Below are 251,769 nucleotides of genomic sequence, written 5' to 3' on the forward strand. Positions count from 1 at the left end.
GTGATGCATAAATGCTGTGATAGTCTAGAGAATTTGGAAGATGACAGCCAGCATTGCCAATAGATGATGTAAAGTAAAGCACATCATCCAGAGCAGGGGGTGGGGAACCATGGCTCTTTTATGACTTATGGACTTCAACTCCCAGAATTCCTCAGCCAGCCATGCTGGGAGTTGAAGTCCACAAGTTGTAAAAGGGCCATAGTTCCTTACCCCGATCTAGATCACAATCCCTTCCCCACAGAGATGGGCCTCAAAAATTTCAGCAACAGGTTCTCTGCCCAGTTGCTGGGTGTTCATGGCCATGGTGGGCATGGCCTAGTCAGCCTCCTGCACCACGGCGGGGGGACGGGATGGTTTCGCCCTCCTCAGGCTCCGGATGTTTTCCTCAAGCCTCTGCCTTGGAGGCCCATTTCACCCCTCCCCGAGCCTCCGTGCAGGCCCTACACTTACCTCGTATCCAAAAGAGGTCACACGGAGACCCCTGGGAGGGGAGAGAGGGGCAGGGCGGGGCCAGCCAGGGGTAGGATTTGGAGATTCTCCAAACTAGCCATAACATTAGCTACGAGTTCTCCCGAACCCGGGCAAACCCATAACAGCCAACCCCTGCTTCCCCACCACCCTCGCTGATATGAACATAGGAGAAAGTTACTCCTCTGAACAACACTGAGGAAGCTGATTAATTACCAGAGCAATCATGTTTTGAGAAATAATTTCCATATGGTAGAAACTCTTCCTACAATAAGGCTTATTATATGACTAAGGCTACTTATCAGATTAGAATCAAATAAGAAGTACAAAAACTGTGTGTAATTTTAGTCTTTGCCTAATAGTCTTGGGCATTGTGTAACCTTTTTGCCAGTTTTTTCTTCTTCTTTTAAGCATTTTAAGGAATACAGGAGAGGCGATGCAAATATTTCTGCTTGGGTTTTGATTTGTGGCTCAGTGTAACTTGGTTTCTAGAACCTTTATTTTCATAAAGGTTTATGTTTAAAAATACTGGTAAGACAGCAGCAGTTTGTCAATTTTTCTTCAGCAGATTTGGAACACAAAAATAAACAATTACGGACTTGTTGATTATTTATGAGCATTAGCTGACTTATAAATGCTCTTCAAAAGAGCTGTTTATCCTGATCACAGTGTCATACTATTTTGCTTTGCACAGAGTTCCACAAGGATATATGAGTTTGGTGATAAGTCCCATAGGCTAGATGATTTGCGCAGCACTTCAAAGGTTCCAATAGTATCAACAAAATTTGATTCCATGAGATGACTATTTCACTTTCTAAAGACTAAAATGCACAATAGGCAGCAATAGGCAGAAAGTCCTCGAGGACTTTCGGTTCATTTGCTCTTTAGAATACCAGCCACCTACCCACTGAGCCTTGCCAATCCTGGCTAAACAGGATTAACTACACGATAGCAATTTGAAATGGACTCTTGGTGTGGCTTACTAATTTCCACCACCCATTCCTTTGCGAATCATTTTGAATAAGAGACATGAAGTAATAAGTAGATATGTATAATCATCGTGGAATATTTTTGACGCCAAGTTAAATAGCTACATTACAATTGGTGAATGATTAAAATAAAAAAGTGTGACTTTAATGCTATTGGCTCATGACAATACTTTCTCGGGCATGTTCTTGCACCTACATATTCATTAAAATGATACTGGGAGGCAAATGCAACTCTTGGGAAAAAATAATCTCTTTGGGATAGGAGTATCCTAGAAGACTGCATTATTTATTTCTTTCATCACTGTATGGGATATTAAACTAATAATACTATCTCTATATACTTTATTACTAGATAAAGGCTATCTTTTAATTAACTGTATGACATCTAGTACAAATTTAATAAGGAAAACATCCTTTTCTTTCAAATCCACACTCACTTTGAACAATAGCAATAGCACTTAGATTTATATACTGCTTCACGGTGCTTTACATCCCCCTCTAAGCAGTTTACATTGTCAGCATATTTTCCCCAATAATCTGGGCCCTCATTTTACCAATCTTGGAAGGATGGAAGGCTGAGTCAATCTTGAGCCAATCAGGATAGAACCTCTGGCAGTCAGCAGAATTTGCCTGCAATACCCATTCTAACCACCATCACAGCACCACATGCTACTCAAATATCTATAATATTGTTTTAAAGACATATGAAATATTGCTAAAGAAACCATAAGATAGTAATAAGATATAATATTTTCCGTAACATAAAAATCCAACTTGTTTGCCTGAAGTAAAACTCGAAAAATTAGAATATTGTGCAAAAGTTCATTTATTTCAGTAATGCAACTTAAAAGGTGAAATTAATATATGAGATAAAACTCATTACATGCAAAGCAAGATAGTTCACGCCGTGATTTGTCATAATTGTGATGATTATGGCGTACAGTTCATGAAAACCCCAAATCCACCATCTCAGAAAATTAGAATATTACATGCAATCAATAAAACAAGGATTGTACATAGAACAATATCAGACCTCTGAAAAGTATAAGCATGTGTTCTGACCCCCTTCACGGCTCTTAACAGACGGCAAGACAAATAAACTTAAAAGGAAGTCTTTCTTTATCAGTTTTCAGTTCAAACTGGCTTCGAGCCCAAAAATAACATAAATACAAGTCTCTGACAAGAATGCAAAACAAAACTCTTACAAGCAATACACTTCATCCAACATCTCCACGAATCAGGGTTACAGGAAAACACCAAGGCACTTATCCAAGTGTAACAAGCAATGTTGTACGAACCCAGGAATACACGAAGGAACGTATGAAGGAACGGTGTTGACTCCTGCGACTAGGGCGTGCCAGTATCCGTCCTTTTATCTCCAAAACCCCACTAATGAGTCCCAGCTGCATCGTTAATCATTGCACTCCGAAAAGACTCACAGCAGACATCTGCTGAGTCACAACACTATCCCCCACCGCAGGGCCCTTTCCCCGGGGTCCGATGGTCGGGATGACGTGTCCCCAAGATGACCAGCACCCATTTCCCTTGGTGCCTTTTTCATGAATCCCAAACCTCTGGAGGCATAGCCCCCTTGAATCGGAACTCTTTAGGTATCCGGTGGCCGCCATGTTTCCTTCCGCCATTCCCGGCGTCGACACCCCGTCCAGGGACATCCACCCTCCACAAGGCCAACCCACCAGCCCTCCTACCATTGGAGGTTGATGGCAGCTCTACCGACTTCGGCCGAGCCTTCACTCCCTGTCTAGGGTCCTCCACCCTCTGCAAGGCCAACCCACCAACCCCCTTTCCGTGGGAGGTTGACGGCAGCTCTGCCAGCTTTGGCTGAGCCTTAACACCCTGTCCAGGGTCCTTCACTTTCTGCACGGCCGACCCACCAACTCCCCTTTCATCGGAGGTTGACGGCAGCTCTACCGACTCCTGCCGAACCACCACGCAATCCCCTCCCGCAGAGCCCTTCCCCCGGTTTCAATGATCGGGGTGCGGCCCAGGAGGGTTGGTGACGGCCTCCCCGGAGCACGGTCCAAGACCCTGGTACCTCTCTGGAACCCTAAAGACAAAGTCCAGTGCTGCAGGGACCGGAGTCAACAATGGCTGGAATCTCGGCGGAGTTCTCTTTGTAGACCTGGCCCAATGACACTGGGCACATGACTTCACGCACTTCCGTACGTCATTTTTCAGATGGGGCCACCAAAATTGACGGGAGACCAGGCGCAACATCTGAACAAACCCCCAATGTCTTGATGCAGACGTGCAATGAATCTGTGAGAGCACCTGTCGACGGATGTGCCCTGCGGGAACATAGAGCCGGCCCCAATACTTCAAAATATCCCCTTCCAAAGTCCTTGGGGACGCCGGCCTCACTTCCGCCTTTTGTCGCTCCACCCAGTTGTCACCCCGCTGCGCATCCCGTACCAGAGACTGCATGCTCCCAGGATGACAAACGGCAGCACAGGTTGCAACGGGTAGAACAGTCCGAGGTGGAAGCGAGTTCGCAGGGTCGGAGTTCTTTACTCGGCAGGGCATCCGCCCTGGGACTCCACACCCCCCGAACGCAAGCTATCTTGTGCGAACGGGGTAACACGGCCGCACCAGAGTGCTGGTTGTCTGACTTGATCGTGCGTTGCTGAGGGACAGCTGCAGTCCGCGCAACCCTTCTGTTCTTCTTGGGGCAGCTCCCTGCCAAGTGTCCAAGATCCCCGCAGTAAAAACACAATCCCTTCGCACGTCATCTGTCCATCTCTGTCCGTGACACCCGAGGTCAGACAGCACCCAACTCCATGGGCTCCTCCCAGTCCACTGCAGTCTCTTGCTGAACTGGCATGCTGGTGGTTTCCTGGAATACACGGAGAGGCCTTCGCCTCTGCAGCCGGGCGTCTATCTGGAGGCACAGGTGGACCAACGCGTCGAACATCGGTGGCCTGTCCACCCTCGCCAGTTCATCCTGCAAGGCCTCAGACAATCCATCTTGGAACGTGTCCAATAGAGCTGGTTCATTCCATGTGGAATCCTGGCTATGTAGCCTGAATTCAGACACATAGTCCTGCAATGACCCAGTCCCCTGCTGCCGTGATTTCAAACTTCTGGCGGCTGTTTCCCCTTTGATAGGATCTTCAAACATCCGTTTGAAATACTGGCGGAAGCCCTGGAAGTCATCCAACATAGGGCTCTGCTGCACTAACAAGGGTGTGGCCCAACGGGCAGCCATGCCTGAGAGCAAACTGATTATGAATCCCACCTTCGTCCGGTCAGTGGGAAAGTCCTCCGCTCTCAGGCTCAGGAACAGCTGGCATTGTCCCAGAAACGTGGCAAACATAGCCAGAGTCCCATCATATTTATCTGGCATGGCTACTGGGCACTTCCTCCTTGGCTGGGGAGGGTTTTGCAGCTCTCTGCAACTGTTGAATTTGGTCCGACAACATTGCTATCTGTTGCGCCATTAATCTATTCTCAGCCATGAGCTGTTCCATAATTACTGAGATTAAGGCTTGTCAGGCAGGAGTCAATCTGTTCTGACCCCCCTTCATGGCTCTCAACAGACGGCAAGACAAATAAACTTAAAAGGAAGTCTTTCTTTATCAGTTTTCAGTTCAAACTGGCTTCGAGGCCAAAAATAACATAAATACAAGTCTCCGACAAGAATGCAAAACAAAACTCTTACAAGCAATACACTTCTTCCAACGTCTCCACGAATCAGGGTTACAGGAAAACACCAAAGCACTTATCCAAATGTAACAAGCAATGTTGTACGAACCCAGGAACACACAAAGGAACGTATGAAGGAACGGCGTTAACTCCTGTGACTAGGGCGTGGCAGTATCCATCCTTTTATCTCCAAAACCCCACTAACGAGTCCCAGCTGCATCGTTAATCATTGCACTCCGAAAAGACTCACAGCAGACATCTGCTGAGTCACAACAAGCATGCATATGTACTCAGTACTTGGTTTGGGCCCCTTTTGCAGCAATTACTGCCTCAATGCGGCGTGACATGGAAGCTATCAGCCTGTGGCACTGCTGAGGTGTTATGGAAGACCAGGATGCTTCAGGATGACTCTGGTCTTAATGAAGCACAATGGTCCAAAGTCCTGCTGTTAAGTGGTCCAAAGTCCTCTTTTCTGATGAGAGCAACTTTTGCCAAAAGCACCAAAACTTGGTTCAATGACCGTGGGATTACTGTTCTTGATTGGCCTCTTCATTCTTCCTCCATACTCTGGGTCCTTGGTTTCCAAATGAGATGCAAAAGTCATGGCTTGAACTATCTTGCTTTGCATGTAATGAGTCTTATTTCATATATTAGTTTCACCTTTTAAGTTGCATTACTGAAATAAATGAACTTTTGCACAATATTCTAATTTTTTGAGTTCACCTGTATATCAGCTACTTACAAAAGTAAAATAGTTAGCTTTCCAAAGAACTTTGAAAACCTGAATGGAAGCTCTGCATTTTATCCTTTTTTATGCCTGAACCACACATAGTTGAAATTAATAAACGATTCAGCAGATGGCATCAAATCCAGTTCTGAGCCAGCCTGAAACACCATGACTATCAGGTGCAAATCTGACAGATGCATTTCTATGCACGGATAAGCAAGACAAAGAGTTTCTGTTCTCCTAAAATTCTGCTGATTTACTACTGTGATAGAGATAATGGGATAAAGGTGTTATAATAGATTGATTAGCATTGTCCTTCAAACACTTCTTTAAAATTAAAATTGGGACAAAGAAAAGATATATGATACAGTGCAAAAGCATTTTAAATCAGTACCTCCTTCATTTCCTAAAAGGAAATCTGGTCCTTTTAATCTTGCATTAACAGCATTTTCAAATTTGCCAACTTTAAGTGTGTGGACTTCAACTCCCAGAATTCCTCAGCAGCACGTTGGTTTCTCAAATTTGAAAAATTCTGCATTACATCCTATCTTACTTCATCTAAATATTCCACAATGCATGGATTCCTGTATGGTTCTGGGGGGGAAATCCTCTTTTTGCTCCTTTTGGATTTGCATCTTTGCCACTATATTGACAAAGTCAATAGACTTCGAGGGGACAAATAACTTCAGGGATCAGTGTTTATTTCACTTATTTAATCAACAAAGTCCTCCAATATTTGATGTTTCAGTATTACATTCAATAACTGGCTGCATCACCTTTAACAGCAATAACTGCAACCATATACTTCTTGTAAATAGGTAAATCTCTTACCTCCCTGGGTAGGTATTGTGCACCATTTCTTCAGCTCAATAACATTAATCAAAGGGAGAAGCAACTTAAAACTGATGAGAAATTTCCTGACAGTTAGAACAATTAATCAGTGGAACAACTTGCCTCCAGAAGTTGTGAATTCTCCAACACTGGAAGTTTTTAAGAAGAGATTGGATAACCATTTGTTTGAAGTGGTGTAGGGATTCCTGCCTAGGCAAGGGGTTGGACTAGAAGACCTCCAAAGTCCCTTCCAACTCTGTTATTCTGTTAATCTTGTGATCAGAATGTAACTTCCCAGCACCTATAAGCAAGAAAAGTAAAAACAGAGAATACCTATATTGAATAATGTATGCATTTATTGATTGATTTGTACTCATTTTACCTAGCTGTCCCTGTGGGTTTTTTAACAGTTAAAACTAATCAATAAAAAGGATAAAAGCCAATGCAGAAACATATAACACAACAGAAATAAGGAACAGAAATAACCCTGACCAGTAGCCAAAGTCCATCCTTGCATCAAGCTCCTTTACAGGTGCAAAAGCTCCCAACATTGGTAGACCACTAAGACTAAGTATGGTCACAAAGCCATGTCTTTAGGGCCGCTAGGAGCTGTGGTGTTGCCATGATTAGAATCCAGTATTGCAAGCTCACTTTGCCCAATTTCAGGAGTTCGATCCTGACGAGTACAAGGTTGACTCAGTCTTCCATCCTACCAAGGTTGGTAAAATGAGGACCCAAATTGTTCAGAGCAATCTGCTGACATTTGTAAACTGCTCAGAATGCTGTAAACGCTATGAAGCGGTATACAAGTCAAAGCGCTATTTTTATTGCTATTTTCCTGAGGCTAGCAGGGTTGTGCTATTCTAAGGTGATGTGGGAAGTTATCATCCAGCCCTCTCCCAGAAAAATGAAATATCCTAGGAAATATTGAAAAGGCAGAATATTTCTCTGGATATGAAAAGAAAGAAACATGTTTTAAAAGACAGAATAGTTGCCTGTAGCTTCCTGCCCATCCCCACTGTTAATGGGCCATTAAGAAGGCCAAGCTAGTCTCTTTTAGCACTTAGACTTATAGCAATAGCAGTTAGACTTATATACCGCTTTCAGCCCTCTCTAAGCGGTTTACAGAGTCAGCATATCGCCCCCACAGTCTGGGTCCTCATTTTACCCACCTCGGAAGGATGGAAGACTGAGTCAACCCTGAGCCGGTGAGATTTGAACCGCCGAACTGCAGATAACAGTCAGCTGAAGTGGCTGCAGTACAGCACTCTAACCACTGCGCCACCTCGGCTCTTCCATAATATTTTACATAATAAAGACTTCTCCACTGCAGCCCCAGGATTGGAATAAAGGCATGATAATATTGGTCCTTTACTCAACTGACCACATGGCATCTGAGAACTCAACTAAACCTGGATTCAAAACACAGCCCAGAGTTGCCCCAGCATGGCCCTATGGGAGTCTGACAACCAATCAGAATACATTTCTTACACAGGAACAGGAAACAGAGAGGTGGGACTGAACAGGTTATAAAAAGCCTAGCAAGCCCCTCCCTCAGCCCTTCTCTTCTTCTCCACCAACATTGAAGCATGTGATCACCTTTTCTGTTCAGGGCTCAAGCCATGTGGCCCTGTCCAACAATAAACCATCTTTCCAAGCAGCCTCCATGTCTCCAGTGTCTTTTTCCCCACTTGGAGCTGAACCCAGAAGGACATTTCTTTCATCAGTGGGAAGGAGAAAGCAAGTGATGTCTTAGCTGGGAACTCCAGAAAGCCCCCCCCCCCCCCTTTAAATAATACAGGGATTTTCCTTATGTTGATTTATTCTGCATAGTGGAAAATTCCACTGTGTGCAGATGTCTGTTACCAAAGAACAAGCTGAAATACCAACAAGCATAATAAAAGTAATTATTTGCCAATTTCCTTTCGTTATGTAATTCATACTGTAAATATAATTTGAACAAAGACTTATTCTAAAAGTAATGCACTGAACTTTTAAAATGAGATTAGGTTGAGCTTTTTTTTTTTAAAGGAGTTATGCAACATCTGGACAATTAACCATTTTGTCTTATATGGTACTCGTCCCGTTTAATCATTCTTCAGCTGACTAAATCCAAAGCTGATTTTTAACCATGTTCATTTGTTAAACATAATGCATCCCTATGGTAAAATATTGTATGCGTATAATTAAGTTAAACTTGATAAATTATAATTTAAAAAATGAGTTGTAAGATGCACCAAATGCTTTTGAAAAATTTACTAACTGTAAGCCTGATTCAGTGACCTTCAGAAATTATTGGGAATGGCCTGTGCCATTTTGCACAAGCAAGGCTTCTGTGCATTTTAATATTTTCAGTTTTTTTTTAAAAAAAATGCATATATGGGTAGTCCTCAACTTATAATTTTATATTGTTAAGTGGGTTTTGCCCCATTTTACAACTTTTCTTGATGCAGTTAAGTGAATCACTGCAGTTGTTAAATTAGTAACATGGTTAAGTGAATTTGGTTTCCCCATTGACTTTGCTTGACAGGTCACAAAAGGCCACAGGAGGCCACATGACTCTAGGACACTGCAACTGTCATAAATGTATCAGTTGTCAAGTATGTGAACGTCAATCATGCGACCATGGGAATGCTACAATGGTCATAAGTGTGAAAAATGGTAATAAGACTCATTTTTCACTGCCATTTTAACTTTCAAATGGTCATTAACGAACTGTCGTAAATCAAGGACTACCTGTGCATAAGACACTATTTTATGATATTTTGCCATTGCAAATGCTGGTTTAACAGATCCTGTTGTGCTTCCATTTCTGTTCAGTTCCATGTGGGAAGAAAGACACTGGAAACATGGAGACTGCTTGGAAAGATGGTTTAATGGAGGACAGGATCACATGGTTTGAAGTCCTGGGCAATAAAAAGAAAGAGATGCTGAGAGTGCCTGGGTTTTATGCCCTTTCTGGGTTTTTGAATTTGAGCCTGTATTCTGATTGGTTGTCAGACTCCCATAGGGCCATGCAGGGGTAACTTTGTAGGTTGTCTGCGTCCCAGGCTTGGTTGAGCCTTGCTGGGTGATGATGTAATGAAGGGGCTTTGGACAATTCCGATTATGGCTCTGCTTGAAGGAGGTAGACCTTTGTTATGTAGAATAGACTGGTCCAAGGCCTTAATGGCCCATTAAAAAAGATGGTGGGGGCTGACTTTCTGTCTCCCTTTTAGTGGAAATATTCTGCCCTTTTAATATTTCTTAAAATATTTCATTTTTCTAGGAGAAAGGTGGGTGCTAACTTTCTACAGTAAGCAGTGCAGTGAAGTCAACAGGACTATTTCTTGACAGCTTTTCCCCTATTGCTGGAATGAAATGCTCTTTATCCATCTTTCACTTGGCAGAAAACAGGAAATCTGTGATCCCTATTCTGCCTCTCTTTTAGGTTGGTTCCTGTCAGGGCAGTGTGGAAAACGGGAGCCAATACTTGATAGAATTTGCACTCTCTGAGGGTCAGAATAAGTTCTCTAGCCTAAGTACAGATAATGACTGACTTAAGCTTGTCTCAAGGGCTGGGGATGAGCTGACAGCAATGTCAAGAGGCCAGGAGAGAGGGGAAAAAAACATGTTGCCAGGGTATGTTTGTACCATGATTAGGAGTTACAAGGGAAAGGCCCTAAATCTTTAAGAGGCTTAAGAGATTCCCCCCCCCATGGTATTTAGTGTGGCCATTGAAATATAACCACCAGTTTTCCTCCCTCCATTTGGGGGGGGGGGGGGAATGCCTTCAAGTCAGTGTTGACTCTTGGTGACTGTCTGGTCAATTTTCTTGGCAAGGTTTTCTAAAAGTGACTCGCAAAATTGGCGATGTTGCCATCCTAGGCCAGAGACAGCCTGTTCAGTTGTAATTAACGATTTTTCTAATTCTGAAAAACTAATATTGCGCGGGACAAGAAAGGCAAAGTTTACAGGGATCCCAAAGTCGCTTTGGGCATTGGAAGAGAGAAGCCGAAAAACCAGTGGTGAAATCCAATTTTTATTAACTACCGTTTTCTTCTAACTACTCAAAATTTCCTATATCGGTTCTGCAGAACCTGCTGAATTTCACCCCTGGGAAATACCCTTTCCTTTCTTTCAAGCAAAACCACCCAGTCAATTGAACCGGGTTCTAAGGATTTGCAGCAAAAAACAACCCCAAAACATCCCATTTGCGGAGGGGATGTTGCAGCCCAAAGAGCGGAAAACGCGGGCCGCGGCACCTACACGCAGGGGTGTCTTGAAAAGCCGCTGCTTCCCAAGAGCCAAGCGAGTTTGCAAACCCGGATTCCTGCGCGCTGAGGCGGATTTGGAGAGGCCCGGGCGAAACGTTAACAGGATTAAACCTCTTCCGACGCCCGAAGCGATCTGCGTTTCTCCTCCCCACCTGTTGGAAAGCTCTCTCTCTCTCTCTCTCTCTCCTCCGTACGGGTTAGCGCACACGCCTCCCTCCAACCCCCGGCGGCGGGAATGAGCAGCTGCAACTCCCAGCTTGTTGCGGAAACAGCTGCTTCAAGCGCTTGGCTAGGCGAAGGGCAGCGCGAGGAAAGCCCGCCGAGAGGGAAACGGGGGGGGGGGGGAAGAAACCAGGGAGCCTTTTACACCCCCGTCCCCAACACACCCACAAATACACATAAACACACAAACACACCCACAAGTCTCGGAAGAAAAGGCAGGCAGAGCGCTCCAAAGGGAGCCAGTCTGCTCTGGCTCTGCAGGAAAGCGCGGCTTCCCTCTGGCGTTTGCAGCCGGGAAAGCTCGGCGTTGCCGGGATTATTATTTTTGTCCCCCCCACCCCATCCCGCTCATTGGTTCCCCGCCTCCCTTCCTGGCGAAGTTTTCCAAGGTGTGGTTTCAAAAGCAGCCTCCTATCCCTTGTGCCCGGCTCCCGCTGAGCTCCGGGAAGGAGAAGAGCCTTTGAGGGCGAGGAGGAGGAGCGCGCGCGGGGCCGTGCCAGCTGGGCAACCGGTGCTAAGAAAGCGCCCGCTTTTGAAGGGAGGAGGGGAAAAGGAAAGGGAGAATGCGGAGTCGCCTTTCAGGGACGCTGAAGCGGCGGGAAAGCAGCACCGCCGCCAGAGTCTAAAGCTTTCGGCGGCTCCAGACAGGTGAGGCGGGGAGCAGAGATCCTTGCAAGGGAGTAGGCGTAGTTTTTGCATTCCTGCCTCCGCTGGACTTCGACCTGGAGCTTACCAGCCGTCTTAAAGAGAAATGGACGGTCAGACCTGCACGGCACCGAGCGACGTGGCTCTCTCCAGGTAAGCTCTCTCCTTCCTGCTGTTTTTGTTGCCGAGAGGCAAAAGGTGAGAAGGGCGCCCCGTTTACAAAAGTTCAAGGGGGGGGGGCAGGTAAGTGGCTCTCCTGTTCCTCCAACTCGTAGTGCCCCCCTTCCTTTAAAAAAAAACCCCAAACTTACCTGGCTAAGAAAGTCAGTGCTTCACTTAGGGGAGCTCTGGGGATGATGGGTCTTATGGAGACGGTGACCAGCTGCCCTCAGGAGGGTAGGGAACAGTCTCTCAGCCTTTGCGGTGGTTTGACTGGGAATGACAACTTTTAGAGGAGAAGAGCCTCTGAATAAAGTTACGCTGGATGCATAGAGTTGTGTGCACCTTATTTGAAAAATACAAGATACAAAGACCCGAAACTTGGTTAAGTCAGCTGGGTTTATTCCTAAGTAAGGTTCAGTTTTCTGTGAGTTGTGGAAACTGGGAAGATTTATTTTGAATGCCTCCAAATTTTAAGGCTTGAGTGAGGAAGTAATAATTATTTCTTTAAAGGTTGTGGGGGGAGAGGAAAAGCTTCACTTGATGAAAGCAAAGATAAGTTAGTAACCCTTGGCAGAGAGGAATGTGAGTATGGTATGCTGTGTTGGTGGAATAATAATTCACCTTACAAAGCATTCCTGTTTGCTTGGGTAAAACAATACACCTTACCTCTGGAAAGGGCAAGTCAGCTCAACTTGATTTAAAAAAAAACTTATTGTTGGACTTCTAAGTGTTGAAAGATAGTGCCTGCTTCTTCCTTACGCATACTGAAAACAAACTTGAGTAGTTATGTGGATTTAATGTGATATTTTGCAAGGACTGGGAAATCTCTCATGCAGTCTCTGAACAAGAAAAATGTATTTGCATGTAAATGGGGGAAACAGGTGGGCTAATTATAATCTTAAACTATTTTTGGCTTACTATACAGATAATTTAGTGCAAAGCCGTGCATAAGAGTATTAGATTTCTGTGGTTTTATCTTCCTTGATTGGTTTTGGGGAAAGCTATGGAAAGCTAAAAGGCTGTGTAACAAGGAAGCGTGAAACATTCATTTTGATTCTTTGGAGAATTAAAACCAAACATTATTTCAAAGGAGAGAAGTTTCATATCATGCAACTTTCATCAAAACTATTTCATATGCCCTTAAATCTTGGGGTGGGGGAGACAATAGTGAACATCTAGGAAGTAGGGTAGTAGTAGCAAATATCTTAGAATAATATTGTGATGCAACTATTATAAATTGTTCAATAATTTAACTAAAAGAGTTGTGCTATATATAAATTGTTACTTCTTAGCATGAAGTCCCATATTTTTTTCTTTGCATTTTCCCATTTGGTTGAGTTTTTCAGTACTTCGACATACTATTCTTTTTTATTGGGGATATATTTATTGGGTTTTAGTTTCCCATCAGTTAAGAAGACAAAAACTGCAAAGCAGGTGGTTGTGCAAATATTATAAGTATTTTTGGAATGTATGTATGATGCTACCATTGTGAATTTCTTGTTAAGAACACTTATCAAGTTTTAATATTATGACTGCCTAACTTATTTAGAGGGCGAGTGCTTGCTTGTTGCAGTAAAGTACAAATGCCATAAGCAAAATACCTGTTTACTCAGAGGTATATTCCTGCTTAAATTGCTTGATAGCAGTGTGCAGAAACTTTAAATTGTATAGTTCACAGCAGTACAGAAACCTTATAGTAGGACTCTGAGGGTCCACATTGGCTATTTCTGCTTCCAAGTGATGCTTTTAAAATCTACTGGAACATATTGGGGATTTCTGCACTGAGAAGCAGAAGGATGGACTCTCGCCTTTATGGTGGGCTTTTGAGACACTGGAAAGCAGTGGGAACTTTTGCTACTTCTAAATACTTCCAAATCCAATAAGAAATTGATTATCTCTCCTTGAGCCTCTTTACGCAGGGACAGGTGCTGAAAAATCCTTCAAAGAAATGGAAATAGTGAGTGTGTGTATATGTGTGTTGGGGGGGTTGTTTCTGTTATGTAGGATTGGAATATAACTTATTGGCCCTGGATATTGAGGGTGGAGGGAAGTTTCAGAAGCTGAAATGCGGTTGGGACAGACTGGAGAAGTCCTATGTTTTCTCTCTTACATTCTCAGAGATTATATACAGTATGAAGAGTTAACAGTTGCACCAATTGTACTTCATGTTTGTGTACACAAAACAAAGAACAGGTAGTTCAGCACATGACAGCCTATCAATCTGAAAATACTCTGAAACAAATAGGTATTGTTTCTGGTGCTCATAATTCCAAGCCCAAGATTTTAAGAGGGTGGCCAATCCAAGTAGTTTCCCCTCTACATACACAGTATATTGTATATTATATTCTACAAAGTGGTTTAAACAACAAAGGCATGTGTGAGAGACCACTCTGTTCTGCAAATAATCTTACTAGCCTTTTGTATGGTGCTTATGTGTAGTGGTGTTAGTAGTAGCGCAAAAGAAATTATACTTTCAGACTGCATTTTCCTGTAGATTGTGGTATGAATTTATTTTTTTAAGCAACAGGCCAGAACCTGTTCATATTAATAAGTAGGAAATCTGTTGGACATCAAAATTATTTTTAAAGTCTCATTATGTAGAACTCTTCAGTAGTCTGGATTATGGAAGAATTGCAGGAAAATATTAGTAATGCATATAAGACAGAAACAAGCTAAAATAGGGGTGGTGGTGGTGAATCAACTTCTTGTTTATTGCCTATGTTTTGTTACAAACTATTCTAACTGCTGCCTGTTTTTTAACAATAATGGTTACATTGAATATTATATTAATATATAAAGCATGTGATATGGTTCCAGGATCAGAGCCAGTGACTATATTTGAAGAGCCGAGATGGCGCAGTGGTTAGGGTGCAGTACTGCAGGCCACTTCAGCTGACTGTGATCTGCAGTTCAGCGGTTCAAATCTCACCGGCTCAAGGTCGACTCAGCCTTCCATCCTTCAGAGGTGGGTGAAATGAGGACCCAGATTGTGGGGGCAAGTTGCTGACTCAATTTGCTAAAAAATCTGTAAACCGCTTAGAGAGGGCTGAAAGGGCTATAAGTCTAATAAATAAATAAATAAATGGCCTGAAGGTGTGTTAACATTCAAGGAAGCTAAAGCTGCAATCTTGGAAAGGCAGTCTTGGCCCTCTAAGTACTTGAAAAATAGACCACCTGTGAACCATATGTAAAACCACCCTGATCGCCATATAGAAGAAAGTATGAAATAGGCCTGTATAAATCATTTGGTGGAATTTCAAAGCATTGGAAAGTTGTGGGAATACTTTGGAACATCTGCTTCATTGACCAGATCTGGAGGAGTGCTCAGAGCCCTGTAAAATAACTTGCCTAGCTTTAGTACAAATGCTAGGATTGCATGGTACTTTGGCTTCTGTTCCAAACAAAGTACTGAAGAGAATACAAGACTGTAAATATAGTACCCACCCACAACTCTTTAAAGTAGATGTTTCATGAATCCAGGAAAAAGATGCCGCTGCTTTAAAAAGTACCAAGTAGATGCTGTGGGCTATATATTCAAAAACAGTGCATAGCCCTAACAAACATTATTATTTAATGAATTTAAGTTGTTGCCACTGCCTTGAATTTAAATTCAGATGTATGGATGCCTCTTTCTTTTCTGAGTAATTTATACCTCTATCTTGACTGGGAATGCTGAAGGAACAAATCCTTGATAAGAGATTGGATTATGCAAGAAAAACCAATTGCAAGACAGGTGACCTTTCTTTGTTGTTTATTAGATTATTTGTTCATTTAAAACAAGTACATCCTATTTTACCATATCCTAGATAGCAGTGATGGGTTCCGGATCCCGGTGCAACTGGTACAGTGCAACGGGGCCGGGCATCCACCACATGAACGCGCGCAGCATGCGATGCTCCGCGATGCCTCCACAACGCTCCAGCTGCTCGGCGGAGCATCACGCAGGCACTGTGCGCGTGTGCAGAAGCCCCGAACAGCTCATACTGGTAAGGAGCTGGGCAGGCAGGTAGGCCTTCTGGAGCACTGTACCGGAACGGTATCTGGTGCTCCCGGTAGGCACTGTGTATGGTCGTACCGGTCATAACCTACCACTGCTAGATAGTCACAGATGGATTTTGGATGAGACAAAAGTATATGTGGACCAGTTGTTTGAGCTATATAAAATATTTCATATGTAGAAAACACATTGAGAAAATTAAGAAAAGGATGTTTATTAGAATAATGACTGTATAAGTAGCCTGCAAAATTAATACTTGTGCCATGTCAGTTATTCCCAGATCTGTGTATGGGAGTAGGAAAGAGTATGAATAGTTTTGTGTGCATGTAAGCTAGTATTTTACTTCCTTGATTCAAATATGCATTTTCCTAGAATCCTGCAGCTGTCCTGGAAACCTGGAAAAATATATACCTCCTTAAGGAATCATGAACTGGTACAATGAGTATACTCACTTTATCTGTCAGGGTAGTGATTTAAGAACTGATCAGCTGCTACAATGAGGCACTCACTGATGTAATGATGGGAATGAGTCAGCAAGGTTTTTAGCTGTTATCCTTTAAGAGCCTGTATCATAAGAAGAGGCCCTATCTGTCTGTCTGTCCGTCTCCTTGTGTGTTCATCCTTGGTGTAATTTACTGATTGTTTGACTCCTGCCTATAGTACGTTTCTCAGAGGTGGGTTGCTCCCGGATTGGATCAGGCGAACTGGTTGTAGCGGTGGTGGGAGGCTCCGCCCAACTGCCTGGATGCTCCTGCACGTGAACTGGTAGTAAAAAAAATTGGCAACTCACCACTGACGTGTATATATATTCTTTTGTAGATAAAACCACTATTTATTACAAACCTCTTTTTGCTATTATTGCTCCTGGGTTGTCTCACGTAGTAACGCTGTGCACACTCTGATATCTGTTGTAAGTTTGAATTTGTGCTCATCTGTCTCCTTAATAAGCTTTTGGAGCTGCTTCTTTAAGAGGTCTGCACTGACAGAAGTTAGAAAACCCTGTTGAATGTACTGAATAGTTTTTAAGAAAGGTGCTGATTCACTTCATTCTTTTCAGATAAAATGTTGAAAAAGAAATATTCCAGTTTAGTATTGCTCCATTTTTACTGCTGTTTGTAGCTGTCATAGCTACTATAACAACATTGTGCATCTAGAAAAGGGGGACCCGTTGACCTGTCAGATCAAGTGAGTCAGCAATATCTTTTAAAGTCATAATTCAGCAATATGTGTCTTTTCCAAGAATTGTGTCTGTCTACTCATATTAACCCTAAGTTATTCTAAGTCGCTGTCCGCTTTGTTTTTAAAAAAAAAAACATTTTGGTTATAGTTATTTAACTAGTAAATTTGTTCTTGTGAAATGCTTTACTGTAGCACAAGATTCCCACGCCTCTGTCGCTGAAGGAGGTTATTGGAAAAATTGTGTAATCACAAAAAGAGGCAGTGTTTGGAGCAGCAATTTCCTCTGAATGAATGTCTAAAAACATAGTAAGGCCCCATCTATATTTGGATGCAGATTGGTTTTAAACTGAAGGCAGTTTAAATGATAAAACAAATCCATTGTTCTCCAAATACCTTTTGTACTTTTGCAAAGGATACTGTTGTGAGGAATTCTAAGCAGAAACTTTGCTCTTAATTGTATCCTTAAATTATTTTAAAAATAAATTACAATCATATTTAAATGCAGTGGCAGTGATTGTAAGCCTTGAGTGGAGCTATAATTAGCAATTATAGACACCACAGGATTTCAATAAAAGGAGCAATTCTTGGGCTGGTCCTTTTCTGACCGCTCTATTGTTTTGTAGAGTGAATCCTAATGTTTAACAGTGTCATTTATCTGATATGAATCTTTAGTTTTGGTTACAGAGAGCTTGACTGGTGAAAGAAAGTTGGTGTACGGTAGAGTTACATTACTTACCGTTAAATGAGCATCAGCTATTGGGTAGTTTAAAAGATAAATTATTGGATATTGTTGAAAAAATAGGAAATATAGGATTTGGTACTATAATAGCAACAGTGCAATTTCTGTCTAGTTTACAGATAGTCCTTGACTTATGATCACAATTGAGCCCAAAATTTCCATTGCTAAGCAAGACTGTTGTTAAGTGAATTTTGCCCCATTTAACAACCTTTCTTGCCTCAGTTAAATTAATCACTGCAGTTGTTAAGTTAGTTACATGTTTGTTAAATGAATCTGGCTTCTCCATTGATTTTTGTGCCTCCCCAAAATGCAATGTGAGTTCCCCCCTGCGCATGCACCCATGCAACCCCTCTGCGTGGCAGAGACCCAGAGACCAGCTGGCTGGCAGGAGGTGTGCATTCATGTGCAGTAGAGCTGGGCTGGGTGATGGCTAGCCTACCTGCAGAGAAGGCTCTGCCTGATTCCCGTGGCACGCGTGCCATAGGTTCACCATCAGGGATTTAGACTATTCCCAGAATGCACAAATTACATGGAAATAAACCATGGTGGCTAGAAATTATGGTTGCATTTGTCCTAATGATGTTAGTGTTCCCCAAATAGAAGGCAGCACTGAATAAATTACAAAACATCACATCTGGAAGCCATGAGCCTGATGCAAACTGCTTTACAGTATCTTATATACCTTTCCAAATAAAATGAAATTCCAACATATACAGTATGTATATAAAAAAACATTTTACTTAAATAATTGCTATCTTTAACCATATTGTATTATACAGGTGAATCCAACTAAACAGAACAGTTTTCAAATTTCCTTGAGTTGGGGCTTGTCTAGAGGCCTGTTCCTATACCATATAGATATATCTTATAAAAATGTTTTCAAGTACCTTTTCATTCAACATTCAAATGTGGTTCAGAGGCTTTCTCTGCCTGACGAGAGGCATTTTAATTGTGAAAATGTCAGAATTCTTGAATCAAAATCCTTAATAGATTATTAAGCTTATGGGTTGACTTTATTGTTCCTTATACCAACCAGCTTAGAAGCCTGTCATGTGAGGGAAAAGAACAATGTTCTTAGAAATGTTGTGAAGGGGAGCAAGATAAAGTTATAGTAGTTGAAGTATTTATAGAAAGGAATGCAGAAACACACAGAATATAGTGGCTTAAGCATACTTAATTTGGCTGGTAAGTAAATCCCTTTTTCTGTAATTAACCATGTACAGTACCAGGAGTTTTGTCTTCAAACAACCATAAAACTATTCAGAAGGAAAAGCTAAAAGGATCCGAGGAATAAAGGAATGCAAACTCAAAACATGTGCCATAACTGAAAACACTGTAAAATCATGGGATAATCTGAACTGACAAAAATAGTTTTCAAAGTTTGCCATATATATTTGAAAATTAACTTACGGTATGTTTGGTGTCTTAAACAACTGTTTCCTGGCTCCTTAAAAATTATTATCCATGGTTGGTTGCTGAAATTGAGAACAAAATATACACTGCATATTTCTTACAACAATATGTTTTTCTGAGAGATCTAATTATTCTAAAAGTGCCATTTTAGAATCAAGTAGTGCTGCATTTGTTGCTCAGTATGGTAAGTTCATGACTGCGTGGTAACTGTGGAAGAAATGGTTATGGTAGTACCTTGACTAATCCCAGCATTTGGGAGCATTGTGTTTCAGTAGTTTTACTGCTTGCTTCGGGTTAGTTTCAGTCATAGAATCATAGGACTGGAAGAGACCTTGGTGGTCATCTAGTCCAATCCCTTGCTCAAGGCAGGAGCCTTATACATCCCAGTCAAATAGTTTTCCAGTCTATTTTTGAAAAACTCCATTGATGGAGCACCCACAATCTCAGGAGGCAAACTTTTCAATTGTTTATTGCTCTTACTGTCAGAAAAGGTATCCTTACTTCTAGGTTGTATCTCTCTTTGGCAAGCTTCCATCTGGGAGTTGAAGTCCACAAGTCTTAAAGTTGGAGAACTCTGCATTAGGACATCTAAATCCCTTTCATAGTTAATACTGTTGAGCCAGTACATTGGCTCAATGAATCGATTAAGTCAATATTTTTTTGTCAAGATTGAATTTAAGGCCTTTGCTTTGGTCTAGAATGCGTAGTAACACCATGAGTAGTGACACCATTGCTTCATGATCATCACTGGCTGCCACTGGCTTCTAGGTACAATTCAGCTGGTTGTCATCTATAAAATTGTATGTAGCTTATTGTCTTGAAATCAATGTTCATAGCTGGTGACAGTCTGGACTAGTTCCTGCAGTTTTCTTGGCAAACTTTTGGCAAGTGGTTTGCTTTGCCTTCTTTCTAGAGTTGAAAGAATGAGTGGTCCAAAGTTACCCATCTGCCTGCATGCATAAGGTGGGACTAAAGTTTATAGTATATAATCTCCAGCGGTGGGTTTCACATTTTGTTACCACTGGTTTACCATGTGCGCATGCACTTGCTTCATAGGTGCACACACCCCTTCTGCACATGTGCCCAGCCTTCCACACGTGCTTTGCTCGCGTGCATACTTTCTGCATATGCACCCGGCCTCAAAAACGTGCCTCAATAAGATGGCATAGAGCCGGGGCAGGCCCACCTGCGATTTCCACTACTGGTGAATCGGTGCGAACCGGCTAAATACTACTTCTGATAATCTCCTATTTTTTAGCCTAGTACCCTAACCACTACAACAAACTGTCTCTCCTGCATGGTTTAAGGTCCAGATATTTATTAGATTGCAAAAAGATCTGCTGATCTTTTCACAACTCTTTTTTGCAGGATTGGTTTACTCTGTGCCCTATTGGTTAAAGCAATGTCATCTTGCAAGCTGTTAGAGATGGCTTTCTGTGTGGCTGCACTTGGAAATCCATGTCATTCTGATACTGTATTGTTTCTGCAAAGCTTTGAAGGCCTTGTTATTTCAGTAGGCTTTGGACTCTCATCCTGCTTTGTGATCTATGTCTTGTGTGGTGTTATAATTGATCTTGTTGTTTTCTTACTAGAAGTGCTTCTAGTAATTCTCCTTTATTATTATTTCAATAATTTAGATGCTGTAAGGTGCTTAGACTGGTGACTCTAACTCAGGTGGATTATAGATTTGATTAAATAAATAAACTAGCACCAAATAATCCTGTAAAGCAACAGAGTATTGTAGGGCTTCTAATTCTGTTTACGAATTGGTCTAATCCTTAGGAATACTTGTCATAAGCCATCATTCCATGCCTGAAATATTATTGAGGCTGTTGATGTAGATTTTCATACCAGGAGAGTTTTGCTACGGGAGGTAGATCAAGAGAATTTTAGTAGGCTAGAAACATAAACATGTTGGTAATAGTAAAGCTGTCAATATGTACAGAGAAAAATAGGCAATTTAAAATGTTGAATACTTTTTTCTTTAAAAGTTTTTTTACTGCTGTTTCGTAAACTGCCCAAAATTATAGCATATACTATATAATGGGCAACCATTTTTTCAAAATAAATAAATTGGGAAAAATATAGAGGTTGTGGTTGAGAATATCTAAAAGAAGACAGATTTGAAGATTTTTAAAAAAATTGTATCTTGTATCTGAGAAGGAATTTGATGTAGTGTTTAAAGCAGTGTTTCTCAACCTTGGCGACTTTAAGTCCTGTGGACTTCAACTCCCAGAATTCCCTAGCCAGCGAGAGCGAGAATTCCCCAGCCAGCGAGACTGGTTAAAGGCATCGGAATAGAAAACTGGCGACTCTGAGTCTGTTTTAGGTAAAATAGCTAGATGGGTGACCTCGGGACAATCACTTTTTGTAAATGAGACAATAAATAAGTAAATAAAATTTCCCCAGAAAAGTTGCCAAGAAAGATGCAGGAAATTGAGGCTGGGATACTTGGGTGCTTTAGGCTCAATTTCCTCATGATCCAGGCACTTGTCTTGCAATTACGATGTTGCAATTTCACACAGTCATGTGATCACAATTCATGATCTTCGCTGGCTTCCTACGAACAAAGTCAATGGGGAAACTGGCAGGAGGCTTCAAATAGTGACTACATGATGCCCTTGCTTAACAACCCGTGATGATTTGCTTAATGACGGTAACAGGAAGTGCCAGGATTTCTGTTACAGTAGCATAGTCATGTAGTGTTTTTATTACCAAGTTGCTTAGCGAAAGAAATTCTGATCTCAATTCCTGTAATTAACCAGGAATTACTTTTATCTTTGCTTGTATTTTTGAGCAAGATCAGGTCATGGATCATATTTTGATGTGAAGCCATCTGAGAGAAACCAAGGCTATACATTAATCTGAGAAATCAAAAACCATCTTAGAATAAGGAAATGGCAAACTATTTCTGCATAGTTATCAGGAAAACTACAGGGATGTGTTCATGAAGTCATAAAAATTGAGCTTGGCTCAGAGGAATCTTTAATACAGATAAGCCCTCATTACTGACTGCAATTGACAACTTTATCACTAAACAACACAGTCATAAATTAAAACCGCACATAACCAGTCTTGACCTAAGACATCAATTCTGGCTGCTATCAAGGGAATCAATGTGGGCAGCTTTCCCATTGAGTTTGTTCATCAGAGGTTGGTTCCGAAAGTCACAAAAAGCAGTCATGTGACTGTAGGATGCTGTGCCGGTTGTAAACGCACCAATTGCAAAGGACTGAATTATGTTCATATGACTGCAAGGACACTGTGATGGTTGAAAGTTGCAAATCTCCCTTTTCAGTGCCATCAGGACTTGGATTAATTGCTGAAGGGACAATGAATGGTCCTTGAAGTTCAAATAGCCTTCTCTACTTGCCTAATGTAATCTCTGAAGCAGGCGACATTTAGCAGCAGCCACAATTAATGGTGTCCTCTCCAAAATTGACACCTACTTCCAGGACGGAGCCATGAGGCCTCTACTGTGTAGGAAGGCTATGTGGTGCAGTGGGTACTTCTGGAAGGAGATCTACAGTAAAAGCAAAGTGGTTGATCAGTGATGGGTAGGGAGGAGGGTAGGACCCAGCTGGATAGGAAGCAGGCCCCAGTGGTTGGATTCAAAATTCTTTACTACCAATTCTGTGGGCGTGGCATGGTGGGTATGGCTTGCAGGAGAAGGTTACTGCAAAATAACCTTGGTGGCAGGAGAAGGTTACTGCAAAATCCCCATTTTCTCCTGATCAGCTAGGACTTCGGAGGCAGAGAATAGATAGGTGTGGGGCTAGTCAGAGGTGGTATTTACCAGTTCTTCGAACTACTCAAAATTTCTGCTACCGGTTCTCCAGAACTGGTCAGAACCTGCTGAATACCACCGCTGATGGAGGGAATGGAAGGATTTATACTCCTCCTTCCTTCGTTCATTTGACCACAGGGTGCTACAGCTGCCATTATTTAGAAATCAGGTTGAAAGTAACTTTTCCATCATAATTGCAACTAGTCATAAGTTGGGGACTTTTTTATGGCTTTTCTGAGCAGAATTGGGAAGAGGGTGAAATCAGAAAAAATACTTTTTACAGGGAGAGCCCAGTGTTACAAGCAGTGTGGCCTTTGTACTTTGTTGCACTGCTCTTCCCTCCTGAGGATGGCACACTTGAGCTCAGTGTGTTAGTTTAGATCAGAAATTATGTGACTTTGAAACCCCAAGGCTATATATATATTCCTATACACTTGACAGATATTCATCTGAAAGCTAGCAAATGTGGAGTAATGAGTTTCTGAGATTCACCTGGAACAGTGCAAAGCAGGAGTGATGAGTCCAAGCTGATAACAATAACAATCCCAAGATAGACTTCAACTATTATTATTTTTCTGGCTTTTAGCCAGGGTTGACTACTGGTAACTGCCTGAACATGTCCCCACAGTTTTCTTGGCAATACTTTGGAAGTAGGATGCCATGGTGTGTTTCCTAGTTCTTAGACCAATTTTGTTGTATTTAAGTACAATGACAATAAAGATTATATTTATACTTATAGAGGAAGTGGCTGCCCACCTAGTTGGCTTTGTACCTATGGCAGGTCTAGAACTCACAGTCTCCTGGTTTCTGGCCTGGTGCCTTAACCGCTAGACTCAGTTGGCTCTCTTATTTGGTACAGAGATTTATTAGTCCTCAGTAGTTATTCCAAACTATTTCGGACAACATATGAATGTCAAATTACTGGATAATCTAGTCAAGCGTAATTAAAAGATCAATAAGACTAACCACAGAGAAAGTTACTCCCTAATTACTTCAGCATTTTCAAAGTGGTTTTTATAGAGTGTTTTCCAACAGGCACTGGGGAAAAAACTCATTTAATATGCATTGCAGTATAACTATTAGCACATATGCAATGACTTATAGTTGATAAGATAAGGTGATACTTGGCAAATGATTTGATAGATAAAACGAGAGGGTAAATAATGTTTTCATTATAATGCCAGAATATAGTCACATCGTGTTAGCATGGGAAATGTGTCTCAGTTGTTGTTTAAAGGTTTCTTTGAACGGCTCCAGAACAGCATGAACAATGCTTGCTCTGTGTTAGTGTAAGAGTAATCATGCTTTGACATTTCTTAAAATTCCAGTCATTAAAGAACTTCTGCTCTAGACAAACGATTTAACATTTTGTTTAATTAAATTAGGATCCTGAGCAGTATTATTTTTAAGATCCAGTCGATTGTGCTATTATATGTGAACAAATTCAATAATTTTTTTTGGCAACCATTGCAACTTAAACTGCAGAAAATATTTAAATTTTATTCAGGTGTTCATTCCTTCTAAACACAACTGAACCTGCTTCTTAATGCTGCACTAAGTTGAATGAAATATTAGCTCCAGAGAGAGAACATTTTGGGCTGTTGAGTTTGAAAAAGAATCCACTTCTAGCTTTCAGGAGATTAAGTAATTGATGGGGCCAACAGAAGCAACCTATTCAGATGACAGAAGGGCCAAAATTTCCCAATATTTAAAACAGGGCTATAAATTTTGCATAAGAGGGAACTATAATGTTAACTGTAGTGATATTAAACATAAATAGCAATGTTATTGCCCAACCAGACTTTGAAAAATGCAACTTGTACTTTATACAAAACAATAGTATGTAGTCTGCTCCTTACAATAGGTGGTGTTTGACATGGATGTTCTGGTCACTATTTGGATGGGAGGTCATTAAACTTTCAGGACTGGTAAGTTAAATGAACTATCCCACCAAAGATAGTTCCAAGATTATTCTGTATTATTGCCTGGACAAAAAACATAAATATGGGGGGGGGGGGGATCATTAAATCTCTAGGATCCTAACCTGACTAGAAAGAGAGCCAGTTTGATCTACAGTTTAAGGTACCAGGCTAAAAAGTGGTTAAGGCTAGAAAGGGTGAGACTGTGAGTTCGAGTCTGGCCTTAGCCAGTCATTTTACAGGTTGGTGGTTGTGAGGAAAATAGGAGGAGGAAGCAGTATTATCTATGTTCATTACCTTGAGTTACCTATGAAATAATAAAAGGCAAAATTAAAAAAAAAGTCAGCCAGTAAATATCCCAAGAGATATCTTTTTACAAATCTGGCTGACAACTCTTTTCCGCATAAGTCATGATTTATATGAACCACATTATACATAAAGTTCTTAAAACAGAGCAATAGATATGATATGCTGGCAAATAATACTTGCTAGGCAGGGTTATACCCGGGCTGAAATTCAGCAGGTTCTGACAGGTTCTGGAGAATCGGTAGCGGAAATTTTGAGTAGTTCAGAGAACCGACAAATACCACCTCTGGCTGGTCCCAGAGTGGGGAGGAAATGGAGATTTTGCAATATCCTTCCCCTGCCACGCCCACCAAGCCACACCCACAGAAACGGTAGTAAAAAAATTGAATTTCGCCACTGGTTGTACCCATTATGTCGATGTCAAACTGGTGGCTTGCAGGCTGGATGCGTCACACGCAGGGCATGCCCACCCCAGCACCCCAAAGGGAAAATACATATATCACATGACGGCAGCGTGACACCATGAGTTTTACGCCCGTGCATTATGTTGTTGATCACATAAAGCTGTTATGGGAAACGAGCCTAACTTACTACATTTTGTGAAAAATGCAGGGTTTCTTAACTTCATTATTAGAAACATTTACGAAAAGCAACAATTCTTAATGCTAGCTTCTAATAAAATAAGTACAGAATAGTAAAATAAAATAAAGCTAATGTGACACTGCCTGGTGGTTTAACAAAACACCATGCGCTTTGAGATGTGGCTTATATTACATAAATCACTGGATATTATTCACTATAAAAGAACTGTGTATCTTGCCTTGCTTTAACAGTAAGGCTCCCATCAGTATTTATAATATGTACTGCTGTTTCTTGCATTCTGCTTTCATTGTACCAGTTAACCATGACAACAGCCTTCATTTAGAGCAGCAGCTTCGAAATTCTCTCTTGTTTACTCCTGGGTATAACCCAAAACACATAGTGAAGTAGACCTGGGAGAAGACTTTTATACAAATAGGTTGTCCTTTTCTTCTATATTAGAAAAAGTGTTTTTGGCAGTGTGATGGATTGAATTTATACCTTCCCCTTTAGAATGCAATTTGGAAAAGGATGTTGACTTCATTTAGGACAAAGCACCATAGTTTATTTTTGTCAATACAGATGGTATCTAACATCTATCACATAAAAGGACTATCTTATGAAGCAGATACCGCTTTCTTTTCTGCCTTTAGTAGAGGAAGAGAACAAATGTCAAGCTTCCTGGATCTAGCATATGACACAAACCTCTACAATCCACCAGAATTCACCTCAGTTTTGGATTCTGATCCTTACCATCTATAATTCAATAATTCTGAAATCTATAGTTCAGACTTCAGCATGATTTTAATTACCAATAGAAGAGAATATATGTACCGCATATAGAGAGAGAGTTCCTTGGTTGTTTGCTTGCAGATATTTCGTTACCAGAGTAGCTAACAAATTCAGAAAGCACCTAGGACTCCACAAATAGTGAATTCTTGCAACTGAAATGCAGTTTAGATATCTTCTTTACCGACATATTTTTTTTGTTCTAGAATAGCTTAAAATAGAGATAATCTTATTATGGTTATTAAATAATTTTGAAACCAAGAATCTTCTTAAACTGCAGACATAGCCAGAACATCAGTATTATTATTTGCACTTAACTAGTAAACTTTTTAATTATCCTGAAGATAATTCAGGAGCCATGAGCCCCAGATCAAAGGTGTGAAGGAAAGAAAAAGTTAAGGGAAAAAGTGCATAGTTTCTCTCCCCCCCTTATCTGTCTAATACTCACTTAGTTAATCAGCAGGTGAAAGAATTTGGGAGAATCCACAGGTCCACTGAGCCTTGTACTATTGTGAACTCTTCTCAGTTAATCAATTTCATTTGCATAATAGTGTGTTCATATAGATTTTTTGGTAAACTGCTGTGTTTAGCTATTCTTTGAAAGAAGTTTAATGAAAATAAATCAGATATGCTAACAGGAAATTACATTTTCCTGTAAGCAATCTCATATGTCTTAAGACATTCAACTGATGATTTGCTTGAAAATACCACTGCACTTCATCATGCCAAATTTGTCATCCGAGTTGCGGGCTTAATTACATAAAGCAGAATTTTAAAAAGACTCTAGAAAGAGTGCAGAGAAGAGCAACAAAGATGATTAGGGAACTGGAGACTAAAACATATGAAGAATGGTTGCAGGAACTGGGTATGTCTAGTTTAATAGAAAGAAGGACTAGGAGAGTCATGATAGCAGTGCTTCAATATCTCAGGGGTTGCCACAAAGAAGAAGAATTAAAACTATTCTCCAAGGCATCTGAGGGTAGAACAAGAAGCAATGGGTGGAAACTAATCAAGGAGAGAAGCAATTTAGAACTGAGGAGAAATTTCCTGACAGTTAAAACAATTGATCAGTGAAACAGCTTGCCTCCAGAAGTTGTGAATGCCCCAACACTGGAAGTCTTTAAGAAGATGTTGGATAGCCATTTGTCTGAAACGGTATAGGGTTTCCTGTCTATGTAGGGGGTTGGACTAGAAGACCTCCAAGGTCCCTTCCAACACTGCTATTGTATTGTATATGAAGAATGCAATGACGTGTGGTGAGGTTTATGGCTGGTGTGGCAAAAAGAAAGAAAGCGGCTTTTGGCCGCCCTGCCGCTATGTCCGACATAAAGGCGGGACGCCTCTATGTCCGACATAGCGGTGGGGCAGCTAAAAACTGCTTTCAAGAAAGCAGCTTTTGGCCGCCCCGAAAGCGGCTTTTTTTTTCAAGTGGCTTTTGGTTGCCCCGCTGCTATGTCCAACAAGAAAAGCCGCTTTTGGCATCCTCGCCGCTATGTCGGACATAGAGGCGTCCTGTGGTGGGCCACCTTCAAGAAAAGCCACTTTCGGGGCAGCCAAAAGCCGCTTCCGGGGTGGCCAAAAGCTGCTTTCTTGAAAGCGTCTTTTGGCCGCCCCGTCGCTATGTCTGACATAGCGGCGGGGCGGCCAAAGAAAGCAGCTTTTGGCTGCCCTGAAAGCAGCTTTTGGCTGGCCCGAAAGCAGCTTTTGGCTGGCCCAAAAGCGGCTTTTCTTGAAAGCAGCTTTTGGCCGCTATGTCCGACATAGAGGCGTCCCGCCTCTATATCGGACATAGCAGCGGGGCGGCCAAAAGCCGCTTTCTAGAGAGAAAGTGCCAGCCACCAGCAGAAGCGGGTAAAAGACCCGCCTCTGCTGGCGGGCTGCCTCGACACAGAGGAAAAAAAGCAGGCGGACTGCCCCTCTCTTCTCAAACAAGCCGCTTTCTAGAAAGAAAGTGCCAGCCCGCCAGCAGAGGCGGCTAAAAGACCCACCTCTGCTGACGAGCTGCCCCGACACAGAAAGAAAGCTGGCGGGCTGCCCTCCCTGCCTCTCCTACCCTCTTCCCTCTGAGTGAAGAAACAAGCACACACACACACACACACACAAATTACTTGCAAATTACATTAATTTTGAATTCCTCCCCCTCCCTCCGACCCACATACCTTTTCCAGCTGATTCACAATCACAGAGGATTTCAACTCTGCTGTTGCCTGCCATCATGAAAATGTAAAAATATAAAAGGAAAAAGGCAAGAGCTGCTGAGGTCAGGCTGGGTTAGCTGCTGCCAGAGTCCCCAATGGATGACTCTGCTTAACTGTTTAAAAAAGCCTCTAAAAAAATGCCCTCTACAGGAGGAGGCAAGAGAACCACGTGCCTCATCTACATAAGGAATTTTTCGGCTTTTAACCCTTGCTTAACTCTGCTCGAGTGATCATATAGTCAGACTAAATGAAGCACGTGGTTCTCCCGCCTCCTCCTGTAGAGGACACTTTTTTAGAGGCTTTTTTAAACAGTTAAGCAATAAGCAGAGTTATCCACTGTGACTCTGGCAGCAACTACCTCAGCCTTTTTCCTTTTATATATTTTTTTTCTTTTCATGATGACAGTGGTGAGGCTCTGCCTCCCCTGCCTCCCCTGACTGCACGTCACTGAAAGAATGTGATATATGAGGGATGAGTGAAAAGTAATGTCTCCTCCTCCATATCTTTACTTAATGGGCACACATTAATAAATGATATAAAAAATAATGCTTGAAATGAATTCTTCATTAACTGTAATTATTTCTTCACTATATATCATTAACTATATACTCCTACCAACCATGGACACAATTTGTAAAGCCATCAAGAAAGAACTCCACACTATCATTTCAATCAGGTTCCAACAGCCTATTCCATATCTTCATTTGGGTCAAGCCCATGCCGACAATGTTATGCCTACATTTTGGGAAAAGGTAGAAATTGCATAACAAGTCTGGAGTATATAATGGGGTAAGCTGGTGAGAACCAACTTTGCAATTGCCTCTTGGGTGGCTCATGAGATGTGAGGTATAGCATTGTCATGTTGCAGCAAAATGTCTTCTTGTGCTTCTGAACTTAATCATTGTTTCAGTATTTTGAATATTTCTGTATCGGGGTCTGAATTGCTGGTGGTGCTGGATTCAAGGAAATTTGTGTAAACAGAACCTTCTGGATCTCAAAAAACTGTAGTCATGGGTTCTCCTGCTGAATTCTGGGCTTTGATTAGTTTTTTACCTGCAGGTGAAGGTTTGCAATGATACTACGCTGTTTTCACAATTATTAAGTAAGTTGTATTTTGGAAGATTAATTTTTATTATTGAACAACTGCAGTGTTCTTGGTCCATCGGAAATGTTAATAAACCTCAAACTTGAATATTTAAGAAAGTAAAAGTGAAGTTTTGGCTTTCTTAGGAGAATATCTATGTATGCACAATTATTGGGCAACTATTAGTGTGCAGAAGAGCCAAGGTGGTGCAGTGGTTAGAGTGCAGCACTGCAGGCTACTTCAGCTGACTGCAGTTCTGCAATTCGGCTGTTCAAATCTCACCGGCTCAAGGTTGACTCAGCCTTCCCTCCTTCCGAGGTGGGTAAAATTAGAACCTGGATTGTTGGGGGCAATATGCTGACTTTGTAAACCGCTTAGAGAGGGCTGAAAGCCCTATGAAGCGGTATATAAGTCTAACTGCTATTGCTATTGCTAGAATTATTATGCAACTAAATGAAAAACTATAATTTTCCCTTCTCATTTATTTGATAAATGTTAAAGTGAGAATAATAAACAAACAATTGAAAATGTACAAATAAACATTTCTGACAAGTAAAACAAAACGAAGTGATCAATATAGCCACCCTTCTTTTTCATAACAGTCATAAGCCTTCTATGTAAATTTCTTGATCTGTTGACAATCAACTTTTTGTGCAGTAGCAATCACAGCCTCTCAGACACTGTTCAGAGAAATGTACTTTTTTCCTTCACTACAAATCTCCTGTTTAAGAAGCGTGCCCACAAGTGTTCAATAGGGTTTAGGTGAGGTGAGGAAGAGGGCCATGCCATTATTCTTTCATATTTAAGGTCTTTACACAGTGGAGTACTTCAATGCATGCGATGAAGCATTCTCCTGCATAAAAATCATGGTCTTCTTAAAAGTTGCAGACTTTTCCCTATACCACTACTTGAAGAAAGTATCTTGTAAAAACTGGCAGTAGGTTTAGAAGTTGATTTTGAATCCATCTTCAACCCGAAAAGGTCCAACCAGCTCATCTTTAATAATACCAGCCCATACCAGTACCCCACTTCAACCTTGCTGGCATCTGAGCAGAGGTGGGTTCCTACCAGTTCGCACCTATTCAGTAGAACCGGTTCGTCAAATCTACCAAACCAGTTAGAAGAGGTTCCACCAGTGGACCCGGAAAGCAGGCCACACCTACAGAAGAGGTTCCAACATTTTTTGAAACCCACCACTGCATCTGAGTCAAAGCATGTCTTCTTTTCTCAACAGGTTTCTTGCGACCCTGTTGACTATTTGCAACAAAAAGTTCGGCTCTGTGATCATGTCCCAACATCTTAGCAATTTCAAGACTGCGACATCTCTCTGAAAGGCTTTTTACAATTTTTGACTTTTCAGAGTCAGTCGCACCTCTTTTTGGCCCATTTTGCCTGAGGAAAAGCAGCAGTCTAATAATTATGCATACCTTGATGTTGATCTCCTTAGGCCACACCCTCCCTCATTACTCAAATGCATATCACCTGATATGCTTATATCCACTAAGCATTTAAATGTATGCAGTTTGTAAGTGGAAAATAAGCATAAAAATAATGATATGGTCAAAATAATCACTTGCCTAATAATTGTGCATACAGTGTTATATGGACTGATGCTTCATTTCTGAGTCAGAATGATGAGTCCATATTTCATTAATTGGAACAATACTGTGAAGAAATTCCGTACCTTCATTCTCTTAGCTTGACAGCAATAATTGCCAAATTTCAGTGCTTGCGATTCTAATCCCTGTGGTCAGCATGTAAAGAATTCATCTTGCACAAACTTTCTGATATTACACAACATCAACATGTCCCACAAATTCTTGTCAAGTGCTAAACTTGGCATTAAATTATCTTTGAGTAATCCACAAGTCAGTCACTCAGTCTTTTTCTTGTGAAACTTCTCAGTTGCTATCTTAGGTTATCCACTTCGCTCTTGATCACACAAATCAGCTCTTTTCACTCACTGTCATTACTTTTTTTTTTTTTTAGCTCAACAACCTTTCTTCAGGAGTCATTTTCAATTGGAAGGCCTCTTCAGCAATCAGAAATTCAATTATGGCAAGTTGCTTAAAATGCAGGGACTTGCTGCAGGCATTTCATGATTAGTTCCCACCCACTGAAATGAAGAGATGCTAAAGAACATGTCAGAGTTTTTAGTATGTCAGTACTGCCATCTATTGGTGATTTGTAACATTGAAGCATAACTTTTCATGCAACCCTTTTAACAGTCACATATTTATGTATGTCAGTTACAGTGAGGTCGAAAGGAATTCATAAAAAGGCTCTGCAAAGGCCAATGGTTTTGAAAAGCACCCAAATGTTTTTGGTGTGGCATGTAAGAACAAAGTAAGGGAGGACATATTAATTTTATTATTTAAGTAAAACAGTAAAGAAAGCAAAAACAAAGAAAGGGTAAATATACATATACATAAATGAAACTATACTAAAATGAAGGTTAAAATAAGATTATGATTATAAAAATATTTAAAGGGGAAAAGAAAGAAAAAAAACATAGGAAAAGGCATCTCTGCCATTTTTTTGTTCAACCATTAATTGTTACGTAAATATTTTTATATGGTGCTGTGCTTTGGACATATGCAATTAATGCTTATTTAAATTTGAAATTGTTTTAATTATTTAAAATAGTTTCTCTTTTTCTTTAAAAGTCATATTCTAAATATTTAAGCTTGATTTGCAGTACAATATGCTGTGTCTAAGGTAATCATTCCTGCTTGAGTTTGGATAGAGTTCTGTTATGTAAGTACAGTATAGAGAATAATTTTTTACAATAAATACAGTTAATTCAGCAAAAAGGGCTGAGTTGTCTAAGGGATAAGGAGTACCCTTTTCTCCCCTTCCTTTATAATATTGTTCATTATGTGCACAACATTCATGTAAAAATTGTTCCTATGCATAGGAAAAGGTATGCATCCTGCCTCACATGACACGTACTTTAGAAACTGAGATTATACTCTATTGCAAGAGGTTAGATTTGCTACAGTATGCTCTTTTTCCATCATAGAAATTAAAGTCACTTTTGAAAAATATAATAAAACTGTGAAAAGCACAGGTCCTATTAAGCTATTACGAAAGTTAATATGAAATAAAGATAGGTAACGAAGCAAGGCTAGTAATACTTTTTCCGTTTCAAGTTCAATTACAGTTGATTAGAAACATTATAGGAAACTTGCAACAATATTTTCCTTCAGTAGAGCATAAATATTTTCCCCTGCATTGGGGTGCATTGGTTTTATGTATTCTCATTCCATTTATCTATGATGTTTTTCAAAAGCCAGGTTAATTAAGATAAATATGGAAGAATATTGGATGCACCTTTCCCATATGCTTAACATAGTTTGATCTTCATCCCTCCCTCCCCCCTTCTCTCACAAACACACCTGAATAAAAAATAGATAGTTTAATCTTTCTGATCTTGTGAGCAGCTGAAAGTGTTCAAGGTTTCTGCTAAGAAAGTTTTTGGAAAATAACTTTATGAAACCCTCATTTTTCTAAGGTCCCTGATCTCCTGTAAAGAAGAAGCATGCAACAGCAGAGCACATACAGCAGTTCCTTATAGTTCCACTACTTGGTCCTTGTTCATTTTCTACCCTAGACAAGCTAAACTAAAAGCCACTTCTGAATTTCGCTATTATATTTTCTCTCTAAGGTAGTTCAGAGAACCTGATAAAAGCTCCCAGTGTAAATAATCTCAACTGGACAATTTGAGAAGAGCTGGAAAGGAATCTTTTGTATGGTCTTTTCTATTATTTGTGTTGCATCTCACCATTATAGACGTTGGCCATATACTATAGTGCTGGAGTACAGATAGTGGACAAAGGGGATAACATTGCAATTTATCTTCATCTGTCCTGTTAGCAAAAAGTCTTTTTCATTGTTGCACTGGTGATGATGAATTAGAGTTAATTATGTGACAAGTAAATATAAAAACAAAGAAATGTACAATTCAAAATTCTTGCTAAATTTTTGTTTTTCCAAAGATGGAAGATACACAGAACAACATGCATAGAAACCACACTTAAGCATCTTTAGGTTTATATGAAATGTCAGATGAAAGGTTTATATGAAATGTAATATTGTTTTATTCCAAGCCTACATGGCTTGGGACCAGGTTATCTGAATGACCATCTTTTCCTGATCACATCTACCTGTCCCACCAAAGTAGGGAAGCAGGGAATGCTATGGATCCTCTCTCCTAAAAAGGTTCAGCTAGTGGAATCAAGAAGAAGGGTCTTTTCTGTGAGGATGTAACGTCATCCCCACAGAGATAAGATTGACCCCCACTTTGACACTCTTTCGCTAGGCCCTGAAGATCTGATTTTGCCTGGGGAACCAGACCGGGATGGGCCCATCAAATGGCTTATTTGATTATTGCCACTGGGGGTGGTTGGTTGGAGGGTTATTGCTTGCTTTTAAATTGAGTTTTTAACTTTGTAAACTGCCCAGAGCAGGGGTCAGCAACCCGCAGCTCTGGAGTCGCATGTGGCTCTTTCATCCCTCTGCTGTGGCTCCCTGTCGCCAGTCTGCAGAGGAAAAAGGACGCCGCGCTAGGAGGAGACTCTATGGTGAGGGAACTGGACTTCTGATCGGCTCTAGAATTGAATGGGGGGGGGGGGGTTCCGGTTAGGACCTTTGAGGCTCTTTGAGTGTTTAAGGTTGCCAACTCCTGGCCCAGAGTTACTGAGAGGGACTTGAGTGGCCATATAAATTTTCCTAAATTTAATAAAATAGAACTATCATTTTGTATTTGCAGAAGCTTCTTTTTACTTCTTACCTCATTAACTTTTATTATGGCCGTGATTCTCTTTCTGGTCTTCTTAAGAGAACTGCGTTGAATCACTGATCTTCACTTTTAAGCATTTCCTCCTATTCATTATTGTTCTAAGAAAATTACTTTGTAGGATCATTTTTCCAAGTCCATTTTTCTCTCTTTGAATTCTACTCTTTGCTTATCTGAATGGCTAAACATTATATGAAGCTGTGATGCTTATCAGCATGTTAAGAAATCCTTTTGTTCCTCCATAATTATGCAAGCATTGCCTTGATCCTGCTCTTCCAGCCCTTTCCAGTTCAGGTATTGTAGCTATGAATACATCTAGTGAATCATAAGAGCATTGTAGGCTTGACAAACAAGACTTTTTTTTTTTTTTTGCTTGGGATAAAAAGGAACACACCTAAAAATTACTTGGCTTACAAAAACACCTGGCCCTCTTCTCTCTGCATTTGTAGCAGTGTGGTCCCTGTGTTTTTAATCCGCTTCCATCCTCCGAACAGATAGTTGTTCTTTCTCTAGTTTCTTACCCTGAAAATCAGCCAACAAAATCAGAGGAGATGGTGGTGGAAGATTCTCAGCTTGCCAAAACTCAGCCCAGAGTAAATTTATTTATGGCATAGTTCTGCATATTTGGAAATCACGTCTCCTCAAGAAACAGCTGAAACTTCAGCCTTTGCAATATTGCAGGTTAGCAATAGGAAGGCTTTGTGTGGTAAATGGGTACAGCTTGAAAAGTTTACTCAACATCTTACCCTCTGGGGTTACTGACGAAAGTCTGTTTTTTATTGGGATAGTTCTTAAGCTTCTTTTTCCCCTCCCCTTTTTCATTATCCAAGTAGATGTTGTTTGCTGCATGTGAAAGCTCTTGCTTGTTTTCTGGAGGTAAGTAGCTGGGGGTTTTCATCATAATGCTGTCATTTCAAGAGTGATCACTACAATGCTTTTATTCATTCATTTGCATTCATGCTCTCCGTCTATCCAACAACGATGCCACTTAGAAATACAGAAACTGTATAATGTAAATTATACAGTTTGTTAATGCTTTTTGTAAAATGTGTCTGCAATAATAATTTTGCAAATATCTATTGTAATTATGGGGTTTTAAAAAGAGGCTTTCATGACAACATGATGTGATATTTGCATTGGTGAGCAGGAAATGGGACTGATTTCTTTTAATATTTTTCCCCCAGTGAAATGTTCAGGGTTTTTTTTATCCTTCGTTTATATTTATGAGGCTGGTCAAAAATCAGAAGAAAAATGAAAAAAAAAATGTTTTCAGATATCATGTTTCAAGCTGCTTATGTTTAACATAAATATACTTGATAGGGTTATAACACTAACTTTTGGCTCTACAAATAAGCAAGGGAAATGTTTATTACTTTATGGAGATTGAAAATTGTCTCATCCCTATGCAGAAAGGGTTTTTACCTATTTATTCTTTGTAGAATAGAGAAGGATGGTGATGGATGATGGACTATCACAGTGGAAAAAAATCAACTGGCTGAATCTTTAATGTTTTGTCTAACATCTTTAGGCCCTGTAATGGAGTGGCAGCATAAAATGTTCTTTGCTCAGATACGTATGCTTGTGATACAACAAATTGTTCCTGGGTTCCAGTCTGGTTTTGCAGAACTGTTTCCTTCTCTTCCTCGTTCTTTGATATAGCCTTTTATCCAATAAGTAAATATATACTGGTAATATATTCATGCACAAAACTCTGATATCATAATGTATTTTAGTGAAATGAAATGAGTAAATGGCATTTTACTCTTCCATTTTATTTGATGTGATCTTCTTAAGAGATATTCTGCCATGAAACTGATATTTAAATTATTTCATCTGTGACTTAAAATATAACACAAGATTTTAAGACTTTACCTGTAATAATAAACCTATCAGTACCATGATTTAGTATCTGGAGATTAGTTAACTAATTTTATTCGGACTTGGAAATTAAGCAGAATTTGACCTTAGTATTTAAGTGGGAGACCATGGAGGGTTTTAGCCAAAGAATAGAAAAGGAATTTGAGAGCTTTGGCCAATGAGGAGAGTAGGAGTTCCCACCATTCCTGGTATCCATGTATCATGCATATTTAAAGATATGTTTACATAACTAGTGCTTTTTCACCTTTTAAAATGGATACATCTAAATTTCTGATGTGTAATAGATAGCTTTATTTTGACATTTTACTGTCACACTGGCTTTATGAAAAGTTTGTGCTCTGTTGTACAAGAATGAAGATAAGATCCAGACGTTTGAAAACTTTGCTGAAGGTTTAGCACAGCCCATATTTAAAGGTATTTTTTTAATTGATCAAGTGCCATCAAGCTGCCTTTGTCTGTTAGCGATCACATAAATAGATTTTCTCTGTGACAATCTATCCCTGACTAGTTCTTTCAGATCTCACAACAATGTGGTATACTTTTCACTAGTAAACTAGTATAACTTAAAAGTTGCAGAAAAGCTTTAACAATGAATTATTTAAAGTAAATGCATCTGGGTAGCTTTTCAGATGATTCACATGAATGTTAAAATACCTTATTGAAAAATTTCAACAAAGCAGGTTCAGAAAGAGCTTTATGATGTGGATTTAAATTTTAAACCTTAATATTGAAGATGAACTATCAAATGCTTGCATATTGATCGAGCAGGTGACATTGAGGTTGACCTCAATGCTACTTCATACACATAAACTATTAGGAACAACTGGATGCAAAACCTATTGACTATTATATCTGTATTGTGAAATATTGGGATTTGAATTGATTTTATATGCAGTTTCTAGAGAGAAGGCCTTCTGGAATATACAGGTATTCGTCGACTTGTAACAGTTCATTTAATGACCATTCAAAGTTATAACAGTACTGAAAAAAGTGACTTATGAATGACCCAGATTGTTGGAGGCAATAGGCTGACACTGTAAACCGCATAGAGAGGGCTGTAAAGCACTGTGAAGTCTAAATGCTATTGTGATTTTCATGTTTAAAAACATTGCAGCATCTCCGTGGTCACATGATCAAAATTAAAATGCTTGGCAATGCTTTGACTCATATTTATGACAGTTGCAGTGTCCAGGGTGACATGATCACCTTTTGTGACCTTCTGACAAGCAAATGACAAGCAAAATCAATAGGGAAACCAAATTCACTTAATAACCACGCTACTAACATAATAACTGCCGTAAGAAACATCATAAAATGGAGGAAAACTCATTTAACAATGTCTAAGCAATGTCTTAGACAAAACGGACCGCAAAAACCGTTGGAAACAGTTCCTGGGAGAGCCCAAGAGCTGCGGAACCCATAGGACCTGCTGAAATCCGGAGGCTCGCATTTTCGTTACAGCGGCGGCCCGGGTTGTCCAGCTGTGTGAGGACGGCGGCGGCGGCGGTGCGCGGCGGCGATAGCGGCGCGCGGGCGTTCGGAGCCTCCCCTACCATCATTTTACCATCTCTTGATTTCTGGAAGCCCTTGGTGCTGCTGGTGAGCCCCCTGGCCATCTATCTGCTGGCCCCTGGTCCTGTTAGTCGTCCCAGAGCAGCGGAACAGCAGCTGCTGAAGTTGGAAGGAAAACGTGGAGGAACGCAGGGAGGAAAATGACGGCGCCAAACAGCTGACTCACAGCATTACATCTGTACATCCTCCTTTCTGGCCAGCCTGTTGACTTCGCTGGAGCTGAGTGATTGTGACTGTGACTGTGAGCCTTGGTGACTAGCGAGCTGAGAGGGGTTAATTTTCTAACTTAGTTCACTTTAAAGAAGGGGGCTGTCGGAGGCTGCATTGAATCTACGGATTGAATGGTTGTGTGTGCTACTGCCCTAGACGCCCCCCCCCCTCGGATTTATCTCTGCTTACTTTACTATCTGTTACCTACTTTATTATTCATCATCTGCTGTTTTATTGTATATCATCGTTGCAACCCCCTCCGGACTTTGCTCCCTGCTCATTTAACTATTAGGAGGAGTAGGATTGTGGCTTAACTGGCAGGGAGCGATAGAGGATGGCGGCTACAGTGACGAGGACTGAGCCCCGAAAACACCAGCAATTTTCCCTCCATCTGCAAGAGCGGCACAAGTCAGCCTTGAACTCTGGTCTCCTACATTGTGGCCCTTATCTATCTTTGGAAAAGAGACCTTTGAATATACAGCCCACTAACCTCCACCAGTGGGGTAAGACTACATGGTTGCCGTTCATGAACTTTGGAGCTTTGCATTTAATCTTGCTTGTACACAGCCACCTTATATATTATGTACTTTTGACTTGGTGGCTAAGGACATTTCCCCAGGACATAAGAAGGGAGAGGAGCAGGCCACCGCTTCCTCCACAGTTTCCATATTACTATATATTATAACTGCGCAATTTTAAATAGTATGTTGAGTGTATGGGAGTTGGCTGGAATTGAATGAATGGCCCACTTTTAGTAATTGTTACCTTGTATTTTATATGTTTTAATATTTTACGTGGGAACTGTTAGTGTGGATAACTGAGAATGTGTGACTCGGAGGACCTGCTGGGGAAGGCGGGGGGTACCGGGGTGGTTGGGGGGACCATGGACATGGGAGTGGGTCGGAGCATAGCGGTCGTGATAGGGAGAGGCAGATATGGCGGGGACCTTAGGGCTGGCCATTACCGGGGAAGGAGGGTTCGCTACATCACAGAGATCCCTCCTTCCGGCCCTAGGAGTCCCACTCCAAGACCAGATGGCGCGAGTAGTCAGGACCCTGGTCTCAGGCTGTTGTCGCTAAATGCCAGGTCTGTTGTTCACAAAGCTCCCCTCGTCCGGGACTTAATTGTTGACGAGAGGGCAGACCTGGCATGTATTACTGAAACCTGGCTGGGCACAGAAGGAGGAGTCCCCCTTGTAGAGATGTGCCCAGAGGGATTTCAGGTGCTTCATCAGCCGAGAGCCCAGGGAAGGGGTGGCGGTGTGGCTATTGTAATCCGGGAGTCTCTGTTACCTCGTAGGGTCCCTGCTCCGGAGCTTGTCGGGTGTGAGTCTCTGCTGATAAAGTTGGACCTCAAGGGTCAAGTGGGTTTGCTGCTAACGTACCTGCCTCCCAACTGCGTTGCAGCATCCCTCCCCTCGCTCCTCGAGTCAGTAGCCGAGCTGGCAGTTGAGTTCCCCAGGCTTATAGTTCTGGGGGATTTCAATCTGCCATCGCTCGGTGAACGCTCTGATGGGGCGCAGGAGTTCATGGCTTCCATGACAGCCATGGGCTTGACCCAAGTAATTCGGGGCCCAACCCACGCAGCGGGTCACATGCTCGACCTCGTATTTCTCTCGGAGCAGTGGATGTGTGATCTTGGTCTGAGGGGTAATGAGATCCTACCCCTGTCGTGGTCAGACCACTGCCTACTGAGGCTTGACTTCCGGAGGCCAAACCCCCACCGTAGGGAGGAGGAACCGACCAGATGGTTCCGCCCCAGGCGACTCATGGACCCGTTGAGGTTCCAGACGGAGCTTGGGGTTATTCCTGATACTCTCGCCCACAGTTCGGCGGAGACTCTGGCTGCCGCCTGGTACTCGGCGGCGTCAGAGTCTCTCGACCGGATTGCGCCACTACGGCCCCTCCGGGTCAGTGGATCCCGGAGACCTCCCTGGTTTACCGAGGAGCTCCGGGAGAAGAAACGCCGGAGGAGGTGCCTAGAGCACCAGTGGAGGTCCGATAGGTCCGAGGCGAACCGAGCACTCTTAACTACCTGCACCAAGGACTATGTCCGAGCACTAAGAACTGCAAAAAGATCATATATTTCAGCCTTGGTTGCGTCCGCCGAGTCACGCCCAGCCGCCCTGTTTAGGATAACCCGCTCCCTCCTCAATAGGAGGGATGCGGGAGACCCCTTGCAGGGTAGGGCTGAGGATTATGCTCAATTCTTGGCGGACAAAGTAGCTCGGTTTCGATCGGACTTGGACTCCACCGCAGTAGATCCAGCTGAGACACAGGAGGATCACTTGCCACACCAGCTCTGGGTTGAGTTCCAGGACGTTGCCTCTGGGGATGTGGACAGGGCCATTCGAGCTGTAAGTGCCTCCACTTGTATTCTGGACCCGTGTCCCTCCTGGCTGGTTGCCAACAGCAGGGAGGTGACACATGGCTGGATCCAGGCGGTTGTCACCGCCTCCCTTCGGGAGGGGCACTTCCCCGCCGTACTTAAAACGGCGGTGGTGAGACCCCTCCTGAAGAAACCATCGTTAGATCCAGCCATTTTAAACAACTTTCGTCCTGTCTCCAACCTTCCCTTTATCGGGAAGGTTGTTGAGAAGGTGGTGGCCTTTCAGCTCCAACGGGCCTTGGAGGAAGCTAGCTATCTTGACCCCTTCCAGTCCGGCTTCAGACCTGGTTACAGCACAGAAACCGCTTTGGTCGCATTGACCGATGATCTCTGGAGGGCCAGAGATGGAGGCTATGCGTCCATCCTGGTTCTCCTTGACCTCTCAGCGGCTTTCGATACCATCGACCATGGTATCCTTCTGCGACGACTGCGGGAGGTGGGAGTGGGAGGCACTGTTTTGCGGTGGTTCTCCTCCTACCTCTCGGACAGGTCGCAGTCGGTGTTGGTCGGGGGGCAGAGATCGTCCCTGAGGCCCCTAACGTGTGGGGTGCCACAGGGTTCGGTCTTATCCCCCCTACTATTTAACATATACATGAAACCGCTGGGCGAGATCATTCGGAGGCACGGGATAAAATACCACCAATATGCGGACGATACGCAATTGTATCTGTCCGCCCCGTGCCAACTCAATGAAGCGGTGGACGTGATGAACCGGGGTCTGGAGGCCGTTAAGAACTGGATGAGTGCTAACAAACTGGTACTCAACCCGGACAAGACCGAGTGGCTGTTGTGCTTCCCCCCCAATAATTTGGCTAATATACCAACGCTTAGGCTGGGGGGGTCAAATTTTATACCCCTCAGATAGGGTCCGCAACTTAGGAGTCCTCCTGGACCCACAGCTGACTTTTGATCACCAGCTGTCAGCTGTGACCAGGGGGGCATTTGCCCAGGTTCGCCTGGTCCGCCAGTTGCGGCCCTACCTAGACCGGGGGGCTCTCACAACAGTCACTCGAGCCCTTGTGATCTCTAGACTGGAATACTGCAATGGGCTCTACATGGGGTTGCCCTTGAAGTGCATCCGGCGACTGCAGCTAGTCCAGAATGCAGCCGCGCGAGTGATAGTGGGCGCACCGCGGTTCGCCCACGTTACACCTGTCCTCCGCGAGCTGCACTGGCTACCTGTTGGTCTCCGGGTGCGCTTCAGGGTACTGATGACCACCTTTAAAGCACTCCATGGTAGTGGATCTGAGTACTTGAGAGACCGCCTTCTGCCGATTACTTCCCTAAATCGACCAATTAGATCGCACAGACTGGGCCTCCTCCGAATCCCATCTGCCAGTCAATGCCGACTGGCGACCACACGGAGGAGAGCCTTTTCTGTTGCTGCTCCGACCCTGTGGAACGAGCTCCCCATGGAGATCCGTACCCTCACCACTATCCAGACCTTCCGCGCAGCCCTCAAGATCTGGCTCTCCCAGCAGGCCTAGGGATAGGCTTCCAATTCACCCGCCCGAGTGTTTGATTGTTGAATGAAAGTTGTGTTTTACTATCTTTTCTTTGTTCACATATTGTTTTGTTTTTGACCTTGCACCCCCCCCCCCCTGTGGTTGTAAGCCGCCCTGAGTCCCCTCAGGGAAAAGGGCGGCATATAAATCCCAATAAAAAGAAAAAAAAAAAAAGAACATAAATTTTGGGCTCAGTTGTGGTCGTAAGACTAGGATTACCTGTACTTGCCATTAATACTAGTGCTGCATTGGGTTTACTTATCAGTGATCCTTCATGATTCTGTTCTTTGGTGCGATCAACAAAACAATGTTGATAAACCAGTTTAGGAAAAGATCTGTCACAGAGAAGCTATGATTCAGTGCCAACTATAAAGCATCAGTAGAGTTTCAGAGAAGCCTCTCTATTGATTTCTAATTCCTACTGGGTTGGCTAAACTGATTGCCAAGTCACTCCTGGAACCAGAGTTTGCTAAACAAAAAAGAAACAAAAATCAAAACTTGTGCTATGTCTCCATAAATTCAAAGATGTAATCAGTCACTATAATATATATTTGAGCTGAGTTTTGGACATATATATAGGTCCAAAATATATGTATGTATGTATGTATGCATGTATGCATGTATGTATGATGTATGTATATATGTATCGAAAAGCTCAGCGTCTTAGCCACGGTGGCTCAGTGGCTAAGACGCTGAGTTTGTCGATCAGAAAGGTCAGCAGTTTAGTGGTTCGAATCCCTAGCACCGTGTAACTGAGGGAGGTCCCGTTACTTGTCCCAGGTTCTGCCAACCTAGCAGTTCGAAAGCAGATAAAAAATGCATGTAGAAAAATAGGAACCACCTTTGGTGGGAAGGTAGCAGCGTTGCGTATCCCTTCGGTGAATAGTCATGCCAGCCACATGACCACAGGAACATCTTTGGACAGCGCTGACTATTCAGCTTTGAAACGGAGATGAGCACTGCCCCCTAGAGTCGGGAACAATTAGCACATATGTGCGAGGGGAACCTTTATCTTTCCATACATATATGTATGTATGTATGTATGTATGTATGTATGTATGTTTTTATTTGTGCTGATAAATTTGTGCTGATAAAAAAAAAACACAAATATAACAAAGGCAACAGTAAAAATATTGGGTTTCTGTCGTGATGGACTCTTGTGCCGAAGGACAGATGATAGAAGCAGTTAGCTTCCGGATGCGCTTCAAGGTGCTATTAATCACCCATAAAGCCCTACATGGCAGTGGATCTGGATACTTGAGAGACCGCCTTCTGCCAATTACATCCCTGCGACCGATAAGATCCCATAGATTAGGCCTCCTCCGTATTCCATCGGCCAGCCAATGTCGGCTGGCAACTACAAGGAGGAGGGCCTTCTCAGCAGTAGCCCCGACCCTTTGGAACGAGCTCCCCGTGGAGATTCGTACCCTCTCCACCGTCCAAGCCTTCCGCATAGCCTTGAAGAACTGGCTCGCCCGTCAGGCCTGGGGATAGGATAGTTACCCCTCCCGAATGATGAATGTATGTTGTTTGCTATTTTACTACATGTTTGTCCTACTGTCTGTATTTCCCCTTCCCAGTTTTTGTGTGAGCCGCCCTGAGTCCCCTCAGGGAAAAGGGCGGCCTACAAATTCTAATAAAATTCTAAAAAAAAATTCTAAATTCCTCCCATAATTGGGGCTTACCAGGGGTTGTAAAAAAATCTAATATATATGTATATGTATATATATGTATATATATATATGTATATATATGTATATATATGTATATATGTATGTCTCTATATAAAATCCAGCATATTTGTATAATAGGGGCTGATGGGGAGGAGGAATATGTTTTCTGTATACATTTGGAATGGAATTCTCAATAAAATGTTTATTTTTGTTACTAAACTGTCCTTTAATTTTTTTAAAAAATGGAACAGTGTTGAAAGCCTTAGGTATATTGAAATTAACATTTTGTAGCAGTGGCAAATACATTTCAGCTATATTATATAATTATTTACTAATGCTTGTAGGCAGCTTTACAAGAGTGTATTATGTGGATTGCCAAGAGCTGCTTGGATTTGTGGTGGCATAAAAAAGCAGCAAATAAACAAAGTCTAGTGAGAAATTCACCAATATATTAATATAAATACATTATGGAGTTTTATTTGTCTTTATGGCATATTCTTACAGTAACGGAGAGAAAATGGCTTGCTCCAAGTTATATATAGTCTAGTCTTCCCTAATTTGGTGCCTTCCAGGAACATTGGACTAATGACCATGCTGTGAAAACTGAAGTTCAATATTTAGAGCATTCTTTGGAAAGCACGAATTCCTTATATGTGGCACAAACTGTAAGAACTTTGACTGATAGAGAGCTTAACATTTGACATTAAATATTTCTATTTTTTCCCATTTTTTACTTTAGTGCTTACATTTGGGTTTTTATGTGTTTGTATATATGTGCACACAAGTACATGCATTTTCTGTATAAATCTTTTTCTGTTTCTCTTTTTATTATAGGCATAACTTATTTTCTGCCCTAGTTAAAGTAACTTTCTGGGTCTGAAACGTATGAAATTAGATAAGAGGTGGTATTCACAGGTTCTGACCAGTTCTGGAGAACCGGTAGCGGAGATTTTGAATAGTTCGAAGAACCGGTAAATATCACCTCTGACTCCACCCCCATCTATTTTCTGCCTCCTCAGTCCCAGCTGATCTGGAGGGAATGGAGGTTTTACAGTATCCTTCCCCTGTTACGCCCACCAACCCAACCCAAGCTATGCCCACCAACCCACACCCACAGAACCGGTAGTAAAAAAGTTTGAATCCACCACTGAATGACAGGGTAGATAAAGTTAGAAATGATACTTTCTATCCTTCCATATAAAATTAGAAGAATAGTTTAAGAGATGATGTTAATGGAAGTATACAAGGTTATATACAGTTTTTTTTAACAATTGTATGTGCAGGAAAGAAAATGTGTGAAAAGAGAAATACAGTGAATTATTTGTCTGAATTTTTCAAAGGAACAATTGCATTATTTCAAAGCAGTGTTTTTCAACCTTGGCAACTTGAAATAAATTGGCTTCAACTGCCAGAATTCCCCAGCCATCATTGAAGTCCACTCTTCTTAAAGTTCCTAAGGTTGAGAAGGAGCTGAACATACTTGAGCAAATTTTAAACAGGAGCATATTGCAGAACATGGTGTGAAGCACGGCCTTTTCTCTTGGTCTTGTGATAATTTAATGATGAGAATTTTCTTCTAAGGCAAGCTGTTCAGCCCATATCCATAAAACAGGAATTAGCAGTCCAACAACTAATTCGCCCCAAAATAAAATAACTTGCAAAATTGGAAGATATAAAGTGTAAGGAATATGTGGGAGTTGTTACACAAAGCTTGCATACTAATTATATAGCTGCATCTACTTAAAGAAAACAGGATGTTAGTTTTGCAAAAAATTACGGTATAAATGAAAGGATATGCTTCTATTTATAGAAGGAAGAGTTCTCTTTTAGTTTACCAAATTCAGCTGAGTAATAGTAGCTTCCATGCTTTGCAAAGATAAGTTCTTTTTCAATAATGTTTTGCTAAAAATGTCTAATATAGAAATTTAATTTAAAGAAGGTTCTCGTATCCATAATGAGTGGAAATTCTTGTAAAATACCAATGACAAGATCTTCCATCAGCACAGGTTTTTACAGAATGCTGTCTTTTAAACTCTGGGAGCCTTTTTTGGTTATAAAGATTGTCAATATGTTTTTATTTCAAAGTCGTAATCATGAATTATAAATTGCCCAGAATCATTGGTTGAGATGGGCAACCAGAGAAATTGAATAAATAACTTAAATAAATATATATATGTCAAAGCACCTGGTATGCCCAAATATGGGAGGAAGCATACTGCTTCCCTTTTGCCTATCAGCTCCACCCTATTTAGCTCTCATTATTTCTCGTATGTACTGTATGTATGTATGTATGTGTATGTATGTATATATGTGTGTGTATATACATACATACCAGTGGTGGGTTCCAGGTGGTATGCCCCGGTACGGGTGTACTGGAGCCTGCCCGGAGTACCGAGTACCATTCTGGTAGGGTGCAACAGAGGGCTCACCTGCCCGCCCGAGCTCCTTACCTGTCCTTTAAAGCCTTTGGTGCTTCCGCGCATGTGCATGGCGCATACAGCACTGCATGATGCTCTGCTGAGCAACTGGAGTGTCATGGAGGCTTGTGGAGGCATCGCTGGCAAATACAATGCATGTACGTATTGTGTGCATGTGCACGCGCACTGCGCACGTCCATGTGAACGGGCCTGTTCCAACTATACTGGTTGGAATGGGATCTGGAACCCACCACTGATACATACAAACATACGAGAAAGAGGAGCAGTCTGTGTGTATGTGTATGTATTTAAACTATAAGGCATTAGTGTTTTAGGTTTCACTATCATTGTTTTCATAGGCTTAATAATAGCAATAGCACTTACACTTACAGTATATACTGCTTCACAGTGTTTTACAGCCCTCTCTAAATGGTTTACAGAGTCAACATATGGAATCGTTAATTCGAAGTAGCAGGAAGCAGGTGATGAGAAAGATGGGAACCTGCTGAGCTTCTGCTGCTTAGATAAGTCTTCTCTGTTGGCCTTGATCCACTTCCTTTGTTGTTGGTCCTTTTGTCCTGCTAAGAAAACCTCTATTGTTTTGGATTTTAAGGTCTGCTATTCTGCAGCTGTATAAGAGTATTGTTTTCTGTTAAGGTATTAATGTGAGGTTTTCATTTTACTGCCCAGTTAAATAGAAAGTGTTCATATGAGCAGTTGTAATTGTTCATCTACCCTTATCAGATAGAGACAGTCAAATCATTTTGCTGCTTGGTCCAAACAAGACCATACGGTTCCATATTGTATGTTCAGTGTGGTGGGTATTTGACAGTGAATGTTGATTGAGTATTTGTTGAAGACACAGAAACTAGTATTCAGTTAAAATAGCCATGTACAAGTGAACCAGGTTGTTAAAAAGGAATTTTGATTAAAGAGTCTTGAAATCAAAAGTACTAGTTGAAATTGTAATACTGTTCTTTGTTTCTCCTGGTTTTTGAAATTGAAATGCTACAGGCAGATAAATTGTGCTAAACTTCCTGTTGGCATGAGCATGCAATGCACAGAGTTTTCCATCCGAAGCATCTGCCGAAGTTGGTTTTATATTTACATCTGCCTAAGTTGGTAGGCATTAAGAGGCATTCTTACTCATCCTATGATCACATTACAGTTAGATAATTGGAAGCAGCTACTTGTCAGATATTTGGATTTATTTACTGTTCCTCTTCAAAAAACCATCTGCCACAGAATGGAGACTGAGCAGAACAGTAGCATATCATATATTGAGTTTCTGGATAAATGCAGCTTGAATAATGTTTCATCATGACATTTTATGTTTAATGAAACCATATGCCTGTTTAAAATAATATTGAGAATCAAACCATTGAAAATTTTGTTCAGTGATGTTACATTGATACATTTCTTCTACCAGCAAAACTGGTTCCCTATGAAGGATAGGAAGGAAGCAATTCCCAATATTGTCTGCAACATTAAGGGAACTCACCAAAAGTTGGTGGACATGTAAGAAGGGGCCCTTTGAGGAAGGCAACATGATACAGAGGAAGTGGAGGTACATTGATATGAATAATTTTGTTGTAATACAATATTGGATTCCTCCTGAATATATACATACGTACGTGTGTGTGTGTGTGTGTGTGTCTTGAGTCAGATTTAGTTTCTGAACAGCTTGATTGATGGATTATGTGCTCTTAAATCAATATTGACTCCTAGCAACTCACATAGGCAGACCTTCCCCAGATTGATATTTTGGTTCCACCACAAAATCGCGGACGACAAAATCGCGGTCGATGAAAGCGCGTATGTGACGTCATCACAGCGCGACGGAAAATATCGAAAAATGTAAAAATAAAGCGAAAACCTTACCCTAACCCCCCCAAACCTAACCCTAAACCTAACCCTAAACCTAACCCTTAACCTAACCCTAAACCTAACCCTAAACCTAACCGTTAACGTAACGAAAAACCTAACGCTAACCCTTAACCTAACGCTAAACGTAACGCTAACGCTCTAAACATAACCCTAACCCTTAACCTAACCCTAACCCTAACCCTTAACCTAACCCTTACCTTTATGTGAATCGGCTTGCTGTAATTTAATTTTTATTTCCATTTTTCGATCTTTTTTGTCGCGTTGTGATGACGTCACATACGCAATTTCGTCGACCGCGCTTTTGTGGAACGCGGTTTTGACGGGTCATGGATATTTTCCCATCTGGTCCTTTAGATCCCCAGCAATGTATCCATCATGCTTCCATTGAATCCATCCAATTTGCTGGTGATCATCCTCTTATTGCCTTTTCTTCTACCTTTCCCACATTATGTTTTTTTAATGGAAGTTGGTCTTCATAAAATATGATATTTGAACCATGTCATTTGTGTTTTGAGTGAAAACTCAGGATTGATTTATTTTATGATCCATGTGTTTATTTACTTGGCTGTTCATAGTGTCCCCAAGAGACTTATCAAACACTAAAATTAAAAACCACAAAACCTTCTGAAATGGAAATATTTACATCTGCTATTTAATATCACATGCATAGCACAGGGAAGGTACAGAATAGATTTTGCTCTCTTATCTTTCTGCCTTTTAATACATTTTCTGTGTCATTGGGTTTTTATATTATTTTATTATATTTCCTCTCACAATTTAGATTACATCTAATTTTATTATTTTCAGGCCTCTTCCTTCTGCAGATGCATTTAAACAATTGTATTTCAGAGATACCAAGTAATAATAACATTCCAAATATTCTCTTTGTTTTTAAGTAGATCTTATACTCAGTATTAATTTAAAAGAAGATTTATCTGTTCAGGAAATAATAAACAGAGAACAGATGTACAACTAAGTAATGATGTAATACCCACAATTTTTCTGTATTTGCATGTGGTGAATATAAAATAAATAAATAAATAAAAGAAAAATGTATATACTAACCAAAATTTCAACTCAGCAAAAAAACTAGGTGGCTAAATATTTAGTTTTAAAGTCACTGGGACATAAAGGAATGGCAAATTTTCTTTAATTAGACTATTATATGATTTTTAATTTTAGAGGAACAAAAATTAATACATTTAATTATGTAATTATTTTAAAAAATCTATTTACTGTACTGAAATGCAATATCTTTCAACTAATTTTTTATTCTGACATTTATTTATTTATTTTCTGTCTCAGTTATTAAATTGTAGATGTGAGGGAACATGAAAAGTGTGACTTGGCAGAGAATATCATAAGGAAAAGCATAAGGGAAGATAAGCACATACTATTGTCGTTATGGCCCTTATCTGCTTTTTTTAGTAGGGATAACATATATAAACAATTGTGTGTAAGACCAGTTAATACAGCTCTGCGAATCATTATGGAAATGATGCTTCAAGTCTAAATATCCAAAATGACCAAAACAGCACATATTGAATGAGAAATAGCTATTCCTCACCCAAAATGTGTTTTGAATTTTAAAAAAATGCTTTGTACACTATATCACAGGTGGTCCTCATTACTAATTGCCTTGATTAGCTACCGAAGTTACGACGGGATAAAAGCTTTGCAAGCAGTCTTCACATTTATGACCATTGCAGTGTCCCATGGGCATGGGATCACTGTTTGGATACTTCTCAAGCAGCACACATTTACGACTGTAGCAGCATCCTGCAATCACTTTATCGCTGTTTGTGTGCTTCGCAATGGACTTGCAACAAGCTGATTTAGTAGAAAAGGCAGAAGTAAAATTGTAAATTGCCTTTATTTGATGTTTCACTTAATGACTATGGCACTTTACTTAATGACTGAAGGGTAAGTGATTCCATAAATCCATCACAGAAAGATGATTTTCCTATGGTTTCGTCGGGAGGGGCTACAACAGGGTTTGTTACAGCCTGATTGGTCCAGAGACTGAGGGATTTTCTTAAGTATCCTCCTTTTTCTCTCGGCTCCCAGTTTCCCTCAGTCTTTGGTCCAAGCACTAGCTGTGGTTCCAGTAAAGTATTATATTAATTGTGATAAAGATTCAATTTATTGGATATTCTAAAATTAATTCTAAACAACTTGCCATCAGAGAGACGTTCCAGTCTCACGAAAAAGAGCAGGGGGCTTTGCCTCTGGGCTCCGCAGCAACCTGAGAGCTGCCTGATCCTTTTGAGCACAACGGAGGCCATTTTTCACTAAATTCAACGCGACGGCTCAAACATGGCCTCTAGCAATCACTTTTAAAAAGCTCTAGCCGATTCTGATTGGATTTCAGTGCTGCTGCCACCGGGGCCTCGCCGTGACTTCAAAGACCTGCCGCGGCTCACTTAGTCATCAAAGGGCGCGCCGACCGGATCGCCGGCTGGCCTGGCACGACTCTCAGAACAGGAGGCTTACAAGTAAGCGGGGCACAGGATTCTCTCAGACTTGGCTCGTCGTGAGGCTAACCCAGACTTGGGGTTTTCAGAGGATGAGGATTCTCCCACCCCCCAGAGGCCCCAGCATTTCCGGGGCTTTTTCCTTTCCCCGCTTTCAAGCCTATGTTACACAAAGCCAAAAAGACTACTCAGATTGGCACGGGGCCCCCACCAGTCTCCCAGCACAGGGATCCTAACTTGGCCATGTTTATAAATCCCAATATGGATAAAGAAGAGGTTCTGGCCCCTGCCCTTTTCCTGGAAGTAGTACAGAATCAGTGGGCAAGGCCTTCTTCCTTGCCCAATCCCTGAAGCAATGATAAGTGTTATTACAATATGGAGCAGGCCTTTTCCCAGGCTCTACAACTTCCCACGGTAGATGCCTCAGTCGCTCTTTTGGCTAACCCATCCACTGTAGTCTCTGATGATGTGGCCGACAAGCTGAAGCCAGAGGACAAGCATGCAGAGCTTACCCTTCATAAGAACTTCAACGCTTCTGCCTGGGCTATTAAGGCGGGTGCGGCAGCATCCTATTTCAACTGCATAACGGTCATGTGGCTCAGGCAGCTACAGGACCGCATCCCGATCCAAGATGAGCGTCTTCGCCAAGAACTCACTAAAATAATTTCAGCTACCCAGTTCTTGGTAGACGCCACCCTGGATTCCATTAAATTTGCGTCCAGAGCTCTATCGAGGAGACTTCTGTGGCTCCGTAATTGGCAAATGGACAACAAGTCCAAATGGAACTTTCTCCGGCCCCAACCTTTGATCCTATCTTTGTGGAGAACAAGGATAAAAAGAAGGTCTTGCCTTCAAATTCTAAGAAGCCGGACAATCGCCCATCTTCATACCATAGACCTTCATCTTTCAGGCCACCTGACCAGGACTACTGCCAGCAGCGGTATGCCCCCTATAGGCATGATAGGCAGAGTCAGCGGCCGTTCTACCAGGATAGGAATAGGTTTCAAGGTCAGCCCAAATGGCCCTTTCATGGAGGGAGCGGCCATCCCTTCCGCAGGGGGAAATGACTCCAACCCAACTCTACTCATAGGCAGCCGCCTGCATCCTTCGCGGATCAGTGGGATCAGATATCATCAGATGCCTGGGTCAGGTCGATGGTCAGGGAGGGTCTCCGTTTGGAGTTCCTTGCCCTTCTCCCAATGCTCTTCAGGACTTCCCCCCTCCAGGGACCCAGAAAGGCGCCCCCTAATGCTCCTGGCAATCCAGCATCTGCTGGACATTCAGGCGGTTGAGCCAGTCCCTTTAGAGGAGTGGAGTCGTGTACTCAAACCTCTTTGTTGTCCCAAAGAGCTCCGGGGGATGGAGAGCGATCCTGGACTTGAAGCGTCTAAATTCATTCCTGGTCTACAGGCACTTCAAGATGTTCTCGCTCAAATCCAAATTACTGGGGATCAGACGGGGAGACTTCATGGTGTCAATAGACTTAACAGAGGCATACTTACACATTCCGATTCGGCCAACCCACCGCAAATTCCTCTGTTTTTCCCACAGGGGTCAATCATTTTCAGTACAGGGCACTTCCATTTGGCCTGGCCTCTGCTCCCTGCACGTTCACGAAAGTCCTGGTGGTGATGGCGGTTCACCTGCTGGTGAGACTCTACTGTTACTTCGACAATGTGCTCGTCCTAGCCCAATCCTGAATGCAGGTGAATCTAGATCTGCAGGTCACCATCCGGACGCTACAGTCCCTAGGGTTCTCTATCAACTTCCCCAAGAGCCATCTCTCCCCATCAACAAAAGTCCTACACTTAGGCACAGTGATAGACTCGAGAACAGGGCTAGTTCGTCTTTTACCAGAATGTCTGACAAGTCTGCAAAGCTTGGCACGGTATGTTCATGCAAGTTGGTCAGCTTCCATCCTGACTTGGCGTGATTATTGGGCAAGATGGTGTCATGCATAAGGATCGTCCCGTGGGCCTGCCTGCACTCCAGAACACTTCAGTGGACGCTCATTCCATTCCAGCGACAGCAGAAGAGCAACTCCCTGCATTCCATTCGTCTACCACCAGGCCTCCACTGGTCCCCTGAGGTGGTTGTTGTCCCCATCATTGAACCGCGGGGCTGAATTCTGGGAACTGGACCGCATCTCCATCATGACAGTCGCCAGCCTCTTCGGCTAGGGAGTGGTGATGGAGTTCAGCCTGGCGCAAGGACGATAGTCAAAGTCCGACCTATGCCACAACATCAATTGGCTGGAGCTGAAAGCGGCCCGCCTAGCCCTTCTTCACTTTCGAGACTCGGTAGCCAAGCGGCATGTCCTCCTCCTGATGGACAATGTTGCAGCAAAAGCTCACATAAATTGTCAAGGGGGGACCCATTCCATAAGCCTGTGGCAATAAGCTCGGTCTATGGGCAGGGAAGAACTTGGCATCCATCCTATCGGAACACATCTCGGGCATCACCAACCACCAAGCCGACTGGTTGAGCCTGATGACAGTGGATCATGGCGAGTGGCAGCTGGCTCCAGAGATATTTCACAGGATCTGCTTCTGCTCGGCGATCCACTGGTGGACTTGTTCACCAGCCCGAACAACGGTCAATTCCCCTGATTCTTTTCCCGCTTTCTTGCATGCAACACGGAGGGCACGGACGCTCTCAGGAGCCTGTGGCCTCCAGATCTTCTTTATGCCTTTCCTCCCCTTCCTCTCATCCAGGGAACCCTGAGGAAAATAGTGTTGGAAGGGGCCCATATCATCCTGGTGGCCCCGTTTTGGCCGAGGCGACCTTGGTTCGTGGACCTTGTCCAACTCTCCATATCTCCACCCTGGAGGATTCCCCAAGAGGAAGTCGCCCTGTGCCAGGGGGTCCTGATTCATCTGGAGCCCCAGTGGCTCCAGCTGACTGCCTGGCACTTGAGCGGCACCTTCTGAGGGACGCTAGCCTGTCTGCCAAGGTTATCTCCACTATCAAGGCGGCCAGACATCCTTCTACCACTCAAATTTATAATTTGACGTGGTCGACATTTGTGTCCTGGTGTGGGAGGTTCCAAATATCCCCAGCTTCTGCCTCGGTCGCCCAGGTCTTCGAATTCCTACAACATGGTCTAGACCGCGGCCTCTCCCATAACACCTTACGGAGGCAGACAGATGCCCTATCTTTGGTCTTAGCAGGGGAGGGTCATTGGTCATTAACTCAGTCACCGTTGGTGATACGTTTCCTCAAGGGTGTGGCAAACCTGTGCCCTCCCCCGGTACACAGGTTCCCCACGTGGGATCTCTCCCTGGTTCTTAGAGCCCTTACAGATGCCCCCTTCGACCCTTTGAGGACCCTGCACCTTAGGTTCCTGACCCTGAAAGTGATTTTCCTTGTCACCGTCACTTTGGCTAGACGCATTTCCGAGTTGGGTGCTTAGTCATCCAAGGAGGATTTGTGCCAATTCCACCAAGACAGGGTTGTCCTGAGACTAGATCCGACCTTCCTGCCAAAGGTAAACTCCCTATTCCATAGGTCGCAGGAGGTCATCCTTCCCAACTTCTGCTCCTCCCCTTCCCACGAGAGGGAGGTCTGCTGGCACCGCCTAGATGTCCACCGCGCCCTACGCATTTATCTCAGGCGTACATCCCCTATCAGGCGGTCGGACGCCCTGTTCCTATCCTTCCAACCTAGGTCGCTAGGGTGTCTTCCACCACCATAGGCAGGTGGGTGTGGCAGGCCATCATGGAGGCCTATCAGGCAGTTCACCAGGTTCCGCCGTAGGGCATCACCATCCACGCCACCAGGAGCGCGGCTACTATGGTCACCTGGGCTACTATGGCTCCGCTGGAGGATATATGTAGGGCGGCCACCTGGGCCTCTCCCTCCCCTTTTATTCAGCACTATCGCCCTGATCATTTCGCTTCAGCGGACGCGACCTTCAGCCATTGGGTACTCCAACAGGTGGTGACCTCCCCTCCCCCGGAGTCAACGACCTTCCCTGGTACTTAGCTTGGATATGTCCCTATTGTAGCCCCTCCTGCCAAAACCACAGGAAAAAGAAAGTTGGTCCTTACCTGAACGTTTCTTTTCTGTGGTAGAGGCGGGAGGGGCTACTTTCCCACCCTTGGTTTGATCAGATGGGGTCAGGGTGGTCGGTGTTTTTTTCTCGATATATGTGGTGTTATTTCCGTACATAATGCTGTCAACTTCTCCATTCGACCTCGTGAAACTGGGAGCCGAGAGGGAAAGGAGGATGCTTAAGAAAAATCCCTCAGTCTCTGGACCAATCAGGCTGTAACAAACCCTGTTGTAGCCCCTCCCACCTCTACCACAGAAAACAAACGTTCAGGTAAGGACCAACATTCTTTTTCCACTTGGCAACTGTGAGGCTTAGTGACTGAGTTACCGATCCTAATTGTGGTCATTAAGTGGGGAGGGAGACTATCTGTATTGAATATCATCTTAGAAACTGTGGCAAAGGACAGTCCTCAATACTTTTGGACCTATTCAGCATGTAGTTCAGAGACTGATAGGTCATTATGTCACATAATAGCCAAAAGTGCCCTAAACTTCACTGAATATTTCCAGCCATTATGCAAAAAAAAAAAAAAAAAGATAACCCAGTAAATGCACACACTGTATATATTAATTTATTTGTTCAGTACAAGCAAATGAAAATAATAGCAGTTAAAAGGTATATTGGGGTTTTGTTACTTATTTGTTAAGTAGAGCAATCTACAAGCTGAAGGAGCTTATATTGGAATATAGTGTTTACCACTTTATTATGGAAGATTCTCAAATATTAAACTTTACTTTTGGTCTGGGTGGTGGAGAGTTGAATTACAGTATTTATTTTACTTGAGGGGTGTTGTTGTGTAGATTTCACAATTGTTTGTGGACTTTGTGCGTGCAGTGTCACATGGAAAGAGGAAACTTAACACTGTAGAATCATTTTCGCTTTTGAACAACGAATAGGGCCTTGATTTCTAATCCATTCCCATATGTGGTACATAAAAGTAATAAAGCAGGCCTAGCTAAAATTCTCGTCCCATGCCCCGGAGATTTTGTTCATTAAAGTAAATCATTACCAGAGTTACAGAGATAAGTTTAAGATCTGATGGGAGCAGAGCAAGACCACGTGGCTCCCAGATTTTTCTGTTATTTGACTCAGAAATAAGCAGTTAGGATGGAAGCCAAGGGTCATCAGAACATGCAAACAGTTTCACATTTCACTGACTTCAGTTATTTGGCTTGCATTCTTTAGTAGGCATTTTCCCACCTCCAGACTGATACTATGGTGTTCCTGTTTACCTCTCTAGATCTAGGTCAGCGGTTCTCAACCTTTCTAATGCTGCGACCCTTTAATACAGTTCCTCATGCTGTGGTGACCCCCAACCATAAAACTATTTTCGTTGCTACTCTATAAATGTAAAAATCTTGAAGATTCATATACAAAAACCCACTAAAAAAAATGAAAAGGCCTATGTCACCAAGCGAAACCGGTAATAATAATTTAAAAAATATCTTCATCCAAAGAACTCGTAATTAGAGGGATCAAGAGTTTTTTCTATGATCAGTGGCTGCCAGGGAATTAGCTGGGGGTAAAAAGCCCTGCTCGTGCAACCGAGTAGCATTAATAACCAGGTATCTTCCCAATAGGAAAAACAGTGACTGGTGCAATAAAGGTATAGAGTCCCGTCTTGCTCACCTGTAGATGTACAGCCCCCCAAAAAGGAAAGAGACATGTACAAACCGGGACTACAGACTTGGCCTCTTTCCCGCCCCACTACACACAGTTTCTCTTGCTGCACCTTAGAGCAGTGCTCAATTCCACCTCGTGCAACTTTATCCTTCCTCAGCTCTTTTCTAAGCCAATCACACGTTGTATCCAACGCTCCGTCATGCCAAAACCCTGCCCCTCAGCTCCGATTGGCTTGGAACCCAATAACCGTGTGCAATGAAAAGCTCCAAATCTGACCTCATTCCAATTTACCCAAACTTTTTAAAAGGGCCAGAAATGCAACTGAGATTTCTCTCCCCCTCCCCACACACACATATAGACTCCCTATTTTTTTTTACATTTGCATTTCTCCTCCTACTTCGCTGTATGTGCGCCTCCATGTGTATTTGTGGGTATGTGCGCGTGAGAGGGAGCGACCCAGCATGCTTAGAGTCTAAAGAGTTAAAGAGTTCCAATGGTCTTAGGCGACCCCTGTGAAAAGGTTGTTCGACCCCCAAAGGGGTCGCGATCCACAGGTTGAGAACTGCTGATCTAGGTAAAGGTTCTGTTTGCGCATATGTGCTATTCATTAAAGACACTAGGGGGTGGTGCTCATCTCTATTTCAAAGCCAAAAAGCCAGCACTGTCCGAAGATGTCTCCGTGGTCATGTGACTGGCAAGATTAAATGCCAAAGGTGCATGGAACGCTGTTACCTTCCCACCAAAGGTGTCCCTATTTTTCTACTTGCATTTTTACATGCTTTCGAATTGCTAGGTTGGCAGAAGCTGGGACAAGTAATGGGAGCTCACTCCGTTACGCGGCACTAGGGATTCGAACCGCTCGGCATCTTAGCCACTGAGCCACCACGTCCCTCTAGAGCTAGGAACATGGTTTATTTAATGGTTGGTGTTCTTAAGCTGAAGAAATCAGGCAACTGAACTAGGCAGGCAATGTTTAATGTTGTTTTTTCTTACCTTATGACATGTTCAACTCTAATTGAACCTAGTGGCATGGTCTCTTCTTCCCTTTGGCATTTTTCTGTCCAGGGCTATATTCTAGTCTCACCCAAATCTCATAATTCCTAATTGGAATTAGTTGCTCAGCCCATCTTAGATTTACCAGCCATTTTACTCTGGATAGAAACTGAAAGAAATCCTTTTAACTTCAACAGCCAGTAAAGCTGTCTAATCTGGTTTAGCTATTATGGGGGTCTCGAGCTGCCAGCCAGATGCTCCATGGCTCAAATTCTTCTCCCTGGAATCCTTTCTGAACTTGATAAGTCATCTTGGAGGTTTTGGGGCTTTCCTTACTTCATGAGAAGCAAAACTATTTCCTTTGCCTGACTCCTTATCAGCAAAGCAAAGTGCAGAATTACAAAAGGGAGTTTGTTTGGATTACTTTTCTCAGCCCCCCCCCCCCCAATCTCTACAGCTAATACAGGTAGGTGGATCCATGTCTAGAAAGCACCAAGCATTGCTGACCGCAAGCTTCAATTCAGTTCTGTTCAATCTAATTTATTACATTTGCAAATGGCCATTAGTTTGTCATGTAAACAATAACAATAATAAAATATTAATAAAAGATATATAAATAACAATTGCATAATAAAAATAAATAAGTATGGCAATGGGATTGAATAGTTGGATTTCATTAGTTCTAATTCATGTAGAGGAGGTTTAATCATTCCCTTTATTTTAAAAAAAAGTCAACATGACCTATATTAAGTAGTTTGGAAAGATGGAAGTAATCATTTTTATGCAGCACTGCAGTAATACAGAGGGGTAATTTGCTGAAGAAAACAGTGGATGAAAAATATTTCAGAGGAAAAAACAGCATTTAAAGTCAGAATAAGTATAATATTAGTATAGAATTGACATGCCCCTCTGATCTGCCTCTAGCTGAATTTGATGGAATATTTCTAAATTTCATTTTGAGAGAGCCAATTCAATACTAATTTCTTCAAATGATTTGAAGAATCCTTATATATCTATTTTAAATAAGATCCACCGCCAAGGAGAAAGTGGCAGCTGTAGCTGGAGAGACTTTGCATAGATTTATCTTATGTTCCAGTTGCATCCATTCCTGGACTTCATCACAACCACTCACACACCCATCATTTTCACTTTGTGTTGTTGTAATGTTTTATGGCTGGGGGGTGCGTAGGTGGGGGCTGCCCTTGAACACCATCCAGAATGCAGAGGCTCATTGCTATGGTTTGTCTATGTTTTTACTGCTGCTATGGGAGCAACACTGACTTCCACTTCTTTACTGATGCTCTTTGAAGAGCTGGTTATCCCATTTAAAGCCTCAATGGCCTGGGACAGTTATGGGACTTTTTCCTCCAAGTATATCTACCTATTCTGTCAGGTCTCATAGGGTGGACATGCTCCACACTCCTTTCTTTAAATGTTGCCATCTATTGGGACCTAGTCAGTATGCTTTTTTCATAGCATCCCCTCCCTTTGACTACCCCCCCCCCCCAAAAGATCTGACAGGCCCATACCCTCCTGGCCTTCTGAGAAATCCTGAAGTCTTTCCACAAGTTTGGGATGTTATGTGGCTAGAGACAAGTAATTACACTTGTTATTATTTTATTATTGTTGTAGCTACCCAGGATTATGATACATAAGATGGGGGAGCTAGGTAAACCCTTTAAATAAAATAAATAATAAAAAGCATACATGCATGCATGCATGCATTGTAATACTTTTGCACACTGAATGCAATATTTTCTTCGACATTTGTGGATGTTACCTTTGATCTGATAAAATAAAATGCTAGAAGTTAGATGGACTTCTTGACTTCATTGGAGGAATTAGGCCTTTGAACTGCTGGTCAGGAACTCCTGTTATTGATCTACCACAAGGTGTCAAACTCCTGGATTGTGGGCCAGATGCGTCACATGCTGGCCACGCCCACACCCGGTTTAGCAAAGGAGAAAAAAAGTCCCTATACGTCACGTGACGCCACTGTAACGACGTGAGGTTGACACATCATCTACCATCTACGTTATTTCTTTCAAATAATTCCAGTTAGTACTTTGCTGAGCATTCCGGTTGCAAAGCAGTCTACAAAGGGTGTGGGTTTCTGAGTTGTCCAGCTTAGGATCTAATTTTTCACAACTTTTTTGGCAGACTTTTTTCTTTAAAAAAACAAAACAAAACAGCCATGAGTTGGCAGTCTGTACCATCAGCACTGAGCTTTGGAATTTTTTGTTTGAGCAAAGACATTCTGCTTCTCAGAATGGCTGCCCTTTGGGATGGGAAGAATTAGAAGAAGTTTTCTGTTTAGCTAATGTTCTGACACATTTTAACTCGATTACCTCATTGCATGAAACTTGGAAAGTTTTGTAATATGTTAAAGCAAGAGCATGCTTTCTGTGTGTATTTTGGAAGCAGATCTGTTTCTCTATGTTTTTTAATAATTTTGGGAAGACAAAGTAAAAAAGCATTTAAAAAAATAAATCTTGCAAATACACAGAGCTTATTGTGAAAGAATGGTGTTACATATTTAGGTATTTCCTTAACAGGAAAGAGGTAGACCAATTTTTTGAGTTGATTTTAATTTTAGTTCTTTTCTGTTTTACTAACTAAACTCTCCTTTAGGTGATAATATTTATTATATCTTTTATATTAGGAGTTAAAAGCATTCAATTCAGACTCATATTTAAGGCTTAATATATTTGCAACTCATCTGTGAACAGACAGATTGATTGGAATAAGAAAATGAGACGAGGCTAAGGTCAGGTATCTTTATTTTACCAAGATCTGCAGCTTGCAGAACTGTGCTGCTACCGGGGAAGGGAAGTAAAAGGATTTGGCCTACTTGGCCCAATGGGGAATGATGGTCCCTTTATGACTTGTGGACTTCAATTCCCAGTTGAAGGAATCTCTGTTATTTTCAAAACTATTTTTAAGCATGCCTCAGCATCCCCTAGTAATAGGGAGCCTGAGTTCTGGTTGTTATACTGCATGGTTCCACCACAAAACCGCGGTAGACAAAAGCGCGCTCGACGAAAGCGCGTACGTGACGTCATCACAGCGCAATGAAAACATCGCGCTGTGAGCGGTAAATTTAATTTTTTTTTTTTTTTTTTAAACAGAACTTTTTTATTTTTCTTTAAAAAAAACACAAATATGTCATTTGTCAATCATTAAAACATTGAAGTACAATTTTTTTGTTGTTGTGTGTACCCCTCCCTCCCTCCACCCCCCCACCCCCCCCTCCTCCTTCCCCCCCCCCCGACTTCCCAGAACCCGTACCCGGTATGGATTTTTAACTAACACAGTCTAAAATCTATTGAGAAAAAGGAAATAAAGAAATTAATGACATTCTAGATTGACCTTAGCTTCTTCTTACTGAACTAACTTTTAACAGTTTAAATCATTTCTGATCTTAAGCATAGGCTAACTGGAATTTCTTAGTCCCGTATTTATTTTGTATATAGTCAATCCATTTTTTCCAGTCTCGTTTATATCTCTCATTTGAATGATCTTTGAGATATGCCGATATTTTAGCCATTTCAGCTAAGTTTGTTACTTTCAATGTCCATTCTTGGATTGTAGGCAAGTCTTCCTTCTTCCAATATTGCGCCACCAACAGTCTTGCTGCAGTTATCAGGTGCAAAGTCAAATTGGTCTCTACCACTGTAAAGTCAGTACATATACCTAGTAAAAATAACTGAGGACTAAACTTTATCCTTCTTTTAAAAACATTTTGCATGACCCACCATATTTTTATCCAAAATGCCTTAACCTTTTGGCAAGTCCACCATATATGATAATATGTAGCATCGAGAGAACCACACCTCCAACATTTAGGCTGTACATTCGGATACATAGAAGCCAACTTTTTAGGATCTAAATGCCATCTATAGAACATCTTGTAAAAATTTTCTCTCAGATTTTGAGCTTGTGTAAATTTCACATTTCTTACCCAGATTCTTTCCCATGTATCCAACATTATTGGTTCCTCAATATTTTGAGCCCATTTTATCATACAATCTTTAACTAATTCTGTTTCTGAATCCATCTGTATTAATACATTATATATCCTCTTTATATGCATTAAGCTTTGATCTCTTATTTGTTTAAACAGATTATCCTCAACTTGAATAAAACCAATTTTTTGATCTATTTTCCACCTAGCCTGTAATTGCCCATACTGGAACCATGTTTGAACTACCTTCTCCTCTTTTAATACCTCTAAAGATTTTAATTGTAATACCCCCCTTTCCGAGGTAAGAAGCTGTCTGTAAGTAATTCTGTCCTGTTTTTGTGCTGTATTCATATTTTCAATTGCGTGTCTAGGAATTGCCCACATGGGTATCTTGTCATTTAATTTATATTGGTATTTCTTCCAGACCCGCAATAAAGCATTTCTTAAAATATGACTTTTAAAGTTCTTATCCAATTTTTTGTTGAATAACAGGTAAGCATGCCAACCAAATAGCAGATCGTGTCCCTCAATGTTCAATATTCTATCATTGGTTAAGTGAATCCAATCACTAATTACAGATAATGCCACTGCATCATAATATAGTTTTAAATTAGGTAGTTTCAATCCTCCTCTCTCACGTGCATCTTGCATTATTTTCATCTTTACCCTCGGCTTCTTTCCTGCCCACACAAATTTGTTAATACCCTTCTGCCATTCTAAAAGGTTCGCATCTTTTTTTAGTATAGGTAACATTTGGAAGAGAAATAAAAATTTTGGTAGAATGTTCATTTTCACTGCCGCTATCCTACCCAGCAAAGATAGGTGCAATTTCTCCCATTTTTTCATCTCTGTCTGTATGCTATGCCAAAGTGGTTCATAATTATGCTTATATAATTTCCCATTTGAAGTTAAAATGTTAACTCCAAGATATTTGACTTTTTTAACTACCTCACATCCTAGCATCACTCCTAATTCTTCCTTTTGTTTAATATTCATATTTATAGCTAATATTTTGGTTTTTCCTAAGTTTATTTTAAAGCCCGACACTTGACCATATTGATTAATCATATTCATTAAAACCATACTGGATTCCTGCGGTTGTTCCAATATTATAACCAAATCATCCGCAAAAGCGCGGACTCTATATTCTTGCTGCCTAATCTTGATCCCTTTTAAACCATCCAAGCCCCGTATTTTATTCAACAATACTTCCAAAGTTATAATAAACAATAATGGGGACAAAGGACAGCCCTGTCTTGTACCTTTTCCAATTTGAAAAGAGTCTGTTAGACTTCCATTGACTATGATTTGTGCTGTTTGCTGTTGGTATATTGCTTTAATTGACTGTAAAAAATTATCTCCTATCTGCATTTTTTGCAATATCATCAACAGAAATTGCCAGTTAACTCGATCAAAGGCCTTCTCAGCATCCAAAAATATAAACGCAGCAGGGATCTGGTTGTTCTTTCCCAAATATTCTAATGCATTAATAATTAATCTAACATTACTTTTCATCTGTCTCCCTTGTATAAAACCTGTTTGGTCCGTATGTATCAATTGTTGAGTGACCAACATTAACCTATTTGCTAATATTTTAGTAAAAATTTTATAATCTACATTCAGTAATGAAATAGGTCTATAATTTTTGGGTTGAGTAGTATCCTGATCTTCTTTGGGTATCAAAGATATAAACGCTGTCTTCCAAGATGGAGGGACTTTACCTTCTGTTTGAATCATATTAAATAATTCTCTAAGAGGTTCTACCATTTCTAACTGTAAGTTTTTATAGTAAACCGCTGTCAAGCCATCTGTACCTGGTGCTTTCCCTGACTTTAATTGCTTAATTACCTGCAGGATTTCCCCCGAGGTTATTGGTTGATTCAATTTTTGCCTGTGTTCTTCTCTAACTGAAGGTATTTTCTCTTTGTCTAAATATTTGTCTATGTCTAAACCATTAATTTTATCCCCTTTATACAGTTCTGTAAAAAATTCCCAGAAAGCCTTTTGAATCTCTTCCTGTTGAAACACCTCCTTCCCTCTGTAAATCAGTTTAGATATATTTCGAGTTTTCCTTTTTTTCCTAATCTGATAAGCTAACCATCTGCCAGGTTTGTTTGCATTACAAAAAGTATTGTGTTTTGCATATAATAGATTAGTAGCCACCTGGTCAGAGATCAACATGTCAAATTGAGATTTTAATATGTTAATAGCTTCCTTAACCTTTGTATCATCTGGGTTCATTGTTAACTCCAGCTCTTTTCTCTTAATTTCCTCTTCCAGTTCTGTTCGTTTTAACCCTTGCTTATTTCTATGTGTTTTATTTATATTCATCAAAACTCCTCTCATATACGCTTTGCTTGCGTCCCATACAAATTCCATAGATGTACCCTTATTCATATTCAAAACAAAATATTCAGATAGTAATTTTTTACAATCATTAATATACTTTTCATATCTAAATAAGTTTTCATTCAATCTCCAAGACCTTCTTGCCTGCACTACCCTTCCCAACTCCATCCAAACTGGGTTGTGGTCCGAAAGGACCCTAGCTGCAATCTTTGTTTTCTTGACCCTAGAAAGCAAATCATTAGTGGTTAGGATAAAATCAATCCTTGAAAGGGATTGATGCCTGTCCGAGAAGAAAGTGAAGTCATATTCCTCTGCATTTCTTTCTCGCCAAATGTCTCTCAATTCAAAATCATCCATAATGTCAAAGAAAGATTTGGGTAACTTTGCTCGCATCTTGGTATTTAGGCGGGAAATCTTCTTATCTCTCTTAGTATCTATCACTCCATTCCAGTCACCCAATAGTATACAGGAACTATAGTCCCACTGTACTAATTTAGCATGAAGATTTCTATAGAATCTATCTTGCTGTTGATTGGGAGCATAAATTCCCAAAAGTAATGTCTTTTTCCCTTCTAAGATTAAGTCTAAAGCAATATATCTTCCGAAGGGATCTGCTTCTATTAATTCAGCTTTCATATCTTTTCTTAAGTATACAACTATACCATTCTTCTTTTCCATAGCAGAAGCTGCAAAATGTTGACCAAGTTTTGAGTTGATCAAATATTTTTGATCAGTTGACTTGATATGAGTTTCTTGCAAACAAATTACATCGTTATTAAACTGTTTGAGATAATGAAATATTTTCTTCCTCTTCTGTGGAGAGTTCAGTCCGTTGACATTCCATGTTAAAATCTTAGTTGTCATCTTTGGTTGGTTGAAGCATTTTTAGAGCTTCCTGCACAGCCTGTTTAACCTTAGGTCTAGCTCCTCCCATTGCTTCCAGATTTGTTGTTGTAGATCCTTGATCGATGGCCGATGATTGTTGATGCTGTTGCTTTTTAGCTTGTTTCTCCATACGTCTAGTAGTCATGCGGCTAGGTCTTGGTTCCATAGCACCTTGCACTTCTAGAGAAGAGAGATGCTCCATCTTGTCTGGTGGTTGTGTAGTTTGCTGTCTATCCTGTCCTTCTTGTGGTCTTTCTCTAGGTCCAGATGGTGCAGGGTGTCCGGCCTTCAATATATTATAATAAAAATCTTGGGCTTTCCATACAGAGTTGAGGCGGTATCTTTGCTTATCAAATGTAAATATGATGCCAAATGGTGCATCCCATCTATACTGTATCTGACGATTTCTGAGTTCTTCGACCAAAAAAGTGTAGTCCCTCCTGGCTCTTAACATTTGAGGTGGTATCTCTTTCAAAACAGCCAGGTCTTGACCGCCAATTTGAAGCTTAGTATTATAAGATGCTTGCAGTACCATATTTCTAAACTCTCTTGTAGTAAAATATATAACGATGTCTCGAGGAAGCTGCTTCTGCTTTGCCAGCCAGGAGTTAACGCGGTAAGCTTTGTCAATTCGCCAGTCTTGATTGGTCCCTGGTCTTCCCATCAGGCGGTCAAAGGCTTCCGATAGGATCTGTTTCAGGTTCTCCTGTTTCTCCTCACGCAGCCCCCTTACTCTTAATGCGAACTCCATTTGTCGGTACTGTATCATAATAATTTCTTTTTCAGCTTTTTCCACTTTTTGTTCCACCACCTCTGTTTTCAATGTCAAGTTAGCATTGGCATCATTAAGAACCTCTAGAGTATCTTCCACTCCAGAAATATGTTCTGTTAATACAGTTACAAGACTCAGCACGTCATCTCTAATTTTATCAATCTTAGCATCAAATTTCTCATACAGCTCCTGTTTAAGTCCATTTATTTCACTTTTAATTTCTTCTTTCATTTCTTTCATTTCCTCTTTTCTCTCCTGCTTTACCACCTCTCTATTATCTCTAAACTTATCTTCCATTTTAATTGTCTGTGCATTGAGAGCCTCGCTTAGATTACTCAGGAAAAATTCTTTCGTTAACACATCCCCAGCAGGGGGTGTAGGAAGCGGAGGCTGCAGCTTTGTGCCAGGCACTGAGGATGTGCCCCTGGAAGTAGAGGGTGACGACTTCAAGTTAATATTTGGTTTTGAAGCCATTTCAAAATTTATCTGCCTGCAGTTAATAAAACTCTATTGCCTGAGTTTGCAGCTTTAAGTAAAGAGGCTTTTATTTTGAAGTTTAAGGCTTGGCAAAACTTTCAGTGAGTAAACATTGTAACAAGACCATTCAACAGATTCATCACCATTTAACTTCCAAATAAGCAAGGTTAATGAAGGAGTAAAATTCTTCTATTGTGAAACCAAAACAAATGATAAGCAATCTCTTTTGTTTTGAATTTTTGTGAGAGTTAGCAAAAAGTGTTCGTTATTATCGGAGAGGCCAGCCTGCTCGGCGCCATTTTAGAAGCCTCTGAGTAAATAATTTTTCGGAGGAGAAAAAGAAAAGAAGCTAAAATGTTGATAAGCAATTATTGTCCACAGTAAACGGATCCAGCTCGTGATAAGAATAAATCAAACAAAGCTTAGAGCAGAGTGGGAGAGACCTACTTTGTCCTGCACAAGGCAGTTTGAAGTTCCCAGCACGGACAGCCGTTCTGCCTTGGGCTAGCCCCCCTTTCCTGCAAGCACAAAAGCTGCAAAAATCGAAGAGCATTTGCCAGCAAAACAGTTTCTTCTTTCCTTCTTGCCTGAAGGATAAGAAAACCTGATAAGACGTCAGATGGAAGATCCTCTAAACAGGTACGTAGCCAGGAATTCGGAGGCAGCTGATTTTTTGCTGCCCCCACCAGTAGGCTCCTCCCAGGAAGCCCCGGTAAATTTAAAATTAAAGCGAAAACCTTACCCTAACCCCCCCAAACCTAACCCTAAACCTAACCCTAAACCTAACCCTAAACCTAACCCTTAACCTAACCCTAACCCTAAACCTAAACCTAACCCTTAACCTAACGCTAAACCTAACGCTAACCCTTAACCTAACGCTAAACCTAACCCTAACGCTTAACGTAACCCTAAACCTAACCCTAACCCTTAACCTAACCCTAACCCTAAACCTAAACCTAACCCTTACCTTTATGTGAATCGGCTTGCTTTAATTTTATTTTAATTTCAATTTAATTTATTTTTAATTTTTTTCGTCGTGCTGCTGATGACGTCAGGTACGCGCTTTCGTCGAGCGCGGTTTTGTCTACCGCGGTTTTGGCGGGTCACGATACTGCATGTAATATTGATCCTCCTTCTCATGATTTACTATTTTGTTTATTTTTATTAACAACTCAAAGCAGCAGATGTGCCTAATATTCCTATCTCCTCCAATTTTCCCCATAACAATAATCTTGTAAGGTGAGTTGGGCTGAGATAGAGTGATGGGCCAAAGTCAGCTGGTTGGCTTTCGTGCCTAAAGCAGGATTAGAACTCAATGATCACCGAGTTTCTAGCCTGATTCCTTAACCACTAGCTCAAACTTCTGTTTATTACTTTTAGTTGATTTTATAAAATGTTTTAATTGCCAATTTTATTATTATATTCTGCCCGGAGTCATTTCTTGTGGGATGGGTAGCCATATAAATTTGATAAATACATGAATCCTTGAATCTTGATTATGTTGCAAAGTGAGATCATCTTATTCTCTAAACCAGGGGTATCAAACTCGTGTCGTCACGTTGTTGTCACATGACATATCGTGACTCCCCCCCTCGCTAAAATGGGAGTGGACATGGCCAATGCGTGATGCATCTGGCCCACGGGCTTCTCTAAACCATCTAATGGGCCCAGGTTTATCTACCCATGATATAACTCTCTCTCCCTCCCCCCCCCTCGCTGTGTCCATGGAAGGGTAGGAAAAATAATCATATATTTATCTGTCTACTGATTAGATTACTATATATTTTGAATGAATGCAGAGACAAAATGATCTAAATCTCCTTTGCTAACGTTTGTGGAAAATACATGGCGGACTTGAAAATGGAACAATCATTATACTTCCCTGCATTTTGAGGGAAAGTTCTTAAGATGTGTGATCTTTTCTCTTTCATGGTGAATACAAGCAGTGAGGCCCCATGAAAAATGAGATTAGGAAAATAATGTTAATCACAGCTTTATTTAATTTGCCCTTTTAGGTTGTCAAGAATGTGCCAAATAAGATATCTTCCCATACCTAAGGCAGTTTAATAAGACAGAGAAAAACACATGCTTCAATGCCATATATCATCCACTCACAATAAATGCAGTGGATTATTCTTTATATTTCCAAAACTGCAGGCATTTGTCTCTATGAAACTGCTGTGCCATCATTTCCATGAACTCCTTCTATGATGAGTAATAAGGTAATTCCTGGAGAAACAATTATCTTCTCAAGAGTTCAAGTAAAGTCTGTTGTTGGCATGAGTGAGTTGCAGTTTGAAATTAAGGTTTGTATCTTGAAACATAGATACTCTTGAGTTTTTTTTTTTAAATGTTTGTACTTTCTCCCCATGGGATCTTTGTTAAAGATATTATTGAAGGTTCTGGTGAATTAGTTTTTTAATAGCCTTTTTACATTATCCCTAATTTCTAGCAAACTGGTGAATTAAATTATGTATTTGTGGTGTAGCTGGTAGGAGCATTAAATAGTGTCAAATGCTCCTTTGGCTGAGACATAAAATGGCCAGTTAGATGCTCAAGGTGCATCACGCGCTGCCTACGCTGGGTTTAGGGAAGAGGGAAAAGTCCTGATAGCTCACATGGCACCACTGTGATGACGTGAGCTTGACAGCCCTGTTCAAGAGGGAAATATGTCACATTTACTTCTAGGAACCTGCTGTTCTGATCTAGGCTCCAGCTGTTCTTCTGCCCCACTGATTTCCAACTCTGAAGGCAGCTGATAACTGTCATACAGTCCTGGCCCCATCTCTGCCTCCGACACAGAGCACTCGTCAGAGCCTTCTCCAGACTCCAGGACTGGCCCATGTTCCTCCCCAACCTCCTCACTGTCCAAATCTACTGCCAGATCTGCTGGCCGCTGATGGGCCACAACACCTGCTCCTGAAAAACTGTTCCTCAGTCAGACAAAGTTGTGGCCACACCTTTCCCTAAGGGCATGATCCAGACTATGGGTTTTCTCAAATGTAGCTTCCATTCATATACTTGACTCTCACCCCGCCCCCCCTTCCCAAAGTGGAGAGTTTACTTAAATATTTTTTGAGCTGCTTTTCTCCCCAACATCATAATTGCAATCAGAGGCTACCAGAGACAGACGGCTAAATGACTACTACCTTTTGTGCTCTGTTTTTATAATTTTTGAACTTATACTTGCCCAGAGGTGGCTATTAATATTTTTTAAATAAATAAACAATGGGTAGATTTAAGAATCATAACAGCAGAATCAGTATAAAGGAAATGAGAAAATTATTATAGCAAAATTCAGTTAATTCAGGTTACTAACCTCATAGTAAAAATGTCTGAATCAGTTGGCAAATGATTCTATATAAATCTGGTAGAGTTTCAAGGTCTATTTAGGGCAGGAAAATTGTTAGCAGGTGGTACCATTAATCTCTGAATCAGAATGCTTTTAGCTGAAGTTCTGGCTTTTTTGGAGTAGCAGGTTAAAGGCTAAATTTCCAATAAGAAAGTGTTTAAGTGTTATAATTGGCATTCTGAATTCCACAGGATATGCCCCTCTCCTACGTTTGTTGCTTTGAATTATCTTCTTAGTTTTAATTTGCTGTAAGGCTAATGTGTTTTGTGTTCAGATTCCCTTTGTTTCCTTATGTGAAATAACTCGGGTGAACTATTATATAGTACCAACGTTAAGAATTTCTGAGCATTAAGCCTAATTATTATTATCAAATCAGTTTCTGGCTCTAATTACAAACCCTGGGTTAGTATTTGCAGCAACATGTTTAGCTTCAAAAAGAAGAGAATAAAGTCCAGAACCCTTTCTCCTAGTCATGAATTGCATCAAATGGGTCATTCTGCTGGCAGAAGGGCATCTGCTAGTTGTACAGGTTCTTTCTCCCTTTTCTATCACTGCAAAGTCATCAGGTTTCCTTTTGAACTGATTTGGCTTGTACACTTGGAGTTGGAGAGGAGATCAAAGGAAGGCTCCGCAGAACTGGAAGGTCACTTGCATAATGCCCATTGTTCCTAGTATCTAGAATTTTGTATTGGTGCCATGTTACATCACACTGCTACATACTCCTGTGCTTTCAGATAATGACAACTGTGCAAGTCTTTGCAAAGTTCTTTAACTATTTTTGTTTTTCCTCTATTTATTCCAGGGAGTGGAAACAGACTTATCCAAAGCCTTCTATGTGTAATTTACTAGCATCAAGTTTGCAAGCAGGTGCCATTTTGTGTCTTATTAAACTGTTTTTGTGTGAGAAGTTGATTTTTGTAGACAGGGACAATTGTGATAATCAGAATAGAAGAGAAAAATTCATTGTCATGCAAACAACCAGTGCCTGACCCTTCTGCTCTCTTGTTCTGACATATTGAAGTATTATGTTCAAAGAATGCTCTGCCATTACTGCAATTTAACAAATTGTTAATGAGAAATAAAGGTCAAGTACTCATATTTCAGAAGAGCATAACCGGGTTTCCTTGCGTGAATTACCAGTTTTTAAGTTTTTTTATTATTTTGCTTGATTGGATGGGTTCTTCTCACCACCAGGTGCTTCAAAAAGATCCTTTAGCTAATCCCTCCAGGAGGATTCCTCCATGCTCTGTTTTATCAATATATATAAAAGTGAAATACCGCTCACACAGCATCATGAAATCTCCAGAACCGTAAAGCCTACAAACTTAAAATTTGGCATGTATGTTCCTCTTGGCTTCTAGGTACTTGCTAAGAAAGGATTTTTCATAAAGACCACCAAATCATTAGTATTTCTTATATTATTATTAACATGCTCTAATGGTAAGGCATTAGACGTTCTACTCCCCTTCTCCTGAAAAGAACTCTGTTCCAACTGCCATTTGGGCGTGGCCAGTGCATGACTCATCCGGCCTGCAGGCTGGGAGTTTGGAGAGGATCAATGGGGCCAGCCTAAGGGAGAGAAGGTGGAGAGGAGAGGCTTCTGTGGGGCAAGCCTGAGAGAGAGAAGGGGAGAGGAGAGGCCGATCATAACTACTCATTAATTTTCAAGCTGTGTCAATTTATCAAGCCTGATCACATAGTTTCGTAGAGGAGCACAGGTATTCAGCTAGTTCCAGGATAAAAGTTTTCTTCAATGGAATGTTAAGGATGTGTTGGTAGCTAGGAGTGTAAGTGAATGTATGAGATGGGAGTGAAGGATTACTGCTGTTTTAAACTATTAATTTTATATAATAAAAGCTTGAAACAAACAATTATATGGATTACAAAAAATGGTAGTTTTCCTAAACTGGGAAATTCCAGAGTTGGATACTTTTCATGAACTTCACAGAACATGTTTTCTTCCACAATGTTCTGGTGGAACATTCTTTGTGGCTCTGAAAGTGGCAGTGTTTTGGGTAAAGATGTCATTTTTTATTCCCAAGATTTTTGGTATTTTCAGTCAAACTTGTGCAAATTACATCAGCGCTTCCTTGGCCTTTAAAATAAAGGAGGACTCAATCACCTATATCTCAACCTAAACCTATCAATGTAAAGCTGCATAGATTCTGCTTTCTTAAAGGGCTGGTTTGGTTAGTGGTTAAGACAGCAGGCAGGACTGTGAATTCTAGCCTCACCATAGGGATAAAGCCAGCTGGGTGACCCCGGGCCAATCATTCAACCCATGATGTGAGGCTTGACAACATGCTGGTTGGTCAATTCCTGGTTATAACCAATGGATCAAATTTGTCCAATAATTTGCATTTTGGTAAACCTTCTAAAGGAGTAGTGGGAAGTGCATGAACTTCTTGACTGTTCCTGATAAGTTTTTGGACAAAATTTGCACCTTGTCTTGAATGTTGTGATGTTTTCATTATGTCCCAGTAATTTGTATGGCTAGATTTAAAAAAAAAAAAAAAAAACCACAGCTCAAGTAGAATTGTGAATAAGGCAATTCACTTTCTAACAATAATTTCCTTAGTCCAAGTGATAGTCAACTCTGACCCTTATTTAACATTAAGCCATATTATGGTTAATATAAAGCCATATTAAGACATGTTTTTGACATACTGTACAATGAAATGCAGACCTATCTTGCTACCCACAATGGAATTGATCATGTATGGCATTTATAAAAGAAGCAGATACACTATGACTTTATCCATGTATACAACAAACCCCAACAAATTAGAAAATTGTCTTATTTTCTATGAGTATGCACACTAGACTAGAATATTTTGAAAAACAGTTTTGTTGATTGTCATTCTTCAGAACTTTCCTTCTGATATCCATGGGCATTAAGTACTTGTGGTTATCTTTGCACTTTTTAAAAGAATTCTTCTAGATCAAAGATAGATAAAAAGTAAAGCTTCCGCTTGCACATATGTGCTAGTCGTTCCCGACTCTAGGGGGCGGTGCTCATCTCTGTTTCAAAGCCGAAGAGCCAGCACTGTCCGAAGATGCCTCCATGGTCATGTGGCCAGCATGACTATGACGAAGACGCATGTAACGTTGTTACCTTCCCACCAAAGGTGGTCCCTATTTTTCTACTTGCATTTTTATGTGCTTTCAAACTGCTAGGTTGACAGAATCTGGGACAAGTAATGGGAGCTCATTCCCTTATGCGGCTTTAGGGATTCAAACCGCTGAACTGCCGTCCTTTCTGATTGACAAGCTCAGCATCTGAGCCACTGAGCCACCGCGTCCTTCTAGATCAAAAATAAAAAGGGGAAATACTTCTGGCATACTTCAGAGCAGTGTGCCAATTCTGTGCTGACTGAAAGCTTGCCATTTGCTTTGAAACATGGCTGCTTCCCAATACTATCATTAATTCTTGGAAAATAAAAATGGTGCTTCATTCTGACGTGTACCCCTAACATGTCTGGGGACTAGAGTCGAGCAAAACCCTTTTTCACAGATTTATGTCTGACCAAGTTAATTATGGCAGCTTTTTGCGAATTGGCTCTCACAATCTGGAGTCACAGTTGGCACGACAATTTATTTAATTCATCATTTTGTTTTTCTGCCTCTGTGTTCCTTTCAAACTCTAAGGGTAAAAATAAAACAAAATTAGAGATTTTGCAGAATATTTTCAGACGCCAAATAAACTGATTTATATTATTGAAGAATAAAACAACACTGGATTAGATATTTGTGTAGGCTGTTAATTTAGATACTAATTAACTACTGGTAATGGTAAAGTCCTCTTGCATTCAGCTCAGCCTCTCAGGAATTCATGGACACATCCAAATACTTTTCTTAGTATCAATAGATTGCTATTGCCTTTTTCCCAGAATGCTTTTTGATTTTCTAGTCTAGTCTAAAGCCCTGGAGTTACCAAGGAATTTCCCATAAAAATATCATCAGCCTAACTGCTTATCCAAGATCTGCTAGATGCTGATTTATAGATGGACCCTAGAAATTGGGATGTACAAATTCACTCTTATATACAGTCAGACCTTTAGTATAATTTAACTCAATCTTTTTCCTTCTGTAGCTTCTGTACTGTTGCGAGGGGGCATTTGACCAGTGAAATGCTGACCTGAAATGTACAAATAGTATGATTTGATACAGGTAGTCTTTGACTTACAACTGTAAATTGAGCCAAGAATTATGGTTGTAAGTTGTGCTGCTTGTTAAATGGGTCACTATGTGACTATACCCAATTTTTCAATATTTATTGTGGCAGCCATTAAGCAAATGCATTGTTCACAATGCAAGTAAACTCTAGTTCCAGGCAAAAAGAAAATAAAACATGGTCTGAAAATCCTGAGAGCTTCACTCAGTTTCTGCAGCTGTAAGGCAGCCTTATAAAGGTAGTTATTGATTTACAACCAGGTGCTTAGCAATCATTTGAAGTTATGACAGGCCTCCTGTTACTCTGGATTCATAACTGGCTGACCAACCGCACTCAATGTGTAATCCTCAATGGAACTGCATCTTCATGGAGGGAAGTATGCAGTGGAGTACCCCACGGCTCTGTTTTAGGCCCTGTACTCTTCAACATCTTCATCAATGATTTGAATGAGGGAATAAATGTGGAACTCATCAAATTTGCAGATGACACCAAGCTGGCAGGAATAGCCAACACTCCAGAAGACAGGCTTAAGATACAGAAGGATCTTGACAAACTTGAACATTGGGCACTATCTAATAAAATGGTGGATGGAAATTCAATGGTGAAAAGTAAGGTTCTACATTTAAGCCAAAAAAAACGAAATGCACAGGTACAGTATAAGTGGTATCTTGCTCAACAGTAGTAACTGTGAAAGGGATCTTGGAGTCCTAGTGGACAACCATTTAAATATGAGCCAGCAGTGTGCAGCAACTACCAAAAAAGCCAACACAGTTCAGTTCTAGGCTGCATAAACAGAGGAATAGAATCAAGATCACATGAAGTGTTAATACCACTTTATAATGCCTTGGTAAGGCCACACTTGGAATACTGCATTCAGTTTTGGTCACAAAGATGTAGAAAAGATGTGGAGACTCTGGAAAGAGTGCAGAGAAGAGCAGCAAAGATGATTAGGGGACTGGAGACTAAAAAATATGAAGAACGGTTGCAGGAACCAGGTATGTCTAATTTAATAGAAAGAAGGACTAGGGGAGACATGATAGCAGTGATCCAATATCTCAGGGGTTGCCACAAAGAAGAGGGAGTCAAACTATTTTCCAAGGCACCTGAGGGTAGAACAAGAAGCAATGGATGGAAAGTAATCAAGGAGAGAAGCAACTTAGAACTGAGGAGAAATTTCCTGACAGAACAATTAATCAGTGGAACAACTTGCTTCCAGAAGTTGTGAATGCCCCAACACTGGAAGTCTTTAAGAAGATGTTGGATAGCCATTTGTCTGGAATGGTTTAGGGTTTCCTGCCTAGGCAGGGGGAGACCTCCAAAGTCCCTCCCAACTCTGCTATTGTATTGTACTTATGGATTCAAAGTTTCTATGGACCCCTCCTCCTGCAATTACATGACTGCACTTTGGATGCTTGGTAACTTTACAGCTGTTTGCAAAACTTTGTGGTCACAGGAATGTGATTCATATTCTCTCTTTTAATCTTTTATCACCAAAATGAATAGCAAAAGTAGATCCTTTCCTAATTTATAAAAAAATAGGGTTTTTTAAAAAGTTCTTGACTTCCTCCTAAAATACTACTACAACTAGGGGAGGACAAAAAGAAACCTTGGGGTATATATTCATGCTGGCAAGACCCAAGTGGAATTGGTGTTAGAGTGTAATACTTTATTATTATTGTGATTATTATTATTCATGGTGTCTGAATAATACTCACCTCCATTGCAAAAATGATAGATTTGCCCTGAAGTGGACGGTGGCCTTTTGTGTACAAATGGATGAAATCTGCTATTCTGTCCTAGGATTTAAACTAATCTTTGCAAAGTCACTCCCGACATGTTAATCTTGTAGGTGGCCCTGTTGTCTTTGGTTCTTTCTGCATCTTTATTCATTCTGCTACTTATTCATTCTACTTATTGTATTCTAGTATCTTTTCATTTTAAGAAAAATCAGTTGTAGCAATGCATTGCCACCTCCATTTCTCCGATTTGGAAGGAGGTATTTATACATTAATAGTACAGCTGAAATAGTTTTGAAATCATGTATAATAGCAGTTAAAATGTAGAATACTCAGCCCAAGATATTAGTTAAAAACACCTAAAAAGCTTTTCAAAACCCATTTAAAAGCCAATGAAGTGGAATTAGAATTGTAGAAACTGGGGGACACCATTGAAACAACAATATCTCTAGTTGGTGCTTTTTGCTATTATTGAGATGAATAACGCTGCAGTTAAGCTAATATGAACGCAGACTTCCATTGTGTACAGCAGATTACTCCATTACTGAATTAGGTTATTTTAAAAATGGTAAAGCTGCTTAATGTAGGTTCTTGAATTAGCTGAAGTGGATATGTCAGGATTACCAGCAGTTGATTTATGTATTGAGATGCTTTTTGTCAAGTGGGGCCCTTCAAAGGGATCTACAATGAGAGGAGAGAAAAACCTACACAACGATATAATACAATTACAGAATAAAGACCGGAAAGCTCTTATTGGAAACAAGCTAAAATGATGATAAAGATCTGTACTCATGCTTCCAAGGTTATTTTGGCCTGACAGTGAAATTATAAATAGAAAGACTTAAATTATAGTATTATCTGAAGAGAAAGAAAGCAGCTGCAATGTTGTACTTTTCTACATGTGTGCTATAAAGCAGGGGGTCCCTAACCCTGGTCCGTGGACAAGAACTGGTCCATGGCATGCCAGAAACTGGGCTGTGCAAACAAGCGAAGCCCCATTCACAAGATGCAGGCAGCACATGAAACTATGTCCCCTCTGGTTCCTGGAAAAACCTATTATCTCCACAGAGCCAGTCCCTAGTGCCCAAAAGGTTGGGGAGCATTGCTATAGAGGGAAGACCCCATCTAGTTTAAGCTGTTGCAATATAGAGAAAGCATCCTGTGTTTCAATCATTGGGTAAGCGGAAGACATGCTATGATTAGGAATACTAGTATTTTAAGCAAAGCATTCATATCGATAGTGAAAGTAGATTTTATCTAATAGCTACAGAGGGCTGACACTTTTAATTGTATCATACACAGTTATGACTGTGAGTACATGCACTTGAATTTTTGCTTTTCAATAGTTTAATGCTTTGTTTTTATGAGCCGAGGTGGCGCAGTGGTTAGGGTGCAGTACTGCAGGCCACTTCAGCTGACTGTTATCTGCAGTTCAGCGGTTCTAATCTCACTGGCTCAAGGTTGACTCAGCCTTCCATCCTTCCGAGGTGGGTGAAATGAGGACCCAGACTGTGAGGGCGATATGCTGACTCTGTAAACCGCTTAGAGAGGGCTGAAAGCCCTATGAAGCGGTATATAAGTCTAACTGCTATTGCTATAATCCTTTGAAGTTTATACTTATATGATAAAAATATTCTGAATTACAGTTTATACATGCATAACTACAATATTTTGAAATTCCTTTAAAAATACAAAATCTTATGTATTCATTTTTGCGAAAGGAGCATTAAAGTTGTTATAGCCCATGACTTATCAGTAGATTTAAATAGTCACAGAGAATCATTGTGGTATATTACTAGATTGTTATCAGGGAAATCCAGATTGCAACTATGCTTAGCTATGGAAGCTACCTGGGTATCTTTAGGCAAGTTATTCTCTAAGTCTAATCTATCTTGCAGTTTTGCTGTATGGGGAAAATAGAAGGAAGAGGTGTCATAGGTTTCTGGAGGAATGGGAGGATATACATCCAACCGAGAAATAAATAACTGTAGACAGCACAAACATATTTTTGCAATGAACCATTGCAAGATGGTCCGCAAAGCCCTTAAAACCTGGCTGTTCCGACAGGCCTGGGGCTGACGAGTTCCCGTCCCCGCTCGAATTCTGTGCTTGTTGATTGTTTTTTTAAATTGTTGTAGTTGTTTGTCCGTTGTTTTCCTCCTGTTTGCATCCCCCCCCCTTACTTTGGTTTGTGAGCCGCCCTGAGTCCCTCTGGGAATAGGGCGGCATAGAAATGCAATAAATCAAATCAAATCAAAGATGGCTTTTAATTTATCAATCTTTCCCAACCTATAGAAAATACAAGCCCAAGATTCCATAATAATAGAGCGAGCTTATGGAAACAATGTGCTTTAAAAAAATGCAAAGAATATGTATGAATGATGGCTGGGCTATACCATATAAATATACATACTCAGCATTGTAACATTTCAAATATTGTAACTTTTCAAAGCCTTGCAAACAAATGACATATTTTATCAAGAATCTCACCATAATAACAAAAAATGACTGCCAAAGAAACACCCAGTTTAAACAAAAGCTTGTTCTTAAAATAACACTGAATAGTATACAATCAGATTACTTCAATGTAATGCAACTTTCTTTTGTTTTAGAGTCAATGTATTTCCCCAGGGATAGTAATATTTGGTGCAACAACAGTGTATATTTCAAACCACTCCCTTCTACTGATAAAAAGAGAAAAAGGGGTGGGGAAGGCCTGACAATATAAATTGAAACTCTAATTTTGAATAGTATGTAAGTAGTATTACTTCAGATTAATTCATTTTTTCATTTATTTTGAATGTACATAGGTTACTGACACATTAATTGAAAATTAACTGGTTTTTGTGACTGTAACTTAGATGGTAACAGAATGTCATGTTAAATACTAGGCTGAGCAGTTTTCTGTCAGTTTTATTGTACATTTAAACGGACCAAGCTGCAGACTGCAGGCGCACTAATGTAAGGGTGGCACTCCTTTGCCTTAATGAACAGAATGTTAACAAGAATGAAATAGGTTCATATACACTATTGATTTCAAAAATAAATATGTGTATTATGTATTATTTTTCTTTCTCAGACTATATTTAGTAGTCCAGCACCTATTTGTTCCATAGTGAAAAAAAAACCCATTCTTTATACAAGCATGGGAAAGTCTACATTTATATTTACAAATATATTTATATTTACGAATATATTTATTTGTATCTTCTTTCAAAGTAAACCTAATAATAACATACAAAACTCCTATGAAGAGTGCCTGCTGGGATATGTAGATATGGAGGGCAACTGAGTCATAACATGATAGTGAAAGGGGAAAATAGGTGAAATGGAAAAAGATAGTCATCAGTTCATATTCATTCAATTAAGACAGGCTATAAATATGGTTGTGATTAAAAAAAATTCCTCTTCCTAGGCCAGGGGTGTCAAACTGGATTTCTTTGAAGGCTGGATCAGCATGGTAGTTATCCTCCGTGGGTCGGCAGGGGTCAGCAGGGGGGGAACAGGACGGACACCTCCTGCAGCACTTTGCCTGCCAAAACGGGGTGGGGGAGCCCTGCACGCTGCCCCCCCCGCCTCATTTTCAGCTTCCCCAGCCTGCAGCAGCACTCTGCTGGCCAAAAATGGGGCCCGCAGAGGCCCTGAAAGGCCACTGTGTGGCCCATTTTCAGCCTTCCCGGCCTCCAGATGCTTTAGATAAATTAAAACTTTAAAAGTGAGAAAAACATTTATATCAGTGTGGAGCATGATTTCTAAAATATTATAACATTATAAACAGTTGCCAAAGAGATTGAATGATTGTATGAGACTTTTTGATCAAATGCTTCTTTCCCCCAAATATCTAACATTATTTGGGATATACGTATGTTTATCCTATTCATATATTGCATATCTCAGTTGTTAACATTGGAGTTTTGGTTGGAAAATTAGCCAACTATATATCAAGGCAGATTTTAATTATGGTGCTTGTCTGATCCTCAAATTATTATGGACTGTTGTCCCCCCCGTCCCCCCCCCCCGCTCTCAAATCTTAGCTTGGCAAGTTTTGCAGATCGCTGGGAGGGTGTCCTGCAAGAGCGGGATAGGCTTTTGACATTTTCATAGTTTCCAAAGGCTGCTAAGGGTGTTGGTTTGTGAGATTGAAGAATCATGTGGGGGCTTTTTTTTTTGGCTCACTCCTTTTCAACAGGAATTCAGCAAAGAGTGGGAGGAGTGTGGAAGTGTCTAATGATCAGAAGCAGGGAATAAATATGTGGGTGTTCCTATGCTTGCATATAGTGATCAGAGAAAATCTTTTTTCCTCTTGTCAAGCAAGACAGACAATAAATAAAAAAGCACTGTGTCCCTTTTATAAATATTTTCTAATTATTTTGCAAGGGTTACAGCAAAGAGGCGGAGAACAACTGGCATAACATCAATTCAGAAAAACAGGCTGTGAAGTTTTATTTAAATAGGACTTTGAACTGTGCTCTGAACCACGGGCAGTAAAGTGGCAGTGAAATGCCTTTCTAGAGCCCTACACAAGGGTTAGTGCTGGTACAACACCTATTTTGGAAGATACCTGTAGTCAGACTAGATATGCAGATGTTAAAACCATAAAGGTAGGTATTTATGTCTATCTCTGGTGTGTGTTTGTATGTTTGTGTAAAGTGCTTTACTTTTTTTATTGCCGAAGATGAAAAGTCATAAGTAAAATGGTAGGTTTTATAGGCATTTTAAAGAGTACACAACTCGTATCTATTTGAGATCAGTAACAAAGAAACCTTATTTGAATTTTGTGTTGGCTTGTTGCATTCAAGCTCACATGGAAATAAGCACACTGGGATAGAGGAAACTGATTTCCAAGTACAAAATTGGACTGTACATTGAAGCATTTGTGCTTCCTTTGAGTGTCATAAGTATTAATTTTATCTTTTCATTGCTTGCATATGGCCACTTTATTTCCTTTTAGCTATCTCTTCATCTTCATTTTGTGCTCTTTCTTGCTACTCTGACTCTCTCTTTCTGGGTAGGAAAAGGAGTGTGTCAAAGGAGGATTGTAGTATCAGGGCATGCTGTCAATAACATCATCAGGTATGGAAAATGATAGCCTTGGCAGCTGCTATCTATAGAATCCTTAAGTTTGCAGTGTTCAATTGAGGTTATAGGGATGGTGCCAGTTTTCAGTAGTATTCATTTGCTTTATAGATATACAGGTATCTAGTTTGGGCATATTAACATGGCTTTGATTTATAAGCACATTTTTAGGAAGTCCATATTGGTATGCTTAATCAATGCCATTTTAAAGTATTTATTTTAAATTTATTTATAATATTGTTTTAAACAGTATTTTATATTCTCTTGGTGTCCTATGAAATTGTGGACCTACCATGGAATAAAATTTTCAACCAACCAATATATAGAACATCTGCCAACAAGCGATGAATATATGGAATATATTCCATTACTAATAATTATAGGATTCATAAGAATGAATGCTACAGTTGAACAATGTAAATTATTTGACAAGTAATATTAAGTAAGATCAGTTAAGAGAAAGATTTTATGTTGCTCACTATGATATTTAACAGTAGCAGTCTAAAAAAACATAATAGGCATATCTTTGGGATTGTAGTATCACTGACATGCTTTCACTAACATCATCAGGTATGGGAAATGATTGCCTTGGCAGCGCCTAACTATAGAATCCTTAAGTTTGCAGTGTTCAATTGAGGTTATAGGGATGATGCCAGTTTTCAGGTGTATTCATTTTAATAGTATTTCTATATTTTCTTTCTTCTTGAGTACACATGAGAGTGTACATTGTATTCCTACAATAATAAGCCTCTAAAGTACATGGACTGAGATAAAGCACCTGGTGAGCTCCATGGTTGAGTGAGGACCTGAACTTTGATTTCTCTGGTCTAAGTACAATAGTTTAACTACTGTCCTATCCCGAACTGGCTGTTTCAGATTTCAGATGTATTTCTTCCTTGTATTCAGAAAGCCTGAAAAATCAGGGGGGGAAAACAGCCATCCCAAGTGTATAATCTTTGTGGAGAAGTATTTTTCTTAAATTACCTTAATTATAGAACTGTGTGCATTACATTTTAAAAATAACACTGGTCCTATTTATTGAAGAAGCAAGTTAACTTGAGATATAAAACAACTCACATAGACATGAATATTGTGAAAATTTATTCTTCAAATGTTATCTAGATGATATTTAAGTGAAACCCCAGAATTTTGATATATAAACAAGTACCGTATTTATCGGCGTATAACACGCAGTTTTAAAACTAAAATTGCAAGTTTAAACCCTGCCTGCGTGTTATACGCCGATACTGCGTGTTATACGCCGATAAATACGGGTCCAACGCCAGGTCCACTGTTCCCTCTAAGGTGGCAAGAAACCCCCGCGCAGAGGTTTCTAACTCCCGCGCAGAGGTTTCTTTCAAAGCAAACGTGGGGAAGTCCTTTGCAGGCAGCTAGAACTGGCTGCCTGCAAAGGACCTTCCCAAACTTGTTTCAGCGGCAGCTCTCAGCCTGGCGGCAGCGTCACACAGACTGTGGAAGGAGGGGGAGGAGGAGGGAACCAAAGAGAGCTTTTACCGAGTCTGCGCCCCACAGCCAGGACCGTCCTGGCGCCTCCAGCCGCGTTTCTTCCTGCAAAGCCCTTCGGGCAACCCGAGAGTTCCGCTTGACGCCAGAAGGGCTTTGCAGGAAGAAACGCGGCGTTTCTTCCTGCAAAGCCCTTCTGGCGCCAAAAGGAACTCTCGGGTTGCCCGAAGGGCTTTGCAGGAAGAAACGCGGTTTGAGGCGCAAGGACGGTCCTGGCTGTGGGGCGCAGACCCGGTAAAAGCCTCTCTTTGGTTCCCTTCTCCTCCTCCTCCTCCTCCTCCTCCTTCTTTCTGGAGCCCCTTCCTCAAAGATTTGGTACCAAAGCAATGGCGGTGAGGAAGTTGTGTCTTTTGGATTTTGCACTGTTGTCTTTTCAATGGTTCTCAGACTGGTTGAACCTTTAGCAGCTGGGGTGATATTCTTTACTGTTAAGGTTACAATTGGATGTGTTGGACGAATCTTAAAAGATGAAACTTTTATTAAAACGTTTGACTTAACTAAAAACGTCTTCCTTTTTCTTCTTCTTCTTAAATATGATTTATTTATTTATTTTTACTTCAGAAGTTTGATGACCGTTGTACAAACTAATCCAACCTAAATGTAGAGGAGGAGAAGAAGGGGGGGGGATTTAAAAAGAGCAGAGGAAAAAGAAAAGAAAGCATGAAGAAAACATAAAGAAAGGGATGGGAGGGAGGGAAGGAAGGAAGGCACTTTATGTTGAAACAGAAAATATTATATAAGGAAGAAAATGGAAATAACTTTTTGCTCAAAGAGGTGTTTTTTCATTTCATATTTGCCTTTTAAGAGGAGTTAATGTTATAATTCATGTTCTAATGTTATAAATTTTAATCCAACATTAAGTTCCGAGCTTCCAAGTCATTTATTTTTAATGAAAAAAATTTTTACTCAAATTTTTGTGTTAAAATGGGGGATGCGTGTTATACGCCGGTGCGTGTTATACGCCGATAAATACGGTAATTCACCAAGTGTTGTAAGAAAGCTCTGTTGAAATATGTTCATTGACAGGTGTGCATTAAGGAACACAAAAAGTATATGATAATACATCAAAACTTGGATGATCTACTTTCTATAGTATCTTTCTAAGTGTTAGTGTTTTAAGTGTTAAGAAGAGATTACTGTATGTAGCTAAAAGTTTAAACTTTGATCTGGAGAAAAAAGTATGAAGCTAGGAGCCCAGAATTGAACCAAATATTAAACCAGAAAATACACACTGCACTCCAGATGTTAAATTACAGGAGCCCTAGTCTGTGTGGCCAGTTGTGAAAGATTTTGGGAGGTATAGTTCAGCAGTGTTTGGAATGTTACACACTATATACTTTTGTGGTAAACAAACAATTCCAGTGTCTTAGTTTGTTATACCACCAAGGGGAATAAGCTAAATGCAAGCAAGAGTGAATAAACACTTTTTTTCAAGTCCTAGCAAATGCCTGGAGAAGTCTCTGCAGTTTTCTTGGCAAGGTTTTTCAGAAGTGGCTTGTCTTCCTATGGCCTTTTTCAGAAGTGGTTTGCCAGTGCCTACTTCCTAGGGCCAAGAGAGAATGACTGGAGGCACTGGACATAATCATCCAACTGGCTTCATGCCTAAGGCTGGACTCGAACTCTTAGTCTCCCAGTTTCTAGCTTGGTGCCTTAACCAGTACACCAAAGGGACTAAATAATGGGAGCCTTTAAATCTTGCTGATATTTCAAACATTTAACCAGTTTCTTTTTTCTGAGCTCATCGTTTTTGCCAAAGATGAATGGGATTCCAGCTTCTACAATCACACGAACCCTTAGGAATTTGTCTCCTGTTGGAGAATTATCTTTCTGTGATAAATACTTCTGCAATGATAATTAAATTTTAAAAAGATTGGTAAAGAGTATCATCCTATCTTACTATAATTGACACATCCTGGATAATGCAGTTCCTGATTGCAAGTTGCCAATTCATAAGTAATGTCTCTTAGAGAGTGCTGAAGCAGAGCTGCTTGCATTCTTTTCCAAAACTTGGAGCAAGAATTTAACAAAATGACTATTATCTTTTGCAGTGGTGTCTGCAGATGTATATAATCTGCATACAATAATACATTTTCTTATCTGTCATGTTGTAGAAATTCCTGATTAATTTCAGCCAAGTGTAGATCGGCTTCCCACTTTCCAGCTAATCGTGTACTGAGAGACGACACATGGTTTCTTCTGCAGTTTTCAGTTTAAGAGCTGGCTGAGTTTTCTTAGCTGAAATTTGCATGAGCCAAATAGTAACAAGAATAACTAAGGGTCAGAATCTGCATCACCACCTTTCCTTGGGTTTTTGAGTAGAAATTTAATAGTAAAGTTTTAAAAATCTGTACAATTCTCTCTGTGTTACTTACTCTATACGTGAACACTTCCACAGGTTTATATGTCTTGGGAAAGCAATTATGGTGATTGGGTTATGGTATTGGACACTCGATAAAAATTAGTTTGCAGGTGCTGAAGATAAAAATGATATAATCATTTGTATTAATCTGGGACATAGTTGGTCAGGCCTAAACGTATGCTTTTAGTAAAGTAAAAGGCTTTCAAAATTTCTGATTCTTTATCTCCTTGTTTTGAGTAGTTGCTTCGTTCTGCAGACTTTGAATTGTATACGCCACGGTTCAAACCCTACTGAAATTGTTTGTTTTGGCATATATCTCTTCAGGTTATATTAATGTGAACAAGTCTGGTGGCTTTTTTTTTGTAAACAGTAGGGAGCCATTCAAGACAGGGATTTGTTATTCTTGTGTTTAAAATTAATTCTCATATGGCGAATGGTTTAATATATCTGTCTAGAGTTTTACAAATTATCACTGTGTATTTCAGTAATGATTAAATTAGAATGTTTTTTTGTTCTCCTGTCTTAGACCCTATGATAGTTTCCTGACCAAGATTTTGGGGACCTGATGTAAAGCTCTGGACTTTCTTGGTTTTTCTTTGAAAAAAACATTTCACTTCTCATCCAAGAAGGAAACTAAAGAAGTTTCTTGGATGAGAAGTGAAACATTTCCAAGGGGAAAAAAGACCCAAGAAAGCCTAAATATCTTTTGAAAAGCACCTTTGGGACAACCATGACCTGGATGATTGAGAATCTCCATTAGACAATTAGCCATGCACTTCGGGATAAACATACTTCAGAGCTGAAGAACTTTCTGGGATGACAGGCGAAAAGTTTTCAAGGAAAAAAATTAAGTTGCTTTTTGAAAAGTACCTTTGGGACTTCTCATAGGTAGTTCTTGGACTTTTAATGTTATAGCAGCATCATGGGATGAAGCAGGATTCCTACGTCATTGTTAAGTTGTGTAAAACACACCAAAGGCAACACAGCTGCCCTTGAAAGCTTGTTCTTTGCCTGTGTACACAAGGCTAGCAGATACATATACTGAATTACTTTAGTCCAGCCAAGCTATCAGTATGCAAACAACTGATAATTCTTGAACATTTTCAGCATCAGTTTGTACCATTTGATAAAAGATATGCTTCCACTATAAGTTACGCATTTCCCAGCTACTGTGAACTTAAAGCATGGGAATCGTTCTAATTTGAGCAGAGAGCAGAGCCTGGAGTGTACCTCAGCAAACTTTGGAGGCAGCCCTAGAACCAGTTGTTGCTAAGTCATAAGCTTTAAAGTGATAGAAAGAGGACATAGTTAAGTGTTTGACTGGAGTGCAATAACATCCACTCCATTTTCATTAAATGTATGTGAATTGGATGCAATTTCATTTTTATCTCACCTCTTTCCATCCTTATGTTTGTACATACCCCCCCTGCTGCACACCACTCGAGTTTAGATGTGGCCTTCAGCCCAGAAATACCTGTACTATTACTAGAAGATCACACCCATTGCACTCATTTGGAGGGAACTCCACAATTGGATTGTGAAGAAACATGCTTCGTTCAGCCAGTAAATGACTTTAAATAGGTTTATACTGACAGTACCTGTCCTGTTGCATTAGCTAGCTAATTTGGAAACTATATTTTGGATGCACATGGTATTCATTACAACATTGTACAACTTTGTGTGCTTCCTTTGTCTTGTTCTGCTGTTTCTCGTGTACAAGGAGCATGGGATAAAAAATGAAATGAAGTGGCAGTCATACTCTTTTCCCCATTGAAATTTATAGGCAGTGTATTGTAATAAAGACTTAGTTATACTCCTTTTACCATCCTGTATCCTTTCCATAGGGTGGCATGCAAGAAAATCCTTAATCCTAGCTCTGAATAAAACAAAAATATGTTTATCTTTTGTAGTGAAGGTGGGAAAAATATACCGTGTATATTATGTCGTTCCCCAACTGTACTGCGTATTTCCTGGGTAAATGTTTAATCAATGATTCATTGTTTGTTTTTTGCATAGATGGGCCCACACTGTGTTTATGCCAGTTCTGTGTACTGACAGTGAATTCATTGTTTCAGGGTAGATCAACATTGAAAAATCCCTGTGTTCTTTCTATCATTCTAGCACTTGTGGGTTTCTTTTGCCTGTAGGGCTGTGCAGAGCTCCAGATTCAGTTTATAGGAGGTGCTCTGGAATGTTCTAAGAGTGTGAAAGCAGTAGCTGTTGCCTCCTCATTAAAGCAGGTGTGTCTCCTTTCAAGATTGTGTGGCTGCTTTGGAAAGCTCCCTGCAACACAGCCCTAGTAATAGGATTATAATGCTGCATCTATTAATGCTTCAATTAATATTCCACCTTTCGTTCAGGAACTCAAAAGTTGTGTGCCCATAACAATAACCCTGTAAGGTAGAATGGAGTGAAAGAGATTAATTGACCCTTAAGTTTCTCAATTGGCTTCTATGCCTGAGAATAATCATAATTCTGAATTTCCAACTTCTAGCCTAAGTCCCTGACCACTATATAGGTAGGTAGGTAGGTAGGTAGGTAGGTAGGTAGGTAGGTAGGTAGGTAGGTAGGTAGGTAGGTAGGAGATAGATAGATAGATAGATAGATAGATAGATAGATAGATAGATAGATAGATAGATAGATAGATGATAGAATGAATTCAGCAGCTTCTGACAGGTCCTGAAGAACCGGTAGCGGAAATTCTGTGTAGTTCAGAGAACCGGTAAATACCATCTTTGACTGCCCTAGAGTGGAGTGGGAATGGAGTTTTTGCAATATCCTTCCCCCAGGAGTGGGGAGGGAATGGGGATTTTGCAGTTTCCTTCCCCAGCCACCCCCACCAAGCCACACCCACAGAACTGGTAGTAAACATTTTTGAATTTCATCACTGGATAGAATATTTCTGCACCTCTACACACGAGGAATATTAACTAGTAAGATTAGTTTGCTGTCTGGGATGAAGGTTTTAAGCTCAAAATATTTCACTTCTTTAATAGTTATTACGCCTCACAAATTATTATCACTTCTCAGCCTTTGGACTAAGATCATATGGGTGTGTGTGGCATATTTTACGCTTTACTTGTTGGTAAAGCTCAGGAATGTAACTATCAAGCTCAGTTTGATTATATTTGATTATAAACATATCCTTTAATAGGCTTTAAAAAAAAACTATACATACTGCTTTGTGCAGTGCTACTTCTCAGTATCACAGACTTTGTTTACTGTATGGGAGATGGAGTACAATTTATACAAATGTTGTAGCTACAGTAAAACTGCTGTCTTGACAAAATCAGTTTCTTATCAGGATGCTAAAAGAATATGTAAAATGGGGACTTTTCAAATTGTGTAAAATTATTTTTGCTAGTTTGTATAAGCTTCTTTTTAAAAAATAATCTTTCTACCCTTACTCTATGTTCTGCTGTGAGTTATAATCACCTGTGTTTATTAATAATCTATATGCCATATAGTACTCACTTTTTAATTTCTGAAAGAGTGAAGAATTAACTTTTCCTACACAATCCAACAGTATTCCTGATATTGTCGGCAAGTCAACAGTGCAGGCCCTCATCCCACATAGCTCAGTTGGCGTATGTCTTTCAGATATAGTGGAAGATGCTTTGACAGATGAAAATGTCCTTAATCTAGCTCTGGTGTGGCGAACAATCTGAATAACCTAGGGCAGTGATGGCAAACCTTTTTTGGCTTGTGTGCCAAAGGGGGGGATCACAGGGAGGTCACGTGTGGGCATGCCAGACCCATAATGCAATGTGTGACCCCAGTGTGCATGCGTGCATGACCAGCGCTCCCCCCATTTTTTGCATGCTTTTTCCTCTGTCCCCAGGCTCCAGAGGTTTTATAGGATCCTGGGGAGGGCGAAAACAGCCTCCCCCCGGAGGCCACCTCCAGAGGCTTCAGGAGCTGCCGGCCTCCGGAGCTCAAAAAACCGGCCCTACGGGAAACCTGGAAATTCAGGAATGGACTTCCAGTTTGCTCATAGGGCCGTTTTTTAGTCCTCCAGACTCTTTAGGAGGCTGCGTGTGTTGTGAATATTGAAGAATTGTGCAATTAAAAAAAGATAGTAGAAGTTCAGCTCTTAGGTTGTGGAACAAGGATGTGGAAGACTTATTTGTGTGGGTGTAAACCTAACTGAAATCAGTAAGCTTTACTTCTCATAAATTGTGCTTTTAGTTTTTCATTTTATCAATTTTCCAGAGATTGTTTTTTTCAAGCTTTTCTAATTGAAGTTTTCTCCTGTAAGCGTAAAGATGGTAGACCTTTTGTATCCAACCAGTGGCAATTCTTCAGAATAAGACATCTTTATATTGCACTGATTTCTTACAAAGAATGACTGTTTATTCATTCGCTGTTTCTTAGAAGAGGCCTCTGTATCTCTCATAGGGTAGTAATTGGGAACTGCTGATTTTACATTTTGAAAAGTGGAGGACCCAACATTAATTGCTTATTCCAGTGATGGCAAACATATAGCACGCGTGCTGGAAGCAGCACACAAAGCCATCTCTCCAGGCACGTTGCTCTTCTGGGTTCCGGCATGCACATGTGTGCTGGCCAGCTGGTCTTCGTGCATGCGGAAGTGCCAAAAACTGGAAGAGCAGCTCCCTGGCGCATATGCACGCCGGGAAGCTGAGCTTCTAGTTTCCCGTGCACACATGTGCACTGGCTATCTGCTCTTCATGTGCCCATGTGTGCCAGAACCCAGAAGACCAGATGACCGGTGTACATGCGCATGCTGGAAACTGGAAGCTCAGTTTCCCGGCATGTGTATGTGTGTTGGAGAGCTGTTCTTCCGCTTTCTGGCGCTCCCACACACACGTGCTCATGCTCCCATTTTGGCATTCGGTGCCAAAAAACCTCACCAACACTGCTTATTCCCTCTCCTCAGAAAGCTTTAAGAGACTACCTAATGATATTGATAAACAACCCCTCTTCCAAAATAATTCCTGATTATGTATAATTTGAAAAATTGAACAGTGTCCAATTTATTATGAATGTAAACTATTCTCACATTTATAAACCTGACAAACTCAAGTCTCTGTGACCATGTTAATGGCAAAGTTATCTACAGCTTTCTAGGTTTTTACTGTTAATCAGTCATTCTGCAACTGTCAATTCTGTTGCAACTTTCATATCACATTTTAATTGTCTATACATTTTTATCTTTCTGAGAGACAGCTATAACCATATGGACATCAATAAAAAAATAAAAGTAGTTTTGTCCAGTTGATTTCACTTTGATCTTCAAATATTAATAATTCATCATGGCCTGTTGTCACCCAGTAGGCTGGAGGTGACTAAAATTTTATCCCTAGGTATTAATATATGGACGAATGTATTCTTTCATGAGATGTTGTAGAGGACTCCTTGAAATGGGCTTTTTTATGGGTAATAAATGATGTGATGCACATGAGAATGAGCAGGATATTGCAGGATTCCGGTATGTGCCAAACTTACATTTTCCTATAATATTCCAGTTCATGGAATATTTTCCCCTTTCCTTTTCCATGTCACTCCCAGCTTATTTTGCTGTTTTTCGGGGGGGGGGGGGGGTTCCCTTCAGATCTGCTTCTGTATCCTCTTTTGTTTGTGGATGATGCCGTTATGACTATATAAGGATTGGCATTTTGCAAAACTGTTCTACTATGATTGCAAAGTGATGCTTTTGAAAAAGTGATTTTAAAAGGTGCTTGGGGTTAAATTATCAAGATAGAGGAGCCTAGCACTTTCTTCAGCAATGAGATAACATAAGAAAGGCTTCTTACATTAATTGCTGATTGACATGCTTTCCTGAAATGCCCTAACAACCCTGGCTCAAAGCATAAATATCTGTAGCAGATTTGGCTATAACCTACAGCTCAAAGGATGGTTTTTGGCCTTTTAAAGTAAGAAAATGTCATTTGAACTTGGAGCTGGCTGAAAGGATTTTCGGTTTCCAAGACTGCTGCTGTCCAAAGGTCGGTTTATCAGATCTACAGAAGACTCAGAGACAGTTGTTTCAAGAGAAAGTTTTCAAGTTCCAGAGGGATACAAAAAAAAATGTTTCCCAGGATTTTGGTAAACTCTGTTGTTTATATCCAGTAATAAATAGTTATGGGACTGACTTTTATGTTAATGGAATTAATCACTCTTCCTTTCAGATGTATTAAATTCCTTAAAAGGGAATATATGATTCAAATCTTTCGGATTAAATAGAAATAATCTAGTGCAGTGATGGCTAACCTTTTTGGTGCTGAGTGTCCAAAGCGTGCAAGAATGCACACGTGCGTGCCCCAATCCCCAAAATGCAATGCAAGTACTCCCCACACATGTGCCCTGCCCCCGTGCATGTGCCCCACCGCCTCCCAATTTGACTTCCAGGTTGGTGCAGGAGGTTTTTTGGGCCCAAAACGGGGTGTGGGGTGGCCTCACAATCTCAACAGCTTCTCCCCCCCCCCCCCAGCATGCCCTAGGTTTCTCCTCCATTCCTGCCATGGAGAGGCACCTGCGGAGGGTGGAACCTACAAAAGACCAGGGAAGGCACAGGCAGCAGGAATGGAGAGGAAAGCTAGGGTGCACTGGGGGGGGGGAGAAACATAGGGCATGCTGGGGGGAAACTGCTGAAATTAGGGAAGGCCACGCCCCCATGCATGCACTGTGCAAGCGTGTACCTCTCTTGCTGGCCAGCTGGTCTTTGGGTCTCTGCTCAATCTTTTGAAATCTCTCAAGTATCATACTGTATTTTATTTGTCATTTTACTTTATTTTACTTACACTTCCACTTTTTTTCTTCCTGCCTAGAATTTTAGTCCCTCTAGTGGCCCATTTCTATATTTATGAAGTCTCAGGTTTCACTGATGCTTTGTTTTTCCTTTCAGACAATAATCTGTTTCCTGGTTGACAAAACAATTTGTCTTCCCACATAAATATTGTTTTGTTTACTCATTTTTTCAGAAGTCCTAATTTGCCAATTTTTTCTGATCCCTTAATCTGTTTAAAACTTTTTTAGATTACATTCTTATTCAGCTTTTTGTCATTTGTTTGATATTAAGGTTTTTAAAATTGCTATATAACTTTTCTATTTTGGGATGAAATATTAATCACTAGGTAGTTTTTCATATCTGTTGTTTGGAGGACCTCATTTAACTGTAAAACAATTGTAAATCTAAAGGAGATGATGGAACACCAGTATCCTTAAAGGCTCTGCCAGGGTTGAGAATGGCTTTCCTTGTCTCCTGGTGCTCAGACCAACAGAATGACTGCTGTTTCAGTCTCCTTGCAAGGAGTAGCTGTTCAGAGCACAATTTGGTGATCTCTCATCCTCTTCTTATTCAAAAATGTTACAAAATCTACTGCCTTGCACAAATGTAAAATTTCAAGTAGTGATAAAATTATCCTTGGTATTCCTAATAATATTGACAAAGCCTCATATCATCTTTGCCAAAATTCAAGTTTATTGATTGCAGTCACTGTGTTATTAGCGTGTTAATTGTGTTATCATAAGCCTAAAATGAGGTTGCAAAAGTATCCCACCAGTACTCCTTAGTTATGACTCCAAATGGTATCCAGTCTCTTGACATTCAGTAAGGAGATGGAAACTGAGCTGTTTTGTAGGGCTTTTACTACATAGATAGTTGCTAGAAGAGGAATGAACAATATTTCTTTCATATTGCAGATTTTTTTACTAAATTTTTTACCTATTTTAATATGTGCTGTTAACTACTGAGAGTCTTGCCAGAATGTGATAGTATAAAAATGTAAGTAAGTGAGCTATATTACTGTAAATTATTTAATGATGGTTAGAATTATTTAATGAAGATGGTTTGGAGAATGTAGACATTCTATTCTAAAGCATCCTAATACCCTTTTTAAAACTTTGTAGGTGTAATTATTTTTAGTAGATTTAATGCAATTGAGATTATTTAAGTGATTTAACTGGCAATACATTCATATTACTCTTGCTACTAGAAGTGAATTCAACTCAGTTGTGGTAGTTTAAATGTGTATGACATGTTAACATTTGCAAAGAAATCTTTTGAAGGCCCACCCATGACCAGGAGCAATCCATTCTTGTCATGGTTATCTCAGCAAAAAATACTTTTGCGAAAGCAGTTTTCTCACAATTTGTAATAGGCCATGTCCTGTAATAAAGCTCATTAATTCCAGGAACCACTTAATTCCCCCCCCCCCAAGAAATTATACTGTTAAGTGCTGTTGCATTCCAGACTTAAATCCCCTTGAGGCATTGCAAAGTCTTTGATTGTGCAGTTTTAACTTGATGTGTATATTTCCTTGTTGCACTTCCTTTACTACTGTAGGGTTCAGGAATGTTTGTACAAGTATTTACATATTTAGCATTTTTTAGAAATGTCTAATGAAAGAACAAAGAAATTGCATTTCCCCAAATATTCAGTCAAAGCCTTAAAAAAACAATTTTGCAGTTTTTTGTGGCATTGTTGATAATTAAATGCACTACTTTTATAAGAGAGGGAGGGAACACTATAGCAGGCCTTTATTTAAATAGCTGCCAGTGCCCTTTCCTTCTGTCTAAAACCCTCCCCAAGCATTCTTGAAAAGAGTTTCTACAATATTTTGGCTGATGGATTATGGGAAACAGAATGTAGAAAGAAAAACACTAAAATTAGCAGTGCAGCTTATAAAAAAATATTCCTGAATCTGGGTTTTTGTTCTATTCAGGGATTAACATGGGAAGCCCGAGTTATTTAAATCTACCTACAACTAAGATCTGTAGTGAGGGAAAGTGAGGGAATTGGGTGAGAACCTGAACTGCACAGCTCAGAGTCAGAGGAGAAAGCGGAAGTGAAAGAGAAAGGAAGAAGTGATAAGAGTCCTGATAATAGCCATCTGACTAATAAGGGGGCATGTTTCCTAAAGACAACCAAAGAACCCTTTTAGACAAAAGTGAAGAATCATGTCTCTGTCCTTTCCTCCTCATGAGAAGCAGGTTTATGGGTATAGAAAGCCACAGCTTGCAATGGAGAATTGCAATATAAGCATTGTTACACTAAGTAACTCCACTTCTTCATGTTGCTGCTTTGCACAGCATCCAGGCATCCACCTACTGCAGGAAGGAATGCCTCAAATACTCTGCTGAACACGATCACAGCAACTGGTTGGACTTCATATAGAAATTTTCCACTTAATGGTTTAGGGCCTGCTCCCTATTCCTATGCAAATTAAAACTAGAGAAATAGATCTGAAATGCAGGACTTTCTACCTAATATTCTGACGAGAGAAATCTACCTCCCGGCCCTGCCATAGCTGGCCAGGGGATCGCGAGAGGAGAAGGAGTGGGAGGAGGAGGAGAAAAAGGGAAGCCTCCACCGTACCTTGCGCTCGTTTCTCAGTCAGTCCAGATTTCCAAAAAGTTGCCAAGAACAAAGAAAAGGAGTAGCAAAGAGCCCCAAGGAGAGCTTGCTGGAAATGAGAGAGTGAGAAGAGAGAGGAGGGGGGGGGGGAGACTGGCTGACGGGTGAGCATCTTTGGCGAGGGCGCTCCAGCTTTCTCTGAGCTTGACCTCCGGGATGGGTGTGTGAGATTCGGCATGACGAGCCTCTTTTTCCCACTGCCCTGAACTTTTTAAAGACGCAGCTGGACACTGCAGGCCCGTCCCCTTTCCATCATTGTCCCGTCCTCCGTGATCCCATTCCCACCCTGCCAGCCCTTTTTTTAGTGAGGCCGGCATCAGTCACATCCATGTCGGGCCAGTGTCTTGGGGCAGAGAGCAGGTTGTTCATCTCCCCACAACCTGAGGCACGTCCAGCTCCAACATGGGCTGGAAGAAGCTCCAGCAAGAGTGAGGCTCCGGAGAGTCAGTCCCGGCCACTTCTCCATCCCCCACCGTCACCCTTATCTTCTCAGGTGAGGAGGGACTGGGAGGGGAGGGCGAGGGGCAGGGCCAGCCAGTGATGGACAGGAATCCACAGCAGAGGGCCCAAAGAACTGCATGCAGCTCAGGGTTGCCGACCCGGGATAGAGTGTTGACTGTAAAGCAATGTCAGAAATCCAAATTACATTCATAACTTTAGTAGGAAAGAGTAAAGTTATATTCTGGTGTCAATGCTATAAAATATATAGTGAATAGACTTGAACATTTCTATTGAATTTTGACCGACATACATCAAGAACAGTATTGTACAGCTGGAAATTCCACAGAAAAGAGCATTTGGCAGAAATGATTGAGAGATTGCAGTAACTATCTTGTGAGGAAAGACAGTATTTGAGGATTTTAGCTTTAAACAAGAAGACGGAGAGAGGTGGAGCAAACATGATAGACAGATGTAAAATACGATGATATAGTTGGACACTACCATGTTTCCCAGAAAATAATACCCTGTCTTATATTTTTCACCACCAAAAAAAGCACCAAGTCTTATTTTGGGGGAGGGGAATGTCATCCACTGACTCACATCACTTGCATGTGTCTCCCCTGGCCTCCTTTTCCCTGTCAGAGGCCTTCAGAAACTTCTTCTGTGACTGGCCAGTCTTTCCTGAAGGCCTCTGCGGCCAATAATAGAGCTCCAGATTGATCAAGAGGCTGCAGGGGCCTTCAGTAAAAGCTTGCTGGCTGCAGAATAAATGTGCCTGCAAGGCAGATCTTTGAGGCCTGGCTGCAACTGTCTGAAGATAACTAGTAGGGCAGCTCCACCACCACCCATCCCCTCCATAGTTTAATTTTTACCTATGGACCCTGGAGTGGGCAGGGTCTTAATAAGGGCTTATTTTGGAGGTAGGGCTTATATTGGGCGCACATATAAAATGAAGCTATGACTTACTTTTGGGGTAGGTCGTATTTTCGGGAAAACACGCTAGAAACCAGGATCAAGCAATAACGTTCACTGATGGGAGAGGGAGGACACAACTAAGTTATTTCACTATGGCATAGTTATATCTTAGTGTGGAATTTGCTTCTCTAAAATATAGCAATGGCTGTTTATTTGACCATTTTATATGGGGATTAAACCAATTCACGGAACATAAGTCTGTCAATGGCAATTACCGTAGTCACCACAGGTATTTATCATTTATCCTAGTGATATTATGTTCCTGATAATCCATTACTAGGAAACATTTGTGAGTGTGTGGCATTGTACTAGTGCCTCACTTGTAAGTTTATAGGTGTCATATCTGCCATTGTGGGAATAAAATGCTGGAGTAGACAGGCTTTGGATCAGATCCAACAGTGCTCTTTTTCTGTCTTTCTTATAGAGTGGCAACAATTGCCTCCTTCTTTCTTGTTAGGAAGTATCATGTAAGATACATGGGTTGGAATTATCAGGAAAAGAGGTGGAGGAGATGTGGCCAGCTTATATATAAACGTATCAGTCATGAGGCATCAGAAGATGCTTTGTGACCCATGGCTTAGGTGGTGATTGTAGAAGAGTGAAGGGGCTTTTTGCAAAACGCCAGCCAAGAGGAAAATATAAAGCGGGATATTTTATATGTCCAACCCCCTATTAAGCCTATGGCATTCTACTTCTCTCTATCTACAAGGCTTACACTAAAATTGCTGTGTATTTAGGTCTAATAGTGGGAAATCAAGCTATGCATTAATTTTGGCAATGGCAGGCAGAAAAAATTCTAGGATTTGCAAAAAAAAATATTTGTGGTACCTCAAAAAGTGGTGCAGTAATGTTTGAATAAATATATTCAAATGAAATTTAAATGTAGGTGGCAAAATGTTAATAAAGCAAGAATACTTTATTAAGTAAACTACTTAAGCAGCAAATTATTTACACCATTAATTATTTTCATGACATAACTTAAAATGTATGATTGAGAGATTCAGAAATTAAAGCATTTAGTTAAACATAATACCAGATTTGGGGGTGAAGAGCCCATGCTTGCGCTGCATAATCAAGTAAAAGTCTTTTTAGGATGTTTATTTATAGTATTTGGACACCATCTTAATTTGGCCACTCTGTCTTTTTTGTTTGATAATGCATTTTGATAGAAAGTTTACTCTATGCTTTGGTAAAGTTTACTGATTATTTACTTGCTTTCCTTTCCATGTTTAAGGATTATATAGTTTCTTTTAATTTTAAAAAATCCATTGGGAATAGAGGGTCTTCTAGTATCAAAGTAATGTCTTGTTTCCCAGTGTTGGGAAATTCAATATTTTCCATTGAATTTACTTTGTCTAATCCCCCCCCCCCCCGCATTTTTGTTTTATTATAGGCGGAAAGCCAAGTCAAAAGCTCCCCTTCCTCCACCCGAAACTAAAGTTACTGATTGCTCATCATTTGATGATCTAGAACTGGCTAACTGCACGATGGACCAAAAAGAAAATGCAATTGACAGAGACATTCAGCTGTCTGTGATTCTTCCTGGAGAGGTGATCAAGACTACTAATATTAACGGCAGGTATGTTGACCAAAATTTTGAGGCTGTTTTGTGGATGAAAACTGGTGTTTCAGAGGGGTATGGGTTTGAGTATAATTTATTAAGTTAAATTATTTACATGACTGCCAATCTCACACACAGATTCTGAGACGTTCAGTACTAATGCCAAGGTGGAAATCTTTCACATTAAGCTTCACTCCTGACACGCCCATGTTTTTTGTCAGTGATGTGGAAGATATTTGTGATTGTCACCTTCACAGATGCTAAAATTTTCCAGGTTAGTTGGCAACTGAGGGATTTCCCAATATTCTTCCATCCAGATACTAACCACTCTACAGTATTTAGCTTTTTAATATCAACTTATTTGGCTAAAAATTGCCATCTTCTGTATTCAGGATGGTTATAATAGTTTAAACAGAATTTCATTACATCAAACATCTTAAGTAGGAAATGAGCAAAATAGATTAAGAACAAACTTTATTTCCAGTTAAGCAGAATGTCTATATACTTAATTTTAGGCAGCAATGAAGGTATTGACATTTCATGTTGAAATTGTTCCATTTTTGTTTCCCTTCAAAGTTTATCTTGTGAGATATGCCAGCTTTGAACAACATTGAGGAATGGGACCAATGTTGGTTTCAGCCAGGCTTTCCATAGAAATCATGTAATTGGCATCTAATTTTCCAACCTTGTAAGATTCTTATTATCATCCAGGATTCAGGTCTTGGGACTATTGTAGGACTCTTGGGGTTTAACATCATAAGATTGGCTATACCAGCGTAGAGCTTAGTTTTACACCTGTCTGCTATAGTTACATCGCTTTCGGTTCTCCTTTTCTCTTCAGAATTAGATACTTTTAATCTTTACATTGCCATTTCTTACCAATTCTTGATTATTGTAATCCACTCAGATTTCATAGCTGTGTATATCTTTAGGCTGCATAGATGGACTGGTTCATTTCTTAAGCTCTAGATAGATTGTATCTATATTCAGAATCTGACTCAATTTTTGTCTTCATCTGAAGACTGATAGTAGACCAGTCTCCTTTTTCTCATTATGAAGATATCACTAGAAACAATCAGTATCCTTTATGTGAACAATTACTGCACAGGTTTAATATTTTTGAATAGATAAAAGTCAACCTTCAGTCTTTTGAAATGACTCTCTTAACATTAATACAAAGTGATATTTAGTAATGATGGCCATTTGTCAAAGTTCAAGTTTGCACTGGGATACTGATTGCTTCCAGTGATAAGGAGGATCAGAAACTAGAATGGCTTTGGATAATATATGAGATAAGATGCTTAGCATATACACCATTTTTGAGTGTTAGAGACTACCATGCTATCTCTCCAAGGAGCAGATCATGGTTTTCAAACTATTGATTGCTGTTAAAATATTGGCATTGAAAAGTCATGCGTCTGGTCTATCAGTGAATCTTGAAACCATACTGGAGAGAGAATACAGTAGAGAGCAACACTACTCTGTGTCATCCATTAACCAGCATTCCTCCTTTTCTATGCATTGTTGTAGGAACCATAGAACCATTTCTAAGCAATGCTTTCAGCCTTACTGTTCATCCTAAACTGTTAGATCTGTCTGATCTTTTCATTCTTTCAAGAACTGTTCTTTTCCCCCTAGAGATGTTGAGATCAAGTCTAAACTGGTTTTGGCTATTCTTATCACCCCTCCCTTTTCATGTTCACAGCCTTGTGTTTGGAGGCACACTGATTCACTTTAGAGAAACTTGTAAAACTGTGATATCAGATTGCTGGATATATACTGAGGGGAATGCCATTGAGTTTGGTGCTCTCCCTTCTAAATTTGCCACCCAAAAGAAAGAAAAAATCACAAGCATTATTTGTACACACCAACACTTCTTTCCAACCTTTGGTTCTTACATAAACTGAAATAAGTTCCGCTTCTCTGCATGCAAAGTATCTTCTTTCACGGGAGAAATAATGGATTCAGTTTCTTGCTGTGTATCTTTAACCAAAGATTGAGTAGATATTTGCCACATTCCTTTCATGTTGCAGCTGAATTTGAGCAAATCAGGTGGAACATTTTCTCAGCCTCAGAGTCTCTGCTGTTACTGTAGATGCCTTCTTGATTTGTTGAGATGTGAGTCCTTCCATACTAGTTCCTTGGGTTTGTTGATCTTTGCTTTGACTCTGTCAAATATCATCTTTCATTCCTATTAAATAGTTTCTATAGTTGAAAGATCAAAAGAACCATTATAACCTACCATTCACATTTTTTCATGGATTCTTGATGACTTACACATCAAAGACAGTGAGTTCACAGAAGAAACCAAATTATCTGATATACAATACGCAGAAATCTATGTACCGAATTAGTTCTTTAAATGATTGTTTACCCTTTTCACCATTTTCTTTTCACCTTTTCTTACTGGTGGCTCAATTCTTGTTTGGAACTGGGAGAATTCACTGTGACGAGCTAGAGAATGTTCTAGAGTGTTGTTCTGCGCAGTACAAACCTGCATGCGTTGATTGCTCAGATAACTAAAGAATCATAGGTAGCCAGTTTTTCAGTATTTTAAACTTAGATTTATAAATTTCAAAAAATATTCTGATCACTCAGTGAATGATCTCTTTCCTACCTTCTTGAAGCTATTTTTTCTAGGGCAATCCTTTAATTTGTTTACATTCTTTGCTTTTCTGCAGATCCCTGTTTAAAAAAAAGGTTACTAATGAATGCTTATTTTGTAAGTGAAATATTAAGGAACACTAGTTCTGTTTACAATTAGTTGGATGCAAAGCCAAATTAATTAGATTTTTTTTTTTAAGTAAGGCTCTTATTATTGTGGGCGAAAGCTTTTATTAGGAGATAGGGAATTGATTTCACATCATCTCTTCTATTCGTTATTAGGACCAAGCCAAGCACTACTTTAAAGATACAGATTATGGTGAAAAACCTCTGTACAGAATGTCAGTATTATATATGGAAAATTAAACTCAACTTTTTAATTCAAACTTTTTCTTCTTTTTTTCAAAAAATAGTCAATTTTTTGTCTACATAAGTTCTTTTCTTTTACTCGCCCAGGTGTTCAGATATTTCTGTGCAGCTGCATTTCGTGATATCAATGTAGACAGCTGGCTTGTGTCAGCAAGTACCCAGCTGTTGGAAATCAATAATCACTTTGTTAAAACAAACACCTGGATATATTAAGAGGAAAAGAATGACTTATCTCTTATAAAGGTTCTGATAGAAGAGTTTAAACCACAGATGACATCAATCCCCATCCAAAATAATGCTAGTTACCTTTCTGAGAAAGGAAAAATGTAGTAATTCTAAGCATTATTAATGTGGGTGGGGATTGCATTGTAGGAATTCCTTTATGAACGATACAATCAATTTATTTCAAATGCTTCAAAGGTTTAGGAATGTAGGAAGCTTCATGCATGAAAAAATAATACTTTATAGTCAAGGCAGCCACTATTACGCAGTGGCTTCCACAGCAAGTGGCAGTGCTGCTAGAATGATGCATGCACTTATATCTTCACACTAATGCTATCACAATGTAGTGAAGTCAATCAATTATTATTATGGTCACAGACCAGCAAATAAAAGGATTAAAACAATAATAGTAAAAAATAAAAATAAAAGATAGAATAATATTGTGATTGGTGGTGGATTAACAGTGGGCATTAAAGTTTGCTTAGTTTTACATATAGCATAGCAGAATTTGGCCACATTCAGAGAAGCAATTTCAAATTGATCTGATAACAGTAGTTGCACATAAAAAAGATCAGTATTTCCTGGATGTTTTATTAGGTAAGTTGTTATCAATTGAGTCCATACGTCCTTATAGAAGATGCAGTACAGCAGGATGTGAGCTATAGTTTCAATGGTCTCTTGTCCACAAAGGCATAATCTCAGCTCATATGGTATTTTTTTGTATTGGCTCTCCAAAAGTGCTGTGGGAAGTTCATTGCAGTGCCCTTAAGGGTTAATGCCCTTGGATTTTTGAATGGTTATTTGATGTACATATCTTCCTGCTTTAAAGGAGAGAGTTTGAAATAAACATTCTTTGGAAGAGCAGCCCAATCTTGTTGGATTTCCAGATTTTTAATACATTGTTTAAGTGCACACCCTTACCCCCCTCATTAGAAGCACTTCCCTGGAGAAATCAAGATACTGGAGTTTTTGTGAGATGGTCCTGAACCATACTGATTTGAAATTGTGTTCTATAAGGAAAAAACTCAAACCTGTAAGGAAAAAGAGTAGTTTTAACCAATGTGCAAAAATGTAAACCCATGTTCCTGTCTCGATTTTGGCTAGTCGAGACTTCCTACTGCATTTGAGATGCAGTGTGCTACCTGAAATATGCTCTTAGGAATTAAGATTGCCCTACCCAGAAGAGTAAAAGAAGAGTAAAATCAGAGATGGATGCCTACCGGCGTTAGTATCTGTTCACTTTGCTAGCATGCACACTAGACACACATTGCCCGCACATGCGCAGTTCACTGTAAATTGTTCTGCGCATGCGCAAAGACCATGAAAAGCTAATAAAAAACATGCTGGCAGCAGAGATCAGGGAACCAGTTTGGGGGCATGGCCAGCCTGGGTTGTTGCCGATTCTGCGACCCAGGCCAAATTACCGCTACTGGTTCGCCCGAACCAGTGTAAACTGGTAGAAACCCACCTCTGAGTAAGATCCTAGCTGAGCCCCAAACAATAATTCTGAGGGGTTCTTAGCTGAATATAACTTCAGTGCTCCAGGAATATACTGTGCTCCTGGAAAAATAAAAATATTGAATTTCTATATTCTGATCTATAAACTTGCCTGAGATAAAAGACATAGTGTATTGAATATTTATATATAATATTCTATCTTTTTTTTTTTAGCAAACCAATGATGGACTTATTGGTATACCTTTGTGCACAATACCATTTAAATCCTGCAAGCCACACTATTGATCTGATGTCACCTGATAAGAAACCAATCAAATTCAAACCTAATACACCTATTGGGATGCTTGAAGTTGACCAAGTGATTTTAAAGCCAAAACAAATGGATAAGAAAAAGCCTATTCCTATCATCCCAGAGGTGAGAGAATCTTACTATTGTCATTCCTCTACATATTTTTCATATATTTAACACTTAAATGAATTTTATTCTGAAGACCGTGGAGGTAGCATCAAAATTGTTCATTAAATTTTCTCTGAATTATAATTATCATGGGTTTTGCTTTGACATACACAACACACGCACACACACATATGGAAGCAATAATACTCTGCTATAGGCCATATGTCAACTAAAGATTGCTCACAGATGCCAAGGTACTTGTGATACTGCATAGTCAGCATTTGTGGTTGCACAAAATTATTATTTTTTAATTCAGATGAATTGAAATTTCATGACATTTGTAGTAAGAGTGTGTTAATCTTGTAGGACGTTGTATCCTTGTGCAAAATCTTGAGATGCAGTTGTAAAATCTCACAAGAATACAGGAATATTTTAATATGCAATTAAAAAAATTCTTTGGCCACTAATGTATTATTTATTTGTAAAGTGTATACTTCTCAAGCAGATCATCAAGACACCTAATAAAATTAAAAGTCATGCCATTTGACTCATTAAAAAAAAATCCATTGCTGATCCATATTTTAGATTTACCTATTCAGGCTGCAGTTATTTGATTTGGAGCCTTCTTACCTAGAGAAGATGGATGCTTCTTCTGTTTGTTTGCAACTTCTCCCTAATATCCTAAAAATTGATCCTGGCAGGCCTTCCTTTTTAATAAGATTTCTTGATGTTATACTTACAATTGTTTTCCCCTTTTCCTGAGGGGAAAGAATATTAAAAGCTAAAAATAACCTTGCCCCAATTCATTCCACAACATATCAGTTTTAGGATAGTATGTGTGAATGAGGAAGGCCTAACATTGTATCTTTTAGGGAACTGTAAAGTGGAATTGAATTTTCTTAAATTCTTAGAAGAGTTGAACAAAGCTGGGACTGAATTACTATTCTATGATATTTTCCTTATGTTAAGTATTGCAAACATGTTTTGTATTAATGGACTCTGTAGAGCTATAGTGCACATGGTGTGTTGAACTATTTTTTTAAAATTATATTGTTTTAGCAAACTGTGAGAGTTGTGGTGAATTACAAGAAGACACAGAAGACAGTTGTCCGAGTTAGTCCTCATGCACCACTTCAAGAAATTGTGCATCTTATCAGCAGCAAATGTGATTTTGATCCCTTACACACTGTTTTGCTAAAGACCTATCAATCTCGAGAGACTCTTGACCTAACAAAAACTCTTAATGACCTTGGACTCAGAGAATTATATGCAATGGATGTCAGCAGAGGTAAGACTTATGGGTTGTCTGTCTTCAGAATGGTTTGCTGAAAGAAATGCTGTAAATTTATTACACTTTTTTGGGATATACTTCTATTTCTTCATTCTTATTATTGATCTAAAATAAAAGACATGGTTGATATATACGTGTGTGTGTGTGTGTGTGTGTGTGTGTGTGTGTGTGTATAGAGAGAGAGAGAGAGAGAGAGAGAGAGAGAGATAGTGATAGTGATAGTGATATAATAATATACATTCATTTTCCATTTATATTGCTTGATTATCTCATAATATGCTAGATAAAGTTTCTAATATTTTATTTCCTAATTTTGGAGTACAAATCAGACTATTTTTCTGACTCACATGTTCAAAGTTCATTCTGTTTCCCCCTTTTCAGCTTTCGGGTACAATCCCTTTCCCGAGACAGCTGACCATAAAAGGCATGGGAAAGCAATGCAAATGGTGTAAGATAAGCCATAAAATAGGAATATCTCAATATAGTGTAATGGTTATAGTATTGGAATAGGACTTAGGAGAAAGAAGATTCAACTTCATCCTCAGCCAAAAAACCTCAGTAAATGTCCCAAAGGTGTTTTTTTAAGAGTCAATTGGACTTTCTGATTTTTGCTTGAAGATGTTTTGCTTCTCATCCAATAAGCTTCTTTAGCTCTGACTGGATGGTGGGGAATGGAAGCATTTTTGGTGATATCTATTTGTGGATTTGTGGATGTATAAATCCTTCGAAGCTACTTGGATGAGAAGCGAAATGTCTTCAAAGAAAAACCAGAAAGTCCAGTTGCCTCTTGAAAAAACAACTTTGGGACAACCATGACCTGGATGATTGAGAATTTCCGTAGACAAACTCAATGGATGATTTTAGGCCAGCCCAATCTATTCCTCTTGGTTTGTTTTTAAAGTATATATTGGAGGAAATTTGGTGTGTGAGACTCTAATACTCCTTTTGTTTACAAAGGCTTCCATGAGTGGTTTTAAACAATACTTCATTCATTTATTTCTATCCTGTTTTTATTTTTACAAATTTCTCAAGGTGGTGAACATTTCCAACGACCTTCTTCCTCCTGTTTTCCCACAATAGCCACCCTGTGAGGTGGGTTAGGCTGAAAGAGAATGGCTGGCCCAAAGTCACCCAGTCGACTTTCATATATATGCTTCTGGAACTTTTTATAGTGTAAAATGTATTGTCCACTAATTTACAATAGGGCCTTTCTTTCTAAATGGGATCAAATAGATATTTTTTTACATCTTGCCTGTATAGCCTTCAGATGTTCTGTTGAAACCTTGTAAAGAAACATTTTAAATACAATTAAATTTGTATTTCTTTTTCTCTCTCTAGCCACACCAACTACTGAATACACCTTGTCTTCATTACAAGGTGAGTCATCTTGAACTTAGGGATACCAACAATAAAACATTGAGATTCACAACTATTCTTGTTTAATGATGTTCGAATTACAATACTAATTATCATTTATTTAAATGGGATAACACTGGATTTATATTTGATAACATTGATTATGTGTAGTACATCTAATATAGGATTACTCTTCAATGCTCAGATAACTGTTGAACAACAATAGAGTAATTGTGCCCAATTCTTTCTTTGGCCTTACCTGAGAAGTGGCATAAGGCCTGAGAAGAAAAATATATATACAAGATTTTCCACTCTTAAAAATTTCTACTATATCACTGGAAGTACATATTTTTGGGGAGAAACTCAGAGATTAAATATTAACCACTCTCACCCAAATTAATAAATGCGACGAAGTGTAATATAGCATGTATTTGTATAAAATAAATGGTGGTCATGATTAAAAATGAAAGAGAAAAAGGGGAAACAGGTATCTAGAAAACCTATTATTTACTGCTCTGAAGATTATGATTTGTTTTCTCAAAAATCTCCTTTGTGGAAAAAACAAATCTTAATTCAAATGGTGGCAGATGGCACGTATCAGTACTGTATTCCATTGTTGCAAATGGAGTATGATGCTTGATGCTTTGATCTCGTTTAAGGTCTAGGAATATAGCCAAATAAAAATAAACCTCAAATAGTATTGACGAAAGCAATTGGATCTGTAAACTTGGAATAAAATTGTTAATTAATAGATCTGAAATCTGTATATATTTTCTAAACAAATATAATACATTGTTTAATTTCTTTGAGTATAAAGGTCAATATCTTCGTAGACGTCTCTGCCTTTTCCCAATATGATTCCCTGAAAGTTATTTTTGTTTCAATCTCCTTCTTCCCCACCTTCCCCACTTTTTCCCATTTTATACATCAGTAGAACCTAAGTAGGACATGGACAGATGTGACATAATATTTTTACTTTTTAAAATATTAATAACAGTAGAGTCTCCTTTGTATCATGTAATGGTAAAAGGTTAGGGTTCCAGCTAAGAATAATCAAGGTAGGAAGTTTTAAATAGATGGGAACTGGAATTTCTTGCTTTTTTGAAGAGACTCATATTTTTACCCAAAAATCTAGTTTTTACAGAAAGATTGGATAACTCCATGTAAGTAAACATGAAGGAAGTATTGCCATTTTAATTAGTAGATTTTCTAAAATGTTTGTTGAAGAAGAAATTTTTTATGGAGAAGATTGTTTTCTAATGATACCAATTGGTTAATGTTTAGTACTCCTGAATGTATGTGATTCTCCAGAACAAATGCATAGCTGTTTTCAAGATCTGTATAATAAGCTTCTAAATCAGTGATTTGAATCAGACTCCAGACCCTTTTTAGATGGCAGCAATACCCATATTATATTCTTGCATTCATAATATTTTTCACAATTATGTATGGTTTTAATTTAGTAGCTATTTAACATTCTGTTCATCTTTCCAAACTATCATATGCTTTCTTTTATGTATAGAAATGAATATTATATCTCTATGTCATCTATCTATCTATCTATCTATCTATCTATCTATCTATCTATCTATCTATCTATCTATCTACATATACATACATACATACATAATGTACAGTTATAATTGCTTTAATTTGGGGGTTTAAACTCTTTTATTTACTTAGTTTTGTGGATATACACACACACACACACACACACACACACAGGATAGAAATATACTGTATATAGAAATATATACAGTATATTTCTATACTGTATAGGTATATACAGTATAGAAATATACTGTATATAGCACATGGAAATTCAGATACATTTATTTAGGGCCAGGGAAATGAGATCTTTAGGATTGATTTCACTTGCCATTGGTAATCCTACCATGACAAAATGGTAATGCTAGATACTATAAACTTTTATGTTTTCTTTCTTTGTTGGGCTAGCTTTCATTCACAGTCCACTTCCTTTCAAATGAATGCAGAATGCCTGTTGGTCAACCTTGGATAGTGTAATCTATCTAGCGCCATTTGCAATTGGAAACAATTTTTACTGTGCTAGATCATTTATTCATTACCAGTTGCCTCTTTGTTGCAAAGAGCCTGAGCTGATTTATTCAATTTTTAAAAATTGTTCCTAATTTTTATATTTATATATATATATATATATATATATATATATATATATATATATATATATATATATATATATATATATATATATATATATATATATATATATAGTCACAACCCCGGTATGCCCAAATATGGGAGGAAGGTCACACTTCCACTCTCTGTCTTCGGCTCGTCACAAGAGACCATCCAGACAGAAACCCAATATTTTTTACTGTTGCCTTTTTGTTACATTTGTTATATTTATGCTGATAAATAAATAAAGGGAGACTAGTATAGATCTATTTCAAGCTATTTAGCTCTCATCAGCTAGCCATACCCTATGTTGGGAATCGAACCTGTGCTCTATTGCCTCTCAGGCAGATGTGTTAACCATTGAGCTACAGGGCTCGACTCCTTATCAGCCAGTCGGGGTGAGAGGTATATATTTAAAGTCACAACCCCTGGTATGCCCAAATATGGGAGGAAGGTCACACTTCCACTCTCTGTCTTCGGCTCGTCACAAGAGACCATCCAGACAGAAACCCAATATTTTTTTTTTACTGTTGCCTTTTTGTTACATTTGTTATATTTATGCTGATAAATAAATAAAGGGAGACTAGTATAGATCTATTTCAAGCTATTTAGCTCTCATCAGCTAGCCACACCCTTGTTGGGAATCGAACCTGTGCTCTATTGCCTCTTAGGCAGATGTGTTAACCATGAGCTACAGAGCTCGACTCCTTATCAGCCAGCCAGGGTGAGAGGTATATATTTAAAGTCACATATATATATTATTTATCAGCATAAAATATAACATATATATATATATAAATTTTTATCAGCTTTGCTGATAACGGATAAGAGCCTGTGGCCTAATGGCTAAGATCTCTGCCTAGTATGTAATATAGCCCAGGTTCAAATCCCAGTAAGGGTATGGCTAGCTGATGAGAGCTAAATAGCTTGAAATAGATCTGTACTAGTCTCCCTTTATTTATCAGCACAAATAAAACATACATACATACATACATACATACATACATACATACATACATACATACATATATAAATATCCAGCATTCAGCCTTTAGAAGCTGATTAGGTTTTAGAAAGCCAGACAAGGAATAATGGATCGAAACTGATCAAGGAAGAGATTCAACCTAGAAATAAGGAGACATTTTCTAACATTGAGAGCAATCAACCAATGGAACAGTTTGCCTTCATAAGTTGTGGGAGCTTCATCACTGGAAGCTTTCAAGAAGAGACTGGGCTGCCATTTGTCAGAAATGGTGTAGGGTCTCCTACTTGGGCGGTGGGTTGGACTAGATGACCTACAAGGTACCTTCCAACTCTGTTAATCTGTAGAAGGAATTATGATACAGTATAGGTATAATAGTTACTTCCTAGACAACCGGAAATTGAGGAGGCTGTTAGGTAAACAGGTAATTGCACATTTTTCTGCTTTTCAGTGAAAATGCCCACCACTGTTCACAGGAAGACTATTAGAAGAAAAATAAAAAAGCCTCTGCTCTGATGCATTGATGTTAAATGCAAACTAATTCAGTTGTTTGGATTCATATAACCCCATTCATTTCTTTGCAATAAATCTTGCTAAGGAGAATTCTTTGAGAATTATGCATAGAAAGAATCACATTTCAGTTTTAAGCAGCTTTTATTTTATATATTAATCAGAAAAAGATATGCAGATTACATCTTGCTTTGATACAGATAAAATAGTTTTAATCTAAAATGGCAGAAAATGTGTCAGACTAAAGATTTATTATCTGTATTACAAAATAGTTTCCCATTGATAGTACTGAACATCGTACAGATTTTCAACAATCTATTATAAAATAGAAAGAGAGACACAGTGGAGAAAATAATAATAGAAGCTGGAAGTTGTGACACAAAGATACTTTTTTTAAGACTCTTTTCAGAACGCACAAAATTCAGAGAATTTGAAGGAGAAAGAAACTAAAGGATTCTTTGGCATTTTTCAACGGAGCAAAAAGAAACGGCAACAGGTAACAAACATATAAATGTTCATAATTATTGTACGGTAGAAGGTAAGCTTGAGCAGGTCATTTTGAGCTGGCCTGGATGGTTTGTCCTGCTAAAGTTAACTGGAGTGGTTATTTTTTAGCCCCATAACTTCTTTCAGTTTCTTTCACAGAGGAAATGGCCCATATTTCCTGATCAAAAGTCATGGAGCATCCCCATTTCTTTGCTTCTAAGAATTACTCTCTTACACACATAACATCAGTGCATGCATCCTCACTATATCAGTCCCAGCTCTTCCTTATTATCCAAAGATTGCAACCTAAGGAAACTATTCTATCCAAGCTCCGAAGACTCTATTTTTGAGCTGTTTTCTTAGATTTAACCATTGTGCAAATATTAATATTGTGACATCTCTTCCTTGCCTCTGGAATAAGACCGCCTGTGGTTCTGTCTCATTCTTCCTCCTCAGTGTAATGGATTCTCTGAGCTTGGGAATGAGAATATTTGCAAAACATTGCAGAATGAGAATAGAACAGAATTGCTGACAAATGGAAGCAGTGGAAATTGTTGATAGGTGAAAATTAAAATTATAAATAAATACGAATGGATGCACATTATATTTGTGTCTTGTAAATAGGTAGCTAGTTTTCCCATAGACCAGGGTGTCAAACTCGATTTCATTGAGTGCCGTATCAGGGTTGTGTTTGACCTCGGGGTGGAGGGAACCTGGGGAGGGTTGGTTAGGGTAGATGTGTCCAGCTCAACATCACTCTTGTTGGGGCACCTTTGGTGGCCCGAGCACTCTGCCAGTGAAAATGGAGCTTGGGAGGACCGTGCATGGCCTTGTTTATGCTACATTTGAATGTGACCTTGTAATAAATGTGAATAATTCTTGGTTCAAAGAAGTTGGATGGTTGAAAATCTAATCTTTTTTTTCCTATCTCCACCCCAACCCCAATAAGACGGCCAGTGCTCCTGCAACACCACTCATGAACAAGCCAAGGCCGGCCTTTTCTGTGAGATCCAGTTCAATTTCGAAACAGTACGACTCAAACACTCTGCCCTCTGAAATGCCCAAAAAGCGCCGAGCACCTTTACCTCCCATGCCTGCTTCTCAAAGTGTGCCCCAGGATCTGGCTCAAAGCCAGGACAAACCTAAGATCTGTATGCTGAAATCCAGTAGTGTGGATGAAACTGATAAGGTTGGTTATTAACCGCTTGCTCTTTATTTCTCTCTGGGAATAATTTTAAAATAATGTCTGAATAGTTTAATGAGAATAATCACCATCATACCTTCCAATTAAATTGTGAGAGTTGACTTAATCCAATTTTAAATAATGCTTCTGAAATCAACTTTGGCCACAAAATTACTTCTATATGTTCAGATTTCATGCTGAGCATAATGGATCGACGACATCAGCAAGTGAAAATTCAGGACCACATTGGTTGGAAACAAGCAGAAGAGGCCTTCATGTTGTAGTAGATAGACAATGGCTAAAAAGATGATGATGATGATGATGATGATGATGATGATGATGATAAATATATCGGACATGTAGACAGGGTAGATCAATGATGGTGAACCTTTTTCTTATGGTGTGCTAAAATTGTGTGTGTGCGCTATCGTATGTGCACACGTGCCCACACCAATTCAATCCTCCCCGCCCACCTGCAAATGTGTGTACAGACATACCCACCCATGCGCATACATGCATGGCCCCCCAGGCTCCAGAGGCTTGTTACTACGAGAATTTTACTACGAGACCCTGAAGGCGGGACTTCCTGATTCATCCGGACCTGGAGAGAGACAAGGAGAAGGAGAAGACAAACAGCGAGACACGTGGCTACAAGGCGGAGGGTGTTGCTTTCCTCTTCCGGAAGGGCAGAAGACTAAAGAATAAAGACTTAGCGATGTTCTCAAAGCTTTATGATTTCCGTCTGGGATAAAATGGAAAAGTTGTATATCGATGATGAGACATGGAGATTGAAAGAAGCGTTGCTGATTGTGGACACATATTGTATATAAGATTTGTCTGAACTCTAACTCAAATTGCGCATGAATTATTTTCCTAGGCGAGGAGAGCGGAGATTGCGATCTTTTTGAGTTGTGGTCTGGGACGAACGGAGTTGGGAGGCGCGTGGGAGAGGGAAGGGTAGCGAAAGCTTAATTAGACTACCTGGGGCTAGAATGCAAGCTGATGTTTGTTTGAGTTGCTATTTCAATATAAGGTCAAGAAAGATTGGTCGGAGAGTCTTCAGGAAAGTGGAGTAAATATGGGAGGAGCAATGGATGCGGATAAAATATATATGTCGATATGGATAAAGGCAGGGTGGAAGGTAAAAAATTTACATGTGGAGGTGGGTAAGGATAGAAAGGGAGGTGTTGGAAATGAAAAATGAAAGAAGTACTTGAGTTTAATGGTTTTATAGAAAGGTTTGGATATTCGGATAAAAAAGAGATAAATTAAAGGTCTGAATAGATAGACAAAGCAATGAGACTTTTAGTTGGGGAATCCTAATTGATCAACTTACCTGGCTCTAATACAGTTTGAAACCCTGCAAGTAGTAAAATAACCGAAATTTGGAATGAGCTACATTGTTTAAGATTTACAGATAATGGGAAGCTGTGTTAACGTAGTGGGTTTATTGACCCTTCTTGTTTCTCCTTTCTTTTTGTGTGTGTGTGTGTGTTTTTTTTTTATTTTTTAGTTTTTACTATTCTCTTTTTTTTTTTGGCTTTACTTTTATTTTATGTTTTTAATTTTAAAGTTAGCTGGCCTTATTATACTCAAATGCTTGTTAAAGAATTATGCTGGGTATGGGACCTGCGAAGCCGTAAGGGGGTTAGGGAGGGGGGATTATAGGGGGGAGGGGGGAGGGTGGAATTACAGTTTCAATTCTTAGAACAATAAGAATTCACTTGTATACTGCGGCTTGTTTTTCTTTTTTCTTTTTTTCTTTTTCTCTTTTAACAAACTGAATTGTATGGATACACCAAAGCGAGGAGAAGAGGGAAAGAGGAGGGAGAAGTAAAGAGGGAGTGAGAGGGAATGTAAGGAGGGTGAGATGGAGGGAGGGGGAGATGTCTGAGGGGGAAGGGAAGTAGAAGAGGGGAATGCTGGAGGGGTGAAATGAAAGTTGGAGGGGGAGAAGAGAGGGTGTATGGGGGAATGATGTTGGGTTGTTTTTTTTTTCTCTTTTTTTTATGCACAGTATATAAGTGATTGTATAAAATGAAAATGAAAATGAAATAAATAAAATGTATTTAATAAAAAAAAAAAAAAAGAAAAAAAAAGAAGAAATCTTCCAAATTATATTGTATATTCTTATACTTTCAAAGGAAATATGTGGACATCTGATAACTGTGCTTACAGAGGAATTCATTATTCATAGAATCCTTCTTCACTCAAACTAGCATTTATTATCAAACTTCTAAAGCAGTGGCTTTAGATATTAACCTTTAATTTGTAGATGGAATTTAAATATTAATATTAAATGCTGAAAAAGCTTAATATGATCAAAACAGGTCAGTAATCATAAGTTTAGATAATTGCATTGGTTGTTAAAAATTGTATTTTGAAGCAATATCAAATTGCAATTCGAATTCAACTTTCCCAATCAAACAGCTGTTTCTGTATTTTTATTTAATGTGAAAAAGTATGGTTTTAAGTGTATAATGAAAAAATATTTGAAAATTTCTCATTTCCAAATTGTCTTCCTCATCCCTTTATGAAAAATATAGTTAAATAGATTACTGGGAAAAGGTTTCCCAAGCAGTTAAAACCATTGCATTATTAGAAACATGTCCGATCCTAAGAAAATCAAATTTTACTTACTGGGAAAACATGGGATGTTTAAAACTAATGTTTTTATCTTAATAACCTTGCCTGTTTTCTATATAAAGCATTTTAATGAAGTTATAAAGCAGGTTGCCAGGTCAAATCTATCTATATAAATCCCATCCATGCTGAATTTATTCCAGCACAGTTTTGGGGGGGGGGGGGATTAATGCCGTTAGTAATATCTTAGTAAAGCATAAATTGTCAGTTGTGAATTCCAATTAAAAATCAAAGCTAAGTCTATCAGCGTAAATGGGAATGTGTGTACTGAGACAACACTTTGAAACTTGAATAAAAGTCATTTTTATAATATCCTAGAATATATGAGCATGCTATACAGATGAAGAGAAAGTGAAAGAAGAAAAGGAAAACCAGGCCCAGTAGATGAATGGAACATAAGTGCAATCAGTGAATAGTATTTTTGTTCACCTAAAGTATAACAGTTATTTCTCATTTTTATAAAGCCTTAACCACAAGAGTGCGCTGTTTAACAGAGGTTTGGAAATCTGTATCTTTAACTAAAAAAAGTCTTCCTTCGGGAAAACTCAGTGGTCATCTCAGTGCATTTTTCAAATAATATCAGAGTAGACTGGTTATGGCAGTTAAGAATCTGTAAGCAGGTGTGTAAAGCAGGCATAAATGTATGCCTGTCCAGATGTCTTAGTCTAGTTTGTACTTTGCCAAACTCCTGGTAAAGCTGTGTCCTGGGAAATGCACCAGCTTTAGAATAATAGATTAAGCATTCGTAGAACCAGATAATATTTGTACCCATAGCTGCTCCATCTTGCATTCTCAGTTTGTTTTGCTCGACCCACAGCCTCTTAATCCAAAATCCTCTCAACATACTTTTTTCATTCATCATCTTTACATCTGTTTCTGCCATTCCAATTGGTTATTTTGTCCACATCTCCCCTTTCTTCTGTTTTGTGGTCCTTCAAGTTTCCACTCTTTCATTTTCATGCATATATTTCTGCACTCTGACTTCCATTGCTCTCATTTCCATCATTTACAAAACCCTTTATGCTTCTCTCCAACTTTGCAGTTGTTTCTCTATATAATTCTTCACAATAAATTGTTCATTTCCTCCCCTGATCTGCTTTCCATCCAGAAGTTTGTATGCAAACTTCTTAGTCCTCTTTATGTCACTACTAGCTACTGGAAGCTGCCATCATCCACTGGCCCACACTATTAACAGCCTGTGAGGGACTTCAACATAAGTCTCTCCTACTTTAACCACTGCTTTCAAATAAGGGTTGCTGGTAGGCCAGATTCAGAATGATGATTTCCCACTGTAGTGGGAAATAAAATCATAATACTTTTGTTCTGAAAGCTACTTGAAATTGTTTTTCTGTGAAATGCTTACAGTAGTTTTTCTATTTTGGTTTTCACAGTGTCTCTTATCCCTTTCTTTAGCTCCTCAGCTGCTTTTTGGTGCTCATTGAGTCCTTTCCATGGATTGATCTCACTTTCTATTGAATATTCATGAAGCCCATGCAAATGGCCTACGTGGTTAAGAGTGACTTCAGCACCTTTTGATGGTCAGCAACAGCCTCCTCCCTCCTGATTGGTTAGGACGCGAGGGAGGCTGTTGCCGGCAGAGTGTGAGTTCTAATTGGACCCGGGAGCTTGACAGCTGTTGCTGTCCAAGTCCCGGGCTCCTATTGGCTGAAGCCTTGTATATATAGTTTGGCGCGCTCTGGGTTACCTTGAATTGCTGTCATACTTACTTGTGTTAATAAATAGTGTTCCGTTCACCCTGTGGTCGCGTCCCTCCTTTCAGTCTTCAAAACTGGCGACGAGGATGGGATTAGCGATTCCGCGACGCTAGGGTGAAAAGAGAGAGACAAGCAGTTAGCTGCCGCCGTACAAACCGGCAACGGATACTGCCTGAAGAAAAAAAAATTTTTTTTTAGTGTCTTCTCATCGTCTCTCCCTTCACTACCGTCAAGATGACGTCTGCTCTGCCTCCCTTTGCCCCCTTTGGTTCGGCCGGAGAATCATGGGAGGGTTTTATGGAGAGGTTTGAGTGTTATTTGATTGCTTCTAAGAATCAAGCTCAAACCGAGGAAGAAAAGTGCAGCTTCTTCCTCTCATGCTGCGAACCGTCAATGTTCGCGTCGGCAAGAGCCCTGGCCGCCCCAAGGCCAGCGTACAAGCTGGGGTGGGACGAGCTTATGGCTAGGCTTAAAAACCATTACGCGCCCACCCCTTCAGTCATCGCTCGCCGGTTTGCTTTCCGCCGGCGGGTCCAGAAACAAAATGAGTCGATAAGTCAATTTTTGGAGGCTTTGCGAATAGTGGCCGCACAGTGTGAATTTTCAAATTTGGAGGAGAACTTAGTAGAGCAGTTCGTGTGCGGGGTCCGCGATGTCAACCTGCGGAGCCGCATGTTCCGGAACCACCGAATCACCCTGCTTCAGGCCGTGGAGACGGCCCGGGCAGCTGAACTGTCAGAGCAGTCCACGGCCGATATTGAGCGGTTGCAGCTATCTACACCAGAGCGACCACCTCCAGAAGTGTCTCCTCAAGCCCACATGGTTGAGGATGACCTGCCTTTTGATGACTCTGAAGAAGATGTGGTGGCACAGATGAGAACTCTGCCTAAGAGGAAGCCGAAACCTCAGCCTGCGGCGCAGCCGGCGTCCATGGTGCCCTGCCGGGGATGCGGAGGCCGACACAAACGCCCGGCCTGCCCATTCCTCAATGCCATTTGCAACCGATGCAAGGGAGAAGGCCACCTAGCAAAAGTCTGCAGGGCCCTATTGCCGGCACCCTCGTTCCTTCAGTCTTCCAGCCGTTCCCAGGCGCAGCTGCGCCGCCAGCAGCAGCGGCCCCCGAGGCGGGCTGAAGATTGCTATTCTACCAGTCAACCCAATCATTCTGACAGTACGGCGAGCCAAGCCGCTGCAGGGGCCCGGAAAGTCTCAGCCTCCGTCCAGCTGGAAGGTCAGCCTTGCCGGATGGAGGTGGACTCTGGCTCTTCACGGTCCCTCCTGCCCTGGTCCCTTTTCTCTAAGCTGTGCCCCAAAGTGCCCCAGAACCACTTAGTACCATCTGAGGTTTCCCTGCGGGATTATCAAGGGAGGTTGATTCCTACTCTAGGATCCTTCCCTATCGCAGTGCGCTATGGCCAATTCCAGGGGAAACTGCCCGTTCTAATTGTTAGGGACGACCTGCCAGCCCTTTTGGGCCTGGATTGGTTCCCAGCCCTGGGATTGTCTATAGGAGGAGTCCACCGGGTGGTCCCCTTTTCCGTCGAAGACGTATTAAGGGAGTTTGCTGACGTCTTCGACAGCCAGTTGGGTTGTTACAAGGGAACCCCCATCTCTTTAAGTTTAGACCCTCAGGTTGCTCCCATTAGGCTGAAAGCCCGTAGGGTGCCTTTTGCCTTAAGGGCCAAGGTTGACGCCGAACTGGATAAGTTGTTGGCGCAGGGAGTCATCGAGCCCGTTGATCATTCTCCTTGGGAGACACCCATTGTCCTCCCAATTAAACCAGACGGGTCGGTGAGGATCTGCACCGACTACAAGTCGACGATCAACTTGGCCCTTCAGGCAAACCCCTATCCAGTCCCTGTAGTGCAACACCTGCTCCACTCCCTGGGGCAGGGTTGCACATTCGCCAAACTGGATATGGCGCAGGCCTATCAACAGCTCCCGGTGGATGACGATGCGGCGGCTGCCCAGACCATCGTCACCCATCGCGGGGCTTTTCGTTGTCGCCGCCTTCAATTCGGCGTTTCCGTGGCCCCGGGGATCTTCCAAAGCCTCATGGAGCGGCTGCTCCATGGGCTGCCGGGCGTTGTTCCGTATTTCGATGATGTCCTGATCGCTGCTTCCAGCCGCTCAGAACTCATCGAAGTACTTCGGAAGGTCCTCAGTCGTTTCAGGGGTGCGGGCTTAAAACTGAAACACAGCAAATGTTCATTTGCTGTCCCAAAGGTGGAATTCTTGGGCTTCATGATTGACGCCCAAGGCATCCACCCCACGCCTTCTAAGGTCGCAGCCATTAGGAACGCCCCGGCACCCACCTCCAAGGCGGAGCTGCAGGCGTTCCTAGGGCTCCTGAATTTCTACGCCCCTTTTATACCGCACAAGGCGTCACTAGCCGAGCCGCTGCATCGGTTGCTCGACCAATCTGCGGCCTGGCGCTGGGGGAGCCGCGAAGCGCATGCGTTCGCGGCTGTCAAAGAAACTCTGACGTCAGCGGCAGTCCTGATTCAGTACAATGACAGGATGCCACTGACGTTGGCGTGTGACGCCTCCCCCTATGGAGTCGGGGCCGTCCTAAGCCATGTCCTCCCAAACGGCTTGGAGGCCCCTGTGGCCTATTACTCCCGGACACTCTCCTCGGCGGAGCGTAATTACAGCCAGATCGACAAGGAGGCTCTGGCTGCAGTGTCCGGGATTAAGAGGTTCCACGACTACCTCTATGGTCGGCCTTTCACTCTTGTCACCGACCACAAGCCACTCCTTGGGCTTCTGGCAGGCGACAAGCCGACCCCCCCCATCCTCTCTCCCCGCATGACAAGATGGACGGAATTCCTTGCAGCGTATTCATATACGCTGCAGTACCGTCCAGGCAAGCAGCTGGGACACGCCGATGCCCTAAGCCGCTGCCCCTTGCCGGAAACCGATACCGCCCAGGTGCCCAGCCTCTCCATTCTGTCCATCGCGTCTTCCGGTTTCCCTATTTCGGCCGCGGATGTCGCGGCCTGCACTAAGGCCGATCCTATCCTCTCCCAGGTCGCTTCCTGGGTCTTGAGGGGATGGCCCATGGACAAGGTGGCAGAGGGCTTCAAGCCCTTTAAAATCCGACAGGCGGAGCTCTCCCTCCACGGGGGATGCCTCATTTGGGGGGATCGAGTGGTGATCCCCACGGCGCTACGACCACAAGTCCTGTCCCTGCTCCATAAGGATCACCCGGGCATAGCACGAATGAAGGCATTAGCCCGTAGCTATGTCTGGTGGCCCTTACTGGATTCAGAGATAGCGGCCTATGTAGGCCGCTGCACTCCGTGTCAACAATCTAGGCCAAACCCCCCAGCTGGGCCTGCTCGCGAGTGGGAGGCTCCGAGAGGCCCGTGGTCACGCCTCCACCTGGATTTTGCCGGCCCCTTCCACGGTCAGAGTTTCTTGATTGTGGTGGACGCCTACTCCCGCTGGGTGGAGCTGGTCCTGATGGGCTCCACCACAGCTGAGAGTACGGTCCGGGCCTTGAGGAGGCTATTCGCAACCCACGGGTTGCCGGACCTGGTAGTTTCGGATAATGGGCCCCAATTTATGTCCACCACGTTTCAAGAATTTCTGGCCGGGCAAGGGATCCGACATGCGCCCATAGCCCCGTACCACCCGGCCAGCAATGGCCGGGTGGAGCGGGCGGTCCGCTCAGCGAAGGAGGCCCTGGGCCGCATGGACCGGGGCGACTGGCAGGAGAAAGTGGCGGCTTACCTGCTAAGCCAACATTCCACTCCCTGCCCTACAACCAACCGAAGCCCCTCGGAGCTCTTGATGGGCCGGCGTCTGCGGACTCCCCTGGACCGGCTACACCCGTTGTATTCAGGGGATCAGCCGAGCAACCTGGGAGTTATTCCTCCCCGTTCATTCAAACTGGGGGACACAGTATGGGCCCGAGCATTTTCTGGGCCTACAAAATGGGTTCCAGCCACCGTAACTGCCCTGACAGGCCCCTGTTCTTTTAGGGTCGGATTGGCTGACGGATCCCAATGGAGGCGCCACCTGGATCAATTGAGGAGGCGCCTCCCGCCACCAGCCGACAGCCCGGACCCAACCGATGTCAGCCCTGCCTGTCCGGGGATGCAGTTTGAGGCCTTCGCCACACCAGGCCTCTCCTATCAAACACCAGGAACTTAATCCGGAGAAGCGAAGCCTTGGGCCTTCACCACACCAGGCCCAGCCTACCCGAGCGCCCCCTGCAGGGGACTCCAACCGACATCTCAAGCCGCCGAAAAACGGTCCGCACCTCTTTCTATGTCCTTCCCCCTTGACACGCCTCCCAGACCTGACGCTGTCATCCAGGACACGCCACCACACCCCTGCTCACCATTGCAGTTGAGCCCTCCTTCTGGGCCATCCCGAGAAGGCGTGCCTTGGAGCTACACCCCCTTCCGGGAGGAGCTACCACAAGGAGGTCCTCCTCCGCCGACGACTCCTGTAGAACTGCAAAGGTCAGGGCGGGTCCGGCACCGCCCCGCCTATTTACAGGACTACGCATGCTCCACCCGGGGAGCATGCGCAGAACTGGGGGGAAGGGGTATTGAATATTCATGAAGCCCATGCAAATGGCCTACGTGGTTAAGAGTGACTTCAGCACCTTTTGATGGTCAGCAACAGCCTCCTCCCTCCTGATTGGTTAGGACACGAGGGAGGCTGTTGCCGGCAGAGTGTGAGTTCTAATTGGACCCGGGAGCTTGACAGCTGTTGCTGTCCAAGTCCCGGGCTCCTATTGGCTGAAGCCTTGTATATATAGTTTGGCGCGCTCTGGGTTACCTTGAATTGCTGTCATACTTACTTGTGTTAATAAATAGTGTTCCGTTCACCCTGTGGTCGCGTCCCTCCTTTCAGTCTTCAAAACTTTCCGACTCAAATATTTTACAGATCGAATCTTGCTACTTTAACCTACTTTCCTAAATATATGATAACAATGATTCACAGTCTCTTCCACAATGTGCACCTGAAATTGGCCTGGCTTATTGGACTATACTTTTTCTGTTTTCTATTTCCTATTATATATTAATTTAATTCCAATGTAGCTTATCCATTGATGTCCAATATTTATATTTGTATTTATATTCCTTGCAGCAGATGTTGCAATAATGAAAAAATTCTCTTCCTAAAACATTACTAACCTATATCCTACATCAGTGATGATGAACCTTTTTTTCATTTGGGTGCCAAAAGTCCACACCCATAATTCAATCCTCCTGTGCCTCGCCCCCTGTGTATGTACATGTGACTCCCCCGACCCCCTGCACATGAGTGCACGATCCCCCAACCCCCGTTTTGGGCCTAGCAGGCCTCCCTGAAGTGTCCGGAGCTGCATTTTCTGACTTCCAGTAGGCCCTTTTTTCACACTCCCCAGGCTCCAGAGGCCTTCTAGGAGCCTGAGGAGGGCGAAAATGGCTTCCTCCTAGAAACCCTCTGGAGGCCGAAAGCTCCCTCCCAGAGCCTCCATGCAAACCCTGTACTTACCTGGCATCACATGGAGACTCCTGGAAAGGGAAGGGCAGTGTGGGCAAGTCAGCCAAAATTCAGCTGGCCAGCGCGTGCATGCCTGCTGGAACGAGCTAGGGCAATGCCTTGCGTGCTCGCAGATATGGTTCCATGTGCCACCTGTGGCACATGTGCCATAGTTTCCCCATCACGATCCTACATTATTGGCCTTATCCTGTCTTAAGTAATTCCAGCTTTAGTTTTCTAATTACTGACTGGTACTATTATGGTACTGGTACTATTTTGTTAAATGTTTCATTTAAAAATAATTTAAAATTTGACAAAACATTCTTCTATGCCTGTCTCCATTTCATATTCAGTGCTCCATTGTACATTACATTGATACTAACGGGATAGCCACTAATATTGTTAGATATGATTATTGTTAATTGAGCTATAGTGGAACACATATACCTCCTTGAGTATTAGGCCATTCTATACTCTCATAGAATTGCATGTCCTTTTAAAAAATACTTTTTGTTGAAGAGTTTAATAATAGTAAAAAGATAATACAAATTGAAATCAGAAATGAAAAAAAAATCTGTTTAAATTCCATCAAGGGTTTACAGAATGTATAGAAATATTTCATATTTTAACCTTGATCAAACAAGCAACTTTATATTCCTTTCTTTTACTTCTAACAGTCTTATCTTTAATTACTCAAGTCACTGGGATAGGATTGAATCTTCTTTCGAACTTTCTTTCTCTCATCTTAAGAGATTTCTTCTAGGCTTTAGAAACCCTCTTTTGTAAATCCAGTGGTAAATCTTGTCTAGGACATGGTTTCATATCATGAAAATTACATAGAAACATCTGGTTTAAAGTTGCCCATTACTATTCATCCAAGTTCTCCTGTCCTAAAACTTGAAATCTGCAGTGCTTCATTTCTTGGTTCATGCGTCTCACATTACCTTTTTTTAACTGTATACCTATTTGTAAAATGTAGTTCTCTTTGCTGGGGACTTCCTTCCAAGGTGGCGCAGTGGTTAAATGCAGCACTGCAGGCTACTGCTAGATCAGCAGGTCAGCGGTTCAAATCTCACTGGCTCAGGGTTGACTCAGCCTTCCATCCTTCCGAGGTGGGTAAAATGAGGACCCAGATTGTTGGGGGCAATATGCTGACTCTCTGTAAACCGCTTAGAGAGGCCTGAAAGGCCTATGAAGCGGTATATAAGTCTACTACTGCTAATATTTCTCTAGCTAAATCATCTCTTCTCTCATACCAGCATTCTTCCTTGTTAATTAGAATGGGGGGGGGGACTAATAAAAACCAGTGGATTGATTATCTGACCCCTATGTCTTTGTCTCCAATTTTTCAGGCAGTTTTGAAGGTGTGCTCTGTCTCATATAGCTACTGCTGAGATGTAACTTAAAAGGAGAATTCAAAATGACTTGTTATATTATCTTAGTACTAGATTAAACTGAAGTGCCTTTGTCCTAGCTGAACAGTTTGCTCAGTTTTGACAAAGGAAAGCAGTTATCCATGCTAAAGTGGTAATATCAAACAATGGCAAAGAAAGCCAGCTAAAAAGAATAAGTTTCACTTATTAATAGTCTACTTTTCTGGATTTAAATGGAAAATATAAGAATTTGATTAAAAGTAAAGGTTCCCCTCGCATATATGTGCCAGTCGTTCCAAACTCTAGGCGGCGGTGCTCATCTCCATTTCAAAGCCAAAGAGCCAGACTTCTCCCTGGTCATGTGGCCGGCATGACTAAGGCACACGGAACGCTGTTACCTTCCCACCAAAGGTGGTTCCTATTTCATTTTTACATGCTTTTGAACTGCTAGGTTGGCAGAAGCTGAGACAAGTAACAGGAGCTTAATCCATTACGCGGATTAGTGATTCGAACAGACGACAACCATTCTGATTGACAAACTCAGCGCCTTAGCCACTGAGCCACTGCATCCCTTAAGAATTTGATTATCTTCTTTGAATTTTCTCATCTTACTTGAGAAGTAAATGAGATGTGCAACCTAAAATTGCTTTGTGTCAGCTTTTTCCAGCCATAGCCCTTCAGATGTGATGAGAGAATTCACCAGAATTCTCAAGACACTTTGGTAGACATTTGGGGAGCTATAATCCAGTACATTTGAAAGGCTACTTTTAAGATATTGAAAGTTTCAGGTGGTTTCAGAACTACACAGGTCCCCCTCCCGCCCCCGAGTATTACAAAGAACAACCAGAGGTAATTTTTAATTTGGAAAGAGGGTATGCTTGCTGACTTGCTACTTTTCTAAATGCATGAGATTATTTATGTTTTGTTTTTTTAACTGATGGAGAAGTTTGCTGGAACTCCATCTTGGTCTCAAAGCAACATGAAATTGTTGCGTGACACTGAGGACAAGAAATTGTGTGTGTGTTATATGGTTAACTAGTTATTCAGTGTTAACATTTAACATTGCTTCTTAGCTTAGGAAGTCACTAATTAGAAATTTGAAGATGAAGTCTCCCTTAAGTCAACATCTGGTCGGTGATACAGAACATGTCCGTATTGTTTCCTTGGTAACGGTATAGAAGTCATTTGCCCCTGTTGGCTTCTAAAATGCTTTTTGACTTTCTAGGCTAACTTACAAACCCTGGGATTTCCTGGTGCTTTCCCATCTGAGTACTAAACAAGCTTTTTCAAGATCATCCAAGGTCTGCTAAGTGCTGCCACTTCACTGTTAAATAATGAGCAAGGTCTGCACGGGCACATAGATTTTAAAGCTTTAGCTCACTTGTAACATTTAAAGGTTTACTTTTTTTCTGAACAACATGCAAGTAGATTTTTCCCTCAGCTAAATATAACTTGGTAGAATAGAATCTAGGATGAATAAAATATAGGTTGCCATTTTTTTTTTCATTTTCTTACAGCAAACACTAGTAACATTGCCATTGTGTCTGGACTGTTAAGGTTTATGATCCCAGACAGATGTTGGTGTCTATAAATCACTTGGATTAAGTTACAGTTACTTAAATGTATTATTAGAATTTAATTGTTTATTTATATATGTGGGAAAATATATCCATGTTTTCATAACTCCAAATTAATGCTTAGTTGGCTGAAATGATCAATTGATTCAGGAAGGACCAAATGCATACATCTTTTATGGAGATATTAGTGCTGCTGAATGTATATCTTGATTTATGCTGAAAGAGATTTTTGCATTTAGAATATAATAGAATAACAGAGTTGGAAGGGACCTTGGAGGTCTTCTAGTCCAACCTACTGCCTAGGCAGGAAACGCTACACCACTTCAGACAAATGGTTATCTAACATCTTCTCAAAAACGCCCAGTGTTGGAGAATTCACAACTTCTGGAGGCAAATTGTTCCACTGATTAATTGTTCTAACTGTCAGGAAATTTCTCCTTAGTTCTAGGTTGCTTCTCTCCTTGATTAGTTCCACCCATTGCTTTTTGTCCTGCCCTCAAGTGCTTTGGAGAATAGCTTGACTCCCTCTTCTTTGTGGCATCCCTTGAGATATTGGAACACTGCTATCATGTCTTCCCCAGTCCTTCTTTTCATTAAACTAGACATACCCAATTCCAGCAACTGTTCATTTAACAGTGAATGATTACTGTCTGGCTATATTCTTGAATGTTTTTGTGTTAGCTTCATTTCTGTTCTGTTCTTTTCCCCAGGGACTTTCAGGAGTGGGAATAGAGAGATCGGGTTCTCTCCACCTCAGTGGCACCTCTTCAGTTAATTCTTCTTTAAAGCGGGCAAAGCGCAAAGCACCTTCTCCACCTTCCAGAAAACTGCAAGGCCAAAGTGACCCTAGCACTGACACAGGTAAACATAGTATTTCACAATTCTGTACCCAAAATCTGAAAACAGTTTTGCTACTCATGGAAGGTAATGACTTTAGAGCAATTGCTTTCTTTAGAGCCAAGGTGGCGCAGTGGTTAAATGCAGCACTGCAGGCTACTGCTAGATCAGCAGGTCAGCGGTTCAAATCTCACCGGCTCAGGGTTGACTCAGCCTTCCATCCTTCCGAGGTGGGTAAAATGAGGACCCAGATTGTTGGGGGCAATATGCTGACTCTCTGTAAACCGCTTAGAGAGGCCTGAAAGGCCTATGAAGCGGTATATAAGTCTACTGCTATTTAACTTACAGTTAGAGTTGGCTCATTGAATCATTACTATTTCATACCCTCAAATGTGAAATCACTGTGGTCACATCTTTAGCTGGTTTTGAACTTCATCCAGTGGTGGATTCCTACCGGTTCAGACTGGTTCAGTCAAACCGGTAGTGGAACTGGCAGCGACCAGGCCTGCCACCCCTCCAAACGAGTCTCCAGGCGACGCCGTAGGTGGCACCATCTTGTTTTTCAGTTCTGTGCATGCGCGAACCAGCAATAGAGACTGCTGGAACCCACCCCTGACTTCATCAAGTTCTTCCCAAGAATCTAGAATATAGAATATTGTAAAGCAGTGGTTTCCAAACTTGGCAACTTTAAGACTTGTGGACTTCAGCTCCCAGAATTCTCCAGCCAGCTCTGCTCTGAGTTGAAGTCCACAAGTCTTAAAGTTGCCAAGTTTGGGAACCACTGCTGTAAAGGATCAGTGTAGTATATATGCAGATCTAAGCAGTGGCCTGTTGTATTATTCTTTCCATTGAAATTTGATGGGAAGTTATTACTTATTACTCAATTGACTCATGACCACAAATGAGCCCAAACTTTCTGTTACTAAGTGAGACATTTGTTCAACCAGTTTTGCTCCATTTTACAACCTTCCTTGCCACAGTTGCTAAGTGAATTGCTGCAGTTAGTAACAATGGTTGTTAAGTGAATCTGGCTTTCCTATTGACTTTGCCGGTCAGAAAGTCACAAAAGGGGATCACATGATGCTGAGACACTGCCATTGTCATAAATATGAATCAGTTGCCAAATGTCTACATTTTCATGGCATGACCATGGGGATGCTGCAACAGTTGTTAGTGTGAAAAACAGTCATAAGTCACTTTTTTTAGTGCTGTTGTAACTTGCAATTATTATTGTTCTTGTGATACTATTTTTCTGGCAACATGTAATCTATAGGTAGTCCAATTGTTGACACAACAGTTCATTTAGTGACCATTCAGTCACTAAATGAACTGCTGTGCCAACAGTTTCACTGCTTTGCTGCCAGAAAAATAGTATCACAAGAACAACAATAGCCTGACAATTGTATTGCAGTTTACCTTTGTTAAAAAATATTTGAGTATTGTTGCAGTTTTGCCATGAAGAGGAAGTATTTCCAAAATGCCTATTGTTGCCTATCTACTTTTCAGGATCAGAATCTGCAGAATCAATTCATACAGACAGCATTGACAAAGGAAAATACTCAAAAGCGCAATCTCCAACAGGTATTTTTAATGCATCATTTAGCAAAACAAAAAACAACAAACCCAGCTACATCTGCCAGTATTGCCACAAAACTCTTCTTGCCCCTTTATTTTTTTTTCTACCATTGTTATTATATTACTCTAAATTAACCCAAAACACTGGCTTTCATTTTAATGTACTTGAATTGGGCTTTAAAATGTATAGAATCAAGCATTATTATATTATGTTAATATCTTTCCCTCTCTTAAGCCTATCTTGGGGCCAGACTGATAACAGAAGGGAACTTGGAGGTCTTCTAGTCTAACCCACTGCTCAAGAAGGAAACCCTATACTAGTGCTCCCCCCGCATAACCTTTTGGGCACCAGGGACCGGTTCTGTGGAGAGAGGGTTTACTGTGGAACAGAGGGGACGGGGTTTTGCATGCTGCTCGTATCCCATTGATGGGGCTTTGCTTGTTTGTGCGGCCCAGTTTCTGAAATGCTGCGACCCGGTTAGGGTCCATGGTCCAGGGGTTGGGACCTCTGCCCTATATCATTTCAAAAAATAGTTATCCACTCTCTTCTTTAAAAAACCTCCAATATTGGAATATCCACAACTTCTGGAGGCAAGCCGCTCCACTGATTAATTGTTCTAACTGTCAGGAAATTTCTCCTTTGTTCTAGATTGCTTCTCTCCTTCCTTTCTTAGTTTCCATCCATTGCTTCTTGTTCTACCTTTAGTTGCTTTGGAGAATAATTTGATCCCCTCTTAGTGGTAGCCCTTTAGATATTGGAACACTGCTATCAGGTCACCCTAATCCTTCTTTTCATTAAACTAAACATACCCAATTCCTGCAACAATTCTTCATATGTTTTAGCCTCCAGTCTCCTAATCATCTTCTCTGCACTCTTTCTAGAGTCTCAACCAGAGGTGGGTTTCTGTTGGTTCGGACATGTAAACTAGTTGTGGTGGAGGCAGGAACCTCTGCCTACCCGCTTCTTTGCATGCACAGAAGCGTCGTGCGCACAAGCGAACCGCTAGTAATTGGAAACCCACTACTGGTCTCAACATCTTTTTTACACCATGGCAACCAAAACTGGATGCTATATTTCAAGTATAGTGATGAAGGCACTAGACTAGAAACCAGGGCACTCTGAGTTTTAATTTTGCCTTAGGTTCGAAGCTAGCTGGTTAACTTGGGCCAGTCACTCACTCTCAGCCCTAAGGAGGAGGCATTGGAAAACCACTTTGTCAAGAAAATGGCAGGGACATGTCCAGGCAGTCATCAGGAATGAACACTGACTTCAAGGCACATACATGCAAACCTATCTTCCCCACCCCCATTTTAAATGGTCACATTGATTTAGAGACAATATGAATATTTAAATATCTGTAAATCCACTGATTCATACTATAATATGTGATGGTGAACCTATGGCACGCATGCCACAGGTGGCACACGGAGCCATATTTGCTAGCATGCTGATTTTGACATTCCAGGGGACTGGGGGGAGGCCACTTTCGCCCTCCCCAGGCTTCAAGAAAGCCTCCAGAGGTTGGGGAGGGTGAAAAACAGGGAATGAGCCAATCGGAAGTTCGGGAACAAACTTTTGGTTGGCTCGCTGAGGCCGTTCTTCGCCCTCCCCAGCCTCTGGAGACTTTCCTGAAGCCTGGGGAGGACGAAAACCAGAAGTTAAGAAACAATCCATTTCCGGCTTCCAGAAAGCCTCCGGGGCACCAGGAGAGGCCGTTTTCGCCCTCCCCAGGCTTCAAGGAAGCCTCCGTAGCCTGGGGCTCATGTGCGCATGCGCAGTGAGCATGGAGGATTAAATTAGTATGGGCATGCGTGCACATGTGATAGTGCGCACACACACAGTTTTGGCACGCTGTAAGAAAAAGGGTTGTCATCACTGCTATAGTAGGTGTTTTTATTAAAACCTAAGAAAGGCAATCACAGTGAAATATGACATAGATCAATACTATGAAAAGAGGGGACTGAAGCCTTATATGTTCACATAATAATTTGATACCTTATTTGAGATGAAGGGGTGTGTGATTTATTCCCATGTTACACCATGTTCCTGGTCTTTCAGTAGGTTAGGTTAAGAGAGTTTGTGATTGAATAATAGTCTACATAACCCCCATCAACTATAGGAGTGACAGGGAAAGGGGTCTAGTCACACATCCTGTTTCCATTGTAAAGGCTGGAAAGGGCTTAAATAGTTGACAATGATGTGGAGGAAGGTGATAACTGCTGAAGCAAAACCAATCTCTTTAATTACAAATAGTAAGAAAAGTAACATGGAACTGCTTGGGATGCAGTTCCTCCTACAACTACAGCTAATCTCTGCAACTCAATTTGTTGGCTTCCTCCTTTGAATTTTCAGCAGAGTTGTGTTGTCTTTCCCTCTTTCCATTTCTCCTCTCCACAGTCAAATCAGAAGTGTCCTTTATTTTATTTATTTTGCATTTTTGCATATTAAAATATATTCACAATTCTACTTCCCGTTTAATAGCCTGGTCTTCCCAAAGGGACCAATATTCATCCCATCTCCAATCTGCTCCTCAGATGGCTGTATTTCTTCAAGGTTTATTAGTAGCTCTGAGGTTCTTTTCCACTTAATCTGAGCATGAGCATGCATGCATAGAAGACATTTGCTTCATTTTGACGGCAGTCCCACTGGAAAGAAAGAGGGTTGCTGAGGTGGGAGAAAGCTGTGACCCTGAGCCTTGGAGAAAAGGGGACATTGAAATGTGGGTTCAGAAAAGTGCTTCACTGGCTTTATGCAGAGCCCCACAATTTAATACACAATTAATTGTTCTAAAAAAATAGAATTGGTAACTGCTTAATCACATTGATTTCATTGATTAATTGGTTACATTTGCATCTGGGTGGTTATAAATCAGTTATAATTTCAAAGGAAAAAATTAAGTGCCCTTGTTTTGTTTTTAAATAAAACACATGCAATTTCAGTAGACAATATTTTGGAAGAGGGCATAATTCTGTTTGTGCAAGATGGGGAAAAGGTAAGGCTCTTTTGAACAGATACCTTGAGACATGTCAAATGTCAGAGACATTTATAAGTCATTTATAAGTCTAGAGAAACATATTAATTAGATTGTGTCTGTTAAGTGAGTGCTGCAGGCCTATTAATATGACTAAAAATGACTGAAAACATTTTGATTTAACTAACTAACATTGTTCCCTCTGCTTTTCCCCCCCCCTTCTCGTGTTTGTTTAATTGTCACGTTAATCAAGTTAATTCACACATTGTTTCCTAACCTGCTTCTTAGGCAATGTAGTTGATCTAACCAGGACCACAGTGGCAGCAGGTACCTCATGCAGCTTTGATCCAACCAGTCATGGTCAAAACAATATCCAGCAAGTCGCAGATGAAAGTAGAGTTTTGGTTAACGCTGATACTCCAGATGAATCTGAAGTGTCGCTCAAATGTAGGTGGCTGTAATGTTTTCTCTTTGGGAACTAGTTTATTAAATTATACATACTAGTCTCATTTAACATGAGCTCTCTGAGAGTAATGAAGTCGTTTAATATATGTTTTGGGGAGGAAAGAAGGATCTATCATTCTGTTCAACTTCATGTGCTTGCTTTGAATGTTGTAGCCCTACTTTAGCTTATTTATTGCTGTCTCTTCTTGATGATTTTAAGAATGTCCTTGTATTTGTCCTGAGAGTGGTGCGGTGGCCTAGAGGTGGAGCTCTTGCCTCACAATCAGGAGGCTGTGAGTTCGATCCTAGGTAGAGGCAGATAGTTCTCTCTTTCAGCACAATGAGAATATATTTGCTGAACAAAACTCCACATTGGTGACAGGAAGGGCATCTGGCCAGTAAACACTCTGCTAGCTCCATTCGGTTGCCCAGACTCCACCCCGCAAGGGTTATGGGGTTGTTAAAAGAAGATGATTGTTGTATTTGTCTTAACATAACTCTGTGATACAGCACATTTATGCTGAGGTCATGTGATAATATTAATTTATTAATGAAGCCAGAAAATGAAAGCTGATATATGCAGAGACCTTTCCTCTGATTATGGTAATACTATTAGATAATTTTCTATTTTCTTCCACAGAATGTCTAAATATATTAAATTCTATATAAAGCTGCTCCCCATGTTCCTGCCAGTTTATTCTCTTATGTGTTTAATTAAAGAAGACAACATTGCTTTAATGATATTTTCAAATATTTGCCAAACAGTCATCATCTATTAATATATACGTGTTACATATAGTACATTCTCCCTACCTTATTTATAGAGGTTTTAAATAATAGGACAAAGCTCCTCTACCAGCATAACAAATGCATCAGTAAGCAAGTAAGATATATATATATATTATATTTATGCTGATAAATAAATAAAGGGAGACAAATATAACAAAAAGGCAACAGTAAAAAATATTGGGTTTCTGTCTGGATGGTCTCTTGTGACGAGCCTAATGACAGAGAGTGGAAGTGTGACCTTCCTCCCATACTTGGGCACACCAGGGGTTGTGACTTTAAGTGTATGTGTATATATATATATATATATATATATATATATATATATATATATATATATATATATATATATATATGCATGCATGCATGCACGCACGCACGCACGCACGCATATACATACACATACATACATACATACATATATATACATATATACACATACATACATATACATATACATACATATATACATACATACATATATTACTTGCTTACATAACATACATACATACATACATACATACATACATACATACATACATACATACATACATACTTTTGTATACTGAAACTCTCCAAAGATTATTCTTTGTGTGTGTGTGTTGTTCTTTTTTGCATAGCTGACATGGGTTCTGAATATAGCCTAAAGGAGATAGATGAGAACGACGAAATATACGATGATGTTGTCAGTGCTTCTGAGGTTCCACTAGATGTTCAGAAACATGAAACTGCTTCTGATTCAAGTTTTGGTATTGGAGACAATTCACAGGAGTCTAATGAAGGAAAAACAGAAAACACGACTGCAAGAGATAAGTAAGTAAAGCTAAGTTTAGTATGATTTTATGTATATATGAGAGTATGGAACGCAGTATTTCATCCAAACTGGGTGCCATCATCTCACACTACTGTAGGTAGTTGTGGGGTGCAGTGATTAGAATGCAGTATATTGCAGGCTAACTGCTCACACTGCCAAGAGTTCGATTCCTTCCATCCTGACTGGCTCAAGGTTGACTCAGCCTTCCATCCTTCCAAGGTGGTAAAATGAGGACCCAGATTGTTGGGGGCAATAGGCTGACTCTGTAAGCTGCTTAGACAGGGTTGAAAAGCACTGTGAAGCGGTATATAAGTCTAAGTGCTATTGCTATCACTGTAATGTGTGTTAAAAAGTTGTGCTATCTAGTATAGTACTATTAATGCCCCATATAGCAAAATAAAGGTTAATCAGTGTTTCTCTTTTTAAAAAATGCCATGGCTGATGAATTTATCAAACATTGGCAACTGATATTCCCTAGTTCATTTGGGAAGACGGGGAGACCCATCCTCACCTTACTGAGGCTTGGTAGCAAACAGTTCTGAGTTTTAATGGCATTATAATGTTTTGGGGTTTTTTACTTTTTCCCCCCAACATGTAAACACTAGATCAGGGATAGTCAACCTTTTTATACCTACCACCCACTTTTGTATCTCTGTTAGTAGTAAAATTTTCTAACCGCCCACCAGTTCCACAGTAATGGTGATTTATAAAGTAGGGAAGTAACTTTACTTTATAAAATTTATAAAGCAGAGTTACAGCAAACCCCTACCGTCCATCATGAAAGCTGGAACGCCCACTAGTGGGTGGTAGAGACCAGGTTGACTACCACTGCACTAGACTATATGCTTAAGCCTCCATTGGATTCCATTCGCCTATTTTACCCTCATTTGTGATAGCAATTGTGATCAGAATTTCCATTGCCGAACAGTACAATTGTAAAATATGACTGCATTGCTTAGCAATACAATATCTACAGTTATTAACCAAATCCCATGGTGGTTAGGTGAGGCACCTTCTTGTTGGCTTTCCGCAACCAAAATTAGTGGGAAGATGGTAGGAAGTTGCAAGTCCCTGACCAACTGCTTTCAGGTGGGGAGCATGGGGACATGGAAGGGTTAGGGAGGGTGCACAAAGATGCAAGGGAGTATGTAAGGATTGGTATGGTTTTGGGAAGTTGTGATGAGTCAGGGAGGGTATGGCACAGAGGAGTGCAAGAAGGTGTGCAAAGGTGTAAGGGAGATGTGGCAAGATTGTAACAGGAGAACAAAACTTCTTGCTCAGCATTCAGATTGTGATCATGTCATGGTCCCAAGCCAGCCAGCAAAAGAAGTTTATAAAGCAGAGTTACAGCAAACCCCTACCATCCATCATGAAAGCTGGAACGCCCACTAGTGGGTGGTAGGGACCAGGTTGACTACCACTGCACTAGACTATATGCTTAAGCCTCCATTGGATTCCATTCGTGAGCAGAACAGATCTCTTTACTGGAGTCTCAGCTTGGCATGTGGTGAACAATACATGTAAAAGGGTTTCTAGCCAGCATTACTGGCTTCTGCTAGCCAGCTGGCTATATGGAATCAGCACGCCCCACCTTCCTGCTCCCCGTTGTTCCCATCCAGCTCCAGAAATTACTCTTGCTGGGGCTCCAGGAAGTACTCTTGCTGGAGCCCAGTTGCTTCCTGACCAGCAAGTATTTTTCAGGCCCAGTTCCAGCAAGTACTCTTCGGGCCTGGATGGCTTCTGAACTGACCACAGTTGGCTTGCCTTCCTGGCTCCACTCCCCCTGAGTCCCATCACCCGCTACCCACCTGTGCACCTCCTCCCCGCGTGTGTGGCAACTCTGAAACAGTGTGTTGTGGCAACTGTGAATGGTGCGCTGTCTCGGATATTGACACATCATTTGACTGCAGAAGTGTTGAGATGACTGGAGTGCTAATGACCAGTCACAGCCATCATTCTTACAGTACAGTGGTACTTAGAATGGTCATTGAATGAATGGTCATAGGGCTAAATCTCCCTGTAAAACAAAACAGAGCCCCTCCTTCTAAAACATGCCAAAAATCTCAAGTGTATCTCCTTTATTATCATCATACCTCCTGAGAACCAAACCCATAAAAAGTTCAAAAAATAAAACTTATCTGCAGCTCCTGGCAATGAAATAGCTATCTAGTATATACAACTCTTGCTTTATTTTATTTCCAAAATCTCAGCAAAATTTAAGATTATTTACTTTTACATTTATATGCTGTGTTTCTGCCAAGTTACACAATGCAGTTTACATTCTTAAGAACCTAAAAGAAATGTGCTTAAGTAATAACCTGCAGGACTTGATAGCACAAGGTCACAGGCCATGGAGAGTCACAACTTCTACCTAAAGATTTGGTCAAGGGAGATTCAGGTTTCAGCTTTCTAGAAATTTGATTCTGTCAACTGTGTCCTCAAAATAAAATTTTATCACACTGTAAATAATAGATTAGTCTATCCATACCAGAAAGCTTGGGCTTCAATGAGCACTGCTTATTTATACTTATTTTCCTTAAATTTAAAGATTAATGTAACTATTGCATCCAAACTTTTTTCATTTCTTGATTTTCTCTAGCTATATTTGTCTTTTCAATATCCTTATATACCTGCCAGCTAGAATACTCAAATCCACAAAAACCTAAGCTATAAAAATATATTAGTCTTTAAAGTCCTTTCATTTTCATTGTTTTCTTCAGTTCTTTAGTCATAAGCTGAATTTATGTGTACATTTTAGCATAGGGACCTTGTTATTATTTTATGGTTCATTATTGTCATTACAGGTAGTCCTAGGGTTGGTTGATTACTTACTTACTTAACTTACTTACTTAGCCGTCGAATTTATTGTCTACCCATCTTACCACATGTAATTCTGGGGCTATTGGGACTGGGGATCACATTGTTAAGTAACATAGTTAGAAAGCATAGCATCATGTGATTGTATTGCTTAGTGACAGCAATTCAGCAGACCTGCTGCTGTCATTAAATGAGGACCTTATGGGTCACTAAGCAAGGACCTCATATGGGAGTGAGTTTCGATTTCCTACTGGCTTCCCCATTGACTTTACTTGTGGGAAGCCAGCAGGAAACATTGGAAATCACAATCACATGATCATGGCTTATTGCTTCATCATAATTGCAAGCTGGGTGCCAAGCACCAGGATCATGATCACATGACTGCAGGGATGTTGCAGTGGCTAGAATTCTAAGGATCCATTGTAAGTTCTCCTCATTCCGTATTGTTGTAACCTGAGGACTACCTATATTCTGCTCTGCCTTTGGCTATTTTTCTGTCAAAACAAATTATCTTTTGTTTGCGGGGCTTTTTTCATCTCTCTGTCAATAGTCCTCTCCCTAGTATTTTTGTCTTGTTTTGCAGAGCTCAAGATAGTGAAATACTGAGAGAAAGAGTTAGCATTCCCAATGGTACTGCACTTGGAACATTACAGCCAAACACAAATAATGGTGAGTTTCTCTTTATCAGAATTATGAATGTATCCTTCATGTAATGTCTTGAAAATCAGGAGACAATCCCTGCAGTTTTTTTTCTGTGAATTGCTCATGCAAGGGAATTTTCTCTCTAACATTCTGGGAATACTGATTAAGCTTAGTGGCACTGAGGAATTCTTCTTATTCTCCTTTTGTGGTCATTCTTAAGTCATATAAATTAGCAATCATAAAATCCTGCCTGCCGTTACTAGTATTAGTACTATATTAATACACAGGGGTGTGATTCAAAAATTTTAGCAACTGGTAAAACTGCCTGGTTGCTGAGTGGGTGTGGCCATAGTGTACGTGGCCTACTCGGCCTCCTGCACCATGGGGGGGGGGGAGTTTGTGCCCTCCCCAGGCTCTGAAAGCTTCTTTCAAGCCTCTGGGAGGGCAAAAACAGCCTCTCCAAGGCTCCGGAGGCCCTCGGAAGGTCAGAAATGGGCCTATTTCTGTACTTCCAGAACTTCTGGGAGGCTCGTTTTCCCCCTCCCAGAGCCTCTGTATGGGCCCTGCACGTATCTGGCATCCAAAATGGGTCACGTGGAGACTCTGAGGAAGGGAGGGAAGGAGTGGGTGGGGCCAGCTAGCCCTTGCAATTACCGGTTTGGCGAACCACATGTAAAATTAGCATCCAGTTCACCCGAACTGGCTGAATCCCATCCCTGCTAATACAGTACTAATATAGTTATCAATATTAGTACTGTACTGATATAATATTAATACTAGTATTAGTTATAGTACTAATAAGCTATTTTGGGTCTGCCAGGTATAGATTGTGAAATCAGCCCAACAAATGGCAGTTTGGTATAAGCAATGAAATTTATTTTAAGGGAATTATGCTTAGTACCGTTTTAATGAAAAAGAGTGATGTGTGATTCAAAGAGTTTTTCTTCTCTATGCTAATGTCAAAATCATGTTTCCCTTTTTTAAAAGGTCATAAAGAACCAGTATATTCTCTGCCTTCTAACAAACTCAGTAAGGAAGAAATAGGGAAAAATAACAAGCCTGAGACACTGGATGACACCTCTCTAAATGGGGTGAATGATCAAAAATGTGATCAGATCAATGTAGATCTAACAAAGACTCAGGATGTCGCAATTCAGACCATATCTGAAGATAATTTTGGTCTGACTGCATTAAATGAAAGCAGCAATCATCAGGGCCGTGCACTGAGCCCTCACAAAAATTCAACTCATGGACACAAGCCAGTACAGAAAAAACATTCCTCAGGAGCCCTGAATATGATGAATAAGTCCATAGGACAAGCAGACCAAAACAGTGTGAATCCTAATGGCACCCATGACAATGCATTTGTAAATGATAACCAAGTTCTCCCGGAGACAATGGTCAGAAGCCCAGTTAGTTCTCCTACAAAAACGTACCCAGTTTACAGACAAGGTTCAAAGCCTAAACCTAAGCCTTCCAATGAAATTACCAGAGACTACATACCCAAAGTTGGAATGACTACTTACAAAATAGTACCTCCCAAGAGTTTGGAAACAGCGAAGAATTGGGAATTAGATACTGTGGAATACCAAGAAGCAGCAGTATCTCCCAGGAATGAAAATTCCCAAGAATTTGGCACACAAACAGAGACTGCTCATATCTCAAAAACACCATGTCAAACAGAACCTGATTTTAAGAATGAAGTTATACAACACAAGGTAGGGAGAGATCCGCCGCCTAAAACATACCCGGCTGCTGATCATAGCCCAGTTTTCTTCTCCAATGCCAAAGGCCAGAAAATGGAGGTAGAACACCCCAAGCCTAATCAAGACCACCGGATTCCTCCCTTAATTGTAAATTCAGGGAATAAAAGTTCTCCACCTGCAGTGCAAGAAAAACCAAAAATTTTGAGTCCCCCGATAAGACCAAGCAGTTTTTATTTGCAAATACAGAGGAGGACCACAGATCATTATGTAACTTCTGCCATTGCAAGAAGTGGCTCTCTAAGTGCCCCTATTCAGAATGAAGCCAAGACTATAGAGGCGGAGAAAAAGGTGGCATCTCCAGATCAATTTTGCCCTCCACTACCTAAACCAATTCCTGTTCCTTCTCAGTTACCAGAGGAAACTACTGAAAACGGTTGCCATGAAGAAGAAAGAAAAGTCTCCACTTCTCCTGTAAAAGTGTCTCAACCATTGAATTCTCCTTCATTCCAGCTTTCTCCATTGCATTTGAAAAAATGTGGCTCTCTAAGCGCCCCTATTCAGAATGAAGCCAAGACTGTAGAGGCGGAGAAAAAGGTGGCATCTCCAGATCAACCTTGCCCTCCACTACCTAAACCAATTCCTGTTCCTTCTCAGTTACCTGAGGAAACTACTGAAAACGGATGCCATGAAGAAGAAAGAAAAGTCTCCACTTCTCCTGTAAAAGTGTCTCAACCACTGAATTCTCCTTCATCCCAGCTTTCTCCATTACATTTGAAAACTTTGAGGACTTTTGTTTTGCCACAGCCATATTCTCCTCCTAAACCTTCTCCTTTTGCTCTTGCTGTATCATCAGCAGTTAAAAGATCACAGTCCTTCAGTAAAACATGCGCCAATACAACCAGACCATTAAAAGAACAATCTTCTTTTGATCTTAGCACATCACCATCCAGCACCGAAGGAAAGGATGATTCACCTATACTGAGTCCAACAACTCAGACACAGCAGATCCTGACCGACAAGGTAAAATTTGTATTTAACATACATTCATGGTGGCTTTGCCCCTCCCCTACCCCCAGTTCTATCTCTTCTTACTGGAATGTTTGAGTAAGTTATTTATCCAACATTAGGCAGTCGTGTATGTTACCTGAATTTTATGCCCCACTCCCCAAATAATAATAAATGAATGATTTATTATTCTGGATCCATGAAAGCTTAATAAATGTGTTGGGCGTTACAATGCTTTGTAGTTAGAAACCTATAGCTCTTTGAACGTCTGCTCGGAATGATGGTAACATACTCCGCTAACCTTACTTGGGCCATGTTTTAACCCAGCAGAAGACTAACGATGCAAGCTATGACCAAAACAGGCAGGCTCCCCCTTTATGCAACCATCCAGCCATCGCTATCTGTGAGAGAAGCATTGCTGCAGCAGTCCAACACCCCGACCCAGAACAGATCCACCAGAGCTTGCTGGCTGCAATCCGCTCTGGAGAGGCTGCTGCCAAATTGAGGCGGGTGAGTCGCTGTCCTCCCTTCTCCCGCTCAGCATTAAATCAACAGCAGGAGATTTATAGTGCTGCTTTCAAAATCAGTGTAATACTCAGAATATGATGATTGATGAGCGAATCTTGTGAACGTGTGATTATTATTTTTAAAATTATGCCAATAGGAAATAGAGCAGTGTTCAAAATTGCTGTTTCTGACAATGATCTGACAATTATATACTAAACCTAGTATATAATTAACTATATACTATATCATTACTCCTTTGTTATGGAAACAATAACCAACTAACCCATTTTAGAGGATAGCAGGTGGTTCTGTACCCTTAACTTCCCTCTCCCTACTTGCCTGGCAGTGGTGGGTTTCAAAATTTTTTAGAACCTCTCCTGTAGGTGTGGCCTGCTTTGTGGGAGTGGCTTGTCATCCCATGTGGATGAGTAGGAGTGGCTTGGCAGCCATGTGACTGGGTGGGTGTGGCCAACTTGTAAAATGTGGTGAAACTCACTTAACGCTCTTGCTTAGCAACCAAAATGTTGGCTCAGAAACTCTGGCATTTGAAGCATGCAAATCTTAAAGCTGTCAAGTTACAAGACCCTTGAACCCCTAACCCTTAAAAAAAAAACCCAGGGGTGTTCAAACTTGACAGCTTTAAGACTTGTGGACTTCAACTCCCAGAATTCCTCCTCCAGTCATGTTGGCTCAGGAACTCTGGCATTGAAGCACGCAAGTCTTAAAGCTGTCAAGTTACAACACCCTTGCACCCCTAACCCTTTAGAAAAAAAAACCCCAGGGGTGTTCAAACTTGACAGCTTTAAGACTTCAACTCCCAGAATTCCTCCTCTCGCTCTTCATCTTGATGATGTGCGGATGGGCAGGGGGAAGGAGCTGGAACCGGTTCTAAGCGACACTGTAGATTTGTGGAACCTCTTCTATAGAAGAATTAGAACTGGCAGGATCCCACCCCTGTTGCCTGGTCACTTTTTCCTTTCTTCCATCCCCTCTTTCAGTTGTCTTCCTCATTTGTATTTTCCAAGTTAAAGTCTTTCATAAATTGGCTTCATACCTGCGCTTCCATCTTCCCTAAATCTCTTCAGCCTTTGAAGCAGATAGTTAACTCGGTATCTTCTTAAAAATCAAGGCAGTAAAGCAGAAAGGTGGCGGCACCGGTTTTGAATTTGTAGGCTTCAAGTTTCAAAATCGGTACTTAAAAAAAAACATACTGGATATTTTTCATGTATATTCAGCACAATATTTTGCATATTATTTTGAAGAATTTTTCTTGGGGGGGAGGTTTAGTTCTTAATAGGACAAAATCTATATACAGAGAATTTAGCTCAAATGAATCAATGAATTCAACATTCTCAAGCAAGCTTGGTGATTGCACAGTTTGCCATTCTAAGATATTTTTTTCAGTATTCTTTGTGTTGTTAAAAAAAAGTCTACCATTGTGGTTTTAATTGTTGTTGCTGCCTGCTTCTGTTGGCTGTAACCAGTGGACCCTCTAGGAAATACATTATCTGAACTTTTACCAGTCAGGGATTGGGTATAGTATTGAGACATCACTGATTGTGCTTGTGGATGACTTCTGGTGGGACCAGAAGAGAGAAATGGTGTAACTCTCCTGTTACTGCTTAATCTCTCAGCAGCTGTAGACAGAACTATACAAGATCTATTACCTAGACAAAGGGGCTGAAACACCCTTTCAAGTTCTAGGAAACAAGATGCTATTTGGAAGTGGCACAGGTGAAAGCTCCCTGGTTCACTGGGATATAAGATGGAAATGAAGGATAGCAGAATCAAATTTGCAAGATTCTGTTATTATAGATTAATAAATCTTAATCTTAATAAAACATAGTTCTAGTGCCAGGCCTGCAGCCATATTCCTTTTGGATCTTTGGCCTGCCACACTTTTTTTTATTCTATTATGCCTTTTCTGTTGTATGAAAAAAGGGAAGGGGGATTGTACAGAGTTAGATGCTATGTAGCCAAAACAAAATTCCTTCTAGAAAGCTAAGGTCATCCTTTGTTTCTGCACCTCTGCACCTGACCGGAACTGAATGGATGCAACTGCCAGCATGGCAGTGGAAGATTGGACCATGTGGTTGGATTGTGGGTGTGGGGCAAGATCTTGAACTTGGGTGGGGAAAACCTGGTGGGGAAAATGGGTAAGCTTCAGATTCGGGTTTTCCCAGATGTGCCAACATGGCTCTCTTAATAAATTGGAACTTTGAGCAATACTTTGCCTTGGACTCTGATTTAGTTTTGGATCCTATTTGGAACCCTGACATCTAGTCTTTTGGTAGAGTTGATTTTCTGGATTGATTTGCCCTATATTGCTGATAGCAGCTTTCAGGATGATTGATCACAGTAGCCTTCTGAGCTCTTCACTTCCAGGGGTTAGATATGGGGAGTTCTGAATTATAGGGACCCTTCTTTCTCCAGGGTCAGAGAGTGGGACAGGACAGAAACATTGGCCTTGCAGGGTTCCTTGGAGCTCCCCATCTTCCCATTTGTATCTAACACCCATATTAATACAGATTCAGGTATTATCACTGTGCAGATGATACAGATTTACAACTTAATCCCAATACAAAGAGGCACTGCAAGTAAGGTCTAGTTCCAGTGCCTGGCAGCTGTCAAGGTCTGGATGGAGAGGAGCAGGCTTAGGTTTAATTTTGGCAAGACCGAATGGCTTTGGTTTCAAGCATTTTTCAACTTCCGTTCTCAGTGGGATTGCGCTTCTTCAGGCAGAACATGCATGCAATTCGGGGGTTCCATAGACTGTAAGTTCTTATTCAACATATAATTGGCAGCCATGGCCAGAGATTCATTTGGTACTCCAATTACAACTTGTATTCTGAGCCATGATGGCACAGCGGTTAGAATGCAATACAGTATTGCAGGCTACTTCTGCTCACTGCTAGCAGTTCGGCAGTTTGATTCTCACCTGCTCAAGGTTGATGCAGCCTTCTATCCTTCCAAGATCGGTAAAATAAGGACCCAAATTGTTGGGGACTCTTAAGAGACAGCTATAAAGCACTGCAAAATGGTATACAAGTATAAGTGCTATTGCTATTCTGGGCTGGGAGGCCTTAATCACCACCTGTTTGGATTATTGCAGTGCCCTCCACATTTGGTTACCTTAAAGTTTACTCAGAAACTGCATTGGTCCAAAACACAGGGATGGAAAAGTAATTATAGTCATATCTCATTTTGTCTGTGTAATGTCATTGTTTCATACTCCCTTCTGTATAGCACCGTTGTTTTGACCAATTAGATTCCAGTTGCAATTCAAAAGGTTGATTGTCACTTCATGGGGTTTGGATACCTTTGGGGAGGTGGGCTCTTTTAATTGTTTCTGCCCACGTGATAAGATAAGATTCTCTGGAATAGCATTCCTTCTGATGTCTGTATGACCCCAAATCTGTTGGGTTTTTCTAAAGCTTTGAAGATGAAAGTTTCCCAACAGTTCCTTGGGAAGAGTGGAATGTGAGCTGGCTCCCTGCATGTTTTCCATTGTTCTTATAATGAGCTGTGATATTCCGCTACTTGGTAATTCTATTGTCACTTGGTAGTTTTTTTGTCTTTGACTGCTGTGAGGCCCTCTCCGGGTTTGATTCGATAAGTAAATAAATAGTGAAAAATGAAGAGTAACTAAGGCCATGCGTCCATTCATTTTGAAAACTGTGCATTGTAAAGAGAATGGGCTCTAAGGTTAACTAATATGGTCAGAATCAGCCTATTTAGATCCATTCATTTTTAGAAGTTGTTTCAGATTTTCCTCAGTTGTTCTTCATTGAAGAACCCCCTCCTCCCCAAAATAAAAAGTGTAGCTTGTTGATTAGACTTTTGCACTAACGATATGGGATGAGAAAGCTGTGGTATCAAATTTATTTTTGTGCCTCTTGTGAAGATGATGTCAGGCTGTGGCTGCAAAATGTCACTTTAGCTTTTTAAAACAAGGCCTGTTGCATGTGAGAGAATTAAACCCTTCATGTCAGAAGGCTGGCAGGCTCCTTGATTCCCTTGTGTATGGAGAGCAAGCAGAAAAAGGATGTTGAGCCAATAGTTTACTCTAGTAAATCAGGTAAAAGGTCTGTCAGGTGCTCTAGTTAACTGCCAAGTATTTAAGAAATGAGGCAAAAAAACTGTTTCTCCTGTCAGTCAAACATTTTCCTCCTTTTAATAACTTGTTTGGGTGCAGAGCCAAACTCTGTGACCTTTTGTGCTGCAGTTTTATTTCTATTGAATTAAGCCCTCATTAATTGCTAATCAAATGGGTCAAAAGAGGGCAAGGCTTATAGCTATTTATCTCTCCAGAATGTTTCCATCATATGATTAGTCTCTTCCCATTAAGATAATGCTTTGTTTTAAAATCATATTTTTTAAAAGCAAAATGTATACCTCATTCATGTATCTGTTGGCTTCACTCACTGATTGCAGCTTTGCAGGATCTATTAATCCCCCCCCCCCCAAAAAAGCCGCATGTCTGTCATTTTCAACTGAATCAGAATAAGATTTTGGAGAATGATAGAAGCAAAATAGTTGCACAGTGGACAGAGCCATAGAGTACTAATAGTGGCTAAAGTGCTGGGCTAGAAAACACGAACAAATTTCAATAGATTTCTAAATAGCAGGAAGATACATTCCAAATCATTTAAATGTACATGTGTGTTCATAAAGATCTCTTTTCCAACTCATAATCTGTAAATTAATGTAATATTGATGAGCCATGGTGGCGCAGTGGTTAGAGTGCAGTACTGCAGGCTACTTCTGTTGACTGCTGGTTGCCTGCAATTTGGCAGTTCAAATCTTACCAGGCCTTCCATCCTTCCGAGGTGAGTAAAATGAGGACCCAGATTGTTGTGGGAAATATGCTGACTCTGTAAAACCGCTTAGGGAGGACTGTAAAGCAGTATATAAGTCTAAATGCTTTTGCTATTGCTAATGTTAATAAGATGAGCCACTTGATGGGCTCTGTGGTCCCCAGACCAGTTGATCACGTCCTTCTAACTCCAGGAGCCTTCTTTTCTCAGCAATATTCTTTCATCCAAACTGACCAACAAGCCAGAGAAATATAATTACAATAGGTAGGTGTATGACATATAAATTTAATAAATAAATAAATAAAATGTAATTTCAAGTCAGGTAAACCCAATCCTTCTCTTTCCTTTGTACTCTTGTAATATTTAATTTGTGTTTTTTCCCCTGCCATACAAATTTAGATAATTCCTCTGCCATTGTTTAACTAATACATCAGTTGTCAAGACAAATATTGTGTAAAATAAAAATAACATTCCAGATAAAACATTCATCCTAATCACAGAAATTCTCCTCAAAAATGATGATTGTATTTTGTTCCATCTTTAACATATCTTTTTAATTTCACTCTGTTTTAACATGACTATTTTGAAACAGCATGCAGTTCATAATTGTCATGGCGATACCCAAATATTTTACTATCTTCTCAACCTTAAAACCTGTTTTATTCCTCAATTCTGTTTGATTTTGTACTTTCATATCTTAACATCTTTTGTCTCCTCTTTTTTAATCTTGGAGATATGCTTCTTCCATCTCATTTTGTCCTACCAAATTGCACTGTTTGGTAAAACAGAATGTCTGTCCAGAGACACCCACTGAATGACTGATTAATATTTGAACCCAAATCTTCTCAGCTTCGCTGACCACATCACATTACTCCCTTTATCAAACCTGTATACACTTCTTTATTGAATGGGGTCCGAGTAGATATCTCATCCTGATAATTAGATGTTGCTCAGGGATAGCTTTTAAGACAGATAGATGCATGTTAAACTAGCCAATGGATGATATCCAGGCCTAGGTTTTTTTCTATGATTCTGACAATATTTTCTTTTTCAGGTTGCACCTCCATCAAACACTATTGCCATCAATGGAAGATCCAGTCTCAGTTCTCCAGTGTCCATCGAAACAAGATACAGTAGTCATTAAGACTTTGTACCAAATATTTTGCACTTTAATCACAATTGCATAGATCTACTGCATAAAACCTACTTCACAGTTACCTGCATAATTATTGAAGACTATGTATAAATTGCAGGATTGTGTGGGTATATATTGTCGAGAGTGAAGCACAGAAATTTAATGGATGCCTCAAAAGAATTCTTAAAATATAATAATTTATGGCTTTTTGCCTTTTCTCTTTAAAACTGAAAATGCTGCTTCAGAACTTATTCCATGGCGCAGAACAGTTGTAGATTTTTGCTGCTGTAATAATCAGATATGTTAATTTCTACTTCATCCATAATAAATGGTGTGTAGCAATGTGCTGTATAATGCTAAGATTCATCTTAATGTTTGTAACTGCTTAATAATTATGTTTCAGAAACATTTGAATTTAAATGTAGTTATTCTCACCTGTTGCCTTGAATGTTAAATTTGAAATTAATTACTGCACTTAGCTAAATATTATCTAGAAACTCTGATGGACAGGTTTTCTAGTAAAAAAAAAGCAATGTAGATGATATACACCTAAAGTTATATACTTCTAAATCAGTTTAAGTGCTTATTGTTCTCCCTTAAATCAGTAGAACCTAAAGGTGCTTAATTTCGGCTCGATTATGCCTATTTAGATTGATTGTTACCATGTTTGTGTCTAGTATCAAAGTGAAAAATAATAAAACAGAAATCCCCTGGCACTTACTTTATAACACTATATGTGGATTTCTTTATTTAAAACATGTTTAGTCTCAATGCTAGAGTGCTTATGCCAGTGATGTTTTGCAACAATACCATCAGTGAGATCAGATAACTTTTTTTTCCAAAAGCAGCTGTAAATCCATATTCCAAACTTTGCAAAATAGAAACGAATGCTTTTGGAGTGCATTCCTGTTGCTCCTGATGGGCGTGTCCCCAAAACCTTAGCTAATATGGCCAATGAGGGTAGATAGTAACAATTGGGCAGTGTGGGAACAACTGGAAAGTCACAGGTATCCCATCATGTCCTAAGGTGGTACCAAAGAGTGAGAACATTCATATCTGAACTGCATAGCTCAAAAATAGGTGTATACTTCAGCGTTCCTATCTCCAGAGTCCTGCATGGATTTGACTCACCAGTACTAAGATTCAGTAATTTCTACCCACATCTTTTTCTAAATTTGTAGCTAAGCAGATGTTGGGAAAGGATCTTTGTCAAAGACAGATTCATAGGACATATATTTGGAAATATACTTGGAATTTATATAAGCTGACATGAAGCATTCACAATCCAGCTCTGGGCTGGACTGAAGTTTTTGGATACTTGTCTGGCATTGTATATAAATTTTCAAGTCATTGAACTGTGGATCAGGTATAGCTTGAGGAGATCTCAAGCAAAAGTCACAGTGGCCTGGAGCAGCCATAATGGATTTGAAAATAGATAAGCTGTAGTTGAATGCAGATTTTTGTGCAGTTTTTCTTCAATATTCATAAAAGCAAGCTATTTTTATGTCTGTTAATTTTTAAACTGTTTTTTTGACATTCAGGAAATTCAACTTACGGTTATGGGGGAAATGAGCTTCACTTTCTCTTGAGGGAAGAGGTATTGATGACAATTTCTTCAGTACAAATTTATTTTAGAAACATTGTCAGTGAGCTACTTCTCTGAGTGTGTATTTCTAACATTGTAGAATTTAAGAATCATCCATGGAAAAGATATATCTTGAGCAGAAAACCAAATCCTCAGTAATAAGATGTTTTGCTTTGTCACAGTCTGTCCATCCTTTCCTTCCTGTCTTGACTCACTAATGTTGCAATTTTATGTTGAAAATCTGTTTGTGACCCTAGTTCTGATCAAGCAATAAATTGTAGATATGCATTGCAAATAACGGAATATTTTTAGTTTACTTTTAAATAACTCATGGTGTTTTCAGATAAAAACAATTGTATTTAGTTTCATTCTTGAATCATTATGTTGAATTATAATTGTGAAAACTATCAACTTTTGATCATTTAAAAAAAGCTTTGATCAGATTCGTTTTTAACGAAGACTTCCAAACATTTTCCAAATGTTCTATGCACTGAGTTGCATTGTATTGCTCTGCATGGTGCAGTGAATTGCTGTCAAGAAAATTACATAACGCAAAATTGGAAAAGTGCCATAATTTACCTCATCACTGATATAGCTGCTTTTTTGCTAACCTGACTATACATCATTCTTTCTGCCTACATACAGCTAGATTTGTAAACAGCAATCATGCCACCATATCAGGATATATATATATATATATATATATATATATAACCAGTGCTCTTGATATATACATCTAAAATGAGTCTCAGAATTAAGTGAAGAATGCTGGAAGATATATACTAATACTTTTATAAACTATAACTACAAAACTCCCTATCCAATGATGCAATGGTATCACATCAGGTTTTTTCACCATCTTCTGTCATGCTGTCTGAGCAACTACAGAAGGAAAGCAATTTGGAATTACTTTTATCAAATCTGCTGAAAATACAGATCTAAAAGAACAGGAGAACCAATCCAATTCTATAGTTAAAGCATGTAAATACATCACCAAATGGATGCAGATTCTATCTATCCATTTCCACTACTGTATATAATGCATACTAACCCCTGCCTTCATCCTGCTTTATCTACTTGTTTTTCCACGAACAGAAGAAGTAACAAAGGTATCCAATTAGAAAGCTTTAGAATATGAACATAGAGTTTAAATAAATATTTAAATTGGGTGGCATGAAAACACAGCCAAACAGTTCAGAATAAGAAACATATAAAACAATGAAAATCAATTGCCTACAGAATTTTAAAATGTCACAGTATTATAAGGGCTTTCATTGTCATAGAAATGCCAAGCAATTTGGTGGTAGGACCACCTCTTTGGAAAGCAAAGTTTAAAATTAGATGGAAGTTATTAGAAAACACAGGCTTTGAAATTTCATAATTGTAGAAGTTAGAGATAATGAAAAATAATCAATAGATCCTATTTGTCTTGCTCCCCAGAGAGAACTGGCAAAGGACACTGACAAAGCCCTGACTATAAATATCTGGTAAAACCTGATTTTAAACAAAACATCAGATGATTTTCTTACATAGAAAGCTTGAAAGAAATGTTATTCATTTTTGCAATTACATGGACTGGAATCTGGAATTTGTTTTGTTAGTTTCTGCAGTTCCAAACAAGATTCAATGGTTTTACAAATGGATTTTCTTCAGCTTGGGCATTTCTTGACTTTATCTGACTCCTCCCAATTCAGATCCTGATTTGCTCAAAGCCAGAGTGTGACGTCCCAAGGAACACAGAGAGAAGCTATCCAGAGAAGGAGACAAATTATATCTCATCTTACTCAGAAATCTCAAAGGGTTGGGGGAGACAACACTCAAGCAGCGTCTGCTAGCAGAACAGATTGACCCACCATCTGCCATCACCCTCTTGATCCCTGGTCAAGAGATGGGTGACACTCTGCATTGGAGTTTAGATGTGCCTAGAAAGACAGGGTGGTGGAGGGAAGTCACAGCATCCAAGAAGGCCACTTACTAGCTTAGTGAAAAGTGGTAGTCACGGTTTTATACTATTTAAATATACTAACTGCAATTCAGTGGAAAAGAGTATATGCTGAAGAAACTGCAACTGGATAGGCATTTGTTACCAAATGTATTGTCTTCCTAGATCAGTGGTTCTTAACCTGTGGGTCGGGACCCCTTTGGGGGTCGAACAACCCTTTCACAGGGGTCGCCTAAGACCATCAGAAAACATATATTTTAGATGGTCTTAGGAACCGAGACACCAATTTTATGGTTGGGGGTCACCACAACATGAACTGTATTAAAGAGTCACCACATTGGGAAGGTTGAGAACCACTGTCCTAGATCATCTTAGAAAATCAAAATACTGTTTTAATTAAGAATGAAAGAAAATATAAAATATGACACCCAGAATTGTTTCCAACCCTTTATCAGCAGTGGTTCTACAAGGTGCTTGATCTTTCTTTGTAGAAAGTGATGTAATGTGTACATTTATTTATTAAATTCACATTTGTGACCTCCAGGGACTTTGTAATTCTGTTTTCACCTCCTCTGATCCATCTGCACATCCTTGAAGCCCAAGGAGTGGTCTGCTGACTTCTCCATTATATGTCCAGCTCCGGGTCACCAGGAGAAAGGAGGCTTATAATGGAGAACTCAACACCATTTTCATCTGCCTGTCCCATAGGAAAGTGCTGGAGAACATTTCTCTGGTTTTTTTTTTCCCCTCCATAGCTCGCAGCTTGATCCAACCTATTTCCAAAACCTTTTCCCAGCTTCTCGCCCCACACCATTCCATTCCATTTGGACAGAACCCCAAGTTCCTTTCCATAATTTCTCTCCATCAGCCTGTTGCTGTGATGGCAAACCTATGGCAGGCGTGCCACAGGTGGCACGCAGAGCCCTCTCTGCGGGCACGCAAGTCATCACCCCAGCTCAGCTCTGCCACGCATGCACACTGGCCAGCTGGTTTTGGGGTCTCTGCCGTGCATGCATGGGGGCGGGGCACATGTGGGAGATGCGTGTGCATGTGTGGGGAAACAGTGCACGGGAGTCATGCACGCATGCATGGGTGGGGCACGCGGGGCTGATCATGCTGCATTGCATTATGGGTGTTCACTCATGTGCTTTTGGCACTATGTGCCAAAAACTCTACAAGTGAATCAAGATTCTCCATTTATTATACAATATATCTAGTACCCTCTGTAAAAATCCTCCTAAGGTGATGGATGGGGGAGAAAAACCCTGCTGTTCAAAGAACCTGAGAAATAATGCTGGTCAGAGTAGACAAAAGTGTTGTAATTGTCCAATTGGATGAAAGGCATGTTCTATATGAACCACCCATTGCTATGGCACTTAGTTGCTTTGGAATGAGCTTTCTTTTATTGAAAATGCCAGGAGGAAGGCAGGGGGTAGGAGGTAACTAGGAGCTTTTTACTCAAGTTGTTGTAACTCAATGAATTTAAAAAGCCAACCTCTAATTACAATTTGTAATTTAGAGCCTGTCCCCCAGCCTCTTCAATCAGAAATCAGTTGCATGAGTTTGGGCAGGATGTACCGTAAGTGTAAGTGGTAGTGCTCACTCTGGCAAACACGGGACTGGCTGCAGACAGAAAAGATGTTAAATTTCAACCTTCGGTGAAGAAATACCACTTTGCCAAATGGTTCCGAAGTTCTCACGGCTATAATTTTATTGCCACCGACAGAGATACTGGATTGCTTGACCTCCTTGTGGCAGGATTCCCGTGGGGTTTCATTTCATTTCTGAATGGAGAAATAATAGACATCTCCAGTTGCCTACCTTGGTGGGAAAAGAAGGGAGGGCTTGAGTTGTTTTGCAGTGAATTTACACACACTAATAAAAACAAATTGAAAACTGCGCTCTAAAGAAGAAAGATAATTGATTTCAAAAAGTGGTGGTGCTGTAATGGAAAACCTGTTGTAACTTGTTTTGAGCTACAGGCTGTTTGGCAAGAACAATTGGCTATCTTAGATCTGACCATGAAATTTGATGTTTTTCCCTTGCAGAGACTGTGAAGTTTTCTGGAACCATAAATCCGAAAGCAATGAAACCATAACTAATCTGCTAGTCCAAATATGGCTAATTTATATTAGTCTATGAATAATGCACTAGTTGAATGAATTTCCTTCAGCACAAAGCATAAATCAATTGTTTTGTTCTAAGTTATTAGTTGATTAACTTACTCAATGATACCATTAAAAAAAAAACTGTTCTTTCAAAGCTGACCTATATTCATTTAATAGTATTCAACATAAATGCTCGAAGCAGAATACTTATATATTTTAAAATTTAAAAAACTGGTGAAATGTTTTGGTAATTAATTACATGAGATGCTTTAGTTGTTAGGAATGGGACCACTTGCCATAGCCAATTTGCTGCAGCCAACTCGCCGTGGGACAACTCACTGTGGAACTAATTAACAATTCTATTTAATTATTTAAAATAAATGTTTTAATTTTTGCCATTCACATTTCGTTCTGTCCTTTTGCATCCTTTAATGGCTCCATTCCACCATTTCTTTAATATTGATGTAACTTTTGTCCCACCGCCGTGGCAAGTTGGCTGTGATGAGTTGATCGTGGCAAATTGGCTACAGCAAATTGTCATAGATCCAGGTTGTTTCTAGTAGTAATAGTTGTATTTACATTTTACAATAGGGATGACCCTAACTGACAGCTCTTACAGTAGGCAGAGAGAAGCAGCCATATTGGATGAGGCTTTGGAGCAGAGATCTGTGGAGGAGGACTAGCCTGCATTTTTTGAGTACAGTGAAACAAGTTGGCTCCTCATCAATATATCTGTATATATAAAAGGCAAATACCACTCACTCATCATGAAATTTCCAGAACCGTAAAGCCTACAAACTTGAAATTTGGCATGTATGTTCCTCTTGGCTTCTAGGTGCTCGCTAAGAAAAGATTTTTCAAAATGACCATCAGATCTTTAGTATTTCTTATACAGTAATTTACACGCTCTGATGCTAAGGAGTTCTACTCCCCTCTGTACCTGAAAAGAACTTTGTCCCAACTGCCAGGTGCCTTATAGTAACACGTTCTGATGCTAAGGAGTTAGACATTCTACTCCCCCTCCCCACCTAAAAAGAACTCTGTTGCAACTGCCAGTTGCCTCACATACCGTTACCTCAGTTCAAACTGGCAGATGTTCCACTCCTTTACTCAGGAGCGGTCTGGGGCTCCTTACAGTACTAAACATCAGTACCTCACCAAAATGTCTATGGCTTCCACCTATAGAACTGCTTCTGGACTCAAGGCGGTGGGAGCGATATTCCCTTATGTGTTTCAATCACCGGCCACCACTGAGCCAACAGATTGAACGGGAGTGAATTGGATTTCTCCTGCATTGCCCCGATCACATAGTTTTGTCATGAAGCATGGGTATACAACTAGTGTGTGAGGGGGTACATACATATAGGAACCAGTGGAGTCTTGAGTGTGGACCCCAAGTGGGAGAACACCATCTTGCCCTTGGCTTGAGAATGCAAGTTCTCTGGAACTGGCTCTCAAAGCCTTGAGACAGCTGTGTGGGGACCTCATTTCAGACAAATATTACAGTTTTCTTAAGGTGTGTGGAACAAAGCAAATTGGGAAGAGCACAAATTTCTCCTGGTTGTCAGCACAAAGAGTACAAAATAGGACAAGGATTTGCTTTTTTCATTTTTGACACATTTCTGAAAGAAATGAGAACTGCTCAATTCACTATACCTAAATTTGGATTGTCTGTTCATAGTTGTATCTCACACTACATTAAATGATTTTTACAATGAGGCCACATTCAAGGATGTGAATCACACAAGAGTGCGAAGTTCCCCCAAATAGTTTACCATCTCTGATCACAGAACACCTTATCAAATTGCATTTATTCATTAACAAAATGTTGATTATGAGCAAGTGACAAAAAATAGCATTTGTAGATATATAAACTTACATCCGGCTATTCCCTCTTAAGGTAAGCAACATTATGAAGAACACAGAAAAGGTGCAAGAAATAGTAAGCTGCAGAAATGAAAGACATGATCAGGAAATATAGCTGGAAATCAATTAACAGCAATATCATTCATTGCACTTTTACTTTTCTATCCATACAAAGTATGAAACATCCTTGCTTCTACCATAAGTCACTAACTACATTGTCTTTTGTTCCTTAAACTTTTCACCTTGCTCTTTTTTAAGATTTCGGCAATTACCCTTGAGTTTCTCAACTTTTCACTTCCTCTCCATTGGTTGATACTTCATTTATTTGTTTTGCAATTGGTTCATTTTCTCCATATGACCAAATCATCCCAAGCTATATCTAGTCACTCACTTTCTTATTCGGTCCACATTCATTCAACCCCCATTCATTATTAACCCTTAAAACAGAAGATGCTACTACACATGCTACTTTAAGCAAACCATTTCCACTTAATTTTACATATTGACAGAGCCAATTCTCACTTCCATATAACATGAGCCAAGGATGGGCTCTTATACATGAACAACTTTTTTCTCTATAAATTCTCATTCCTTGCAACAAAACCACAAATTATCCCTTACTTTACTATCCATGTTTGCATAAAATCTAACATATTTGGCAAATAATTAACTTACCACTAACATTATCACAAACATGCCTCATACCTTTATCTACTCAAAGAGGTATTGCATATTATTTTATTTCATGATCAATGTTGAAGCATTTAATGTATTTGGGGAGTGCTTCAGTTCCATTAATCTTGCTTTTAGTGCCTTATCCTTCACCTCTTAGTCATGCTAAAATTCCGTAATTCAAGGGTACTCATTCTAGATTGTGCTTTCTCCAACCAGTGTTCCTTAAAGTGTGGTCTTAGGACCCCCAAAACATCTCAGGGGGCCACAAAATTAAAACTATTTTCCAGATATTAAAAATGTATTTAAAATTTAAAAACAATGCCAGTCTTCTCATTATGTTCATTTGTTAAAATATGGTTTTTTTCATGAGTTTGTTAATATTATTTGAATATGATTCAATATTCCATAAAAGCATCAATTTAAAATTTAAATATGTTAAATACTGATAAAACATAACTCATACAAATAACAATTCTTTTGGAGTTCTACATATAGTAATTTTTTTAAGTGGTAAGGGGGTCCTGAGAACAAAATGTTTTTCAACCTTAGTAACTTTTAGATGTGTGGACTTCAATTCCCAGAATTCCCCTGTCAGCACAGCTGGCTAGAAATTCTGGGAGTTGAAGTCCACATATCTTAAAGTTGGTATAGTTGACAAACACTGAGTTATGGTGTCAGATTGGCTCCAGAAAGACCCAATTTCAAAACCATACTCAGCCCTTCTATTGTATTTTTCTGTGCCAGAGAAGGGGCACATAATGCAATAAAAATATCCAAGCCTTTCTTCTTGTACCTTAAAGTTATTGCTTCTTTAAAACCCACATCAATTATTTGCTGCTGGGTGAGGGATGGAGCGAGGGATTGCAAGACTGGCTGGGAAACTGTTACTGAAATGAAGATCATTTGAGGACAGCAATAGCTCAGCAATATAGCATTGCTCAGTAGCACTGAAGTAAGTACAACTTTCCCAAATTTCATTCCCATGGGAATCATGGATCTCGGTTGTGGCCTATTTGAGGTATCTTGTGCCCAACGATGGACCATTTCACCCAGTCAAAGATCATGATAACAATCTTATATAGACAGATATAGAATTGTTAGGAGATCTCCAAAGCAGATGTACATTCTGCAAGAATAAGAACAACAAAATGCTTTAAATATTGGTGTTCATCAGTTCTGCTAGACCAACAGACACAGAGGAAAAAGAAGTTAATCTCATTAGGCGTGAGTACACATCTGTCTTTGCAAGACACTATCTTTCACTACTATACAGAGTCAGTTAATCTATCTAAGAGGGTGCATGATTTTCTTGATCGGTACATGCTTGTCTCACAGCTGTCCCAGGAGGGCATAGACAGAAACAGGATTGTGTTTGCTCCATGCAAGGTTGTTTTATTGTTGAACCCTTTCACAGGTAAAACTACTCATTACAAAAACAATCTTTCTTCTAGCTCTGCCCTGCTCTTATGCCTATGGCATGTGCACTCCCTGATCCTCGTGCTTTTTGTATGACTGAAATAGTGTGATTTCTACCACTAATCAGTACAAGTCATAATAAATAAAGTTCTATTATCGAGATTGCTTATTCACAGTCTTCAGCCTTGCATACAAATACAGGGCGGGGCATAACCTTTTCCTAGGGGGTCACAGCAAGATCGACAGCAGTTTACAACTTCCACGACACCTCATTTTAAAGCCCATAAAAAACTGAATTGAATGAGCTATTAAATGTTAAATTTGCTTTAAGAATGGCTGGAAAATTCGATTCGGAAGAACAAAGGATCATTGACAGAATAAAATGCATTGCCTTTCGAGAGGCTCGCGATGCTGGAGCGACGTTTATCAATCGAAAATGGATTGCAAACAAATTGAAACGTCATCCGGATTGGGTTACTGATAATCATACTGACTATTAAATCGTGTCAATAAACTCAGTTTTTGATGGGCTTTCGAATGGTGTATGAATTATTTGTGTTGTTATTACAAGTGTTGCTGTGACCCCCTAGGAAAAGGTTATGCCCCGCCCTGTACTTGAATTCCTTTCCCTTTCCAACTTTTCATTGGGAAATCCAATCAGCTGCAACTGATTTCAGAACCCCTGCCAAATTGGTAACTTTTTAAAAGCTGCTGAGTTCACTTCAGCCTGTCTATACACTTTTATTCCAGACCTGCCTTTCCCCCCACCGCCTTTTCTCCTACCAGTGGGTTGCCATCGATCAGCTTCTCTACCTGCAGGTTTCTTTTGTGGCTGCATCTGCCGGATGAGTCACTCTGCCCAACTCTGGCTTTTCGATTCTTGGCTTTACTGTTGCAACTTCTCCTCCCCCCTCTTTTTTTTTCATCCGGCCGCTCATAGCTGCCTCTTCTTTTCTTCCTTCTAGCCTTTTTTCTCCAGTTGCTCCAATTTTTTTTCCCATGGATGCAATCCTTCCTTACTTCTGCCCAAAACCCAAAGAGGACTCTTCAAACCACAGTGGATGACTCTGCTTAGTGCTTAACTGTTTAAAAAAGCCTCTAAAAAAGTGCCCTCTGCAGGAGGAGGTGAGGGAACCACATGCCTCATTTAGTCTATCTTTATGATCACTTGAGCAGACTTAAGCAAGGGTTAAAAGCCGAAAAATTCCTTATGTAGATGAGGCACGTGGTTCTCTCGCCTCCTCCTGTAGAGGGCACTTTTTTTAGAGACTTTTTTTAAACAGTTAAGCAGAGTCATCCATTGGAGGCTCTGGCAGCAGCTAACCCAGCCTGACCTCAGCAGCTCTTGCCTTTTTCTTTTTACATTTTTTACATTTTCATCATGACAGACAAGAGCAGAGTTGAAATCCTCTGTGATTGTGAAACAGCTGGAAAAGATATGTGGGTCGGAGGGAGGGGGAGAAGTTCAAAATTAATGTAATTTGTAAGTAATTTTTTATTGTAAGTAATTTTTGTGTGTATGTTGTGTGTGTGTGTATGCGTGTGTTTATTTCTTCACTTCACTCAAACAAACTCTCTCTCAATTTGAGAGAGAGTTTGTTTGAGAAGAGAGGGAAGGGGGTAGGAGTCGGAGAGGCAGGGAGGGGAGCTTGTTTGAGAAGAGAGGGAAGGGGGTAGGAGTCGGAGAGGCAGGGAGGGGAGCTTGTTTGAGAAGAGAGGGGCAGACTTGTTTCAGAAGAGAGGGGCAGCCTGCCAGCAGAGGAGGGTTTTTTACCCGCCTCTGCTGGTGGGCTGGCGCTTTCTTTCTTTTGCCCACTGTGCCCCCCTTTCCATTCTTCTCTCCCCCCCACCGGGAGCCCCATCCTGCTCTCCTCCCACTTTCCTCCTCCTCCTCTCCCCTTTCTTTGCCGGCTGCAACTGAGCGAGGAAGCACCATTGGGCCAGGCCCCTCGCACCCGTGACCAGCATGCTGGAGCTCGCCGTGCTGGGGAAGGAATGAGACCCCGTTGTCCCACGGAGCCTGCCACTGCTTGAGCGGGGAGGAGGAGGAGGAGGAGGAGAAGGAGGAGGAGGAGAAGGAGAAGAGTGGTGAGGCCTTGTGCTGGCGGGCCAGTCGGGCAGAGGATGGGTGGGCTGGCTGGCTGGGGAGGGGGGATCATGGCCACTCAGGTGGCCCCCGCCACCACCACCAGCAGCCTTGGTGTCCCAGCTCCGTTCGAACTGAAGAAAGAGGAGGATTGTTTGTTGGAGGAGGCGGAGGGCGAGGCGGCGGCAGAGAGAAGCAGTTGGAAAGTGAAGGTACGAATGCCGGGGCTTTGGGGCTTCGGCGGAGCTTTCAGAAAGCCCGCCGAAGCCCCGCCACTGTGTCCACCATAGAGCGGGATGTGTCCCACCTGTATGGTGGACACAGCGGCGGGGCTTCGGCAGGGCTTTCGGAAAGCCGCACCGAAGCTCTGGCGTGGCTTTCGGAAAGCCCTGCCGAAGTCCCGCCACTGTGTTTGCCATGCAGGCGGGACGCGTCCTGCTCTATGGTGGACACAGCAGCAGGGCTTCGGTGGGCTTTCTGAAAGCCCCGCCGAAGCCCCGAAGTCCCGGCATTCGTATCTTCACTTTCCGACTGCTTCTCTCCGCCGCCGTGCTTTAAAGCCCCTTGCTGAAGCCCCGCCGCTGTGGCAGATACAGCGCCGAACGCCCCGCCGAACCCCCGCCACTGGCAGACATAGAGCGGCAGACATATGGCGGCTTTTTCCTGCTTGCCTCACCAGCCATAAACCTCACCGCACGTGTGTGTGTGTGTGTGTGTGTGTGTGTGTGTGTGGAGAGAGAGAGAGAGAGAGGGAGAGAGATATCGCAAAGTCAAAGGATAAACTAAAAAATATAGACCTAAGAAAGAAAGAAAAAGTATTGAAAGTAAAGAAAAAAGGGAGGGAAGACACTTCAAGAAGCAACTTCCAATCTTTTTACAGGAGCTGTGGACATAACAGATACCATTTCACTCCCCTTCAGAATTATATAACAGTCACCTTCTCAACATATATATCTTTTAACTGGTAAATCCAGAAATCACTAGTTCATTTTTATCCATTTTCAGCAAAAAAAAGTCCATAAAGGGCTTCGAATCTGTTATAAAAGCAGTTGTTCCTTCTCTAATAAAACAAGTCATGTTAGTCTTTTCAGCAAGTTCTACCATCTTCATGGTCCACTCCTTGAATGTAGCACTACCCCTTGCTTCCATCAATGCTCCTTTCATTCACTCCTTTCATGAGCCGAGGTGGCGCAGTGGTTAAATGCAGCACTGCAGGCTACTGCTAGATCAGCAGTTCTGCGGTTCAAATCTCACCGGCTCAGGGTTGACTCAGCCTTCCATCCTTCCGAGGTAGGTAAAATGAGGACCCAGATTGTTGGGGGCAATATGCTGACTCTCTGTAAACCGCTTAGAGAGGGCTGAAAGCCCTATGAAGCGGTATATAAGTCTACTGCTATTGCTATTGCTATTCTTCACCTGGATGTATGGCTGAGAAGTGGAGAAACGATGGAGACTCATAGCTCTGGAAAGTCTGGCTGAGAGGGAATGAAGAACTTGAAATCTGAGCTTAGCTTCAAAAAGCAATGCTACCAACTCAGAACCAGAGAAAATAGACGTTATGCACTTCTTGTTCTTTCACAACCACACTGTCCTATAAAAATAAATGTGAATAATGCACGTCTCCCATATTTTTCTATGTCAACATTTTCCACGCAACCCCATTTTGGAAGGGTGGCTGCTGCATGACCTTTGAACCTAGGTGAAGTCTCAGTAAACAAGAAAAACCAGGAGTTCTGGACATCTCCCCTCCCCATGTTTTTTTATTTCAGAGATTGTGGGGGGGGATTGTGTTGCTTTTTACAAAGGTATTTAATTTATGCAAGGTTTACACTACAGATGTCATCAGGAATATGTGTGTCAGAAATATCAAGATTGTGGCCACCACTGCACATAAAAAGCAATCCTGAATTAACGTTCGTAGTTGCCATCTTGACTCTTTTGATCTGACCATCACAGGTGCCCGATTTCATGGGAAAATGGGTGCCAGCTTTTAGCAACTCTTCTGCTAAAAGATTACTGAAGCTTCCAGACGAATGGAGATGAATCCAGATGAAAAAGAATGAGAGGTGCAAGCTACCTTGATGATGTTTCTCTTTTCAAAATCTCTTCCAGAATTTTTCCTCGTTATTTTGATTCTCTTCTTCGCAGGTGAGATCTTGTATATACGAAGCTACTAAAATTCCTAACCAATCATAAAACCTTTGGCGTCTCAGGTCCATACTTGTCCAGATGTGTGTTCCTTCACTTTTTAATTATTCTCTCTAATGCAAATCTTCTTCCCATAAGAGATTCAGCACCAAAAATATCTAAATTCTGCTATATAAGCAAAAGCACATCAGGAAGCAACAATTAAAACACATCTCATGGTTCCTGTTTTTGTAGAGTTACCTGCTTATCTCATGGACCTTGTGCATAGCTTTTATCTGTTTCAAGATCTAAATATGTAACAGGTTGGACTCAGTTTTACAGAATATATTTATTTTGATGCTGTTTGTTAGATGGGCAGGTTTACACAGGAATACATTGCATTTCTCACTGTCAATCAGAACTTTAAACATTTGATATGGAAAATAACATGTACTATTATGATGTACAAAAAAGACACATCTACAGTAACTTAAATCACCTCTGTACATAAAAGTCTTATAACATAATCCACCCCAAAGCCTTTGGCAGGGAGCCCAAAGTTTCCTTTTCAGGAAATCACTTTCAGACTATAAAGGGTAAAGGTAAAGGTTCCCCTCGCACATATGTGCTAATCGTTCCTGACTCTAGGGGCCGGTGCTCATCTCTGTTTCAAAGCCAAAGAGCCAGTGCTGTGCAAAGTCGTCTCTGTGATTATGTGGCCAGCATGACTAAACGCCAAAGGCGCACAGAACACTGTTACCTTCTAACCAAAGGTGATTCCTATTTTTCTACTTGCATTTTTACATGCTTTCAAACTCCTAGGTTGGCAGGAGCTGGGACAAGTCACTTTGTTATGCAGTGCTAGGGATTTGAACTGCCGAACTGCCGACCTTTTTGATCGACAAGCTCAGTGTCTTAGCCACTGAGCCACTGCATCCCACCTATAAAGGGTAGAAGATGTTAAATATTGTAATTGTGAAGTAGTCTGAATTAAGCTCCATTCCAATCCTGTTATTTAAATGGTAAATTTAAATCTACCTTTAAAAAAAAAATCCTGAATGTGGGAGGGTGGCTCCTGACATGCATCTGATTCCCCAGCACACAAGCTTCAGTTTGAAATCTTTAGCAGCTCTTGTGGCAACTTTGCCATCTGGCCATTCTTTCCTTTTCAGTCTGAGGGGCTTGAACAAGCCCCATCTTTGACTCAACAACTTCTATTGTCTATAAGGCAATCAGCACAGCTATGGAAGTCCTAAAAGCCATGGGAATGCCCTTTGGCCTTTTCAACTAATCACAAAGAAGCAAATGGTTGACTGAATTCTTTCTTGAAATAAGAGGAGATAGACTAGAGAATCAGTAGGTTTTTTTTCCTTTGTCTGACCTTGGTTTACTTGATTTCCTGATTTGTTGTTCTTGAACGTTTTTAATGCAAAACAATATTTGCTTTAGGCATAAATTAGTGTGATGGTAATCAGTGTTTTACTGTTGATCCTGAAAATGTACAGGTGGAGGGCCTTGCTAGGGTTCTCTCAGTTGAGGTTTGAGGTTTATTCGATTTATATGCTGCCCTTCTCCCAAGGACTCAGGGCGGCATACAACATTAAAAGAAACACATACTACAAAAGTTAAAAAGAAATTAAATAGGATATCCCCAAACCCAATTAAAATTAACAATGACACATTATTTTTAAAAGAATTAAAATTAAAATTAACAATAATCAATACTTTGTTTTGTTTTGTTCAGGCCAGGCTGGCTTGCTGGAAAAGCCAACTAGGGCGCTTCAGAAGGACCGGAGGTCGGGGATTATACGAAGCTCCGGGGGCAGCTCATTCCAGAGGGAAGGCGCTCCCACAGAGAAGGCTCTCCTCAGTCCTCTTAGCTTGATTTTTTTAAACAAGCAACCAAGGACCAAATCCCTCATTTCAGTCAGAACCAAGGGTGAAATTCAGCAGGTTCTCACAGGTTCTGGAGAACCGGTAGTGGAAATTTTGAGTTCAGAGAACTGGTGAATACTAGCTCTGGCTGGCCACAGAGTGGGGAGGGAATGGAGTATTTGCAATATTCTTCCTCCAGGAGCGGGGAGAAAATGGGGATTTTGCAGTATCCTTCCCCTGCCATGCCCACCAAGTCACGCCCACAGAACCATTAGTAAAAGAAATTGAATTTTACCACTGGTCAGAACCCTGAAAACCTGGCCCTGCTTTCTTATAGAAGATGCATTTTGATGTGTGGGGAAAGCTGGGAATTGTAAAATATCATTCAGGAGATAGAGACATTGCTTATTTTTCATAATCCAAGGAACGGGAATGTGGAATGACGCAGTTCATAGAAAAGGGGAATTTCAAGCCATGGGACATTTCCCAATATTAAAAGCTTCAGAATTACTTGCTATGACAGCTGTACCTCCTAGCAATTAATAATGTAAAAAACACCTGGAAACTATTGTTGCCGATCCCTGAGTAGCTAAAATCCTACAATAAACACATTCCTATGTGGCACAGCCAAACAGTAGCAATAACTTTACATTCGATAGAGAAATCCTATTTTAATCTTCTTGTAACAAACCTAAGGGCTGCAATATTCACAGTTGAGAATTTGGACTATCTCATGGAAAATAATTAAATACTAAAGTTCCTATGATTAAATTTAATTAGAACTACTGGAAAATATGCTTCCTGACTACCAAATGTTAAATTAACATAGAACTAGCTCAGGGCAAAGGCCAGAGCTTGAGTTTCCATAAAACATATTCCAGGCATTTCCAGTTAAGCATGAAATCTTGCTGAATTGGAAGTAACAAAATATAAGAGTAAATGGGCCAGTGGTGTGACTCAGAAAGAGGTCTCACATATTGTACTAAGATATAAAATGGCTGTTTAAATCATGGTGTAATGCTGTCATTATGGTGTACAGACGGATTTGACATAGGTGAACCTAATCAAGTGTTTTAATCAACAATACTGAGTGAAATCAATCCTTAGCATAATTCATATAACATGTTAGTTTGCCTTAGTGTTGTCTGCAAACCCCATCCCCTATGGTGGATTAACCATGGTTTAGCAGGATGGGTGAGCCCATCAAGGGTTATGGCATGTTGTATAAGTCTTTTAAATAAATAGTTTGCACATGTTCAACAAACTTTGGCATATCATTTTGTACAAATAAACTGTTGGGTTTTGAATAGGTTTGAGTTACAAAAGTACTGTATTCAAGTCAAAACCACAAAAAATGCAGTCATGGCAACAAAAGAAGATGGTTTAAAGTCACGGATGGTGCTTTTGATGGCTGTTTTTAACAAGCCCTCCACTGCACACAGATCACACTACAGATCAATCTCTACCCCTTTACCCTAAACCAATGTTTTTCAAATTCCACAACTTTAAGATTGTGGACTTCAACTCCCAGAATTCCTCAACCATCATGCTTCAAATCTCTAAATTTGATAGATACTGTGATGTAAATTAAGACTGAAAGCTCCATGGGATCCCCAAGTTCATTTCCCCCCTAAAGTTTAGTGGCTTCTTTGGATAATGCTAGATTCACATTTCCAATCACTAAGCCATGTTGGTTTTTGATTTGAATTTACTTGTGCTAATCTCAACTCATTTGATAAACTCTAAGCAAATCATGGCTTAATAAGAAGCAATCATCCAGTTTGTAGCAGAGGCATGTTTTCACATAGCTAGTACAGTATGACAAGGAAAAGGTGAGAATCAATGAGAATCACCCAATACTACAGAACTTTAGGACAAATTGAAGGAGGACTTTAAAGCAAATTATGGCTAATAATCTCAAAAAGTTCAGTAGGACCCTACCCGACTGCAACACAGATCGGAAATCCATAGGCCTATAGATTATTAAAAGATTCCTTTTTAATGAAAGCAGTGTGAAACCACTTTCACATTGTCACAAGAAGTAAAGTGCAAGGTTGTGTGTCAAGCATGACCTAAGAAAGATTTAATTCTTCTTTCACTACCAGAAAAGATGATGAGTTCTGCAGATTCGGAAAAAACAACACCAGGTCCATTATTCAGAAGTTCCAGCTATTCAAAGTAACTTTATTATGCAGTGCGGTGACACCAAGTTTTTTCTTCTTCTTCAAAATCCAAGCAAGTTTACATTTTATTTTTTTGTTTATTTATTTATTTATTTGTTTATTTATTTATGCGAAGAGTTCAGAGCAAAGCATATGAAGGGGTTCCCCCTCATTTCCCCCCCCCCTCTTTAGCCCACTCTGTGGAGGTAAAACCCGGGCTTTCCTATCCCAGGTTAAGCTCTTCAATCACGACTTGGCTCTGGCACACGCGTGAATCATTCTCCCTACTTTGAAGAGCCAGCATTTCAGACAACGCCGAGAAAAACCGAAGTCCTGTGAAGGCAAGAAGAGGGAAGAGCTGTGAGGAAAGGCGAAGGGCGCTTCCTCGCAACGGGTAGGGGGGCGGTGGGGTCTCCCTCCCAGGGAAATGCGCATCGGCGACCGGCCTCCCTGAGAAGGCCACTCCTTGCCCAGCAGCATTTGGGAAGAGGATGGGACGGAGATGGATGTGGAAGGTAGCCGGCCATGCCCTCTTTCTTACCCGCCTCCGCCGGCTCCCCGCTTCGCAACGCCCGCCCTTCGGGGGAATGCCCGCCCGGAGTTACCTTGATGGCTTTTCCCTTCAGCTCCTCCCCTTCTCGCTCAACGCTGCACGTGGGGCCGGGCAAGCCGGGCGAAAGGGAAGGTGTGTGCCTGGCTGGCTGCTTGGCTGGCTCTGCGGCCCCGTTGATCGCTGCTGCTGCTGCCGCCCGCGGAGGGAATGTGCCTTTAAAAGCCCCGCAGCAGCCGGCGCGGACGAGGATGGCCGCTTCCCTGCCCGGTTTGCAGAGCCAGGCGGGCGGGGTGGCAGCCGAGCGTCGAAGACTCTGCCCTGCCAGGGGCGAGGGAGGGAGCGGCGTGGGAGAAATCGCCTGGGTGACTCCGCCGGCTCCGGGGATCTCGGCCCAGCTCGCCCGAGAGGACAGGTGAGCCTTTCGGTTGCAAAGCAAGAGGGAGGAAGAGGAGGGAAAGAAGAAGGCCGGGGTCTGCCTGCCAAGCATGTCGGAGAAGAGCTGGCTCATCCAGTGAATCCTCCATGGTCAGAAACAGTGTATCTCAGGATAACATTGGAGACGGGAATGGGAAAGGCTGCAAGGACCCAGCTTTCCCCAAAGAGGATACACACCAGGTTGCTTTAGTGGGGCGGGGCAGTTCCAAGTGGGGCTAGTTCTGGGCCCAAAAGGTTTGGATGGGGACCATCCCAACTCTCTATTGGAAGTGACCAAAGGTCACTTTTTTTTAAAATAAAATAAAAGAGTATCCTCTTTGAAGCTAGGGTACAAAACTGCCCTAAGAGTTTTAGGATAGTTCAGTACTTTTGGCTTTGCCTGCACACTCTTTGGCACTTGATATGCTGAGTGAAAGGCAAAAGAATAGCATAGCCAGGGGTGGCAATGAAAAGAAAGTGGGCGGAGGCTTCAATGGGCATTTTGCCCCCTTGGGCTTGCAGAAGCTTAAAGCTTGATGCTCCTGTGGAAGGCAGTTTTGATGAGAAGCATCTCTCCCTTTCCTTCCCTCCCTCCTTCTGCACACACAAACACATACACAGCAGAGAAAACTTCACACATACCAGGTCCCCCCTCCCTTTCCTCATCCACCCTTTCAGCAAGAATCCAACTCCAAAAGGAAATCCCTCGGGTCAGTCTATTTCCAACAATGGTTTTTCTAGATGGCCAATTATATACCCAGTGTTGCTACATTATACCAAACCCCCCAACTTGGTTGTGAATGATGGGGAGCTGAAATCAGATGCATCTGGAAGGTGCTACCTAGGAAAAGCTGAAATAGATGATGGAAATGTAATGTTGAAAAAGGTTTTAGTGCTTCTGTGCCATTGGTAGAAGATTATACAAAAGAGAGTATTATATATATATTTTAATGATAGGTTTTTCAAGGACCTATAAATATATGAATTTTAACCATTTACACATACAAGGTGGGACATGAGCATGTTGCCATGGTCTCTGGATTTTTTTTTAAAAATCCCTAATTTGACATAATTGAGAGCTCTCTTTGCTATAACCAAGACTTTATGAACAGGAAATAATGGGCAGAATTTGTAAATGAGAACTCTTGGAATGAATTGAAATGCCACTATTTCATGTGTAACTTTATTAAGATTTATCAGAATGATGCATATAGGTACTGCATTTTTGATCCTGCTAGTGGATTGTAAAAAATAATATTAAAAAGAAACCTTTAAAACAAAATGTATATTTGTAGAAAATGGTAGGATCATTAATACCTAAATATGAGAAAATAGCTTGAATATTTTTGCTGCATTATGAAAATTCCTTTAAAGGAAATTTCTTATTCAGAGCATTCAAGAGGGTTCTTTGGATAGTGCAAAATGTACGTTGCTATCCAGAAACCCTGTATACATAAGTAAGCTAATTAATAACCAGGAAGTAGAATCCAGACAGTATTTATAGCGCTGATAGTACCCAGTGCTAATATGTGCAGATAATTTCTTAACTTTTCAAAAATCTTCATTGCAAAGAAATCTAGAACAATACAGTTTAGATTACTAAAAATGACTTTTGAAATATAGTGTAAGTTTGCATTGTGTCGACATTGTTGATCCTTCATATTAGGATTGACTCTGCATTTAATATACACTCCTATAGCTTTAAATCCCACTGAATTTAAATGGATTTACTCAAGTGAACCTAGACAGATTGCAACTGAAGGCCTTATATGAACCATGGTGTGATTCACCTCTAAGTAAAAATTTATGAGAACAAGCAGCATAGTTGTGATCTTAATAAGTCAGTTGTCTTGAAGTAAAAAAAAATGCTTTTATCCAATTTACTCTGTATTTTTTTTTAAGAATTGAGGAATAGGGCTACAAGACAAGATCACATAATTGAAGAATGTCACTAGAAATCATTCCAGTTTGAAATGTGCTTTAGCAATGGGGAGAATGGAGCAGCAGTATTGGTTTAGCTTAGGAATATTTGACTTAAGGTTTTCCTCATAAAGTCTGTGCACCTTCACATGTTTCAGATTTTGCATGTATAACTACTATTTGCAATTTTGAACGGAGTAGTGATAATTATGTTTATATGAACAATACATGATCTCTCTTCAATATAGGACAAAAAAGGCAGAGTTTAATATGCCAGAAATCCCATCCATACCAAATCCTTTTCCTGAACTTTGTGTCTCTCCATTTACATCAGTTTTATCAGCCAGCCTGTTGCCTAAGGCAAATCCCAGGACAAAACAGGTAAGCCTTTTTTTAAAAAAAAATCTGATAGCCAAACTATGAAGAGAAACATGTTTATTCTTTGCAGTTCCCATCAGATTCAGTGCTTTTACCTCAAAGCCTTTCAAAGACCTTACATGCAATTAAACCTAGCATTTTCGTCTACTGATTCCTTTTATTGTCAGCTATTTCAAGATAGAATCCTTTATGTTGGTGATCCAGAAATGTTAATTCTATAATGATAGTCAGACATTTTGTTTATCAAAACCCAAGCCGGAGTCCATATTGTTGCACCAAATTATTCAAAGTAGATGCTCAAGGCCTGGGTTTTTTCCACACTTGAGAAACTGGACATAAAGCTGTGCTCTACCCTATGTCCGTCCTAAATATGAATATGTTATTGAAATGATCCAAAATATGATTATATACATGACAAGGACAATTGAAATCAGATAATACTACAACAAGATCAATTTGCAGATGGAGAAGGGTGATTGGTAAATATTCTAATTTTGGATTCAATATATTTTTTCTAAAAGTGTCTTATGAACAGGGTTGGTTTTTTTTACAAACTGTACTCAATAGCTTTTTTATTAAGTTATAAGGTATTATAAAATATAAAATACAAAAGCAAATAAGAGGACAGTGAGGAAGAAGAGAAAAGGGGGAAAAAGTGAGAAAGGAAAGGGGAAGAAAAAGAAACTTGACTTCCGACTCTCTCTGTTACAGTAGAATAAGGCTTTAAAAACAAAAAACAACTTTTTGTTTTACCATAATAGTATGAACCAGTCATTTTTACAAAGATCTATCAATCTAATTTGTAAAACCCAAATCAACAGTTACTGAATAAACGTAACAACTATGGGATAAAAGAGGAAGAAACCTGTAGACCAACAAAGGTTCAATTCCTGATATTTTCAGTTTGGGACAGAAAGACTCCTGTTGAATTGAATTGTCGAATCTTTTGAGTGTGTTGCCAGTCAGTGTTGTCAGTATGGGGCCAAATAAATAAGTGGTTTAATTTGGGATAAGCAGTCCCCTAAGTTTCAGACCCTCTTAAGTGTTAGATACGGTTTTAAAAATGGGAGACAAGAATGGTCCGTCCTGCCAGGAAGGATGTATGGAATAAAATCCACCTGAGTTTGGGAACTTTTGTAAGATATTCCATCCGTAGCATAATCCTTTGTATGCTTACCTAGAGTGCTAGAGCTGAATAACTAAGACTTTGTTCACTTCTTATAAAAATGCAGTGCATGGGATTCCAGTGAACACATTGAACAGGGGAGTGTCCTGTATAAACTGGCTCCCATGAATTCGGATACAAGTTTGTGATTCTGCTTTGTACAGTCACATAATTAAGAAAGAAATACTGTATGCAACTTTGATTTGAGCAATGACAATTTGGAAGCTATATATGTCTTCTGGTATACTTAGCATCAAAACAGCCATGGGAGCTGTATAATCTTTTGCTTATTCGGTAAATACTTCCCTAACTAAACTCTGTGTATGACTCATGTAAAGGACTACAGCTTGCACATATCCACATACATAGAATCTGGAAGTTTTAAATCATTGGAAATACCTAGGAGAGAGTAGCCTGCTTCTAAGATTCTCTGAGACTTACATGGCCTTCAGGAACCAAAGTATCAATCTAGCAGTGATTCCCATAGCTATGTTTCATGTATGGATGCTAGTTGTTTAGTTTTATTATTGAGTATAAAAATATAAATTAGTGTTTGATGGATAATCTTCTCATTAATATTTTAAAGGCTTTGAGATAGAAAAATATAATAATAAAAGAAAGGATTTATTTCTTTCCATTTGTCAAAAAATGGTATAGAGTTTCCTGCTTAAGCAGGGGGTTGGATTAGAAGACCTCCAAGGTCCCTTCCAACTCTGTTATTCTGTTATTCTATTCTGCTTATATTTGTGTTGGAGCGTCACTTATTTGGGAAACACAAGAAATTTAAATTGAATAAATGGAATGAAAATGTAGACTTGCGTGATGGATCTTGTTTTAGTCAAAGATAAGCTAGAAATGACATATCTACAGATATAGTTCAAGGCAAATCAACTCTGTTAGCTTCCTTGAACGTGATTGGAAGGGGCCAAATAAAATTCAAGGGTATTTAAAGCCCAGGGACATTTTATCCTTTTGCTACATTTTTTCGGTGTTTATCTGATTCTGGATATTCAGAGTTTGTAAATAACTTGACTGCACTAGGCAAAATAAATCTGTTTCTTGTAGGAACACTGGTAATCAAAACTTCAGCACTACTTTTTACTAATTGAGAATTAGAATGGAACCATATAACAGACATCTTACTGCAGATTTTATTCCAAGGCAGACTGTTTCTTTTTTTAACCTTGAAATTAATGGAAAATGACTTGCAAAATATTGACAAGAAAACTATATATGCCCATGAAATGACCAGGATTCCAATTCAACTCAAAGCAGATTTCAGCTGCATGACAGTTCCTGACCAACCATGTCTGATCTCTCTCAACAGCTACTTAAGTATTCTGAGCTTTGCTTGCAATATAAAAGAGCAATTGCCATTGGCGGCACTTGAATGCCTCTGGAAAGCTCTGAGGAACATATAGGTCCTTTTTACAGTAACTCTCCCCAAGGTTTCTTGCCTAGTCTACTCCAATTCTCAAAGTGATGCTTCCTCAGATGTGTTTGGCCAAAGGCAATTCCATCCCCACTGCAGACCTCATCCGTACAGGAGTTGGGTATAAAGGAAGTGGAATTGGGGTCCATATGTCTATCTTTCCTCCATGATTTTTATTTTTTAAACTTGACAAGAGAGGGTGGCCCTTTTATGAAGCTACTGCTTAAAAAAAAATTCTAGGAGAACTAACAATAACTTTTTAAAATCCTTGCTGGACAAGTGGATTTTCATGATCTATTTCACCTTCACCCCCTTTTTTATATTAACATTTTGTCCTTTGTCATGGGATACTGATATTTAGCAGAACCTCAATTTGCTTAATTTGAATGTAGTCAATATTTAGCATTGTTGCCTTGTTACCTGCAAGTACAGAGAAACAGTGATGCTCCCCCGTATCATAAGTAGAATTTAGTTGTATGTAGAAACCCTAAATCAAGTCTAATAATGCCTGTATCATACGTAAACTATGTAGAGCTGGTTGTTAAGTGTTCATATCTGCATATTTTAAAATAATACATTAAAACAGAGAAATCTTGACAATTATTAATGTTAAGAGGTAGATTAACGTAGCTTTTTTTTTGAGTTGCCTTAGAACTGCAGCAAGATATTTGCAGTTAGCATTGAATATCTGCAGAGTAAAAAAAAGTTTGAATTTCAGCAATATTTTGCAGAGGGCAACTTATTTTTTTCCTGTGCTGCAATAAGCATAAAAAGCAGAAACTCATGCATTGTATGTTAAAAAAGTAGGAGATATGTACTTCTGAAATTGGGAATAAGTAACTCAGAGGACGATAAAAAATCATATTTAGTTTTGGAAAGTGTGTTGAGGGCAAGAATTTCCATTAACATCCTGATCAGTGGTGGGATTCCAATTTTTTTACTACCAGTTCTGTGGGCATGGTTTGGTGGGTGTGGCTTGGTGGGTGTGGCTTAGTGGGCATGGCAGAGGAAGGATACTGCAAAATCCCCATTCCCTCTCCACACCTGGGGAAGGTTACTGCAAAATCCTGATCAGCTGGGACTCAGGCGGCAGCGAATAGATCGGAGGCAGGGGCAGCCAGACGTGGTATTTGCTGGTTTTATACATTGTGGAGCCCTGGTAGTTGTGTTTTGACTGTATTGTTAGGTGGGAATGTTGAAGGAATAGAATGCATATTGTAGAATTCACTGTGATTTACAGTAATATCCTGTACTTTAGGATTCTATATGATAGGAAACACCAAGGCAGCTTTTTTTTCATATATTCCTCCAAAAATGTGTGGGGCAGAGGTGGTAAAGACATAATATCTATGATATATGTATGGTTTTCTTCTCTTTCTTCACACCACTGCAATTACAAAGAGAATTGCCTGAAGAGGGGCATGTTCTTGTACAGTTTTTTTTTTCACTTGAAAGGCTCCTACAGACTCCTGTTTTCATTTAACTAAATGTAGTAAATAATTTATATTCCTGCTTCTATATTTGTGATGGTTGAGTGTATATAGTCATTCTTTACATATTTATGTGTTATGTTTTTAATAGAAAGATTCTACCAAGCCACCTTGTCAGTAGCTGTTTTTGCTTTTAGATTATCATGAGTACACCATCCCAGAGCTTCCAGAATAAAAATATTTATTTTATTTCATTTATTGCCATTTATTTGAAGAAAGAAGCAAATGCTGGTGGGATCACCCCAGTCGTGAGGTCACAACAGTTGACTCCCAAATCAGTAAGCCTGCCAAACTAATCCGCCTAGAATAGAAAAGTCATGCTACAAAGACAACTCAAGTGCATATAATATACTCTGGATTGGATTGATTCAGTTTGGGGCATGTCTGTTCCACTTTTAGTAGGTGAAATGCAATCCCCAAAACAACTGATGAATGAAGCAAAAATAATAACCAGGACAAGTTGCATCCTGCAATCTCACAAATAAGCTACTCTTCATGGCTCATCAATCAGTTGTGCATTTTCTACAGCTTATTCCATTTTGCTCTCTTTCTCAGAGATTGTCTTTTATTCTCAAATCTGCCAGTTTATGACCCATGTTTGAAAAACAGCCTGCCATTCATATGTACTATAGAGCCTAAATAAGAATGCGGTTGGGCATACATGGTATAGCTTTCTGTTACCTCTGAATTAGAATTAGAAAGTTATGTATGGTTAAACATAGGCATATTTCTCTGACTTGTAACCCCAAACTATTTTCGAAAACAATGAAAATTAATTTTCTTTTCTTCCTTCCAAGAAGTTCTGTGCATAAAATAAATGCATTTTAAAAAATAACAGCGTAGGGAAAAAATAACTTTTCATTTTTTAAATTATTTTTATGCATAGTCTGATAATATTATGGGCTGGAGGACTGAGTAAAGCAGCAATCTCATTACTTATTACTTTTCTTCTTATTACATTACTTAAATTTGAGAGTGAGCATTATACTAGAGCAGTGTTTCTTAAAACTGTGGTCCTGAGACCCCAGAGGGATTTTCCAAAACCGTCTCAAGAGTCTGTGAAATCAAAATTATTTGTCAGCCTATGTTGAGAAATAATGCAATATTAAGATTCCTTCAGACAATTGTGAGAAGTGCTAGTGGCTGCAAATGTGCCAGTTTTAATTTTTAATATGGCAAAATCGAGAAATATAACCCATAGAAGCAAAAACTCTTTAGAGGTTCTTCATAGCTCCCTTTCTATCTGGAATCAATGTAATTCTTTATGAAGTTGCAAATCCATTGAAGGTAATAGTTTTATTTTTTATTTTTTGCTGCAAATACTTTACATTGTTATTTATTTATTTAACAATTTTCTACACAGTCCATTCACCTAAGTGACGTTTACTTTTTACAGAAAATAAGAACTTGAGAAGATTTCCTTTAAGGAAGTGAAGATTATTTGAGGAAATAATTTTGGCAGTGGTGAAATTCTTTTTACTACCAGTTCTGTGGGCGTGGCTTGGTGGGTGTGGCAGGGGAAGGATACTGCAAAATCTCCATTCCCTCCCCACTCAGGGGCCAGCCAGAGGTGGTATTTACTGGTTCTCTGAACTACTCAAAATTTCTACTACCGGTTCTCCAGAACCTATCAGAACCTGCTGAATTTCACCCCTGAATTTTGGGTAAAGGAGTATATAGATGCCTCAAAGAAGGAATGCAATTTTTATTATGTAAAGATCACTTCAGCTCAGAGAGAAAAGAAAAGCTCAAGGGGGGGGGGGAATCAAAAATTACCTAGTGATAGAGAATATCTCTGTCAGACTTTCAAGATTCTGTAATTGTACCTACAACAATGAAGGAGAGATCTAGCAATTCATGAAATGCTTGTTTCCTGATCTGGCCTACTCTGGAGGGCTGGGACACACCACACAATCTCTTTACTTGCCTTTCCCTACACCAGGGGTGTCAAGCTCAAGGTGCTTAGATCTGGTGCATGGGACTGCCCTGGAAACAGCAAAGGACCAGCCAGCAGTGCCTCTGCCAGCCAAAACAGAGCTTTCAGCCACAACAGCCTCCTCCAGCTCTCTGCCAGTGCAGCTTCCCCGAGCTGTGTTTGCGCTGCAGGAGGCCATCATGGCTGAAAATGGAGCCTCGATATGGTGCTTCACTGCCCTGTAGCATTGGGAGATATGAAAATGCCTTTGCAGTGAGTCCGAGTGCAGGGCTACCTCAAGGACATTACGAAAAAATTAAAAACAGGGCTCCTACATTCAGCTTCAAAGTCTTCATTGTCCAGTTACTATTGATTTCTATCAGATTCTGCAGGAATCTGTGCCTGCTCAAAAGGAATCTCCTGATCTGAAACTTTTTAAATATTTCTCTTTTTAACAGCACAGCCTGATGTGGAGTGTAAGTAAAAGGCTTGCTTGCAGTGATGGGTTCCTATCAGTTCAGACTGATTCGGCCAAACCAATAGTGGTTTGGTGGCATGGGTTGTTGGAAAGGCAGCGAACCAGGCCTGCCATGCCCCTGAGTGATTCCCCGGTCGGCGCCATTGGTGCTGCCGTCTTGTTTTTCAGTTCTTCGCATGCACAGAACAAATTTAATTGCACTGCACATCCTCACGTACACGGGGGGTGAACCAGCAGTCTTGCCAGTCAGAACCCACCCCTGCTTGCTTGAGCCTCTTGGAAAATGTGGGGTGTCCTTCTAACTAAATAAGGTTGGAAACACAAATAAGACTGAATTCCTATTGTAGGAGAAGAGCTGTTTGAAGTTACAAAGTTATGACAGATCCCTGAAAAGCTATTTATGACCTGTTTAAAAAATAATGGTGGGTACTTATCAGCCTTATCCCAAAAGACTTTGGCAGACTTCTGTCGGACTCTTTACAAACTATTTTTGACTAATTACAGGCTGTGAATGAACATAATTCACAGCCGTTGAAATAAGTAGAGGATTTTGGGGACTAAGCGTGTGTTTTTTACTGTCTCGGGAAGCCTAGTTCAGAATAGCTTTTATGACTGACCAGCTAACTTTCCCCCGCCCCCATTCTCACCCCACGGGATCCCCACAGGCTCCATTATGGGCAGACTCCATAAGTCAAGGACTCCCTGTACATGCTGAAGAAAAGAGTTGGTATTATGTAGGGCTTGTCGATAACTAAAGGCAATAAAGTAGTGGCTTTGTATTTTATGCTGAGATGATTGCATTGCATTGATTTCATGAGAGTAGGAATAAAATGCGAGGTTAGAAAATTTGGCAGCTGATACGGTTGTGTTGTGTTTGGTTTTATAGCTTACTGAGACGGCTTCAATTTAAAAGTAACTAGGCAAGGAGCAAGGGTTTGACCTTGGCTAGATCTTGTAACTACTTCTATTCAGCTTGTTGGGAATTTCACATTTCTTGTGTGATTGAAAGCGATAGAGATTGAAAGAGTATGAAAAAAAATGACCTTAAAGAAATAATTGCACCATAATAACCATGATCAACAGCATTGCAGATGCTTTGTCACATATCCAGAACTGTGGCCTGTGGTTTGTTTGTTCACTGAAGGGAGCAAATTTGTTTTAAGAAATACAGATTTTGGGTTCAAAGTGAAAGGAACAGGGAAGCCTAAGTCATAATCACTTCAGGTTGCCTTCCATTATGTATTTTTATCACAAATTATTTTTACTTTTTTATATGCAGGCTGCATTAGACAGACACTTAGTCAGTCAGTCAGTTATAATCACACCAGGTTGCCTTCTTATATATATATATTTTTAACAGCAAATTACTTTTTTATAAGCAGGCTGCATCCAATAGATAGACAGGCAGTCAGGCAGGCAGGCAACACCTGCATCATGAACAGTGAGATAAAAATGTTGCATGCTAGCTGATTGGCTGAGCTGCTGTGATGTCACTGAATCAAAAGATCAAGGTTGTCAAAGCTCTGGTTTCAGTTTAGGAAGCTGGGATGTTCATTATTGAACATTAATAAACCAAGAGCTTCAGGGATGTTCATTAAAGATAAAGCAATTAGCTAGACCAGAAATGCACAGCTAAAATTCCAGGATTACTACTAGCTCCTCCCTCCAGCCTCCGAAAGTTATTACTGCATAGCAATGTGTAACGTGATGGAAAGGAACAATGATTAAATACCTTATGAGATTATATTAACTATATTAATTAAATGGAAATAAAATGAAAGGAATTTTTATCCTGTTTCCTGAGCTATCAAATGCCAGAGGCTATCTGCAAATACTGGCCAAGAGTGCAAAAGTTTGAGGAAAAGTGGAAATTTTGTCTCTGCGTTTGGAAGCATTTGTGTAACCTCTTGTTTGCTGGGTTCATTTCATATGAGAAATCATCTCTTCTTGGATGTGTCTTTGCTGCATGAAAATTGTAGGACTCTGCTTTAGTGCTTTTGTCTGGTCCTCTAGAAAACCAGAAGACCTTGATCTCCTGAAGGTTTGCCACACAAAGAAAGGATAAGCTGCAACAGCAATAACCAGACATGCTCTGGCATGTTAAGGCTCCTGTATTAAGAAGTAAGCAATTTGTTTCAATAACTGATTAGGATTTAATTTTTTAATTTTGCTAACTAAAGTAATCCAGATGCAATTTTTTTCCTTTGTCTATCATTCGTGGTCAGTGAACTGCATTCCACTGGCTGCTTAGCCAGCTATTTGAAGAAAATAAGATCGTTCTGGCATGAATTACTGGGGTCTACATGCCGAAGGAATTTTAAGAAATTAAGGAAAGAAATATGTGAGTAAAGATAGATAGATAGGCAGACAGACAGACAGACGGGCAGGCAGACAGACAGACAGACATGCCAACATGCTTCACGCTTACATATTTACACGAACTGCAGCGGCTGTTAAACAAGAAAATAAAAGCGGTCCTGGACTTTTGCTGATGCAGCTGGTTCAGTTTAGCCTTCTGCTATTTCACATGGCAAGAAGTTATCCTCAGTTGACCTTAACTCAGAACAAGGCGGAGTCTACTTGCAGCTACTTCTTGTATCCTAGTCAAAAAGTAAAGTGGCATTTGATCTGAAGGCGGCGTTAGCTTCCCTGGACCAATCCAGCATCAATTTTTAACGTGTATAGCAGTCTTGATTTTGAATATTTCCTGACTTGACTAAGCAGTATTTTGAGTTTTACATCTTGTTTAAAAGTTACTGCTTGCAATAACCTAGGATTTAAGATACTGTCTTTCCTTTCAAATAAGGGAAAGGGATCTAACTTTGGGGGAGAGGAGGAAGAGAGAAATCGGATGCAATTTCTTGCTTGCTAGATGAAGGCACAGCTGAAAGAAACGGGCTTTGATTGAATTATCTCCCTGAGTTAAAACTTGTTTCTTTAACCACTCTACACCAAAGAGTCATAATGTGTTTTCAAGGGCAGGAATGGAGCCTTCCCTTGTCTGCTCTGCACCTTCCGATTAGTTGTCATTGGCCAGTTCTATCTGGACAGTCCTTAATTGGCTTTCTGAAGGAGTATATTCAAATAAACAGCATGCCTTTGACTATCTCTTTCCAATGGCCTTTTGTGAGGTGCGGCTGTCTTGAGAACTGATTCTTCGGGCATTCATCTTTCTTTTGCCAGTCATTTGGATCAGGGACTTTAGTTATCTGTCAACAATCAAGATGAACTTGTACAGAAGAAGAGCAACTTTGCCTGTGATTTCTCCAACAGTTTTCCCCAGAAGGGTAGGTGACTGTGTAGTGTGGAGTGAGAAAGGGAATGTGTCTGTCATGAAAATACATGCTATTACGAAGTTAGGTGTAACACAATATGTGGAGCTGTATGGAAGAGTTGAAGTGGCAGGTAAGAAGGAAAGCTCAGTGGCAGAGACTTGGGAGGATCTGTCTCCTCCAGGAAGTGGCTCAGGTGTGGGATATAATGTATGTTGATGGACTGTCCTAATATTGATGGAGGCCAAGATTTTTAAAAATCTTCTTTGAACTTATTTTTATGCTTGTATCGTACATGTTTTATAAGATGGCCTTTGTCACTGAAACTGTTTATAAGTCTTAGTGTAATGTTGGTTTTTTTTTGTTTTTTGTTTTTGTTAAAAAATGTATTTGCTTTATAACCCAGTTTAAGATTGCGGCTGATCTTTATATTTGAAATGGCAGAATATTCAGGTAGGTTCTATGTGAAGTTTAAAAAGTTGCATCTGATACTGTCCCATGAAAATAGGAGTTGGATTAATTTCTTACACTGTTTGTGTTTGCTTATTTTTTCATTGGAGGGGATAGTTGGAAGGCAACTTTGCAATTGATGAATAGGAATTGACTTTTTTTGCCTGTAAAGTTGCTACATTGTTTGGATATTGCTCAAGACATCAGTTGTAGTGCAGCTAATGATTTGTAATGCAACTATAATTTACTTAAAAGTACTCCCTGACTTACCCTTGTAATTGAACCTGGCAATTACAATCATAAGTCATGACTGTCATAAAGCAGGTCACATGACCCTGACTGGTTGTTAAGTGATTGCTGTGGTTGTAAGTAGCTGCCATGGTCAATAAGTGAATGCCGTGGTCATTGTTTACATATTTTTGTAGGAAACCAGAAGTTAATGCTGGTTTTTGGCCAACCATTGTAATGCACAGTTGTGTTTCTGCATGGCTCTGCAAATGGGCATAAATGCAGGGCAGTTGCCAAACATCCAAAATGTGGTCATGTGACTGTGGGTGGGGCAGTGCCAGAACTTTGAAACTGGTCATAAGACTTTTTTCATGGGTCTGTTGCAGAAGTGGTATTCAGCAGGTTCTGACCAGTTCTGGAGAGCCAGTAGCGGAAATTGTAAGTAGTTCAGAGAACCGGTAAATACTACCTCTGACTGGCCCCGCCCACATCTATTCTCTGCCTCCTGAGTCCCAGCTGATTGGGAAGGAATGGGGATTTTGCACTAACTTTCTCCTGGAGTGGGGAGGGAATGGAGATTTTACAGTAGTGGTAGTCAACCTGGTCCCTACCGCCCACTAGTGGGTATTCCAGCTTTCATGGTAAGCAGTAGGGGTTTGCTGTAACTCTGCTTTATACATTTTATAAAATAAAGTTACTTCCCTACTTTATAAATCACCATTACTGTGGAACCGGTGGGCGGTTAGAAAATTTTACTACTAACAGAGATACAAAAGTGGGTGGTAGGTATAAAAAGGTTGACTATCCCTGTTTTACAGTATCCTTCCCCTGGAATGGGGAGGGAATGGAGATTTTACAGTATCCTTCCCCCGCCATACCCACCAAGCCATGCTCTCCAAGCCATGCCACGCCCACCAAGCTACGCCCACAGAACCGATAGTAATTGAATCCCACCACTGGTCTGTTGTAAGTACTAACAATCTTTAAGGGCATACATGCATATATATATTTACACACACACACACACACACCAATTTGGGTAGGAAAAAATACTGAAAACATTAAAAACTTTTGGAGAAATATTTGGTAGACACAATTCCTTAAAACTTAACACTAAAAATGAATCATTCATTTTGTCTTCTGTTTATCTAAAATAGGACCCTCTTGTTGCATTACAGTGCCCATATTCTCAGCCAGTATAGGGGAAAGTGAATCCAAAACTTACATAGAACACCAACATGGGAAAGCTTGAGTCTGATGGAAGTTTTGTATTTTCCAGAGTGAGTTTGCAGGATGGTCCAAAGATGATATTATCACAGCCAATTGGCCTTGAGACTGGGTTGAAGCAGAAGCCACGCCTCTGGGCTCCTCTCCTCTGACTCCAGTTTCAATCCAGTCTGGCCAAAGAGAGGTTGTAAATTCTTGACTCCTGATCTGATTCAACTTTTCTGGACCATCCTCGACTCAACTTGCTTCCTTCTCACAAGGAGACCCTTCCTTCACTTCCCAGTAAGTCCCTGCTATTAGCTGCGTTTTTTCTAGCTAGTCGAGGGTTAAATCTCAAGGCTTGGAGGCTCCGGTGACTGGTCGCTGTCCCGGTGGCCATTTTGGCTGGCGACCACGTGGAGCCCTGAGAGAGCAGATCGGCGCCGGTGGGGGCTAAAGGGCTCTGGTTTCCAGCCCGACAGCCCAGAAGCCTAAAAGGAGAGTGTGCCTCGCTGCAGCAGCATTAAAAGAGAGCGCAGAAGAGCATGTGGGCCGCGTGAAGGCCGCAGAAGTCCCAGGAGCAGCAGAGGCGGCTGGGAAGCAGCGCGGCAGCAGCAGAATCCCTGAGAAGCCGCAGCAACCCCAAAACGCGCCCCGGCGGTGTTTTAAAATTCGTGGCACGCGACGAAAGGAGTGAGGACCTTGTCATTCTAGCTGTGGAGGTGGGGGTGAGGAGCGAATTGCAGGAAGCACGAGGAGTGGTCGTAAGTAGTTGCGTGACGGCGGGTAGATCCCCTTCCCCCCCCCATGTCTCCTGGGGAGGGGACTTCCACCAGGCACGTCCCACTGCCTCTTCCAGGAGGCTTAAAGCCTCGGCTGACACTCGCCCTTGTGCCAGCCAAAGAGACGAAGCTAGAAGGCATAGGGCCTTGGTGAGAACTTTCTCCAGGGCAAAGAGGTTGAGGGCTCTGCAGGGCAGGATCAGTCCCTTCCCCCTCCAGGTCCAGGTCACCCCGAGGGGGCCCTTCCAGGCAGGATTCTCCCCCTAGGTCACCAGATTCCTTGAGGGAGTGGAGTGGGGGGAGGGTTGCCCATTCCCCTCCCCTTTCCATGGAGGATTTTGACCAAGTAGATAACCAGCCTAGGTTTCTATCCCTAGAGACTCAGATGGGAGGTAGAGATCTGTCCAGGCCAACCCTGGCACCTACCCCCATCCTTAGTCAGGTGCCTGGGGCATCCATCTGGGACTCCTTGGATATGGAGAACCTGCCTGTGGGTCTTCAGAACCTCATTGAAAGAGCCATTGCATCTGGTGTGGCTGCAAGCATGCAGCGCCAGGGGCCTCGCTCTGCCTCTCAGGGCGAGGTCATGGTCCCCAGCTCTTCATCAGCCTGGCCATGAGCCCTTCCCAGCCAGTCCGCCCCCCTGGGTCCCCGTCCTTGGCAAGTGAGGGGTCTGTCCTGGGGGACAAGGCGCAGCGTGACCCAGATCTCTCTGAGGACGAGGAGGAACTGGAGCCTGAACCTCCAGCCTTCATGGGATTGTTCCCTCCTAACTTGTTCCGGTCCCTCCTATGCAAGGCGTGTGCCACTGCTCAGCTGGAGGGGGGCGAGGGGGCCAAGGAAGGTGAGCCAGCAAGGAAGCCCCAGGGCATGGTCTATTCCGAGCCCAAAGAAGTTAAGGAGGAGATTCCTGCTCCCGACCTTTTCTTGGAAGTAGTTAAGAGGCAGTGGGAGACACCCGGGGCTTTCCCCATCCCAGGCAGCAATGACAGACGGTTCTATAACATCGAACCAGATGCCCATCTAAGGGAGATTCCTATTAGGCTTTTCTGCTACCTGGATGACATCCTTGTCCAGGGGGTGTCTCCTGCTCAGACTAGGTCAGATCTTCAGCAGGTCATTGACACCCTCCAGGGCTTAGGGTTCTCGATTGATTTCGAGAAGAGTACTCTCTCCCCATCCACCTACACCTGGGGGCGGAGATTGATTCCCGATTGGGTCGAGTGTTTCTTTCCCCGGACCGCAGGTCCAGCTTGTTGAAGTTAATTAACCAGATCCGGAAGGATCCTTGTGTTCCCGTAGCCCTTCTTTCCAGCTTGCTGGGAAAGTTCATCTCATGCATCGAAGTGGTCCCATGGGCGCGACTACATGCCAGGACGCTCCAATGGAGGCTGCTGCCATATCAGAGGGCTGATTCCAGCAACTTGATGCTCAAGATACCAGCGACGCCGCAGGTGCTGATGTCTCTCAAGTGGCGGATGTCCCCAGCTTTACTCAAGGGCTGTGAATTCAGGGAACAAGAGTGCCTCATACTGACAATGAACGCCAGCCTGTTTGGTTGGGGGGCGACCCTAGGCTCCCAGCTGGCACAGGACGGGTGGTCAAAGAACGACCTTCAAAACAACATAAATTGGCTGGAGCTTCGGGCAGTCCACCTTGCCCTACGACGGTTCCAAACCTCAGTAGAAGGTCATCACATCCTCGTCTTAACAGACAACATTGCAGCAAAGACACACATCAATCGACAGGGGGGCACACGATCCAGGGCGTTGCACACCGAGGCGATGTTGCTGGGATACTGGGTGGAGAAACACCTGCGCTCAATCCGAGCGGAATACATCACTGGCGTTGACAACTATCAGGCGGACTGGCTGAGCAGGGAGACGGGAGACAGCGGAGAGTGGAGTCTGTCCAAGGAGCGCTTCCAGAGGATCTGCCAGAGGTTCGGGAGACCGGTAGTGGACCTGTTTGCCACTCCGTCCAACGCTCAGCTGCCGCGGTTCTTCTCTCGGTTTCCAGCTCGGGGAACAGAGGGGGTCAACACCCTTCGCTCTAAGTGGCCGGTCGGACTGCTGTATGCTCCCCCCCCCACCTTCCCGGGGTCATCCAGAAGGTAGTCAGAGAGCAGGCTGAAGTAATCCTAGTGCCCCCCTACTGGCCCAGGAGGGCTTGGTTCATGGACCTGCTGAGTCTGTCGGCAGGGAGACTGTGGAGGATTCCCCGGGGGGAGGTGAGATTGCTACAGGGTTGGTCCATCCAGATCCACAGTGGCTCCAACTGGCCGTGTGGAGATTGAGCGGGAACGCCTGAGAGACGCTCTCCTGTCCCAAAAGGTGATCAGAACCATTGAGGCCTCCCGCAGACAGTCAACCAGCAGGATTTACGATTGCACTTGGGAGACGTTTGCCAGGCTGCCCACTTGACCCCCTCCAGGGCCATGGTGCTGGATTCCTCCAGGAGGGTCTGGACAAGGGCCTGTCTCTAGCCACTGTTAGGAGACAGTTGACGGTACTGGCCACGGTGCTACCACTCCGCTACCTCGTTTGCCCTTAGTTAAGAGGTTCCTCAAGGGGGCGGCCCACCTTCGCCCACCACCAGTCCACAGGTTTCCTACGTGGCACCTTCCCACGGTGCTACGGGCTCTTATAGCTGAGCCTTTTGAACCACTCCGGACGGTTAGCCGGAAGCTCCTCACTTGTAAGGTTGTGTTTCTGGTGGTTATCACCTCGGCTAGGCGAGTCTCGGAGCTGGGGGCTCTCTCCTCTAGGGTGGATCTATGCACGTTTCACAATAACAGGGTGGTGCTAGGCCTGGACCCGGCTTTCCTGCCAAAGGTAAACATGGTCTTCCACCGGGCGCAGGAGGTGGTTCTTCCGGACTTCTGTCCAGACCCGACCAGGGAGCGGGAGCACAGTTGGCACCGTTTAGATGTAAGAAGGGCCTTACGGATTTACCTAAGGTGGATGGCGGAGTTTCATAGGTCTAGGCTCTCTTTGTGTCATTCCAACCCTTGTCGCTAGGGAAGAGGGTCTCCCTGTCCACCATTAGCCGGTGGATCCGTCTGGCTATTGCCCTCACCTACGAGACACAGAACTTACCGGTTCCGGCCAGCATCACGGCCCACTCCACTATGAGTGCGGCCACCTCGGCGGCCCCCTATAGAAGACATCTGTAGGGCAGCAACGTGGGCATCCCCGTCGCCCTTCATCTGGCACTACAGGCTGGATGCCTTCACATCTTCCGACATGGTGTTCGGTCGCAGGGTCTTGCAACAGGTCCTGTTGGATCAGTTTCATATTTTATCCTTTTACAACCTCTTTTTTTGGATTGAAACTGGAGTCAGAGGAGAGGCGCCCAGAGGCGTGGCTTCAGCTTCAACCCAGTCTCGAGGCCAATTGGCTGTGATAATACCATCTCTGGCCCATCCTACAAACTTAAAATAACAGTTCAGGTAAGACCAACTGTCATTCTCAGTCTTCCAACATAATTTTTGGGCCTTGAAAACCTTTATATAGCCTTTTAAATACAGGGCTCCTATTTTAGTTCCTACAAGAGAAAAATAAATAAATCTACTGAATTTGTGTGTATAATTGAGGAAAGCCAGTAGGAACATTGTTAAAAGCTTTCCTGTCACATTTACAGCCATTAAAATATCAATGTTGAATCAGACCAGAAGCCTACCTGAATCAACCATCAGTCTCCTTATGAACAATCTGGTTCAATTAGGAAGATTTATATAGATTAGAACATGAGGGCATGTTCCCTATAATCTAATATTTGGATATATATATACTGTCTGATCCTAAGGTATGTCTACCATTGTAGGTTGTTGGTAGGCTTATTCTACTTATAAAGATATTTACAAACTTTTTGACAGCAGAGATAATAAATGCATATATTTACATGTACCTTCTTTGTGTACGGTTATATCAGTTTTTTCTTCTACTCATCAAATCTATAAATCACAAGTTCATTTCTTTTAGTAAAAAGTCCATAAGGGGTTTCCAGTCATTAGTAACTATAACAGTTACTTTCCTTTAAGCAAACAAGTTAATTTTGCCATCTCTGCTGGTTCCATCATCTTCACCAAACATTCTTCCATTGTACGCATATCAAAGCCTTTCCATTTTTGTGCGTATAATTTAGGTAGTCCTCTACTTATGAACACAATTGAGTCCCAATTTTCTGTTGTTAAGTGAGACATTTGTAAAGTGAGTTTTGCTCCATTTTACAACCTTTCTTGCCTCAGTTGTTAAGTGAATCTGGCTTCCCCATTGGCTTCGCTTGTCAGAAAGTTGCAAAAGTTGGTCACATGACCTTGGGACTCAGCAACAGTCATAAATATAAACCAACTGCTATAAGCTTCTGAATTTTGATCACATGATCATGGGAATGCTGGAAAGGTGGTAACTGGGAAAAACAGTCATGTCACTTTCATTAACTTTGAATGGTCACTAAAATGAACTGTTGTAAGTCAAGGACTACCTGTAGTCTCATAGCAATGATCATACATGAAAAATAGACTTTCCTATTTGTCTGCCCATTAATTCACAACAAGAAAAGTATGGGTTTCGATTGAATCTTAACTTTAAAATTTCTTGTATCTGTGTATAGATTTGAACCTATTTTTTTCTGCCTTTTTACATGTCCACCAGGCATGATAAAATGATCCTATGCGTTGCCCGCATTTCCAACATAAATTTGAAATATTCTTATATAGTGTGACTATCAAACTCAATTCATGACTGTTCAGAAAAGCTGAGGTATAAAAGAAATGTTATTTCTAGAGTGGCAATGAGTTTTCAATATATAATGAGATTTGCTCAGTAAAGTCATATGAAATAAATATTTTAACCTGTCTGACTTGCTGAAAGCAATTCACATTCTTATAAAAGGATATAAGATTGTGCCCTGCTGCTTAATTCCAGTTGCTAAAGATTTCAAAACGGCTTCTGGATTGTTAGTATTAAAAGGTAAAGGTTCCCCTCCCACATATGGCTAGTCGTTCTCGATTCTAGGGGGCGGTGCTCATCTCTGTTTCAAAGCCGAAGGGCCAGCGCTGTCCAAAGACGTATCCGTGGTCATATGGTCACCATGGCTAAACGGTGAAGGCACACGGAATGCTATTACCTTTCCACCAAAGGTGGTTCCAATTTTTCTACGTGCATTTTTACATGCTTTCAAACTGCTGGGTTGGCAGAAGCTGAGACAAGTAACGGGAGCTCACTCCATTACATGGTTCTAGGGATTCAAACCGCCGAACTGCTGACCTTTCTAATCGACAAGCTCAGCGTCTTAGCCACTGTGCCACCGTGTCCTTGTTTGTTAGTATTAGAACTGGTTTAGTGGTAAAGTTAGACATTTGCCCAAGTCTCCAAATCAATGAAGATTCTACTACTATAAGAGTACTATTATTTGCATTTTGCATAGAAAATACTATGTACTACCTAAAAGCATATTCTGTTTTGATAGCCAATGTTTTTCACTTTGGTTGGCCCGCAGAGATTGTTATTCCCAAAAGCTTCAAAATAATGGGGCCCATATATTAGCAAAATATTATTGAGGTAAACAAATTATATATATTTTTAAAAGGTTGCAACATAATCCAGTTTGTGTGTGCATGAGTTTTTAATAAGCTGAATCTGATCCATTTATTGGAATTTGTAAAAGTTTGTAACTTTGAATATAGGGATTATTCTTTTCACTGGACACGTTGAATAGTTAAATATTATTTAGTAAAATTCATCAATGAATAAATTGACTAATCAAATAAATAAATGCATCATCTTTTTGATTTTGCTGCATGCTGATTCTACCAATTTAAGTTAGAAGAATTGAGTGGTAGAATATAATTCATTTAAAATTTCTATTTACTCAAGTGTGGAGTTTTGGAGCTATTTTTGCAGTAGTATTTGGCTTATGAAAATATGCTCAGATGGTGTTGGAGAATAGTTAGAATGCTTCATAGACTGGTCTATTAATACATATTCAAAAGTAAATATCATTTATCACTTGGGTCATGCATAAGAATAAATCATAATGTGATTTATACTTTGGCTTGGTGAAACACCTCCCCCCCCCATCATGACAATGTTGTATTTAAGCCAAAACACCATGATTTCCTGAGGGAAAAAAAAGATTATTCCTAGATAAGAGGATATATAATTACAGCTGTTATCTCAAATTCCTTGAAAGGTAGATTTGAGAACAATATCTGCAAATATCTGTGGTGTACCTAAGCTAATGTAATTGAACTGATAGGCAGTGAGAAATAGCTTGTCCTGATCAAACACCCTAATCTCGGGAACTGATTTAAGGATGGATACGTAAGACAACAGAGGGGAAAAGTTTCATGAAATGATTTGTGAAAGCGCCTCTCTATGAATACCACACACATTATATGAATGGAATAGAGTCTGCCCCTTTACAAATGTATGGAGGCATTGTTCAAATGCTTCCACAAGTACTTTCATAGACATCAGAAACCTGTCAAATATCATTTCAAAACAGTGGAGCTTAAAATCCATGTCCCGTTTTCCAGCAGCAAGCTTACAAAGAGAAACTGGACTACTACATCAGTCTTTTTCAAGCTGGCACTTCTGCGTGTGTGCTCTTTAACTCAGAACTTTCCAGCTACCATGACCTTTGCTGAGAATTCTGGGAAAGGAAGTTTACCTATCTCAGGTTGGGGAAAGATGAGTGGTAGGACTCAAAAAACTTTTATTACCGGTTCTGTGAACATGGCTTGATGGGTGTGGCATGGCTTGATTAAGGTGACCAGACGTCCCGCTTTTGGCGGGACACCCCCGCTTTTTAATGCATTTTCCCGCGTCCCGCACGCTTTTTTTGGCGCTCGCAGCTCCCGCCCATCAGCTGCTAGCTTGCTGGGCTGGCTCATCGTTCTGTTCTATCTGCTACCTACAAATTTAAGCCAGCCCAGCCTGCCGCTCACTGATTTAATTGGCCAGGACTCCAGCCAATCAGTGAGCTGGCTGGGATGAAAAATTTTCCATCCCAACCAGCTCACTGATTGGCTGGACTCCTTACCCTGAGGACTCCTGCGTGAGTCTCCATTTTCCTTTCGTCTTTTGGGGTTGCAGCTGCGCTTGTTGGTGAGTAATCTAATCTAATTCTAATCAGAGAATTTTCCGCTCGCCGCGGCAGGAGGAGAGGGTGGGGGCAGCGGCAGCCGCCCGCAGAGAACTTCCTCTCACTTCCGGGGCTCCCGCCGCCCGGCAGAAGCCACTGAAGCGCGTGGAAGTTCTGTGCGGGCGGCTGCCGCTGCCCCCACGCTCTCGTTCGTGCAGAGAATTAGCCTCGGCTGCTGAAGGGATCGGGCCGCCACTTTCTCCTCCTCCTCCTCCCGCCCTCAGCAAGAGAAACGGCAGCCCGCCCGGGAAACGGACACTTTGGCAGGGCTTGCACAGCGCTGTGCAAGCCCTGTCAAAACGCACGTTTCCCTCCTCGGCTGTTGAAGGGATCGGGCCGCCACTTTAGCTTTCTCCTCCTCCTCCTCCCGCCCTCAGCAAGAGAAACGGCAGCCCGCCTGGGAAACGGACACTTTGGCAGGGCTTGCACAGCGCTGTGCAAGCCCTGTCAAAACGCACGTTTCCCTCCTCGGCTGCTGAAGGGATCGGGCTGCCACTTTAACTTTCTCCTCCTCCTCCTCCCCTTCCGCCCTCAGCAAGAGAAACGGCAGCCGGGCTTCCGCCACGCCCCCGCGCCGCCGCTTTTTCTTCTTCCCCGGCCTTCCCAGTTAGTTTGCTTGAAGCTCCGAGGAGGCGGGAGGAGGGTCGCAGGAGTGGAAGTGGGGGGAGGTCTCCCTCCTCTTCCCCTTCTGCCATGAGCAGCAGCAACAGCAGCCGAGCTGGGAAAGGGGCGCTTTAGCAGGGCTGTGGAAGCCCTGTCAAAGCGCACCTTTCCCGCGTCGGCGGCTGCAGGGACCGCCCCGCCGCTTTCTCTTCCTCCTCCTCCTCTTCCCCTTCTGCCATGAGCAGCAGCAACGGCAGCTGAGCTGGGAAAGGGGCGCTTTAGCAGGGCTGTGGAAGCCCTGTCAAAGCGCACCTTTCCCGCGTCGGCGGCTGCAGGGACCGCCCCGCTGCTTTCTCTTCCTCCTCCTCCTCTTCCCCTTCTGCCATGAGCAGCAGCAACGGCAGCCGAGCTGGGAAAGGGGCATTTTAGCAGGCTGTGGGAGCCCTGTCAAAGCGCACCTTTCCCGCGTCGGCGGCTGCAGGGACCGCCCCGCTGCTTTCTCTTCCTCCTCCTCCTCTTCCCCTTCTCCCATGAGCAGCAGCAACGGCAGCCGAGCTGGGAAAGGGGCGCTTTAGCAGGGCTGTGGAAGCCCTGTCAAAGCGCACCTTTCCCGCGTCGGCGGCTGCAGGGACCGCCCCGCTGCTTTCTCTTCCTCCTCCTCCTCTTCCCCTTCTGCCATGAGCAGCAGCAACGGCAGCCGAGCTGGGAAAGGGGCGTTTTAGCAGGCTGTGGGAGCCCTGTCAAAGCGCACCTTTCCCGTGTCGGCAGCTGCAGGGACCGCCTCGCTGCTTTCTCTTCCTCCTCCTCCTCTTCCCCTTCTGCCATGAGCAGCAGCAATGGCAGCCGAGCTGGGAAAGGGGCGCTTTAGCAGGGCTGTGGGAGCCCTGTCAAAGCGCACCTTTCCCGCGTCGGCGGCTGCAGGGACCGCCCCACCGCTTTCTCTTCCTCCTCCTCCTCTTCCCCTTCTGCCATGAGCAGCAGCAACGGCAGCCGAGCCGGGAAATGGGCCCTTTGGCAGGGCTGTGGGAGCCCTGTCAAAGCGCACCTTTCCCGTGTCGGCGGCTGCAGGGACCGCCCCGCCGCTTTATCTTCTTCCTCCTGCTCCTCCCCTTCCGCCCGCAGCAGCAGCAACGGCAGCAGAGCCGGGAAAGGAGCGCTTTTGCAGGGCTTCCGCCGCGCCCCCAAGGACCGCTGACCTCGCGCCTCCGTTTCTTCTTCTTCCCCGGCCTTCCCAGTTAGCTTGCTTGAAGCTCCGAGGAGGCGGGAGGAGGGTCGCAGGAGTGGAAGTGGGGGGAGGTCTCCCTCCTCTTCCCCTTCTGCCATGAGCAGCAGCAACAGCAGCCGAGCTGGGAAAGGGGCGCTTTAGCAGGGCTGTGGAAGCCCTGTCAAAGCGCACCTTTCCCGCGTCGGCGGCTGCAGGGACCGCCCCGCCGCTTTCTCTTCCTCCTCCTCCTCTTCCCCTTCTGCCATGAGCAGCAGCAACGGCAGCTGAGCTGGGAAAGGGGCGCTTTAGCAGGGCTGTGGAAGCCCTGTCAAAGCGCACCTTTCCCGCGTCGGCGGCTGCAGGGACCGCCCCGCTGCTTTCTCTTCCTCCTCCTCCTCTTCCCCTTCTGCCATGAGCAGCAGCAACGGCAGCCGAGCTGGGAAAGGGGCATTTTAGCAGGCTGTGGGAGCCCTGTCAAAGCGCACCTTTCCCGCGTCGGCGGCTGCAGGGACCGCCCCGCTGCTTTCTCTTCCTCCTCCTCCTCTTCCCCTTCTGCCATGAGCAGCAGCAACGGCAGCCGAGCTGGGAAAGGGGCGCTTTAGCAGGGCTGTGGAAGCCCTGTCAAAGCGCACCTTTCCCGCGTCGGCGGCTGCAGGGACCGCCCCGCTGCTTTCTCTTCCTCCTCCTCCTCTTCCCCTTCTGCCATGAGCAGCAGCAACGGCAGCCGAGCTGGGAAAGGGGCGTTTTAGCAGGCTGTGGGAGCCCTGTCAAAGCGCACCTTTCCCATGTCGGCAGCTGCAGGGACCGCCTCGCTGCTTTCTCTTCCTCCTCCTCCTCTTCCCCTTCTGCCATGAGCAGCAGCAATGGCAGCCGAGCTGGGAAAGGGGCGCTTTAGCAGGGCTGTGGGAGCCCTGTCAAAGCGCACCTTTCCCGCGTCGGCGGCTGCAGGGACCGCCCCACCGCTTTCTCTTCCTCCTCCTCCTCTTCCCCTTCTGCCATGAGCAGCAGCAACGGCAGCCGAGCCGGGAAATGGGCCCTTTGGCAGGGCTGTGGGAGCCCTGTCAAAGCGCACCTTTCCCGTGTCGGCGGCTGCAGGGACCGCCCCACCGCTTTATCTTCTTCCTCCTGCTCCTCCCCTTCCGCCCGCAGCAGCAGCAACGGCAGCAGAGCCGGGAAAGGAGCGCTTTTGCAGGGCTTCCGCCGCGCCCCCAAGGACCGCTGACCTCGCGCCTCCGTTTCTTCTTCTTTCCCAGCCTTCCCAGTTAGCTTGCTTGAAGCTCCGAGGAGGCGGGAGGAGGGTCGCAGGAGTGGAAGTGGGGGGAGGTCTTCCCAGCCGGGAAGAGCTGAGAGGCTGCCGGCCCCTTTCGCAGGAAAGTTAACTTTTCTTGGCGAAATCCTGCCCCCCCCCCCCGCGTGGGTGAGTGGTAGGCTGTCCTCTTCCCGCAAGCCGCCCGGAGTTACCTGTGTGTGAGGTGGGCTGCCCTATGCATTTGCGTGTGTGCGCTGGAAAGAGAGTGAAAAAGAGAGGGAGAAATAATTATATTAATTAGATAGATCAGTCTTTCTCCACCTTGGAGACTTGAAAGTGTGTGGACTTCAACTCCCAGAAAGGGAGTTGGGAGAAAGGGAGAAAGGAGGAGAGAATGAAAGGAAGATGGGGAAAGAAGAAAGAGGTAAGGAGAGGAGGATGGAAAGGAGAGAAAGAGGGGGAGAGAGGGTAGAAAGGGGAAGAGGAAGAGCAGGAGTAGGAGAAAGGTAAGGGAAGAAGGAAGGGGAAGGAGAGCAGGAAGGAAGAAAGTAGAGAAGGGAGGAAGGGAGAAAAGAAAGGGAAAATAAGGTGGTGTTATAACAGGAGGAAGGGATGGTAAACAAAGCAACCCAAACTGTATATTATAACCTATTAAATGAAATAATAAATGTGTAAGAATGATAAACGTTAAAACACTTGTAACCAAATGACATGCTATATGTGATGATGGGTTTTTTTCTTTTTGTTTTGTTTTTATTGTTGTGGGTATGTGTCGTCTATGTAACAAAAAAAATAAAAAAAGTTGATAGGCAAGAGGAAGGAGGAAGGAAGGAAAAAAGAAAAAGAGGGAGAGAGGAAAGAAGAAAAGATGGAACTAGAAAGCAAAGAAGGGAGGGAGGGAGGAAAGGGGAAGACAGGGAAAGAGTAGAAAGACAGAGAAGGTGAAGGTAGATAGGCAGAAGGAAGGAAGAAGGAAGAAATAGGAAAGGAGGGAAGAAGGAAGGAACAGAAGCGAAGAAATGGAAAGAGCAGAAAGACAGAGAAGGTAGATAGGCAAAAGAAATGAAGCTGAAAGAATGGAAGGAGGAAGGAAGAGAAAAAAAGAGGAAGGGAGTGAGTGAGGAAAGAAGAGAGGATGGAAGGAGAAAGGAAGGAAGAGAGGGAAAGAGCAGAAGACAGATAAGGTGAAGGTAGATAAGCAAGAGGAATGAAGGAAGAAGTGAGGAGTCTCGAGGAGGGGGAAAACATTTAGTGACCAAAGTTACAATGGCATTGAAAAAAGTGACTGATGACCATTTTTCACACTTAGCGACCATTTTCACACTTAGCGACCGTTGTGGCATCCTCATGGTTACGCGATCAAAATGTTGATGTTTGGCAACAGATTCGTATTTCTGATGATAGTTTGAAATGGTGACAGTATAAATTATTGCTGGTGTAATACTTAACAATGGTTTTTAAGGATTTCTTTTATTTATAGAATACCTTTTTTATTATTTTGGGGGGATTTTTACTTTTAAATTGTTTATAAAATGTATTTACTACAAGAAATGTTCCTTTTTGCAAATGTGATCTTTGCAAATCTTTGTGATGCAATATGTTCAGACCAGGTTTATGTGTCTCAAAGTGGCTGCTATTCTATGGGCAGGCCAGGTTGGTGCAAGGCAGCTTTGCCAGATTTGGTGTGTTTCACCCTCATTGAATTTTATATCGTATAAAGAATGGAAGGAGGAAGGAAGAGAAAAAAGGAGGAAGGGAGTGAGTGAGGAAAGAAGAGGATGGAAGGAGGGAGGAAGGAAGGAAGAGAGGGAAAGAGCAGAAGATAGATAAGGTGAAGGTAGATCAGCAAGAGGAATGAAGGAAGAAGTGAGGAGTCTCGAGGAGGGGGAAAACATTTACAATGGCATTGAAAAAAGTGACTGATGACCATTTTTCACACTTAGCGACCGTTGCGACCATTTTTCACACTTAGCGACCGTTGCGACCATTTTTCACACTTAGCGACCGTTGCAGCATCCTCATGGTCACGTGATCAAAATTTTGTTTGGCAACAGATTCGTATTTATGCTGGTTTCAGTGTCCTGGGGTGACCTTTTGACAAAAAAATTTTTTAATCAAGCCCGCCCCCCCCCCCCCCCCCCCGGTAAAGGGTGTCCCTCTTTTCCAATTTGAAAATCTGGTCACCTTAGGCTTGATGAGCATGGCAGGGGAAGGATACCAATGGTGGGTTGCCAATTTTTTTACTACCGGTTCAGGCGCGCTCGCACATGTACGACAAACGTCCAGGCGGGTGGGCAGAGTCTCCCACTGCTGCTACGACCGGTTTGCCCGATACAGGCCGAACCAGCAGCAACTCATCTCTGAAGGATACTGCAAAATCTTCATTCCCTCCCAACCCCAGGAGAAGGTTAGTGCAAAATCCCTATTTCCTCCCGATCAGCTGGGACTCGGGAGGCAGAGAATAGATGGGGGCGGGGCAAGTCAGAGGTGGCATTTACCGGTTCTCTGAACTACTCAAAAGTTCCGCTACTAGTTCTCCAGAACTGGTCAGAACCTGCTAAATACCACCTCTGGTTAAGACATTACAATAAGTGAGAAGCAAGCAGAATAAAATTAGATAGGAATGAAGTCCATTCAAAGAGAAAGTCAGCAAAAGACTTCGATAGGAGAAGACAGGTTAATTTTTTTAAAAAAAATCAGGAATAAGACAAATAACTCCTCTGCCTTTGAATATGATGTCTGCTTATGTATGTAGATGGATAATAGTGGAATATATGTATTGTAGACCAGCTTTTAAAGTCAAGTACAAGCTGGAGGAACTTGCAAATACATCTGAAAGGCATATTTGAATAACAATAATTTGCCCATATACTGCATTACAATTATGAAGAGATGGACAGATTTGACCTCAATAACTACTGGGCACATACACCTAAAAATAATTCTGCACAGAACAAAAATGCTTTAAGGTTTAAATAAAATTCAGATCCCTTTCCTAACCTCAGATTACCTTGTGATTTATTTATGTACTTTTTTTTGCATGACTGATATCTATTTTGTAATCTTTTCTGTCACATCCCTTTGCTGAATTAGGTGCCTTCGTCAAAAGCAAAGATACCACAGTGTGTAGTTATTTTAATACTTTTGCTCTCTCTATTGTCAAGGCAACGCTTTCGATGACCTTCCCACATTTCATGATAAAGTTGGTCTATCAGATATATATTAGAGTATCTGATTGCACAGTTGCACGAATGCTAACAAGTGAAAATATTTATACAACTTCATGGCTTGATGATTCTCAGTAGAACATACCTCCCCCTTGAATGCTTTATTTCTCTTTCCACCTCCATATCCATTTCTTTGAAATATGTTTGTTTAGAGGGACCAAGGATTTGTTGCTTCATTTGCCAACATTTCAGGGTTCAGAAAAGCATACCCTGGGATCCAGGGGAAAAAAGAATCAGTGTGGCTGAGAAAATTACTACTCCCATTTCTTCAGCTGAATCCTCTTTCAAATATATTAAGCCTCCAGAAAATCAGAATCTGATTTTGGATTGTCAGCTCTCGGGTAGCCTCCTGAACTGTTACTTTAGCAAGCAGTAAGTCTTTCCTCTGTGGATATTTGGATTCTTTGGAGAGGCATTGAAACAGAGTGGTACAGTGTTGAAATTACATGCGAGAAATTGGTCTCACCTTTGATAGTAACTTGATTCTCACCTTTCTTAAGACAGTTCTCTGCAGATACTACTAAAATGACTTCATAAATTGTGCATACGTGTGAATTCTGTGAAATACCATAAATTTAATTTCATATTTTATCCTTTTACTTAAAAAGCACATACACGTTTTCTAGACAGTTCATTTGTGATATTTCAACCTCACTTTTAAATGTATTAAATCATATCCTGATCATATCATGTATTGTTTTACAATCACATATAAGTAGAAAATCAGTTGTCAGTTAAAGTCTTCCATATTTTACATGCGGTCTATCAACATGACTTGGCTTACTGCACATAATGCTGTCTCAGTACACCCAGTGTGGGCTGGGTCATACATGATGCTGAATCATGTAGTTGTTGGGTTTTGACTTGTTACATTTAGTGTAGCCTAAGCGGGGTGGGGGTTGGACTAGAAGACCTCCAAGGTCCCTTCCAACTCTATTATTCTATTCTGCTCTGCTCTCCTCTATTCTACCCTACCCTACTTTACTCGAATCTAACTATTCTAGTTTATATACTCTAGTGTGGCCTAAAATGTTGTGTGAACCTAGGCAATTATGATTTATGGTTAAATAAAGAATGACTTCACAGAATGGGAGTTTCATTGATAATTCATTGCAGCTGCATAAATCTAAATATAACGGACATTTATGTATCATGATAGGGTAGAGCTATCTAACCTGGGTTGCAAAAACATAAACAACTGTTAGATGGCAGCAAGGAGATATGGGGCAACTGATATTTGTACCACAGCCATGGTAATGTTAGCACACTGCAATTCTTGCATATATGCAAGTTGTATTTGGGTGAAATGCGTGAGGAGAGACTGTACATCCTGCACTTAGTAAACAATGGTTTTTATCCTGATAGGGCCAATGCACTTCTTTTATGAATTGATTAAAACAAAGCAGAATAGTAAACAATTAGTTTTGCTTAATATTGGACTATAATGTGTCATAGATTCCTCAGCACCATGTAATAGCGGCATCCCAAAATGAGAAGAATAGATGAGTATGGATATGGAGTGGAGTGGAGAGGGAGGGAGGGAGGGGAAGGGAGGAGAGGAGAGGTTGGTTCTATAAAGCTTCCACTTCTCCTAAAACTCTGAATCTTGGTTAGATCAAAAGGAATTGCTATAAATCAGACAATTGAAATCATAACCTTGTCTACTGTAGGATTTCAATAGCATTTAGTCTGGTGAAAAACATCCCTTTATAGTCATAGTCTATCCAAAGCCTTTTTAAATGGAGATACCGAGGGTTGAACCTTGGATCCTTTGCATACAAAGCAAGTGTTTTGCCACTGAGCTATGGCTCTAAACAGTTATTAAATGTATGATAATGCCATTGAAAATCACATACAGCACAATTCTTATTGTGGATGGTTTTTTTCCCTATAGCCTGCTACTGTCACCTACTAATGAAACTAATATTTTAATTGGGAGTATGAAAACACGCACACACACGCACACACACAGAGCTAGTCTTGTGATTGTAACAAAAGGAAATACAAAACTCCATATAATCAAGAGTGCAGCCTCCTCAGCTGCTGCTAATTTGGGGAAAATTAAATTACAATTCATTTTAATTAGATTTAAATTAAGCCGGATAGCTTTAAGCATGGATAAAGCAGAAGTGGGAAGATGATAAAATCAGATAGACAGACAGATGGATAGATAAGATAAAAAGCTAGGCTACAAGAAATAAATGTTTCTTAATTGCATGGTTTTTTTTTTTTTACAATGATCATTTTTCTCTTGACGCCTCTTATATATGTTTTCTCAGCACCTCCAGCAAAATCCATATCCTCAGTCCAACAAAGTTTACACATCGGAATTGCTCCCAGAGTAACACTGGGCCAGTTATTTTCTGTCAGCTCCGCTTGCCATACAGGGATGTTATTGTGAAGAAAAAGAGAGCTTTGTGTTGGCTGTCTTGAGCCTCTAGAGCAAGGGTGTCAAACTCAATTTCATTGAGGGCCGCATCAGGCTGTGGTTGACGTCGGGGGCCGGGAGGGCTTGGCTGATTGGGAGGGCGTGGCCGACTGGGTAGGCGTGGCCAGCTTGACACCACTTCCCAAACTGCCGGCATGTTTTCTCTTTGCACTGGGCAGGCCGGGCTAAAGCGATGCAGGCCAGTCCCTTACATTTTCCAGGATGGCCCTGCGGGCTGGATCCAATCACATAGCGGGCCGAATCCGGCCTGTGGGCCTTGAGTTTGACACGCCTGTTCTAGAAGAATGTGGGAATATAAAATTAATAAATTCAGGTAGTCCACAACTTACAACAGTTCGTTTAGTGACCATTTGAAGTTACAACACACTGAAAAAAGTGACTTATGACCATTTTTCATACTTACAACCATTGCAGCATCCCCATGGTCATGTGATAAAAAATTCAAGCACTTGGCAACTGACTCATATTTATGATGGTTCCACTGTCCGAGGCTCATGTGATCTCACCTTTTGTGACTTTCTGACAAGCAGAGTCAATGGGGAAGCCCACTTAACAACCATGTTACTAACTGCAGTGATTGACTTAACAGTGGCAAGAAAGGTCATAAAACGAGGCAAACCCCATTTAACCGTCTCGCTTAGCAGAAATTTTGGGCGTAGTTGTGGTCATAAGTCAAGGACTACGTGTACTATTACTTTGCTTGTTTCCCCCCCCCCCTTTTGGTAGTAGATCGGCATAAAGCAAGTAGTATAATCATGGTAATGTTGGTAACAAATAGTATTACATGTTAATGCTATGTTCCATGTCTTTTTTTCTTTTTAATAGGTAATTAAAGTATATAGTGAGGATGAAACCAGCAGAGCTTTTGAAATACCAAGTGATATAACATCCCGAGATTTGTGCCAGTTGCTAATACTAAAGAATCATTACGTTGATGATCATAGCTGGACCCTCTTTGAACGCCTCACTTATTTAGGTCTTGGTAAGTATTACTGGCTTTTAAAAGCGGCAATATTTGTTGGGTATCGCTAATGGAGTGGAAAATTGAGGAGGCAGAGAGTAAGTCTACAATGTTAGAGGCATTTGTATATGTTAGAAACAATGTGGTAGGATTTACTTGCACAAACATATGCTCACACCAAGGACCTTAATCCTCAGATGCCCAGATTGTAGAAAAATGAGCTAAATCCTTCCCTGGCAGCAAATCCATAGCAAATCAGGACAACTTGCGGTAAATCCCACCCTGTTGTAATGTCACTGCACAACCCTTTCGACCATCAGCTGTCGGCTGTGACCAGGGGGGCATTTGCCCAGGTTCGCCTGGTCCGCCAGTTACGGCCCTACCTGAACCGGGAGGCTCTCGCAACAGTCACTCGAGCCCTTGTGATCTCTAGGCTGGAATACTGCAATGGGCTCTACATGGGGTTGCCCTTGAAGAGCATCCGGCGACTGCAGTTAGTCCAGAATGCAGCCGCGCGAGTGATAGTGGGCGCACCGCGGTTCGCCCACATTACACCCATCCTCCGCGAGCTGCACTGGCTACCTGTCGGTCTCCGGGTGCGCTTCAGGGTATTGATGACCACCTTTAAAGCACTCCATGGTAGTGGATCTGGATATTTGAGAGACCGCCTTCTGCCGATCACCTCCCTCCGACCGATTAGATCGCACAGGCTGGGCCTCCTCCGAATTCAATCCGCCAGTCAGTGCCGACTGGCGACTACGCGGAGGAGAGCCTTTTCTGTTGCAGCTCTGACCCTGTGGAACGAGCTCCCCGTTGAGATTCGTACCCTCACCACCATCCAGACCTTCCGCACAGCCCTCAAGACCTGGCTCTCCCAGCAGGCCTGGGGATAGGTTTCCAATTTACCCGCCCGAGTGCTGACTGTTGAATGCATGTTGTGGTTTACCATTTTATTTTGTTCACTATTGTTTGTCTCTTGGTTGCACCCCCTCCCCTTGTGATTGTAAGCCGCCCTGAGTCCCCTCAGGGAGAAGGGCGGCCTATAAATCTCAATAAAATGTGAAAATGTGAAACCCCCCCTTTTACACCTCTATATCATGATGCCACTGCAGGACAGAGCTTCCATAGTGATATCACTGCACATGCTCAGATGCTGCATATCTTGTTTCTTGTCTGCTAAAAGCCCCCCTCACCCCCAAAACAAAACAACCCCCCTCCCCAAACCAAGGCCTTTTCACACAGCTGTTTTTTTTTCCTGCTGGTAATTGTTGCCAGTTGCTGGCTAAGAAAAGACTTAGCTGTAGTCTTTAGATGCTTGTTTTCCCTAGCAAGGAATAATCAAAACACCATATATTTATGTACCGTATTTTTTGGCTATAAGACGCACCGGACTATAAGACACACCTAAATTTACAGGGAGGAAACAAGAAAAAATAGTCTTTGGCTTCTCTGCATTACATTTTTGCCCTCCCTACACCCCAGAAGCACTCTGCAGTGCTCCATATGTCCCATTTTTGCCAAAAATGAGCCCGTTTTTGGGCTCCCAAGTCCTCTGTGCGTCGCGTTTTCGCCCTCCCCTGCCCCAGAAGCACTCTGTTGTGCTCTGCATGGTCCGTTTTTGAAAAAAACGCACCCATTTTTGGCCTGCAGAGTGTTTCTGGGGAGGGCAAAATCGTGACAAGCAGAGGGTTTGGGAGGCCAAAAACACCTGTATTTGGTCTATAAGACATAACTAAATTTTCACCCACTTTTAGGGGGGGGAAAGGTGTGTCTTATACTCTGAAAAAGATGGTATATATTTAGGCTTTTGCTTGGATTTTTTGGAAAAAAATTCTGGGAATCAGGTTTCCTCAGTTGACTTCATTAGTAATATTGAATTGGGGTGGACACCCACCCCAAAAGCCAAATAGTTTTCCATATTACCAAGGCTATCTGAATCCAGCTCCTCTTTAAACCTTATCCTTCTGTTTAAGCATACCTTGCTTTTTCTCTTTACTTCTTTACTTATTAAATTTATATTCTGTCCATATCATTAGCAAGGCACTCAGGACAGCTTATAAGAGAATAAAAACATGAATATAGAGACATTAAAGCATTAAAAACATTGCAAACACTAAAATAAACAGAGATTGGCTAAAATTCAGAACCAGTACATGAACAGAATGAAGGTGGCTCTTTCTTAATTCACTAGCCACCCATTGGCTTCAAGCCAATCAACAAGAAGTTTTCACATTTTTGGAAGGCCAAGAGAGTGGGGTGAATCTCACTTCCAGCAACATGATGTTTCAAATGGTGGGGGCCACAGCAGTAAAGTCATCTTTACTCATGGTTACTATCCCTAAATATTAATTAATTTAATAATCAGAAACCTGCAGCATTCTTTGGCTTGATGCAAATTAGTAATAGCAATATTTCCTTCTGTGATGATATGAAAAACACACCAAACTTTACTGTAAACTTGATTGAATATAGCTTTAAAAATGGGAGGCAAAAGTCCTCCTCCTTCAATTATCTGGGGAAAATTGGACAATTTGACTCCTGCTTTTGGCATGAAGTATCCACACATACTTTGCATCTTTGCCCCTGCCCTTAGCCTCACGTATTGTTTGTTCCCCAGCCATCCAACATTTTCCCATTTCTGGCTTGCAAGATAGAGGAAAGATGAGATTCACTATGGGTAGGAAGCTGGAATGAGATTTTAATTTGAGCAGTAGAATAATTAATCCCACAATGCTTACCTTCAAAATCTTTCATCATAGTTATCCTCCTGGGAAATAGGTTGAATTTCTGGGGAAAAAAACAGAATTAAGTTTACCTAGCAAGATATTCCAAATTCACTCTTAGGTGCTTATTAATTCATTTTCTTTATTTACATACTGTCTCTTTTCACATTAGCTGTGTTCTGTTTTGCTGACTAATCTATTCAGTTATTTAGAAATGTGTTCTCATGAAGAACCAATAATGGAAGAGAAAAAAATCTGCAGAACATGGCGGAAGCAAGAGAAGGTGCTGATAGCTTGGATTTGTTGAGAAGCCAAGATCCAGAGATTGAGTGCACACTTTTACCAATGTAGAGTTTGCTTTGGAATGAGTTAGCCTGAAATTACATAATTCTTGTTGCTAAAATGTCCTAACAGTTTGTGGGAAACTAGTATTGTAGAATGCCCTATTGGCCCCAGTAAGGTTAAATTCACCCACCTGTGTGTTTTCAATAGACATAGCTCATTCTTAATCCCAATGTGTGGAATATATTAAGGTTTCCATCTCTGATAATTGTATCTACTGTTGATCAAGGCTTGCTCGTGGTTGTAGCATGATGCATTTGTATTGTGCCCAATAGAATGTGTGTGGATAGGTGTGCATGTACTACACATATGTGACTTTTACAGTTTTGTAGTTCTATTACTAAACTAGCCAGGAAGGGTACCTGGCACCCTGAGAGAGGAAGTCTTTTGTTTTTTAATTTACAGAACTTTAATACTTGTGTTTATAAACTGAAGTGGTACATATGATTATCAAGATTAAAGAAAATAAGACATTTAAAATGCGGCAGCCAAATAATGTAAGATATGGTGCTTTCCTTCTCCTTTTTCTCCCACACTTAATGACAAACAACAACTTACTATGCATGTCTGAGTTCCAAAATAATTTAACCGAACAAGCCAAGCTCAGCCAATTCAGTTTTCCTCAAGTCCAGTTGCATTAAAGACTCAAGAGATACAGATCACAGAATATTCTTGTTCTCCATGGGTGTCTTCTCCAGCATAAGTATACTTTTGAAATTCAGTTCAGTTCGGTTTAATGACAGAACTAAACCGCATGAAGGAAAAGAAAACTTAATGCTGTTTTTGCCCCTATTAATGCACAGGCTTTTAAATGCCACTTATTTCTCCTTGTTTGGAAAAGGAGAGAATACAGTCGGGGTGTTGCATAAATCAGCTGAAACACGTTTTTCAGCCTTGCTTCTAATGAAGAAGCTGAGAGAGGAAGTCTTGAAGTGAACCTGACTGAACACAGGGACATGGCCATGTTCAGGGGCCTATACCCGAATAGCAATAAAGAAAGCAAAACATGTTTATTTCTCCTCCTTACTGCATTGGAGGGCTGCTATCTAGAGACCCCGTATGGTAGTGAATTCCAATCTGGGCAGTGGTGGGATTAAAAATTTGTTACTATCGGTTGTCTGGGTGTGGTGTGGCTTGGTGGGCGTGGCTTGGTGGGCGTGGCAGGGGAAGGATACTGCAAAATCTCCATTCCCTCCCCACTCCAGGGGAAGGATATTGTAAAATCTCAATTCCTTCCCCATTCCAGGGCAAGGATACTGTAAATTCTCCATTTCCAGCCCACTCCAGGGCAAGGATACTGCAAAATCCCCATTTACACCCCACTTCAGGGCAAGAATATTATAAAATCTCCATTTCCACCCCACTCCAGGGCAAGGATACTGTAAAATCTCCATTTCCATCCCACTCAAGGGCAAGGATACTGTAAAATCTCCATTTCCACCCGACTCAAGGGCAAGGATACTGTAAAATCTCCGTTTCCACCCCATTCCAGGGCAAGGATACTGTAAAATCTCCGTTTCCACCCCATTCCAGGGCAAGGATACTGCAAAATCTCTGTTTCCACCCCACTCCAGGGCATGGATACTGTAAAATCTCCATTTCCACCCCACTCAAGGGCAAGGATACTGTAAAATCTCCGTTTCCACCCCACTCCAGGGCATGGATACTGTAAAATCTCCATTTCCACCCCATTCCAGGGCAAGGATACTGTAAAATCTCCGTTTCCACCCCATTCCAGGGCAAGCATACTGTAAAATCTCCATTTCCACCCCACTCCAGGGCATGGATACTGTAAACTCTCCATTCCCTCCCATCCCACAAACCTGCTTGCCAGCCCTGTTCTCCTATGCAGGGCAACAGAAGAAGACCCAGCTGATCAGCTGGGACTCGGGAGGCAGTGACTATTATGGAGGTGGAGCCAGCCAAAGGTGGTATTTGATGGTTCTCTGAACTACTCAAAATGTCCGCTACTGGTTCGCCAGAACCGGTCATAACTTGCCTTCAGAGCAGAATACCACCTCTGCATCTGGGGTAGAAAAAGTGTTTATGTTCAGTTTGTGAAGCGTTGTACTGATAGTCACTCAGATTCACTATAGCCTTGACTCCATGTGGACAGACTCTGGTGGTGACTGAGGCCTTACCCTGTTATTTGAGACCCCTTTGGTTTTTGACTTCCAAAGAATTGGATAAGATGCTTCCTCAGTTACCCTGTGCCATGGGTCTCCCAGCTTGTACAGGGAGGGGAATGGTTACTACTTGGACCCTGGGAATTCTCAATTCCACCTTTTGAAGAAGCCATCCCCAGACCTAGTGGTGTTAGACAACTATATTTTGAGAAAAGGTTGTTGTGGAAGTGGATTATCTGAAGTCTGCGGTGGTGCAATGCAGTGGCACAATAGTTAACTGCAGGCTATTTCTGCTGACTGCCAGCTGCCTGCAAATTTTGGCAGTTCAAATCTTACCAGGCTCAAGGTTGACTCAGCCTTCCATCCTTCTGAGATGGATAAAATGAGGACCCAGATTGTTGGGAGCAATATGATGACTCTGTAAAACCACTTAGAGAGGGATGTAAAGCACTGTGAAGCGGTATATAAGTGTTATTGCTTTTCAGTCAGGATTCAGGCCAGTTTTGGGGTGGTATTGGCATCCTTTTGGACTGCCTGCAGGGGTTGGGGGCTGAAGCCATCTTTCAGTAGTTTCATTCCTGCCTTGTGTCTCTGGCCTCAGAGATATGCCTCTGCCTTTCCGGAGTCTGGATGGGAGAGAACAGATTGAAGTTGAACCCTAGCAAGTTGGAGTTGTTGATATATCAAGAACCCTTGTTACTACCAGAGTTACTCCTTCTTGAGCAAGCTCTACCTACTTGGCCAACAGGTTCATGACTTGGTACTGCTGGACTCACAACTTCTTCTGCATCAACTTCAGTTGGTGTACCACTGTAGCCTTACTTAGGACGGGAAGACTCAACAGCAGCAATTCATGCTCTTATTTCCACCACCTGGACTACGATAATGTACTTTATTTGGAATTTTCCTTAAAGAAGTTTGGAAATCACCATTGGTTCAAACATGCAAGAGCTTCCCTACTTTCAGATTCCAGATATTGGGAACACAGCATCAGTTTTTACAAATGCTGCATTGGTTCCCAATTAATTTTGGGTTCAATTTAAGGTGCAGGTTTCAGCCTATAAATGCCTTCATGGCTTTGCATTCAGATACCTTCAGGACTGCCTTCTCCCACCAACTTTAGCTTGACCGATCTAGAAGGCAGAAATTATTGTAAGTTGCCCAATCTCATAACATTTGGAGGCCAAAGGTCCCATTTTTCCAATAGTGTTGAAGAGATTATAGAGATTATAGAGATTAGGCTGGCATCTTCTTGATTGGCTTTTCTGAAGCTACTAAAGACCCCTTTCCTTGATCTGGATTTTTGTTGCCCTTTATTCTCTTACTATTCTAGTGTTGTTGCAGTTTTATTTTTATTTGTTTGTTTGTTTTATATTGTATTTTTCTCTGTAAACCACCAAGATTTGTTTTTGATTGTACATGTAGTCTTCGATTTACAGCAGTATGTTTGACTGTTGCAACATCCCCCCTGGTCAAGTGATTTGCATTCAGATGCTTGACAACTGACTCATATTTAAGGCGGTTGCTGTTGTGGGGTCCTGTGATCCCCTTTTGCGACCTCCTGACAAGCAAAATCAATGCAGAAGCCAGATTCACTTAACAACCATGTTACTAACTCAATAACTGCAGTGATTCTCTTAACAACTGCGGCAAGAAAAATTGTAAATGGGGCAAAACTCGCTGAACAAATGTGTCACTTAGCAACATAAATTTTGGGTTCAATTGTAGTCATAAGTTTCAATTGTGGTCATAAGGACTACCTGTATTGACATACAAAATATATAATAAAGAAATGCTAGCCTGATTCAAAGAGGGTTTGATGGTCCTGATAATGGAATATGATCACAATTGGTGCTATCTCCTGCTACCATATATTTCCTTCCTGCTGCTCTCAGACCTTGCAAGATGCATTTTTTTATTATTCTCACTTGTTGCACATATTAGTGTGGCAAGGTGGCTTGTGATCTGTTCTGACCCAGGCTTCCTTAGAAAGCAAGAAGCAAAGTCTTGTTCCCGACAAAAGCTCTTTTATTTATTTGAATGGATTCCTTTCATTCACAATCAGCAGGGTTTTAACAAACAGTATTTCAGAGGAATGTTTATCCACACGCACCTTATCTCGTTTAGAGCACTTCCAGTTAACTAGCTTCCAAACACAGGGCAAAGCAAAACTTGGCACAGAGTCTCTTATAATAACAAACAGAACTTTCCTGACCAAATGAACGAATTGTTTCCTGCAAAAGCACACTACCCATTCGTTCCTCTTTTGTTTCCTCTGGGAGGGGCCAATCACTTCCAAGGTGTGGCTTTACTCTTAAGTCGACCCTGCTTTCTTAGTTGTTTTTGTCTCCTGGCAGCTCTGCGCATGCGCACACTGGGAACAGGCTCCAGCTGTTCTTCTGCCTCATTGCTGTCTAACTCACTCTCTACCTCCGACGCAGAGCCCTTGTCTGAGCTTTCCTCAATCCCCAGGACTGGCCCGTGTTCCTCTCCAACCTCCTCAATGTCGGATTCTGCTGCTATCTCTTCTGGCTGCCGGTGGGCCACAAGAGTGATCTATCATGCCCTGTTTTTTGCCTTTCACAGCAGACTATTAAGATATGGCTGGACAACTCATCCAAAGTTTCCAGAATTTTTTTTTAAAGTCTATATACTGGGGAGGGGGAGAATAATTCCATAATTTATATTTAGTTTCACATTCCTTGACCTTAGGGTCAACCCAACATAGCCAGTCAAAATATTGTTGCAAGGGCATTGTTGACTGTCCTGGGGTTTAAAGAAGTGTTATCCCCCTGCATATTTCTGTGGGGACAGTAGATACTGCCTTCTAAATTACATTTTCTTCTACTGAAAGAGATCTGTCAGCATCCTCTTACAGGGTCATAAATTATCCCAGTGCAATTTGATTTAAAGTCCGCTAACACAATAGAGGAATTCAGAACTACAGCTGTCGAACTTCTGAAAGCCTAGATCAAACAATACTGTTTTGGTAGCATTTTAGCCATAGTCCACAAGCTGGTGTTTAAAAAAGAATCATGGAAGTTGAGGGAGAGAGAGGGAAACTGACTTTTAAAACGGGGGGGGGGGGGGGGGGCTACGTTAGTAATGTTTGCTTAGGCTTATGAGAGCAAGTGCTTTAGGGGAATATAATAGTTTATGCCTAATGTGTAATTGTGAAATATGCCCCTAATGTGGAATTCATTTTAGTGAGTATTTTTTTTTACAAATGGTTTCAATACCTTCCGTGAACAACTTTCAATAAGACAAGCAATTTAAAATAAATGAGAGAGAATAGCAGTTACTGAAAGCGACATAAAATAGCTCTTTGCAATCCATTGCAATCCTTCATTTACTACAATTGCCATCGTGTCTGGGAATGCTTTCTTTACACAAAGCCATCTTTCTCTGGATCCTTTTCAGCCATGATGTGAAGTTTGAGAGCCTCTCTTTCCCTTGTATCAATATTAATTACAATTATTTCACAGCTTCTGTTCATTCTCTCTTCTTGTCGGTACTAAACTACCTTCAGTCATTGGCATTAACAAATACAGTAAGTTAAAATACTCAGAGGCAGTGAAAAGAGAAGGAAAAAAACCCCGGAAACCTATGAGAGCTGTAACCAGAGTTCATGATTAAAACCTATCTTTAATGTGTTACAGTAGTGCAACCACAGATTTCCTAAATCCATGCCTTGATACCAAATTTATCTTCTTTTCTTCCTTAAACGCCTTTAAAGTTTCTGAATTGGTTTCTGTTATAGAGATGCAATTCCTCTTTGGATGGGTCAGTGATCCCATCATCCTTTCCCCAAGAGTAGGATTCACATTGACAATGCTTGCCGATGATTTCCATTGGAATGCAATCCTACGCGTCGGAAGGAATTCTTTGTGTTTATATCACCAAAAGACCTTTTCTCTTGGGAACTTAGATCTGCAGGAAATCAAGAGTTCTTGGGCCGAATGGAACCTTCCCCAACAGCGGTTTTAAAAAGCCCCCCCCCAAAATCCTTTCCAAAGTATTGGGACCCTGCTGATCTAGGTTAGGGTTCAAAGTTTGAGTTGTTGGGAGTTAGGCAGCATACAAATTTAATACGGAGGTAAATAAATAAATTCACAGGAATCTCAGATCTGAAATGTGCAAAGAGCACCAAGCTAAATAAAACTGTCTGCCTTCATAGAAGAAGTTAGTAAAAGTTCTGGGCATTGTGTATAAAGCAGTGGTTAAAGACACCTGCTATTGTTTGACTAGAAACTCAGAACCAAGCACAGCAGTCTTTGCCACAATTCAAACACCTACCACAAAGGCCTGGAACAGGCATCTTAATTCTATTAATGGTCTTAAATGACCTTTTCTCTTCCCCATTTCTTCTTTCCAAATGTTGTAGTCCGCTGGCGGCCTGTGGAGTTGGCAGCAGAGTTGGACAGTGAAGAGGTTGGGGAGGAACATAGACCAGTCCTGGAGTATGGGGAAGGCTCGGACAAGGGCACCGCATCAGAGACGGGGGGGGGGGGCAGGGACATCTGGGAGTTATGTGCTGCCTCCAGAGCCTCCAGAGTTGGACATCGGCGAGGCAGAGGAACAGGGGGAGCCTGTTCCCAGTGCACGCATGTGCAGAGCTGCCAGAAGGCAAGAACAGTTATGACAAAAGGGACGATTCGGGAATAAGGCTTGGAGACGATTGGCCCCTCCCATAAGGCATAAAAGAGGAGCCTTTGTTCATTATGGTCGGTTTAAACTGTGCTCCGTTTGACTGTGTACTCTGTTTTGGCCTTGCAAAGCTAATTGGCAATTGGGTGTCTGGCAATTAGGTCTTTTACCCTGCAAGACTGTGGCAGACTTCTGTCGGACTCTTCACAAACTGGTTGTAAATCATTCATTACAGGCTATGAATGAACATAATTCACAGCCGTTTAAATAAAGGGTTTGGGGGACTAAGTGTGTGATTCTTACTGACTCAGAAAGCCTAGATCAGAACACTAAAAGAATATTCTGCCCTATTTGGAAAGTTCTGGGAAAGGGAAGTTAAGTGAAGCAAACACAGCATACAGTGCTGTTTTGAAAGTAAGTAGCATAGAAAAGGAAGATGCTGTTTTCGTCAAAGAATTCAGTGCTTTATTTACCAAAGTCAAAAGGTATTGCAGAAGCAGGCACGCACGCACACACGAACTAAAAGAAGATTAAAGACAGGAAAAGAATTCACAGCTGGGATTTAGCAGAAAAAGCCCATGATGCATAACACATCTTGAGCTCTGCTAAGTATTCACCTTGACAGGTAGAAAAGCATGCTTGATATATTTGCCTCTAATTTTCTCAGTTGCTATCACAACTGTGAAAATAATATGTTAATAATAATAATAATAATCCTGTCACATTCCTTCACAGTTGCACATGAAACCTCTCTTGAGGACCCCTGTACAATGAGCAAGGATGGGGATGATTCAAAAGCACTGATCTCTGTTTTTGTCATTGTGTGGATCTTACGAAATGTATCAGGTTGTTTCCTAGTAGAAAACGGTGAAAGAAAATATGCTTTGGTTTTTCTAGTTTGAGAATAAACAATTCATGTTAAGATAGCAGTTTCAAACTCTTTTTACTAACACTTGGCAGCTGCTCCAGAGCTTGGAGGTCTAAACTTGTGAATTGTAGTAAATTGAAAATGAGATTTTTATTTGCAACAATAATGTCAGGTTTCATAACAAGTGTGTGTGTTAAATGTTTACACACCATATTAATTATTAGAAAATCACCCTCTTCTCTTTGCTGTGTACTGCCAACTGCTTTTAACCTTGATTTGTGCAGCTATAATATGCCCAGCATCAGTCTTTTAACATTTTGCTGCTTGATTATATTTATTTCCAAATGATTTGGGCAAAAAAGCAGTTTTCTAGCTAAGAGCACTGATCTGAATTTGTCTCTCAGGAGGAATTTGGAAGGTTGGAAACCCTTCTCCATTAGCCAGAGGTGGTATTCTGGAGAACCGGTAGTGGAAATTTTGAGTAGTTCAGAGAACCGGTAAATACCAACTTTGACCGCCCCCGCCCTCATCTATTCTCTGCCTCCTGAGTCCCAGCTGATCAGGATGAAATGGGGATTTTACAGTATCCTTCCCCTGGAGTGGGGAGGAAATGGGGATTTTACAGTATCCTTCCCCTGCCACACCCATCAAGCCATGCCCACAGAATTGGTAGCAAACGATTTTGAATCCCACCGCTGCCATTAGCATATGGGAAATCCAGGAAGCTTTAGTCCCCACACATGATATTCCCCTGCTGGTAAGGGTTAAAATTGGTTAGAAGTTACTTTAGAAAGGATAGGTTATATGGGTAGTCCCTCAACCTACAATTAATCAATCAACAACTATTCGGAATTGACGACCTCTGAAAGGGGGGCCCTTTATGGCCTGTAAAGCACTTCTGGCCATCATAAAGTGTTGCACCCTCCCCAGTCACATGATCATACTTTGAGCACTTGGCAACTGGTTCACAGTTACAACTGTTTGCATTATCCCACAGTCATACGATCGTGATTTGTGAAATTTTTTAATCAGTTTTCTGCCAAAAATGCCCATTTGAAAATAATAGATTCAAAACTGCGTGAATCACATAACAATCATCACAAAAACAGAAATAAAATCTAAGGCCAGATACGTGGATACCTCAACTTATGACCATCACAATTTACAATCGAAATTCTGATTGTAAGTCGAGAACTAGTTGTACAGTAACGTTTGTGAATTCCCTGGAGAGGCCGCATAGTTTGATCAACCATGACATGTTTCCATCTCTACCAACTTAGAACTGTGCTTCAGTTTTCTGCAGCATTTAGCTTGTTTGTGGGTGGATCTGAACTCTTAAAAGCAAAATATAGAATGGGAATCTAAAATGTAAATTGGTTTTCAGTGCGTTTCCAATTGCTACTTTCAGTGTTCTGTCCCTTCCTCCTTCCCTCCCTCCCTCGGCATGTTCATTATCCGACATTTCAAGCATTCGGACTTTGCTGAACTTACTTTACATCATTCTTTTCTTCCATAAGATTAATGTAAATTCAGTTTAAAAAGTGCTGAACAAGATGAACTCTGATGCCGCTTTGTCAGACACATTTATCCCTACCTATTTGACTTGATTAATCTGACCAGAGGTATCTGATCGGGATCATATCCTTTGACACATCTGGGAATATTAAAACCATCTGGGGCATTAACATTGATGCCAATGGAAATTTTTTTGCTGTCCCACCAGAACACGGGGTTTAAAAGCGCTGCCTAATAGTAAATCACTCTGCTCTAACGGAAGACAGTTTTGGTCATGACTCTAATCCAATCTACTAAATGGAATTAATAGGCAGGATTTAGCAGGCTTTATTTCTTCAGGGTCAGCTTCAAGGGTAATGCAAAAGAAATGGTGGTAGCTACCGGTAACTGTTCAATAATCTAGGCGGAAAGTCACGACATAAGGTGGGCTTTTATTATCTAGATGGAATCTTTTCCAGTAATAGGAATACAAGTAGCTTCTGAATTGTGAATTTAGTAAGAGAGAAGATTGAATACATCCCTGATTTGTTCTTCAAATCTTAAAAAGATGTTAAAATTGCTTTAATTTAGGAAAGGCTGAACGTATTTTATAAAGAAAGAATGATAATTGTTCACATAGTGGCAGATAGACATGTATAGTTTTGAAATGTCCACTGGGTGTCACTGTTGCTTCTTGCTTTCAAAGGCATATTTACCTTTACCAAAACTCAACACAGAATTTCAGTCATTCATTTTTCTTAACCGCCAGTAAAAAAAAAAACCTCCTTTGAACTGAGCTCAACTCCCAGCAACTTCATGGGATGGCAGTAGGCGACAGAAGACCCCTTGCAACCTTGCAAAGTAGGACAGGTTCTGTCGTATATTTCAGAGGTAGATTCACTTATATCATTAATGAAAAAAGAGACTATTTGTAGCTCAGGATTCAACTGTGGAATTCTTGGTGCCCTCTGAGCTTGATAGTTTTCTTGAAAATATTTCATTATACAATGAGGTAATATCAACACTGCTGACTAGAAAGAACTTCATACTACAGAAGTGATCCTTAACTTATGACCATTCAGTTAGCAAACACTTGGAAGTTATAATGGGGTGAAAAAAATGACTTATGACTGGTCCTTGCAGTCCATTGCAGCGTGCCTGTGTGGTCACATGATCATAAGTTGGGTGCTTGGAAACTGGCATGTATGTATGGGTCACTGTTCTGACCCCCCTCCCCAGCCTGTGAATACACTAGAACAGTGGTCTCCAAACTTGGCAACTTTAAGACCTGTGGACTTCAACTCCCAACTCTGGGAGTTGAAGTCCACAAGTCTTAAAGTTGCCAAGGTTGGAGACCACTGCATTAGAACACAGGCTTGGCTGTTTGCCACTGCTCAATTACTGAGATAACGAATCCTTTGGCTGAGGGCCCAGGCAACTCACGTTCAATACAATATCTCTGCAGCAACCCAGATAATCCAAACGAAGCAACCCAGAGAATCCAAACGAACAGACACGGCTAGAATACATGGATAGATTTTATTACCTACTAATTCGAACGGTTGTTTCCTGCAAATGTCCCCTCCCAACACCTCACCTATAATCACTCTTGGGAGGGGCCAATCAACAACCACCTGTGCTTAATTCTGTGAGTCTGCCTACGGAGTTGCTGCTTCCGTTTCTCAGCCTGTCTCAACCTAGCATCAGAGATAAACTTCCTTTGATCCTCCCAACTGCTCCATGCCTCAGGTGCCTCCTGGTGGCCAACCAGCCTCTCTGGTCCCTGCTCTGAGTCTGAACCCTGCCCAGGGTCCTCCACATCTTCCATGGCAGACTCATAGGGTTCCTCGCTATCCGAATCCATCAGCAACTCAACCGGATCCTGCTGGGCCACAACAGGTCATCATTTGCAACATTCCCAGCTGGCTTCAAGCAAGTAAAATTAATGGGGAAAGCTGGATGCACTTAATCAGTTTAGTGACCGTGGAATATTAAATTTCAGTTGGAAAATGTCTGTTGGGAGTTCTAAATGGGCGGGATGACTTTGAGCCAGTCACTCCCTCTCAACCCAACTCACCTCACAGAGTTGGTGTGTGGGGAACAAGAGGAATATTAGCTATATTCTCCTCCTTGAGTTATTTATAAACAATAAAGGTGGGATTAAAAAAACCCAAAGAAATAAAAGAAATAAAACTAAGGTGGAGAAAAGGTGGCACTGTGAGTGGGGAGAAAGAAGCTGTATTTGAGCTTTAGAATATCCTATTCTAAAAAGGATCTTTTCAATGTTCCAAGTGACACATCCGCCAAAAGCGTAACTCCGAGACAGGTAGATTCCTCAAAGAATACGTTTATTAGATATATCATATTGGCACAGCTAATGAAAACCAACTCTAAATGTTTCTGTGGTTTTAGCCTAATTAAAAGGGCAATGTTTCCCTCCCGAGATGTCACTGGTCACATTGTCCAATGAAAGTAGCTGGCAGGCTGCTTGGTAACTCCTCTCTCCCTTCAACTACAACCTGCTGGGATGACCTTGGTTCCTACAAGAAAACTTTTGGTTTTGACTGTTAGCCAATCGTAATTCGTAATTTAATGAGTTTATATGCCGCCCAATCCCGTAGGACTCCAAGCGGCTTACAAATACGAGATAAAATAAAAATAACAAATAGAGGAGAGAAAACGAAAAACAGTTTAAAAAATACAACATACATTCAGCTTAGCTGGGGGCTGGACCTAATTTATAGATCAACAGCCCCAGGCCTGCTGGAACAGCCTATCTACTTCCCCCTCCCTTCCCACTTTCAGAGTTCATGGCAACTATGATGCAGCAAAAGATGGCTTCAGCCAGGTTCGCTTCAGAGTTGACAGTCCTGATATGGCTGACTGGAACCTTAAGTAGGTGAAGTAGAGAGATTCCAGCTTTCCAAACTTTGGTGAACCTATGTTTGGGTGGTCTTCAGTTCCTAAAATTCCAACAGTAGCTATGTGTTACCTAGTGAAATTGGGAAGTCAAAATTCACATATATGGGGAAGGTGCGGGCACTGTGATTGGCCAAGACAAACGTACAATGTTCCTTGTTCATCTGATAACACAATTGGCTAGCTAGCAATTTGGAAGCAAAGGCAAGATACCGGTAATAGTTTATGCACACTTAAGGAACATTATGGGAAACCAGCAGTATGTTAATTTATAAATGGTAAAGTGAATACATAAATATGCCATATTTTTTCAGAGTATAAGATGCACATTCCCCCCCCAAAGAGGATGAAAATATGAGTGCGTCTTATACACTGAATGTAGCCCCACCTACCCACTGGCTCCAACCCTTTGGCCTTTGCCTCCAATTTACCTCTTTGCCGCAAATGGGGCTTGCAGAGGCTTCAATAAGCTATAGCAATCCCTGCAGCCTGTAACAGCTAATGATTGGGAGAAATTGAAAGTGAAACTTGCTGTTTGCTCCACATGGCAAATTGCTGGGAGGCAGATTTTTTTTTTCTTGTGCTAATCAGGCTGTTTGCTGCAAGGAGGTAAGTCAACAACTATAAATGCCTATAGAATGTTCAAATTATTAGACTTATTTTTTAAAGACTGCTTTATTATTATTCTAGACAATAAAATGAAGAAGCTTTTTAAAATAAATGCTTGATCTGAAAAGCCCCCGTGCTATTGTTTTAAAAAGTGCTATTCTTTTAAATAGCAGAGAATAACTATACTTCCAGAAAGCACATCAATTTTAATAGCATCTGTACAAATATGGTCTGAAATATAACACTACAAACAGTGTATGTTGTCTGTACTGTTTGTTGCAAGGAGGCAAATTGCTGAGAGGCAGAGGCAGATATTTTTCCCTTGCTTTCCTCCCCAAAATCTAGGTGCGTCTTATACTTTGGAGTGTCTTATACTCCGAAAAATATGGTAAATCCAGTCCATTTAAATTCTGCACTCCAGAAAAATTTTAGAAACACCAGTTGGATGAAAAAAGAAAGAAAGAAACAGAGTAGAGAAAAAACTGGATTGCATGAATGTCTGAAAAATTTAGGTATATTAGAAGACAAAGATGTCTATAAACAACATTTGGGAAAATGATGGTTATTTTATTTAAGTAATAATAATCCAAGGGACGTGGTGACTCAATGGCTAAGACACTGAGCTTGTCAATCAGAAGGTTGGCAGTTTGGCGGTTCCAATCCCTAATGCCATTTAACAGAGTGAGTTCCCATTACTTGTCCCAGCTTCTGCCAACCTAGCAGTTTGAAAGCATGTAAAAATGCAAGTAGAAAAATAGGAACCACTTCGATGGGAAGGTAACAGCGTTCCAGTGCCTTCGGCGTTTAGTCATGCCGGACACATGACTACGGAGACATCTTCGGACAGCGCTGGCTCTTTGGCTTTGAAACAGAGATGAGCACCACCTCCTAGAGTTGGGAACGACTAGCACATATTTGCGAGTGGAACTTTACCTTTTAATCATAATAAGTGATGCAATTGATAAAAGTATTAATATATTCTATTGGAGTTGGTTACAATTTTTTTTTTTAAAAAGTACCCTTCCCCTTCTATATAAGGTGGCATTTTCATAAATGCCACAGTGACATCTGTGTTGCTACAGTTAAATGTCAGGCTAGTTTTGAAAGCTTCCTTCACAGTTAGCAAAGGAAGCACATTTTGAGACAGCTTAGTTTTCAGTGGAGTCTTTCAGTTTCTCTGCTGGCAAAGAAAAGTTGCCATCTTTTGTCCAGGTCAGACTTTATGAATTTAGTTAGTTTGAAGGACAAGCTATACCTGTATTATATTTCCTGAGCACTCATCTTATTCCAAGATCTGGAGTATGTTATTTTTAGAACGTAAGGAAGGTTGGCTTCATTGACTGGCAAAAAGAGTGCAGAGGATTATTTTTTTCTCGGGATGGGGAGGGAGAGGGATACTGGAAAATGATCTTTTGGCGAAAGCCTCTTTTGTTTTAGAACAACTACTTTAGAACAAATGAGGATGGGCTTTTCCCTCTTGTCTATTTGAGAAGCAGAGAAGACCCTGACCCTTTTCAACCGCGTTTTGAGCTGGAGAGCACAACTTATTTGGAAGTAGCCAGGGATGAAACCATTTCTAGTTTTAGGGCCGTGTATTTCCATTCCCATCCCACTCTGGGGTCAGCCGAGGTAGCATTTGCCGGTTCTCTGAACTATTCAAAATTTCCGCTACCAGTTCTCCAGAGCCTGTCAGAGCCTGCTGGATTTCACCCCTGCTTGAACCCCACCTGAAAGGGTTCAGGCAAGCCACTTCCTCCCAGCTCCTTTGGAGAAAGAACTAGGATTTCCATTTCTCTTTTGCTTCACAGAAAGAATAGTCGAAGACCATGAAATGATTGTTGAAGTCCATTCGAAGTGGGGAATTGAAGAAGACAATAAATTTTATTTCCGGAAAAATTACGCCAAATACGAATTCTTTAAGGCCCCTGAGGTACGTTCTTAATGCATAATATGTTTATAATGTAGGTAAATTTAATGTTTATAATGTAGGTAGATTTAATATTCAGCATAATTCTTCATAGTTACAGGAACTCATCAGCTATGTGAAGTCTAGTAACAAAAAGCTTAGGGGGATATACCCTTCTCCCTTTGATTCAAAGGACTGACAGTTCAGCCCCGGGTTGTTGTTGTTTTTTTTACTACAGTCCAGCAAGATAAAGTTGTAGAGCCGAGTGAGGAATTATTCACCACTAGCCAAACTACCTAAAGCAGAGGTAGGGAACGATGTTACCTTTATGACTTGTGGACTTCAACCCCCAGAATTCCTCAGCCAGCCAGGAATTCTGGGAGTTGAAGTCCACAAGCCATATAAGGGCCATTGTTCCCCAAACCTGACCTTTAAGTGACATATGCTCCTCATGTCCCCACCCAGTAGAAAGACTGGCATTATAGGAGGAGGTCATTTTCTTTGTTCTTTGTGCCCATCTACTGAAAAAAAAAAAACCAGAGCTTTGCAAATAGGCTTGCAAAACCTGGCTTGCTCCATATTCCTCAGCTACATCCTATGTATGAACAGAGCTTGAAGGTTATGGTGGCAGTCAAAAATCTCTTGCTGAGAGGCAATTGACTGCACATTGTTTTATCTACAGACAAAAGTGACAAATGGGTTTCCTTCTGGGCTCCTTTCAATTATTACAAGCTGTGAGCTGTGTACATTATAAGAGTCTTCCACAACATGCCACTTTCCAATTGTGCTGGAGCACATCTGGAAATCACTTGGAAGTACTACAAGTAGCCCTCTCTTAATAACTGCCCTGTTTAGTAACCACTTGATGTTACGACAGCCTTGTAAAGGTAACTTTGCGATAAGTCCTTGCATTAGTGTCATGTGGCCATTCAATTGCCATTTGCGCACTTCACGGCTGATTTCCGACAATCAGAGCCAGCGGAGGAGTCAACTGTAAAATTGCATGTTGCGATCACATGGTGTCTCACTTAATGATCATGAGTGGTTCACTTAACAGCTACAGAGAAATCCCATTGCAGTCACGTGTCTTGCTTAATGACCACATTTTTTAGTGACAGATTGCTGGTTTCAATTGTGGTGGTTAGGGTAGGCTAGGACCACCTGTACTTGAGTCTATAGAAAATTTACTTGGCCATGGAATTCTGACAGGCAGCGGAAGTGTCGTTCATGTTATTTCTTTTAGTAAGTAACATCAACGTGGACCTTCTGCTTACCAAGGAAGTGCTCTTCTGCTGAACATTGATTTCACACACAATGGCTGCTGATTTCAGACACAATGGCTGCTGAAGTAATTCTTGTGAGGAAGGCCACCTCTTTTCCCAACACCATGTCATTATACTTGAACTAGCAGAAGTCTATATTGCCATAAAATTTGCTGTCCTTATCACCAATCCTAATCCTATTTCTATTGTTTCTGTCCTGACACCTTGGCCAACAGATCTGTCCTGATGATGTGTCTCCAGTGTTTCTTAAATGAAGCAATTGGTTAAGTCCTTTGGCTTTGCTATTCTCTCTCTTCTGAACAGAGTGCCTTTGGTAGATGGGCAGCTATATGTTTGTTTAATAAATAAATAGACAAACATCAGCAGGCAGGGGAAGGAAAAAATCATTTCTGAAACACAGTACTGCTGCAGCAGAAATGGGACGAGTCAGACTGTACACTGCCAATCACTAATTTTAAAAAATTATTTATCTGGGTTTTTTAGACACCCAATTCCAGTGGATTCTTTGTTTCTTCCTAATTCTCCACTCCTATATTCCATTCTCTATTAATCTAGATTGAATAATCCTTTGTTTTTTTAAAAAAAATACGCTTTATTATGCCATTACTCTGCTGAACACCTAACTCTCACAATGCTTTCTTATGTCTATGTGCATTTTACCCACATAGTATGGCTGTAGCTATATTAGTTATCATTATTATATTCTCATTGTTAGTTCTCATTGTTTGATTTTATTATCCTGGTTTATTATAATATCAAATAATCCTGATTTACTGGGAGTCAGGTATTCTTTCAATTCACATTCACATATAAATAAATAATTCTGATGCAGAGTTGCTAAATTCTAATTGATCGCCAGAGTAGTCAGAGTTGTTAAGAGTTTGCTATATGTCTATGGAGAGTCTCGGTCATCCAGGTCATGGTTGTCCCAAAGGTGCTTTTTCAAGAGGCAACTGGACTTTCTGGTTTTCTGTATGGCCATCTAGTGGTTGCCTGGATTTTTGCAGTCTAGATTATGATAGTCATGATGAAACCCACAGTATATAGCCCATTGTCCAGCTCAAGCTTGTCAAACATTTACTGCCCTCTGTTAACTTTATATTTTGCAGATTTTTTTCCCAGATCATCTGGTATCCCTCTCAAATGAGAGCAATGGCACAACGAACCACGCACAGATACTGCAGGTAAGAGACTGAAATGAAATCATTTACCCGTGGATCAAACCACAAATTCCATTAAGCACTGCTGAGCACATTCTCACTTCTATGTAAAGTAGTAAGAATTGGGGATCCCATGCAATTTTTCCCTCTGAAGCATCCTTAGTTGAGATTGCATCCCTTGTGGCTGACCTTTATGGTGCTGTAATCCACATGTCTCATTAAAACAGTGGGGGCAGGTGGGAAATCATCATCAGCCACTTTGCTGATCCCTCTTCATTCCAGTTGATTTTAAACAGACTAAATGTACAGATTCTACCAACACTTCCCAATGATTCAGTTCTGAATATTGAACTGAATATTGAATATCACTCGAGTCCAAAAGTGATTTGTGCATTTCTCCAGTCAATAGCTTCTCCTTAAGATCACCACTCTTCCCCCTGCTGCTGAAACTACTCAGGAGCCTTTGGCCAAAGTTAATTGAGTATTCCAGTTCTTCAGGACTTGTCCAGTCATCTCTGTCTGCGTGTTTTTGATACCATAAGACAGTTTAGAGATTTAACCCAGAGGATCATTGGTTGCCCTCTCCCCTCTTTGGAAGAGCTTTATAGCTCCCGCTGCCTTAAGAAAGTTCAAAACATTCTTAAAGATCCATCACATCCTGGGCAGGCTTTTTTTTTGAACTGTTACCATCTGGCAGATGGTACAGGATAATAAAAACAAGGACAAATAGGCTGAAAAACAGCTTCTATCCCAGAGCAGTAACTATATTGAATTCTATGATATAGTCCAATATTAATGCAATAGCGGTTTTCAATTCAATTGTATAGAATGTGAAGGATGTGAGTTTTGTGTTTTTATTTTTTTAGTTATAATGTGCACTGAGGACGTCATTTAATTTCATTGTATGAGGTGCAATGACAAAGTAAACTAAACTAGATACCACCGTACAATAAATATTTGCGATTAACTTAGACCTATCCATGATGAAGCCATGTTGGTTCTCATTTTTCTATGTTTGATTATTATCGATTTGAGACAAATTAATTGTCAGCTAATTGTCCTATAATTGCCAGTATCTCCTCTTAGTTTCTCTTTTAGAAATTGGAGTCTCACTTATAATTTTCCAGTCTTTGGAAATAGATGGCGATCATATACAGATTGTGTATTTTTATCAGCAGGTCAGCAATTTCATGTAGTTCTTGGAATCCCTCAGGTGGATACCATCTGGCTTAAGATTTATTTATTCTTAAGGTGTCAGTTAGGTTTATAAGCATCTCTTCCTTTTAATGAAGTCTCTCTGTGTAGTGTGTGTGTGTGTGTGTGCGCCGCGAGTGCACGCGTGTATATGTGCATCCATACATTTGTGTAGCAAAGAAAAAGTGAGCCTAGAGAAAAAGTATGGCCTTCTCACCTAACTGTTCTATCAGATAATGTTAAATGTAATAATAGCCTGCCATCTGCAAAAAGGTATTGAAGAAATTATAGCTGGTTGGTTGAATTGTGAATAATATTGGATGAGACAACTGAGCAGAATTCCAGTCCCAGCTGTGAAAAATCTTGTGCTAATTATAAGCACTTTTGTGAACATAAGGGGACTTTCTCCTGTAATAGGAAAAGTTGGCGGATCTTCTGAAAAATGTAAATAGCAACCCAAAGCAGCAATGATTGTAGAATAAGGTGAACTTACTATGGAGTTATCTTGAACACACTTAGCATTTACAGCACTTAGCATTTTAAGAAAGTTGTAGATCTTTCAACAATATATGTAATATGCAGAAGCTCATTGTACAATGTCCTGAGCAAATGCCAAAGCAATGCTAGAATTTTTCATTGTCTACAAAGAACTGCAAGAGAACATTCCAATAGAATTTAAAGAAGTGGAGTTTCTCACTTTCTCTTGCTATTCCCTCTCTTTCTCTCTCTCTTTTTCCAGATGTTTTTAAGTTCCACTGCATATCCTGAAATTCATGGTTATTTGCATTTTAAAGAGCAAGGGAAGAAAACCTGGAAAAAAATGTACTTTTTGTTGCGAAGATCTGGTCTGTATTTTTCCACTAAGGGAACATCGAAGGTAAGTTTGGCAAATGAAAAGGAAGAAGTGTTAGAAATTGGTATATATTTTATTTTTATGCAATGGGTGGGGTGGTTTTTTTTATTTTTCATTTTAAGTCTGTAGAGATTTAGAAAAAATTCCTCTCTGTTTTGTTCTTGTTGAGTCATTCCGGCATTCCGAGAAACATATCCGTTGAAAGCAGAACTCCAAGGCAGGGAGATTTCTCAAAGAATATATTTATTGGATACATCATATCAGCACTGCCGGTGAAAATCAACTCTAACAGTTCCGGCAGTTTTCACCTTATTAAAAGAGTTAAAAATCCCTCCTCCCAGGTGTCACCGATCACATTCTCCAATGAATATAGCTGGCAACCTCCTCCTTCCACAGCCGCCTGTTACAATGACCATGGTTCCTACAGGAAAATGTTTTGTTTTGACTGTAGTCGGGCTATCTACTTCCCCCTCCCTTCCCCCTCTCAGGCTTCGTGGCAACTATGAGGCAGCACAAGATGGCTTCAGCCAAGTATGCTTCAGAGTTGACTCAGTGGTTCCCAATATGTTCTATGCATCACACCCCTAAGAAATGTTGGATCAATATCCACACTCTCTATAAAAAATAATTGTGACTTGTGACTCATGCCTAAGTGACACAAGCCACTTTTTGCAGCACCCTCTGAAATTTCATCTCGTATCCGATGAGGGTGTAGGCACCCCAGGTTGGGAAATCTCTGTTGTGGAGGAAGAGAGGTGAAAAAGTGGATAATCCAGTCCTTATAATACAGACTTGTAATGAACTATGATTTGAAAAAAATATATAGTTAACTTTCCACTTTAAAGGATTAAAGATGTTGCTTTTAAAACATAAAATTCTTTTTTAAAAAAATATTGCATTATGATTAAGTCTACAGTTTTATAGACTTTGGGAGGCTCATCACAAGAGCTACAATATTATGCTGATGATCTCTGCCTGTGGAAGAAGTGGTGATGTCCTGTACAATTTTAATGTATTTATTTATTTTCAACCCACTTTTATTATTTTTCTGAATAATTCAAAGCAGTGAATATACCTATTACTCTTTCCTCCTCCTCCTCTTTTCTCCAGAACAACAACTTAGTGAAATTGGTCTGTTCTCAGAAATCTTTTTACTGGAGGACTAAAATATTGTCACTTTAGTTCTTCCAGCCACCCTCTGGAAGAAGACCCAGGGCTCTTCTTCCTGTAATTGTCTTGAAAATGGTTGGGAATTCTCTGTTTCCAGAGCTTATAGCAGTTCATTTTCCTTCTCTTGAGATTGAAGCCAAGGGAAGATATCATGACCTGGGGAAAAAAATATCCATGGAGCTATCTTCAGGGTCTGGGCCAAAAAGTTGCAATGGCAGACATGACTGTATGACCAAAACTCCACCCCTTTATACAGAAAACAACGTTGCATGTACAAAGGAGCCTTGTTAAATATTAATAAGACTGAAGCCGAGGTACATAGGCTTCACTCACATCCGCCATTGCGGGGGGGGGGCAGTTAAATCTCATTGGTTGAGCCATCTGAATTGGTGTCCTACCTCTTCTATTCGCCCACTATTTTATACACTTGGCTTCCATTACTTGGACGGATCTGTCATCTGGATTTTTTGACCCTCCCTGAGGACTGGATGCCCCTGCAGTTGGTGCATATTTGTCAAGACCTTGCCTTTGATAAAAACTTGCTGTGTCCCGTGCATTACAAAAAAAAAAAAAAAAAGGCATCTACTTCCCCCTGTATTTCTGGGAATGATGGTTTTGTTGGTTGTTTCCAACAGTTTTGTCCAATCTACATTTACATCTACATTTTGAAGCTAATAGTGGAAAATCACACAAGGACCCCATTTCATATTGGACCATGGTTTGAGCCAAGGTGGCGCAGTGGTTAGGGTGCAGTACTGCAGGCCACTTCAGCTGACTGTTATCTGCAGTTCAGTGGTTCTAATCTCACCGGCTCAAGGTTGACTCAGCCTTCCATCCTTCCGAGGTGGGTGAAATGAGGACCCAGACTGTGGGGGCGATATGCTGACTCTGTAAACCGCTTAGAGAGGGCTGAAAGTCCTATGAAGCGGTATATAAGTCTAACTGCTATTGCTATTGCTTTTGGTATAATCTGTTATTGAATAAACGACAGTGGCTGGGTTTATACTTCATCATGTGCAACAAATAAAAAAAACAGCAAAACCAAATAAGCAACATTCTGGTTTTAGCAGAGTCACTACACACAGCTATCGTGTTCAGTACTTCAAGTTCTTTTCCTTTAAAAATGTTTACTATTGCTCTTTCATGCAGAAGGCTATTTTAGTAGTATTGATGAAGGCTTCCCTAATCTAAAAGATATTGAGTGGTCATAAGATGCTGTACACAACTTGAAAAAACTTTCCATAATTCTTTGAAAATACGTTGTTTCTATAATTCTTTGAAAATTCATTGTGTTCTGCTGTAGGCTTTTTCTCTCCCTCTCTCAACAACAACACCCCCCCCCCCGATCAATAATTTAAAAATGGATGTAATATTTTCATGTTTTTCATTTTAGGAACCACGACACCTGCAGCTTTTCAGTGAATTCAGCTGCAGCGACATATATATGTCTCTGAGAGGCAAAAAGATATCTGGAGTTCCAGCCACTTTTGGTTTCTGCTTCAAGGTAAGAATTTAGCATTTTAATAAGACCTAAACATCTTTCAGCGAATTAGTTGGGGGTTTTTCCCTCCACATTCTAAGCCACTTTTTTGATGCAGGGGGAAAAAAAAATCTAAGAAAAGAAGAGATTTTGTTTGTGAAATAGGAGAATTAGTGGCTTTTATTTCAACAGGTATAGTCTTCAAGATATGCATTAATGCTAAACAATATGCTGTGGCCTTCTAGCCTTATAAAGCAGGAGGAACCAGAGACCTGAAATACCTTTATGCAGACAGTGAGCAAAGTAGGACCTGTTGGATGACAGCAATTCGGTTGCTGAAGGTAAATGTCTTCTCTTCTTCTGTGTTTCTATAGTTACTGTACACAATACATTTCACTCTTCTTTTTACGCCTCTGGGTAAAAGTGGTATTTTTAGCCTTTGGAAGCTCAGTCTTGCATGTGTATATTTCTCACCTGCACAATTATTTCAGTAAATAATGTTTGCTTAAAGCATAAAAACCAATTAGGAGGAGAACGTAGCACCACCAGGATGTAAGACAAAAGTATACACACTCCTCATAGAAATATGAATCCAAAGCTCACTAAAAGTGATGGGAAAAAGAAGAAGCTCTTAGCTTAGGGTAGTCACTAAAATGGGTGTCAGGCGTGCTTCCCAGGGAGGGCATCATGTGAGGGAGAACCACAACTGAAAAAGCACTGCACGTACTGCAAACCCAATCCATCAATGACCAGGCTGCATGGACGGTGTAGGAATGTTTGGAAGAGGCATTCCTTTTGAAGAAGTGGAAGGAAGCTATGGGAGAAGTGAGTGACTTAAAATATGCCTTGCAATGGTCAAAGAATAGGCTTAAAATGAAAAAAGCCATCAAAAGGATGCAGAAGTGATTTATGCACAAAAAGCCCTGTCACCAGTTTCAGATTATCAGAGAAGTGCTTGTTACTGTTATTCCAAAGAACTAGTTCAAGAGTATTTATTCCTTAAGGATGATGCTCCATTTATAGCAATCCCGTATTTTACCAACATTTTTTCCCCATTCCTTTTGCTTTGTTCTGTCACAGTTGGTGTTCTAAGGATTGGAAGGCATCAGAGCTGCATTACATCTTTTAATTGGTAGTGATAGGAAACTTTCCATCTGGGACCATTCCACTCCAATAAAAGTGAATGTTAAAATTCAATTAAGAGGACTACATTGCTTCAGGCAGTTTAGATGGATTTTTAAAAAAATTTAAAATATGCAGCATAGATTAGAAAATAATAGACATTTCAGCAGATGCCAGTGAAGTTAAATAGTCTATAAAACATATATTTTCACTGGAATTAGGTACAGTTCATTGATTACAATTGAACTAACTCAAAACTCTTACCACAAAACGATCACTCATTTGGTAATTATACCAATGTTGATTCACACAATACACTAAACCTGTGATGGTGAACCTATGGCACGTGTGCCACAGGTGGCACGCGGAGCCATTTGTCAGGGCATGCGAGGTATTGCCCTGTCAGCTGGCCAGCTGACTTTGGCCTCCTTTTGAGGCCGTTTTTCGCCCTCCAGAGACTTTGTCTCCAGAGCGGGAAAAACCAGCCCTACGGGCAAACCAGAGGTTCAGGAACAGACTTCTGGTTTGCTCGTAGGACCGTTTTTCACCCTCTGGAGCCTTCATGGAAGCCCCTGAGGTCAAAAATCGGCCCTACAGACAAACCGGAAGTCTGGAAATTGGAAATGGGTTCCGGGTTCCCCATAGGTCTGTTTTTCACCCTCCGGAGCTTCAGGGGCCTTCAGGGGCGGGGAGGCTTTTTTTGCCCTCCCCAGGCTCCTAGAAAGCCTCTGAAGCCTGGGGAGGGCAGAAAAACTGTGGCAAAAGCACGGCAGGGTGGCTGCGCGCATAGCATTATGGGTGTGACATGCTGGCGCACAACCCCCCTGTGCTCCCCCCGCTTTTGGCATGGGAGCCAAAAAAAGGTTCACCATCACTGCACTAAACCACATTGTGAGGGGGTTTTTGGTACCTGACATTATGGTCTAATCACTTAACTTGAATAAATCATGGTTTAAGGCAATATGTTAATCCAGTCTACATATTTCTTCCTTAGACTAGTGGGATTTCTTTGGTAACATATGTCTATTTGCTCTTTATTCATTCATTTTTTAAACATTGATAAACTATTACAATTTCTGTTAGGGTAAAGAAAACATTTCCTTTAGATAAAGTATTTTTCCATTTATGCAAAGTAAAATTGGAGACATACTTTGGCCCATTATATACCGGTAGTTACAATAATATTTCAGGAGGGAAGTCAGATTCAGTTTGTTGGGCTGAATGATTTGTTGAATAAATTATAGTGATTGGGTTGCAATAAAGGGTTGGTTTGTACATCATATTAGACCTTTGGCTTGGATCATATATTGTTCCTCAATTTATAGAAAAATGGAAGTGATTGCAAAACCTCCTTGTCATATTATGCATAATTTGAAGGGTTCCCCTAGGACAACATTTCAGGAGTTGTGATAACTTCAGAAAATAAACTTAGAAAAAGTTTATCCTGTGAACAATCTGGTTACTGATCATTCTTGTAGCTTGTGTACTGGCCTAGATGAAAACCTTTTTTATACATTATAGTAACTCATGGTTTACTTAATTAGAACTTGTTGAATAAATCATAGTTGTTTGGGTTCACTCATCAAACTAAACCATAAACCACTGTAAATGGGATGTAGTAGTTTAATTAGGATATAATAACTTAATGCAGTCAAAGAGTTTGATGGGATTTGGCATACCTCACAGAACAAGAAATATTTAGTTTCTTTTACAAGCAAAGGGATTCTACTTCCTCCAAGTAACATATAGTTTTGCTCATTCAAAGTAATGATTTCTGTAATTGTTATTCTGTCCACAGCAGAATGATCTGATCACATTTCCTGGGATCTTAGCAAATACATCTAAAGCTACAGTGGTGGGTTTCACTTAGGTTTACCACCGGTTCGTAACTGTGAGTGTGTGCACCTTCTGCCCATGCGTGCGCCCTTCCGCAAATGCACTATGCTCATGCGCGTGGAATGCACGCATTTGCGCGTGTCAAAAATGAGGCTACATAGGACGTTTTGGAGCCGGGGCAGATGGGCAGGCCCACCCGCAGTTCGGCGCTACTGGTTTGGGTGAACCGGTCCGAAACGGCTGAATACCACCTCTGTTCAGCTAGCTTCCCAAGAGCTCCTTGTACAGAATAAGATTGGTTATTTTAAAAATGCCTTTTGTTCATACTTTTGTCAGATCAGTCACCCAATAGCACAAAACTATATTGTGCATAAAAAAGAGTGCTTAAGTAACTGCTTTTGTTATATCGCTATTTACTCACCACTTCAGTATTTATCCAAATCCAGTTCAGGATATAAGAGATGTTTAAAACTGCAAATAGAGTTGGATTTTTCTAAGGTTTTTCTGGATGGGATCGAGAGACAAAAAAGGGAGCCTAATTCCACCTTGCTACTACCTTATAAACACAAACGCTTGTTGCCCTTGTGTTGTTAGTGTTGGAATCAATGAAAAACTGTTCCTGTGTATTACAGGATTTTTGTATTACTATTGTTATTGGCAAGCTGTAGGTTTCCTTAGGGATGTTCTTTCAGGTACACTGAAGTTTTCTGGGTCACCAGGTGGCCCTGTCCCTTTCCCTATAATCTACTTGTCAAAGGATAAGAATAAATCTAGGCAGACATTCTCCTTTTCCTCCTCCCGCCCATCATGGTTTTTGAGATAGAGATCTGTTCAGTTATTTTAAAAAAAACCTCATGGAAACTTGTTATTTTATCATTTTTGAGAACGCTTGAAAAAAATCTATAAAACAGGCATTCCTATTGTTTTTAGTATGAAGCAGAACATTGCTCAGCCCACGTTTAAAACAGATGGAATAATAATTTGGCTTGTCGTTGTGACTGTGATCATATTAAATGATAGGATTAATTTTGTAAGTCAACGTTCTGGATCTTTTAGAGATGTTGGTCTGTAATCGTTCATCTTCAATCATACAGCCTAGTGGTAGAATTCACTTGTGTCTATCTGCTCTATCGGTCTCAATTTATATAGCAGCACCCCTCAAATTCTTGCCTCTGGGCAACTAATAACAATTATGAAAGCATGAAATATATAACATTTAAAAATGCATGCATAATCAGCAGCAAAAAGAATATTTTTTTAAAAAAAACAGCCAACACAATCAATATAACCGTTGCACAGGCTCTGCCACACACCCAACTCTCCAAACTCAATGATGCAACCTTGTGTGTAACAAAAAGCCAGCAGGGTTGGGTCCAATCTAATCTCTGGGATGGATAATGTTCCAATGGGTGGGTGTCATGTCGTGGCGAAATTCAATTTTACTACCGGTTATGTGGGCGTGGCTTGGTGGGCATGGTGTAGCTTGGTTGGCATGACAGGGAAAGGATACTGCAAAATCTCCATTCCCACACCACACTGGGGTCAGCCAGAGGTGGCACTGCCGGTTCTCTGAACTACTCAAAATTTCCACTACTGGTTCTCCGAACTACTCAAAATTTCCGCTACCAGTTCTCCAGAATCTGCTGGATTTCACCCCTGGGGTCATGACAGAAAAAGATCTCTGTCTGGGCTCCTCCAGATGGCAGTCAAGAGACCCAGAGCATGCCTCTCTTTTAGGGCTAGTTCAGTGGTTCTCAACCTGTGGGTCGGGACCCCTTTGGAGGTCAAATGACCCTTTCCCAGGGGTTGCCTAAGACCATCGGAAAACACATATTTTAAAAAAAATATGGAAAACATAAAATAATTTTATGGTCCACAACATGAGGAACTGTATTAAAGGGTCATGGCATTAGGAAGATTGAGACCCACTGGGCTAGTGGGATGTGTAGACATAATCAGAGACAGATGGTTCCTCAAATAAACAGGCTGCAGGAGCTGTGTGGCGCAGTGGTTAGAATACAGTATCGCAGACTGACTCTGCTCACTGCCAGGAGTTCGATCCTGACTGGCTCGAGGTTGACTCAGCTTTCTATCCTTCCGAGGTTGGTAAAATGAGGACCCAGATTGTTGGGGGCAATATGCTGACCCTGTAAACCGCTTAGACAGTGCTGTAAAGCACTATCAAGCGGTATATAAGTCTATGTGCTATTGCAAATGCATGCTATGTCTGTGTTTCTATTTTAATGGTAGTATATTCTCAGACAATTGAATTATATACATAAAATTGTAATAGTTCTTATTCCTTGTTTACAGTATGGAATGCAGTTGTACAAGAATTACACACAGCCCTATCAAGGAAGAAGTGGGGGCAGTTTTCTTAGCACACCCATGGTAAGTATACTTAATAACAATGACTTAAACTGAAATATAAATACAACCTCCTGATTGTTGTATTATGTGGCCTCCTCAGGCAATTGATTTTGGAGATAATGGAAGAGAAAGAAATTGTTTAGCTTGTTTATTGTTATGGGATTTTCTGTTTTGGTTGACAAAACAAGATGATTTCCCCATGTGATTTACTGTCTGTATGCTTTTATTGATTTGATTATATTCAAATAGAGTGAATAAACAAAGGAATGAATGAATTTATAAATTAATTTGATGCCACACTATTCAGTAGAATCTCTTGGACCAAGTGTAGCCCTCCAGGTACTAGTTTGGTACACTTTATATAATTTCTGCAGTTGTTTCTTGTTCCCTCCCCTCTATTTTCCTTTTCAATTGATGGTATGTGGGTTGTTTTTATATTAGAATATCTCTAAAGGTAATTGGAGCTACAGCTCCCCATCAACATTGGCCTGGGACCTGTAGAAGTCAAAATAGGTTCGATCCAATTGGGAGAAAGATATCTACCTCTGTTATAAATGGTATACTTAAAAGGTGGAATATAAATCTAACAAAAACCAACTCAACTTAAATAACTAATTTACTCTACTTTTTAACCACCTTAACAGATAATTCTTAGGAATGCAAATTGTAATTCTTAAAAATGAAATACCATTTGGTGATCTTGATAATGACAGGCATTTATCTTTCAGGCATAATGGGGGTATCTATTGCATATAAACCACCTTCTCCAGTAAACATGTCCTTATTTTTTACTTTTCTGCTGGTTAATCAATATATTCCATGTTGATTTTGTCTGAGAATAATCAAGAGTATACTGTAAAATATTTTTGGTAGATGCATTTAACACATTTTTTTATCTTGTAGAGAAGTGTTTCAGAGAATTCTCTTGTGGCTATGGACTTCACAGGGAATAAATCCAGAATTATTGAAAACCCCACAGAAGCCTTATCGGTTGCAGTCGAAGAAGGTTTAGCATGGCGGGTATAAAATTTTCATTTAAAACCATTCTTAATGTTATGGTTTCTTGTTTAAAAATTCAGTACTTTTCCTTTCTTTTTATGTAGAAAAAAGGGAGCTTACGTCTTGGTATACACAGCAGCCCCAGCACTTTACAAAGTGTCCCCTCCACTACAGGTATGCACCACTGACAGATCTTGTAGCATGTCAAGTGATGTCCTGAATTCATTCATCATGAACACGCAGACATATATTCACAAAATGACACCATAAAACAAGTTGATCTCAGTGTTACTGTTAAAAAAAGAAAGTAATGGAGATTGCTTTGGGCCTAACAAGGGACAACCCAACCCAATGGAAATTTTGCCTCTTTTGTACATGTGTCATGATGTGGAACTTATAGGACAATGTTGCTTTGGCTATTTTGACAAAAAGATTCTGCAGATAGTTTTGTTTCTCGGCAAGCAAACAAATTCTTGTTATAATGAAATTGTTAGAGTGTGCAGAGATGGACAAACTTACAAAAGAAACTGAAATGGGGGGGAGAAGTGTATTTACAATGGATGTATAACGAGGTGGAAATGTTGTACAGAAGGAAATTACAAAAAAAATGTCTTTTTTTTAAAAAAATGTTTAATAAAAATCATTGAAAAAAAATTCTTGGTAGGTCCACAGAAGCAAGGCAATGAGAGAATGTTATATATCTTTATAAAATACACTTTTAGGGTATGAGTCCCCAAACTTTTCAGCTCATTGACCCTTTCATGAAGTTTCAGATTATTGATTGACCCCCCCCAAAAGAAATCTATTATATGAAAATAATTTAATAAATATTGCTTTAACAAATAACAATAGAAATAAAAATAATGACAATGATAATAGTGGATAGTCCCATCAGCCTGTGGGGGTCCATACTGACCACTTTGCAGAACCCTGGCTTAGGGGGATTCATTCTGTTGACTCAAGCTACTTAGACCATATGGAATATCCTGTATTTCCTAAATAAAACCTCCAAGGATGGACAACATGAATACTTTTTTTTAAAGGGAACTGATACATGAAATAAATTATCATCTGGCTTCAAAGAACAATCGAACCTATTCAAGTAATAGTAACTTGGAACCACTGGCTTTCTGGCACACCCTAATTGAAAGAAAGCTATCTGATGGGAACTATGCTTCCAGAAGGCAATTCCAGGATGATAAGAGCCTACCAGTATAAAAAGTCTAGTATAAAAGGAGCCAAACACAAAGGGATCAATTTGAAATTTGGTCAATAGGTGATGATTTGTTTTAGGTCTTCAACTGTGCTTCAAAAATCCAGCCTCAAGTTGCAAAATAAAATTGGGAACACAATTACAATTAGTAATTTAAAAAATAGCCTTTCAGAATTTTGAATGAATTAATTCAAATGAAGAGTTTGACCCAAGTTAAATTTATATAATATATGTTCTAGGGCTTTTGAATCAAAACACTTTTAGACTACTGGGATAAAATCGACACCTCTGGCAGGAAAAAAAAGCCAAGAAATAATACAATACTATGTTGGGCATATTGGACTAGGAATTTAGCACACTCTTTTCAGGAGCCACTTTGTGGAAAACAATCCCCAGATATTTGAAGCAGAGTGTAAAGGTGTATTACCTTACCTAGAATCATATGTTTTTAGCTATACACAGTTCACAGCCGTGGTTTCATCATAAGATTTCTAGAGAAGAGGCACACCAACTGATTCTGAGGCAAGGACTGGTGGATGGGTAAGTTTTTCCCCCCTTGATATTTACATTTTATGACTGACTGTTTATGCTGCCCCACCTAATCTATGGAATTGTATCTCCCCCAAGATCTACATGGCCCTGACTTTAAGTCCTGACTCTTTCAGCACATTCTGAGTTTTATGTGCATTCCCACTAAGCACCAGCAGCAATCTCATATAAGCTGATTTATTCCTCCCAGTATCCGTGACTTTTTTAATGGTTGGCTGTTGTTTTAACCTTTTGTAAGATGCCAAAGTCATCAGTGAATAGGCAGCCTTAAAACCAATTAATCAATCAAACAAGCATGAAGTAATGGTAGTTCAGTAAGGGTACCTACTTATATCTGAAGTACCTTCTAACTTATTTTCAGTAAAGTTTTTCTAACTTCAGAAGTCCTGTACATAGGCTCGATTCCAGCCCCTTGACATGTCTATGGAGATTCTCGGTCATCCAGGTCAGGGCTCTCCAACCTTGGAAACTTTAAGACTTGTGGACTTCAACTCCCAGAATTACTGGCTGGCGAAGCTGACTGAGAAATCAGGAGACCCCTGATCCAGGCCATGTTGTCCCAAAGGTGCTTTTTCAAAAGGCAACTGGACTTTTTTTGTTTTGCTTGAAGACGTTTCGCTTCTCATCCAAGAAGCTTCTTCAGTTTTGAAGTGAAGAACTGAAGAAGCTTCTTGGATGAGAAGTAAAATATCTTCAAGGAAAACAAAGTCCAGTTGCCGTTTGAAAAAGGTACCTATGGGAAACCCTTTGACAGTAGACCAGCAGAAGGAGAGCAAGAAGAGGTCAAAAGAGAGAATGGGGATGACCATCTTTTCCAACCATGCAGCCCTCAGGGATTGTCCCTGTTTGAATGTGGAGCTCAACTGCGAGTTTCAAATCTGTTTTAAGTTGTTACCTAATTTGCTGGAAGTCCACCATATTGCATCAGGAAAGAGCTAAATTCACATTCCCACCCTTTTTATGTCATGATACAGCAAATGTTCTCCTTCAAAGAGGCTCCCTTCCTTTTCTCCAGCATCTGCTTCTGGAAATGGACACTTCATTCTGCCTTTATTAAAAAATGTCAGAAGTTACTTAACATGGTTGAGATTGGTGGACCCACCCACACAAACCTATATACACAAGATGTTTGACAGTGAAATGAATGATGAAATGGCCAGACCTATTTTTGTTTTTGGAAGATTTCCTATTGTTATTGGACTTGGTTTTTATATGTCCTTTCAAATTATTTTCTTTTGTTTTCTTATACTATATCTATAAAGTCCATTGGCTAAGTCAGTTTCCCCTATGATTGATGTTCTATTCTTCGGGGATTTTATCTGTTAATGCAATTATATTCCCAGGTGGTGTGGTAATATAATTTAAAGTTAGGAAATGTAAGGACACATCTTTCTTTGACTCTTGCAGAATTTTAAATCCTGTTCTTGTTTTCTTTTCTTTTTTTCTACTGTGTATAAATCTCTTCATTCTTTGCCAATCCTGCAAGTTTTTGATTGAGTTTGAAATTGGTGTCATTTAAAATACACAGATCATCTTGGGTAGTATGCTCATTTTTATTGTCAAGATAAGATCTAGCCAAGAAAGTTTTAGGTTTGTCTACCCTTCAATATATTTCCCCTATAATTCATTGAATTGTTATGAAATATGTCTTGGCATCATGTCAAATGCAAATATTTATGTAATATACTCCTAAAAATTTCATTGAATTTATTTATTTATTTAGTTTTCTCAAAACCAAACTATTTTTTTATACAGTTATTCTTCATCTGGTATCTTGTCATTATTTTGTGTTCTTTTCAATGACTTGGTCTCTAGAGAATTCACCAAAATCTTTGATTGTTTTCATCAGCTATCTTATAAACCTCTGTGTTTCTATAACACTTAGTACTACATTGTCAACATAACGTTTCAGTTCTTATTTCTGTCCTTGAATTTTAATGTCCAGTATGTTGAATCTCATCCACAAAGATTTTTAAAGCAAATACAAACAATAAGAGAAAATGGGTACCCTTGCCTTAGTGTCATCATTTATTAGAAAATGTGTAGAGATCTTTTTGCTGTTTGCTGCTGATAACATTGCTAGTTTTTACAGATGTCAGTTATGTTCATTTGGGGACTTTTTATTATCTATTTTAAGCTTCATCTGGGTACAATAGTATATAAGATGTGCAGTATTTGTCACATTTTTATTCCCTCTTTGTCCATAGTACAATGGACCTCCATATACCTCCATATTTAAACTCACTTGGCAAATTTCTTTTTTTTTCTGATGTGGACCTGCTTAACTTTATTATGGATGCTGTGACAAATGGAATATAGCAATTAATGTTAATTATGTTCACTTTAAAAAATAAAGAGATAAAATAAAATATACTAAGAAACATTTTCTTCTGAGGAAAAAAGGAAGTGGAAGGAATATAAGGTATATTCACCTCCTTTAGTTATTTATAAAAATAATAAAGGTGGGATTTAAAAAAATCTAAAAATAAATTTCTTTGCTAGCACCACAAAGTCATTATTTACGGACATAATTTCATATTTTTCTACCATAGATTAATATACTTGACCATATTTTCTTTTTTTCCACAGAGTTTTCTTGGTACGGGATAGTCAAAGCAATCCCAAAACTTTTGTGTTGTCATTAAGCCATGGATTAAAAATAAAGCACTTCCAAATTGTGCCGGTAAGTATAGCTATGAAGGTCCTGAATCAAAATATTTTGATGTTCTGTTTACAAGAACCAAATCCCATGGTTTTTCACTTTTCTATAAAAGAGAAGTTTCCAAACCAAAAACCTTCTTCCCCATGAAAATTACTTTCTTATTTGGGATATCAACTTCTCTTTATGACTTCCGTGTCCCAACTATCCCAATAAGCCTATATATGGGACCATCATTCTAGCTTTTTCTTCCTGGGTGCTCTGTATCTTAGAAGACATAGTTCATATTTCACATCTTGTTTCTTGAGGTATGATGGGTAAATAAAACTCACACAGGAAAAAGAAATGTTTTTATTCATAAAACCCAAGATGATGCTGCCAGATGTATCCATCATAGTAGTCTGTTAATTGCCTATTGCCTGTACATGGTACAGATTGTGTATTTTCTCTCTCCCCCCTTTGCAGTTAGAAGAGGAAGGCAAACTCTTTTACACACTGGATGATGGTCACACCAGATTCTCTGATCTTATTCAACTTGTGGAGTTCTACCAACTTAATAAAGGCATCCTTCCTTGCAAGTTAAAACATTATTGTGCCCGAATTGCACTTTAGCTAAAACATCAACATCTCATCCTAAGCTCACTTAGAATAACAAATCAAGACAGAACATTACTTTTGAAAAAGCACTTTGTTATGAGAATGAAGTTTAAAAAGAATGTAAATTTCAGCTTACAAAGAAGAGCTTCTATTTCTACAGAAAAAAAAGCCAAAATGCAGTACTTCTGTGTTAAGAGTTGATTAATCAATGGTTAATCTTCCAAATATGAACTTTCGAACTGAAATGGTGTAACTGTGAAGTGCTGAAATCCTAGGGAGTATTTTTCAAAATCTCAATAAATGTCTTTTTCACTAATTTTGTTTTTCAAACGTCTTCTTTATTTTCTCCTTACAATTATTAAACAGCAAAAACATACCCTGCCAACATGACTGTTAGCTCCAAGGACTGCTTCTGAGTACAGTGTAGAAATAGAACACTTCAGAGCTGGCATTCAACTGGTTCTCTCCGGCTCAGATGTACCGGTAGCGGCAGCTGCAGGAGGTTCCGCCCACCCACCCCGACATAAAGCATGAGCACTGCACATGCGCAGAAGGCAGCGTGCATGCGCAGATGAGGCAAGTGCACTCCCATTTGCAAACCGGTAGGGAAGGTAGGTGAATCCCACCTGTGGAACACTTACCATTTGTTCCTTTGCTTCCTACTCCTTTCATTGATTTTTGCATATGATGAGATCAATGAATGTAACCCATGCAATTCTCCTTTCCCTTTACATCAGCCAAGATACACAAAGATGACCCAGACATAGTTTGATGCATTGTGTTATAAGATCATCGTTTCAGAATTTAGTCAAGAATGAAAAATAATATTTGTTTGCAAGGTAAACATCAAACTCTTCGATAACACAGATACCCAGGCAAATACTAGCTATAGCTAGCTCACATTTTGATAATGGTACACATTTACAGTAAAAGTCTTTGCTTACCCATTAAATCTATAGAGAGTAAGAAGGCAGCCTGCAACCTTTCAGGTATCATGAACTACAAATCTCATTATTCTATTTAACAAGTCATTGTATAGATTGACTGTGGTTCAAAAATAGCTGAAGGATGTTTGACGTCTCCCCTACATAAAGGTAATTAATATGTTACCTTCCCTTTTAGTACTTTTAACTGTCAAAGCAACATTTATGTACAGGTAGTCCTCGACTTACAGCAGTTCACTTAGTGACCGATTAAAGTTACAATGGCACTGAAAAAAGTGACTATTATGACCATTTTTCACACTTATGACCATTGCAGCCTCCCCATGGTCACATGATCAAAATTCAGACGCTTGGCAACTGACTCAAATTTATGACAGTTACAGTATCCCCAGGTCATGTGTCCCTATTTTGTGACTTCTGCCAAGCAAAGTCACTGGGGAAGCCAGATTCCCTTAACAACTGTGTTACTAACTTAACAACTGCAGTGATTCACTTAACAGCTGTGGAAAGAAATGTTGTAAAATGCAGGCAAAACTCACTTAACAAATGCCTCACTTTGCAACAGAAATTGTGGGCTCAATTGTTGTTGTAAGTTGAGGACTACCTGTATTAAATGTATACATTCTAAGTGACTTATAAAACCCAATACACAAAATAGTCAGAAATGTAAAACGAAATGAGATATCCCAAACTAAAACAACTATATAAACATAAAAACATAATAGGGCAGTGTTTCTCAACCTTGGCCACTTGAAGATGTCTGGAGTTCAACTCCCAGAATTCCCCAGCCAGCGAATGCTGGCTGGGGAATTCTGGGAGTTGAAGTCCAGACATCTTCAAGTGGCCAAGGTTGAGAAACACTGTAATAGGGCCTTACAAAAACATTAACCCCAGGCTGGGAGTAGGGTTAGGTTTTAAGAGCTTTCCAAAACCCCAAGAGAGTAAATTAGACTGATTTTCAGTAAATTTCCCATGTGCCTACTTACAGCTCTTATTTATTTATGATTTTCCAAGAATAAATTATATAATTTAATTGACAAGAGATTGTATAAAAATAGCCACAACCATCTTGATACAATAAACAAAAACAAGATACAATTTTATAAAATGTTTTTAACCATTGATTACTATAGGGGAAAAAAGTTACAGGCAAGTGTTGTGGCCCCTCAGCTGTCAGCAGAGCTGGCGGAAGACTTGGATAGTGGGGTGGTTGGGGAGGAACATGGGGCAGTCCTAGAGTCTGGGGAAGGCTCGGATGAGGGCTCTGCATTGGAGGCAGAGATGGGGCCAAGTCCATGTGACATTTGTCAGCTGCCTTCAGAGTCAGAGATAAGTGGGGCAGAAGAACAGCTGGAGCTGTTCCCAATGTGCCCATGCGCAGAGCTGTCAGGAGAAGGGAACAACTAAGGAATGGGTCAACTTGGAAGTAAGGGCACAAGTGGACGGTGAATGGCCCCTCCCATAGGGAATTATAGGAGTGAAAGGGGAGGAGTGTTTGCAGGAGACAATTAGTTTGCTTATTATTGTGAAGATTTGCTTATCTGAGTTCGTGCCTCATAGAGACTCATTGCCAGATATTTCATTTTACAGCGTTGCTACTAAAAGCTCTTGGCCTGGCTACTATTCAAGGACTGATAAGGTCTGTTTTAACAATTAAAGGCTTATTGCTAGGACTTTTCTGGATGTGAATGCCAGGAATACACATTAACAAAAGAAAAAGGGTTTTGTGGGGGGGGGAAGGAATCTTGTTTCACGATTCTGTTAAGCCAGGGTCAGAACAGCAAGATATTTTTTAAAATGCCATCAAGAAATTAAAATTCTGGTTCATAATTTATTCTGTTGAGAATCTTTTTCTTAAGTGGATTTTATCTTAATGAAGGAATTCAATGAAAAACCATTAAACAAACTTTTAAGAGAATATGCCTCAATATTCCCATCTGGATTCCAGACAGCAGAATGGAATGGAAAGACAGAAGTGGCATTTGTAAGGAAGCCTTCGCACCTTAAGAAGCAGAAAAGAATCTGTGAGAGTAGATAATCCTCATTTTACTTTCTCCAAGGAAAAACCAATCTAAATCCAAGGAAAGTCAATCAGTATCACAGTCACCAAAATCTCTACCCAACCACAGAGGCCAAGGAAGCGGCAAGTAAATAGATCTATCAAAACCTGCAACCTGTCAGCAAAACAAACAAAAGGAACAATTATAAGAGACTGAAAGGTCAAAGTTGCAAGTAAAATAGAATAGAAAAAACATTGGCATTGATGTACAAAACAAAGCAGGAAACAAACTAGAAGGTTCTGCGAAGAACATTCAATATTTATAGCAAATGCCTTCCATCAACAGCTTAGAAGATGACTATACATCAGGGGTGTCAAACTCGCATTGTCGCATCGTCGTCACGTGACATATTGCAACTTTTTTCCTCTTTGCTAAATGGCATTGGTGTGGCCAGCATGTGACACATCTGGCTCACAGGCCGCGAGTTTGGTACCCGTGCTACATATGGTCAGCTTCAGATGGCCAACCAAACTAGTCTATAACAGTGTTTCTTAACCTTGGCAATTAAGACCAGAGGTGGGTTGCTCCTGGTTTGGCCCGGATCAGGGGAACCGGTAGTAGCAGCAGCGGGAGGCTCCGCCTATCCGCCTGGATGCTTCTGTGCATGCGCAGAAGCATTGCACGTGCACGAGCGAATCAGTAGTAAAAAAAACAAACAAATCAGTGCTGATTATCAAACAATTTCTCAGAAAATTACATCTAAAGAAAACAAAATAATCAGATCAACAAAATAGGAACTCGATGATTATGTAGTGAAGGTAAAGAATAGAAATCTATTCTTTGGATTCAGCTTTGATGAACAGAGTGCATAAGAAGTCTGAACTTAAATTTGTGACATCTTTAAAGAAGAAGGAAAACAAAAAGATAACCCAAAATGCAGAAAGCAAAAGGAGGAGAAATGGTGATCTGTAGAGATGTTGAAAAGAGTTGGAAGGCAGAGAGCAACACAAGACAAAAATATTGTATGATTAACCATTGAGTTTCAGAGAAGAGCAAAAAGCGCAAGGAATTATATTTTCTTAAGAAAAGCAAAGGAATTGAGAATGTAATTAAAAATATTGATAATTGGGGATCACATGGGAGGATAGATTCATTCAAGAAAAATACAGAAACCAAGGTACTGCATATTTTTGTACAAAATAAAGAAGGCAAAGAACTGATGAAAGAAAGAGGAGATAGTTCAGATAAATTGTACTAAAAAGCTGGCAGAAGTAAAACACACACACACACATCTAAAATTTTTGTTTTCCCCAAAGTAAGACCCACCCTGAAAACAAGCCCTAGCCTGATTTTTGGGGTGGGCCTAATATAAGCCCTACCCCAGAAATAAGCCTGGGCAGTGGGCATGGCCAGCACGAGAGACGGGCACACGGGGATCGATAGTGTCCAGCAGCTGCAGCCTGCCAGTAAGTCTGAGCGCGGAGGTAGAGGTGGTGAGGGGAGAAGACAGGTGATCCGGACATGCTACTCAGCTGCCTGACTCTTAGGAGGATCGCGGGAGGCTTTCACAGAAGTCTTCTATTCAATATTAAAAAACAAACACTAAGGTAGTGTCAATGGGCAATGCCAGTTCAATACAAAGAAGCAGAGAAAAGCTGTAGAAACAAACTATCATCTTAGGCTCAACAATTCACGGGTAGCCATAGAATAAAGAACTACCTGCTATTCAGGAGAAAAACTGATACTAATGTGCAGAGATTGTTCTGACAACAAAGGTATATATTATCAAGGCCATGTTTTTTTAAGTTGTAAAATATGGCTATGAAAGCCGGACCATCAGAAAGGTTGAATGAATGCCGGTGAATTCTGGTACTGAGGCAGACTGTTGAGAATACTTTGGACCTTAAAAAGAATAAAACATTATTTGATGAAGGAAAAGTCAATTGTTCACTGGAAGAATGAATCTGAAACTAAAGGTTAGAAATTTTGGACAGTGTTATCAGGGGTGGCTACTAGGGATTCACACAGCTTCGGGAGAACCTCTAGTTAAGAATATGCCCAGTTTGGAGAACCCGCAAATCCCACCCCTGGCTAGCCCTGCCCACCCTGCCCCACCCCACCCCTCGCCTCCCAGGAGTCCCCACGTGGCCTGTTTGGAAAACCAGGTATTTATTTATTTATTTATTTATTTATTTATTTATTTAATTAATTAATTAATTAATTAATTAATTAACTTCTATGCCGCCCACTCTCGGAAGACTCGGGGCGGCTTACAAATAAAAGGGAAGGGGGGGGGATATAAAAATAAAAGACAACAATTTAAAAATTCAACAACATTCATAACTTAGGATGGGGCTGGATAATTCAACAGCCCCAGGCCTGCCAGAACAGCCAGGTCTTGGTCGCTTTGCGGAAGAGTAGTAAGGGTCCGGATCTCAACGGGGAGATCTTCCATAGGGCCGGAGCAGCTACAGAGAAGGCCCTCCCTCAGGGGGTCGCCAGCTGACATTGGCCGGCAGATGGAATCCGGAGGAGGCCTAGTCTGTGCGATCTTATAGGTCTCTGGGAGGTAACTGGCAGGTGGCGGTCTCTCAGGTAGCCAGGTCCGATACCATGTAGGGCTTTAAAAGTAACAACTAGCACCTTGAAGCGTGTCCAGAGACCAATGGGCAGCCAGTGCAGCTCACGGAGGATAGGTGTAACGCGGGTGTACCTAGGTGCACCCACAATCGCTCACGCGGCTGCATTCTGGACTAGCTGAAGTCTTCGAACACTCTTCAGGGGCAACCCCATGTAGAGCGCGTTACAGTAATCCAATCTTGAGGTGACGAGAGTGTGAGTGACTATCCGAAGGGCCTCCTGGTGCAGATGGGGTCGCAATTGGTGCACCAGGCGAACCTGGGCAAAGGTCCCCCTGGTCACAGCCGACAAATGGTGTTCTAAGGTCAGCTGTGGATCCAGGAGGATTCCCAAATTGTGAGCCCTCTCTGAGGGGCATATACTTTCACCTCCCAGGCTAAGAGATACAGGTACAGGGCCTGCACAGAGGCTCAGGGCGTTCCAGAGTTCTGGAGCCCAGGGAAGGCTGTTTTCACCCTCCTGGAGGCTCGAGGAAAGCCTCTGGAACCCGGGGAAGGTGAAAATTCCCCCCGCTGTGGTGCAGGAGGCCGACTAGGCCACGCTCACCATGGCCATGCCCACCCAGCAACTGGGCAGAGAACCCATTGCTAAAAATGTTGAAGCCCACCCCTGACTGTTACTCAATTTGTGGAGTATTTCCGAGTGTTCTTGCCTTGATTTATACCATGATTTGATATGATGCTACCCAACATCACTTTGTGCAGCTCCTATACAACAGTGGATATGAGATCAGAAATTTAAAAGCATCCCCTCCCATCACGTACACAAACTTACATACATCTTAGGCTGGCAGGCTCTAATCTGGGAAATTGGAGAAGAGGATGTGCAGTGGATGGACAACCCAAGTCAGAAGCCTTCAGTGAGCTTCTTCATTTCATCTTTGTTTTATATCATTATTAGTATTTCGTCCAGCGTGACTTGCACTATTCATGGATATTGCTTCTGGGTACATATTTCCTCTTTTAACTGAAGTCTGCCATTAAAATATGATCAGAATCTGCTGTTGTGCATTTTACGATTCCTGCTCACTCAGACCACTTCCTGCTCTTGTCATCTAAGAGATAATTGGGTCTCTGCTGTTATTTTTTTACTTCCCTTGGTCATTCAGAGTTCATCATAGATTTACTTTAGTTCTTTCCTTGGTCAGTTTCTATAATATCTGATGCCGAGGCAAGGGGTCTCTGAACAAGACCCTGATGAAAGTTTGAAGATAGTTGAGGCTGACAGAAGACAAGGTAGCTAGATACGATAATTGATGACACAAGCATGAACTTACAAAAACTCAAGGAGGCAGACAAGCAATTCTGGCCAAAAGATGTTTCATTGGGTCACAAAAAGTCAGAATTGAAAAACAAAGAAAGCTTCCAAACTTTAGGCAGTAGGAAGTCATCTTTGGAAGAAGATATATTTATTTTACTTGAAGTCTTTTATTTTTCAAAATCATTTAAGAGGGGATTTTATTATTTAAAATTATATTTTGTAGCCAGTAGTTTGGTCTGGAAGAAAGAATAGAAGGGGCTGAGAAATTAAATAATTTTAGTATTAAAAGAGCAGAATCTGAGGTTTGGATGGCATGCTTTTCTATGGTACTATAAAGTTATAGTTAATGTTGATTTTTAAAATCACTTTCAGACGTATGGTATCAGAAATACCATATTGAATTACATTTGCACAAAACTGGAAAAATAATTACACACCAACAGAAGAAAATGTAATAAAAAATATATTGGAATGTGCAGAGATGGATAGGCTCATGAAAGAATTAAAAGAGAAAGAAGAATTTGAATATTACTCCATATGGGATTTATGGCATAATTGGCTAGAGGAAAGAGGGGGAGCAGGAAAGCAAAAAAAGAAAGGAAGAAAGATCAACAAATTAATAAACAACTACAAAACCGGAAAATGATTAAAAGATAGAAATACGAAATAGACTATAACAAATAAATAATAGGAAATGGATACAAAATGACTCAAAGGTAATAAAGGTTGCTATACATAGAATATATAGAATGTTATATATAGAATGAAGAAAAAAGATGTATGAAATAATATAAATGCACACATATATAAAGTTATAGTTATAAAAGACTTATTTGTGCAGATAAAAGAATCACAACAGATATGTCAAAGAAGTGTAAAATGTTGCAAAGATGTGAAATTTGTATAAACAAAATAAAAAGTTTTTAAAAAAGAAAGAAGTACCATATTGAGAATATGGAATAGATATAAACCTAGACTACCCAAAAATGCTTTCATGGGTCCTAACACAAGAAACATTTTATAGGAAAGAAATAGCAGGTAAAGAGAAATGGTTAACCTATTGAGAACTGTTAGAACAAGTACATTGAGAATATAAGGCCTCCCCAGATAATAAGCCCAATCAGGCTTTTGAGCGCATGGGCTAAAATAAGCCCTCCCTGAAAATATTGGAACACAGCAGCAGCCATGAGGTGACCACGCTTGCCATCTCCTGCTCCTCAAAAATAATATCTCCCTGAAAATAAGGCCAAGCGCTTATTTTGGGGGTCAAACATGGTGACAACATGTAGTTAAAAAAATGAATTACATTATGTTAAACAGATTTTTAAAAAAAATGATTTCAGAAAAATTATCGAGAATTATAAAGTACCTCAAATTTATGTTGGAAAGGAGGACAACAGGAAGGATCATTTTTTTCGTGCTTGGTGGATTTGTAAAATAGCCATTAAAAATTGTGTTTACATACAGTACATATATTTAAAGTATTTTAAAGACTAAGATTCAATGGAAACCAGACATTTCTTGTTGGAATTAATAGAAGATTATTTTTATATATGAACATTGCTGCAAGATAACGGTAAGTATAAAAATGAAGAGATTCTGAAATATCTACAACAGTTGGTGAAGATGATGGAAAAAACAGCATCTTTCTCTAAGTAAACAAGAAAGATCTATCACTACATTCATTAGTGACTGGAAACTTTTTATGGCCTTTTTGTGGGGAAAAAAGAACTTATGGATTTGATTATTATAAAGAATATATTAGGGAAGGAAGGAAAATTTGATGTAACATTACAGAGGGTGAAATATATATTTATAACTTGTTGAGATTAGAAACCACTTTTTAAATTATTCTTTTTTCTTTTCCCTTCTTTCTTATCTCTTTGTTTACTTCTTTTTTCACTTTTTATTTCTTTTCTCTATTTCTTTGATCTTTAACTTAAGATTTGTATTGTTTTCACTCCATGGAAAAACTTCTTTAAAGATATATAAAGCAGTTCTTTGAGAGAATGCCCTACCTTTTCAAGCACTGGAATTAATCATAAGACCATAAGTCTCTATTAGGAACAAGTGTTTTACAAAATAATCCCATAATACAGAGCAACATGAACAATGCTTCCATCAAAGTCTAGGTAACTTATTATAATAAATAAGAATGGCTGATTGCTATATTAATATCATCCCTTCCATACAAATTCCCCCCCCCCCCATCAAAATAGAAGCACAGACATGAAATGTGGCCAGGTTATTTAAAGAAGCAGCTCTCTCCGATTATTCTCCCATCCCATTAAGTTCAGCAGAAGAGGCATGCTCCAGGTTCCCTCTATTAAGGAGTGCCATCTGGCAGAGCCCAAGAATGCCTCTTCTGTTGTGGAAGCCACCCTTTAGAAGATCTTTCCCCCTAAGATTAGACTGGTCCCATCTCTCCCAGCCTTTCCTAAGGCCTTAAAGACATAGGTTTGGTCACCAGGCATGGAGATCAAAAGGCGTGGCTGAGTTCGTACATTGGTTATGCTTCATTTGCAATGGGTAAGCAACCAACGTGAAACCAAACCTACCCATTGGTAAAGACAAAACCCATTAAGTCATTGGGTTTTTTGTAGATTAGGACGTCCAGAAAGGAAAGTTGGTTGTTTGCTTCTATTTCCACAGTGAATTGTATTTTGGGGTGTAGGCTGTTGAGATGTGTGAGAAAGTTGTCCAGTTTTTCTTTCCCAGGTGGCCAAATCACAAAAGTGTCATCAACATATCTAAGCCAGAGTTTGAGTTTGTGTTCAGATTTATCTAAGGCATTAGTTTCAAAATGTTCCATGTATAAATTTGCAATGATGGATGAGAGGGGTGATCCCATTAGTGCTCCTTCTATCTGTTTGTATCTTTGTCCATTATGGATGAAGTATGTGTTGGTTAGGCAGTGGTTGGTCAGGTCCAGGATGTGTTTAGGGGGGTTGTGTTTGTTCTGTATACCTGTCAAAGCTTCTTTTATAGGCACTTGGGTGAAGAGGGATATGACATCGAAGCGGAAATTAAGAGAAAAGTATTTCTGAGAAGTGGGATTCTCAAGCACAGCATCTATCTAAGAAGAAATTCCCAATTTGCATTTATCTTACACTTTCAGATGGCCTGCAGCATAGAAATTTTTCCTTGAGATGCCTATGTCGTAAGTGAAGTAGGCTGTAAAATCAATCTTTAGTTTTAATTGCACTGCTTCTGTGTCCCTAATGTGTAAAGAAACTATCATAATACATCTCAAAGCAATTGAGAGTGATACTTAGCTTTGAAATGGGAGAAATCCAGCGACAGGAATCTATTTTTTAAAAAATTATTACTTGATTTATATCCTGCCTATCCAGTTGCCTGTTCCAAAGAATACTCAAGGCGGCGAACAGAATTAAAATTAATTTCTGAGAATTGAAGTCCTAACACAACTACAAACCTGGGGTTGGGACGGATTGCTCTAATTGATACCTACATGGTTGATAGACTTCTATTTATTTACATCGACCTACAACATTCACATGGCAATATTCTGTGCAAATTGAATAGAAAGTGGTGAGCAACAAACCAAATAAAGAAGCAAGAAAACCCCAGCGACAACAAAGTGTCAAGAGGACACTGGGTAGTAGCTAAATTACTTTCACTAAAATCAGTGGGAAATCCCCTTCATTAGGCTTCATTGTCTCTAACTTATTTATTTTATTTATTTTATTTATTTATTTATTTATTTATTTTGGTTTGTCAAGCATGTATGAGAAAACAAGTATAAGTATGAATATAACATATAAACATATAAGTATAAGCAGGTATACATATATACATAAGAAATGAGTACAAATAGATGGGAACAGTAGGACAGGGATGGTAGGCATGCTGGTGCGCTTATACACCCCCCTTACAGACCTCTTAGGAATGGTTCCACCACAAAACCGCACCCGACTAAACTGCGACCGACTAAACCGCATCACTGACATCATCAACAGGGCGACAACAGCGCGGAGACAGAAGTACGCTGTAAACCCTAAACCTAAAATTAACCCCTAAACCTAAACCTAGACCCCCTTAACCTAACCCTAAACCTAACCCTTAACCTAACCCTAAACCTAACCCTAAACCTAAACCTAACCCTAACCCTAACCCTTAACCTAACCCTAACCCTAACCCTAACCCTAATCCTTAACCTAACCCTAAACCTAACCCTAACCCTAAACCTAACCCTTACCTTAAGTTGAATCGGCTTGCTTTCAAAGCGCTATTTAAAGCGCCCTTCTTTCTCCGCGCTGGTTGTTGTCGCCCTGTTGATGATGTCAGCGACGCGGTTTAATCAGGTGCGGCTTAGTCGAGCGTGGTTTTGACGGGTCACACTTAGGAATGGGGTGAGGTCAGAGGTGGTATGCTGCCAGTTCGCATAGTTTCAGGCAAACTGGTAGTGGCGGTGGTGTGGGCTATGCCCACGCACCCAGATGTCATCACAGACCTTCTGGACATGCGCAAAAGGTTCTGAGCATGCGTAGAAGGTTCTGCCATGCCCAGATGCATGCGCTCCTGCTACTGAACTGGTGGTGAAGAAAATAGAATACCATTACTGGGTAAGGTCCATGATAGGCAGTCTAAGGTTAAAGTTTTGGGGGTTTGAGGATGTAACCGCAGAGTTGGGTAGTGAATTCCAGGCATTGACCACTCTGTTGCTGAAGTCGTGTTTTCTGCAATCGAGTTTGGAGTGGTTTACTTTGAGTTTGTATCTATGGTTTGAGGTTGAATCTGAAGTAGTCATTGACAGGTAGGACGTTGTACCTATGTCAGTGGTCCAAGCCATTGTCTTAACTCCTTCCTTTAAAGCAGCAGTGAGGAAGGAGCAGAATAGTGTGAAAACTGTCTGATAATCTGTGCTTCCATTTTTAAAGTTTTTTTCAAAAAAATTTTTTTTTTGTTTCTACTAGCTTTGTTGGTAGGGCAAAAAGAATGGCTGTGAAGATGGAGGCGGCTTGGATCAGAGCAAATGAATGAGTCATCTCCAAGAGCTTCCATGTCTAAAGATGGATTTGCATCTGGTTCTCCCCCTGTCCTTTGTTACATTTCATGGCTTCATTTAGAAGAAGGCATTTCCTGAAGTCTCCGGTGCCCTTTCCTTTTCAAAACCTCCACTTGCCTTAAGCCTTGAAACATAATGGGACAGTGTAAGCTTCCTATGGTTTGTTTTGTTAGCTTTGTTAAGCAGACTGAACTGTTGCTTGTGGGTTCAATAAAAATTTACATTGTTTTAAGCTCCAAGCAGAGTGGAAGCATTGTGATCCAGGGTGGGCCATGGAGCTTGAAGGCCTCAAGCAACATTTCTGGAAAGGTAACCCCAATTCCCAGGTACCAGATGGGATCCAGACTTTATGCAAATGAAATTGTAATCACTGTTTTCTCTGAAGAAAAGTCTATCAAAGGCAGTGGAAATGTGCATCTAAGATTATAGCACAAATTTAACATGGGCTCTCTGGCTAGGGTGGGATTCAGCAGGTTTGGACTGATTCAGGCAAACCGGTAGCTCTGATGATCAGTTGGGCCCACCCGCCCCTGCGCTTTATTTACCTATATCCTCTCAGCTGATTCACACAGCAGAGCAGATTGCCACACCTCAGCTGTTTTACTCCCCAGAAGTAACATGGATATAAGTTTTGTTAAAACCGAACACGGGCGCTGAGTTTTAAGCACGCGATCATCAACCGGTTATTAAACCGGCAGGATCCCACCACTGTTCCTCTGGTTAAATTGAAGCGGTTTGTCTTAGTATGTACTTTACAACATTTCCCCCCTATTTTGGAGAAATGGCTACACCATTTATTTACTTATTTATTTACCTAGAAAATGTACACAGCCACCCACTCATTCTCAGTGAATCTGGGCAAAAAAATAAAAACCCAACATGCAACCATAAAAACAATAACTCCCCCATCCCCCAATGACAGCAGTCAGTCAAACAAGCCACTTGATGGGCTTCATCGCATTCTGGGTTTCCCAGGTCTATTGGCAAAACCAAGTCTGAAGGGCCTTGCAAAAGAGTGTCCAAGTAGGAACCAGTCTAATCTCTGCAGGGGATGATCTTCCAAAGGGAGGGAGGCCCCACAGAGAAGGCCTTCTTCTGGGTCCTGCCAGATGTACATCCTTATGAGAGGGGACCCACAACATTCCCTGCCTCCCTGTTTTGGTGGATTGGGTGAATGTAATGGGAGAGAGACGTTATCCTTCAGATAACCTGGATTGTTGCTCAGACCCATATGGAAGCAGGAGGAAAGTCATTGGGCATATCCATCTTCCTGTTAGCAGTTTCATTTTCTTAGAGATACCTGGACTTTTGACTTTCACTTTTTGATTTTATTGTTTTACTTTGTTTTTTATTCTTAAAGGTTGACCAGTGGTTGAATGCTGATTTATTTCAACCCCTTCCCTAGAAAAATGGAATCTTTCTAAAGATTCTATTTAGAATCTTTCATCCTCTCTCGTATCCAGTTTCTAAAACCATAACGCTACTTACCTTTATTATGAATTAAGATAGGCAAAATAATTCTGGTTCCCATAAGAAGCTGTTTATTTTTTATAGTAAAAGTCAATATCCAGAGAAAGGAGCTGAGGTGCGATCTCGGATCTCTGAGATTGCAGCCAATACTTTTACTGCTGGGTGGTCCATTTGGACCTAAATTGTCCCGAAGATACGGTGACAGGGAAGAGTACTTCTTGCTGATCTCAGGGACATCGCAAAGTCCCTGATTGATCCAAGAGAATCTCTTCTAGCCAGCGATAGAGGCGCAGCCCCAAGCTGCTGAAGTCGGGACAGCTCCGCAACCGGAGGAAAGCAGAACGAGAAAGTGTGTACATCTGGTGAGGAAATTTTATTTTTACAAGAGACTGCTCAAAAAAGATTAAAACCAAATTAAACTTGTAAAGAAAAGAAAATAAGCGGCGAATGTAAGCTATTTTGGACAGTGTGTTATCCTTTTTTTATTGTCTTCTATGGATGGAAGTTTTGCAAACATTTCCTACTTTTTAAAGTGAAAGTATTGGCTTTTCTTCTACTACTTATTTTTTTACCTATGGATTAAATCTTTTTTTTTTTAAAAAAAATTCACAATACTGGCTTGGATGGGTTTTTTTTCTTTTCATTTTGTTCCATTTAAGAGCCTTGTTTCTTTTAAGCTTGGAATATAAAGAGGATATAAAAGGAATACAAAGAGAGCAGTAACATCAGAGGGAAAAGAAGTTACACTGCCACTTGGAGGTTGGAAGCTGAATTCTGGAAATATTTTTCTCTTTCTTTTCTTTGATCATTTTGACCTTGCACTTCAAAGGTTTTAGCTTGCAAAGAGATAAGATGAGTTGTTTATGCAGGTGCTCTTTGGATGTCTCTTTGGCAGCAAGAGAGAAGTGAAAAACAAAGCTTTGTTTTCCAACTAGAGTGGCAGTGTTTATAAATTGGACAATGACACAATACCAAGAAGAAACCATAACATTATCTTTGAAATTCAAAAATTATTAGAAACATCAGAGAGAATTGAGAAGAAATTGGAAAATATAGATGGTAATATAGCAAAATTTATTTATTAATAGAGTTTATATGCTGCCCAATCCCGAAGGACTCCGGGCGGCTTGATGAAATTGAAGATACCCAGCTAATGGAAAAAGTGGTTAGAGTCTCAAAAATCCAAGGAAAAAATGAACAAAGAGGCGAGATAACTGTGGATATTGACAGTAATCTGAGCGTGGTTGGAAATAGAAAGAAAGGAACATGGAAAGGGAAGAGAGATGGAAAGGAGCTCTACCCCAGATTTCAAGGTATAGAAGGAGAAAAAAGAGAAGAATTGATGGATGTAAGGAGGGGAACTTTGACAAAAGCACTACTGATAACCAAAGATAAGCTGATTTAAAAAGCTGATGGAGGCTTTCGATAATTTATAAGATATGCAACAAGCAACAAGGTGCGAAGAGAAGTCCATACAAAGTTGATTAAGGAAATAACCAGAAGATTAATCCCACATAAGGCAAAAGAAATAAGTTGTACCACTACTGGAAAGACACAGGTTGAGACATGAAAACTATTAACAAAATACTAGCTAAATACTTAAAATTAGAGCATTATATTAAAAATGAAGTGATAATGGATATAGATAGATAATTGATAATGATATAATGTGTACATATGTATTGGTTTGACAAGAGAAAATTTGGTATAAATTTTTAAATGGTGATCATGAAAGGAAGTTTAGAAATTTTCTTATATATGAAAGCCTATAATATTGAAATTGGATATAAATTGTAAACAGTGATTAAGAAAGGAGGTTTAGAAATGTTGTTAACAAACATAATTAATTTTTATTTAGAACTTTTCACAAAGATAGAATGTTGTTGGATGATATTGAAAATAGACAATGAAATGCCATTATGTGATTTTGCTTTGAATTTTGGAATATTTGTTATAAAGGGATGTTAAAACAACTATAGTCATATGAAGGATGAGGTCTGATGATAGTAATATATATATAAATATATTTGATGTAAAATATATAATTTGATATGGATTATAGGTGATGACTGTGGAAGGGATGCACGAACATTCTTTGTAACCAATTGACACACTTTTTATAATTTGTAATGGAATATGTTTTTATAGTGTTTGTTGTGTCTTGTTTGTTTGTGTCTATTCAAAAAATTTTTTTTTTAAAAAAAAAGTCAATATCCTGAATTTAACGAGACCTTTAATCTCTTTGTAACTTTCTTGGATCAAAACCTTACTTAGCTTTTGGTTGTTTATTTTAAATTCTTAAACTTGTAAGTAGTTTGTATTTTGTTTAGAGGCATAGTTAAACTCAACCCAGTGATTTTTCAGATTTATCATTCTGAAGACGTCGAATAGCTTTAAGATGGTTAATAGGCGACTTCTGAAAGTGATTAGAAAGTGAGGTTTCTAACTTAGTGTCCTCTCTAAGGCTCCACTGTCGTTGCAAGCAGGATGGTTGTTCCCCTTGTCTCCTTGCACTCTAACCAGCAGAAAACAACTGTCCTGTGGTCTCCTTGTGAGGAGCAGCCATCTGGTGCATACATGGGCAATCATCTATCCTCACCTTATCCAAAGTGGTTCAAAGGAATTGGTCTACTTACCGATTCTTTCTTCTTTGCCAGTCATTGGCTATACTATGGAGACATCTTCAGTTTGCTATGCCTACCCCAGAAGTCTAAATTATGTGGGTTTTTAAATAAGTGGGATTTTATTAGGCAGAATGCTGTGATTGAAATATATTTGACTGCCTTTTTGCCCATCACTTGATATTTGGTTTTGGTCAGATTAGCTGTTATAAACACTGCATCTAAAAAAGTTTTGGTGCAACAGATTCTAATGTTACAGGTTCCTTTATTATTTAACTGTGGAATCTGATGAGCTATTGCTTATGATGAGACATCTGCCTTTTCCTTTTCAGTTAATCTGACTGTAGTTTTGCAGTGCATCTAAAACAGACACTTCCATTCTGCTTTGCAAATCTGTGCTCTGCAAATTAAATATGCACGGGACATAGCTGTAAAGAAATAGCTCGCCATTAAAGAATGTCAAATAATTTTAATTGGTTGGCGGCAGGAGAGGTTGCCCCCTCGAATGTTTCAGAACCATACATTTTGTTCATGCTGAAGAAACAAATAACAACACTGTTGTTACCATGATTTGCTTCTTTGGCCTCTGTTTCCTTCAGTGGTGCGTTCTTCTTTTCTTATCCAGCTCCATGTGGCTTAAGATTTCTCCGAAGCCACCAAGAAAGGACCTAACAGATATATTTAAATACGCATGCAAGCTTTCAGAGGTTAAACACTTGATGGTCTATGCATAAGCAATGTGTATGGTAGACCAATTATGACGGCTTTAATGAAATGCATGAATATTTGAAACTTAATGGATCTGACTTTGTAGTCGGCCTTATAGCTCTCTTTTCAAAAGAGGGATGGCAGTGAACGGTGTGGGCCTCCAGAGGGCAGCAGTGCGCTTGCAATCCCTTGAAGGAACCATTGTTTCCTGTTAGCTCCTAAAGCAGCTGTGATTCCTGGTTTCTGCTCACCACCTGAAAACCCAGCGCTTTTCATTCTGATAAATTATTCACTTCTTCTGTACCAATTAGTTCTACCAGTTGCAAGGTTTGTTATCAAGTTAAGCTTCAAGACAGAACCTGAATTCAATGAATGATTAAATATTTATTAACTCAGATGATTAAATATGCAGATACTCTCTGAAGCTTGTTCTTGGAACCATTATATTACCTTTTTAATACTAATGATTTCTATAATTAATTTTTTAGGGGAGGGGGAAAGCTGAAATTCTTCATAAAAGCATTGGGGGGAGGGGAGAAAGGAAAAATGCACAGGATGCTTAAAAAGAAAGGAAGGAAATAGAAATCGGTGGAGGAGGCAGCAATCGGAAGCATCAAAACAGCCCCTGTGCACTCCCAAGCCCCAAAGTTAGGGAAATGTACACATATCTGGAGGCAAATTATTCAGCGCAGTCCTTGTGGAAAATTAAAGCGTTCGCTATAGGGAACCATTGTTCCAATATAGTTAGTCGTTTTGAAGCGAGCCTAATTCCACCCAAATACGTAATGGCATTTTATGGGCTGGGAGAGGAGAGTCAATCTACGGTACTTATATTGTCACAGTTTTATAGCCTGCTGGAAGAAGGCATCATTTTAGTTATCACTGGTTTTCTCTAATGGCATAATATGAGGGAGGGATAGCAATCTTAAGAAAATGTTTATGAAATGAAAATATTTTAACAAGCGAAGATTTCTCTGATATAGTGATAGATATAGATATAGATTAGATATAGATATAGATATAGATATAGATATAGATATAGATATAGATATAGATATAGATATAGATATAGATATAGATATAGATATAGATATAGATAGAGAGATATAGAGAGAGAGATAGAGAGAGAGATAGAGAGAGAGATTGAGATTTATTAGATTTATATGCCGCCCTTCTCCCAAGGACTCAGGGTGGCGTACAAAAATTAAAAGAAACACATGATATAAAAGTTTAAAAAAATTAAATGGAATATCCCAAACCCAATTAAAACCCAATTAAAATTGACAATACATTTTTTTAAAAAAAAATTGAATTAAAAGGAAATATAGATATAGATGTAGATGTAGATGTAGATGTAGATGTAGATAGATACTATAGATAGATAGATAGATAGATAGATAGATAGATAGATAGATAGATAGATAGATGTATAGGTATAGATATAGATATAGATATAGATATAGATATAGATATAGATATAGATATAGATATAGATATAGATATAGATATAGATATAGATATAGATATAGATATATACTGTAGATAGATAGATAAATATAGAAATAGATATAGATAGACACTGTAGATAGCTAGCTAGCTAGATAGAAAATCTGTCATAGATGTAACAAGTTTCAAGCATTTGCCCTCTTGTCAGCGGTGGCTTATAGCCTACGAATGAGTTAGAGAATGTATCTTGAAATCCAGTCATGAGGAAATGGGATATTTCTATTAGCTCTTGGTGAGAAAGCCACTTGGTATGCTCAAAACAGTCTCTGTACCAAATTTTATCGCTTTTGTCCTGTCAGTCATATCTTTCTGAAAGTCTGGCTCATTTCTGTCATAATTCCCCCTTTAAGAAGGCAGGAAAAAAAAATCCGCCTTCTGAAGAAAGAGAGGAGGAAAAGAAAATGCCTGTTCTATGCTAAAAGTTTGTATTCTGTGTCAAGCTTTGCTTTGTATCCCCATCAACTTTTCAAGAAGATGATGTACTAAAGAGCTGGTAGCCGGCAACATCACTCCCTCATTTTCATGGGTCAGTCTCTGTTCTGAAGTCTGTGCGATAGATCCCTTCACCAAGAGGCTGTTGATGGCCAGCTCAGGCTTCTTCCATGCTGCTCCCATTTTTTCTCAATTTGCTGTAAAGCTGTGCATATTGATACGGGCACATTCATGTACATGTGAGGCAACTAAAGCTAAAGGATGAAACATAATCTACCGTAATTACTGACGTTTAATTCTAATTGTGAAACATTAAAATGAAATGTTTCATTGGTAAAGTTTAATCTCCAATCTTGCTAAAACAAAGATAATATTGTTCCACTTCTGTATGAATCGCCCAAGATAGACCTGGGATTAATTCTCAGGGGCTGCTACAAAGAAGAGGGAGTCAAACTATTCTCTAAAGCACTGGAGGGTAGGACAAGAAGCAGTGGGTGGAAACTAATCAAGGAGAGAAGCAACCTAGAACTAAATTTCCTGATAGTTACTGTGTTTCCCCGAAAATAAGACAGGGTCTCATTTTCTTTTGATCCCCGAAATAAGCACTTGGCCTTAATTTTGGGGAGGTTTCTGAGGGAAACAGGGTAGAACAATTAATCAATGGAACAACTTGCCTCCAGAAGTTGTGAATGTCCAACACTGGAAGTTTTTAAGAAGATGTTGGATAATCTAATCTATTCTATTCTAATTTGAGATAAATTCCCGGAATTGTAGTTTCAGCTGCTGTTTTTTTGACACAGAATGCTAAGTGTAATCTGCTACTTGTAATTATTAGTGATTTATTTGCAACTATTTGTGCTTTATTGTCTAGACTTCAGCCCCAGCTTTTAATCTGAATCTAAACTGCAGACTCTATAGGTACATCTGACCTAATGGTTGAATTGTTATTATTTCTTCTCCCATCCTTGGATTTTTGTACCAGAGCCTGATGAAGACTTCTGAAGACCTCAGAATCTTGTGTGCGCTTCTTGCGTCCTAATAAAGATGTTTGCCCAGTAGTGATTTTTTTCATAATGTTATGCCAAAATCTGTCATCCAATTTCGAAAAAGCGAGAAAAGGAGAGAAGAAAGGAGGGAAGGAAGGAGGGAAGGAAGGAGGAAAGGAAGGAGGGAAGGAGAGAAGGAGAGAAGAAAGGAGGGAGGGAAGGGGGAAGGAGGGAGGGAAGGAAGGAGGGAAGGAAGGAGAGAAGGAGAGAAGAAAAGAGGGAAGGAAGGAGGGAAGGAAGGAAGAAGAAGTAGGATTGTTGTAAAATAAGATGGGTGTATGGGATGGTAAGAAAGCAATCACAATTATATTGTCAATTGTAGGGGAGAAAAATTGTTACAAATACATATTATTAATAACAGTTATGAGATCATATAATTGTGAATGTATATATGAGAAATAAAAATTTATAAAAAAAAAATTCCATAAAAGCAAAATGCAGCGAGAAAAAAGAAACCCTTAATAATATGGATTCTTTACAATCTATTCTTTAGAAAAGAAAAAAAGAGCAACAAATTCATTCATGGTAAACAAATTGAGAGTATCTTATCTCCTACTTTCCAGCAATGTCAGTTATTACTAAAGAACTGTTAGTGTTAGCTGCCAATTGTATTACCAGGTAAATGCTTCTTTATTATAAATTTTAACACACGGGCATCAGTTTTATTTTTCACTTAAACTGAGGCCAACACTTCATTTCCAAATAATGATGATCTTGATTTTTATTTTAGAGTGATGAAAAAATGAAGTCTGCATTTTGTATTTTATTGATTGCTGGAAAGTTTCTGTGTGTCATGATTCTTTCTGACTTTATTATTTTGTTTAATTTCTCTCCATGACTTCTGTGCACAGTATTTTTAGAGTCTGATTCTTAGCCTTGCCAGGATGGATGTACCAAAGGCATCTTCAAAGCACTAGTACAAAAATATGATATATATGTTTTTGCTGTTGATGCAACTGAGTTTTCGAAAACTGGAACTGAATTGCTAGAAATAGGCATCCTGATATAGCTTTTTAAAAACAACATGATGCTCTTCTGTAATGACTGAGTTATGTGCATTGGCTAACTTTTCTTAAGTTCTTCAAAAAATGGCTATTTATTATTATTATTATTATTTATTATTAGAGACCTCAATCACTTGGCTAACTTTCTTATGCTTTGACCAGTAGGAGTAGTGCAGAAGTTTCTATTTTTACTGGACAAGTATAAATATTATTAAGCAGGCCACATTCCTATGGGGATGATTTTCTTTTCAGAATTTCATTTTTTATTTAAGCTATTTTGTCCCAATTTTTTCTACCAAGATGTCCTCAAAGTAGCTAACTAAAATAATTAATGCCAATTAATAACAGAATGTCTGCTATCTGTACATACATTCTCAGCTACACCTTGTTCTTTTGCAGAACAATCTACAGGCAATTCTTATATAATTCTTATCCCTTGAGATCTGGAATCCTTAAATTAAGAAGAGAACACGTTATCCTCCAGCTTCGAACTTTCATGTTTTAGCAATCCTAGTCATCATTAGCTAATGGCAAAGGTTTCTAGAAGCTGTAATTCCACATTTCTGGGATGTACTTGTTATCTACCCTGGCCTCAACTAATTAATAATAATATTTACGAGGACTGCTTCCATGCAGTTCTCTTGGCAACATTGCAGAAATTTCCTCCCTCCATAATGCTGTCAATTTCTGTAATGTTTTCAATTTTCAAGTCCAACCAACAGGCCTGGATTTCCCAAGAAGTCCAAGTATTAACCAAGGCCAAGGAAAGCAAAAGATTAACAGCTGCTGAAGCCAAAAAATAAATGCCGGTACATGATTGAGTACCTAGGACCGTGATGAAGACCCTATGGCACGCGTGCTGGAAGTAGCACACAGAGCCATCTTTCCAGGCACGCCAGTTGTCATCCATTGCTCTTCTATGTTCTGGCGCACCGACCAGCTATTCTTCACGCACACGGGAGCATCGGAAACAGGAAGAGCAGCTCCCTGGCATGCATGTGCGCACCAGGAAGCTGAGCTTTTGGTTTCTAGTGTGTGCATATGCGCCAGCTAGCTGGTCTTCATGTGCACAGGCATTCCAAAAGCTGGAAGACCAGGTGACCGGCGTGCATGCGTACGCCGGAAGCTCAGAACTGCTCTTCCGGTTTCTAGCACTCCTGCGCATGCATGCCAGGGGGCTGCTCTTCCGGTTTCCAGTGCTCCCCCATATGTGCTCCCGTTTTGGCACTCAGAGCCAAAAAAGGTTTGCCAACACTGACCTAGGACATCAGGTGTAATTTATAATACACACCTGTGCCTTTACACTAATCTACTGTCTAGAGCCAAGGTGGCGCAGTGGTTAAATACAGCACTGCAGGCTACTGCTAGATCAGCAGTTCAGCGGTTCAAATCCCACCGGCTCAGGGTTGACTCAGCCTTCCATCCTTCCGAGGTGGGTAAAATGAGGACCCAGATTGTTGGGGGCAATATGCTGACTCTCTGTAAACCGCTTAGAGAGGGCTGAAAGCCCTATGAAGCGGTATATAAGTCTACTGCTATTGCTACTGCTATTGTCTATTATAAAAGACAGGTGGATGACTCACCATGTGGGAGGACGAGATTTTAAAATTAACCACCCTCCCCAACTTCCATAAGCTTTTCTCCTTGCGTCTGTAATTGGCCCTATGATTTTTCAAACCAGCGGGAAATATCATTGTGTCATGATTCGTCCATCAGATATTCATTTCCTTTTGTAACACAGTTGTGAATTGAGGGAAAGGAAGGTAAATGCATTCTATTTCTGAATCCAGTACATTAACTGGCAATGGTTATGCTGTTGTCCTAAGGCATTTCAATTTTCTCATGCATTACAATACGATCTCAGTTTCTTTTACATCTCTCGACTTGCATAGCTCCACAGTAAAAAAGGAAAAAAAAGCCCTACCACAGAAGAAGAGGTTTTTTTTTAATGGCTGTGTAATATGCCTTTTAGCTACTCTTCAATTCTTAAGCAATGTGCAAGCAATCCAGGTCAAAGCAACTTGTAGTGTCTTTTACCTAAGCATAGATGAACAAACCAGGAAACATGAATGATGCTTGTTTGGAGACAGCCACTGAACTTAGATTGGAAAATGGATATTCTAAGAAGTAACTGAGAAATATATACTACTAGCTGAATACCCATGCATCGCTATAAAACGATGTGATCGGGCCAGCCCGTAGGCTGGATGAGTCACATGCCGGCCACGCCATATAAGGCAACTGGTAGTTGGAACAGAGTTCCTTTCAGGTGGGGAGGAGGAGTAGAATGTTTAACTCCTTAGTATCGAT

The 251,769-nt window shown here is 40.8% G+C and overlaps 2 protein-coding genes across 6 annotated transcripts; both read left to right on the forward strand.

Moving 5' to 3' along the window:
• Positions 1-11,567: 11,567 nt before the first annotated feature.
• On the forward strand, positions 11,568-144,781 carry COBLL1 (cordon-bleu WH2 repeat protein like 1). Of its 5 annotated transcripts, none has more exons than XM_032210737.1 (15): positions 11,568-11,954; positions 96,282-96,467; positions 101,316-101,517; positions 102,559-102,787; positions 104,129-104,167; positions 108,194-108,291; positions 109,231-109,470; positions 122,967-123,117; positions 124,600-124,674; positions 127,929-128,087; positions 129,491-129,683; positions 133,085-133,170; positions 134,131-135,869; positions 136,182-136,364; positions 142,233-144,781. In XM_032210737.1, exons 1-15 carry the CDS (start codon positions 11,908-11,910, stop codon positions 142,320-142,322), a joined length of 3,717 nt encoding a protein of 1,238 aa, XP_032066628.1. In that variant the 5' UTR covers positions 11,568-11,907; the 3' UTR covers positions 142,323-144,781. The 5 variants fall into 5 exon arrangements, with proteins under 5 accessions (XP_032066628.1, XP_032066666.1, XP_032066637.1 ...); XM_032210746.1 differs by having other exon boundaries at positions 11,569-11,954; positions 136,185-136,364; XM_032210755.1 differs by lacking the exon at positions 11,568-11,954 and adding an exon at positions 79,431-79,735.
• Positions 144,782-160,956: 16,175 nt separating this feature from the next.
• On the forward strand, positions 160,957-228,814 carry GRB14 (growth factor receptor bound protein 14). Its single transcript, XM_032238868.1, has 14 exons — positions 160,957-161,120; positions 163,291-163,423; positions 192,545-192,701; positions 210,217-210,338; positions 212,707-212,781; positions 214,691-214,828; positions 217,368-217,478; positions 217,700-217,795; positions 222,726-222,803; positions 223,686-223,802; positions 223,886-223,955; positions 225,447-225,534; positions 228,133-228,226; positions 228,668-228,814. The coding sequence occupies exons 1-14, from the start codon at positions 160,957-160,959 to the stop codon at positions 228,812-228,814; spliced, it is 1,590 nt and encodes a 529-aa protein (XP_032094759.1).
• The last annotated feature ends 22,955 nt before the right edge of the window (positions 228,815-251,769 follow it).

Source organism: Thamnophis elegans, chromosome 1, assembly GCF_009769535.1.
Source record: "Thamnophis elegans isolate rThaEle1 chromosome 1, rThaEle1.pri, whole genome shotgun sequence".
NCBI classification, from domain to species: domain Eukaryota; kingdom Metazoa; phylum Chordata; class Lepidosauria; order Squamata; family Colubridae; genus Thamnophis; species Thamnophis elegans.

Bases quoted from the DNA above. Each gene is read 5' to 3' on its own strand.
- GRB14 (XM_032238868.1), top strand. From the start codon at position 160,957: ATGGCCGCTTCCCTGCCCGGTTTGCAGAGCCAGGCGGGCGGGGTGGCA. The intron at 214,829-217,367 runs GTAAGTTTGGCA...TTTTCATTTTAG, and splicing joins CCACTAAGGGAACATCGAAG to GAACCACGACACCTGCAGCT. The intron at 217,796-222,725 runs GTAAATGTCTTC...CCTTGTTTACAG, and splicing joins CAGCAATTCGGTTGCTGAAG to TATGGAATGCAGTTGTACAA.
- COBLL1 (XM_032210737.1), top strand. From the start codon at position 11,908: ATGGACGGTCAGACCTGCACGGCACCGAGCGACGTGGCTCTCTCCAG. The intron at 104,168-108,193 runs GTGAGTCATCTT...ACTTTTTTTAAG, and splicing joins CACCTTGTCTTCATTACAAG to ACTCTTTTCAGAACGCACAA. The intron at 108,292-109,230 runs GTAACAAACATA...AACCCCAATAAG, and splicing joins GCAAAAAGAAACGGCAACAG to ACGGCCAGTGCTCCTGCAAC.